The sequence below is a fragment of the Eulemur rufifrons genome, chromosome 30 (assembly GCF_041146395.1).
Source record: "Eulemur rufifrons isolate Redbay chromosome 30, OSU_ERuf_1, whole genome shotgun sequence".
Classification (NCBI taxonomy): domain Eukaryota; kingdom Metazoa; phylum Chordata; class Mammalia; order Primates; family Lemuridae; genus Eulemur; species Eulemur rufifrons.
This window is the reverse complement of record NC_091012.1, coordinates 108,004,896-108,293,253: the sequence shown is the minus strand read 5'-3', so window position 1 is coordinate 108,293,253 and position 288,358 is coordinate 108,004,896.

The following is a 288,358-nucleotide window of genomic DNA, read 5'->3' as shown; positions in this document are numbered from 1 at the left end:
CAAAAACTATAGAAAGACACATATGCAAGGTTATTCATTACAACACACTGTAGCAAAAGATTGGAAACAACCCAAATTCCATTAATAGGAAACTGAAAAGCTGTCAGACATCTACCCAAAGGAATACTATGTAATTATAAAAAGGAATGAGTTATAGTTCTATATACTGCTGGGGAGTGGTTTCTAGCATATATTATGAGAAGAAAGCAAGGTGAGAAAAGTATATATAATATGCTATCATTTATTCTAAGAAAGGGGGTATGAATGTATATGTTCATGTATGTATATGTATATATATATAATATGTATATTTGCTTATATTAAAAAAAGAAGGATAAACCTAAAGCTAAAAATTTTAAAAAGGTTACCAATAGGAAAGGGGACAGGAAATAAGAAAACAAGGTGATGGGAAAGGGATAGAAGTGGGACTTCTCTGAATATACCTTATTTTGCGTATTTGAATTTGGAAACACACAATCATTTTACATAATTCTATTACAAAATTAAATTTAGAAAGCAATCCCTAAAAATAAAAAAAGCCATATGAAACAGATGAAACAAACTATGTAATAAGTTTTTGGCTTAACCACACAGAGAAGAACTGTTCCATATGATTTCAATTAAACACAGTAATTTGACTTTACATTCCTAGAGGAATTATGTACTAAGGACAGAAAGAACTGTAAAAATATCTTGGTAATGTTAGTGTTATAATTCTGAAATTGTTGTTGTGTGTAATGTAGGAAAAAGTAAATGACTATTTATGCTGTTTTTGGGAATTAGGATTTTGGGCATGGAAAAAAGGAGATACAGATATCATATAGATGAGATTAAGTAAAAATCTTGTATTTCTGAATTTGAAATGAAAGTATCATTATAAACTCATATTGTATTTCATCTTTTAAAAAATTGATTTTCTAGCTTTGAACACTGAAAAGATCTAAAAACAATGACCACCGCAGTAGCAATGAACATCCATGATGTCCAGGTTGCAGTCTTTTAAGTATCATTTTCCATTAAAAGGAACCCGGGCTCCTTGTAAAGAACTGATATCAGAACTGGGGCAGAAAATATACAAGATCAGCCTAGAACATCTTGTTATATTAGGAAACAAAAAAGTTTCCAAAGACTACTATGGGGTTCTCAAAAGGGCACAAGAGCCACTTGAAGAGGAACAATTTGATTACCAGTAAGAATAACAGTTGCAATGGATTGAAACATTTGTATATATTAATCCATGTGCTTATTATGATTTTTAAAAAAGCTCACTGGTCACCTTTGAATATTCTTTGGATGTATTAGATCGGGACAATGATCATCAGTGACTTATAATATCACAAAAAGAGAGAAAACCAGCCTTTTTGGACTTTTAATTGATACAGCATTGCCTATTAAAGATTATTGCCAAAAAATTGAAACTGAATATGATCAAGATTTTAGTTGTAATAAAAAATTTATAAGAAAGACAGATTATAGAGGAACATGTTCAACACTGTGAGATATGCTATAGTTTGACTGTCACCTCCAAAACTCAGGATGTTGAAGTTTAATTGACATTGTAACAGTACTAAGTGGTGGGACATGTAAGAGGTGATAAGGTCTCATGAGGGCTCTGCCCTCCTGAATGGATTATTTTTATTGCAGGAGTGAGTTACATACTGTGGGAATGGGCTCCTAATAAAAGAATGAGTTCAGCCCGTTTTTTCTCTGTCTTGTATGCTCACTTGCCCTTCTGCCATGTTACATTGCTTCAAGAAGGCCATCACTAGATGTGGCCCTTTGATATTGGACATTCCAGCCTCCAGAACTGTGAGCCAAATACAGTTGTCCCTCAGTATCCATGGGGAATTGGTTCTGGGACCCTCTGAAGACACCAAAATTCATGAATCCTTAAATTCTTTATATAAAATGGTGTGATATTTGCATATAACTTACACATATTCTCCCATATACTTTAAATCATCTCTAGATTACTTATAATACCTAATATAATATAAATGCTATATAAGCAGTTGTTATACTATATTGTTTTTTAATTTATATATTTTTTGTTGTATTATTATTTATTCTTATTTTTTTCCTGAATATTTTAAATCCATGGTTGGTTGAGTCCATGGTTGCAGAACCAATGGGTATGGAGGGCTGATTGTAAATCTCTTTTCTTTATAAATCACCTAGTCTGTAGTATTCTGTTATGGTAGCAGAAAACAGGCTAAGACAAGATATAATTTGTCTTGCCCAAATCCAGACTGTAAAAAAAAACTGTGAGATAACCAACCTAGTTAATCCAACAAAAAAATTTCAAGAAAAAACAAAAGAGATGAGTGAACTAAAAGAGACTTAAAAAAAAAAGGAAGCCAATTGCAACATATAGATCTTATTTGGATTCTGATTCAATTGACACACCACAAAAGTACAAACATGAAACAATCAGAGAAATTTGAAGATTGACTAAATTTTAATATTAAAAATTACTGTTACTTTTTGCATGTGATATTGGTATCATCATTATTTTTTTGCTGTGTATACTGACGTATTTGCAGATGACATGATAGGAAATTGTGGATTTGTTTCAAAATAAGAGAGTGGCATGGGATGGGGAGGACAGTGGATGGGCAATGGATGAAACAAGATTGGCTGTGAGTTATTGGTTGAAACTAGGTGATATGATGACTACATGCATCACAAAATCATGATAAGCAGGCTAATCCTCTCAAACAAATAAAGAAGCAAATATGAGGAATAGAACAGAGAGGTAAAAAGCAATGTTTTAATTTCTTCAAGTTTACAAATCTGCTTTAAAGTTCATGATTAATCTTTTAGGATTTTAAAGCTCTATTATGATTTCAAAAACACAGTTTATTTAAGTTTATTTTTTGACTCTTGAAATCATCAATTGGAACCGAGAACTTCCATAGTGGAATCAGCTTAAGGGTTTATCAAGGGATGAATGTATAAAAATGATGTGGTGTTTGTACACAAAGGAATATTATTTAGCCATGAAAAAGAAGGAAATTTTGTCATTTGCAGAAACATGGATAGATCTCGAGGACATTATTTTAAGTGAAATAAACCAGGCACAGAACGACAAATATTTCATTTTCACACTCATATATGGGACCTAAAAAAAATTGATCTCAAGGAAGTAGTGAATAGAATGGTGGCTACCAGAGATTGGTAAGGGTGGTGGGAAGGGGTAATGAAGAGATGTTGGTGAAGGGGTAATTCTGTTTAATAGAAGGAAGAAGTTCTGATGTTCAGTGGTACAATGGGGCAACTATAGTTGACAATAGTTTATTATATTTCAGAATATCTAGAAGTTTTCAAATGCTCTCAACATAAAGCAATGATGAATGTTTTAGGTGAATCTTGTCCCAGTTACCCTGATTTGATCATTGTAAGTTGTGTGCTTGTATCAAGATGTAGCATGTAATCCATGAATGTATACAATTATTATGTATCAATAAAAAATTAAAAAAAGCAAATTTGAATTTTAACTGAGTATTTAGTGATGAATTGTACAATCCTAAATGTCTGGGCTTATTAGAAAAGGTGACATTTTCAACTGTAATGTTTCTGTGTGAATTACCTCTTTTATTAGAGTCCACTATTTAATCTATAGTAGCCTAGGCTTTTGATAAGTTATATTTGCTGCAAGCTGTGTGCTACATTTCTTGGTAAGTCTTGATGGGCATTAGCACAAACACTGCTCATTTGTCATTTTTTACCAAGCTAAAACTTCTCTGTGCAAATGGCACACAAGTGTACTCTTTTATTCCTGACCTTCCTGGGACCTTTGTCCCTATTAGCCATCTCTTCCTTGACTGCCTCACTGTCATCTCAAATGGAATCTACCAATATTGCATTCCTCTTATTCCTTCTGAAGTGCTTCTCTTTTGACAAAGCCAAGTACCCGATGACCCTAGTCTGAAGAAATACTCTTTGTGTTTGTCTTTCTTTGGCTATGACTGCAGGTCATCTGAGGAACTGTTTACAGTTTCAGCTATCACCAGCCACTACTGAGAAGGAAGAAAAGTAAAACTATCTTTTTTTTTTAAAAACTCTGTAGAAATACAGATATTTTAAACTATGGAAGACCCGAAGGGGGGGGCCTCATTGAAACTTTTACCTTCATTGTCATAGAGGTCTCTACTCTTCTTATTTCAGAGTGGCTACTAAATTGATTTTAATAATGTCCAATTAGGTGTATAATTTTATGGTATATAGTAAGTATCTGACTTCTTTTAATAATTTTATTAAATGGATGAGTAAAATCACCAAAGCGTACTTGGTAGTTAGATAGTTTTGAATTCAATGTAATAATTTATGCATTCAATAGATAAATCTGTGCCATCCTCTAAATAGAGAATAATTGAATTAATTTTGATAGCATTATTCCTCAGATTTCTCTTTGTTATGTGCTAGCACATTAATAATAGACATTAATAATGCCTTGGATTTGTAAAGCATTACTGTATTCAAACCATTTACATTGATGTTACCTCATCTTATAAGGTAGGCAAAGCAATTATTTGAGAAAATAAGAAATTTTGATCCAATGAGGTCAGAAGACTTACTAAGTTAGTGACAGTACCCAGAGTCAAAGAATGCCTTTTTACATCCCTCCTTCCCCCTGCCATCTCCCCAACCATTGGGTAGGATTGATTCCCACTTCACTTTTCAAAGGACCAGATTTTGAGTTCATTGATTTATTTTTTAGTTTAGAAGAGCACCCATTTACTATTTCGCAGTGCTTTAGATTGAATGTTTGTGTCCGCTCCCCAAATTTATGTGTTGAAATCCTAACCACCAAGGTGATGGTGTTAGGAGGTAGAGCATTTGGGAAGTGATTAGGTCATGAGAGCAAAGCTCTTATGAGTGTGGGTTACTGCTTTATAAAAGAAGCTCTGGAGAGACCCCTTGCCCCTTCTGCCATGTGAGGACATAGCGAGAAGATGACTGTCTTCGAACCAGGAATGGGACCTAACCAGACACCAAATCTGCTGGCACCCTGATCTTGGATTTCCCAGCCTCCAGAACTGTAAGAAATAAATTTCTGTTATTTATAAGCCACACACAGTCGATGGTATTTTGTTATAGCAACTGGAACAGATTAAGGCACACAGTTTTTATGGTTTGAGTCTGGGCATGGCTTATTAGCTGAATCATCTGCTTAGATCTTAAAAGGCTGCAATAAAGGTGGTATCTGGAGCTGTGGCCTCATCTGATGCTTGGGAACCTCTTAAACTACATTCAGTTTATAGACAGAATTTGGTTTCTTAAAGATGTAGAACTCATGGGAGCTTTTATTGCAGGAGACTGTCTCTCTGGTGCTTCATCCTCTTTTAAGAACTCCCCTAATTAAGTTAGTCCCAGCCAAGATATTCTCCCTTTTTACTAACTCAAAATCAACTGATTAGTAACCCAATTATAGGAGTGAAATTCCACACTGTAGAGGAGGAAATTATACAGGACATGCATACCAGGAGGTGAAAATCTTGGGGTCCATCTTAGAATTCTCCCAACTACAATCTGTATACTGAAAACTTTAGCATTGTTGTGAGTAACTAAAGAACTAAATTTGACCTCATTGAATCAAACTAAAATTAAAGAACTATGGGGAGATATACCACATTCATGGGTTGGAAGACTCAATATTGGTAAGATATTAGTTCTTTTGAAATTGATTTATATATTCAACCCAAATTAAAAATCTCAGCAGTGTTCTTTGTAGACATTGACAAGAAGATTCTAAAATTCACACGAAAATGTAAAGGACCTTGAACAGCAAAGACAACTTTGAAAAAGAAGATCAAAGTTAGAGGATGAACACTACTTAATTTCAAAACTTATCATAAGGCTACAGTTATCAAGTTAATGTGGTATGGCACCAAGATAGATAAATAAATTAGTGAAACAGAACAGAGATTCAAGAAATGGACTCACATATATATGAACAACTGCTTTTTACCTTCATTTATTTCTTCTCTAATGCTCTTTCTTTATGTAGATCCAAATTTTGGAACTATAACATTGTCCTTCTTTTTGAGGAATTTCTTTTAACATTTCTTGCAAGAGTTCATTAATTTTTCTCTCTTGCCTTTCTATTTTCAATTTCATTGTTTTATGAACTTAAGTTTGTTCCCTTCCTTCTGCTTGCTTTGACTTTAATTCTTTTTCTTGTTTCTTAAGGTTGAAACTTGGATCATTAATTTGACACCTATCTTCTTTTTAAATATAAGCATTTAATGCTATAAATTTCCCTCTAAACATTGCTTCAACTGCATGTCACATATTTTGATATGTCATATTTTTGTTTCTTTCAATACAAAATTTTTTTCTGTATATGAATTATTTAGATGTGCGTCATTTGTTGAGTTATTTCTATTTCAATTCCATCTTTATCAGATAGCATAATTTGTATAATTTCACTTGACTTTATTTTTTTAAGACTTGTTTTTTGATTCAAGATATGGCCCATCTTGGTGAATGTTCCACATGCCCTTGTAAAGAATGTATATATTACTGTTGTTGGTAAACAAATTAGGTCATATTGAATGGCAGTGCTGTTCAGGCTTCTATGTGCATTAGTCAGCTCAGGCTGCCATAACAAATACCATAGCCTGGATGGCTTTAACAAAAGGAATTTATTTCTCAGCATTTGGGAGGCTGGGAAGTCAAGATCAAGGTGCTGGCTCATTCTGTTCCTGGTGAGGGCTCTCTTCCTGGCTTGCAGATGTCCCCTTTCTTGTGGTGTGCTCACACAGCCTTTCCTTGGTGCATGCACATGGAGAGAAAGAGACAGCGTGCACGAGACAGCGAAAGAGAAAGAGTGTGCACCCTATCTCCAAATATAGTCACATTGGGAATTGAGGCTTTAACATATGAATTTTAGGGGGCATATTTATGATTTCCTCATTTCTGAAGTTCCAAGTTTCTGTCGTGTATTATTTTGCTTCTGTCTAAAAAAAACTTCCTTTAACATCTCTTTTAGAGCAGAATTTTAGTGAATAATTCTTTTAGTTTTCCCTCATATGAGCATGCTTTTATTTTACTTTAAGTAGAATTCTGAGTTGATGTGCTTTTATTTTAGCACTTAAAAATGTTGTTCCACTGTCTTCTGGCTTTTTGGTTTCTGATGAGAAGTCTATTCTAGTAAGAACAATTCAAATCGTTATTCTCCTATGTATAATGTATCATTTTTTTTCTGGTTACATTCAAGATGTTTTTCTTTGTTTTTGGCTTTCAGAAGTCTGATTATGGTGTCTCTATTATGGTTTTCTTTGGATTTATCCAGTTTGCTGAACTTCCTGAATCTGTAAATGTATATATTTCACCTAATTTTTGACATTTTTGGTAATTATTTTTTCATTTTTTTCCTGTACCAATATCTTTATGATTATCTTCTGGGACTCACTGACACAAATGTTAGATCTTTTGATATTGTCCCATAGGTGCCTGAGTCTCTGTTAACCATTTAATTTTTTTTTCTCAGGCCAGGCATGGTGGCTCATGCCTGTAATCCCAGCATTTTGGGAGGCCAAGGCGAGAGGATTGCTTGAGCTCAGGAGTTTGAGACCAGCTTGGGCAACATAATGAGACCACATCTCTACAAAAAAATAAAAAAAATTAACTGTGCATGGTGGTGCCTTCCTATAGTCTCAGCTACTCTGGAAGCTGAAGGGGGAGGATTGCTTGAGCCCAGGAATTTGAGGCTGCAGTGAGTTATGATCATGCCATTGCACTCTAGCCAGGGTGACAGAGTGAGACCCAGTCTCAATAACAAAAATAACACCAAAAACATCTTTTTCTCTCTGTTATTCAGATTGATAGTTTCTATTAACTCATTTTTAAGTTCACTGTCGCTTTCTTTTGTTATTTTTATTCTGTTGAGCTCAACCCGTCAATTTTTTATTTAAGACATTGTATTATTCAATTCTAAAGTTTTTTTAAGTTTACATATCTATTTTGTGAGCTTCTGTCTTTCTATTTACATCAAGTGTGTTTATCTTTACCTCATGAAGCATAATTATAATAGGTCCTTTAAAATTTTTGATAATTTTAACATTTGAATCATCTTGGGGTTGGTACCTATAGATTGTCTTTTTCCGTGAAAATTGGTCATATTTCCCTGATTCTTTGTATGTTAAGCAATTTTAGAAAATATTTTAGACATTTTGAATATTATACTGTGAAAATCTGAATCCTTCTAAACTCATCTGGAAAATGTTAAGGGGTATGTGTATGTGTGTGTGTTATTTTAGTAGACAATCAGCTCAGTTAGGTTTAGACCACAAGCTCTATCTCATTTCTGTCAGCAGTAGTTCCAATGCCTGTCCTATTGATCTATACCTCTCACCAATCACAAAAATCAACTCATGATGCATAATAGACTTAAACCTAAGGAATGAAACTATAAGAATTCTAGAATAAAATGTTGGCAAAACTCTTACAGATGAGATGGCAACAACAAAAATAAATAAATGGTACCTGATCAAATTAAAAAGTTCTGCACAGCCAAGGAAACAATCAGAGCAAATAGACAACCTACAGAATGGGAGAAAATATTTGCATGCTATACATCTGATAAAGGCCTGATAACTAGAATCTATAAAGAATTCAAGGAAATCGGGAAAAAACCTAACAACTCCATTAAAAAGTGGACAAAGGATATGAGCAGAAACTTTTCAAAAGATAGGCTAATGGCCAAGAAACATGAAAAAATGCTCAACATCTCTAATCATCAGGGAAATGCAAATCAAAACCACAATGAGGTATCACTTAACTCCAGTGAGAATGGCTTTTATCAAAAAGTCCCAAAACATAAATGTTGGCATGGATGCGGAGAGATAGTAACACTCATACACTGCTGGTGGGACTGCAAACTAGTACAACCTCTATGGAAAGCAGTATGGAGACACCTCAAAGGACTAAAAGTAGAATTATCATCTGATCCAGCAATCCTGCTACTGGCTATTTACCCAAAGGAAAAAAAGACATTCTAAAAAAGACATCTGCACTTGAATGTCTATATCAGCACAATTTACAATTGAAAAGATGTGGAAACAACCCAAGTGCCCATCAATACATGAGTGGATTAACAAAATGTGGCATATGCATACCATGGAGTACTACTCAGCCACACAAAAAAATGGTGAACCAATACCTCTTGTATTATCTTGGATGGAGCTAGAGACCATTCTTCTATGTGAAGTATCACAAGAATGGAAAAACAAGCACCACATGTACTCACCATTAAATTGGAACTAATTGATCAACATCTATGTGCACATATGGAAATAACATTCATTGGCAATCAAGCAGGTAGGAGGGAATGAGTAAAATCACACCTAACGGGTACAATGCACACTATCTGGGGGATGGGCATTGTACAAAGGCAATTTATGTAACCAAATTGTTTGTACCCCTGTAATATTCTGAAATAAAAGAAAAGAAAAGAAAAAGCATTAGTGCAATATTACTGAGAAAAAAATCTTTGCATTGCTTCTTCGTGTCTCTGCCATGCATGTGCCTCTTTGAGGTTAGTCTGGAAATTAGCAAGTGGTTTATACTGTATTTCAGTTCTCAAAACTTTTGCTATGCTGTTTTTGTTCTATCCCCATGCATAAATTACTCAGGAATTACTCTGGGACTCAGGAGTGATTTATATTTTAGTTCAGTTCTCAAAATCTTTGCCATGCTGACTTGAGTCTGTTCCAGGCATGCACAGTTCAGGTATGAGTTCAGGTCTCGTCTGAGGTGATATACAATATTCCGAAATTACCTCCTCCATATCCCTCTTCTCTGGGATTCTTCATCATTTCTCCAAACCCTCTCTACCCCAAACACACACATCAGCTTACAGAGACCTATTTTTTTGGTCCTATGGCTAGAAAGATAGTGTTTGTCTTGGATATTTTATTGCCTGTGCAGCCACTGCCACAGCTCCTAAATAGTGACCATCTTTGGCATGAGAGGAAAGAGGAAAAAAATCTGAGAAACTCATCTCCCACATGGGTCACTTCCTCAAGATTTGATTTTTTTCCCAATCTGCCTGCTTTTGTTTACTTTTAAGTCCTTAGGTTGTTGATTTTTGTAGTTTGTCCAGAGTTTTTAGTTACAATCAGTAGTCTCACTCCATCTTGGCCAGCACTGGAAGTCTCTCTTCACTTCGTTTTTAAGAACCAAACACGGCCTTCATGTTTGCTCCATAGTTTCCTGCCATATTCCAGGCAAAACATGAGCTTTTTAAAGAAAACATAGCCCTGTGTCCACTAGGAGGCAGCACTAACAAACCCAACATTTCTCCAGGCCTCTGCAGCCTTGAGGACATGAATATAATCTTGGCAACCTATGGCTTCAAATTCCCACAAAGAGAAGCTCTGGAACCCCAAGCTCCTCTCTGCATTCCACTTCATTCCCACTCTTTCCTTTTGGGTTCTTGGTGGCTAGACTGTTTGATAATGACAGGGTAGCTCATTCTAGGTGTGTGGGCAGTGTTGTTGCCATATCCACTTGTGGTGATATCCATAGCAGTCACTGCTTCCATTGCTTGCTCAAGTTGCCATGGCTGCTTAGGTGCAAGAGGGCTTCTTTCTGGTAATGTTTACAATTCTTTCAGTAGGTTCCCAAAGCTGGCCCTTTTTTTTTTATCTTCAGAGTCCCTTCTCTGAAGAAAGTTGGAATAAGTGCCCCCCATATTAGGTTGAAAACTGTGGGAGTCATTAGTTGCTGCTTATCAAATACTTCTGGCTCTCCAACTTCTCTGTGCTTAGGATTGTCTTCTTGGCCCTCTTGCGGTTGGTTGAGGCTACATGATTAATTCTGGTCTACAGGCTGAGTTGGAAGTGATGAGTATTACTTCCAGGCTGGAACATTAAATTGCCAGTGTGAAACTTTCTAGAATTCTCTTTCCCTCTGCCAAAATGACTGGTAATGTTCTAGGTTATGGCTCCTCTATCAGGCAAGGTCTCAGAATGAGGACCACGTGAAACAGAGCCCCCTGCCAACCTACAGTGATCATGTAGCATGAGTGAGAAATAACCTTTGTTGTTTTGAGCTACTAAAGTTTTGGGGTTATTTTTGGATAAAACAGTATCTAACCCAGCATAATTAATACAGAAGCCATGTGAGAGACACTACCTAGTATCATACTAAGAAATGTTTCTTCTTACTCACTTCAACTAAGGGTCTTAGGGCAGAGAGAAGTTATCTTGACTTTGTCCTAGCTAATTGTGAGATCTGTCTATCTAGGCACTCCTCTTAGAACTTGAAGCTGTCTCTGTCTTGCTGAAATTTAAGTCTTAGTTTCCACTATCTGACTTTCAGTTCTTAAATTTATACCCAATATTCATTCCATGAGACCAAGTCGATCTTCATACAACCAGAACAACTGGTAGCCTGCCAGTAAAATTCTGAGTTCAAGAGATAGACTAGAGTTTAGACTCCTCTTTCTTCTCCATTCTATACTTTGTTTACTTCTTTTCCCTTCCTTTATTCAAGTCACTTTGGCATTCCTTCACCTTTTTATACTTTTCTCCTTTATCCCCCTTTTATAATGCCCACACTGAAGATATTGCTACACTCCTATACCCTTCTTTCTCTTAGGCGATTACCCTTTTCCTTATTTAGATTAAGCTTGGTGTTCTTACTTCAAGGCCCTTTAACACTTTTTTTTTTATTCTGTCTGTGACCTTTGTTTAATTCCTGCATCCCTTGCCTGAAGAAGTAATATTGTAAATCTCCTAGAATAAGAAAATATGGAGAGAGTACTATATAGTCATAGCAGTTAACCCATATATAGCACTTACATATCACACACTTTTCTGACCTCATTAAAATCTATTAACTCATTTACAGCTCACAAAAGCTCCATACATACATAGTTACTATAACCTCTATTTTGCAGGTGAGGTAACAGCATAGTGAATTATATGACTTTTTCAAGGTCACACAGCTTATAAGTGGCAGAGACAGAATTAGAAACTGGGCTGTCTGGCACCAGAGCCCATGTTTCAGTCATTACGGTCTATTGCTTCACTATATATGAAGAAGATTTTAAGCCATGGATCAATAAACTATGATCCTCCGGCCGTATACGACTTGCCATACATTTGTGTAAATAAAGTTTTACTGAAATGCAGTTACACCCACTTGTTTAATATTGTCCATGACTGCTTTCATGCTACAAGAGCAGAGTTGACTGGTTGAAACAGAGCCAGCATGACCCACATAGCCTAAAATCTTTACTATCTAACCCCTATTTTAAAGGATGAATAGGGGTATTCCAGACAAAGTGCTCCTGGCAAAGGTAATGACATGCCAAAATGTATGGGGCAACTGACTTCAGAGTTTTTCTTCACCTGTACTATATATATTTTAAGGGGAGAAACATCTTCTCACCATGGTGAGAACACCCTAAGTGCTCAAGAAATGCTTGTTGAAAGCATTTCCAGTTTATCCACAATATGAAGCCACTAATAAATGTCTGAATGACCACTGTATTTATTTTTTGTTTTTCTGGCATTATTAATTATAACCATATGAGTTAGGAACAAGAAAAAGTAATGAGTAGCCCAGTGAACTGAGTATATTATAAATTCACATTATCATAACTTAAATTACATTTATTCATCAAAGTATTTGTTGATAGGTAGTATATTTTGTGTTCAAATGTGGTTTATATAAGAAAATAGTCCTAGTGGATCTGATGACAGGTCAAAATGAAAAATTTGTCTGTGAATTTCTGATGGTAGTGATAAAGAGCTTAGAACACACACACACACACACTCTCTCTCTCTTTCTCTCACACTCTTACCAGACCTTGCCCCTCCACAACCAACACGCTCATAAACACATTTTAATAATTGATGTTTTATTTAATGTTAAAAGATTAACATTATACTGATAATAATTTAAAATATGAATAGGATCCAATGTCTCTGCTACAATGTATTTCTTGCCTTAGAATTGAGGTGGATCATCAGAGGGAAACATGTAGCTTATTCAGTTCTCATAGTTGTTTATTGTTTGCAGCAGTAGAAAGGAATAATTTTGTGTCATGATAACTTCATTAGGCTTTAACACTTAGTAAAAGGGGAAACTGTTGCCTGGAAGAATTTTTTTAATACAGAAGGAAATAATTGTATGTACTGAAAACTTTTGAGATTTAGTGTATGTGTTAGATTCAAGTTTATAGGTGGAAAAGTGTTTGATCTCTCTATTTGATAGATCATGTTTTTTTCTTTATCTGATTAATAAAATAGTGTTTTTATTTATACCTATTTCTACTGAATATCTAAGATAGCTAATTCAATATATAAAATTTTATGGTAATAAAAAATAGGCGATTCCATAGTTCTTTAATTATTATCTATTTAGAATGCTCTTACTTAGACACTAGAATATCTTTTTTTATATAATATGTTTTAGAAACTATGAAGTAGCCTACCAGTTGAAAAATTATTTTTTAATGTTCTAAAGATCTGATAGTTTCTCTTTTCATGTTTCAACACCATTGGACCATTTGTCTTAATAGTGTCATCTAATAATCTGAGATCTCTTGTATAAGCAGCTTCATCATTTTCAGGGTATGATACTTCAAACTATATTTTGCTTGACTATACAGGTAATACTTGACAAATACTTCAATGGATCATCTAAAGAAAATCTATGATCTTTTTCCCAGCCATCAAATTCTTGCTAACTAACTATAGCTTTAATTAATTGGATAAGCTAGGTTTGTCTAATTTTTAAGGTAGGCACTTTTGTCTAAGTTACCCTAAAACAGTTTAATGAGATGTGCAATTTTTTCTTTAGTAGAAAATAGAAGCTGGAGCACCTAAAATTGGGCTATGATTCTTTAGGGAACAATTTACTCAATCACTCACTTCTTTATCAGTCAACATGAATTTATTAAGCACCTACTCTTTGAAATGGTGTTGTGATAGGGATTAGAGTGATAAAAGATAGTACCTGTCCTCAAGGAGCTTACCATCTACTTAAGAGACAGATACTTGCATAATTTTAATACAATATGACAAGAGCTATCAAAGAGGTAATGTGCTTATCATGGGTCCTCAGACTAGGAGGTCTACTATACAATTAAGACAGAATATATAAGGTAAATTAAATAACTAACAAAACATCAAATAACTGGAAATTAGAAAACTCCCTCCTAAATAATTTGAGTTAAAAAATCAAAATTTAAATTTAAAAAATAAGATAAAAGATAATAAAATTGTAAATATTGGGAGATACAGCCTTTGATAATACTAAAGAGGAAATCTATATTCAAATTCTCAAGTTAGAAAAGAAACATTGAGGATTGAATCATGTATCCAACACAAGAAGTTTTAAGAAAGAACAAAAAGAACAACAGTATAAGTCCAAAGAAGATACAAGAAATACGAGGGATGAGAATAAAATGTTTTAAAATAGAAAACAAAGATATAAGAGTAAGTGTTATCAACCAATAGCTGATTCTTTGAAAATACTGATAAAATAGAGAGAGCCCTGACAATAGTGGTTGGAAAAAACAGAGGGCACAAGGAAATAGCTTCAGGAATGAAGAAAAGGGCATATCCATGAGTAGAGCAAAGACTAAAATATAAGATAATATTATAAAAACTTTATGCCAAAAGATTTGGAAAACTTAGATGATGTGGGAAATTAAAAAAAAATATAACTTACCTAGCCTAACTCAATATTAAAAAAACCTGATTAGGATTATAAAATTAAAAGAATTTGATCAGTAAGCCAAATCTATCCCTTCCCTCCACATGCAAAAATATCAGGCAAAATTATTTTACAGGTAATTTCTACAAAATACTCAAAGGCCATACAATCTCTATCTTGTGCAAACCATTTTGGGGAAAAAAAAAAAAAGAAGGAACATACTCCACAACATTTTTCTTTTTTGTTGACACATAATGTTTGTACGTATTTATAGGGTACATGTGATATTTTTTAAATCTCTTATGCTTGACATCATTTCTTTTCTTTTTTTAAAATTTTTTTATTTCAGCATTTACGGGGATAGAGATGTTTAGGTTACGTATATTGCCTTTGCCCCACCTGAGTAAGAGCTTTAAGTGTGTCCATCCCCCAGACATTGCGCACCACATCCATTAGGTGTGAATATACCCATACCCTCCTCCCCCCTCCCATCTGCTTGACACTGGATGGATGCTACTACTATATGTGCATTTAAGTGTTGATCCGTTAAAATTAATTAGATGAGTACATGTAGTGCTTGTTTTTCCATTCTTGTGCTACTTCACTTAGTAGGATGGGCTCCAGCTCTATCCAGGATACTACAAGAGGTGCTAGATCACTATTGTTTTTTGTGGCTGAGTATAACTCCATGGTATACATATACCACATTTTATTAATCCACTCATGTATTGATGGGCACTTGGGTCATTTCCACATCTTTGCAATTATGAATTGTGCTGCTATAAACATTTGAGTGAAGATGTATTTTTTTTTTTTATAGAATGTCTTTTGTTCCTTTGGGTAGATGCCCAGTAATGGGATTGCTAGATCAAATGGTAGTTCTACTTTTAGCTCTTTGAGGTATCTCCAAATTACTTTCCACAGACGTTGTACTAGTTTGCAGTCCCACCAGTAGTGTGTGAGTGTTCCTATCTCTCTGCATCCACACCAACATTTATTGTTTTGGGACTTTTTGATAAAGGCTGTTCTCACTGGAGGTAAGTGATACCTCATTGTGGTTTTGATTTGCATTTCCCTGATGATTAGAGATGTTGAGCATTTTTTCATGTTTCTTGGCCATTGGTCTATCTACTTTTTTTTTTTTTTTTTTTTTTTTTTGTTGAGACAGAGTCTCACTTTGTTGCCCAGGCTAGAGTGAGTGCCGTGGCGTCAGCTTAGCTCACAGCAACCTCAAACTCCTGGGCTTAAGCGATCCTACTGCCTCAGCCTCCCGAGTAGCTGGGACTACAGGCATGCGCCACTATGCCCGGCTAATTTTTTCTATATAGATTTTTAGGTGTCCATATAATGTCTTTCTATTTTTAGTAGAGACGGGGTGTCGCTCAGGCTGGTCTCGAACTCCTGACCTTGAGCAATCCACCCGCCTCGGCCTCCCAGAGTGCTAGGATTACAGGCGTGAGCCACCGCGCCCGGCCATACTTTTGAAAAGTTTTTGTTCATGTCCTTTGCCCACTTTTTGATGGGGTTGTTTGATTTTTTTTTCTTGCTGATTTTCCTGAGTTCTATATAGATTCTAGTTGTCAAACCTTTATTGGATGTGTAGTATGTGAATATTTTGTCCCATTTTGTAGGTTGTCTGTTTGTTCTCATGATAGTTTCTTTGGCTGTGCAGAAGCTTTTCAATTTGATCAGGTCCCATTTATTTATTTTTGTTGTTGCTGTGATTGCCTTTGGGATCTTCGTCATAAATTCTTTGCCTAGGCCAATGTCTATAAGAGTTTTTCCAACATTTTCTTCTAGAATTGTTATAGTTTAATGTCTTAGGTTTAAGTCTGTTATCCACCGTGAGTTGATTTTTGTGAGAGATGAAAAGTGTGGAACCTGTTTCAGTCTTCTACATGTGGCTATCCAATTTTCCTGGCACCATTTATTGAATAAGGATTCTTTTCCCCAGTGTATGTTTTTGTCTGCTTTCTTGAAGATTAGATGGCTATATGAGGATGATTTTATATCTGGATTCTCAGTTCTGTTCCATTGGTCTATGTCTCCGTTTTTGTGCCAGTTCCATGCTGTTTTAGTTTCTATAGCCTTGTAGTATAGCTTGAAGTCTGGTAAATTGATGCTTCCCACTTTGTTCTTTTTACTTAAGATTGCTTTTGCTGTATGGGGTCTTCTCTGGTTCCATACAAAGTGTGGAATTATTTTTTTTTCTAGATCTGCTTTATGGCAATTAAAATAAATGATCTGTGTCTGTGTCTAACTGGATAAAATTTAAAAATACAGTGCTAACAAAAAATAGTAAATTTCAGTATGATACCATTTTATATAGTTTTGAAACACATAGTAATCAATACTATATATTGTTTACTGATACCAACATTTGTAACAGAAATATAAAGATCTCATGAGAATGCTCAACACTGGACTCTGGAGAATGGTCCCTTTGGTGGAGGTGGTGGAGGGAAGGAAACTTAATGGAGAGGGATGACTTCTGGAACTTAAAAGTTTTACGTTCCAATTAGGTTGGATCATGAGTACATGAGTATTTATTATTATTCAATGGACTTTTTGTATTTCTGAAATCTTTCAAAATCTTTAATAATTTCAAAAGAAAAAGGTAAAGAGATTGAGTTATTAATATTACAAGAAGGATATGGTTCTGATGATTTGAATCTCCTCAAATTAAAATAAAATGAAGTTGTAACTAAAATTATATCAGATGGAATTTAAATACAAGGAACAATGAGTGAAGAAGGAACAAGGGAACTCTGGAGGCCTGGGACTCAATTTTAGTGTTGTCATCAATTAGCTCTGAGATCATGGACAAATCCCTTAAACTGTCGAACCTTTGCAAAGTTTGGAAACAGACCATGATCTTGATTGTAGGTAAAATCTCTTAGGTTTGCAAAATTTAGAAAAACATTACTGTGTGAATTTACGTATTGGAGGGCTGTACCAGAAGAGGCAGAAAAAAACAAATCTTAGTTCATCGAAGTTCCAGGATGCTATGATTATTTTATGTTTAAAAGTATGAAATGAGGAAGATTTGAAGTTGGATAATCTGGGGATATTTATTAAAACTAAAAATGTAAATACCCTAGAACCCAGTAATTCCACTGGAGATGTGCAAAAATGTCACTGCAGCTATAGAAGAAAATGAAGAGGAAGTAGGAATATAGCACAGAATACTCTTTAGTGCAGCCATTAAGATGATCAAAGATTAGACAAGAGAAATTGGGAAAAACTTTTTGTGTGGTGCTTTCTCATCTTGCCAATAATATTGTATCTCAAATAACATTTTTACTGATGCTTTGCAAACTGTGTAAAACAACAGGATGTTGTAGAGCAAGCATCAACTGTGAACTCCTTTGAAGGGGAAGGAGGGCTGGCTGGCTGGCTGGCCCCTAAGTATCCTCAAAGGGTGACATTCATCACAAGAGATCAGAGATTGCCTCTCAGTCAGTGGAAAATTCTTCTAATCACCAAATGTGTAAAATTGAAGCTGAGGATTCAGATCTTATCAATGCCTAATCAAAAATGTAAGTTTTCTCCTTGAAGGAGATTTTCCCTAAATCTAACAGATAATCCTAAAAAAAAAAAAGGAAAACACATGACATTATTAATAATAAGTTGTAAGTTAAAACTTTTCTAAACTATTAATAAGAAAATTTTTTGAACAGCCATTTTAGGAAACTGAATTATCTTTCTATTCTCTTTGTTGAAAGGATACTACAGAGTCATTATCACATGAAAAGACAATCAAAATACATGCATCAAAATGTGAGAAAAAGTATTATAGAGGTGGGTCAGAGTTTCAGTTAGTAAAAACATTATGTTAATTTTTCTAGTTTTGGTTTTATTTATGGTATTTTTCAGCTATTTAAAGTGTGTATTTTATTGTGATTTTTCTCCTTTTAAATTAATATTTACTTTTATATGTAAATTCTTATTCTTAATTTTGTGTTGTTTTCCTAAAAAGAGGTCCCCCAAATTACATAGGCTTCAGATGCCACAGAGCCTGTATTTTCCCTGAGCTCAATAGATTGCAAGTCCCAAATGCCAATTCATCATATACATTATGGATCCTGAGCTAGGAATTGTGATACTTGAAGTCCTTATGGCCAACATTTTCAAAGTGTGGTGTCAGACTTACTATAATAAAGTTACAATTATTAGTTAAAAATGGGCAAAATCTAATACAAGAATCAAAGTAGTTGAAATCCATATAACCTGGTTAAAAATCTATGTTTGTAGAGCTAGATAGAAATAGTAATTCTAAAAATGGTGGTAATAATCATAGCTAACTTTTGTTAAGCACATACTATGTGCCAAGTTCAGTATTATGCCTTTTATATTAATTCTCAGTTAATCTTTGCATTAACTTTATTAAAGTAGTTGTTATGCTGGCTGGGCATGGTGGCTTACGCCTGTAATCCTAGCACTCTGGGAGGCCAAGGCGGGTGGATCATTTGAGCTCAGGAGTTCGAGACTAGGCTGAGCAAGAGTGAGACCCTGTCTCTACTGAAAAAAAAAAATAAAAAGAAATAAGCTGGACAACTAAAAATATATAAAAATTAGCCAGGCATGGGTCCCGGCTACTTGGGAGGCTGAGGCAGAAAATTGTTTGAGCCCAGGAATTTCAGGTTGCTGTGAGCTAGACTGATGCCATGGCACTCTAGCCCGGGCAACAGAGTGAGACTCTGCCTCAAAAAAAATAAATAAATAAATAAATAAAAAATAAAGTAGTTGTTATGCAAATAACGGCAGGTGCCCAGATAGCATACTAAGATAACATGCTAAGACCTGCAGGATCAGTGATCATTGGGAAAATCTCATGAAGATTTTTATCAGTAGGAGGTGTGCAGGTCCTCTCTTGCTTATTCATTCTAGGACAGTGCATGGTGTTCTGGTAGAGCTAGATATTCAATTACAGGAGAGGTGCCCTGACTCTTGGCTATGGGGCTTTTAGGCTGCATGATTGGTGTGAAGGCTTTATAATGTGTCAACTTGGCTAGGCTAACTTACATTTCCCAGAATTCCTTTCTTATATGTTTCTGGTTAAGATGGGCCACAGAAGAGATTCTGGAGAGATTTGTAGGGCTAAAGGGAGGCAGCTGCCATTATGTACCATATATATTGTTTCTGATCTGCTGACTTACCTTGTTGGCATGACACATCAGCTGGGCTAAGTTTGTGTATGTTTAGCTCTTCAATGAAAGGCTTTGCTTTCTTGAGAATAGCCTGGTCTCAGAGGCAACAAGAACAATACTGATTTCAGTCAATCCTTGTGGGTTTCCAACTTGTGATCATGGGATCCCAGGCTGGTTGTGTTCTTCCTTTCCTGGCTGTTTTCCCTGTGAACTCAAGATCTAGCATCAGACATGAAGACAGCCTTGAAAAGACTGCTTACTTAACTCCCACAATTGTGTAAGACAATTTCTGGTAATATATAGATATAAATACAGATTTCCTACTTGTTCTGCCTCTCTTGTTGAACCCTGACTGATATAATTAGAGAAGCATCAGCCTCTTCCCTGGTGTGATAAGGGCTCTGAAGTCCATCATTTGCAGTTACAGGTGCGTGACATGGCAAGTTAGTGCTAAGATTCACCAATTTACTATTCATGATTAGGGAAAAATTAGTCCTTTCCCTGGAATAATCAGAGAGCTAGGGCCTAGACCTTGTAATTGAATGGGGTTGATTGTGCTTGTTACTGGACAATAGCTGGCTTTTATGAGCTTTTGTAGAGGTTACCTCCTTTTCTGAGAGGCCAATTACAGGGGATCAGTCTTGGACAAGTATGGCAGATTGTATTTTCCAAAAATGGCTATACCAATATACATTGCACCCGGCATTCTCTTCTCACAATGCAATATTACCACTCCTTCACTGAGGGTTGGGGGTCTGTGTTCCCTTCCTTTGAACTTGGGGAAAACTTTGTAATTACCTTCACTACCAGAATACAGCAGAAACGATACTGTGTGACCTACAAATCTAGATTACAAAAGTCTATATGGTTTCCATCTGATTCTCTTGCTTTCCTTCCATCTCTCCCCTCACCTCTCTCTTCACTTACCCATGGAACCCAGTCACCATTCTAGAAAGAAGCCATGATCTGCCCCCAGAAAATCCTGCCCAAATCACAGATTTGTGAGCAGAATAAATATTGTTGTTATTTTGTTCACCACTAAGTTTTGGAGTAACTTTTTACTTGATATTAGTAACTGGAAAAGACAAATTAACTGTGTGTAATAGTTATCTATTGCTATGTAACAAATTGCTTGAAAATTTAGTGACAAAAATATAAACATTTATTATCTCATAGTTCTTAATCTGAAGATTAGGAATTCAAAAGTTGCTTAGTTTGGTAGCTCTGGCCCAGGATTTCCTATGAGGTTGTAGACAAGATGTTGGTCAGGCCCATAGTCATTCGAAGGTTTAATTGGTTGGAGGATCATCTTTCAAGGTAGTTCACTCACATGGTTATTATCAAGAAGCCTTGAACACATTTAGGAATAACATTAATTGGGTGTTGGGAAGATGTGAGGGGGAGAAGGGATGGGTGTATACATACATAATGAGTGCAATGCACATCTTCTAGAGGTGGACACGCTTGAAGCTCTGATTCACAGGGGAGGCGGGGCAAGAGAAATATATGTAACCTAAACTTTTGTACCCCCTCTCCGCCTAGACCCTGGCAGCTACTATTCTGCTTTCTGTCTCTATGAGTTTACTTATTTCTGAATTTTTCAATGGAATATTATGCAGCCATAAAAAGAATGGAATACTGATACATGCTACAGCATGCCTTTGGCATGTTCTAGCAAGATTGATGAACCTCTCAGGTTACCTCTGACTTGCTGTCTTCACTTCTTCCCAACAGTGTGTAGTGAGTTAGGTCTCCCAGCTTAATATCTGAGATGGAGGGTGGTACTTGTGAGTACGAATCATCCACTCCTTGTTTGCTTGAGTTGAAAGGTGCTATGCTGAGCTATGGAGTTGTTACTCCATCATTGATTGAAGTTTGGATGGAAGAGCCAACTGCTGATGTATTCTTTTGTGCTCTTAGTTAGCTCTGGTCTCCCAGGTGGGGCACACACATGCCCCAAGCTTCAGGAGGTACCCTGTAGCTCCCAGTGGGTTGCTTGATCTGTACTCCCCCAGAGGTGGTGAGAAGTAAGATAGATTGTGGCTGGATTACAAGGGCTGAGCAGCTTTGCAAAGGCTCGGTGGGGCTCAGGGGTTGCTTATCTGGATGCTAGAGGGAGCTGCTGGTATGAAGTTGAGGGCAATCTTTCCAAACTGGGAGGTTCTTGAGGGGGGTGCCTATTGGGTGATTGCTAAAGCCCCAGACCATGCTCTTTCTGCCCATGTCCACTAGCACAGTTTCTTTGTTGGTGGGGTGAGCGCCCTTCATGTTTGCTCCCTGGGACTGCAAAGCACTCTCCCATCAGATCAGTTTGTGTGAGTTCCCTCATTCACTGAAACTGGCTCTCGAACTACCATTCAGTCTGTGTTCTTGACCCACTAGCATGCATCTCTGCAGGATACTGGTGGGTAGGGTGATCCCCAATTGTGCAACCCTGTTCTACCACAAGACCCCCAAGAGGAGAAGAGATGTAGGCCTCTCTACTCACTAGGGCCTCAGCCAGGGGCACATTCCTGCTTGGGGAAAAGCAGCAGCTGGCAAGTTTTTTTGGCTGAAGCTGCCCTCCCTATTGTAATGAATGGGTGAGGGGCCACTGCTCCCCTTCAGCCAGTGCACCTGAGGCATTCAGTTGTCATGGGAAGCCAGGGCTGCGCTAATTCAGTCCAAGTGCCACACCACTATCCAATATGGTGGTTCTCCAGTGAGAGTGCAGGATGCGCTGTGCTCACAGATCCCCATTCCTCAGTGCCCGTCCACACTCTCCCATTGGATATGCCCACGAGGGCTTCCTCACCACACAAATCTGGGACCGAGACCTCTCCAGCATCTCCCTGGTACCACTCTTGTGTCCAGGAAGCACCAGGTCCAGCACGCCTGTCTAAGCTGCCAACACACAATCCCAGCAAAATGCTGATGGCCAGGAAGCTTGAGAATTGCAGCAGCCATTATCTCAGTGGCAGACTCAGCTGGGAACATGCACCTGCCATAGAGAGGCAGGATTCTCAGTACAGAGTACTCTCTCATTTGCAATGGGGGGAAGGGGCTGTGGCTACCAACTGGTCTGAGCCAAAATTACTTTCTGTGGTGGTGTGAATAGAGGAGGTCCAGAGAAGGAAGTATCTAGGTGTAATAAAGCTGGCTCTCTCATCTCTCATGGCACTCTCCATGGGGTTCCCCCTTAAACACCAGAACTACTAGGGTTTGCTGGTTCAGCCCACTATTTCTGTTTAGACACCATGCCTGGGATCATGGAGGGTGGAGTAATCTCCAATATGTTTCATGTCCTGCTGCTTGCCAAAGGCACCTAAGTGGGGAAGGGGAAACCCTCTTTACCATTCCACTGGGGTCTGAGCCTCTCTGGGGTTGGTCTGCACTGCTGTCCTCTCCTCTCTATCTTCTTTTTTCTCAGCTTTGCAGTTTTTCTTGCTGGGGTCCCCAGACATCTCTGTTGTCCCTCCCTTTGATCCACACTTGAGCTGCAATTGTTCTCTGCTCTCCTCAGTCCAATATTCTACCTTCCACCCAGGATGATCCAACAAATGAGGTCTCTAGTTGGCCATCTTAGCTCCTACCCCAGAATCTTCTCTCTTTTTTCTTAGTCAGTCTAACTAAAGATATGTAAATTTTGTTCATCTTTTCAAAGAACCAAATTTTGGTTTCATTTTTTTGGTATTTAAAAATTTTTTTATCTCATTCAATTTCACCACTAAAAGACACATTTTCTCCCAACAATATTTTAATGGTCAAACTCCATTATCACCTTCATTTGCCCACTTACTTATCATGGTAGACCCTTCTGGGGTCACATATCACTTCAGAGGCATCTCTTCTTTTGCATTTGTCTTTGTTAGGGTGACCATAGTCAAAAAGGGAAAAAGAAATTGAATGGTTTTTCTATCATACCTCTTTCTGACAACTTCTTCAATTCTCCTTGATCTCAAAGAGGATGAAAAGTACAGAAAATTTTTTTCATAAATGAAATTATACAGACAGCCCTTATACTTGTACTGAAAGTTCTATTTTCATTTAGCATTTATTTCCTTCCGTGTAATTTTAAGTCTACAAAATCCCAGATAACATTGATCTCAACAAAATTTTGTTAATGGTGTTACTTCTGGGACTCCATGATGATGAAGCTAAAATATAAATAATTGGAAGAATTTTTTTTTTTTTTTTTTTTTTTGAGACAGAGTCTCACTTTGTTGCCCAGGCTAGAGTGAGTGCCGTGGCGTCAGCCTAGCTCACAGCAACCTCAAACTCCTGGGCTCAAGCGATCCTCCTGCCTCAGCCTCCCGAGTAGCTGGGACTACAGGCATGCGCCACTATGCCCGGCTAATTTTTCTATATATATATTTTAGTTGTCCATATAATTTTTTTCTATTTTTAGTAGAGACGGGGTCTCGCTCTTGCTCAGGTTGGTCTCGAACTCCTGACCTTGAGCGATCCACCCACCTCGGCCTCCCAGAGTGCTAGGATTACAGGCGTGAGCCACCGCGCCCGGCCTGGAAGAATTTTTTGAATTTTCATTTGAAAGTGATTTAGGGATCCCATGAACATGATCATTTATGTTATTTTCCCACTGTTGTACATACAAAGGATGATGTTGATAAGATTAACACAGTCCCATGGACTCATTCAAGAATTTTGTGTGTGTGTTGACTGACAGTAATCTTCATATTCCCTCAAGAAGTCATGTAAAGATGTTAGCAGATAAGTGTGGCATTCTTATTTTTAATAGGTTTTATTTTATTTTTTAGGGCAGTTTTAGGTTCACAGCAAAATTGAGTGACAGGTATAGAGATTTTCCATATACTCATACATAATAGCCTCTGCCATTATCAGCATGCCCCACCACAGTCGTAAATTTGTTACAATTGATGAAGCTACATTGGCATATCATTATCACCCACAGTCCCTAGTTTATGTTACAGTTCATGCTTACTGTTATACATTTTATAGGTTTGGACAAATGTATAATAACATGAATCTACCATTTTGGTATTATGCAAAGTGGTTTCACTGTGTTCTGTCAGTGTGCCAATATTTTAATAAATAAATTTGACCCCTTTTCTTAGTCTTACTATAAAAAGCAAATCTTTTGAACATGTTGAAGCTTTATATTAATAATTAGTGATGATACTGACAATAAGCCTCAGAAGTGACTCTGAATCAATGATGGACACTAAGACTGAGAACAAGCTAACTTGTTAAAAAAATTCACCTTACAGAAGAAGAGAGGGGAGGCCAATTGCTGAAGGTCACACAGTGGTGACTGACTCCAGGGACACTTGACTCTGGGATTAGTCATTCAGTTCACAGACACTTATTGAACTTCTTCTGTCTAAGGTCCCATGCCCAATATAATGGTGAGCAAAATTCTGCCTATTTCAAGGATTGGGAGAGTGGAGAGTAGCATGGGAGCAACCGATAATGAGTAAAGCATCAGTTACAGAACAGCATAAAGGGGAAGTACAGGGGTTGATAGGATCATAGATAAGGGAAATCAAACTGGAATTGGAAGTGAGGTTGAGAAAAGTTGCCCAGAAGAGGCGATATCCAAGCTAAGCCTGAAGAATGAGTGGGAGTCAAATCAGATTTGACTGACGACTGATATTAAGGTAGGACTATGTCCATAATTGGCATCACAGAGGAAAAAAAGAAAACAGCCCTCCAACAATCCTATTCTTATAACCTTAGCCAGAGAAACTTTAGCTGGGTAATGATAAATAGCAATACTCACTGATTATTGTTAATTTTTCAAAGCATATCTTTAATAGAATTTCACGTGCTTCTTCCAATGGTTCAATGAATGAAGAAGGGCAGGTATAATCAACCTCTCAAAGAATGACCTAAAATTAATTTGGAAGTAAATAAAGTGAAATTACAGTGGGATGTGACCTTTTTTTTTTTTTCTCTGAGACATGAAAGAGCGTCTGGATGCTCAGACACACACTGTTCATCTTGTGGAGTAGAATCTATTCTATTGGAGAAGTGAAAAATGCCATTTCAGTCATGTCAGTTGATGTTCTTCCCGTGGCCACCTTGCATTCTAACTGAACTATTCCACCTACAGCCTTTGACCCTACAGCCACAGGATGCTCCTATTTTTCCTCTGGTTGGAGCTAATTGACTGGGATTGGATGCCTTAATCTTGACCCTATAAAGTAGGGCTAGGCTGGTCAGATTTTCTTTGGGGCAGTTCTTAGCCCAAACTTTTCACCCTTCCTTACATCCACATCCTTATTATGGCCCCATTATGGGTAGAAAGTACTTTCCCACTCTGGACTTTGGGCTTGCTATGTGACTTGTGTTGGCCAGTGGCACATTGGTGGAAGTATCAGTGTGCTGTTGTCAACTTAGGCTTTAAGGGGTCTTATGTGTTTCTGCTCACCCTCTTGTGCCTCTGTCATCTCATGATAAAAAAAACAACTTCTGGACAACTTCTGCTTCTGTAACCTGAGTCTTAGAATGTCCACATGTGGAGAAGAAGCAGAGCAGCCCAGCTGAGCCAGTTAAGGTCAGTTGACTCCCAGCTGACTCTCGATCCATGGGAATCAATGGTTCATGTTTTGTCAGTGATGTCTGCAACTAACTTGATTGAAGACCAGTGACTGGTGTGTTTTGGAGCTGAAAACTTATGTAGACTTTTGTGGCTTGGTTTGATGTTTTGGGCCACAGATGAGTAAGTAGAGGAAGCCAGTCTACAAAGAGAGAGGGAGGGAGAGAGAGAGAGAGAGAGAGAGAGGGAGAAAGATTGGGAGTGAAATATACAAGGGACAGAGACAATTGCCTTGGCTTCCAGCTGCTGTCTAGATTCAGTTTCCACAAGGCAGGGAGCTATGGGAGTAGGTAGCAGGAGCCTGGCCATTGGACTGAGTTTCCTGGCTGGCATTCCCATCTGTGGGAGGACTGGTTATCACTGGGCTGTCTTGGAGCCTAATGGGATACCATGGGGTTTCTTGAAATTAGACAGAATTACAGCAGTAGAACTGAAGAGCAATGTTAGAGCATGGTCTCTGCAAGGTTGTCTTGAAGCTGAGTCACCTGAAAACAAGAACAGTTTAGAATTTTCTAACTAGAATAAGATCAGTCCAGAAGTCTAGGGAGTGGCTGGGCTGACACTGGGGAACAAGCGTTTCCAGAGATGAGTAAAGGAGATGCAAGAGGAAGCTCTTATTTTGTCTGTCCTGTTCTCTTTTTCAGGTTTCCTCTAAAAATGCTCCTGTGAGACACATATTTCCTTGCCTAATTTCCCTCTATGGAGTTTAAATTGTACCATCCCCCTACAAGACTCAGAAGTGGTCAGTCTTAATACCACATCACTCTGTCTTCCTGCTGTCTTTATCACAAAGTAGATTGAACCAAGGGAGTATTCCTGCCTGACTCAAGGGAAACCAGTTCATGTGGCTTGGATGGGGCTCAACCTGGCTACAGGGGTGTGGTGACCTAGCAAACAGACAATCTCATCTTCTTGGCTACAGTGTTTGGTTCAGTCTCAATCCAGGGCAATCACAGTTCTTTCTGGAATTTTTCTTCCAGAAGTTTGAAGAGACTATTATTTCTCCTCTGATGGCTGAGCTGGCAGGATCTGAGGGAAGAGCTGCTAGTAGTTATATTGATGCTACCAGATGAGAAGATGAAGATGAATTCTGGAAGATGCAAGAAGTATGGTAAAGAAATAGGAAGGAAGGAGAGAAAGAGAGGGAGAGAGTGCAAGCGAGCACTCAAGTATGAGTGCACGAGAAAGAGAGAGAGAGAGAGAGAGACACCATGCTAAAAACAGTATCTGAACTCTTGGATGTAGCCCTGCTAAAGCTAACTCTATCCCCTGGATTTGCCAGGTGCTAGGCCAAAAAATTCCTTCTCATCTTTTTTTCTTAAACTACTTTGAGTGATGTTTCTGTCACCTCTAATTGATAGTCTTGATGAATCCAGAAGGGCCACTGAGGTAGAGAGGAGGCAGATCATTGTGGGGACTAGGTATGCTTTATTGGCACAGAGCTCAGCCACTTTAAATATAAGAGAGAAAGGCTGGATAGATTCCTCTGAAGGCATGAAGAAAATGGTAAAGTTATGAAGGAGGAGAAAGTCTCTGACCTAGTCTCAGAAGTGACAAAACATTACTTCTGCATTCTGTTGGGTATAGGTAAGTCACAAGCTTGACTAGGTTTAAATGGTGAGGACATAGATCTCATCTCTTGAGAGAAAGAGTGTCAAATTTACATTCTGATTATTGGGTAAAGGTTTGTATAAGGCTTTTAAGAGTTGCTATGTTTTTGTAATGTCAGTAGTGAATACTGGTCAAAGTATACTGCCTGGATGCAAATCCCACCGTCACCACTTACTAACTGGATCTTAACCTCTCTGAGTAGCTGCCTCATCTCTAAAATAGGGGTAAAAGTAGTGCCTGTCTCATGCAGTTTTTGCAAGAATTAAATGAGCTAATTTTTGCAAAGCTTTTAGAAGAGTATTGAATAAACACAAAATAAATGAAACTGCTATTGTTATTATTAGTTGTTTTTATTTCTCACATTTGTTGCTTTGATTTGTAAGGGAGCACGATTTGTGTAGGCTCAAGAAGCTGTGAAGGAGAAAGCTTAGTGGATGATGAATAACACAAGTGAACAAACCCCCAAGGTTTCTGGGAAAGAGGAAGTGGATAAACCATGACTCAACCAGAACTCAGAAAGATTCCTGGGTGTTGATTTTGGGTGAAGGTGTTTGGGAATCAGGTATCTATAATGTACAGATAAAGACATTGAGGGCTAGAGACTGATGTGTTCAAAGCCAAACAGAAGTTACAGCCAAAGTTGAGACTTGAGCGCAGATCTTGTGACCTTAATCGGGTACCCTTTCCAGGTCACTATAGTATGAGCAATGTGAGGGCACATTGGTAAGGTAACATTGCCTTGATTTAAGGAGAGAGGACATAGATCCCACCTCTTGACAGACAGAGTGTCAAAGAATTTATGGCCATAAAAATAAAACTTCCACAATTACCTTCCTTATATTTTTAAGTTCTATCCATGTAAATAGACCTTGATGGTTTGATGCTACCAGATTTGGTGCTGGTCCTTCCCCAGGTTACCTGGTGTCCTTCAGGGAATGAGTCATTGAGGTGCCACCTGCTTTGTTTAAAGACCTTGGGCCCATTCCCTCTTTGTGCTGCTGCTTATTTCTAGCTTGAGCCACCAGTAAGATAAGTCTTGCCTCTGCATGGCATAGTTCTTGCTCTTTGCTCCATGCCCATCCCCACTCTCTCCTTTCTCATCTTCCCTGGAAGTCAGGCTACACCCTTTGCAGTAGCTGTTCTAGAGTGAGGTTGTCACCAGCCCAATCTTCCATTAGCACCCACTCCGAGAATTCCATGCAGCTCAGCACAATGTATACTGTTTTGGTGCCACTCCCATTTTCACTGCCTACAGCCCAAAGGGTCTCCAGATTAGGTCCCTTTGGTTTAGGAAAATATCATTGTTAAAGTCTCTTTAATGGAATATGAACTGGTGAGGCATAGAAGTGATCTGTGCTACTAATAGAGATGAGAGAAAGTTCTGAAAAAGTTTACTGTTTTTCTCACAGAAACACTTCCTAGGGGACATTAGAGTCACCAGACAATGGTCTCTGAAGACAATGCTGATTTTGACTCTGGGGATTTTTTCAGGAACCACCTTGAAATAAAAAATAATCCTGAGACTTTTACTGTAGTAAAAATATTAAAGCAAATCAAAACACAAAGAATATAATATGCAGATCGATGCAATAAATCCCTGCATTGCTATATTTGATATTTTCAATTTTTGAGGGGGTTTGGTTCACTGCCAAAATAATCTGAAACACTAAAATCCCATTAGTTATTAGAAGCCAGTTAGGTGGGAAGTTGTCAATTTGTAAACTAATTTTGGACTTACAGGAAGAAAAATAAACCAAATTATTTTAAGGGACCACAAGCTTCTCTCACAACTCTAAATATAATTATACAACAGCCAACATAGATAATGCTGCCCAAAATGCAACTTTAAGGTAAGACTAAACAAGAACTTTTAAGCCCTAAGGAAAATGTTTATGAACAGTCTAAAAGAAGAATAATGGTAATTTATAAGGTAGGTTGGGAAATAAAAGTCAAAGGAATATTATGTTCAAACTATATGTTATGGTTAGAGTGTCCCTGAAGCTTAAAAGAAAAAAAAAAATCATGAAATTAGAAAGCTAGTCCTTAGGAATTGAAAAATGTGGTAATTATCTTGGTTGTGGTTAAGGGTACAGGTAATTCATTTTAAGTAACAAGCCACTGTATTTTCCTTCCTGAAATCTCACAGAAAAGCAATTTCAGTAAGATGAAAAACAGCAAATTGAAAAAATGGTTGATTTGGCTTTCTTCATCACCTCATGGACCAAATCAAAAAGACTGTAGAACTGATTGCCCCATTGTGAAAAAATGAATGGGCCAAGAAAAATGAGTCCTGCCAAAGCTAATTCAGAAGAAAACTAAAATTGCTGGGTATTTTTCTTAATTCTTTTTCATTTGAGAACAGAGAACCCATATTGCTCAGGAAAAAAAAGAGAGAGAGAAAAGGAGAGAGAGAACTGCTGTGATGGTGCAGGGAGGTGTTATTAGAAGATTTGATAGAATCAGAGTGTGTTACTAAAGACAGGATACCTAGGGTAAGATACTTGAAAGTCTGTGTTGTGTGTTTCCTTTTGTCTGTGATAGTGAGAGATGCAGTATTCTCCACTGTGGGAAGGCCTTTAGCCTTCCCAACTCTGGCTGCCTTTCTTGTGTTAGCAAAATGTTATGTTGAGAGCCATTGCTACAAGATTCAATATTCTTATTAAGCATTTCGTAAGTTAGAGGATTCCCACAATGTTGGACTCAGAGGGAGAAAAACTTATCATTGGATGACAAAAAATATGGTTCTTTATTGAAGACATAATAAATTCAAGACATTATAGGTGCTGCCTTACATGACCTTAAATTGATCCACTTGCAAATGGAGCCATATGTTAATGGAGGCTACCCAAAAGGTTGATGGTGGAGGATCAGGCCTCTGTTGTTCAAGGTTGTCTGGCTCACCCCTGCTGTTTCCCCTTGCCTGCTCCTTCTGCCCCTCTGACTGCCCCAGTGGTGGGACCATGTGGTGTGGTAGCTCTGAGTTTGTCAGGAACTTGGAAAAACCTAAGGCAAGCTCAAGAGGCCCCCAACCCCTACCTCCAGAGTCTAGGTCTTTTAAGGGACCCAGCAGAACACTTCCCATGGCATCTTCAATGTTGGTTTTGGCTTCTAATTTATTTTAAGAATCTGTTTACATAGGAAGTTCCCTCAAATAACCAATGTTCTGCTAACAAGAATCCTTATTTATAAGAATCCTTGCCTACAGAAATGGCAGCTAGCTCACCTTGTTCCACTTCCTGTCTTAGGTTCCCTTTCTCCATTAAAAAAATTTTAAAGCTTATTTTTGGAGAGTTTGAAGCTTAATTTTGGAACATTTGTGGGCTCATGGGTGAAGGAAGGAAGGAAGCTATAAAAGAGGATGTATTCTAAGGCAGGGATGGGTAGTATTTCTATCCTACCATCTTTTTCTCCTGCTGCTCATTTTTACTTCCTTCCCCCCAGTTTTGGTTGAAGTTGTCAGGTAAATATTTTGGGAGCACAGACACTTTGCTGATCTCTAACTCTGACTTCTCTGTACTAGGTACATAGATCTGACTCCCAGGTAAATCCCTCTACTTGGACAGCTCAAGGGCACCTCATACTCAATGCCTCCAATGCAAAAATCATAAATTATCCTTCCCCTAGCATCCTCTCTAGCATCCTCTCTTACTACTCTTCCTGTTGAAATTTCATGCAGAAACCAAAGTCAGCTTTTAAATATGTAAATTAGATTATGTTCTTAGTCTGCCTAAAACCCTTAGATGGCTTTCAATTACTCTAAGAATAAAGACCCAAATCTTTAACAAAGGCTTGCATGACCTCACTCCTGCTGACATCTCCAGGGTCATCTTGTACTTATCTCCATCTGGGTTTTCCAGCAGCAGACCGTGTGCTACAGCCATACTTGATTTCTCCACTTCTTCAAAACTGATAGAATACCCTGCTCCCCTCAGTCCTTTGTGTTTGCTGTCCCTTTATCTTGAAGCACTCCTCCTGACTCTTCCCTTTCCTCATAAAACACCGAGTTACTTCTCCTTCTCGTAGTACATCTCACAGTTTGTAATTTGTACTTTTTAGGGGAGTAGATTATTTCATTCATTATTCTGCACAGTTATTTGTATATTGCTTATCTCCCCTACTATACCATAAGCTCCATGAGAGCACGGTTTTGTATAGTTTATCTTCAGACTAGTGGGGTACCTAGCATATAATAAATGCTCCATAAACATTTGTTGAATGAATAAATTTATGATTGAAAAAGTAACCTGAGAGCTTTAAAGTCTTACTAGAAGAAGTACCAGGAGGTGGGAGAAGGGTATGGGGTAAAGATGGAACCACATTCAGCTAGTATATAAAGCTGGCTTTTTAACGATAAAGAATATGATGTTTTCTATTCAGAAATTTAAAATACAAATCATTCTCCTCTTATAAGGTCTCCATTTTCCTAATGTTGAACTTAGCATGTATTTGGGATCTGGTAAGCCATTTTGGGGCAAAGAATCCAGGTTGGAATTCTTTCTTAGCACTATAGCTCCAAATTTATACCACTATGATTATTAGAAAGCATGACAATCTTTAATCTCCCTTTCAGGAGCTTCTCTAGACCCTGCAAATGCTGGGCCTGGTAGAGTGTTTTCATGTGGGAATTCTTTCCTAATATTTCCCAAGAAACTGACATATTTTTCCAAATCTGGAATCCATAGAAAAATCAGTTGGGAAATTGGGAAAATGAGAAAATGTATTATAATATTGTAATTCCCCTGTAAGAATTAAAGCTTAACAATCAACAAAGAGATGTTACTAGTTGGAAGGAATCCACTGACCTCAAATGGAAGGCAAGAGCAGGAAACACATAGCATGCTGAATGGGAGGTTAAGGCAGATGTATTCAGGGCAGAAACACATAGAAGAGAAATGGTTACAATTGAATCAGTCAGTCTTGCTTGTTGCTGTTGCCATATAATAAATGTGTGTTTTGGGGCCTGTCTGCTGCCAGTGGCGAGTTATGCTTGCAAGTAAAATAAATATTAGTCAGTTTATATGCATAGCATACTTTAAACAAATCTATGAGTGGTGTTACAAGAAATAACAAATTTGGGGAGCAAAATAAGTCCTTGAATTGGCAATTTTGATATGTGATTTGATGTCATGCTGTTAAGCTTGCTAGGAGATATAAATGTATGTTATTTGAATGCTACCCAATAATGTTTGTTGGCATTTTCCCGTTTGAATGTCTACTATTAGCTACAGGCCTTTGTAAATATTATAAAACACAAGATTTCTTATTTACTAAATACTTTTTTCAGATATCAGCCATAATGAGTAAAGAATATGAGGGATGTTGGAAGTATTTTAATAATAGCTTGTGATTTCAATAATTTCTGAGAATACCTGGAAATTCTGAGTTCTCATTTCTGAATCCCAAAGATGAATAACTGTTAGGAATGTGGAAATACTATCATGGCATGAACTCCAAGCACCGCCAGGCTTGCTTACCAGCAGCCTTTCTTGTCAATTTCCCTATGTAGGCCTCAGGTAGGTGGCTCAGTTCATTGGAACTGAGAACTTTGTTCTGACTGGGAGGATACTTTTCCTTTTCTACCTCTGGATGCCATCTGAGCTCCAATTTTCTTGACTGAGGGCGTTGCTCCCTACCCAGCTCCTCCTAGATCCACCCTGCCTCTATTATTGGCAGTGGACATTGCTTTTCATATACTTTGTGAAGATTGTTGTTGCTATATCCCAAAGAGGCCACCTGAAAAATTGTATGCTGGTTATTTGCTGTTTGTGCCTGTCCCCTGGCCCTAGATCCGTTCTCCCTCTACTTCTCTGTCCTGTTCTGTGTCATAAGAGGCTGACTGTGGCAGACCACCTCACCTGGGCCCTCTTTAGGTTAGATTTTGGGCCATAGGCCAAATCTAGCGTACTTCCTGTCTTTATAGATAAAGTTTTATTGAAACACAGCCATGCTTATTTGTTTCTATGTTGTCTATGACTATTTTCACACTACAATAGCAGAGTCAAGTAGTTGTAAACCAGACAGTATGGCCCACAAAGCCTAGAATATTTGTTACTGTATCTGAGTTAGGCCAATGGGAGGCTCTAGTATTAGATCATGGGGCAGGAGTTCCCTACTTGATGCTCAGCTCTGGCAGCAGCAGCATCTCTCCTAGCCTGAAGCTCTCAACAGGTGGCCCCTCTCTGAGGCTTTCCTGAGCTGGAGGCCTAGAAATAGTAATGGCTTCCTGCTGTTGTTAGTCTCTGGGTGACTCAGTGTCCCTTTGTTGCTCCCTTAATTTTGCTAACACTTTTGTAAGTAGACCTTAATTAAATTCTCTTTATTTGAGCCATCTAGAGTGAATTTTTCCTGCCAGAATCTGACTAATGCAACTTGACTATATACCTCACCTTGGCTACATACTTGAGCAGACCCCTTTGGTGAGGGATACCAGTCTAGGTTGAGCCAGAGTCTGCTGCACCACCATGGGGGGTGATTCACCTGTTGGCTAGCCCAGCAGTCCTCACTGCTGAATTAGTATTCTCAGTGTAGGCTTTGCTCTTAAGAATAGTTTATTCCTTTCTACTGTTGAACAAAGCTCAAAGTCCCAGCATGCTTCTTATATACAAATTATATAAGAAGCCAGTAAGTCTTTTTTTACCTTTCTCTAGTAAAATATGATGAGCTTAGGAATTCCCATAAGTTAAGTTGATTTTAACTTCTCTGCTGGTATCAGAATCAATTGCTTCTAAAAGGGAGTTGAAATAGTTTTTTTCTTTCAAGTCTTACAGTATCAGAAGCACAGGTGAATCTTTGTCTAGATTTGTAGGATTTTAGTTGGGATGTGGATACCATGACATCAGCTCTAAATCTGGATTTTTATAGTTTTTATTTGATGAGGTGATTTAAAAATCTCTTCTCTCACTACCCAAATAATAGGTGGTTGCTAGCATTTATATCTCTGGAAATTATAGAAGAAACTAATTTTTTTGCAATGTACACTATTACCCAGGTTTCTCCAAAGCTTTCCCAAGAATAAAAATATGATTTTCACACTTTCAATTATATTTGCCATCTGAAGTATTAACTACAGAATATAAACTTGATCAAGGAAGGTTATGGAAGGAATAACATTTGAAAATGAGAAATCTCGTTCTTTTGACTTCAATAATCTTGCTTACCATTTTCTTTCTACCTCTGTTGGACTATTTGAAATTCTCTATATAATAGTTAGTTAAATAAAAACCTACACTCCAAGTCAGGAACCGTAGGTAAAAATTTTAGGAATGTGAGTGCTATATGTACAATACTGGTGGTTGTTAGATTGTTACTTATGAGTATAATGCCATGAGGATAAGTAAGTACCAACCAAAAACTTAACATCTAACAGCTCTGTACAAAGCGTTTCCTCATGCATTGTCTCATTGATCCTCATAATAATCTTGTAAAGCAAATATTATTAACTACAACTTTACAAATAAAGAAGTAAGTTCTCATTGTTGGTGGGCTCAAAGGCTGACGTGGAATTGGGAGGTTGTTTGGTGGGAACTCCAACAGGAAGAAATGGGAGCTTGGCAAACTGAATTAGCTGCAGAGAATGACCCCAGCAAAAAGACCTGGGCAGGTTGCTCCCAGGAGCTGACAGGAAGAGCAAATTTGGGCATGCTTCAGGCAATATTCAGCATTAAGGAGAGGCTACTCCAGCAGATAAATCACAGCAATGGAAATAGCTAGACACTGAGCTATTCTGGAGTGTTCAGCAGAGAATCCAAGGCAGAAGCTCAGTGCCATGGACTGGGTCAGCATGGGAGGCAGGGAAATGCCCAACAGTGCTGTTAATTCTAGGTGTCTGTTATGTATCTTGCCTCTGTCTCATGAACTGGCTCTATGGGTGGATAATTTCAATGGCAAGGACAGGGACAATGAGGACAAGAGGCATTAGGTGAGGTTGAGCCTGGAGGAGCAATTTGTTGCCCTTCTACTTTCCACTCTACCTCATTACCTGCCATGGATGAGGCAGGGCAGTAAATAAAGAAGAGGTAAAGAGACAAAGGTCAAATGACCAATTGATGTATAGAAAGGTGGGTGTAATCAAGAATGTCTTCATACTGCAAGTGAATTTTTAGCTTATTCTCAAAGGAAACAGAACATATGGACTGATGTTTGTTGTAACCCTTAATACAGTTAAATGATAACATCAGTTGTACTAAAGCCCAATCATATATTTTATCATCTTGTGCAAGGAAGTCAGTTTGGTCAACTTTCTTCCAATCTTTCCTCTTTTCTAAATATTTATTCTTACTTCCAAAGACTGAGTGAAGCAAATGATCCTAACTTCCATTTTCCATGGATATAAAACTCTTTAGAACTGCACTGTTCAATATGGTAGCCATTAGCTACATGTGGCTATTGAGTACTTGAAATGTGGCTACCCTTAATTGAGATATACCATAAGTGTAAAATTTACACCGGGTTTTGAAGACTTAATATGAAAAAATAATTAAAGTTTCAATAATTTTTATATTGATTAAATGTTGAAATAATACTATTTTGGATATATTAGATTAAATAAAAATATTATTAAAAGTAATCCCACTTCTTTTTCTTTATTTTTTAAATGTGGCTACAAGAAAATTTAAAATTACATATGTGGCTCACGTTATATTTCTATTGAACAATGCTGTTTTAGAGAGAAGTGCCAGATTCTTAAAGGGCTGCTCCCTTTCAGCCTTTGCCAAATGATTCTCTCCCCTCTAGGCCAGTTTTAACAAGTCAAATAATGCAGATTTCATAATTGAAAGGAAGGCTGCAAGTCATTTGGAAATTAGGTGATGAAACTGCAATGGGATCGTAACTCCTGCATGACAATTTGCTTTTCTGAGCCTTTCTTATTCCAAATGGAATAGTCACTGCTCTGTTCTTTTCTCTAGCTAATTTACATCTTATTTTCTTTCTGTCAGAAGTGTCATTTCCTGTGATTGATGAAACCATCTTTCCTACGTGCAAGAACAAAGCCACCACGTTATTCAAACTGGATTCACTACAAACATTTTCATCCTCTGGATTGGGAAGAATTAATATAGTTGTTTGGAAATTCTTTTAAATAATCACAATGTTTAGTCACTTTCAGAAATTGAAGTCAGTATTATAGGAACAAAAAATATCACACCCTTATAAATATGAAAAAAATGGGGACACTATCTGGCAGAACAATTTTTCTTTAATCCTAGGTCATGTCTATACATGGCTTCTGAATTGGCTATTTTTGACTTAAGGGTTTTAGGGCCATCTTAATGTTTGGCTTCTAAACAGTTAATTAGATTGACAGTGCAACAGATTTCATTCACTTAGAAAAAAGTTAATTCAGTTTTCAAAGATGATTTTCACAAGTCTGTAGTCTTCATTTTATGAACACATCTGAGTCAGTAACAGCAATGTTAGAACTTTATAATAAAAATTACTTCAAAATAAGGAAGGCACATTAAACAAAAAGAAACAGACCCTTTCTTTTTATGAGGCAACTGGGACCAATTACATGATTGTATTTGCTCCCATGATGCCTTTTCCCTATTTTAGTTTCTTTTTTTGTTGCCTTTTAATTTTATTTTATATAATAGTATATTATATAAAATAATTATATATTTGATATAGTTATTAAAATATCAGTGTCTCAAACTTGCTTCTTATTGTTTTTATTATAATTTTAAGTTACATATAATAAAATTTACTTTTAAATTTTAACACATGCATAGATTTTTGTATCCATCTCTAATAGGATATAGAACAATTCCAACACTCAAACATTTCTTCTTGCTACTCCTTTGCAATTAGACATTCTCCCTATCCTTGATCCTTGTCAAAGTGATCTGTTCTCTCTGTCTCCATAATTTTGCTTTTTAAAAAATGCCATATGACTGGAATCATATAGTACATAACCTTTTAAACTGGTTTCTTTTACTTAGCATAATGGGTTGAGATTCATTCATCTTGCATCTATCCTTTTGATTGCTGACTACCACAGTATGCTTATTCATTTACTTATTGAACAGTTGGGTTGTTTCAGATTTTGCTGACTACATATAATGCTGCTATTAATGTTCATGTACAGGTTTTTATGTGAACATAAGTTTCATATCTCTAGGGTAAATACCTGTAGTGGGATTGCTGGGTCACATGGTAAGTAGATATTTTTAAGTGTATGTTTAAATTTATTTAAAAACTGCCAAACTGTTTTCCAGAGTAGCTGTACCATTTTGAATTCCCACTAGCAATATATGAAAGTTTCAGTTGCTCTGCAGCCTTGTTGGCACTAATAAAATATTATCAGTATTTTTTATTTTAGCCATTCTAATGGGGTGTAATGGTATCTCATTGTGGTTTTAATTTACATATCCCTAATGATTAATGATGAGCATCTTTTCATATTCATTTATTTGCCATCATATATCTTCTTTGGTGAAATATCTATTCAAATCCTTTGCCCAATTTTAAAAATTGGGTTATTTTCTTATCATATAGTCTTATATAAGTCTTTTGTCAGATATGTAACTTTCAAATATTTCTCCCAGTGTGTGGTTTGTCTTTTCACTTACTTTACGATGTCTCTTACAGAGCAAATTTTTAAATTTAGAAGATGTCTATTTTTTCAATTTCTTCTGTTATGGATTGTGCTTTTTTGTGTCATATCTAAGAAATCTTTGCCTAACCGAAGGTCACAAGGAGTTTTTCCTATGTTTTTTTTCTAAGCATTTAGGTATTTGGTCCATTTTTTTTGTATACAATGTGAGGTACAGGTCAAGGTTTATTTTTTTCTTTCATATGGATGTCCAACTCTTCCAGCACCATTTATTAAAGACTGTCCTTTCTCTATTGAATTGCCTCTGCATCTTTGCCAAAAATCAATTGAACATATTTATGTGTCTATTTTGGAACTTACCATTCTTTTCCATTGGTCTATGTGTGTATACTTTGGCCAATACCACCCTGTATTGATTACAGTAGCTTTAGAATATATCTTAATATCAGGTAGTGTGAGTCCTTTGATTTTGTTCTTTTTCAAAATTGTTTTGGTTATTCCAATTTTTGTAAACTTTCCATAAAATTTTTAGAATCAGCTTGTCAATATGTACAAAGAATCTTGATTGAATTTCAATTGAGATTGCTTAAAATATACAGATTAATTTGTGGAGAATTGATATCTTAACTATAGTGAGTCTACCAATAACATTATCATGGTATCTCTCTTCATTTATTTATGTCTTCTTTGAATTCTTTCATTAGCAATTTGCAGTTTTTCACATATAGATTTTATACTGTTTTAATATATTTATACTTAAGTATTTCATATATTTTTAGTGTTATTGTAAATGATATTGTCTTAAAATTTTAAATTCCAACTGTTCATTATTGGTATATGGGAAAGCAATTGTCTTTTGTATATTAACTTTCTATCCTATGATCTTTTTATACTTGCTTATTATTTCCAGGAGATTTTTTATAGATTCTTTGGGATTTTATACATAGATAATCATGTCACATGCAAAAAAGACAGTTTTATTTTTTCCTTTCCAATTTATGCATATTTATTTCTTATTCTTGTCTTATTGTACTACCTAGGACTCCCAGTACCATGTTGAATAGGAGTGGTGAGAGAGGACGTTCTTGCCTTGTTGGAGGAAAGGCTCCCATACTTAAGTCTAGTCATAAAGTATGATATTAGCTGTAGATTTTTGCAGATGTTCTTTATCAAGTTAAGAAAGTTCCCCTCTGTTTATAGTTTGCTGAGAGTTTCTATCACTAATATGTGTTGGATTTGTCAAATGCTATTTCTGCATCTATTGATATGATTATATGATTTTCCTTCTTTATCCTGCTTATATGATGGATTACATTGATTAATTTTCAAATGTTGAGCCAACCTTGCATAGCTGGAATAAGTCTCATTTGGTTGTGGTATATAAATTTTTTTCCCCAAGAACAAAAACAGTTCTTAGACAAAGATAGGACAGTTCTTTACTATAAATGAAGTACAAAATACATTGTGCAATCAAAGCGTGTAAATATAAAAGTGTAATATTCAAACTCAAGATATTACTATTATATTTTCAAGAATTATTTCTATAGAAATATACAGATATCATGGGAAATGTGAAAATAGGTTTTGTTGATGCCATGGTAGTCAGAGTAAACTTCGTGTCATCAGTTATACAGCACAGAAGAAATCAATATTTATGCCTACTTCTAATCCAGGATACAACAAATGCAATTACCTTAAAATGTCTGCATTCATATACTAAAATAATCTTCAAACAATTCATGTACTTTAAAAGAAATAGAAATAAATATTTGAAATAGCTCTAAGAAAGAAAATGCTATATAGCATTTATTATTTTTAAGTTCCCTTTATGTGGGTGAATTTCATTGGAAATCATTGCTACACATCAAAATAATGTTTTTTATTTGCCTCCATATCCCTTAGTAACATATAGAAGTCCTTCCTGATATTTTGGTTTTAAGCATTCTGATGTTAATTTTGACTTAATCTACCTGCTTTCCATATGAAATTTCTATTCTCAAGTGTGCCTGTTGTCCTCCAGGTGAGAACCTTTGTTTATCCCTCTCCAGAAAATAAACCTCCAGGCTGCTGCTGTGTGGTAGAGCAACGGTCCCCAACCATTTTTGGCATCAGGGACTGGTTTCATGGAAGACAGTTTTTCCAGGGACTGGGGCTGGGGGAGGGGGATGGTTTCAGGGTGATTCAAGTGCATTACATTTATTGTGCAATCAGATCTCTCTGCTAATGATAATCTGTATTTGCAGCCATTCCCCAGTGCTACCATCATCACCTCAGCTCCACCTCAGATCATCAGGCATCAGATTCTCATAAGGAGTGTGCAACCTAGATTCTTCACATGTGCAGTTTGCAGCAGAGTTCTCATGCCTATGAGCGTCCAATGCCGCCACTGATCTGACAGGAGGCAGAGCTTATGTGATGATGCAAGCAATGGGGAGCAGATGCAAACACAGATGAAGCTTCACTTGCTTGCCTGCCACTCACCTCCTGCTGTGTGGCCTGGTTCTTAACAGGCCACAGGCCAGTATTGGTCTGCAGACTGGGAGTTGGAGACTATAGTGGTAGAGGTTTGTCTCCTGGAAGTGTAGAATGGTGGAGGTGTCTGTCGACGTAACTGCTTCTTAAACAGACATTCAGCTAAGTTTATGATTGCCCAACATTTGCTTCCACTAGCAGAAGTGCCAGACAACATTTCTAAGCATGTGCAGGAGAGAATAGGGGCATGGGTGATTCTGCATTGTAAATGAGGTTTTCAGCGCATAAATAGAAGCAAAAACAAAGACCATATGATACTGTCAATAGACGCAGAAAAAGCATTTGACAAAATTGAGCACTCTTTTATGATAAGAACGCTTAACAAAATAGGCATAGATGGGACATACCTTAAAATTGTTAAAGCCATATGTGACAAACCCACAGCCAACATCATACTGAACAGGGAAAAATTGAAAGCATTCCTGCTTGGAACTGGAACCTGACAAGGTTGCCCTCTATCACCATTTTTATTCAACATAGTGCTGGAAGTCTTAGCCACAGCAATCGGACAAAAGAAGGAAATCAATGGCATCCAAATGGGGAAAGAAGAGGTCAAACTATTGCTGCTGCTGATGATATGATCTTACATCTAGAAAACCCCAAAGATTCAACCAAGAGACTCCTGGAATTGATAAATAAATTCAGCAAAGTCTCAGGTTATAAAATCAATGTACACAAATCAGTAGCTTACATATATGTCAACAACAGTCAAGCTGTGAATCAAATCAAAGACACAATATCTTTCATAGTAGCAACAAGGAAATTGAAATACTTAGGAATATATTAATACTTAACTAAGGAGGTGAAAGACCTCTATAGGGAGAAGTATAGACACTGAGGAAAGAAATTGCAGAGGATGTAAACAGATGGAAAACATATCATGCTCACGGATCAGCAGAATCAACATTGTTAAAATGTCCATACTACTGAAAGTGATCTACATATTCAATGCAGTCCCCATTAAAATATAATTTTTAATACATTTTTGGATTCAATTTGCTAATATTTTGTTAGGAAGTTTTGCATCTACGTTCTTGAGAGACACTAGCCTGTAACTCTCCTTTCTTGTGATATCTTTATTTGGTTTTGGTATTAGGATAATGCTGGCCTCATAGAATGAATTGGACATATTTCTTCCACTTCCATTTCATAAATAGATTGTAGAATTGATATTATTTAATGTCAAATGCTTTTTATTTATCAATTGTTAAAATCATATGATTTTTATTCTTTAGCCTGTTGATGTGTTGGATTACATTAACAGCCTTTCAAATGTTGAACCAGCCTTGCATAACTGGACTAAATCCTACTTAGCCATGGTATATGACTCTTTTCACACACTGATGCATTCAAGTTGCTAGTATTTTGTTGAGGATTATTGCATCTGTCTTCATATAAGATGCCAGTCTATAGTTTTTCTTTCTCTTAATATCTTTATCTGATTTTGGTATTAGGGTAATGCTGGCCATATAGAATAAATTAGGAAGTATTTGCTCAGCTTCTATTTTCTGGAAGATATTATGGAGAATTGGTATCATTTCTTCCCTAAATATTTGGTGGAATTCACCAGTGGAACTATCTGGGTCTGGTATTTTCTTTCAGAAGGTTATTAATTGTTGATTCAGTTTCTTTAATGAGATTATTGTTGGATATCTATTTCTCCTTGTGTGAGTTTTGATAGTTTGTATCTTTCAAGGAGTTGGTCCATTTCATCTAACTTATCTAATATATGGGCGTAGAGTTGTCATAGTGTTCCTTTTTTGTCCTTTGAATGTCCATGGGATCAGTAATGATGGCTCATCTTTCATTTCTGATATTAGTAATTTATATTTTCACTCTTTTCCCCACCTTGTTTAACCTGTCTAAAGGTTTATCAATTTTATCGACATGTTCAAAGAACAAACTTTTGGTTTTGTTTTTTTCTCTATTAATTTACTGTTTTAAATTTTATTGATTTCCATTCTAATTTTTTTAATTCCTTTTCTTCTACTTGCTTTAGTTTTACATTGCTCTTCATTCTTTAGTTTCTTAAGGTAGATTCTTAAGTTGTTGATTTTAGATCTTTGTTCTTTTCTCATATATATAATAAATACTATAAATTTCCCTCTGTACACTGCTTTTGTTGTATCCCACAAAGTTTAATAAGTTGTATTTTCATTTTTATTTAGTTCTGCATGCATATCCTGAATATATTTTGTTATATTTATGCCTTCCTATTTCATTTGGGGGGGGGTTGTAAATGGTATTGTTTTTAAATTATGGTTTCTAATTGTTCATTGTGAGTGTACAGAAATATAATTGGTTGAATATTTACTTTGTATTTGGGACTTTGTCAAGCTCACATATTAGCTCTAAGTGCTCTGTTGTAGATTACTTGGGATTTTCTATGTAGGCAATCATGTCATCTGGCAATAAGGGTAGTTTTATTTATTCCTTTCTAATCTATATGCCATTCATTTTGTCTTGATTCATTGTACTTGCTAGTAACATAATACTGAATAAGAGTGGTGAGAGTAGGTATTCATGTCTTTATCCCAGTTATAGGGGGAAAGCATTCAGTCTTTCACCATTAAGTATGATGTTAACTGTGGGGTTTTCTAGTTGCCTTTATCATTTTGAGAAAATTCTCTTCTATTAATATTTCTTATTTGCTGAGAGTTTTTATCATGAATGGATGTTAAATTTGGCAAATGATTTTTCTGCGTCTTATGATATAACCATGAATTTTTTTCTCCTTTTCTCATATAACATCAGTTAATAACACTGGATTATATTGATTGATTTTCTGATGTTGAGCCATTCTTGCATCATTGGGGATAAACCTCACTTGATGATGATATATTGTTCTTTGTATATATTGCTGGGTTAAATTGTTAAGATTTTGTTAAAGATTTTTGCATCTATGTTCGTGAGGGATATTAGCCAGCAATTCTCTTTTCTTGTATGGTCTTTATCTGGTTTTGATATCAGAGTATGGTAGCTCATCAGATTCTTCCAGACATGTTCCCTCCTCTTCTTAAATGCTTAGTATTAATAGAATTCTACAGTGAAATCATCTGGACCTGGTGTTTTATTTTTTGGAATAATTTTGACTATGAGATCAATTTCTTTCACAGATATAAGACTATTCAGGTTATTTATTTTATCTAGGGTGAATTTTGGTAGGTTATGTCTTTCAAGGAATTGGTCCATTTTGTCTAAGTTGTCATATTTATGTGCATAGAATGATTTTGGTATTCTTTGATTGTCTTTTTTTTTTTTTTGAGACAGAATCTCACTCCATCACCCTAGGTAGAGTGCAGTGGCATCATTGTAGCTCACTACAGCCCCAAACTCCTGGGCTCAAGCCATCCTCCAGCCTCAGCCTCCCAAATAGCTGGGGCTATAGGCATGTGCCATCATGACCAGCTAATTTTTCTATTTTTAGTAGAGACGGGTCTCACTCTTGCTCAGGCTGGTCTTGCATTGCTGAGCTCAAGCAATCCTTCTGCCTTGGCCTGCCAGAGTGCTAGGATTACAGGTGTGAGCCAGCGCCTGGCTTCATTCATTGTCCTTTAATGTCTATGGGTTTAGTGATATCTCTTCTTTCATTCTTGGTATTCATTATATGTGTCTTATCTCTTTTACTTGATCATCAAGCTCTAGAGGTTTATCAATTTTATTGATTTTTTTCCATAGAAACAGCTTTTAGTGGAATTGATTTCCTCTGTTGTTTTACTGCTCTCAATTTTATTACTTTATTCTCCTTGTAATGTCTATTATGTCCTTCCTTCTGTTTGCTTTAAGTTTAGTTTTCTTCTTTTTGTTATTCCAACCAGTTTATCAGTACTTATACCACTTGATGTGTTTTTTTTTAATTTTTATTTCAGAGTATTACTGGGTTACAAACTCTTTGGTTACATAAATTGCCTTTATACTGCCCCACAAGCATACCCCCCAACAGCTCACACTTCATCCATTAGGTGTGGATTCACCCATACTCTTCTTCCCCCTCCCACCTGCCTAACACCCTATGAATGTTATTTCCCATATGTGCATATTAGTGTTGATCAATTTGTACCAATTTAATAGTGCATACATGTGGTATTTGTTTTTCCATTCTTGTGATACTTCACTTAGATTAAAGGGCTCCAGCTCCATCCAGGATAATACAATAGGTAGTTCATCATTTCTTTTTATGGCTGAGTAGTACTCCATGGTATACGTATACCACATTTTGTTAATCCACTCATGTATTGATGGGCACTTGGGTTGTTTCCACATCTTTGCAATTATGAATTGTGCTGCTATTAACATACCAATACACATGTCTTTTTTATAGAATGTCTTCTTTTTCCTTTGGATAGATACCCAGGAGTGGGATTGCTGGATCAAATGGTAGTTCTACTTTTAGTTCTTTGAGGTATCTCCATACTGCTTTCCATACAGGTTGTACTAGTTTGCAGTCCCACCAGCAGTGTATGAGTGTTCCTATCCCTCTGCATCCACACAAACATTTGTTGTTCTGGGACTTTTTGATGTAAGCCTTTATCACTGGAGTTAAGCAATATCTCTGTGTGGTTTTGATTTGGATTTCCCTAATGCTTAGAGATGTTGAGCATTTTTTCATGTTTGTTTAGCCATTAGTCTATCTTGTTCTTTTTTTATTTCAGCATATTATAGGGGTACAAATGTTTAGGTTACAGTATTGCCTTTGCCCTACCTGAGTCAGAGCTTCAAGTGTGCCTATCCCCCAGATGGTGCACACTGCACTAATTAGGTGTGCACATAACCATCCTCTCCTTCTGCCCAACACCTGATGAATGTTGTTACTATATGTGCACTTAAGTGTTGATCAGTTAAAACTAATTTGATGGTGAGTACCTGTGGAAAGCAATATGGATATACCTCAAAGAGATACAAGTAGAACTACCATTTGATCCAGCAATCCCATTACTGAGCATCTACCCAGAAGAACAAAAGACATTCTATAAAAAAGACATGTGTATTGGTATGTTAATAGCAGCACAATTCATAATTGCAAAGATGTGGAAACAACCCAAGTGCCCATCAATACATGGTGGATTACTAAAATGTGGTATATGTATACCATGGAGTTCTACTCAGTCACAAAAAACAATGGTGATCTAGCACCTCTTGTATTATTCTGGATAGAGCTGTTTTGGGACTTTTTGTAAAGGCTATTCTCACTGGAGTTAAGTGATATCTCATTGTGGTTTTGATTTGCATTTCCCTGATGATTAGAGATGTTGAGCAATTTTTCATATGTTTTTTGGCCATTAGTCTATCTTCTTGTGAAAATTTCTGTTCATGTCCTTTGCCCACTTTTTGATAGAGTTGTTTGATTTTTTCTTGCTTATTTTCCTGAGTTCTATATGAATTCTAGTTATCAGCCCTTTATCGTATGCATAGCATGCAAATATTTTCTCCCGTTCTGTAGGTTGTCTATTCACTCTAGTGATAGGTTCCTTATCTGTGCAGAAGCTTTTCTATTTGATCAGGTCCCATTTATTTATATTTGTTGATACTGTGATTGCTTTTGGAATTTTCTTCATAAATTCTTTGCCTAGGCCAATGTCTATAAGAGTTTGCCAACATTTTCTTCTAGAATTCTTATAGTTTCATGCCTTAGGTTTAAGTATGTTATCCATTATAAATTGATTTTTGTGAGAGGTGAGAGTTGCCAATCCTGTTTCAGTCTTCTACATGTGGCTATCCAATTTTCCTAGCACCATTTATTGAATAAGGATTCTTTTCCCCAGTGTATGTTTTTGTCTGCTTTGTCAAAGATCAGATGGTTATATGAGGATGGCTTTATATCTGGATTCTCAGTCCTATTCCATTGTTCTATGTTTCTTTCTTGTGCCAGTACCATGCTGTTTGCTTACTCTAGCCTTGTAGTATAGCTTGAAGTTTGGTAAATTGATGCCTCCCAATTTGTTCTTTTTGCTTAAGGTTGCTTTAGATATACAAGGTCTTCTCTGATTCCATAGGAAGCATAGAATTCTAAATCTGCAAAAAATGATGTTGATATTTTAATAGTGATTGGATTGAATCTGTAGATCACTTTGGGTAGTATGGACATTTTAACAATGTTGATTCTGCTGGTCAACAAGCATTGTATGGTTTTCCATCTGTTTACATCCTCTCCTATTTCATTCCTCTGATATTAACATACCTACTCTACCTTTTTTTCTTTTGACTAGAATTTGCTTGTTATGTCTTTTTCTCATACTTTCTTTTTTAATCTCTTTATATCATTATGTTTTAAGTAGGTTTCTTGTAGATAGTATACAGTTGATTCTTTTTGTGTGTATGTGTTTTAAAAAATACAATCTAATTATCACTGCCTTTTCATGGTTTGTTTAAAGCATTTACATTTAATGTAATTACTGATATAGTTGGATTTTGGTGTAGCATTTTATTATTAGTTTTTGTTCTCTTCTGTTTTTCATACCTTTGTTTTCTATTTTTGTCTTCTTTTGCATTATTTAATACTTTTTCAATCCCATTTTAATTTATTTACTACATTTTTTACTATATCTCTTTCAATTTTTTTCAATGGTACTATGGGAAATACAATATACACACCAAACTTTATATAATCTGATTAGCATTAATAGCTTACCATTTTACATAGAAATAAAGAAAACTTATAAGTATATAGTTATTTTAGTCTTCCTTCCTTTACAAAGTTTTCATATGTATTTCATCTACTTACTGAAAATGCCATGAGACAGCAGAATGTTTTTTTGCTTATAACAAACATATTGTTGCACAAAATTAAGGGGCAAAAAATAGTCTATTTTATTTAGGGAGACATTTACTATTTCTGTTGCTAGTCCATCATTATTTATGTTTCAGGCTTCCTTTAGTTATTATTTCCTTTCCTCTTGAAGAATTTCTTTAACATTTCTTTGAAGCAGATCCATTAGTGATGAATTCTCTTAGTTTTCCTTCATCTGAGAACATATTTATTTTTTCTTCATTCCTGAAGGATATTCTCATTCGATATAGAATTCTGGATTGACAGGCAGCTCTTTTCTTTCAGCACTTTAAAAATGATGTTCCACTGTTTTCTGATGTCCATGGTTTTTGATGAGAAATGTGCAGACATTTGGGTCTTTGTCCTCTATATGTAATATATTGTTTTTCTTTGGCTGCTTTCAAGATTTTTCTCTTGATCTTTGATTTTCAGCAGTTTGTTTATAATGTATATAGGCATGATTTTTTTTAGTTTATTCTTTTTTGATTCACTGAGCTTCTTAGATTTGTAAATTTTCTTTCATTCAATTTGGGGAGTTTTCAGCCATTATTTATTCAGATATTTTCTGCACATATCTCTTTCTGCTCTCCTTCTTGAACTTTGAGGAGATGAATCTTATACCTTTCGTTATTGTCACACAGGTCTCTAAGGGTCTTTTTAAATTTTTTTTAACATTTTTGTCTCTATATTTCAGATTGCATAATTTCTCTTGATCAAATTCACTAATTCTTCTGTCCTCCCCTTTCTTCTATTGAACACTTCTAATTTTTTATTTCTATTGCAATTTATTTGTATTGCTATTGTATCTTTCAGTTTCAGGATTTTCATTTGGTTTATTTTTATACCTTCTATTTCTCAGAAAAGGACTTATATTTTTCCATTTATTTCAAGATTGTCAACTCTTACTTCATGTAGTATGGTCATAATAGCTGCTCTGAGATCTTGTTTGGTAATTGCAACATTTAGTCATCTTAAGGTTAACCTCTCTTGGTTAGCTTCTCCCTTGACATTTTCTCTGGTTTTTCTGATTCTTTGTATGTTGAGTAATTTTAAATTTTATTTGGACATATTCAATACTATGCTATGAGACTGAGTCCTGTAAAAATCTTTTGGATAATATTATTTTTTATTTTGTTTTAACTGGCAGTCAAACCTGTTGCATCTAGACTGCAAGTCCTGAACCAGGTTCTGTAAGCTATGATTCCAATTTCCATTTAGTTTTCAAAGCCATTGCAGTGCTCTTCTAGTTGGCACTCTTTTGCACATTATTGGTGCCAGTCTGGGACCCGGGCAGTGATCTATGGTATAGTTGAATTCGTAAAGACTTTTCTGTGTTCATTATAGCTGGTTTTACACATGAGAATCTTGGGACTGAGCCCAGGACTTTATATAGAGATTTAAAAATCCCTTTCTCCAGCTTCATCACCTCAGTAGTTCTCTCTAATTCCCACAGGTCTTTTTCCTAGTGGTCTGGCTAGAAACCCAGGGCTTTAGCTTCCCCACGTTTTTATGTGCTTCTTATGTGTGAACCTAACTTGGGATAAAGTATTGGGAGTAAAAAGCCTGTGGGGCTGTTACTGCTTCCCCCACTGATACCATCTTTGCCCAGTGTCACGCAGGGAGAATCAAAAAGGACTCCTCCATTTGACTGAGTCAGCCTCTGCCATACCAGTGGGGGAGGGGCTGTCTTTTCTTTGCTGGCACTCAAAATGGCTTGAGACCACCTCCATGTTGTTTGTGCCGGGAGACTCCTATTTTGTTGTTCATGCTTTAGAGTCAAAGGGAGTTTGTCTCACAGTGACCACCACTCCTGCTTCTCTGGCTAGAGAGAGTGAACTTCTCTTGAATCTTACTTTGTTTTTGCCTGTTAGCAGTTTTGGTTTTGGGCTTCCACAGAGCTTCAGCCAGGATATTGAAGACAGGAATAAAAAACAAAACAGGCAACTCATTGCTGGGTTGTCCTCTGGTACTGAATTCTATATCCAGTCTACCTGCTCTTATCATACTTTCAGAGCCTTCAAATAGCTGCTTTATGTATTTTGTGTAGGGTTCTTAGTTAAAATCAGCTCAGTAGATAGGATGGAGTACATTTGCTCCAGTTTTACTGGAATTGGAACTTACCTGCTTTGCTTTTACAAGTACATGTTATTTATGGTATGAAAAAAATATCTGGTAGGGAGTATTTTTTTTTGGGGGGGGGAGTATTTTTTAAAATGCAGATTCCCAGGTCTTATCCCTACACAAAGAAACCAGAATATTCTGAGGCTGGAGACTAATAACCTATATTTTATGGACTATCCCCAGGGGATTCTGATGGAACAGTCAGGTTTAGGACCTACTTTTTCTCATCCCATTTACAGATGAGAAAACTGAGGCCTAGGCTATATTCTGTCCACATTCAGTTTATCCATTATTGCCTATGTTTTTTACCATGTGTGCCATGTTTTGTGCTAATAGGGAATATTTTTTCACTGTATTAGAGGCCAAACCCCTTAGTGTAACCGTTAATGTTTAAACTACAAGGCAATGGAAGAGGAGAAATGAATAAAAATGACTACTTGTAATAATCGGATCTGGTTTCTTATGAACATTTTCCATTGGTCAATGAGCAGAGAAAAATAATTTTACAGAAATTCATGGAATTTAAAACTTTAGACAAGTTGTCCAATCAAGATATCTTTTAGCTAAGAGAAGCCAAATTGAAGGAATGGACCTGAATCCCAGACAGGGAGGGAGCTAGAAGAGAAATTTTCAGGTTTGGGCTGAGGGCATAAGGGAACAATGGAGATCAAGGACTGATAAACTAAGTCTAAATGTAAGTATCAAGGCTAAAATATGACTGGATGAGCTACCTGTGAAATTACTTACAAAACGAGAGGGAATCATGATTAATAAGTTAAGCTATGTCAATCTAGTTTAACTTAGTGAGACTCTGTACTTGTTTGTTCTCTAATATATATAATCTTGTTCACCATAGGGCTGTGCAGATTGTATACCACACAACTCCACAAGGCACCTATGCATATATACGATACCTGGAGTTGTGTACAACTGTATGTGCTAGCTCTTCTTGTACCCCTAAGATTTTTTCACTAAGTAGTAAACTGTTACCTCTTCTAGATGACTGAGTATGTATTATGCTTGAAAGGCAGTAGAGGAGGGCAAGTAGTGGAAAGCAAAGTGGAGGGGCAATCCTAAATTGATTTCAGGATGTATGGGACTCTAGAAATAGTGAGAACCCCTAACCTGAACTCATTAAATTCTCTACTACCACAATCAACTTCATCCTCATTCAACACACCCCCTGGAACTGTTCCACAGAACAGGTTCCCAAGGGAAACATTTGGCCAGTGGACAAGGCCCAGAAAATGTATGCTCCTTTTACTATTATTTCAATATACTTTCTGGTGAGCCAAATTGAATGACATAGAAGATCCTTTTGTTTAGGACTAAACCCCTTCTTTCTGATCCTTCTATACTAACACCCAAATTATAGTCCTTCAAATCTTACCATTCTGGAAGAGTAGACTCAAATCAAGAAAGCTAGAAGGTATATTGGAAATTGGGGGTGTAGTGGAGTAGTAAAAAAATGTTATATAAGGGTGGTGGCAGTGGCTCATACATACCTGTAATCCCAGCATTTTGAGAGACTGAGGTGGGAGGATTGCTTGAGGCCAGGAGTTTGTGACCAGCCTGAACAATACAATGAGATCCTGTCTCTACAAAACATAAAAACAAATTATCCAGGTGTAGTGGTGTGCACCAGTAGTCCCAGCTACTTAGGAAGCTGAGACAAGAGGATCTCTTGAGCTCAGGACTTCGAGGTTGTAGTGAGCTATGATCATGCCACTGTACTCCAGCCTGAATGACAGAGCAAGACCCTAACTCTTAAAAAGAAAAAAGATATTCTGAAATAAAAAAAGAAAAGAACAAAGAAAAAAAGAAAAGAACAAAGAAAAAAAAGAAAAGAACAAAGAAAAAAAGAAATCTTATATAAAGCTTGTTTTTCAAAATGCAATCGTCTATAAGCATTAGGGTCACCTGGGGATTTTGCCACAAAAGACATATTCCTGAGCTTAACCACCAGAGAGTTTTTGATTCTATAAGTATGGTTAAATACATATACATAATACAGGAATCTGTATTTTTAACAAGCTTTCCAAGTTATTCGTAGATACTTTAAAGATGGGGAGGGATGAGGACAGTGCAGTAATATTGGAGGAATGTTGACCTTATTCATCCACCCTAAACCTTACCTTGATTGTGACAAGGACCTCTGATTATTCCTCAAACTGAGGAAACCTAGAAAACCAAGACTGATTTATTATTATGTATATAAGGGCAGTCAGGTGTACTATCTTAGTAAAACAATACTTGTCCAATTCTTTCTGAACAATTGGCTCAGAAAAGACAAATTATTTTGGTAATTACCGATAAGTTACCTTGCAGTTCATGTTTGCTTTTGTGTTTCTTTTTCCTTCTGGAACTTTATCGAAGAAGAATGAATGTAAACAGTTTGTTTTCCCTTATTCATTCTTTACTTTTAGGGTTTCATTTATTTAAAATAATTTTCTATGAAGTTTTTCTCATATGTAACATCCAAATAAATGGAGTTATCAAGGGGAAAAGACAATGGAGAAAGGAAATTTGTAATATTGGCAGGGCTAGGTCACATGGGGCTCTAGGATTTACTTAGGTTTCACACAAATTAGAGGACTATTTCATTACTTTTAATTAGCAAGTACTGTCTTCATACATTAATTGATACCTAGCACTGCAAAGCTGCATTCTTGAGGGACACTTTCTGTCCTGAAAAAATGATCTAAAAGGATGTTTTGGTTTTGTCAAAAGAAACACTTTCAAGTCACTTGTGGGAACCTAGGAAATTAACTTATATATTATAAAAAAGTCTTTTATTTACCCTTTGACCTAGGACTTCCCCTTCTGGATATTTACCCCCCAAAATGAAAATGCATGTTCACAAAATAAAATTACAAGGATATTCATGGCAGACTTATTTATAATACCCCAAAACATGAAATGACTTAAATGTCCAACTTTAAAAGAATAGATGAATAAATTGTGGTATATTCATACAGTGGAATACTATTAAATAATCAGGGGGAAGAAAGGAAGGAACTACTGATGCACACATCACTGTGGATGAATCTCACAAACATTATGCTGAGTAAAAGATCCCAGACACAAAAAAAATTAAAAAGACCATAAGCTGCACAATTCTATTTATGAAGTCCTAGAATTGGTGAAACTAATCTATGGTATAGAAAAAAGAAACCAGAAAAATGGTTGTCTCTGGGTTGGGGGTATAAATTGATGAAAGTATTCTATATCTGGATAGGGAATGTGGGTCACATGGGCACATTATATTTGTCATTATGTTGTATTTGTCAAAATTATACAGTTAAGATTTTTTGCTTTCCCATGGACATAAATTTTATTTCTATAAAAACCTGTATAGAAATAATAATTCAGTAGAGAACAGAAGGGAGTAAAAGATGAAAGGAGATTGACAGAATGCTGTAGTTGTTGAAGCTGAGTGATGGATACATTGGATGTATTATACTAGTCTGTTTACTGTTACTAGGATGGCCATTTTCCATAATAAAAAGTTTAAAAATTGCTAGGCTAGATATCTCTGAATCTGATCAAATTGATTTTTTTTGTCTACATTTTTTATAGATTTGTTTAAAATAGTGATGTTTCAATGTGAATTTGAGGAAAAAAGAATAGAGTATCATTAATTCATAAAGTCTGAAGTAATTTGTTCGAGAAATTTATAAGTTCCACCCATGCTAAGGCTTATATACTAGCCTTTAGTTTTTTAATAGTTACATGGTTTTATAAAAGTGGTTTTAAGAACCAAATAAATGAATACTGTACTTGGAAGATTCTGAGGGCTTTGTTAAAGTATTCTTCCATCAGGAATTGGGGTGGTAATTCTTGTTCTTAATCATAGCCATACTTTTTAATATCTGTCTTAGTCCAGGCTGCCATAACAAAATACCATAGACTGAGTGGCTTCTAAACAACAGAAATTTATTCCTCATCATTCTGGAGGCTGACGTCCAAGATCAAGGTGCCAGCAGATTCTGTGCTTGGTGAAGGCCTGCTTCCTGGTTCATAAATGACAACTTCTAGCCGTATCCTCACATGGTAGAAGGGGCACAGCAGCTCTCTGGGGCCTCTTTTATAAGGGAACTAATCTCATTTATGAGGCCTCTGCCCTTATGACTTAATCACTCCCCCCATATCCTAACATAATCACATTGGTAATTAGGTTTCAACACATGAATTTGAGGGGACACAAACATAGCAGTATCTGTGCTTTGCAACCAGTCGTGACTATTAAGGTGATCACTTAGAAAGAGACAATTATAGTCATCAGTTTGTTTCAGAGTAGAATGTCTTCAGATTCAGTATAGTGTCTGCCCATAGCAAACAATCAAAGATTTGTTGACTAAATGGCTATTAGACAAGAGGAATGCCCAGACACTGTGGCCACCATAGATTTCCGTGCAGTCAATAAACTTGGTTTTCCGTTTACCTCATAAGAGGATGTTCTAAATTAACCTGTACAGCCTATGCCCCTACACCCATCCATGCGTCTGGGCTGTAGTACTTCAACAGCCATTTGTTGAATACCGGACAAAAAGTATTTGTGAATATTTTCTAGTTATGTGAGTTATTTAACCTCTTTTTAGCTACATTTCCTCATTTGTAAAATGGGATTAATACTAGTACTTACTTCATAGGCATCTTATAAGAACTAAATAAATCAATATGTTTAAAGTAGGTAAAACAATGCTTGAGATATAGTACTATGAGAGTGTTTATTATTATTATCATTATTATTACTATCATCATTTACCATGGCTGATACTGATTTTTGCTGGTTTTTTTTTTTTTTTTTTTTGGTTTTTTTTTTTTCAGGTAAGAGCTCTTACTGTCTGAGTTAAGCCCCATGTTTCCTTCAAGTGTCCAGGCAACCTGGCATCTTTTGGCGGTGTGAGGCTGGCTTTAGCAATTTCTTGGTATGAAAACACCACCCACTCCTGCATTTCTGTTCTCTTTTCATCCTTGATGACCTGACAATACCATTGCTAGGGCTTCTGCCACTAAAAAGTGGCTTTGTTGGAGCCTGATAAGAGAATCTGGAAAAAAGTGGGGACTTTGAGGAACCTGGGTGACTACTTCATCCACTTGAGGGACACTTAAGCCCAACAAAGTTTACCAAAAACCACACCAACAATCTTGCATAACACAATTGCCGAGAGTTTTAGGTGGAGAGGGACTCACTCTTATGTCAACAAGGCCCGGTAGATAATAAAAAGATATGGCTCTTTTATACCCTTCAATCATGATCACTGAGGCGGAGAGATTCAGATGGCATGAGGCTTCTTCCAGAAAATAAGGTGCTTATTTATGCTATTCAAATTTAGAATTAAGGTTAGGGTTATCTGTGGTGTGACTCTCTGAGAATTTCTGCAGCCTTTTTAGATGCCAAAGTAGCTTGTTACAAAATTTGCCTATGGTGATAACATTCATGATCAGAGGCTTGTCCATTCCTACAAAAAAAAAAAAAATGCACCCTGAAACATATCTCAGCAGCCAAACCCATACTAGCCTTGTCATTCCATGAGGGTTGGGGTTATCCACATAGATGGGGTTGTCTACATCCATGTAGCAGGGTTTCCAGACCCCGGTAAGTGTGGTTTCCAAGAGTTTCCTCTGGCTTTCTCTGATGTATGGGCCCCCAAGTATGGGCAATTCTCTTGCTTGCAAATGAGAACCCAGATGTCCTGGGTTTTTTTCGGCTTTTCAAAACCATCTCCCCATTGAATCAGCTGCTTTTTGAATTATAACATCATTTACATTTTAGTTTATCTTTATATATTATTCAGGATTATAGCTTCCCTGTTCGTGGAATGTCTCCTTTTCTTCCTCTCTATCCAATTCACAGTCATTATAAAAATAGGGAGGCCAGATTAAAAACCAGTCAAAGTGAATACAATAAAAGAGGAACTAGATAGCCTTAGGCAGATACATTTGATTAATTCTATAAAGTTGTTATGCATGGATTGCTTATATGCCATGTAAGGAAGAATAGAATTTTATGAGCTTCTTGCTATTGTTATTATTAACATTATTTTCTTGTGCATGTAAGAACCTGACTGGCTATGCTATGATTCTGAGGTTTCTTTGGAAAAAACTTAATCTTAATGGTGTCAATAATTGTGTCTAGACCTTAAGCTACTTTTGTTATGTATACCATATGGTCCTTCTCATCTGACCTGTCCTAGGTTCAGGTTTCTCTATTCTGTTCTTTCTTGTTCATTACTTATGAAATGGACGTGCCTCAGCTGGTAAAAGGAGTGAGAAACACTTAGAGAGGGCCAAAAAATTGACAAATATGAGGATGATGAGCCCTTCCTTCCATGTTCCCACCAAATGTTAGCAAGTTGGCCTGCCAGAAAATAGTGAACTTTACAGAGAGTTCCTGACTCATCACCCCTTGCTTTGCAGGTGATTTCTACTTACCAATAGATGACAGGAATGTGTGGAGCCCCTTACCCTGGCAGGCAGTGATTGATCCAGAGAGGTACATATAAATCTTATCTGGATTTTAAGGGTTAACAGTTAACAAGATATTAATGCCAAGAGGGTCAGTCCCTTTTCCTATTTCATTAATCAAGGAGAGATGTGTTCCCAGAGGTCTCACCAGGAATTAGAATGCATTTTTCCCTTAGTATTATTTCCATAGCTATAAAACCTCAATGGGTTTTATTGTTTTTGTTAGTAGTTGTAACTCACATGATGTACTTTATAAACATGGTACAAATATGGCCATATTTTTTATATACAGATTGAGTAGTCCTTATCTGAAATGCTTGGGGCCAGAAATGTTTTGGATTTTGGAATATTTGCATATCCATAATGAGATATTTTGGGGATGGGACCCAGGTCTAAATATGAAATTCATTTGTGTTTCATATATACCTTATATACATAGCCTGAAGGTAATTTTATATAATATTTTTAATAATTTTTTATATGAAACAAAGTTTTGACTGTGATCCATCATATGAGGTCTAGTGTAGAACTTTCCACTTGTGGAGTCATACTGGCATTCAAAAAGTTTTGGATTTTGGAGCATTTCAAATTTTGGATTTTTGGATTGGGGGTACTCAACCTATAATTCCATTTAATTGTTCAAGACTGCATTCCTTGGAAGTTCAGTTTCTTTCTCTTTCCCATGACCCTCTCTTTTTTTTACTCCCTTGTCCCCGACATATAGTCTGGGAATGCAAGGGCATACATAGCAGTAGGAGTCAGCCTTGCTTTCATACTCAAGTGGAGATAAAGCTGGGCCTGATCAGTGTACTACCACCCATGCTTCTGGAAGCCATAACATGTTGTTGAACACTCATCCTGCATGGCCCATGGAGGGATGCTTATCCACTGATGCAGTGAGGACTTGGTGACCAGATTCTGAAAAGGGATGCCATGGTCCCTTCTGGGCAGATCATGCTATTATCATAATATGGAGCTAACCAAGTGCACCCTATGATAATTGTTTACACTTCATACACATTCATAATCTTGCCCTCCCAAGGTTTAAATTGGCCCCGAGAGGGTCAGCACTGGTATGGTCATCCATTACCTAATGAGGCCTGTACTACAATTCCTCTTTATTCCCTGGGGATCCATAGCCTGGAAGTTGGGTATCTTTTACTGTTAAACTTTCAAAACACAATATAGTATATATGATGACATCCATTTTCTATGGCCTCTGAACTCCTGGACACCTCCTAAGGGAAGGACACCACCTTCAGGGATACCAAAGTGGTTTTTTATTCTTCTCTTGCTAGAGACAGAAAAAGAAAACTCTTCAAATATAATATACTATATAGTATAATTCAGTATATGTGGGCTTTGTGGTCCAACATGGTGATGTAGCTAATGCATCTATAATAATATTGTGTTTACAGATAAATGTACCTAGGTCCAAATAACTGGTTTATGTGTAATGTATAGAAACATAGTGTAGTAGTTTCCTGGGATTGCTGTAACAAATTACCACAAACTTGGTGGCTTAAAACAACAGAAATTTATTTTCCCACAGTTCTGGAGTCCAGAATTACAAAGTCAGTTTTATTGGCCTGAAATCAAGATATCAGCAGAACCATGCTCTGCTCCCTCTGGAAGCTCTAGAGGAGATTCTCTTCCTTGCCTCTTCCAACTTTTGGTGGCTGCTGGTATGCCTTAGCTTGTGACCACATCCCTCTAGGCTCTGCCTCTGTGGTCATGTGGGTCTTCTCCTCTTCCATGTATATGAAATCTCCCTCTTATGATATTTTTGAATAATCTAGGATAATTTCCCCATCTCAGGATTTATAACCTAATCACATTTACAAAGTCTTTGCCATATAAGGCAACACTCATGCTCTGGGAATTAAGATGCGGACATATCTTTTGGGACCATTATTTAGCTTATCACATGTAGCTAATTTAAATTTAAGATTGACTATGTAATACGTACATCCTACTTGTCTTTTCCTTATTCATAGACACTAATGACACTAAGAAATAGTTATCATGTAAATATTGATTGAGTGGACAGTGTAAGTGAATAATGAAATGGCATTATTCCACAAAAGGATGTTAGTAACTGTACAATATGCTTCAGAGACAGATAAGGTTGATCAGTTATAACCATTATAAACATTGAAAGGAATTACATGAGCATTTTGGTATCTCTGGGAATAATTTGTCAATTAAAAAAATACCATTGAAAGAGTAAATCAATAGAAAAAAATAACAAAGTGCTTAGAAAAAGAAACATTGCTATATACTGGTTACCCATTTTCTCCCTGGTTTAAATTCAAGCACTGCAGAATATGTTAAATAAGCACATTTAGCATACTCAGTTTATAAAAGTATCTTTTGTCAGTTTGATGCAAACTACATTGGGGGAAATAAACAATAAAATCCAGAATTAATGTTTCAAATTGCAATTACTGAAAGCAAGGAGGGACAGTGAAAAACCCCAAATAGGAATGACACTTAAAAATAAATCCTTGAGTGACTTCCAGCCTGTCTGATATCTATTTCCTAAAGCATAGCGCATTTGTTGTCTCTCATCTGAAATAGATGGTTTTATTTTGCTGGAGCTTACACATATGTACATTTGTTTATTCTCTGAAGGTGATCCTTTATCATAAGGTATTGGAAACAGATTCTCCAGGGAAAACATCTGTTCAGCTATAATGCTCACATCTGCCAAGTTAGGTGTGTTAAGAAAAAAGAACTTTATCTTAGTGGCTCAGGGACCTCAAATTTACAAGCTGACATAATATCAAAGACAGACAAGCTACATCTTTCCTTCATTGCTCCTGTACATAGTCTGGAGCAATATCCAGAGGCCTGGCCTAGCCCTGGCCATGTCAGGCACAGAACACATAAGTGAGATGGCTTTGATCTTGGTGTCGGTTCTGGAGGCAGAGGCCATTGGGTCCACTTAGCAAAAGGGCCACAGAGCAAAACAGACCTTGGCCTTGCCTTATAGTTTCCTTAGATCTTTCCCTATTGCTTCAGCCTGGCTTGATGTTTATGGATCTGAGATCCTGAAACCTGGCACAGTGAGAGAAGAGATATATTGTAGTCATTAGGAGTATGAATACTAGAGCCAGATTGCCATGGCTCAGGTTCATGGCTCTGCCACTGTGTGAGCTTGGGAAAGTTGTTTAACCTCTCTGAGCCTCTATTTTCTCATCTGTAAAACAGGGACAGATATTTCAGAATTGGATATAAATGGGCAAGATGTGTAAAGGCACCATTGCAATCTGGAAATATGTACTCTTAGAACTATTTAGAATACATAGCAAAATAGTTCATACTGACATAGTTAAACCTGAGCAATAACTAACCCTTTGGTAAAAATTCCCTGTCTGAGATGGCTCTGAGCCTTCAAAGAATTTGAAGCTACATATACCCCTCTATCACCTCAACTTTCTTTACTCCAACAGAATCTATGGGCCTCTCTCACCTTTAACCAGTACTCCCTGCCATGGAGCTGGTGAGCAACTTGAGTACTTTCTGGAATTTGTAGAAGATTTATAAGATCTGACCTGATGGAGCTTCAGCTCTCATTCTATTCCCATTCCACAAATGTTTTCTGAGTGTTTCTGGAGGGCAAGACATTTTGATACTGAGTAGAATTTTGGTGCTAGGGAAAACAACTTTTGGTTCTAAAATCTGTTCACTTTCCTTTTCTCTTGGTCAATCCTTATCTAATTCTGTATTATGCATTTAACTCTGTGTTAACAGCTTCTTTTGCTCCCTCTTCTCCATAATTACTGTGTCCACTATAATACAGATCCACATTGTTGTCATTCCTGGAGGCCACAATGAAGTGCCAACTGAGAAACTTAGAAATACTTGGCAAAAGTTGACGTGAGATTTCCGTTGGAGAGTTAAACTTTAATTTTTTCAGTCTTTATTTCTTTTTGAGAGTTAAACTTTAAAGGTCATATATAATAAATAAGAGGGGATAAATAGTTGCTTAAAGAGGAAGCATGACTCTTGGGACAGCAAGGCTAGACAGCAAGCAGACCTGCTCTGTTAATATTTCTGAAGAACAAAATGGCCTTGATAGTGGTGCCAAAGGGAGTCACATACAGCCAGGACCATCTAAGGATAGTAGAGAGGGAATCTGGGCCAAGCAGACTGGCATGTACAGCATCCTTGGCAAGACTCTTCCTGTGCTGGGTGAGGAAGCTCAAGCTGCTTCAGTTGAGAAATATTCCTCAGGATCAACTAAATTCTCTTGCTCTGGATCCATAGTCATCAAGACCTTTGGTCTCCCGTAAAGAGAGGGAACATGTTGATCTGACACATTGAGCCTTCTGTTAAACTTGATATTTGTTTTATTTTTTTATTTTTTTTATTTCCACATATTACGGTGGTACAAAAGTTTATGTTACGTATATTGCCCTTGTCCCCCTCCCCCCCGAATCAGAGCTTCAAGCATGTCCATCCCCTAGACGGTACGCATCGCACTCGTTATGTATGTATACACCCATTCCCTCCCCTCCCATATCTGCCTGACACCAGATTAATGTTATTCCTAAATGTGCTCTTAGGTGACGATCAGTGAAACCAATTTGATGGTGAGTACATGTGGTGCTTATTTTTCCATTCTTGGGATACTTCAATTAGTAGAATGGGTTCCAGCTCTGTCCAGGAAAATAAAAGGGGTGCTACATCACCATTGTTTCTTATAGCTGAATAGTACTCCATGGTGTACATATACCATATTTTATTAATCCACTCATGTACTGATGGGCACTTGGGTTGTTTCCACATCTTTGTAATTGTGAATTGTGCTGCTATAAACATTCGGGTGCAGATGTCTTTTTTATAGAATGTCTTTTGTTCTTTTGGGTAGATGCCCAATAATGGGATTGCTGGATCAAATAGTAGCTCTACTTGTATCTGTTTAAGGTATTTCCATATTGCTTTCCACAGAGGTTGCACTAGTTTGCAGTCCCACCAGCAGTGTATGAGTGTTCCTATCTCTCCACATCCATGCCAACATTTATTGTTTTGGGACTTTTTGATAAAGGCCATTCTCACTGGAGATAAGTGATATCTCATTGTGGTTTTGATTTGCATTTCCCTGATGATTAGAGATGTTGAGCATTTTTTCATATGTTTGTTGGCCATACTTCTGTCTTCTTTTGAAATATTTCTATTCATGTGCTTTGCCCACTTTTTGATAGGGTTGTTTGATTTTTTCTTGATGATTTTCCTGAGTTCTAAATAGATTCTAGTTATCAGCCCTTTATAGGATGTGTAGCATGCGAAAATTTTTTCCCATTCTGTAGGTTGTCTGTTTGCTCTTGTGACAGTTTCTTTGGCTGTGCAGAAGCTTTTTAATTTGTTCAGGTCCCATTTATTTATTTTTGTTGTTGCTGTGATTGCCTTTGGTGTCTTCCTCATAAATTCTTTGCCTAGGCCAATGTCTATAAGAGTTTTTCCCACATTTTCTTCTAGAATTTTAATAGTTTCACACCTTAGGTTTAAGTCTGTTATCCACCATGATTTGATTTTTGTGAGAGGTGAAAGGTGTGGGTCTTGTTTCAGCCTTCTACATGTGGCTATCCAGTTTTCCCAGCACCATTTATTGAATGAGGAATGTTTTCCCCAGTGTATGTTTTTGTCTGCTTTGTCAAATATTAGATGGCTGTATGAGGATGGTTTTATATCTGGATTCTCAGTTCTGTTCCACTGGTCTGTGTCTCTGTTCTTGTGCTGATACCAGTGAACTTGATATTTGAACTTCTGAAGGTAAATGGATGTGTCAGCATTTTGTTGGGTTTACCATTATGGTTTAATGAGCTTGATGAGTATGAGGATTCCTCTCTGGGTGCCTAGGTCTGTCCCCTTATTTGATGACACTGGTGTATACTGATTTTTTTATTTCAAAATTTTAAGGGGTACAAATGTTTTTGTTACATGGATACCTTGGATAAAGATTAATTTGGGTTTTTAATGTGCTTGCCACCAGAATAGTGTTTACTGTACCCGATAGGTAATTTTTTTACCTATCATCCCCTTCCGACCTCCCCCCTCTTGGTTTCCAATGTCCTTTACATCTCTTTGTGCCCATGTGTGCCCATCATTTAGCTCCCAGTTATTAGTGAGTACGTGTGGTATTTGTCTTTCCATTCCTGAGATACTTCACTTAGGATAATAGTCTCCAGTTCCATACAAGTTGCTACAAAAGATATTATTTCATTCATTTTTATGGCTCACCAGTACTCCATGGTATATATATATACATATATATATATATGCCACATTTTCTTTATATACTCATAAATTGATGGGCATGTAGGTTGACTCCACATCTTTGCAATTGTGAATTGTGCCATGATAAACATTTGAGTGCAGGCATCTTTTTTTATAAAATGACTTCTTTTCCTTTGGGTAGATACCCAGTAGTGGGATTGCTGGATCAAATGGTAAGGCTACATTTATTTCTTTGAGGACTCTCCATATTGTTTTCCATGGAGATTGTATTCATTTGCAGTCCCACCAACAGTATATAAGCGTTCCTATCTGTCTGCATCCACACCAGCATCTATTGTTTTTTGACTTTAATAAGAGCCATTCTGACAGGGGTAAGGTGGTATCTCATTGTGGTTTTAATTTACATTTCCCAGATGATTAGTGACATTGAGCATTTTTTTATGTTTGTTAGCCATTTGTCTATCTTCTTTTGAAAAATTTCTGTTCATGTCTTTTGCCCACTTTTTGATGGGGTTGTTCATTTTTTCTTGCTGATTTGTTTTGAGTTCTTTGTAGATTTTGGATATTAGTCCTTTATCAGATGCATAATTTGTCAATATTTTCTCCCATTCTGTAAGTTATGTATTCACTCTGTTGACTATTTCCTTTGCTGTGCAGAAGCCTTTTAATTTAATTAGTCCCATTTATTTATTTTTATCATTGCTGTGTTTACCATTGGAGCCTTAGTCATAAATTCTTTGGCTAGGCCAATGTCCAGAAGAGTATTTCCAATGTTTTCCTTTAGAATTCTTACAGTTTCTGCTTTAGGTTTAAGTCTGTTATCCACCATGAGTTGATTTTTGTGAGAGGTGAAAGGTGTGGATCCTGTTTCAATCTTCTACATGTAGCTATCCAGTTTTCCCAGTACCATTTATTGAATAAGGTTTCTTTTCCCCAGTGTATGTTTTTGTCTGCTTTGTCAAAGATTAGATGCTATATGAGGATGGTTTTATATCTGGGTTCTCAGTTCTTTTCTAAAGGTCTATGTCCCTGTTCTTGTGCCAATTCATGAACAGACCAATATCAGGTACTGAAATTGAAACAGCAATAAAAAAGCTTCCTAAGAAGAAGAGTCCTGGACCAGATGGTTTCACACCCGAATTTTACCAGACCTACAAAGAAGAACTGGTGCCTATCCTGCAGAAATTATTCCACAATATCGAGAAGTATGGAATCCTCCCCAACATATATTATCAAGCCCACATAACCCTGATACCAAAATGAGGAAAGGACGCAATAAGAAAAGAAAACTACAGACCAATCCCTTGTGAATATAGATGCAAAAATTCTCAACAAAATTCTAGCAAACAAAATTCAGGTGCTTATTAAAAAATAATCCATCATGACCAAGTGGGCTTCATCCCAGAGATGCAGGGATGGTTAAACATAAGCAAATCTATAAATATAATTCACCACATAAATAGAAGTAAAAACAAAGACCATTTGATCGTCTCAATAGATGCAGAAAAAGCATTTGACAAAATTCAACACCTTTTTATGATAAGAACACTTAACAAAATAGGCATAGATGGGGCTTACCTAAAAATAATACAAGCCATATATGACAAACCTACAGCCAACATCATACTGAATGGGAAAAATTGAAAGCATTCCCACTTAGAACTGGAACCAGACAAGGTTGCCCACTGTCTCCACTTCTATTAAACATAGTGCTGGAAGTCCTTGCTAGAGCAATTAGACAAGAGAGAGGATGTAAAGGTGTCCAAATGCAGGCAGAAGAGATCAAACTCTCACTCTTTGCTGATATATTATACCTAGAAAACCCCAAGGATTCAACCAAGAGAGTCTTGGAATTGATAAATGAATTCAGTAAAGTCTCAGGATATAAAATCAATACACACAAATCAGAGGCATTCATATATGCCAATAACAGTCAAACTGATAACCAAATCAAAGACTCAATACCCTTCACAATAGCAACAAAGAAAATAAAGTACCTAGGAATGTATTTAACTAAGGAGATAAAAGACCTCTACAGGGAGAACCATGAAACACTGAGGAAGGAAATAGCAGAGGACATAAACAGGTGGAAAACCATACCACGCTCGTGGGTCGGCAGAATCAACATTGTTAAAATGTCTATACTACTGAAAGTGATCTACAGATTCAATGCAATCCCTATTAAAATACCAAAATCATTTTTCACAGATATAGAAAAAATAATTTTATGCTTAGTATGGAACCAGAGAAGACCCCGTATAGCAAAAGCAATCCTATGCAAAAAGAACAAAATGGGAGACATCAATTTACCAGACTTCAAACTATACTGCAAGGCTATAGTAACTAAAACAGCATGGTACTGGGATATTGTTCTGTGCATCATGTTGCAGGATAATTTGTTGTTTTGTTTTTCCTCTTGTACTATTGTTTTACAAGAGCTGTGAGCTTTAAATTTTAGGTATTTTAACACTGTGGGTACCTCTTGTGCTGTTCCATGTATAATGCACTCTTGAGTATCGCCTATAGGGTGGTTCTATTAGCAACAAATTTCCTTAGTGTTTGCTTGTCTGGAGTCTTTATTTCTCCATCATTTGTGAAACTTAGTTTTGCAGGATATAAAATTCTTGGCAGTTGTTATGCTTGAGAGTACTAAAAATGGAGCCCCAATCCCTTTTTGCTTTTAAGGTCTCTGTTGAGAAGTCTGTTGTTATCCTGGTGGGTTGACCTTTGTAGGTTATCTGTTGCTTTCATCATGCAGCTTGTAGAATTTTTTCCTTCACTTTGACTTTGGCCAGGTTGATGACTATGTGTCTTGGAGATGTCCTATTTGCTATGAATTTTCCTGGTGTTCGATGACCATCTTGTATCTAGATATGTGAATCTCTGGTGATACCAAGGAAGTTTTCCTCAATAATTCCTTTGAATAGGTTTTCCATGCCTTTTGCTTTTTCTTCTTCTCCCTCTGGGATACCTGTAATTCATATATTGGCTCACTTCACATAGTCCTATATTTCTCTGAGTGATTGTTGATTCTTCTTTATTCTTTTTTCTACATCTTTGACTAACTGGGTTAGTTCAAAAGCCTTGTTTTCAAGCTCTGAGATTCTTTATTCTGCTAGGTCTAGCCTGTTGTTGAAGCTTTCTGCTGTATTTTGAAATTCCCTAAATGACTCTTTCATTTCTTTAAGTTCTTTTATATCCTTTCTTATGTTATCTAGTTCTTTAGTGATTTTTTTCATTTTTTTCATTGGTGTCCTCAAATATTTCTTTGTGTTGGTTTTCAACAGTCTCTTCAATCCCATTCATCTAATTTGCTATCCATATTCTGAATTCCAATTCTGACATTTTGCCAATTTCCTTTTGCTTGGGGTCTATTGCTGTAAATCTATTGGAATCCTTTGGGAGTATTGAATTAGCTTGTTTTTTCACATTGCCAGAGTTTTTTTGCTGGCTTCTTCTCATGTGAATCCTCTTCTCTCAGCTCAGGGCAAATATGTTTGTGGCACACCTGTTCTCTTTAGCTGGGAACTCTCCTACTTAGTGAGAAGAAGGAAAGGTTCCTAGATGGTGCTTTTGTGTCCTACATCAGAAGGTTGACCCAGCAGGCAAGGGGCAGATGCACCGAGAGCCTGAAATATAGCTGTTCTGTGTTTTCCCATTCCCATGTGATTGTCACAGTTCAAGCTGGGGCTATATGATCTTCATGCAGAGTGGTGGGTTCTTCAGCTTCACTGCTGGAAGCTTGGGTTGAGGGCTGGGTGAGTCTCTCTCCATGGAGGCTGGTGTTGCAGGAGTTTACTCTGCCTGGATCTCACTGTGACAGCGACAGTGGTAGAGGCAGTTGGGCAAGGCTGTGTAGGCAGTGGTTGTGGGTGTCAGGGCTGCAGTGTTCACTCCACCTGGGTCCAGGTGCAGTAGCGTCTCATGGCTGGCAGGTCCCTGGCAGAGCATTGGACTGTAGGGATGGTTTCCACCAGGTAGCAGGTGGGAGCAATGGGGGCAGAGCTGTGGGGCCTGATGGCAGCACTGAGCCTCAGAGGTGGGGCTGTGGGGTCCAATGATAGGCCTAGTATTTTTGAACTTTGGCAAAAAATAACCTTTTGCCTAGGTTGTGATGCTAGTTTTACAATAAATTTTCTATTTTTCTGCCTCTTGTTTTATTCTCTTCCAGTCCATCCTGTACTGAACTACAAATGCTTCTTCTCTAGAATTTGCCTTTTATTGTAACATCTACTCAAGAAACTACAATGGCTCCTTATTGCTCTCCAAAAGAACTTGAAGAAACATGTAAAAGATCTCCACCAAAGAATGTTTTATCCCATCTTGACTTCCAAACTACCAGAAATCTTACCATCAAAGCTTCATTCCTTTTAGTTTAAGAATTTTGGAAAAAAAACCAAAACACCAACAATAGCAAAAAAAAAAAAAAAAAAAAAGAATTTTGGAATTTTGGAATATTCTGTTTCCATTGTCTTCTGGTCTCCATTATTTCTGATGAGAAATAATACATCATTCTTATTTTTGTTCCTTTGTATATAAATGTGTTTTTTACACTCTGACTACTTTTAAGATTTTTTATTTATCTTTGTTTTTCAGCATATGGACTTTGATGTGAAAATTGTTTGGTTTTCTTTGTACTTGCACTGATTCAGGGGTCACCAAGCTTCCTGAATATGTAGGTTGTTGGTTTTTTATTAGATGTGGAAAAAATTTGCTCAGTCTGTCTTCAAGTAGTTTTATGCACTATTGTATCTCTTCTTTCCATCTGGGTCTCCAATTACATTTATTATAGCCTGCTTAATACCATCCCACAGGTCACTGTGGCTCACTTCATTATTTTTTCAAATTATTTTTGACTGTTTCAATTTTGGTGATTTTATTGTCCTTTCTTCAATTTTACTGATCCTTTCTTCTGTTGGTTCCAATTTTCTGTCAAAGCTATTCAGTGAATTTTTTATTTTTGGTATTATATTTTTTTAGTTGTAGAATTTTTGTTATAGTTTAAGAATCTCTCAAGAAACTTCCTATTTCTCTACCATTTGACTATTTTTCCCTTATAAATTCTTTAACATATATATCATTGTAACTTAAAAATCCTTATCTATTAATTCCAACATCTGGATCATCTGTGTATTTGTTTATACTGAATGATTTTTTTCATATATTCCTGGGTTTTTTTCCCTCACATATCTGGTAATTTTTGATTGTATACTTCCTGCACATTATAGAGATTCTGGAATCTCTTATCTTCCTCTGAAGAGTGTTGAGTTTTGTTTTGGTAGGCAGTTAAATTACTGGTGGAACACCTTGGTCTTTTGGAGACTTGGTTTTAGGCTTCATTAAATCAGATCTGTTTTAGTTTTGCCTTTTGTCTTCAGATGCATCTTTTAATCCTGACTTATGGTGTTTATTACAAAGGTGTAGCCCAGATGGAATAACAGTGGAAAATCTGAGGTGTTTTCCAAATTCTTCTAAGTTAAGATTGGAACTCCAAACTCTTTTTCCCCTGAAGTGGGCAGTTGGTAAGATTCCTATTCAGTTTTTCAACTTTCTAGCTGTTGTTTTTCTCCTGGACTCCTTGAAGTCTTACTCCATGTGTTACAATTCAGGAGTTAGCCATGGATTAGAGGAATGTTTATGTGCAAACTTTGTGACTTCTCTCTCTGAAGCTCCTCCTTCACAATTCCCAGTTTCTTTGTCAGATCCAAACTCTGGCCTCTGAATCTTTGGGTTAATAAAACTCAAGCTTTCTGCTTTAGCCATATTCTGGAGATTTATGAGAACTGAAGGATGGCCTAGGAAAAGATATGTAAATGTGAATCAGAGCCAAAGTTATGTCCCTTTTCATGGACCAAATTTCCTCCAGTTTCTTCCTGTCCAGTGCTACTAAACAGTTGTTTTATATGTTCAAAATTTATAGTTGCTATTGGCAGAAGGATTAGTCCAATACCAGGTACACCACCATTACTAGAAGTTATGAGCCTCCTCTTTGACATTGTAAACTATCCCTAGAGTGGTTAATGCATGAAACTGTTATTGCCCATTAGTACATTTTCTAAGAGAGAAGCTGGAATTATCGCTGATTGCTTGACCCGGGCCAGCCATCCCCAGTGACCAGCTGTTCCCTACCTGCCTCATCTGCTCACCTATAGTGGCTATTTCAGCACAACAGGAGCTTGTGGGAATGATGTTTATAAAGTGGTGTGAATTATTATAGTGAATGATCAACCATGAGGTTAACTTAATGAGTCTTAGAAATATACAGTATGCTCATGGAACTCTTTGGGAGGCCAGGGAGTGTAACAATTTGGAACAAATGCTTTGGTATCTTACATCCTAGGTTTGATTTTGAGCTATTTGTTTAACTTCTATTGCTGTAAAATGGGGATATTATCTCACATGTTCTTTGTTAAAATTCAACAAACTGATATATATAGCTTAGTATAGTGCTTGGCATATAGTAAGTATTCATTAAGTCATTATAGTAGTTGCCTCTTATCTACAGGGGATACATTCCAAGAGCCCCATTGGATGCCTAAAACTGCAGATAGTACTGAACCATATACAGTTGGCCCTCTATATCTATAGGTACCACATCTGTGGATTTAATCAACTATGGATGGAAAATATTTTGGGGGGGCAATACAAATAATACTATAACAAAAAATATAAATTAAAAAGCAATAGAGTATAATAACTATTTATATAGCATTTACATTGTATTAGGTATTATAAGTAATCTAGAGATGATTTAAAGTATATGGAATGATGTGCATAGGTTATATGCAAATACTGTGCCATTTTATGTCAGAGACTTGAGCATTTGTGGATTTGGGTATCCACAGGAGGTCCTGGAACTAATGCCTCACAGATACTAAAGGAAAACTACATATGCTATGTTTTCCTATGCATATATACCTATGATAAAGTTTAATTTATAAATTAGGCACAGCAAGAAATTAATAACAATAACTAATAATAGAACAATTAAGTAAAATAAGGGATTCTTGAATACAAGCACTGTGATACCATGACAGTCAATCTGATAACTTAGACAGCTAGCTACTAGGTAAGTAAGAGGTGGGTGGCATATACAGTGTGGATATGCTGGGCAAAGGGATGATTCATATCCCAGGTGGGACAGTGACAGATTTCATCATGCTGTTCAGAACAGCACACAATTTAAAACTTATGAGTGGTTTATTTCTGGAAATTTCCACTTAATATTTTTGGACTGCAGTTGACTGCAGGTAACTGAAACTGTAGAAAATGAAACCATGGATAAGAGGAGACTACTGTATTCAAATTTTTAAAAGTCAGAAAATATCTTTGTACCCTTTCCTTTTTGCTTTGAAAAATAAATAATTAAAAAGAAAGAAAAGAAAAGAACATAACTTTGTTAATCACCGTTCTGTTTAGAGAGGGCTAAAGTAGCACATTCAGGATGTTTTCCCTACGTCACTGTTTCTCAGGGTGTAATCTGCAGACCACCTGCAACAGAATTATCTGAGGTTGCTTGTTAAAAAGACAAATTTCCTGGCTTTCATCTCGGAATTACTAAACTAAAATTGGCAGGGGGAGGGGGCCTAAGAATATTGATTTTTAATAAGCTCCCCAGGTAACTTCTATGTTACTGAGTTCTGAAAACTACTGGATAGTGGTTTTCGGAGGCAAAGAAAAATTTCTTGAGGGAGAGGTGAACAGATTGTAAGACTTTGAACTCCCATCTCACCTTCCAGAAATTTAGATTTTATTGCCTATGTGGCATTGATGCCCATAAGCTTATTACTTTAGATGGAGACTGAAAAGTTTTAGTCATGCTTAAGTGTCTGGCTGGAGGGTGATCGGCAGAGTGATTAAACCAAAAGGGGTTATAATTCATCCTTCAAATCTGTAGTTAAAGGCATTCTGCTGCATAACTTTTCACCTGTGAAGTACTCTACAGCTTTTAAATCATCTTTTACTATGTGGAAATCTCAGCTTCCTAGCAGAATAAACATCATTTTTATCCCTCATTTCTCTTAGTTAAAAACAATTTACTAGACAACAATTTTAGATTGTAATTTTCATTTCGTTTTCATTGTGGAATCAGAACAGAGTTTTATAATCTACTTAATATTACACCTGGACTTAACACAACATAAGGTAATTATAAGGATCTTAGAATACAGTGTCATCATAGTTTTTAAGATCTGAGTTTTTTGAAAGAAAACAAAAGTTCCAATATTTAAGTAAACAAATAAAAAAAACCAAGGTAGTGCCAACCAAGGTCAAAGGAAAAAGATACAAGGATCAGGACTCACTGGGATGATCTTAAATATTTAGTATAGTGCCTGTCACTCAACGGTACACGATAGAGATTTATTGCATGAGTGAATGAATGAATGGATATTATGTGCTTTATATTTGGAATTGATGGAGTCCCACTCTTGAGTGGGTAAATGGGAATGTTCTATTCTCTGGGAGTCCTCCCTTCACAGTTTTTCCAATTTCTTTCAATGAAATGTGCTGGGATAGAAAGACTTGCTAATTGCAGTTGTATTATAGAATAGCTACCTTGCTGGGACAGGACGTGGATAATCTATCAGTGGCTGTGGCTCCCTCTGTGAACATGCTTCTCTCTACCCCATCCTTTACCCCACAACCCACTTCCCAGATTTTCCTACAATTTTCTCTGCTTACTCATCTATATTACCTCCTAGAGTGCTACTCAACTCTGGATCCTTCCCTGCTACCCTTCAAAGAGATCCTTTTGAAAATTATACCAGACGACTAAGTGGAGTAGAAGCTATAACCATGTAATAATGAATCCTTTTGATCTGGAAAAAATAAATCCAACATCCGGTAAAAACTGACAAGCACCTGCTCATGAACAGCAGTAGCAGTGCTATGGATCAGCTTGCTAGCTGTTTCACCTGCTGAAGGAATTGTTTTAATTTTACAGGCTGTGGCAGACCTGGAGAAACATATTCTAATATGCAAGGCACAGACCCCAATTAATGTTTTACCCATTGCGTGTGGCTTGACAATTCTCCTTACTTGTTGCAATCATAAATGTGAAACTCTTGGGGTTTCAGTTAAATTATTTTGCAACATGCAGCCTAATATTTTTGTTCCCAAACCTTACCTTCTATTGGAAGATTTTTAGGATATTGCCTTTCTACAGTGACAGTGTATATGTTGTGTAAACCATGTTTTGTTTACAAAAAGATTTGTTATAAGTGTTAGGGCATCCCATCCCTGTTTATTGTGGTTATTGCTTTTAAAGATCAATTTATGTCTGATAAATAACCAATAAACCCATAGTTTCTGTATAAGGTGAGTATTCACACCATGAAAACATATGGAGGACAGGGAAAAAAAAATCAGAAGTTAACACAAAGCACATGCATAAGCTGAAGGCTGATCCTGGGCAAATGGTTTGTACTGGTAGATAAGGGATGAGAGGGTTCAGAAATATTTGACTATGGCCATTAAGAATTACGAGATTGCAGCGAACACTATCAAGGTCTTGCTCATATCCCTTCATCCATACCACCTGTAGTGCGTTGAATAGTGGCCTCCCAAAAGATATGTTCATGTCCTAATCCCCAGAATTTGTGAATGTGACCTTATTTGGAAAAAGAGTATTTGCATATGTAATTAAGTTAAGTATCTTGAGATGAGATCATCCTGAATTTAGGGTTGACCCTAAATCCAATGACAAATATCTTTATAAGAGAAGGGGAGAAGACACAGGGACATGGGAAAGATGGTGATGTGAAAACAGAGGAAGAAATTGGAGTGATGTAACTACAAGCCAAGGAGCCCCAAGGAACACCTAGAATGAGTAAAAGCTGGAAGAGGCAAGAAAGGATTCTTCCCTAGAGCCTCCAGAGGGAGCATGACTCTGATGACACCTTGATTTCAGACTTCTGGCCTCCAGAACTATGAGAGAATAACTTTTTGTTGTATTAAATGTTTGTGGTAATTTATTATGGCAGCCCCAGGTGACTAAGACAACACCTCACTGTGTGCTGCTGGCCTGACTTCAACTGCCAGAACCTGCATTTCTTTACCAGGATCTTCCTCTGGTTGCCAAGACCTACTCTCCCCACTTGTTAAGCAGGCTGGTTCAGTTGTGCTGAGGAATTAATTGTCCCCCTGCCTTAGCAGCTGTCATGTAAGGACTGAGGGGAAGAGTTGGTATACACAGACACCAGCCCCCTTGTCCCCTGGATGGGGTAACTGCAGCATGCCATCCTATGCTGGCTCCTGGAATTTAGCTCCAACTCTGCTCAGTGGTCACTAGCTTACCAAACTCTATGCTGGCATCCTTTCCTTCCACAATTTCAGGCCCACTCATATACCAATTTTTGCTGGGATCATCCACCAGATGAACTACTTGTACTTGAATGCTTGTCTCAGGGCTGGTCTGCTTCAGTGGGGAACTCAAACCAAAACATAAATATAAAAGAACATTACACATTGTCCTGGTAGCTTAGAGAAGGTACCCATCTCATTGATGTGATGGCTTGGGCATTTTCATGGGCTGTTTTATGAAAATTGTCTGATTCTGACCTTCTACCATCAGAAATCTGCTGTAATTAAAAATGATCTCTAGGTATGTATTTATCCACAACCTCCTTTTGCAAAGGCTTTGAGGTACCGTTAGAATTTTGATATTTAATATATCACGTCATGTTCTTTTATTCTGTCTACTACAAAAAAACATAGTGATAATTTAATAAGTAAAATATCATAATGAATTTTCCAGATATTATATTTCAACTTTCCCATTAATTTTTCATTTACTATGCCCTCTCCTTTTTGATTCCCATAGAATTGTCCTTTGCGTTCATTTAAATAAGCAAACCATAAATCCCTAAGTGGGAAAAAGGTGAATATTTTCTCTTAAAATAGTTTTTACTGAATGCAGAGCCTGGTTTCATATTCAAAAATGTTGTAAGGAGTGCTTGCTTGTTTGATGTTTATTTTCAGTGGTTGAATGAATCTTCTCCAACTGTTGGTAAAGGTTTTGAAGCCACTGACTTCATTGTTCTTTTTATCTCTTCTCAAAACACTGAGGAGGTGGACTGAAGGTGAAGTAAACAAGTTTAGAAGCAGAGGTAAGCCTTACAGGATTTTAAAAATAAAACCTTTTAAATGTAGGTACACTCTGGTGCAGCCAAAGTGTTTTAATCTCTAAATTATCTGGAAATAGCTGAACAGCTCAATCTCTGTAGAAAATATTATGCTTGACCTTTTAAAAATGCACTGCCCACACTGATGAATTTTTTTCCTAATAAAATGCAGGAAATTATGACAAATAAATAATGTTTTAAGTTTGTTGAAAAAGAGGGCATCTGGCTCTGGAAAAGTCTGATGAAGTCATATAATTAAAGAATGACTATTTGGTCCTTCTGAAAGCAGCAGACTCCTTTGAAATTTGTGTTACTTGTTTCTTAACAAAACAATTTTGGCTCCATACATTCAATCAAGAGATCATTATTGGAAGTTTCTTACATCTTCAGAATAAATTAGATAATCCTTCTTGCTTCCATTTATTAATTTGTTATCAAAATACCATTCACTGGAAAAATATGAGCAAATTTTGTATTAATATAACTAGATAGAGTATTAACTTTAATAAAAATTTACAGAGTGGGACAGAAAAGTGATAATGTTTGCATTGAGTACTTATCCCTGTTTTTTTCCAGAGCAGGAAACAAAGTATTTTTAATCAAAAGGAGGCCATTTGCTGACATGTGGATTTGTATGCAATTTTAAACATTGTTGAAAACTGCAAAGTCTGGGGACAAATATCATATAAGAAAGAAATTAAACTGAGCTTTTTTGTATTGAAGTACAAAATCCAGGAGTTAAGGAACTGATTGATCCAAGGACGAAACCTAAGATTCCATTATTGTGTCAGCCTGTGAGGAAGAAAAAAAATCCCATCATCTAGATTTTATCAAAAATGCTGGTGAAATTAGGTTTTCAGTCGAGGTTATGAATTGGATTTAAAGTAGCACAAAGTACTTTACTAATAATGTTTAGATATTTTATTACTTTAAGCAGCAATCGGTCCAGACATCACACAAATAAAAATGAAAGCCACAGCATTTCTTTGCCACAGAAGCAACTATTTCACATAATGTTTTTTTCATTTCTAGACTAATCTACTATCAGTATGCCTCTCCCAATTACATTGCCATGATTTTTAGTGGGCTTTAGATGGCTTCCTTTTCCCTTTGTGATACAATTTCAGGTGTAAGGATATAGTACTTCTTTGTAATTATCCTTAGGAATGGTGAGGACTTATGGTCATTGATAACCGAATAATTCATAGACTACTTTGCAATGCATTATATGGTATTCTGGCATAGAATCAGGTTGCTTATGGTCAGTAAGATCCTGACAACTATTTGCATTTCCTGAATGGTCACTGGTCATTGCTCTGGTGTATGTGAGAGGCAGTGTCTATGGAGACATGGTAGGGTGGTAAGAGAAAGCCAATTCAGGAAGCTTTGAGATCTCAGCAAAGTGGATTCTCAGGCATTGACTTCTGGTTTTAGGTTATAAGGTCTCATCAAACCATCTAGTCCAGCAGTCAAGACAGTGGGAATATTTACCATTCTTTGTTCTGGGTCACCTTACCAGGAACTGTGTGCTAAACAGGACTCTCTCCTACTCAAACTCTAAATTTCCTGGGCTCCATTCCATATTTACCAGAAAAAGGGGGATCACGACAAAGCTCTCATGATAATGTATCCTTTCACATAGTAGTTTGGTTGCAAAATTTTTGTAGAGAAATTTACAAAGCGGGCCTGGCACAGTGGCTTGCGCCTGTAATCCTAGCACTCTGGGAGCCTGAGGCGGGAGGATCACTTGAGCTCATGAGTTCAAGACCAGCCTGAACAAGAGTGAGACCCTGTCTCTACTAAAAATAGAAAAATTAGCCGGGTGTGGTGGCACACGCCCGTAGTCCCAGCTACTCAGGAGGATGAGACAGGAGGATTACTTGAGCCCAGGAGTTTGAGGTTGCTGTGAGCTAGGCTGACGCCATGGCACTCTACTCAGGGCAACAGAGTGAGACTCTGTCTCAAAAAAAAAGTGACATAGTCCAACCTTTGTGCACCAAGCAGACTGAACTGGTACTCTGTGTGAGGTGGATGCCTCAGAGAACTGAGCTGACAGGTCAAGATTTCCCATAGGACTGGGCTGTTCTTGAAGCGTGTGAGGGAAGCTTCTTATCAGCACTCAACACAAAATATTGCACTTCATATTAAGAGCATGTGAGCTGAGAGCCACTGTCACCCAGGTCGAAATTGGACATTTTCAGGGATTCTGTCATTGTTTGCCACTCCTCAGGATGTTCATGAAGAAGGAAAACACTGAACAGAAAGTTAAACACTCATGTACATGGAATAGGCTTTTTTTTTTTTTTTTTTTTTTTTTTTTTTTTTTTTTTGAGACAGAGTCTCACTTTGTTGCCCGGGCTAGAGTGAGTGCCATGGCGTCAGCCTAGCTCACAGCAACCTCAAACTCCTGGGCTCGAGCGATCCTTCCTGCCTCAGCCTCCCGAGTAGATGGGACTACAGGCACGCGCCACCATGCCCGGCTAATTTTTTCTATATATATTTTAGTTGTCCATATAATTTCTTTCTATTTTTAGTAGAGACGGGGTCTCGCTCTTGCTCAGGCTGGTCTCGAACTCTTGACCTTGAGCGATCCACCCGCCTCGGCCTCCCAGAGTGCTAGGATTACAGGCGTGAGCCACCGCGCCCGGCCTGGAATAGGCTTTAGCAGCTTGCGGTGAAAAACATTCATCCTTATCACCAGCCTGTAGAAAGAGTGGTGATGGAGACAGCACTATTCTGTTGTCACCAGCTTTGCTCCTCTGCTGTCTGCCAGGGCTGAGCCTCACAAACATTACAGCGAGTTGTAGACACAGTTCATGCACTTAGAATGGTTGCTGGGGAAGTGTTGGTTACAATAAAAAAATCAAAGCATAATGGAGATTTTTTCTTTCAGGGCTTCTCTAGTCAAGCAAATCTGTTTGTAAAGAGTGATTGGTTTTGGAGGTTGCATGAGACACCATCATTCAAGGCATTTCCAGACACAAACTAGATGATAGCTTAGACAAGTCAAATATACATGAATCTTCTCCTCGCTAGAGATTTAAGCTTTATGATACTGAAGACATCAATACTTGTGTTTGGTGAGAGATATTCTGCCTATGGGACTAATGATTAATGGCAACTCTATAATCCCACAAGCGCGACCGATGTCCTCTGTATTCCTTGGGGACCTGGGCCCCCAATGTAGGATTATAAACAGCAGAAATTGTATCAATTTTTCAGACTGTGCCCACTGCAGCTCTCCATGAAAAGGCTCCAAATTATATTTATCGCTGGGATCAGCTGGCATGAACTCCTGCATTGTCAAAGCATGATTTTCAAAAAGTTAAAAGCATGACTTTTGCACGCATGTAGTATGAAAACATGCTGAAGATTTATTAACTCATTAATGAGGGAATCAGTAACGTGGTAAAAAACTGGTTGAAAAAGCATTGTGAGGGCCTGAGCATATATAGGCATTTAAAAAGGATATTAAAATAAGTTGCTATTAGATATAAAACTGATTTATATTCTATGGGACAATGAAAACCATAACCTTTGGGATTTTCTTTTCAACTGAATAGAAATTATTTGCATCATTACTGGAAAAGATCTACAAGTTAACGTGTGACTTCACAGAATCTGAGCCCGTAATTAATAGTAAATAGCAAAGTCAAACAAAGATACCTTCTTGTAGATAGACAATCTTTGGTGAGCTAGTTCCAATATGACATTAAAGGATTTTATTTTGAATTTTTAGACATTTTTTAACACCTTCTGTTACATCAATAATATAAGCCTAAGTTTTATTTTCTTCTGCCTTCCTCCCCACCCCTGCCCCAGTTTGATTTAAGACTCTCAGTCTGTGCAAAGTATTCACTTTTCTCTCTGCCAACAGAAATTTTGGAGACTTACCTGGAGGGGAGCACATCATCTTTTTGCCTGACTGCAGCTCTATTTGGCTGGGTGCCTTGGCTGCTACTCTGTCCCTCTGGCCCTCAGTCTCTATTGCTGCTGCTCAGCTGTTCATAGCATGTCTGCAGCCTCTTGTAGGTCACTACCTCTGCTGCACTGGAGCCCTCAGCCCTGCTGTCAGGTGCATGGTGGTCTTTTTAAGGTGGGTCTGCACTGTGCAGATAAATGTTTAACAGCTGGCTCTCAAAAAAGGCTCTGATTGATTTGTAACATTTGCCAGTTTTTGAATTGTAACATTTGCCAATGTCCATGGTATAAATTTCAATGATCAATTTCAGTCTGTCAATATGATGTTAACCAGCTTGCAAAATTCCTAAAACTGTAACAATCAACTCTGGCAAGCTGGTGTAAGCCAGCTCAGGCACACCACTGGCTGGAGGTAGGAGGGATGCCTGTCGCCATTGAGAATCTCACAGCAGCGTTCCTGAGGCTGTTTCCAGAGTTTTTAGTAAAACAAATCTCAGCATTTTTTCTTATAGCTTTCCACATTCCTCTCAATAACCCAGTAGGAAAGCCTCACTCGTTGTAGGGAAGAGGCAGTTCCAGTGGGACCCAGAGCAATCCTGATGCTGCCTTGCCCAACCTGGCCATCACTTGATTCATGGCTGAGTCCTGAGAGAAACAGAAAGCTATAAGAAAAAAAGATGCTTACAGCTGTTTTGCTAAAATCCTGAGAAACAGCCTCAGGAACACTACTATGGGATATTTAAGCAGTTGGAACTTGTTTCAAAATGTTATAAACTATATGAGTTTAAATGCTTACAACCCAAATACAAACGTACTCAGTATTCTGTCTTAGATCTAAGTGAGAATCATATATTTGGGGGTAGGCTTAGAGGCCATCCATTTGTCAGAGGGCTGATAAACTACTCCAACATTTTTGCCTTTGGATGTTTAATATCCAAACTCTTGCCAGTTCTGAATGATGGAATAACCAATAGAATTTTTTCCCATTGATATGGCTAAAACCTAAGAATTTCCTGTTGACTTTCATCTTTCCTGAGTAGTTACTCATTCAGGATCCTATTCGACCACATCACATAAAGCATTTTATTTCCTGGGACCTTTTCTTGATCCTTTGCATACTTCTTGAGTGCTGTGACCAGAGCTGCACATAGTGTCCCAGCTATGGACACTTTGCATTTGGTACAAAGATAGAGATAATTTCTGATTTATTTTATGTACCTCTTTAGAGGTATTCCAGTATTTTTATGTTTTGTTTTTGTTTTGTTTTGTTGTCTGCAGAAGCATGCCAAATCAATGTCTTCAGGGATTCAACCAGATATCTGCATGCTTTGGGAATTTTATGTTTATTACACTCCTCACATGGACAGGGACCTAACCATGACCCCTGCTAGCTCATTTGGGGCCTTTGTCCAAAACAAAAAAGATGCTCCTTCTGAAGTGAAAGCAGCTCTGCATCAGGGCATAAAACTTGTTGAGCAGAACATGAGCTGGATTTCAGCATTAATTTCAAGGGATCTGACTGCATTTGCCTCTCTACCCAGAGCAGTGCTGATCATCCATCCCTATCCCTTGTCTACTGACTTTAAACCAGACCTTTAGTCTCTACAAGAGTCCCTCAAAATAGAACCATTTTCAGATCCTCTTCTGAAGGAGAGATGCTACAAGGGCAGTTCCATTCATTTCATTAGGAAATGAAACAGGCTGGACATTAGCCCCATGAGGCTGAGATGTCTACTCCCTACTCCCTTACCATACCTCTAAAATAATTTCAATAAAAACTATGTAGCCTCTAGGACATTTTAAAGTTGACATGTAAAATTTTTCATCTTAAACCTGAATAGCTGTAATTTGTGGTATATTATAATAAAAATTGATACCAAAAAATAAAATTCTTGTATCATCCTTTTGAATGAATACAAAGGAATTTAAATATCACAGTGATTTGATACCAGCTATCATTCACTCATTTAAAAAATACATGAACAAGCTCTTCTGTAACAGACAGAAATTTTACATCCTTCCTTTATCTCACTGAACTGCTTTTTCATTTTGCTTCCCTCATGGGATTTTATTCTAATGCAATATACTTTTATATTTGAAAGAATTTTATTTATCATTGTTTTATACTTCTCTACAACTATATATATATATATATAGAGAGAGAGAGAGAGAGAGAGATTATTTTTATTTCCTGTGACTACATGGCTCTAAGTACTTAAAATGTCTTCTGCGTTGAGTCACTGCTACAAAAATTATTTGTCCCCAACTGATGAAAGTAATATAAATATATTATACATTTTGATAATTGTTAAGCATAAGTTTTCCTAATAAAGCAAATGGGGATCTTTAGAAATATTTCATGTATCTGTGGATGATTATTTTTGATTGCTAAAATGAAAGAAGGCTTAGTATGATTTTGTTCCTACTTTTAAAGAAGATGAGAGCCATAAATAAGAAGATGAAGGCAAGGGGTGTGTTATATCAATTTTACTCAGTTGTTTCAACTCCTTCCAAGTTATATACCAAAAAATCACATGGCAATCAATTTTCAAAATTAATCTTAAATGATCTATCAGATGACAACTCAATAATCTGATAAAAGCTGGAACCACTTAACTTGCAAAGTTTTGTAACCCAATCTTGATAGTCCTTCACTTTTTCAACACCAGTTCGGCTTATTTTGATTGTACCTTTTGCTTAGCATTTTGGAGATTTTCACACCTCCGGGCGATGCACAGGAGTAAGATGCAGGAAGAAAGAGAGGTAGCCCTTTGTTCTATAAAGGAGGGAGAGGAAACTGCAAAAGGGGAGATGAGAAAGGGAGAAAACTTCCATCACAGGCTTGTTCCCAGGCAGACCACATTTGGAAAAATTGAGGCTCTAAACATTGTTCTTAAAATCCAGCTGTGTCCACATACCTTATGGAATGTTTTCATGTGCCTCTAAGATATGTAATAGTTGAACATTGTATCTGCTACCTACGGTTGCCTGATTTAGCAAATGAAAGTACAGAACACTCAGTTAACTCTGACTTCATATAAACAATGAATCATTCCTAGTGCAAATTACCATCATGGCTCTTGAGAGGTGGTCTCTTCCCTGCAGATGATGAAACTCCTCAAGGACATATCTAACTCATCTTTGCAATTTTTGTTTTCTTAGCAACTAGAACTCTAATAATCAAGGAATACTTGTTGAATGTTTGAACAAATAGTTGGCATATAATAAAGTGCTCAATAAGTATTTATTGAATGGAAAGGAGCCATCCTTATCTTGGCTTCTGGACAATGGATTTCTGGAATGCCTTTTCAATAACATTTGGTGCTCTCCGTGTGAATAACTAACTTTTCTGACCCTGCTATTCCCCCAGCCTCCTGCTTCTACATCTTTGATTGCATAAATTCTCATCGTCAGATATTTATTTGTTTAATTTTACATACCTATGCATAGCAGTCATTTCATGCAGTTTTCTTGCCTCTATATGTGGAACAACCTTCTAATGGCTTCCCAATCCACCCTGGATCAAATCCAAATCCTTTAGAATGGCTTGCTTACAAGACTGTTCATGATTTGGTCCCTGCTATCTCTCTGAGCTCAGCCCTGCTTATCCTTAGTTCTGCTCTAGCCACACTGATCTCACCTCAGGGCTTTGCATTTGCTGTTCCTTCTGCCTGAAATGTTTTCCTTTTTGTATGTCTTACTCACTTCATTCAGGTCTCTGCTCAAATGCTACTTCCTCAGAAAAGTCTTTTTTTTTTTCTACCTAAATTCTTATAGCACTCCTCCTCCCTATACCCAGAAGGCTGTCCTGGCTTTTCTAGTCATGACCAGACCTTGAGATTTCTGCCAAAGATGCTGAAGAAAAAACTCAAATGCCTCCATGCCTGGGCTTGCCAGCCCAAATAGCAAGGAGCTCAGAGGCAAGGTCTCCCCTTCACTTCCACCTTTCAAATTTCATATGAGTGTATCTGATTAACAGAGAGCTAATCATACCTAAAATCTTAGCTACAAGGGAATCTGGGAAATGTAGTTTTTAACACTCTAGTTGCTGACTTCAGCAAGGTACAGGAGAGGGAGTGTGGAATGAAGGTCACATGCACCACAACTATGTGGCCATTACATATAATGTTTAAAAGAAAATTTATATGTAAAAATGTTATAAAACAAGTGGAAAATATACAATTTTTGTTTTAAAAATTTATTAGATGCCTATATATATATTTATATATTTATACACACTGGAAAAATACATACCAAAGTTAATGGTCTGAGTAGGCTGTAATATATTGATGGAATAAATTCTTGAATAGGATGGGGATTGACATGGGATTCACACATGTGATGGGGTTAGGAATGGTACAAGAGAAGGGCTGTCCTCTCCTATGAGAATGGAAAGGAGAAGACAGGGACAAATATTCAAAGACAAGTTGTAGGTGAGGTGGGAGCAGTGAGATGGTTCTTAATTGTTGGCCTCCATTTTTGCTGTGGAAGCAAGGCCATTACTGAGAGTGAAAGAGTAAACTATAGTGTTGGGGGCAATGGATTATTGGTGAAGGTTCCTGACTATAGATATGGGGAATGGTAGGACAGCTGGCCAGGCTCAGACACCGTAGTTTCTGGTGGGCAATGGGGGCCCAGCTGCTGTAAGAAACCTATGCTGCTGAGGTCATTTCTCAGCAGAACTCAATGGCCACAGAAGCCGACTGTGGTTTGGGATGTTACGATCTTCAGCCTACCTGACACCTGACATCTCCTGAGTGAGGTAAGGTTTCCTATCAACAATCATTGACTTTGACCACAGCAGAAATATCTAGGCATTCAATAAACAATCATTTTTTTTATGAGAGAGGCAGCTATACTGTAATAAGAGTTTGGATTTTTAACTATAACTGCCTGTATCTATATCTATATATATATATATATATATTTTTAACTATAACTCTAATAAGTGATACAATCCAGGTTGCATCACTTATTAGAGTTATGTGACTTCTCTATGCCTCAGTTTTCTCATCTGTATAGTGGAGGCAGGAATAGTATTTATTTCATAGGGTTGCCCTGAAATTCAAATGATGATGCAAAGTGTTTAGAACAATGTCTGACACATAGTAAGCTCTTAATGCATCCTGTTTGCAATTGTTATTATTACTACCTGTGTTAACATAGAAAAAGAAGAGTTTGGGGAAAAAAGTGTCATTTAGTTTTATTACCTATTTCCACCTGCCCCCTAGACCTCACCTCAGGCCTGCTTGTTATACTAACATGGTTGAGAATTAAGGTCCTTTAATAATCAAATGTTCTGATGAGTAAATCATGGCCATATATTGATTAGCAATTTCCAAAGCAGCAAGGTACAATAAAATAGGCAGAGCATGGACATTTTCATTGTATGTAATTTACTCTTTGATAGATTAGGAAGGTTTAAACACCAGTTACAGATTGGGTTCCCCAGGGAGCAGATTGTGTGATGGAAAATTAACATGCAGGTAATTTATGAGGGAAAGCCCTTGGGATCAACGTCAGTGAAAAGAAGGAGAAAGAAACAGGATTGAACAGGTGATTCAGCCTCTGATGAAGCCTCAGCCCATTTCATGGGCAGCTCTGAGCCTTGGGTGGCCCCTTGGAGTTGTTTTGAATTGAAGCAAGACTGTCAGGCCTTTATATGTGTGCATTGAGCAAACAATTGTTGCAGGCTAACCCTGAAAGGAATCTCAACCTTGGGTGAGGTAGCGTATTTTATCAGAGGGGATTTCCAAAGAGGGCTGACAGCTGAGGGCCACCTTCTGCCAGCACTACTAACATCTGGGGAAATTGACCTTTTTGACTTCTGAAAGAGCATCTGGGTGCCACATCAGAGTGTCCACCATCTGATCCTTTGAGCATCATTATTTGAATGTCAGTTACTCATATATGGTAGACTTACAAGTTTGTTAAAAGAGGGCCTAGACCAATCAAATATCAGGTAAAAGAGATTCCACAGTGGTTTCACTTTTATGGCAACAGAATTCAAGTGATATATTTCTTGCCTGTGAAGCAATGTCATCCTTCTACCATGGAAGAGTTCTGAGAACGTGTCTGCGTGTGTGTGTGTGTGTGTGTGTGTGTATGTCCTCCAGTATAATCTAGGGGCATTTTTCTCTTTTTCTCTCTTCCTGTAAACCAGCTCTCCACTCCCCCAGTCTTGCTTTATCTATCTCTTCTGTTCAAAGTTCTTTAATACGACATTTCCTTGTAACAGAAGGGAATATGAGCCAGAGCCACAGGGAATTGACCTTCTTGTGTTGTTTTCTACAGACTCAGAGGATTAGCTGAAACAGGTACTTTTGAGGGGAAGGATTACTCAAAGGATGTAGTAAGTCCTAGGGCAGGGAGGTCAATGTTCTGGCAGAGGTGATAGTCACAGCAGCTGGTATCATATGCAATGGTGGGCTGAGGACAGTGGGGTGAACACTGGCCATTGGAACTCTGTTTGGGAATGGTGAGGGAGGGCCTTCTTCACTGTGCCCAGTGTCTGCTGGGACTGTGGATTAAACATGGAGCCGGCAATAGCTTATACCTTCCTTCACCTTCATATTAACTTGCTCTATCTGGGACTTACATTTTTTTCAAGCTATTGAAAAGCATTTCTTTCACTAGGGCTGCTTGTTAGTAAGGGACTGAGGAGGAAGGCAAGGCACTATTATTACTCCTACTACCATTTCAGCCTTGAGGGTAGTCTGGGTGATCACTCTTGAAAAACATTTATGGTAAAGTAGAACAAAGAAAATCTCAGAGACCTTGTCTACAATGAGTGGGAAACGGGGGCAGTAAATAACAATGTTCAAATGAAAGGTTCTAGCATTTTTCCCCCCCACCACCACCTCAACCCCAGTAGAAATTCCTTATTGTCTTCTTTTGGACACAGGTGTGGAGAAAATTGAGAACTGGATGTTAGAATGTATGGCCTTTCAACAGAGGAGAAAAACCCCACTGGTTATAGTGTGGTGAATGTGATAATGTGGGATGCAAAGCCAGCCAGATAATAGATACCTATTGGGCGCCTACTGGTGCCATGCAGTGCACTGAGGAGACGTAGGACAGCACAGAGGCTTGCAGTCGGTAGTAGAGGCCATCCACGTCCTGCTCCTGGATCTCACCTTTCCTACTTCAGTGCACACAGGCCCTTCTTACAATTGTCAGCACCTGTATTTCATTGCCTGGCTCTTTTTCTGGCCATCAGAGCCCACTTGCCTGTGTATGGGGCAGCCTGGAAGTGCTGGGGAATTAACACCCTCTCGGAGCAGCCTTCAACCATGACTGACAGGAGTTGGTGTATAAATAGTTCACCTCCATCACCCTGTACACTGGCTCTGGAGGTCCCTGCTGGATTAAGTTCCAGTCATCCACAGTAGCAGCTGTTTTGATACTGGACCTTGACAACTGGCTGCCTTCTCTTTCCCTGTCTCACTTCCTGACTCCACTGGTGTTTCCAGAGATCATCTCCGAAATAAACTACTTGCACTCCAATCCTGATCTTGAGGTCTTCTTCTGGGGAACCCAAGCTAAGATGCAGTCTGTTGGGGAAGGCAGACGTATTGACGAGTGTTAAGAGGGCTACGAGGAGAGGCACAATTTGGCTCCAGCTGTAATCTTCCTACTTAATTTTGTGTGTGACATTCAGGTCCTCTGTTATGAAGAAGAGATAGGTAAAGAAGTACTTATTTTGCTGTATACAGTAGGGGAAGAAATGTCATTGTTTTGTTGATAAAGGAGAAATGTGATTATGAATCCGGCCTTGAGCATGATGCTTCTGTTCTCTGTATAGGGAAGGTTAAGAATGCTTCTGAGTTGTGCTACAGAATTGGGCTAGGTGTCAAGGCAGATGGCTCTGCTGGGCAGCAAGAAGAGGAGGAATGTGGGTCACATTTTCAAGTCCTTGATGGTGGATTCAATAACCTTAAACACACATTTGATAACTTGACAAACATAAAGCTGTTTGTTAGCTTTTAAAAATAAAAGCAAAAAAGAGCAAAAGCAATAGAATCGAGACTAAGAAAAATTATTTTCCAGGCAGTTACTGACCATTACAAAGTTGTTTTCTTGTGTTCATAGTGACAAGCCACCCAGCTTCCAAGTTATTTATTACAGTGTAACAGCTGCATTCCATGGGTATGGATGCGTTGCCTAAAATCCTTTAAGCTTTCTTTCAAATAATGATTTTATTAGCATCAGTGATTGTGTCTCTATTGAGTAGTTCAGCATATAGTGAGACATACTGTTTATCCAGAGCTCAGAAAATGCTGCTAAAGCAGTGCAAAGGAAAGCCATTTTGTTTGGGGCACACTGGCTTAAATCGTCCCCTCTATTAACCTGCTTTTTATCTAGTGTGGAAGCAAGACACCACTGAGCAGAAATGAGAAAGTGGGATGTAAGGTCCCCTCTCCATCTCTGTTTTCCCTCCCTAACCTCTTTGGCACAGAGAACCTCCTTGCCTCTGAAAGCAGGAAGGAGGTGCTTACAGCATCTGGAGTAAACTGCACTAAAGGTCTTGCTCTAAGGGTCATGGCTGCCAGTCAATTGAGCCACTGTGGATTGCAGTTTCATTTCTTTCCCTCTCAGCTGGAGGAAAGCGTTGTCACAGGGTTCTCCCAGGCAGGAGGGTTCCTTGAGGAAAAAGACTGGATTTGAGCCTCTGATCAAATACTTGCCAAGGTACAGGAAATACATTCTATCCTTTCCACATGAAAGATTTCTTCTCTCATGTCCCCTTTTATCCAAATATGTGGCATGTGCATGACTTGTGCAGAGAAACACATTAATTATCCAACAGCAATAGCATATTAGTATAGCTTAGTTCATCATGTTCCCCTTAGAAAAGAACGTTTCTCCTTCTGAGTAACAATATAAAGTAGTAGTGGTGGTGGTGGTTTTTCCTGCAGGGAGAATAATAGACATTTTGACGTGACAGATTCTGTGTAATGGGGAACCTTGGTTAACAGAGCCTGCTGATTTCACAGAAAATAATGTGATTTCTGAAATCATTATTTAAGGAACACATTGAGGTTTTTTGTTGATTTTTTAAAAAATGAGGACTCCACCTGCTGTACAGGGAGGAGCAAAGTAAAAGTGCCAGGAAATGAAAGCCTGGTGAGGGAAATTAGAAATGACTAAGTTTTCTTAAGAAGCTGCATCTAACACTGGGCATAAAGGCTGCTGTTGGAGAGGGGCCAGCCTAAGAACAGGAGCTGACTGTACTCTGTGCCAACTCCAGTGGGCAGAACTAGCAGAGGGGAAGCTGAAAAGGGGCAGTTGAGGAGGATAAAAGTGGATAGAAAGGAGGCTATTAATTCAGAGTCTTTAAGAATAATTTGTGCTTTTACACTGCAGCTGTTATTTAAGTTAAGGGAACCAAAGAGGAGAAAAGAAGGATGGAACCACAAGTCTACTTCTAGAAGAGTTACTAATAAAGAACACAGACTTTTCTCTGTCACTTCATCATCGGGCTTTATTTGTTCACTGCATAATTCCCTCTGGACCTTGCTCCTCTATGAGGGCATCTGATGAAGAAAGCTACACTGATATGTTATTGGGTATTGTACACTCACTGTGTTTCTCTGCACGGGTAGTATATTTGTATTCAAAAGGGAGTCCAAACTTGAAGAACTAGTTTATCATGGGAGAATGGTAAACAATTAGGTCAAAGCCAAGTTTTGTCCCTCCTATTCCTGTTGTAGGTCCATTAGTTTTGAGTTTGAAAAACATTATCTTTCCAGATTTCTGTTGAACTGTTCATTATATTGCTTAAACGTGTAGAGTGTAAAATGCAAATTATTATAGAAAGGTGTAAAGAAATAACAAAGGTGGGGTACAAGACTGAATGGCAGAGATATGTGAGCTTACAGATACCCTCACTCCAGCCAGCTCCAATCTTGGGTAAAAGCAACTTCAGAAGCTGTAAATTTCATGACTGTGTGAAATTTGAATTGATCATCAACAAAGACTTAACATAGAAGTGATTCAGTCAGAGCTGGCCTCTTGCCAGACTTTTCTAGGATACAAAGGATTGTCCTGGAGCTTCTTTATGGCTGTGGCATCTTGTCAGGTGACTCCTAATATAATTGATACTCTAGGGTGTTAGGCAGGCTACAAGAAACACCCACTTCTAGTCTATAATGAACAGATTTATTTCAATGTGCTTTAAGGTAGACGAGCATTGTTCAATAGAACTTTCTGTGATGCTGGGAATGTTCTACCTATGCACTGTCCAATACATAGTCACCTCCACATTTTTTTGAGCACTTGCAATGTGGTTAGTTTGAGGAAATAGATTTTAAATTTTATCTCATTACCTTTTAATTAATTTAAATTTAAGTAGCCACATGTAGCTAGTGGCTACTGTGTTATACAGTGCAGAAGCAGACCTGGGAAAATGAGGAAATGGAATTAGCAACATTTATCTTTAACATTAAAGAGAAACCTGTTAGCCTGGGGTCACCCATTTAAATAATCTTTTTTTTTTTTTTTTTTTTTTTTGGTATCCATGTATGTCTGTGAATCTGAGTGACTGAAATGTGACCCAGTGTTTCTCTGGGAAACATGTAAATTTGCTCCTAAGGGTAGAATCCTCTTGTTCTCTTTTTCAGCCTCCAGGTTGGACTAACAAGTAGGGCTGCTTTCTCTCCCAGACACAACAGGCATTCACTCCCAAAGCTGGATCATGGTTTTTGGTAATAGCAAGAAGCTGGAGTCTTTCCAAAGGATAAAAGCGTTCCTTGAAGACAAGACATTCTCTAGACACTGGATGTGGAAACAAGTAGAGGCCTCTTAAGTAGAAATAATAGCAGCCCTCCGTTCAACTCTCCTCAGGAATGACAGCATTAGTGGTTTGAATACATTAAAAGACCGGATCACTCCATCCCCACTCCAGGCGAATCATATATACACATATTTTTAATTCCTTGCCCTTGGTCAACCAACAAAAGGGAATTGGGACTGAAATCCCATGTGAACCTCCTTGGAATTTAAAGTCTACTTTGCTGAGACAGGATTAGGCAAGATAAAGGAAAAAGCAAGAAAATGAACACAAACACAATTAGACTAAACCAGCCCTCAAGTCAAGTCATGTGTAATTTCCAATAGAAAAAGATTTGATTATGCCATCATGACCAAAATCACTTATTAAGTGCCCATTTATATGTAATGCTGGACTGGGAAGATATGCAGAAAAAGTCAGACTTGGTCTCAGCCCACTAGACAGATGATAATGAAACAGAGAGATATTCAGGATAGGAATTAAATACATTAATGAATATTTACATTCAGTGCAAATGTAGCCCCCACAGAGCAGCCTTGGAACTCAAATAACTAAAGAACAAAGCTCTGGACTGTTTTCACTTGGATGCATTTGATGAAGAAGATGGGGGGTGGGGGAGGATAGAGGAAGTTGTTTGGATCTGCTGTTCTCTCTGTGATGTATGTGATATTCTATTTGTCCATTGGGGAAGGTGTGTGTGTGTGGCAGGGAGTGAGGAAGGGGGAAAGTTCAGGACTTACTTAGCCTTGAAGCGGTTCTCTTTCTGCTCCAAACCAGAGAAACGCAGAGGAGCCCTGCCTCTCCTTGCAGCATGCACTAGTATAGGTCACAGAGGTATGTGGAAGAGAGAGAGTGAGAAGAAAGAAAAAGGGAAAGTAAAGAATGAAACAAAACAAATTTTTTTTTCATTTCTTTATAAATTTTGGAAAGGGTTTTTCCACCCAAGGCCATGGAGATAAAAGACCAAGAATCCAACAAGAGGAATCCAAGAGTTTGCCAAACCAGAAGGGCTAGGAGCACAAAGTAGGTATGAAATACAAAGTCAGGAATCCAGAAACCAAAAAGATGGGAGAAAGAAAATGGGTTGAGATAAAAAAGAGGAGAAATTTGGGGCAATTACTTAGAACAGTTTACAGTGGTTTGAAGTTCATTTTTTTAGGCTGGCACATGCTTAATTTGAAAAGTTAGATGAGCCAGGAAGGTAATGACAACCAATGTCTTTGTAGGGCACAAAATGGAAATTCCAGCATTGCACAAGTCAGTGCAATAGCCAATTAGGAGCCAAGCTCTAGGATTGTCCGTATCTAAATCAAAGTGTCATCTCTGAAAGATTAGGAAGAGAGAGTATGAGAGTTTTTCAAGTGTTTTGGCTCTGACATGAAGAAGTGGTACTTTCATCACAGACTGGTGTGGGGCATGGAACAGCCTAGAACACAGACAATGGATAACATAAGGAGAAGGAAAATCTAAAAGAACACAGGGGTTTTCTCTTAAGTGCAACTCCCTAAATGTCTTAACCTCACTAAATCCAATGGGAAATTTTCAATCTTTGCTTATTTTCTTGGCTACATTTGATAGTATGGATCAGTGTTACCCTTTTGAAAGCTTTTGGCATTGGTTCTTGTGGCATCACATTCTCCTGGTTTTCCAACATTCTGCATGAGGCCAGTTTCCCTCCTCATTTGACATCAATTTCTTTGTGGAGCCCATGGATGGTCTTCAGGCAGTTGATGAACTCCTAAAATTGTGTATGAAATGTTGCTTGTGTGCACTTGAGTGTTTTTTTTTCCTTGGGAAAGAGGGATTTAAGCTTTCTTTGGATCCTCAAAGTAGTCCTTCATGCCAAACAAAGTTAGTTGCTGCTCTATTCACTCTGCTTAGACAATCTCATCCTCTCTTGAGGTTTCAGTTAATAACCTCTATATAACAAAGACTTCTGAATCCATACTGCAGCTTATTTCCTTCATCTGTGTTTTAGATGCATAGATGTAACTCTCTACAGGAAAATACCACTTGGTACATAAAATTCAACATGTTCCAGATCAAACTTATCATCTTTCCCTACTCTCCTCTTTGACTTGTGTTTTCTATTTTGATGAATGACATTATGTCTTCTTAAATTTCTGAAATAGTAGACTTTGAGACAAGGATTTGAGTGTGAAGGAGTAGGGAAGTGAGACTGGGAAGGAAAAGTAGTCAATGAAGTGTACATAATCATGCCAGAAACCACTGTGGGAAACTAACACTTATTCCTCCTAAGGAAATTCTGTGAACACGAATAGAACATGTGACTCAAAGCTGGGATATTTATACACCAGCTCTCACCAGTCATTTGTTGATGCCTGGTCTCAATGGGTGTTACTTCTCCAGCACTCCTGGCCTATTGCATGGATGGGCAAAATGTGCTTCAGTGGCTACAGAAAGCCCTCAGGCAAAAAAATGTAGAAGCTGGGAGGTGGAAACTAGGACGGCATTTTCCAAGGTAGTAAAGGCAAGAGGAAAGGGTAGGGGGCACCAAGAGCATGTACTATGACAATCCACTCTGTTGGTCAGGTTAGAAACCTGAACATAATCCTTGATGTTTCCCCCCCCCTTCTTTATTTCTCATATGCAATTAGTTATTCGGCAGGGACTGTTGAGTCTGTCTCCTAACATCTCTCAAATTCATTTATCTCTCTCTTTAATCCCTACTTCCTCTAAGTCCAAGCCACCATCATCTGTCACCCAGACATTCCATAGCAGCTGCCTTATTTATTTATTTTTAAAGAGAGGGTATTTTCTTTCTTTCTGCATTCTTGCCTCAGCTCATGAGATGGGAACTTCTACTGGTCTTTCTCCCCTCAGAGAAATGCTGGTTAATGCCAACACTGCTACCCTTTCCATGAGGTTTTGTGGAGGAGAGCTTGACATTCTTTCAATTCCTCCCCACTCTTGATTTTATTTAGTGCCACACAAAGACTATTGAATTTATCTGGGAAGGTAGTATCGGGATAAAGGTCATTGTTTAGCACAATGCTCTCTCTTTCTCACCTAGGCAATGTCCTCCATCTGTCTGCCTGTGAGGCAGCACCTTCTCCTTTCCACTTTCGTTTCCACATGGTAAGCTAACCAGAGAAAGCCTTCTATACCTTGAAATGGAGTTTGTATATTTTAAATTTATCCAACTGGATAAACTCAGTTCAAGGGGAAGGAAGAGGAAGAGCCATTAAGTCCCAGTTGCATTTAATTCAGACTTACCAACAACAAAGCTGACAACAATAATGTATTTTAATCCACATCTGTTCCTTGTGTCTGATTTTAATTGTTAAGAACCCAGAGGTGGGAAAAGAGATGCAATTAATTGACATCTTTAAAGGCCAAAAAGTCCTTTTGCTTCCAGTTTTGTTCCTCTCTAGTTAGGGATGACCATGTGTCATGGTTTATTCAGAATGATATGTTTATGTCTGTTGTTCTGGTATAATTATTAATAGTATCTTTTCAGAGGTTCTAGCTTAAAACTAATGAAACTCACTTACATGAACACTCCCAATTGTCTCAGGACATTTAAACAACTTTGTGATGTTGTACTCTTTTTATCAAATAGGGCCAGCTAAAGGCATATAAGTTTCTGGTGGATAAGCTTGGATCCACCTTTATACCTACTTCTACTCTCAAAAGTGTCCTTTTTGGATAAATAAGTTATATCTATAATATATCAAAAACTCTCAAAACTCAGTAATAAGGAAACAAATAATCTGATTAAACATAGGCAGATGTGAAGAAAAACTTCACTAAAAAAGATATATGGATGGCAAATTCACAATGATATATAACCTCACACCTGTTAGGATGGCTACTATCAAAAAACAAAACATAACATGTGTTGCCAAGGATGAAGAGAAATTGGAACCCTCGCATACTGTTGTTGAGAATGCAAAATGATGCAGCCACTATGAAGGTTGGGGGTTCATCAAAAAATTTAAAACAGAACTACCATATAATCCAGCAATCCCACTTCTGGTGTTTATCCAAAAGAATTGAAATCAAAATCTTAAAAAGATATCTGCACTCCCATGTTCATTGCAACACTATTCACAATAGCCAAGATGTGGAAACAACCTAAATGTCCATTGACAGATGAATGGATAAATAAAATGTGATATATACATACAATGGAATATTCTTCAGCCTTAAGAAAAAGGAAATCCTGCCCGGCATGCTGGTGAGCACCTATAGTCCCAGCTACTCTGGCGGCTGAGGTGGAAGGATCCCTTGACTCCACATGTTCGAGATAAGCTTGGGCAACATAGTGAAACACTCATTCTCCACCCCCCCCAAAAGGAAATCCTGCCATATGTCACGACATAGATGAACCTTGAGGACATTATGCTAAGTGAAATAAGCCAATCATAGAAGGACAAATGCTGCATGATTCCATTTATATGAGGAATATAAAGTAGTCAAGTTAATAGAAGCAAACAATAGAATGGTAGTTGCCAGGACCTGGGGGGAGGGGGAAATAGGGAGTTGTTCAATGGATATAAAATTTCAGTTACTCAAGGTGGGTGAGTTCTAGAGATCTGGTGTGCAACATTGTGCCCATTGTTAATAATACCATATGGTACACTGTAAGAGAGTACATCTTATGTTAAGTGTTCTTACCCCCCCCCCACACACACTTACACAAAAGTGTCTTTATGTGAACAATAAAATATATGATCACCCTACATCTAACTTGTACCTCCCTTGGCATGACTTACACGATCTAGCCTTGGCTTTCCTTCCTTCTGTCATTGCCCATCTCCTTCTCCTGATCTTTTAACTTCAGTCTGTTCTTTTTCTGCACTCTGCTCTGCCTCACCCCTGTGTGCCCCCAGCTGGAATATGCTTCCCTGTCTGGTGCCTGATTCACTGGCTAGCTCCTACTATTTTGGGGGTTCTAACTTTGTTATTACTCCCTTTGGGAAGTCTTTCTTTATCCTTCTAGCCTAGGTTAGTGCTCACAGCGCTTTATGATTCCTCTATTATGACACATGTCACACTGCATTGCCATTGCCTATGAGGGTGTCTGTACCCCTGCTAGACTGTGAACTCCATCCAGGCAGGGATTGTGCTCTGCTCATATTTCTGTGCCCAACACTTGTATAACTTACTCTATGCACACTTTGGACTCTTAGGAGATATTTGTTGAAATAACGAAAATATATAGAAAGCCAATGTGTACCCTAATTATATATGTTCCATAGTTTGTTAATGTAGTACAAGAGTCACATGGATGAATTTTACAGTAAAGGTTTTAAAAATTATAGTACACTTTAAATACAAAATTGCCTGTACAGACAATGAGTAATAGCTGTTACCTGGAAATGGGCTAAGCAGCCTTTATGGGGCAAGAAAGCACATGAATGCACTGACTTGAGAATACTGGAGAAAGTAGGGAGGACAGGTCCATGAGGACAATGGAGTGGGCCAAGGCACAATGACCCTTGACTTGAACCTAGCATGTTCAAGGGACAGTGAGCAGAGCAGTTTGGCTCAAAAACACTAGAAGTAAGTCAATATGGAATTCTAAAAAATGTTTAACCCACAGGAAGGCAAGACAAGATAAATCTAGGAATAAGAAACAAAGGAAACAAACAGAAAACAAGTAATACTTAAGCCCTAACACATCAAGAATACTTAAGCCCTAACATATCAATAATAACCTTAAATGTAAAATGGTCTAAATGTACCAATTAAGAGAGACTGACAGAGTGAACAAAGAACACGATCCAACTATATACTGTGTGCAACAAACTCACTTTAAATACAACAGCATGTGTAGGTTGAAAGTTAAAAGGATGGAAAAATATATATCATATAAACATTAATTTAAAAATAAGCAGGAGTGGCTATTTTAATATCCATCAAAGTAAACCTCAGAGCACAAAAAATTTCCAGGGACAGAGAGGGACATTCCATAATGATAAAAGAACCAATCCACTAAGAAGACATAATGATCCTAAATGTGCACACACAAAACAACAGAGCTTCAAAATCTGATAGAGTTGAAGGGAAACTTAGATAAATCCACAATTATAGTTGGAGATTTCAACACTCCACTCTCAAAAATTGATAGTACTACATTAAAAGAACAATAAGGGAATACTATGTATATTAGAGTTCTCCAGAGAAACACAACAAATATGAGATACATATCTAGAAAGACATTTATTATAAGGTATTGGTTCATGCAATATTGGAGACAGAGAAGTCCCCCGATCTCCTATTGACAAGCTGAAGACCCTGGAAGGATGGTGGTGTAGTCTGAAAGCTTGAAAGCTAGAAGACTGATGGTATAGATTCCAGTGTGGATCTGAAGGCTTGAGAACAGGAGAAGATTAGTGTCCCAGCTCAAGCAGTCAGGCAAAGGAAGGACAAATCCAACCTTCCTCCACCTGTTTGTTCTATTCAGGTCCTCAAGTGATTGGATGATGCCCACTCACACTGGGGAGGACCAACTGCTTTACTGAGTCCCCCAATTCAAATGCTCATCTCTTCAGGAAACACCCTCAGGGACATACCCAAAAGAATGTTTATTCAGCTCTCTGGGCATTCCATGGCCCAGTCAATTTTGTGACATATAAAATTAACCATCACATTGTGAACAATTGTACACTCATAAATTCAACAACTTAGATGAAACAAACCAATTCCTCAAAAAGCACAAACTACCAAAACTCCCCAAGATGAAATAGAAAATCTGAATGGATCTATAACCATTAAGAAAATTGAATTTATAATTGAAAGCTTCCAAAAGAAGTAATCTCCCCACCTAAATGGCTTCATTGGAGAATTCTATCAAACATTTAAAGAAGAACTAGCTCTAGCTTTACACAATCTCTTCCATAAAATAAATGATCATGGCTAATTTAAGCCCGTAAGCTTTGGTGTGGGTTACGTATCAATAGATAACTGAAACACCAGGTCACTTACATTCTCTTCTCATGATCCTATTCTATTCTGTAACCCATGTCAGTCCAAATTGGTCTCTTTCTATTAATTATAGAGAATTTGGCTAGTCTATGGACTGCAGTTGTTCAGTATCCACACTTGGCCTACAGTTGGTCGATGCTTTACTTACATCACTCTGATATTCCTATTTCTAAATGGTTTATCCCTCAGGCCATGCAATGTAGAAACTCTTCCTAGGACACACTGAAGTAAAGTAAATCTCAGAGCACACTGTAGCTACTATCCAAGTTCCTCTGTCTGCCTTAGGCCTCTGCTCTGCTCAGAGTGGCTGTGGAACCTGTTCTGCCTTATGGTAGGGGGCAATCTCAGGTTGGTTATTATGATTACAACTGTTATTTACTGCTAAGATTTATTGATTTCTGTGTTGGGACTATACATGTATTCTTTTGTAGCATTTTCTCTCTGTGCCTGTTAGAAATTCTGGGTTGGAGACTTCTGAAGTTTGGAATACATGGGGGGCAATAAGAAAACCCAAGAAACGCATTGCTGGGTCATTCCTCAAGTCCCAACGTTGCCAGGCAGTCCATCCTATTCCTTCTACCTTTCAGAGTTTTCCTATGCTTAGTTATAATGTTATATACTTGGTTATGTCCAGGTTTTTATTTTAATTATAAGAGAAAAGACCTGGGATGAATTAAACTACTCCATTTTGGCCAGAACTAGAAACCCATAACCATTTATTTGGCTTATGAATCTGCAATTTGGTCAGGACTCAGTAGGGAAGGTTTCTATCTGCAGCTTGTGGTATCATCTGGGGTGACTCAAATTGGGGGATGGAGGGTCCACTTTGAAGATGGCTCATTCCCATGATTGTTCAGATGGTGCTGGCTGTTGGCTAGGAGCTGTGCCAGGGCTGAAGGCTAGGGACCTTAGTTCTCTTCCAGTCTGGTGGCTGTGTTCTGAGGGCAAGCATCCCATGAGAGAACCAGGCAGAAACTACGTTCTCTTTTATAATAGCCTTAAAAGACACATAGTATCACATTTACCTAGTCAAAAGCAAGCCTTGATTCAAGGGGAGAGAACATAGACACCAATCTCTCAATGATTGTTGCAGACTCATTATAAGAAGCCAAGTGGCATGGCAGATATTGTTGTGGCCATTCTGGAAAGTATAATCTGCCATACCTGGAACCAGGGTGATAAAAGCAGATACTCTGGCAGGCCCAGGATAGTGATGACTCTATTAATCCTCCCTCATGTAAGAGGTTCTTAAGTGAGGAGAGCTTGGAAATTATTATTTTTTTTAATGTAGCAATTAAGAGCATAGGCTTTTGAATCACTTGTCATGGGTCCAAATCCCCTCTCCCACTTCTTGGTTGTGTCCCCTTGGGAAAGTTGATTTATTTCTCCCAGCCTCATTTTCTTTATTTTCAAGATGATAGTAATAATTACTGAGTAGGGTTTTGTTAGTATTTAATGGGTAGTGAATAGAAAATACTTAGCACAGTAACTGGCTAAATGATTAAGATATGGTGGTTATTGGAGTTTTAGATGTACCTATCACAAATATATATATTTTATGCATTACTAGGATTTTTATTCTACTTATCACATGAATATATAGAGGAACACACATTATGCTTTAATTGTTATTATTTTCAATGAACATTTTGGTTTCCTTCATAAGATCCTCTATTAATGAATCTCTCTAGGTGTCATTAAATATAGCTAATTCAGACAGGAAGTTTCAGAATGGAAATTGCTGCCAAGATCTTGGTCCACTGAAAAGGGAGAGGAGAGTAGGTAAGCTCCTCTCTCACAAAAAGCTGGTTGCCTTCATTAACCACCTGGACACCCATGAATATCCCATACCTATTACTACCACGACACCCAACAGAGTAGATGCCCTTTGAATGTGTCTGTGGCTTTAACTGTATTCTTATTAATACAAGTCTCTCAGAAAACTCTTGGTTGAGCATTGCTAGAAATTACATATCTAAAAATTTCTTAGTAGGGAAGATCTGGGTAATAATACCACTTAATCCGGAGATACCAGTGTTCTGGCTGTGACTGTGTTTGCAGAAGTTCTGGCATTTCGTACATTTCTGGGCCTGCTAGATTAACCAAATGACTGATATTCTGATGCTCTGAATGCAAACTCCCTGGTCAGCCAGTTATTCTGATGCACGCCCAGATAAATCTCCAGAACTCTGTTTCCCTTCCTGAAAAATAACATTCTCCTTCTTCACCTCTCATTTCTCTTGCTGAGTGGAGAAAGTGATATCTTTATGACCCTAAGAGGCAATGCATGATTTAGAAGAGCTAAGTAAAGAGAGCCATAAACAATGATTGGAATGCAGAGCACTCGCCACCTTCTAATATATTTTCTCTCCATCTGACTTTAGATGGAATAGAAAAAGTTGCTGTTTATTTGCAAGAACAATATTTTTATGGCTCAGCTTTATCAAGCTAGGTTTTGAGTCTGTTTAACATAAATTTCTCAGAGTTAAACCTCAATTCCATCTAAATATTCTAAACTAGAAGTATAAATTAAGTGATAGTTGGGCAAGGTAAATATTTCAATAAAATTATCTATATGGTAAGCCTCTATTGAGGCTTCAGGTTCCACTTGGCCCAACATACCCAGAAGAAGGTGGGTAAGCCCTCTCCCCTGTCCCTCAGACTTGTAAACCAGGCTGTGGTGACCCTCCAAGCTCTCCATATTATAAGATGCTTTCTGTGCTAGACTTCCCCTCCTTCCTGGCACTATTACGTGTGTCTAGCTTATCGTTTTGGTTTGGGTCATGCTCCCCCCACTCAAAAGCAGACCCTGAGATGGGGATTTGGAGGAAGCTTATTTGGGACGTGCCCAGGAAGCACTGAGATGAGAAAGAGAGAGAGAAAGAGAGAGAGAATGCTAATATAGGGGGTATGTTCCCACTGAGTATCTTCTGAGAGACTGTGTGGAATAATCCTCAAAATTGAGAGGCAAGAAATTGTGGTACTTGTCTGTGCAACTCACATTTCTCTTTGATTAAGGGCTTCTCCCAGGGGTCTTCATTTCCTGACACCTTCCAGCCTGTCCTGCAGGTGGGCTGAGCATTCTCTTGTAGCCAGAGAAAGACCTCAGGCAGAGTTGCAGGTGTTTGCAGCAGAAAGTCACTATAGGTGTGCAGATGACAATAAGGAAAGTGTCCACTGAAGCTGCATGTAACCTCTTGAGTGGGTCAAGGGAACATGAGTGCGGCAACAACAGTGGGTTCAACACCTATATTTTGCTTCCTTTATCTCTGCTGAATCACATTCCCACCCTAACACCAAGCCCTCTCTTACCTTGCCTTCCAAATCTCATGATAATTAACTCAGCTCCATCCAGCGACATTCCCTATTGTCTTGCACTGTCCAAATTCACATGTTTAAATTACCTGCTTGGCCTTTTTAGGTGTTTACTTTGTTTTCCCTGAAATAAACAGAAGTGTGGACATGGCTGATAATGGATAAGGTTTGGGGAAGTCAGAGCAATTGATGTGACTGTGGGTAGGAATAGCAGAAGTGGGAACTAGGAAAGGAGACTGGGATCAAATCACGGGGCCTTGGAAACCTTGCTAAGGAATGTGAGCTGTGCCATATATTTCATGATGAATATGGTATGAATTTTAAAGTAGTATGATAATTAGACATTGGGAATAGATAACCCTGGAGAAGTATGGTAGAAATTGTAATATGTGTATGTGTGTAAGTGTTTAAAGCCCTCCAGGTAATTCTGACATGGCTCCAACTTTGAGATCCATCCATACACAGGATGAATGAGAAGGGAAACCATTGAGAGGCAGACACCAGTAAGGGGCTATGATGGTTAGTTTCATGTGTCAACTTGGCTAACCTACCCAGTTATTCAATAAAACAGTAATCTAAATGTTGCTGTGAAGGTATTTTGTAGACATGATTAACATCTACAGTCAGTTGACTTTAACTAAAGGAGAGTATCCTCCACAATCTAGGTGGACCTGACCCAATCAACTGAAAGCCCTTAAGAGCAGGACTGAGGTTTACCTGAGGAAGCAGAAATTCTACTTGTGAACAGAAGTGCAGCTTCTGCCTGATGGGTTCTAGTCTGCTGATCTGCTCTATAGATTTTGGACTTGCCAGTCCCCACAACTGTGTAAGCCATTTTCTTGAAATAAATCAATATCTCTCTCTCTCTGGCCCCATCCTCTTTCCCTCCCTCCCTCACCCTCTTTCCCACCTCCTTCCCTTCCTTTCTCTCTCTCTCCCTCTCCTATTGGTTCTTTTTCTCTGGTAGAACTTGGACTGACATGAGTGCCACTGACAAAGTTCAGATTAATGATGATAAAAATTTCTCTGAGACTATAGGAACTGAGATGGGAATTGTATTTAAGAGACATTTCTGAGATGGAATCTATGGGAGTTAGAGGTAGGGCTTAAGGTAAGGATGAGAAATAGTAAAAAATTAAGATGAAATTTATAGTCCTGGAGATTGCATGGATGGTTATGCTGTGGATGAAGGTAAAGAACTCAGGAATGATAAAATGTTTGGGATGGGAGAGAAGCCAATTATTTTGGGACATGGTAAATTTGAGGTGTTTGTGAGACTTTGCTATGTGTCCAGCTGGAATTTGAAAATGAGTTTGATTCTCGAGGAGAAGTTTGGGCTGGAGAGAAGAATATGGTTTTTGAAGAAATGTTCTTCACTCTTCTTAAATTATTCTCATTTCCTTTTCATCAATTTCTTCATTTTTACTTTTTTCATATTTTCCTTAAATAGCTGGTGATCCTTGGAGGTCAGTTCATATTCAGGCAGAGGCTATATTCACTACATATGCTCTGTATAACTATGTGTGTGGGGGAGGAAATGACCGTCCATTGACAGGTGTACCTAAGAATTCTTTAATGAGGTACCCAGAACCTTTCCTACTCTTTAAATTAATTGGTTCTAATCTTGAGCCCTCGAAGATGGCTGCTTTGATATTTTAAGTCTCTGGTTTGTGGCTTCTTTCTCCGTAAATTCAATCCCATCAGCTTTTCCTTCCAGAGTTTCAAAATTTTTATTCACTTCATTCTCTTTCTTGGTTTATTTCTTGTATTATGGTTTAATTTTTTGTACATTAAAGAAGTTATATTTTTCTGTTGTTGAAAGGGAGGTGTGGTGGATATTCTGCATTTGCCTCTCCTATCCAGTGACTCTTCTACAGCCACAGGGCTACCAGGTTCTGGGAACTGCGCCCCACCTTGCCTATTCAGCACTGGGGGTGGTATTAGCTTACTATTCTCGATAACCCTGGGGTCCTCTACCATTCCTTGTTCCTTTCTCTTAATCCTGGCCATACCTTGTTAATAGTCCCTTAATTAAGTTCTTTCAAATCATGTCTTTTGAGAGTACCCTCTAATTCCTTCCGGGATCCTGACCCACATGGGAGCAAAGGAAGATGTGTGAGTTAGAAGCCCAACAAAAGAGATTAGGGGCTTATTTGGGTAAGGAGGTTTTCAATGCCTATTAATTAACTTGAAATGACCAATTTTTCCATTTATCCATTGTTGAGACACAATCTAGATGCTAAAACTCCAACTCTGGAGTCAGATTGCTTGGGTCTAAATACCAATTCCACAATTACTAGCTGTGCATCCTTGGAAATTTACCTAACCATTTCGAGCTTCACTTTTTTTCATTTGCAAAGTAGAGATCATAATAGTACCTACCTGATTGAGGCTATTGTGAAGATTAAATGAGTTAATCTAAGCGAAATGCTCACAACAGCTCAAAAAGGACTTATTAAATGTTAGCTGCTACCATTATAGTGGTTATCACTATTATTATCTTTTCTTCTCATTCTCTTGTCTAACACATAAGAGGCAGCATGACTCAGAGCTGCATTTAGAGCTGGAAGAACTATTTTCTTTACAACAGGCTGCTTCTTTGGTTCCCTGTGCAAAATTACTTAGCTGAACAGAGAGAAACTGAACACTTTCATCAATTCTGAGAAGTTCTTGCATTCATTCCATTTGTTGTACCCAGTGTGTTAGTGCCCACACCAGGATTCTTGCATCTTCACTCCCCTTTTCCTTTATCATCTCTCTTCAACCAGGCAGAATTCTAAATTATGCTCTCTGCCCCAGGAAAGGGATACAGGGTTTCTGTTGCCCAAACTTGAGTGTGTGAGTTTGATGAGGGAGAGTTCTAACCTCTGTACTCTGGTGTCTTATGCCAGTTTTCCCAGGTTCATTCTCTTCTCAATGTAATTGGTTTCATGCCTGATTGAGATGGAAAATCTAGGGATTTTACAGTTTTCAGATCTGTAGCTAACATATTCTGGAGACTCTACAAATAAGACACGGTAGAATGTGAATCATAGTTACTACTCAATGATGTTAACACAATAAGAATCCTACTTAGTCAAGGTTCTTTTAGTTGTAAGTAATAGAAACCCACTCAAACTTGTTTCTGCCAAAAGAAAGAATTTATTATGAGAACACAGGGATAATCACAGAGCTCAAGGGCAGGAAGTGGAGCCAAGCCTCTTTGTGAATTGGAACCATGAGTAGAAAGCTGTAACAGCAGGTTGAGCTTGTCTGTCTGTCTCACTGCTTGTTCTCTCCCTATGTGGCTTCCTCACTCTTTATCATTTGCAGGCTGACTTCTCCCCATACATGGTAAGTAATGATTGGCTTGCAGTTCCCACATTTACTTGCCTCCCTTCCAGCCACAGGAAAAGACTAACAAACCAGCTATTCAGAATCTCATTCCAAGGAGAGAGACTGTGATTGGGTCAGCTTGGGAACAGTGTCTATGTTGTGATTGCCCCCCAATCAGCTGTGATCTGAGGCTTAAGGTCACATAACACAAACATGGTTTCCAGGGTCCTATTGCTGTGGATGAAGGGAGCAGTTCTCAGAAAAAAAAAATGGTTAACTTTGGGATAGACATTTTTAAAGGTCTCTCTTTCACCTTCATTTTCCTCTTTCCTCTATTTTTTTTTATTCTACCATGGCAGAAACAGATTTGCCTTATATGATTAAAAAATAAGAAACTCTTTTTCACTCTTTTAATAATTTCTCCATACTACTACGTTAACTACTCTTGACTCATAAATTAGATCTTAACTTACAAAACACCAGGATCTTGGAAATTTCTGGAACATAATACTCTAGACTTAAGGGTTCCTGGTAATTTAAAGGCAAAATTTGTGCTCATAAGTTTTGGTATTTAGTATATATTTCAAATACCATCGTGCTTTGTGATAAGTCAAATTATCTTCTTGGATTTTATTATCTCTTCCAGAGACTAGCTTGATGGAATGTTTGTGGAGTTATTGATGTCCTGTGGTCTGACGTGAGAGGCCAGGCTCCCAGTTTAGATTACAATTACTTCCTTAGTCCAGGATGTTGTAACCCGTTAATAGACTAACAATAGTTTTTTCTTATAAGTTGGTACCAGGGGTACACCCTGGCCACAAGAATAGGATAAGAATTTTTCAGCAGTGAGAATAGTGGTGGCATCAGCAGAGAAGGGAGAATGCCTATGTAATGCACTGAATGCTCAGCAGTATCTTGCAGGATATTGCAAGATACCTGTCTCTTTATGTGTTATGTAAAAGAACAGGTTATGACCATTGAGCAGGAGACTTGGCAATTTGGGGATTTTTGTGTTGGTGAGGACCTTAGGAAAGTGAGTACTTAAAACAGTCTCACGAAAAATTACACAGGTTTCCAGATGTGATCTCCCCTTCTTTCCAGTTTGGCCTGTTTTCACTTTGTGATTCTAAAGAGCATCTTTCTGTCGTCATTTTGCTCAGCAACAAGCCCAGAGCATCAGTGCAGTCCTGAAAGGGTAATTTCTTTCAGAGGACTGAAAAAGAAGTCCTAGACTCCTCCGGTGCCAAGGGGAACATGGGACCTTCTAGGTCCTTAAGTGTGGCATTTTGACTGAATCCAAATTTTACAGAATAAATCCTTTTATTAAAAGGAGTGCTGCAGAAAAAGACGAAACTTTTCTTGCCTCCTTTGGTGCTTAAAAAATAATAATCCTGAAATCAGAAGGCCACATGTTTCCCACCCCTGATTGCTGGACATCATGGCCATGCTGATTAAACATTTTGGACAGAGAGACAAAGGAACTTCTGTGAGCTCTCTGTGGGGCACCTTTGAGTTTAGAAATTTCTTGTTCACAAGACTCATCTGCTGTCTAGCAAATAACACACCAATAGCATTTAGATACTATGCATTCAATGGACATTTTATTTTCTGCCTTTTCTTATTTGTTTTCATTGTTGAAATAACAAGCATTGAAATATCATCGATGTCAGAGACATATGCCTTGACCTTCCCCACTGGTTCCTGGAAACCCACAGGGAAAGCAGACAGCATAGTGAGCAAAGGCTTGATCCAAAGCAATATTTTAATTTATCATTTCTGGAAGACAAACTGTGAAATGGATGCCGTTAAGAGGTATGAGCAGGTGTTGATGCTGCTTAGTGAGTTTAACCATATGTATATTCTTACTGGTCAAAGAAAGTCACCACCCAGAACATTTATGATAATAAGCCATGAGAAACAATAAAGTAATGAAATGTACTTTCTCCACTAATTCCCCAGCACTGCTTTTTCTTTGCTGTGGTTGAGTAGGGGAGTGGTTTTATGAGGTTGTGTTATTCATTCTTTTTAAAAAATGTTTATTGAGCACCTACTGTGTGCAAAGGATTATCCTAGACCTGTGTAAATGAACACCAGCACATGGACACGTACAAAAAGGGATCAATGGCATTATGAGCAAAGCGATGAGTGCAGAGATTCTTATTTATTTCTCCCTTCCTTTTTCTTGTGCTGATTGTTTTTTTTTCTTCATTGATCTCAAAGGACGTACTAATAACTTGACAGCTTGTGATGTTTTCTCCTGATTCCCCTTATTGTTTCTGTGGCAAAGAAGGTCTTAGAACTTGTGCTGAGTGGAGAGTGATGGGAGCCTCCTCCTTGATAACATTCCCCTAAAGCCTGAGTATAACTGAATGAGAAAATACCACTTTAGTCCAGGAAGCATTTGAATTGATTTTTGTGCACCCACAACTACTTCAGTAATACACCATCCTTCAGAGCACAAGTTTCAGGAAACTCAACTGTGATGGATGTCATGATGTGCTGATCCCCCTTCAGGAGTGAAGCACTTACTCCCCCAGCTGCTGCGAGTGCTGTTTGCAGAGTGTCTTCAGCTGTCAGCCTTTTTGGAGATTGCCTCCACTGAAGAAAACCCCTTGCCTGAAATCTCACCTCCTTACAGGGGTAGTCTGCATGCAAAGACTAATCAGTGTACAGATATGATGGCCTAACCTCCTTGTCCTAATGTGAGATAATCCTGAAGGGCCATCCCAGGTCCAGAGCTACTGTGGGGTTGTCTGAACCTTTGTTGGGCCTGCAGAACAGCCTAACTTCTCCTTCTGCCCACTCTTGCTTCCTTCCCCTCCCTTTCACAGGGATGAATGCCTAAAATTTTTCTCAGTGATGTCCAGGCATGCTAAGCTCTGTCTCAAATTCTGCTTTCCAGAAACCTAAACAGTGACTTTAACCCTCCAGAACACAGTATAGACTCAGAAGTAGGCAGGAAAGGAACATGAGGAATTAAAATAGTTATAATGAACCTCTTACACAAAAGGCTTGGGGACCAGGTGAAGCAAAATAGGCACAGAGATAGGTAAGCAAAGTATTCTCAGTTCCTGTGTGGGCTTGGTGAGTGCTCGTGTGTGCATGTGAGTGTGTATGAGGCTGTGTATACTGGACAGTGCTTGAACATTGCTAATGACATCTCCATAGTGGAAACACAGTTGGAAGATCAGGATGGAGGGAGGGATGGGCATGAACGTGGCACTTTGCTAGAATAGTTTCTATGGCTATTTGGAAGCAGAGAGACCCCAAAGGTAGGATTTCTGAGCCTGATGGCTGTATGGATGCTGTGTGTGCCTTTCTGGCTGATGTATTTGTCAGTTTTGAGCATTGCACGTACATTTGATGTCATTGGCAGATGGCATTGAGAAATGCCTACCAGAACTCTGACTTCTTAGAGAGGATGAAGGGTTCCTGGATAGAATGGAGAAAAAAATAAAGGGAAAGAACTGCTTTTAAAAATTTTAAAGGGTAAGAGGATATAGGAGAAATCTAACTCAATAATATGTATAAGCACCTACTATGCTAATATAATAACTGCTTTAAGGACAGTATTAGAAAGTAGATGATGGAGTTTGAGGAGAAAAGTCAAACACATGTGCCTTGGAATGAGGACATGGTGCTGAAAAAGTAGAGGCTGCTTTCCCTTTGCTCACCTCTCCATGACTAGTGACTACCACAGCCTCTGGTATATAGTTGGTGCTCATTACATGTTTGTAGTGTGAAGGAATAAATGTACTAAGATAGTAGGTGAGTGTAAATATATGAGGACTGCAGGAGAAGGAAAGAACATATTATAGGATTTATTTTGGAAGGCTTCATGGGCTTTGAGATGGGGATAGATGGAAATGATATTTGGAATAAGAGAGAACACTATTCCAGGCAGAGAGGATGGATTTTGAAGGTGGAAAAGGAGAAAGGCTTAAGGAGAACAAGTTCTTAGTTGGTGACCAACGAAAGAGAAGGGCCTAAAAGTAAGACAGAACCAGTTAAGGGGAGGTCTTGAGGCCTTGAGGGCTCCACCTGGCCTCGGTCTCATGATCAATGAGGAAATATCCAGGGCTCTTCAAGAGAAGGAAGAAAGTTGTATGCATCTCTATCTTTATAGGTTTTGTTTTGTTTTTTTTTTTTTTACTCCTGGGCTCAAGCAATCCCCAGGCTCAGCCTCCTGAGTAGCTAGGACTACACGCCCCACCACACCTGGCTATATTTTAATTTTTTTTGCAGAGACAGAGTCTTGCTATGTTGCTCAGGCTGGTCTTGAATTCCTGGGCTCAAGCGATCCTCCTGCCTCTGTTTCCCAAAGTGCTGGAATTACAGGCATGAGCCACTGCACATGGCCTACAATTTGTGCTTTCTAATTATCTTTCTTGTCACCATCACTATCACTGTCTTCAATTAATATTTAATACTCAAACTATTAAAAAATAGTCTGTCAAATTTGATGAACTGACCACATGCATTTACCTCCCCTTCCTCCTAGCACCAAAATGATGTGATAGAATAAAAATGTGTAAACTTATGGCAATGAAGAGAATGATAGGGAGAGCTGGGAACAGGTGATATATTTCAACACATTTCTGGAAAACAGAAAATATATGCAGTAAAAAAATATATGCCCATTCTTACCTTCACATGAATGAAACAGGCAAAGGATGCTGTAGCCCATAACATGCATGGAGGGGCTATAACTCAAGCAAAAAATTACAGAATTTTTCTAAAAATAAATTTAGTGATCCTGGATAAAAAATATCTACATTCTGGCATTTAATGGCCATGCAATCAATGATATCCAGATAAACAAAACCCCCATGATTTATTCCTCCCCCCCCAGTGCACATTTAAGGAAAACCTCCACTATAAAAGAAGAGAGATTTAGGTAAACAAATAGAAAAATGTAATTTCAGAGGTGAGAAGTACTTTGAGGAAGAAAAGAAAGTTTGAAATTTAGAAGGAATAAACATTAATAAAAGAAATACAGAATACTATTAAAAGGGAACCATCTGAGAAGAAGAAAGAACATGTAGAAATTAAAAATATTATTGTGAAATAAAAATACATGTAAAAGAGTTGGAAGATAAGGTAAAGAAAATCTTCCAAAAAGTATAATATATCAATCAGGGTTCTACCAGAGAAACAGAACCAGTAGGAGATCTATATCTATCTATAAATATATCTATCTAGAAATTAGCATATGTGATTGTGGGGGCTGACTAGACAAGTCCAAAATCCATAAGACAGGCCATTAGGAAGGATAGGCTAGAGCTCCCGGGCAGGAGTTGATGCTGCTGTTCAAAGGTGGAATTCCTTCTTCCTTAGGGAAACCTCAATTCTGCTCTTAAGGCCATTTCAACTGATTGAGTCAGGGCATATTATGGAGGACATTCTCTTTTATCTAAAGTCAACTGATTGTAGATGTTGGCCACATCTAAAAAATTCCTTCACATACACACACAGATTAGTGTTTGATTGAATAACTGGTACTGTAGCATAACCAAGTTGACATAAAAAACTGCCCATCACAAATGGCAACAACAAAAAATATATGACAGAAGATCCATTCAGGAGGTCTAACACCTGAGTAGGCATTCCAGAGAGAATAGAGAAAATGGGAGAGGGGAGGTTACCGAACCAACAATAGAGAAAGAAAAACCAGTTCCAAAACTGGAAGGTCAGAATTATGAATATCCACATTGAAAATGCCTATTGAGTGTCTCCCACAGGAATAATACAAACAATATACAAACAAGCAACATATAAACAAATAACATACATACAAACAAACAGAATACTCATCTAGATAAATCATCAAGGATAAAGTTAAATTCTTAAAAATTTTCAGAGGATAGAGAATAATGACCTATAAGAAATGAGATTCAGTTGGTCTCAGACTTTTCGTTATTGACACTAGGTTCCAAAGGGTAATGGCGCATTGCCTTCTAAGGTATGAGAGATAATTTCCAACCTGTAACTTTTCACCCAATATAACCTAATCTGTTAATCAAATATGAGGGTAGACACTTTCAGGAATTTCAGAAAACTTGTCTCTCATATGTCATATCTTAGGATATTACTTAAGAAAAAGAAAGATGTGGGAACCAGGAAATGGTGACGCCCCAGGAGAACCAGAAAGGGAAATTCTAGGATGACAGCTGTGCCATCACAGCTGATGGAGCAGGCAGATGGAGGATTGAGGGAGGGAGGTTTCCTTAAAACACACACACAGCACAACACCATACCATGATATGAAGGAAAATTGTCTCCTTTGTTTGAAAGAGGGACATTGGAAGGTGGATGGGGAGATGTTCCTATTAGTATAATTTGGTTTAAAAGCTCATGAAGTATGGATATATGTGACAGCATGGATGAATCTTGAAAACATAATACTAAGTGAAAGAAGCCAGTCACCATGGGCCACATACTGTATGATTCCATTTATATGAGATGTCCAGAATAGGCAAATCCATAGAGACAGAATTCAGATTACTAGTTGCCATGGGTGGAGGTGGGTGGGTAGGGGAATGGAGAGTGTCAACTAAGGAGTGAAGGTAAGGTGATGAGAATATTGTAAAACTGTGGTGACTGATGCATAACTATGTGAATATACTAAAAGCTAATGGATTCTACACTTCAAATGGGTGAATTATATGGTATTGTATGTAAGTTACATCTCAATAAAGCTGTTAAACATATTAATGAAAGCTCATGAAGACCAACTGGAAGTGTCTCAAGGGAAAAACATGCTGTTATCTTGCCAGCCTAGGGCAATTTTTACAAAAGGCTCTCCAGCCTACACTGACTATCTTCTAGTTCTCTAATCTAGACTGGCTCTCTTCCCTGAGTTTCTATCACCCACTTTCCTATGGCTGCTCAAAGCAGCTCTGCCCCTTGGCTAAACTCTCATCTCAGACCCAGCCCTTTCCTATTAGTTGGTATTTAGTGCATTGTCTCATTTCCGTACGGCTCACACTGACTCCACAGTCCCTACCCTCATCTCCACCAGCCCTAGTACTGTTCTCCCTCCTCTTGCCTCAGTCTGCCAGGCAAATTTCTAGCACACCATGAAATTAGTCTCCCTCGAACCTATGTGGATATATCCCTCCTACAAAATAGCATCCACTGCTCTCAACACAGGCAAGGATGGGAGACCAGTGGTCAGAGATATTGGAGAAAGGGGTACCAGCCCTGGGAGGCATATTGAATTAGAATGACCAATGATTCTCAAAGTTTAACGTGCACATGAATCAACTGAATCAACTAGGGACCTTGTTAAAATGCAGTTGCTGATTCAGCAGCTCTGAGGCCTCAGGTTGTGCATGTCTAATAAGCTCCCAGGTGATGCTCCAGCTGCTGGTCCTGGGACCACACTTTGAGTGTCAAGGAGACAGACCATCTCCAAGGTCCATTTCAGCTCTGACATTCCATCTTATACCCGGCCAAGCTGATCACAGGAGACTCAGCTACATCCCATCTGACACTGCTAATGTAGCTCATGAACAACTGATGCAGAGAGTTCTCTCTGGAGGTCCTAATAGTGCAAGTCACAATGTAACAGAATGGAACATGGCTTTTCCCTTATGCAGGATAACGTTGCTAGCATTAAGAAGCATATCAACCAAATATGGAACATAAAATATGATCAAAGTATTATCGAATCATCTCTGTCTCACTGAAGTTGATTAATTTCTAGGGCATGTTTTTGACTTATATTTAAGTGTCATTTGTTAATGGATGCTATATAAAACCATTTTTAGAAGCTGGCAAACTGTGCCAGGAGTAAGAGAAAAATAGAACTCTAAAGTGCCACAATAATTTTTATCTCAACTATTTTTTTTTTTTTTTGAGACAGAGTCTCGCTTTTTTGCTCGGGGTAGAGTTAGTGCCGTGGCTTCAGCCTAGCTCACAGCAACCTCAAACTCCTGGGCTTAAGTGATCCTACTGCCTCAGCCTCCCGAGTAGCTGGGACTACAGGCATGCACCATCATGCCCAGCTAATTTTTTCTCTATATATTTTTAGTTGGCCAGATAATTTCTTTCTATTTTTTTTTTTTAGTAGAGACAGGGTCTCGCTCTTGCTCAGGCTGGTCTCCAACTCCTGACCTCGAGCGATCCACCAGCCTTGGCCTCCCAGAGTGCTAGGATTACAAGCGTGAGCCACTGTGCCCAGCCTATCTCAACTATTGATTCACAACTCTAGAAGGTCAAGAGAATAAAATCTATAGATTTTCAGGTTACAATAATTATTATCATCACTGTTACTATTAATTTTATTATTATTTTAAATCAGAATAATTTATGAAAATGGTTTAAAAAGTCAATTTGTACAGAGAAGTGTGTAATAAAAAGCAGTAGTCCCTGATATCACCCATTTCCCAATTATATCTACTTTTAATGAGTTTTTTAATGCTATCTCCATATCCCTAAATATCATATACATATTCTACTATTTCTTGATGTATCAATTGTATACATTATATATTGACTGCCTGCTATGATGAATGATAATTTTGCTTCTGTGTTTCTTCTCTCCTTGTCTCAGTAACAAATTCATATCTCTATTTCAGTTCTACTGTTATTTACTCCTGTAGCTTTAAGTAATGTATTTTAATTTTTACTTTATCAACTAGAGATAAAATACAGAATCCTTAACTCCTTACTTTTTAATGATTATCTTAAGGATGATGCCCTTTCTCAACTCTTCTCCAATATGTCCGCCTGCTAACTTTTGCCCCCATACACTTATTTATATTTACTCTTCCATTTGAAGATTCATAACAGCTATGAACATAACATTCAAGTAAATCCTCTTTTTTTCTGTGGATTGATTCTATAAGTGGAAAATCAAAAATGTTTACATTGTTGTAGCTATAAAAATATTGTTCACCATCAGTTGAAGTAATATACTATGATATTTCCTTTCTCTGAACCTATTTCTTAAAGTTTCTAATTGTATTTTTATTACATTAATAAATTAGGTCATCAACTTTGAGATATTCTTAGTCAAAGAGTACTTACTTTATTAGTTAAAAGTCTCATAAAAGTTCCACGTCTTTTTTTTTTTTTTTTTTTTTTTTTTACCGTAGTATGGTGTCTTATTCTACTTATTGCTGCTGTAACGGAATACCACAGACAGGGTAATTTATAATGAACAGAAATTTATTGGCTCATGGTTCTCAAGGCAGGGAAGTCCAAGATTGAGGAGCCAGAATCTGGTGAGGGCCTTCTTGCAGCATCATCCTATGGCAGAAGGCAGGAGGGAGAGAGAGAGAGAGAGAGAGAGAGGTCAAACTCACAGCCTCAAACTCTTGTATAGTAGGCATTAATCTATTTATGAAGGCAGAACCCTTATAGCCTAATTAGACCCCACCTTCCAACACTGTTGCATTAGGGAATGTTTCTAATACATGGTTCTTGGGGGACATATTCAAATCATAGTGTATAGTTTTTGGACCTGTTTGAATTTTGTTTTGTCTCCAATCCATACTCGTCTCTAGTTTTTTGTGAAGTCTGAGCTCAGATTGCTCTAGGACACAGGATAAAAAGGAATATCTGGCTCTCCAAAGCTTGCTCTCAAATAAAATACCAGAAAACCTTAGATTATTATCTGAGTGCTGGAAGGTCAAGCACTTATATCAGTACTTTTTAAACTGCAGCTCACTACTCAGTAGTGGGTCATAAAGTCAATTTACTGGGTCACAATCCACACTTTAAAAAAAAATGAAATGGAATAGGTGTACTTAATCATCCATAGTAAAATTTAAATATTTTAAAAATAATATGTATTATATATGTATTTATATGTATATTCTGATTGCATGTAAAATATATATATTTTACTGTTGGTTGCTATCAAAAAGGGTTGCATGCTCCTGTCTTGCATGCTGAATGGATCTCTTTTGGCCCAATTTCTGGTTTGGAAGTTGCCTTCCTTGTTTGTGTAATTAACTCTTGTAAAATTAACTCTCCTTGGTATTAAGGAGCTGAGACCTCAGTGTATCTAATGGAGCTTTGAGCTCTGTTCCTCTTTTCAGAGATGCATCTTCCCAGGTGGGTTACTAAGACTTATTTTGGCTCAAGTTCCCCCTGGATTTCTTGACCTCAGCTCTACTGGGACTCCTGGTGGGAAACCACTGGGATCCCTCAGTGCCTTGCCTGGTGCATAGATAACCAGAACAGATCATTTCTTGATCAAATTATCTACAGGAATAATCACAATATAAAATGAATAATACTGGCTAGAATAGACAGTGAACATTTTCATAAAGTTTGAATATATTATGCCAGTTATAAAAATTAAAATAAAGATTGTATTATCAAAAAAACACAACAGGTACAGATTAATACTTTTTATTATAATTACATTACTGTAATTTTGGGGGAAAAAAGTGGTAGGTGGGAGGGGAAGACATGAAGAAACAGTTCTGAAAGGATGAATACCACCAGGTTCAGAGAACAATTTTGTTTAAGGAATGACAGAATTGAAGTAACTCGATTTCTGTTTCTCTGTCTTAACCATCATTTCACTATTGTTGTTGCTTTTGAATCTACTGTTTAAATTTGAGTATGTGCTTTACCACAGGGGATGGAGTGAGGAACTTTATCTAAAATGAGCTTCAGTCATTCAGAACTGTAACTTCTCTAGAAATGAACACATGTAGCTAAGTCTGACTCTGTAACTGGGAGTTCTCTGAATTCACTTCCTTATAAAATGCCATGTCGATTGAAGGATAAACAATACAAAGTGCTGTTTTGAAGTTTATGTATATATAATAATATTAAAACTTAAAAGTAACCACAGCAACAAGAGATGTTTTTGTGGGAGAAGGAGTATTTTCTCACTGACTTGTTTAGAATTGCTAGCACATGGCAAAAATAAAGCAGACTGACTATAGCTATTGTTATTGTTTTTAAATTATCTACAAACAATGTACCCCCTTATTTCCTGTACCTGGGACTGACCACTCCTACTGCCCTAGCTGTGGTATGCCAAATTACAGGAAGAAAAGTTACTCCCACTCTTTCACAAGTTCTTTTGATACTGTGTCTAGAGCATTTGAATAGCATTAGGTAAATTGAACCTGTGAAACACAACATAATGATTCTTGCTCACAGGTAGCCCTTCATTTTCTTTTGCTGGGCTCAAAGCCAGGGAACAGGTTTATGGACCTTTTTGACTCCTAGGGAGTACTCTCAAAAAGTGCATGTGTGGGGGGTGGTGGGCAGGGGAAGTGGGGTGTGCATTGGGTGGACTGAGAAAAATGCACCAAGAGAAATTTGGCTACACAGTATTCCTAGGATGCACATATATGCAAAGTGAAAGGAAAGCACTGGACAGTCCATAATACTTCTAAGATTAAAATTAAAGTCTAAGCAAAATCTTGGGTTATACATACCTAATGGGTGTGGTATGCACCATCTGGGGGATGGACACGCTTGAAGCTCTTATGACTCAGGTGGGGCAAAGGCAATATATGTAACCTAAACATTTGTACCCCTGTAATATGCTGAAATAAAAAATAAAAAAAATCTTGGGTTATATTTGCTAATATACTTGCAAGTTCACATGACCCTTCTCAGGCACTGCCTCTCTGTTTCCCACTCTTACCCTCAGTTGTTTTTCTCTCAGTTACAAAAACCAACTCAAACTTGCCTCAGATTCTCTAAGCAGAGCCATAAATACTTTGGTTTGCATTTACTTTTATTTTTCTTCACTTTTCAAACAAGAGAACATTGGAGACTAACTCAATCTGCCTCCAGCATTATGAATGTACCTCCCCAGCTTACTTTCTTATGCGTTTCAATGGCAAGGGTCCTCACTTTGTCCATGTGCAGTTTACCTAGCAAAGTCTACCCAGCCCAGCCTGGCATTCAGGGTCCAGTGGGAGAATTTCTTCCAGAGAGAATAAGATACTGAAAATGGAGGAACAGCTTGGTGCTAATGAAGTCATTTCAAATGCTAACTCTCTGGCTTCAAACTGCCTTCCCATCTTATTTCAGGTTCACCATTGTCTTGCCTAAATTCCAAACAAGATCAACCAGGGCTTCTTGATTCTTCCTGTTGTTTTATACACACTTGCGGTCTGCCATGTACCCCTGGCTTGCTTCTGGCATTAGTGCTAACTTGGCCTGTGTTTCCTCTTCAGACTAAACTAGTGAAGAATGTCCTTTTATCTTTCAAAATTCAGTTTTGAGGCTGGACCTTCAATGCACTCTATTACTATAACCAGATGCTCTTTGTCTTTCCTGTACAGCCCGAAGTCCCTTGCTGTGTTATTGCCCATCTGACCCACATAGCTTGCTGCTCTGCACTGTAAATACCCACTTGGGGGTCTTGTCTTATGTAGTCAATGGATTAAAAACCACTTGGAGGGTAGAGTCTATACATCTTGAACCAATTTTGTGTCCACTGTAATGTACAGCACATATCGTTGAGCATAATGTATGCACAATAAATTTGCATAGTGGATAAAAAGTTTAAAAATGGAATTAGTGTCACAAAATGTACTCCTGCACTAATTTGGGTATATGTGTGTATGGTGAAGCTATTATTTAAAAATCTTTTGTGATTTTGTTAGTATAAAGGAAAGCCTTTTAAAACAACAAGAAAAAGACAAACACTCCAATAGATAATTTGGAAAATAATGTGAGGATTTTTTTCATATGTTTATTAGATATTTGTGTTTACTCTTTTGTGGGATGTTTGTTGACTATCAATAGCAATCAAGGAAATATAAACTGAAACAATAGCAAGAAGACACTTTTTTGGTCTACTTACGTGGCAAAGGTTTTGAAAAAGGTGTGATACCTACTGTTGGGAAGAGTTCCACATGGGATCTCATCTGCCACTGGGAGATTATAAGGAGAGAGAACTTTTCTGAATGGCAGTTTGCATCAAGAGACTTAAAATGTGCTTTTTCTACAAACGCTTTGCAAAACTGTTTGACAGTATCTACTGAAGCTGAACATATGCCATCTCTATGGCCTAGAAATTCTACTCCTACATACATATCCAACAGAAGTGTGTATATATGTTTACAAAAAAATATGTATTAGAATGTTTATAGCAGCATTATTCACAATAGTTCCAAACTGAAGAGTACTCACATGCCCATCAACAGCAAAATGGATAAGTAAGCATGGCATATGCATACCATGGAATACCATCCAGCAATGAGAATGAATGATTGTTATATCCAACTACATGGATGAATTGAACAAAAAACAGTGTTGAGTAAAGGAGCCAGATGAAATAAAAGAGTATACAATATGAATGATTCTATGTAGATGGACTCAAAAAACCAGTAAAAGTAATTTATTGTGTGAAAAGTCAGTATACTGGTTACTTTTGGGGTGGTTAGGAACTGAGAGGGTGGCTCTGGGGTGCTGGTAATATTTTTTGATCTGGGTGTTGGGTGTTGTTCCATGGTTGTGTCCACTTGATAAAAATTCATCAAGTGATTCCCTTATGCGTTGTGTACTTTTCTATATGTATGTTGTACTTCTGTAGAAACTATTTGAAGCCTGTATGCTCTTTCACCCAGTAATTTCACAACCAGTGCTTTATCCTGGTTAAATAATTATAGGTGTCCACCAAGATTTATATGCAAGGTTTTTCATTCAAAGTATTGCTTTCAACAGGGAGAAATCAGAAACAATAGAAGTGTCAAACAATAGTGAAGTGGTCAAATATATAATGATAGGATATTTATGGCCCTGAAGAGTCATGTTTATTATGACTGTATAATGGTATGGACAAACATGATTTCATGTAAAGTAAAAAAAAAAAAAAAAAAAGGCAGGATGCTAAACTGTATATAGAGAATGATCACAGTTTCCTAAAAAAAATGTATCCATGTTCAGTGCCAACACTGGTTATTTTAGAGTAATAGGTTTTCAGTTGGTTTTATTTTCTTCTTTATACTTTATGTTCAAAATTGCATGCAATGATTGCATCATTACTTTATAATCACAAAATGTATTTAAACTTTTTATGAAGTTATGATCCAAAGAGGATTCTGCCATCCTTAGTCTGTGCTTTTGCAATGCCTATGAAAGCAGAAAACTCAAACAGGCAAACTCTATTCTTGTTGCTTTGGCACTCAAGCCAATTTTCTCTCTTCAGGCCTACTGACTTCAGTAGAAGTATCTGAAACCCATGGAAGACCTCACAAATCCTAGAAAGAGTTAGAAAGTGAATTATCCTCATTTCTAAAAGGCAAATATGGACTGGTGGTAGAAGATAGGAACTGCAGGGGGCAGGAAGCCAGATGAGGGGAATTTTTCCCTTTTCCAGGCTTATAGTGAAGTTACTATCCATGGGCTGGGAGGAGGCACTGTTTCAACAGCTGCCTGTGCTTGTTTGTCTCCACAGCTCCAAAGTTGGATGGTGGCAGTGGAGGACAAACCCTGGACGATCCTTTTCTGTGTGTGAGGCTGGATGGCAAACTACCTTGTACCTGCCTTGGGGAAGATGGCCTGATCTAGCCTATATCCCTGATGCCAATTAGAGGCAAAGGAGGGTGGCATTTCCTAGACCAGGGCACCACAACTTCATCAATTGATCTATATCATAAGCAAAATATTCTACTTTTTAACTATAATATAGATAGTTCATCTTAGTTACAATAACTGACAAAGCATCTTTAAAATCAGCATCCAGAAGTTTGTGGTAATTCTCAAAGCAGCATGCCATCCCTAACAGTTTGTTCTGTGGTCAAAAGGACACCCCGTGTAATTATTTGCAGAATGTTTAGAACACTTGTCCAGGTCACAGTCCCTTTGCTGAGTGGAAATTCTCAGCCAAAAGTGTCATAAGATGTCAAAACCTTTTCTGTTCAAATGCCCAATATCTGTGATTATATTCCTTGCAAACACTATAATACAGTATTAAATATTATGTAAAAGATGTAGCTACATGAAGTGATACCTCAAGAACCTGGTAAGAAGAGAAACAGAGGTGCTCTGTGAGAGTGAAACAAGATCTAAACACTATATATATGTGTGTGTGTGTGTGTGTGTGTGTGTGCGCCTGTGTCTATTATCTATCATCTATCCATCATCTATCTATCTACTACCTATCATCTATTCTCCCTCCCTCTCTCTCTCTCTGAGTGGCAATTGGTGGGAATGAAAGGAGACTATAGCTGAAGAGGCTTGTGTACAAAAGGGGGAATAGTCAGGTTGGTGCACCATGGAAGAAATGTGAATTGTCTGCAGGAAAAAATGCCCTTCCAGCTGAGAGAAACATCAGTTTGCCTGCAGACTATACATTCTTATCATGGCAGCAATGCAGAAGGCTATTGAGGCCAGATGTCATAAAATCATATACCTTCCCATCATATGTTTCAATGCTTCATGAAGATGAATATCATACAAATCTGGTTGCCACTGTATTCCTCATATGCACACATTGGCACACACGGTTTGTGCTTGTATTAATGTTTTAGGGTGACTGTAACAAGTTCTCACAAATCTGGTATCTTAAAACAGCAGAAATTCATTTTCTCACAGTTCTGGAGCCCCAGGTCTGAAACCATCATCACTGGGCTAAAATGAAGATGTTGGGGGCAGAGCTGCACTCTCTCTGGGGGATTTAGAGGAGAATCCATTGTCTTTTCTGGCTTCTGGTGGCTGCTGGCCTTCCTTGGCTTGTGATCATATCATTCCAATCTTCAAGACCACCATCTTCAAATTTCTCTCTGCTTCATCTTCACATGGCCTTCTCCTCTGTGTATGTGTCATCAGATCTCCATTTGGCTGTCTCTTATTAGGATACTTGTGATTGCTTTTAGGGTTCACCTTGATAAATCCAGGCTAATCTTCGCATGCCAAGATCCTTAACTTGATCATATCTGCAAAGACACGTTTTCCAAATAATGTAACATTTACAGGTTCCAGGGATTAAGACTTGATGTATTTGGGCACCATAATTCAGCCTACTATAGTGCTCAATAAATATTTGTTGAATGAATGTTGGTTCTGCCAGTACAACTTTTCAATCCATCTAGAAGTTTTATTTCTCATTGCAAATTAATAAATCTACACTCTGAATTTACATCAATATCTAGTAAGCCTTGTTGGTTGGAGGCAGCATTCAGCATATAATCATCTCAAAGACTCTGAGAAGGCTGAGTTTGCTAAGGTACACTCCTGGGTGGTGGTGAAATCACTTAAGGTGCCTTGTGAGGACCACCCACATTCTGAATTTTACTGAAGATAGCTTTCTTCAAGAAAAGATTTCCCAAACCAAAAATTCTACTTCTATAGCTCTGTTTTGAAAAAATTTAAAATAAAAATTAAAAATTTGATAAAGTGCTTTACAGAACCTTTGCTGCTGGCTTAGCATTGCTCAAAAATTAAATTCAAAATGGATTTAAAAATGTATGGCAAAATCAAAATGAAAATACGCGTATATACTTTTTCTTTTGTCAGGGGTTAGCCTGAAGTACAGCTATGTAGTTGTTGTTGGTAGGATCAAACTCCCAATTCAATCCCTACTCATTTGTTTGAACACAAGCTGCAGAATGAAATATTTCAGGGCTTGATGTCTTTCTCTCTGCTTTCAAACACAGAGAAGGTGACTGAGTTGCTCAGCTCCAGGAAGCCTCCCCCTCCTTCCCTGGTCGCCTCTGCACCTTTCATTCTCTTTGATGCTGAGAAGGGATGATGCTACTCCCCAATCTGCGCTCCTCCTCCTCAGCCGCTGACGAAGGTGAGCCCACTGCGTGAGCAGCTTTCCTTGTTACCACTGCTAATACCTTGGATTTTATTGAAGCCTGTTCTTTGAGCATTCTGAAGCACTTACACAGATATACTTATTATCCTCTCTGTAATCCTTTGAAGTGGCAAAGACTGGACATTTGTAAAAGGCAGAAATGATGCTGGCCCTGCCTGCAAGTTGACTTAAGCTTATTGTGTGTGTCATCTGGCATTCTGTCAATCAGGACTCTCCCTTAATCAGCAGATCTGAACATTAAAGTATACTGAGATAAAAACCCATGTTATTCATGTAACCCTAAGTTACTTAAGAATGCTAAAGGGCTTTTTAAAATTATCTGACAGAAAATTTGTTGTATTCATCATGGCTTTAATATTCAGTATGGGTTTTTAATAGTCAAAATCTTTTGAGAATTTTTAACCTTCAAATGTCATATCCTACTGCTTGGTTAATGAGAATGCCAATGAACTTTGGACATTTAAAAAAGTTCAGATATGCATGTCTTGCCCCAGATCTGCTGAATCAGATCTCTTGGGTGGAACCAAGGGTCCCCTGTGTGTGTGTGTGTGTGTATAGTATATTTATTTTAACTTGCTGTTATGGAATTTTTCAAACATATACAAAAGTAGAAAAAAATGTTATTCCCTACATACTTATCATCCAGAGTCAACATTTATCAACACTCTGCTGTTTTACTTGCAACTCTTCCTTTACCCCTCCACCCCACCTCTTTCTGCTTGCTGGAATATTTTAAAAGCAAAAGCCAGACTTAAGATCATTTCTTACAAAAAATATGTTAGCGTTTATCCCTATAGACAAAGACTTTTTAAGAAAACATGACCTAAATATCATTATCTTACCCACAAAGTGAATAGTAATTCTTTATTATTTGATGTCTAGTCTGTGTTTAATTTTTCCTAGTTGTCTAAAAATTTCTTTTATATATTGTGCATAAAATCAGAATCCAAACAAGGTTCACACTTTGTATTTTGGTTAATATGTTTCTCGTGTCTCTTCTAATCTATGATAGCTCTTCCTCCCTTTTTAAACATAGTATACATGCTTTTCTCCACCTAGCAGCATATAGAAGCAATACTATTCCTTTTCATAGCTACATTGGACTATGTTGGGTGAATGTACCATCATTTATTTAATACTTCTCCTGGTGATAAATATTTGAGTTGTTTTTAGTCTTTGGCTATTACAAACAGTATTGTATGCCTGGTGCATATCTCTTTACATTTTTCCAGTGTATCTTTGGTATAGACTGCTAGAGATAAGATTGCTGGGCCAATTACTGCATATTTAAGCTTGCTCTATCATCAGAAGATTCTGGTACTTTGGTAATATACTTTGCCTTTATCTCAATTTTAGTGCTGTTTTATAAGGAATGACGTCAATTGCTAACTTGCTGCTTAGCTTGTCACCAGCTTTCTTTTCACCCACTGTGACTTTCTTTCACTGGGATAGATGACCAGCTTCAAAGTCTTGAGGTCTATGTTCTTCATGATTACCAGGTTTAGAAGATTGTACAGAGCCAAAAAGCCAACACACTTATAATGCAGTTTATTTGGCATTGTTAAAAAACATGTGTTATCCATTTGGCTGCAAATTTCCTAAATATTTTAGCCTAAAAATTGGCATTTATGTTTTAAAATCCACATCAGCAGCTCTGTGGACCCCTCTCTACCACCATCCTAACTCCAATGTATCACAACTAAAATAGTTGTTCCTGGGAAACTTGCAAGAACAACAGTTATTCTGCCTCGAAGTTCCAAATTGAAATACAATGATTCAGCAAATTTGGGAAAAAAGAAGGTACTCTTGTGTTCATTTATCTAAGCCATACCTATACTTTTCCTGCTTTTCCTGAGGCTAAGTCACAACTAAATGGGCTAAATAGGCAACTAGGCAGGTAAAGGGGACTTTGGCGTGAGTCAATGATGTCTCTGTCTGTCCCCTGATTGCAAAGTGTTTGTGATGACTTTCAAACCAAATGCTGGTGGCTCTTGGGAACATAAGGGAGAAATATTCTGTTGTAAGTTGATTTCAGCTAGACAGTGATATATTCTTTCCTTTCCAGTCTTATACTTCCTAGGAGTCATATCGAAATGCTGGTTAGAAACTGAAGATGTCCTATTAACAATTTGTAATATAATTTTGAAGTCAGAGAGCCATGAGTTTAACCTCAACTATGTACTCTTGTCTGTGATTTAAGCATCTTGAATTCCTTTTCCATGTTAGTAAAATGAAGATAATGATGCATTGTTGTGGTGTAAGGCCTGAAGGTAAGACTCAATATTATGTCCCGTTACGACATCAGGTAAAATCAGGAGGGCTTTGAATGGACTAATTATAAGTTCCTCTCCTCATTCAGCTCCTATTAATATGGTCCCCTAGACCTGTGGTCCCCAACCCCTAGGCCATGGACCAGTATCAGTCTGTGGCCTGTTAGGAACTGGGCCACACAGGCTCTGTCTCCCCACCACCCCCATCCATGGAAAAATTGTCTTCCATGAAACTTAGGAACTGGGTGCACAGGAGGAGCTGAGCAGCAGGCAAGTGAAGCGTCATCTGTATTTACAGCTGCTTTCTATTGGTCGCATCATCACCTGAGCTCTGCCTCCTTCCTCGTCCACGGAAAAATTGTCTTCCATGAAGCTGGTCCCTAGTGCCAAAAAGGTTGGGGACCACTACCTTGGACAAACCACCCGCCTTATCACATGGACCAGGCACAGGTCCTACATATCTTTGAGTAGTGGATTTCAGTTTCCTGACAGCTCATGGAATTGTTCAAATAAGCCAATTACATCCTCCCATGGGAGCCAGGGGGCACCCCATTCTGTAGATACTACAAAGCCTGATTCCTACAGCCCCTGGTTGGTCACTCTGTTTTTAAGTGCAGTCCCCATGTGGCCCTGAATGACATGATGTCCGCCTCCCCTGGGCTATGTGTATATGTAACAAATTGCTGTCAATCTCATCCGACTAGTGTCAGGGATCATGAGTTCGACCATCCCCATAACCCAAGTGTGGGAACTCCTCCCTCACTAATGGGTTGAACAGGAGGATCCTAAAGCAATATATAATAGGGTTATTGTCAGAAATAAATAGAATTAAGTGAAATACTTGGGGGTAGAGATCTGTGTAACTTCTCAGGGTATGTTGAAGTACTGAAGAAGAGAAAAAGAAGGGTTTCCATCCTCAAGGTATTCAAAGCACACTGGAAGAGAGACATCACACAGCACAGTAATCTTTGATTTACACTTGGAAGTGAAGGTGTGGAGGTAAACCCAGGGTTCTCTGTGGCAAAAGGAAGGCATACAAACCAGTAGCCTTCATCACTTCATCTGTAAAAGAGGTAATAATGCTTACCGCATAAGGTTGCTTTGGAGATTTAAATAAACAATGCATAAATAACTTAGCCCAGTTTCTGGCACATAGTAATGGCTTAGTAAATAGTAGATTGAGTTGAATTTGAAGGACTAATAGGCATTACTAGGTGAAAAAAAGTATTTTACAAAATGTGAAAGCCCCCAGTTTATTTCCAGGATTGTCATACTTGTTTATTTTTTCCCAAGAATATCTTTTCTTGGAGAAAACAGCCAATTAAGATGAACAGAATAATGCTGCTTCTTTATACTAAGCAGTTCCACAGCAAAAATGTTCATATCACTGGCACAGAAGTCCCCAAAGAATCCAACAAAAACACACGGAATTCAACCATTTTGCCAGCCCTGGCATGTTTCTTAGGTAGTTAGGACCAGTTGACTTCATGGATTCCATTTGCTTGCTTGCTTGTTTGCTTCATTTTTCTTTTCTTTTCTTTTTTTTTTTTTTTAAGGCTTTCCTTAGACATTGCATCATTTTGTTAATAAGTAAAAATACGGGAAGTGTCCAGAGTGCAGTGTGATAAATATCACTCCTGTCCTGTGATATCTCATCAAAGATGACCCATATGCAGTAGATTTTGTTATAGCGCAATCTTATTGTGAACTTCTGTTTAATTGACAATTACTTGCTACCTCTGTTTCTTCCTGCTTATCAGATGAAAGGGCAATACAGTGGAGTAGAAAGAGACCCACTCAGGTGTCACCAAATGGTCTTTTGTCTCAGTTCTGCCCTTCACTAATTATAGAACTGAGACAATGTCTTTTAACCTCTGGAAGCTTCAGTATTTTTTTTTTCTTTCTGTGAAGTGAAGTGTTAGGTTTAACTCAAAGATCCCTCATATCTCTAACAGCCTGTAAGTGGAGAGTCACAGAGTTAGGGGTTTGGAGCCTGAAAGATTTGGCTTTAAATTTTGATTTGCCATGCATTAGCTCAGGGACCTGGATAAGGTCTCCTTGAGGGTTAGTTTCCTCAGCTCACAAAAGTTTTATTACCCTTATTTTACTAAGAGTTGAATAATATAACCAATCCATCAATAATCCTGTTGTCTCTGCTTTCAAAATAATTCCAGAATCTGACAAAATCTCATTACCTCCAAGCCACCATCATCTCTTCCCTGGACTATTCCAATGGCATTCTAAACTCTCTGTGGCTTCCATCTTGTCCTCTCCACCCCCAACTTTTTGTGTTCCATGTATCAGCCAGAGTGATCTTTTAAAAATACATCAACTCATGTCATTCTTCTGTTGAAAATTCTCCAGTGGTTTCCCATTTCACTCAGAGTGAAAGTTAAAATCCTTACCATGGCTGATGAGGCCTGCTGCTGCTTCCTTTCCTGAGACTCTCTCTGATCACTCCACTCTAGCCACATCAGCCTTCTTTATGTTCTCTAAATGCTTCTTCTGATATCCTATAGGGGCATTCCTTCACTTTTGGGGGATTTCTTTTCAAATTGTATCTTATCAGAGGTGCTTTTCAGTCCATCCTTTTTAAAATAGCATTCCCCAATGTCTATCCTTTCATTATCACCCTTACCAAGTTTTATTTTAATTTATAGCATTTATCATCATTTTCTGTCTCCCCATGACTAGAATGTAAGTTTCATGAAGGCAGGGACTTTGTTTTGTTCATTGAGGTACCCTCATCCCCTAGAATAGTACCTGACACATAGTAAGCACTCAATAATTATTTGTTGATCAAATTAATAAGCTATATAAATTCTCAGGTGCTCAACAAATGGCACTTTTCAGTGGTTCTCTTAGACACATAATATTTGGCATCTTTTAGTCATGTTATTTGATTAAAATGTATTCTGTGCAGACCCTAGTTTTAGCTCTGACATGTAAAGAGCTTGGAAACTATTATTCCTGTCCTTATAAGAAGAAAAATCTAGCCAAAGTAAAAATCAACAATTTTTCTTGAACCCACTAGAGAACTGAATTTGTAAGACAAACTGTCACCCTGGAATCTATTCAGACAGGTGCATCCAGAGAGTCACCGCTGAGATCTGTTAACCTGGAGCAGAAGTCTCTGGAGACATACACTGATAGGAACATTTAAATGGTAATTTCAGTGAATCACTGGAGGCTGAGTATGGACTAATATGAGAATAAGAAACTTATGGGGCTGCAGCTATAGAGGGGTCCCGCAGTTTTGTGGGTTTTTCCTCCAGGAGCCCAACCTGATTCTCCTAGGGAAGACTGGAGAAATATCTCCTGGTGGTTCTGCTAGAGAAATGGGAAGCATAATCATTGTGAAATTCTCCCAGGGCTTTCTTCATAACAAAGACCAACTCTCCAGGAGAAAAGACATTTCCATAACTTTATCTCAGCTGGAGAAAGGACATCCATCCCACCCTGGCCAGATCCCTCTAGCCCTTCAGTCTTACATAGGGGAAAAACATAGTCCTCAAGGGTCAGGGCTTCGAGGAAATAGATTGGAAATGTTGTAGTCAGGAAGGGAGTAAGGGACTAAGGAAAAAAAAAAAAAGCTATGCCACTGGAGAATTACTTGTGAAGGTTACATCTCTGAGACACGGACCCACTAAAACACTGAGAGTTAATCACCAGATTTATAGAACACTTCCCTCCCGCATACTTATAACTACCCAAACAGTACTCTAGTATGATAGTGGATTACTGCTGGAAGAGCTGCAAGACACAGATTCTCTCTGAGAAGAAATACTTTGGGAAGCACAAAGTCAAGATAGGAGACAAAAACAAGGACATTAGAGGATTTTGAAGTCTCTGGCACCTATAGCTATAGCAAATTTTAAACACAGCCCAACTTCTAGCCAGATTAATGTGAATCCTCACACTAAAGACCTATTTGCCTCAATTCCTATTCCCCAATATAACCTGTCTGCATTTCAACAACAAATTACAAGGGAAACACAGTCTGAAGAGACAAGGAAATCATTGGAACCAGACACAGATATGATACAGACATTGGAATTATTAAACAGGAAATTTAAAACTATGATTAAAGTATTAAGGGCTCTAATGGAAAAAGTAGACAACATATGGGTAATATAAGCAGAGAGATGGAAACTCTAAGAATCAAAAGGAAATGCTAGAAATAAAAAATGTAACAGAAATGAAGGATATCTTCAGTGGACTGATCAGTAGATTTGACATAGCAGACTAAAGATTCAGTGAGCTTGAAGATAGGACAATAGAACCTTCTCAAACTGATATGCAAAGAGAATAAAAAATGGGGAAAAACAGAGAAGAACATCAAAGAATTTTTCTTTCAAAAAGCAAAACACACATTTAATTGGAATACCAGGAGAAGAGAGGGAGAATGAAGCAGAAGAACAATTTGAAGTAATAATGGCTGAGAACTTTTCAAAATTGATGACAGACACCAAACCACAGATCAAGGAAGCTCAGAGGACACCAGCAGGAAAAATCCCCCCATGCCCCCAAGGCCTTCACACCTAGGCAAATCATATTCAAACTACAGAAAATCAAAGACAGAAAATCTTGAAGAAGCTAGAAAGATTGTGTGTGTGTGTGTGTGTGTGTGTGTGTGTGTGTGTGTTGGGGGGAGATTGGGAAGGTTGAGGGGAGAGGAAACACCTTACCTATAGAGGAACAAGGGTAAGAATTATAGTGGCCTTCTCATCAGAAACCAAGATGTACAAAGAGAGTGGAGTGAAATATTTAAAGTGTTGAAAGAAAAAACTCACCAATCTGTAATTCTATATCCAGAAAAATTATCTTTCAAATGTCAAGGAGAAATAGAGACTTTCTCAGATGAACAAAAACTGAGAGAATTCATTGCCAGCAGATCTTCCCCACAAGAAATGTTAATAGAAGTCCTTTAGGCAGAAGAAAAATGATATGGGTCAGAAACTTGGTTTTATATAAAGAAATGAAGAACACTGGGGAAGGAATAAATAAAGGTACAATGAAATACTTTAACTTTTTATTCTTAATTATTCTAAAAACTTACTGTTACTTTAAAGTAATAATGGTAACAATGTATTGGGAGATTATAGCATATGGATAAGTAAAATGAAATCTTAAATAAAGTGAATAATAGCAGTTTTATAAAGAATGTGAAGGAAGAAGTGGGATTACTCTGTTCTAAGGTATCTGCACTATGCTTAAAGCAGTATAGTATTATTTGAAGGTAAAATTAGATCAGTTTAAAATGTATTATATATTGGAAACTCTAGGGCAATCACTATGAATTTTTTTAAAGAACTATAATTGATATGCTAGGAGAGGGGATAAAATAGAATCATATAAAATGTTCAATTAGCACCAAAGAAGGCATAAAAAGAGGACAAAAAAGAAACAAAAAATGCAATGTATTAAAAAAAATTGTTAATTTTTTTTTCGGAAGAGACACTGCAAAAGACACTGTTAAGAGAATAAAAAGGCGAGGAAAATACTGGGAGAAAATGTTTGCAAAATACTTATCTAATAAAGGATTTGTATCCAAAATATACCAAGAATGTAACTCAACAGTAAGAAAAGAAAGACCCCAATTAAAAATGGGCAAAAGATCTGAACAGACACCTCACTAAAGAAGATATACAGATGGCAAAGATGCTTGCCGTCATTTGTCAATCAAATTAGGACAATGCAAATTAAAACAGCAATATGATGCTAACACACAACTACTAGAAAGGCTAAAATCCAAAATCTGACAATACTGATCAATGGCTAGAATGAAGGCAGCAGGAACTGCCATTCATTGCTGGTGGGAATACAGAATGATACAGCCATTTTGGAAGATAGTTTTGTACTGTTTTACAAAGCTAAACATAGTCTTACCGTACAGTCCAGCAATTGGACTTTTAGGTATTTACCCAAATGAATTGAAAATTTATGTCCACATAAAATCCTGCACATGAATGCTTATAGCAGCTTTATTTATGCATAATTGCCAAAAACTAGGAGAAACCAAAGTGTCCTTTAATTAAGTAAAGAAAAAAACAAACTGTGGTATATCATATAATGTAATATCATTGAGTGATTAAAAAGAAATGAGCTTTCAAGCCATGCAAAGACATGGATGAATCTTAAATGCATATTGCTCAGTGAAAGAAGAGAGTGTTCAAGGCTACATTTGGTATGATTTCATTTATATGGCTTTCTGAAAAAGGCAAAACTCTTGAGACAGTAAACAGGTCAGTGATTGCCAGAGGTTCAGTTGGATATGGAGATGGAGGCGAGAAAAAGTTGAATAGGAGAAGCACAGGGGATTTTTTTAAGGCAGTGAAACTATTCTGTATGATATTGTAATTGTAGATACACGATACTGTGTATTTGTCAAAACCCATAGAACTAAAGCCCAAAGAGTGAACCTTAATGTGTACAAATTAAAAATCACTTAGGAAATCAGTGTTTCCCAGGTTGAAAAGAAAAATGTGACCAAACAAATCTAGCTCTATTATAAATGTATTAAACAGCATAACTGAAGAGGGTGGGGGAAATGTACAAGCTAATGGGTAGAGTTTATAAGATTAAAGATAAAAGGAACTGTATATAAGCACTGTACTGTAGATGATAAAGTTGTTTCCCATTGGGGTATGGGTTAACAATTCCGAAATCATTATACATGTACACTGGGATTGCACAATAAGTAAATGGATGGCAGAAGGTTGAAGCTAGTTTTCTCATTGTTGGAGTGGAAAGGTTACAGATAAGCAAGGAGAAAAGAGTAGAATGAGCCATTTGGTAATGGATTGAAGTTGGAGACATCAGTATGAACTCGTGTTAAGCTTAATTTAGACACAGATGGATACATATAGAAATATTTATAGATATATGTATATACAGAGTTAATATACACAAATGTTTTCCCTTGTGCTGTCAGTTTAGAGGGCCTAGAAGCAAAAACATCACAGTAGCAGTGATCACACATAGTTCCCAGATCTTGGTTTCTAATATCATGATCCAATAAAAGAAACCAGGGCTCCTGGGAGAAATGGCTGATTCTAAGATGGAGACAGGAAATACACAGATAATCCTGGAGCATCTTGTACTGCCAAAAAATAAGAAAGTGCTCACAAAGATCCACAATGATAGGAGTATGTCAAAGACATAGGAGTCAACTGAAAGAGCTCCCAATGGTCAAATTTTGGATGATATGAGTAACAAAATAAATAAAGTAATATTGGATTATAAGCCAAAGTACCAAATAAATATCCATGAATCTATAGTGATACTCAATAATTGAAGAAATAAATAAATGGAGGAGAATAGAAAAATACCCCATATAGAAAATTTCAAATAATTTATGTAGATACTCTGGCCTCAAGAAAGTATAGCATAATTCCCCATTCCCTAAGTGTGGGCTACACCTAGGGACTCTCTTCCAAAGAGTACAGTAATGGAGAGGGGTAAAAAAGAGAGTAACTTTACAGTGGAGAAGCCTGACAAAGACTACCTTAGCCAAGTGATCAAGGTCAACATCAACAGTGATAAGTCATGTTGACAGTATGTACCCTTGATATGATATGATAGAAATAGCACTTTACCTCTGTGGTCTTCTTTTCCAAAACTCATAATCCCTGTCTAATCATGAGAAAAACACCAGAGAAATCAGAAATAAGGAATAGTCTACAAAATATTTAACCAGGACTCTTCAAAACTGTCAAGGTCTTCAAAAAGAAAGTCTGAGAAACTGTCACAACTAAGAGAAGCCTAAAGAGACACGATGACTAAATGGGTTGTGGCATCTTGGATGGGATCCTGGAACAGAAAAGGAACATTAGGTAAAAACTAAGGAAGACTGAATAAAGTGTGGAGTTTAATTAATAACAATGTATCTGCCCAAAATATAGGCAACTAAAGCAAAAATAGACAAATGAGATTGTATCAAAATAAAAAGCTTTTGCATAACAAAAGAAACAATTAACAGAGTGAAGAGACAAACTACAGATTGGGAGAAAATATTTGTAAGCTGTACCTCTTATAAGGGGTAATATCCAAAATACATAAGGAACTTAAACAACTCCACAGAAAACAAATAATCTGATTTAAAAATGAGCAAGGGACCTGAAATAGATATTTCTCAAAAGAAGAGATACACATGGGCAGATATATGAAAAATGCTCAATGTCACTAATCATTAGGGAAATGCAAATCAAAACCACAAAGAAATATCTCCTCACACCTGTCAGAATAGCTATTATCAGAATGACAAAAGATAACAAGTGTTGGTGAGGATGTGGAGAAATGGGAACTCTTGCACACTGTTGGGGGAATGCAAATTAGCTATTATGGAAAACAGTAAAAATGGAATTACTATATGATCTAGAAATCCTGCTTTTGGGAGGTTTTGAAATCAATATATTGAGGAAATATCTGCACTGCTATGTTGATAGCAGCACTATTCACAACAGCCAAGTTTATAGAATAAGCCTAAGTGTCCATCAACAGATGAATGGATAATGAAAATGAGATATATATGCACAATGGAATACTTTTCACCTTTAAAAAATAAGGAAATTTTGTCATTTGTGACAACATGGATGGAATTGGAGAATACTATGTTAAGTGAAATAAACCAGGTGCAGAAAGACAGACATTGTATGTTCTCATTTACATGTGGAATCTAATATAGTGGAACTCAAAGAAGCAGAGAGTAGAATGGTGATTACCAAAGGCTAGCAAGTGGGGGAAATAAGGAGATGGTGGTCAAAGGGTACAAAGCCTCAGTTAGACAGGAGGAATAAGTTTTTTTCTTTTTTTACTTTGAGATATATTGTGCAGTGTGGTAAATATAGTGAATAATGATATTATACATTAAGAATTGCTAAAAGAGTAAATTTCAAATGTTCTCACCATAAAAATGTTAAGTATTTGAGGTGATGGATATGTTAATTAGCTTTATTTAATTATTCCACATTGTATTCATAAATCATAAGATTACTTTGTATCCCATAAATTTACAACTATAATTTTGTAAATTTACAATTAAAAATAAAAATTAAAAAGAAACAATGTATCAATATTGGTTCATTAATTGTAATGAATATGCCATTATAATGTAAAATGTTAATAATAGGGAAAACTGAGTGTGGGACACATGGGAACTCTGTACTATCTTCAAAACTTTTCTGTAAATCTGAAACTATTTTTAAAATTAAATGAGATTTATTTAAAATTACAATGCTGAAATAGAATATTCAATTTTTTTAGATATGAGACCTTTATTTTTGAGCACAAAAGAGTGTGCTCAGGAATCTATTGCTAGGGCAGAGAACTGGGAATTCAATGCGCTGGTATTATTCACTAAAGCCCAGATTTTATCAGTGAAGTCTTCCCATTTTGTTCCTCTGCCTTTATTAGCATTTGCAACTCTCTCAATTTAGCATCATTTGCAATGTCATTACCATGCTGGTTATTTCCTCTTCCAGATCATTAAGTTAAAATAGACCAGCTCCAACACCACACCCTATGGCAGTTTTGGGACCTTGTCCTCAAATGGCTGCAGAGCTGTGAAGTTAGAAACCAGCTAAATAATAATTATCTGCAAATGGCAATTTCCTAACTTAATTGGTTGAATTTCATTCTGCAGGTGGTGATATTAAAGCAAACACTTTCCTGCTGTCCAAACAGACACACTATGGTTCTGAATTCTGATGAAAAGGTAACCAAGTGAGCTGGTTGTGGCATATTATTTGTCATTCCCCAGGGCTAATTGTTTATACTCAGAAAGCTGATCATTATCACATCAGTATTTCCATGATCCTCTTTTATCACTTTGTATTACTTTTCTGTATGCCGAATATGATTTATGTTTCCCCAATGTAGAAACTAAACCAGATGTCTGTCACTAACTACTGTCTTTCTCTGAAGTCACTAGCCATACAGAAAAGTACACCTGTATCAGGTATACAGCTCAATGAATTGTCACAAGGTAAACACACTTTTGTAATCAGGACCCAGATCAAGAAATGGAGCATTACCAGCACCCCAGAAACCCCTCTTGTGCCCCCATCCAGGCTTCACTTGCCAACCCCCAACCTCAAAGAGTAGCCACTATCCTTATTTTGAAATCATAGATTCATTTTGACCATTGATTGCATGTTTTAAATAAATTGAATCATAGAGTATGTGCTCTTTGGGATCTGCTTCTTTTGTTGAACATTAGGTTTGTGATATTTATTCATTTGTTGCATGTAGTTGTAGATAATTCACTCACATTCCTACATAGCATTCTATTGTATAAATATACCATAATTAGTTTATCTGTTCAAGTGCTGATGTATATTGGGTAGTTTCTAGTTTTTGGCTTTTAAGAATAGTGGTGCTATTTAACATTCTAGTGGGTATGTGTCTTTTGGCGAACATATGAATGAATTTTTGTTGGGTATTGTTTAGCTTTAGTAGATACATTAGTCAATGTATTATTAAGCACTTGGAGCTTAAATTCAGATAAACCTGGTTTTAAATTTTGGCTCTACTACTTGCTAGAAACTTGGACACTTTACCTAACCTCTCTAAGCCTTGCCTTTTATTTTTATTTTTATTTTTTGTTTGTTTTTCAGCTCATTATGGGGGTACAAAAGATCAGCCTATATACATTGCCCATGCCTCCCCATCCCCTCGAGTCTGAGCTTCAATTGTGTCCATTCCCTAGACAGTGCACATCACACTCATCATGTAGGTGTAACAAAGAATTTACGAAGAAGACCCCTAAGGCAATCACAGCAACAACAAAAATAAATAAATGGGACCTGATCAAATTAAAAAGCTTCTGCACAGCCAAAGAAACAGTCACGAGAGTAGACAACCTACAGAATGGGAAAAAATTTTCACATACTACACATCAGATAAAGGACTGATAACAAGAATCTATTTAGAACTCAAGAAAATCAGTAAGAAAAAATCGAACAACCCTATCAAAAAGTGGGCAAAGGACATGAATAGAAATTTTTCAAAAGAAGATATAAAAATTGCTAACAAACATATGAAAAAGTGTTCAACATCTCTAATCATCAGGGAAATGCAAATCAAAACCACAATGAGATATCACTTAACTCCAGTGAGAATGGCCTTTATCAAAAAGTCCCCAAACTATACATGTTGGCATGGGTGTGGAGAGATAGGTACACTCATACACTGCTGGTGGGACTGTAAACTAGTGTAGCCCCTGTGGAAAGCAATGTGGAGATACCTTAAACAGATTCAAGCCTTGCCTTTTTTAATCTGTCAAATGGAGATTCAAATAATTCCTGCCTCATAGAGCTCCTGTTCATATTAAAAGAAATAATATATGGACAAAAATTTAATACAATGCTTGGCATACAGCAAGCACTCAATAGATGTCATCCATTGTTATTTTTAAATATTATTTAATGAAAAGCTGTTCAACATTATTTAAGCTTCAAATAAGGAGAAATAAACAGATTATTTACAGCAACCTTTTTTGGTAACTTGTAGGATCCTGAAAAAATGTGTACCGACCCTGTAAATACTATTCTTAAGACCTCTCCACCCAGCCACGCCCCAACTATTGTTCCTCACTCCCTCAAATTCTTAGCACAAGGACATTCTTGCAGCTAAGCCTTCCCCATCCCACAGGCTGCCATGGAAGCTGAACAGAAAATAAGGGGAGTAAGTCTTCATTTCTGTCACAATTTCCTTGTGGAAAGAACTGAAAGTATATTTGATACCTGGGACTCACTGCGAAATTTGTATCCATTTTGAACTCTTCATCTACGCTAGATTATTCAGACCAGATCTTCATTATTAAAAATATATTTCATAGTATTATACAAATACTATGGGGTTCATATTGAAAATAAAATGTCACATATAAGAGACACTCATATCTTCTTTGTGTAAAAAAAGAACTTTTTTCCTTTCAATATTAATAATTCATGCTTTCTGTAAAAACATAAGAAATATTTTTATATGCTGTGAGTATTCTCATATGAGAGGAAAATGAAGAGTATTTATAATCCTATTGCCCAGAGATTTCTGGGTATTCTTTGCAGTCTTAAATAAATAATTTTTTCAATTACAAAAATGTGGAAAATTTGTCAAAACATAGAAAAACAAAAACAAAATAACAAATAAGAAATCCCTTGTGATATCATTATCCTGAGATACACAACAAAATCTCAACGGTTTGCCATTCCATTATTTTTTTCTTTTTTCCCCTTCTCTCTTCCTCTCTCCTTCCCTCCCTTTCTCCTTCTTTCTTCTCCCTTTTACTTTCTTTCCTTTTTATCTCTCAAAGTAGTAGTATCATATTATAGTACTCTTTTGTAGTCTGAGTTTTTTTCTACCTTTTTTTAACATATAAAATATTTTATATTTCAATAAATATTCATCTAAAACCTGATTGATTTCTAATGACTGCATAGTATTCCATCATATGAATCATTGGCCTAACAGTTCTCTAGTGTGGAGTATTTATTTTATTTATGCCATTTTCACTATTACAAGAAAGCTATGATGAATTTCATTGTATATAAAACTTTTTGCATTTCTGATTATTTCCTTAGGATGATTTTATAGAAACAGAATTATTGATTCAAAGTTTATACACATTAAAAATATCTTGATGATCATAGCCAATTGTCTTCAAGAAAGTTTGTACAATTTTAATTTCTACCATCAGTTTGTGAGAGGGCTATTTCATCATACCTTTGGCAGTATTTAGCATTATAATTTTAATTTTTACAAATATAATAGGTAAAAATGTCATTGTTCTTTTATTTTTCTTTGATTAACAGTGAGATTGAATACTTTTCTGGCTGTCTTCCATTTTCATTTCTTCTATGAATTAGTTTTTTATGCCCTTTGACTATTTTTCTAACTGTGTTTATGTTTTTCTTGTTGGGTTGCTGTCTTTTTATATCTTAAGGGATGGTTTTTCTATGCTTTTATATATTTTTAATATGTTAAGGGACTAATATTTATTTTTCTTATTTATTTTTAATATATTTCCTAGTTCATCATATAACATTCATGGTGCCCTTGGATATATAAAAGTTTAAATGTTTTAATCCAAGAACCACGTCTTCTTTTTATGTAATCATATTATTAGTTGTTTACATTATCATTTCTTACATTATTTTTGTACTTAGAAATCTCTGTCAGTCAGAAATCAATGCACTTGTCATTTATAGTTTCTGCCTTTAAAAAATGATTTTTTTCTTAACATTTGACTCAGATTTATCTGGAATTTACTTATATTATGAGATAGAGCTCTAACTTGATTTTCTCCAAATACATACTTAATTTTCCAAACGCCCTGCATTAAATAAAACATCTAATTCCTATTGCTTTGGGATTCCTTCTTTATCATGTTTGAAGTTTTAATATCTACTAAGGTGTATTTTGTAGTTACTTATTTGCTCCCATTGACCTGTCTTTTACTTATGCAACATATTTTTTTGACTATCTATATCTACTATGTCCCAGGCCCTGTGGTAGGCACTGGGACATATAATGCTGAACAGGACAGACATTGTAAGCTCCATAAGGACAAGGGCCATATCATTATAAGACTGTGTTACCACCCTATTGATTCTAGTTTAAGCTTTCCTATCACTTTCCAATTTTTCTCACATGCTTCTTAACATTCGGTTAATTTGAAAGCCTTAGGAAAGTAAGAAACAAGCCTTTTTCCATGTACTCTTCCATCTGTGTTGTTTTTGACAGGGCCAAGTGGACTTGGCCTCATGAGAAAATCAATTAAAAAAATGTTCTGCCTCTTCCCTCACACCTTGACTTAGCAAAGGTGTAGAGTCTCTTTTTCAGGATGCAGTCATGGTAAATGAGAATATTAAATCTAAAGTCAGAAAACCTAGGTTTGAATTGTGATTATGTACTAACTTCATGGCCTTTGAAAAATGTCTTCACTTCTTGGAACCTCAGTTTCCTCATCTTTAAAATGGAGTTAACAGTACTTGTCTTACAGGAATATTTGAAGATGAAATGAAAATAGGTGTTACAACTCTTTGAAAATTGTAAAATATCATGGAGATAGAAATTATGATTTTTGGATGTGGAGAGATAGGAATATTCATACACTGATGGTGGGACTGCAAACTAGTACAACTTCTGTGGAAACTAATATGGAGATACCTCAAAGACCTACAGGTAGAACCATCATTTGATCCAGCAATCCCACTACTGGGCATCTACCCAAAGGAAAAAAAAAGACATTCTGTAAAAAAGACATCTGCACTAGAAAGTTTATATCAGAACAATTCACAATTGCAAAGATGTGGAAACAACCCAAGTGCCCATCAACACATGAGTGGATTAATAAAATGTGGTATATATATACCATGAAGTTCTACTCAGCCACAAAAAAACAATGGTGATCTAGCACCTTTTATATTATCCTGGATAGAGCTGGAGCCCATTCTACTAAGTGAAGTATCCCAAGAATGGAAAAACAAGCACTACATGTACTCACCATCAAATTGCTATTAAGTGACTTAACTGACCAACACTTAAGTGCACATACAGTAGAAGCACTCATTGGGTGTTGGGCAGATGGGAATGGGGAGGAGGGGATGGGTATATACACATCTAATGAGTGTGGCATGCACCGTCTAGGGGATGGACACGCTTGAAGCTCTGACTCGAGTGGGGCAAAGGCAATATATGTAACCTAAACATATGTATCCCTATAATATGCTAAAATAAAAAAAGAAATTATGATTTTTATTTTTTAGGCAAACTAATAACCTGAAAGCAGGGCTCATATCTTGCTGCCTTTGTGACCCTCCTGCCTAAGCACACTATTTATTTAGTACTTACACTGACAGGAAGCCCTCAGTAAATATTTATTGAATACATAAATAAATCCCCCTGCTCAGGTAGATGCTGTTCTAATATAACCTAATGGAAACACCCCTTGTCCAGAAAGTCTAAGCACATAACTCATTATTTGCTATGGATTTTAGTTGGCTTTAGTAGCTTTTATATGTACCCTGATACCCCAGAGTTTGGGAGCCATCTTAAATATTGTTTAAAAGAATAGAAAGAATCTATAAGATAACACATTAAGCCTTTGATATTTGAGAGAGCTACATCCCTAAACCCTCACAAATCTCCAAATTTGCAAACACTATAATACACTCTTTCTATCATTGAATATAATAAAATATAACTAAAGTATTTGCAATCAGATTTTTGGTGATTCTATAAATCTACTTGCCTCTTGGTCTTGAGTTCAACTGGTTGGCCTTTGCTTTCTCTTGGGAGATGGTCTTTCCTGCTAGCACATTGGCCTGCCCTGTAAACAGGCCCCAGCAGACTTTCTGATTTGCCTGAACACTGAATCCAGGGTGAACAGAGTTTATGCCCAAATTGACCTCCCTCCTCAACCTTGGATTTTTTCTACCAGAAGAACAAATGAAAGACCTTAACAAAGTTGGTGAGGCCAGATGAATAGCCAGGAGGTTGAGGAGTCTTGAAAATTCCAGCTGAAAAAAGTGATTGAGCTCACTGGTCTTGTCAGAGTTTTAATCTCATTTTACAGATGAGGAAAACTAAGACTCAAGAAGATTTAATAACTTGCCCAAGGTTGAGGAGGTAAAAGAATTAGGATTTCAAACTCTGTTGGAATCTATATTTCATACTCCTAACATCTTGTTCTATGGTAATGCCAGGGACTCTTAAACATCAGTTTTTTTTTCCTGTTTGGTGCTCAATAAATGCCCAGATAAATTCAAGAATGGTAGGGAACAATTTAGACTTGCTATGTAATTGGAAGGTGAATTTTATTCTGCTTCAAATCTCTCTATGAACAATGGGAAGGATTAAGCAGTTGGTAAGCAATTAGGGGTCTGGACAGCTGAGCCCCCACACTGAGCAAGACAGACAGGCTGGCGAGTGGCCGTGAGGGCAGGACTCAGGCACTCAGTGCCAGCTCTGTCTGGCATCTTGGTGACCCCGGGGATTCTGATCCCTGCAGCCACACAGCACCTCCACTGCTATGCTTAATAATTCCTACATCTGTCAGCACATACCCAGGCATCTCCAATTCTCATGCTGATGAGCATTTGCTCTCAAGAGAAATCTGGGATGAAGAGGGCCTGCCTCAAGCCCCATATAAGAAGGGGGTTTATTTTGGTTACTGCAATACCAGAGGGTTCTCTTTTGTGCTTCTTCTCACCACCCACTTGGCCTGTTGAAGACACAGAATGTGACTCCCCATCATAATGCCCCCTCCCCACCCCCTACCTCATGTCATCTCTCAGGGAGGCCTCACCTCACTATTCCTATAATCAGGATAAAGGAGGTAGGTCAATCCTCCCATCAACCCCAGCTCTCCTCTGGGAGCACCAAACCCTCTTAGGAGTTCCCCTGTTCAAACTTGGAGGCACAATTCACTTCTAAACGTTGCAGGGATGATCTGTTTCCCATTGGGACCTATTGTCTTTATTACAGTGCACTGAATACACATTTTGGCCAAATGCTAAAAAGCCAGTGTTACAAATCATATTCAATCAAAGCTGAGGCCAAAGCTGAAAATCACCATTATAAATGAACTTCTATGTCCTAAGGATACATCTGAAAGTGTATCAAAATGTTATTAAAAATCTAGTAGTCAACTTTTATGAGATTGATATTGTAAATCAGAAACAATATTTTCCCAGGTACTGTCAGCTGCTGGATCGTTTGTGTGGTCGCTATAGTGTACATTTGTGACACTAAATGGATGCTCACTTTCAAATGAGTGGCTGAGTAAGGCTGCCACCAGATTATTAAGCCTTTCTCTCTTTCCTAGAAACCCACTAAAGCTGAGGATATTTCTTCCAAATATCTTGGACTTGAACATTGGTTTATGGTGATGCACTTTAATGGAAGCAATCCTCCCCAAATAAAGCTCTGTGCATTGCTTGAGGAAGATGCTTTCTTAAATTTTCAGAAACAGTCTTACATGTTATCTTCTTTCATAATATAAATGATAGCACTGAAAATAATCCTCCAAAATACAGATGTGTGTTATAGTCTAATCTCTATTATTTGCCCTTGTATTATTACTGAATTTAAATTTTTATAAAACACTAGTTGGCTTTTAGAAATGAATTAATGTTCCTCTTAAACTTATTAACTAATATTCTCTCAATATGGCATAAACTGTCAATCTACATCTCTACTTATTTAACTACTTGAAAGTTCTTAATAGTTGTTTTTGAACATAAAATTAACAGCTTTCACATCATCACTAATTATAGTAGTGTTTAACTTTTGCAAAGATATATATGCATTTATACTTCAATGTTTTGAAAGAATTTCAATGTATAAAGTACATGAGGAGATTTTTACTCCAAGTTATATCTAGAATGCTTACCTCCAAGTTATAACTAGGATTCGAATGTGAACATTCTGATAATATCGATCAGGATGATGTCTTATTCATTGCACAAGTGTTATGTTGACTACATGTGAGGGTAATCTGCATCATCACATAATCATTGATTGTTCACAAATGTAAAGATACCCAAAATAATATAGGTGTTTAGTTTTTTTTTTTTTTGGCCTCCCCAGGCCAAGACTGTTGCTGATTTTGTCTTAATATTGAGTCCAAAACCTAAAGTTGGGTGCATCCTTAGTTTTAAGATTAGATGGTTTTAGGGCAAGGTCCAAGCCAGCTCTCCTTTGAAAGGTCATCCCTTCACCTGACCTCGATGTTCTTGCTAATGCTAACTACAGTTCTACTACTTCCCTTTTTTCATGACCACACCTCTAAACAAAGGTGCTCCCCTTTTCCTTCTGTTTCCACATCACTCATTCATTCATCAAAGATTCTCTGAGCTTGTACAATGTAGCAGACAGTGTGCTAGGTCCTGGTGATATAGCTGAGAACAAAACATTGCCTTCTGTCAAGCAGCTTCTATTTCTAGAGGTGGAAAGATGGGTAAACATGACATTACTATATATACAATATGTGGTGTGATTAATGCTATGAGGCGGGAGCACAGGGTGCTGTGGGAACTCACAGACATGTGGCACCTAGCCTAGCCTAGAGAGGCAGGGGAGCCTTCCTGGGGGATGCCACAGAGGCTGCATCAAAGAAAGGCAAGAAAACCCCAAACCAAACCAAACCAAGCATAAGCATGAATTTGGTTTTGTCCCTCTTGCTCACCCCAGTCAGTACTTTGTGAGACCATTAAATGACATTCTCGTACAATCCAATGGTCCTTTTTTGTTTTTTTCTTTTAATAGCCTCTGAGATTTGTGACCATGCTTATTTTCCTTTCACTTTCCTGACACTCATTCTTTTGGTTCTCATGGCCTTATTTGCTCCTGTATTCCCTCTCCTTGTTGCTGTCTCTTTCTGTGCTTCCTTTCTTGATCTCTCTTTCTCTTTTTTCCATCTATATATAGAAACTCACCCAGGGCTTAGCCCAGATTCCTTGGAATTTTCTTCTCCTTCTGGGAGAGTTCATTAATCTTCAAGGTCTCCACATGTCTAGTCCAAAACCTCCCTCAGTTAAATCTTCTGTACCATGCCTCAAACTATCTATGGATATGTCCCATTCTGTCTTCCTGTCTACCTCATTCCTATCAAGGCCATCCTCCTGTAACAAAACCCACCACTACGCAGAGAATGGATATGTCAGCCATTAACATATCAGTTGAAATTAATTTTCTCCTTCTAGCAGTGGTAGCAATGGCTGCATTTCAAGCCTCATTTCAAATTGTAGAATATAAATTTTATCTCTTGTTAGGGAAATTTTACACCCCAGCAGTCATATGAAGTAGTTTCTTCTTATTCTTTTTTTTGGCAGGGGCTGTGTGCATTTCTTGACCCTTTTAACACATTGACTGCCATGTGAGTTGTATTTAACTCAGGTTAGTTTTGAGCCAGGAGCCTAATGAAGCAAAACCCTGTAGCTGGTTTGTGAAAATCTTACTTGTTGATGTTCTTATTGTTAAAATTAATATTGACAATTGAATTCTAAAAATGTGGATTGTGCTGCATATAACTCATGCACAGAAAACAATAAAAAATAACAAATTATAAAGGATTGTTTTGTTTTAATGAAACACCCTAGCCCCAGGAAAATTTTTTTTCCAGTGTGACAGTCAATGTGTTAAAATAATATCACTGACAATATATATGGAAAGAGGTTTGTGATATATTATTATCAATAAAAACTGAATTATTTACAATCAAAAAGTATTTGAAATAATTTCCAGTTTTTTAAAAAATATAGTGAATGTATATTATATATATATGTGTGTATATATACCTATATACACACATATACTGACATATATAGTGTGTGTGTTTGTGCTTTATTGCTGCTTAACAAATTACCCCAAAACTTGGTGGCTTGAAACAATTTATGATCTCATAGTTTCCACGTGTCTGGAATTTGGGAACAGCTTAGCTGGGTGGTTCTAGCTCAGGGTCTCTGATGTGGTAGGAGTCAGAATTTTGGCTGGGTATGCAGTCTCCGAAGACTTGATGGGGCTACAGGATCTGCTTCCAAGATGGCTCACTCACATGGCTGTTGGCAGGAGGGCTCAGTTCTTCACCATATGGGCCACTCCACTGGGCTGCTTGAATGTCCCCATATGGCAGTTGGCTTCCCCCAGAGAGAGTGATGAGACAAAGTGGGAGAGAGGGAGGGAGGGAAAGAGATTGAAAACTGCAATACTTTTAATGACCTAGTTTCAGAAATCGCACACCATAACATCTGCCACATTCTATTAGCTAGAAGCTAGTCCCTAGGTCTGACCCACTCTCAATGGGAAGGAAATTAGGCTCCACGTTTTGAAGAGAGGTGTGTCAAAAACTTTGTGGACATATTTTAAAATTACCATAATTTGTGAGAAGTTATCAGTAAGAATAAATGCAACATTTTTTAAGCAATGATTATCTCTGGGTGGTGAGATTGTGAATTATTTATATATCTGTATTTTAAAATTTTTTACATGGACATGAATATATTTAAATAATAAAAAATTTTAAATAGACTAAAAAAGTATTGTGTAATGCTGATGTTGTATGACACTGAACATATTTTCTGAAACATTCTCAATGTATTTACTTGAATGGTTTGCCCAGACTGGTTCCGTGACACAGAACTTCAGAATTATACATCATTATTATCCTCAGCTTATAGGTGGTAAAACTGAGGCATAGTTAGGTTAATTGAGGTTAATGAGCTGCCCAAGGTCCTAGAGTAAATAAGTGGTATAGATGACATTGAAACCTAGGCAACATGGTTCTATAGCCCAAGCTCCTAAACTAAATGAAACATCTACAATACATATTGGACTGTGTAGAATCACATTATAGATCATACAGACAAGAGCTCAGAGATATGAAAGAGCTGGGGCTCATCTAGTCAGGGAAAACTTCATAGAAGAGGTGGACAGGGAGTTGTGCCTTGAAGGAAAAGTAGAATTTGGGTAATCTAAGGGTGGCATTCCAAATGAAGGACACAGTGTGGCTGAGATATAGAAATGAGTTGGGGCCTGGCCTTTCCAAGGATGTCCCAATGAGAAGATTGGTCCAGGTAAAAAGTGAGGGGTTCCTAGTGAGTTGTATGAGTTAAGGCAAAATGGAGTGATATGAGGGTAAAGCTGGAATGCCAGATTCAGAGTAACCCTAATTGCAGGCAGGAGGTCTTAGCCTCAGTTTGTGTTCACACACAGACTTGGAGATCTTGGCTCTTTACCACCAGGAAGAAGCTTAGAAATTTTCTGGACTGTCCTGCTCATTTTAAATATGGGAAATTAAGGCCCATGGAAGAAAAATGTTCATTCACTCCAAATTTATTTCTTACTTATTCTATTATGTTAGGGATTGTTGGACTATTAGGGCATTTTTTCTTGTAAAATATATTAATTACTATTTTTTACCACTAACACCTTTTTTCTAGTATAAGTAATAAGGAATCCCTTTTCTAAAATGGACCACTGCAGGCTATATCTTATTCCATACTAATTGAACTTTTACGAACTCTGTGTTCTAGACTAGGGCATTGAAATCAAAGAAAACCCATTTCCAAAATCACCCACTGCACACAAAGTCCTTGTTAAAATGAATCACTTAAAGAGCTAGGATCAGTTCTCCATGGTACTTAATACTCATTTCACACCATGGGCTCTTACGTGATCCCATGACATTAATTACCTAGAAAGACTGGATGGAACAATGCCTTTCCTTTGATGACTAATGATAACTTGTGGGTTTTACCCACCCCCATGTTTGTTCCCAGCAAGGATTCAAGGAATTTCGGCTAAAAATTAGATAGATGTTTCAACTCCTGGATCATTTCAGGTTCCCTAGTTCAGGCTGAAGATCAGAGGTGATTCAGAGTACACGCACATGGCCCTGGGTACTTAAGAGGACATCTTTACCTTGCTGGGTAATTCCCAGGGTACCAGCAGTGCCTTATACATAGGCTCTACTAGTTTCCAAGAATGAATTACAGCCTGTTCTTTCTGCCTTCCATCTCTTTCCTCTCCCCCTCCCTCCTTTCCTTTCTTCCTAGCAACGATGTAAGAAAAACAATATGCAATTATTGCTGGGGCACTTCAAAGCCAATTGGGGAATAGAACTGTATATGTGACATTGTCAAAGAGGTCAGGGTGTTAGCAGGGCAATTAATGGACCCAGTGGTGCCTCACATTGAGGGTCAAGTTGCCTTAGTAGCTAATGTGGGCAATATGATCGTCAAGCATCCATTAAGGCTCTCAGATAAATGCTCAAGAGAATTAATCTACTGGCTACCTCTACTTGGGAACACTGTTCTCTTCTGACCTTAGGATCTTCTTACCCAGCAACAGCTCTGGCCTCCCTTAGGTGACTCACCTGGCTCAAATCCACATCCAAGGCACTGCTCATTTTTACCCTCTTCTCACTCTTCCTGCCATTTGGGGGGCACCTCCTATTCACACACTTGCATGATTCTCACTGGACTCTTGCTGAGCTTCCTCCCCCCACCCTGAATCATTCAATTAATCTTAATTGTCTACATTTTGTGTTACCTCTTCTCAAGCTTCTCATTGGGTGCCATTTCCTCTGCATTTTTCTGCCTCTTTGATTTTTCTTCAGTCATACTTTCTATCCTTCAGCACTTTACTATGATATTTTTAAAGAAGAAAATTGTCCCTACTAATGGAGATTAAATTGTGGGTGTACAAGACACACATTGAGCAAATGTTTCTGAAAGACAGAATATATGATTTTCCTCTTTATATATATTTTTATTGTAATTTTTTAAAACTACAACTTTATTTTGGAATAAAGTTATGCCATAGATGTAATGTTAGGAGGGGATAAAGCTTTAGCTCAATACCTGGTTATTCAGTTATAATTTCTGTCACTATATAATCACATTTCTGCTGAGATAATGCTGCATAAAAAACAGTGCCCTAAATTTCAGTAGTTTATAACAGTGATCATTTTTCCCTCACTCTTGGTTCTGCAGGTTGACTGAGAGAAAATAGGTGCATGTGATTGAAACACAGACATGAGGCGGGGACAAGCAGGGGACAGGTGGAAGAAGATGAGACCCCAGACATGGGCAGGTAGCAGGTTTACAAGGGCCTCATGCAATAAGCAAACAATGGGTGAACCTCAGAACTTTTAAAGTAAAGAAGTGGCATAATGTTATTTTTGAGGACAACACTGAGGTTGTACGGAGGATGGGCTGGGGCTGCAGTTCCCTGGAGTCAAGTGCCCACCTGGAAGGCTCTCACAGGAGTTGAGACAGGAGCTGGGGAACCTGTGAAATAGGGTCTTGGTCCTAAAGATGGGACCCAAGCATAGATAGAGATTCATTCTACGAGGCAAAAATTGACAGTCTATTCGATGTAGGGAGTGAGGGGGAGGAGAGGCTAGGATGAAGCCAACGTTCTCGGGCCATATGGGAAGTGGGTGGTACAGCCCTGGATGCAGTAAGTGAATACAGGAGAAACAGAGAAGAATGGATAAAAATCAACAGGCATACAAACTTTTTCCCCTGGCCACAGAATTAGCTAAGAATATGGGAGAGGTAACTAGATGATGATGATGCAGCAACTGCCATTAATGATACTCACAATGAGATAGATGTTGTCTCTTTCTATGGGATTATCTCATTTGAGCTTCATAAAAATCCTATGGAATCAGTACTGTTACTATCCCCATTGTACAGATGACAAACTTGACATGCAGCGTTGGCAAGATTCCAAAAGCACACAGCTGAAAAATTTAGAGTGGGAATTTGATCCCAGGTGTGTCTGCCTCCTTTTCATCTTCACTTGGTGAGATAGTTTTTACCCCAAAGTTGGGCTGATATTCAGGCAGAATATCCTGGCCTATGCCTAGAGGAATGATTTCACACTTCTCTTAAGTTCTTTTGAAATAGTCTGAATCATATAATTCAGTGCATTTATTTTACACAATCATTGGTTGATTGATTGATTGCAGTGGCTTCATGACAATCATCTTCCTAATAAAGTTCACCCCTTACATGAGTAGCATTTTTCACTTCACATATATCTTCTTAAATGCTGAGGAGAATGCAGGGTAGATATTATGACCAGCACCTTTTGGTCCAAAGGTCAATGGACTTTTTCCTTAAAGGGCCAAATTATAAATATTTTAAGCTTTGTGAGCCATATGTGTCTGTGACACTACTCAGCTTTGACATTATAACATGAAAGCAGCCATAGACAATACATAAATGATTGATCATGGCTATGTTCCAGTAAAACTTCATTTGCAAAAATAAATGACTGGCTATATTTGGTGTGTGGGCCATAGTTTGACAACCTTTGCTCTAGACAAATAAGGTTCCATTCAAAGTGATTAAATGATCCTCCCAATTTCACATAACTTGTAGAAGTAGGAATGGAACCTAGGCCTCCTGTTTGCTTTATTCATTCAATAGATATTTGAGTCCCTACTGTGTGTCAAACACTATTCTAAGTAGTAGGGATAAAGAAGGCCCCTACTCCCAAGGAGCTTTCAGATTTGGGGGAGATAAATGATGAACAAGTAAACGAGCATAGAGAGCATAGAAGATAACTTCAGAAAGTAAAAAATGCCATGAAGAAGATATACCAGTGATAGAGGATGACTTTAGCTACAGGAATCAGAGAAAACCAGTCTGAAACAGGAAAATGTGAGCTGAAACCTGGAGGAAGAGAATAAGCCAATTATGCGGAGATTTGGGTAAGATTATTCCATGCAAATGGAATAGCCAGTGAAATAAATGAGTGCGGCTAAAGCAAAGTGAGAAGGAGGAGGATAAGATCTGAGAAATAGACAGGGGGCAGATAAGGCAAGAATTATAAACTATGGCAAAGGATTTGGATCTCATTCGAAGTGAAGTGGGAAGCCAGAGCTTTCCTGATGATAACATGCTGTCATTAAATCTCTTTGTGCCTCCTCTGCCCAAGCATATGGCACATGCTCTCAGAATATATTGGTTGATTGATGGATTCTGTCACATAGGTTCCTTCAAGGCATGAAAGACTCATCAACATGCTGGGCTCATTGAAGACCCTTGTGAGGGGACACATTTAATAGATTCCCTTTCATTGGAGGTTTCCAAGAAGGCCTTCCCTAATGCTTTTGTCCAGGGACAGCATGGCAGCCCTTCGTTTTCTCCTGGGGTGGTTCTGGGCACCATCCAGACCATCTGCTCTGGTCCAGGCTCCCTGGCCATAGGCTCTGCCACCATTTGCCAAAGTGCTCCAAGAGCTAGGAGTGAGATATCTCTGACATCAGAGCCACTTTGTCAGGATGAAAGATCATGGTGGATTAACAGTTTTGTAGCAATTCAGTTCTAAGTGTACAATTGACCAGTTGTGGGTAAACTTTACTATCTCTGTTTTCTCACCTGTAAACTCAAAGACTTGTTGGACTGGTGAAATAAAATTATGTTTGTTAAAGACCTAGTATACTTCCTGGACCATAGAGTGCCAGTGGAAGTCAGTTCTCTTTTTTCCCCAAATGCTCTTGTATTTAGTGATTAGTAGCCAAGTTCCACTGAAAGCAGTGATTCACTTAGCATCTTTATTTTATTAGGACTTAAAAAGTGCTACAAAATTACACCAAGCCTTAAAGTAATTGGAAATGAACTTATGCAGTTTGGCCATCTCTGAAATGACTGACTTTTCACAGAGAATTGTGATGGAGAATACTGGGATTCTCCTCTTCCCAGGCCCTCCTTCAAAGGAGGAGAGGTTGTTCCGGCCACCAGGAGTGCTGTCAGCAATCAGCCTCCAGTATTGGCACCTTCAGAGATTGTCTCAGGCTGCAGAGAGTGGCTTCACCAAGATCATTCCATTTCTAGGTGCCCCATTTCTAATTACAGGTTGATGAAGGAGTATAAAGATCTGACTATTTTGGCCCAACTTGGGACAACTCTGAAGGCTCTAGAGCTCCTCAAGGGGGTTAGCTGAGGCTATTGTTGAGCTTTCATTACAGCTCAACTTCGCCCTCTTCTCAATCCTGCTGCTGTCTTCTTTCCACAGGTGTTGATCACTCCCTAAAAACATCATGCATAGTTCAATTCCACCCAGTCTGCTTTCTAGAAAATTCAACCTGTAACAATTGTGTACAGGTGTTTTGCCTTCTTAGCATTCCTGTGACCTTCTATTGGTGAATTTGCTGCTCATTTAAATTACTTCTCTACTATTGTTAGCATTTATGTCCTGTATCTGTCTGAAAGTATATATGACCCATGTATTTTTACAAAAGACTTTTCTTCTATAAAATTTAAAAATGACAGAGAAGTAAAATATTCACTCCAAGCACCTGGAACATATAATTTCTCCAGCCAAAAGAATTTTAAGGGCTCTTTGATTATTAAATTCCCATTAATTAAATATGAATGACATGGATGTATATCAAGTGAGAGATTAGTTACAATGTTATCTATGAGGTTATATATCATATCAGCATGCAAGGGAAGGAGAAGGAAATGCTGGCATTTGAGGGGTTAATTCAGGATCAGGAAGATTAAGAAATTTAGAAAAATCATTAAAAAGATGGCATACCATATTTATTTGAATCTCAGACAGCCTCGGAGTTTGCAAATGCGTTTAAGTGTATGTACATGGCAGCCTATGTCCTTAGCAGAGAGTGTCCTTGGGCAAATTAGTCTTAGAGAGGTTAAATGAGGGTTGCTGTGGTGATTAAATGAGAAAATGGATGGATGGTACATGGTAAGTGCTCAATAAATGTTAGCTGCTGCTGCTGTTGTTATTCAAAGTGGCATCTGGCTAGCAGTCCCCAGGGAAGCTTCTCTCAGTATCTAACAAAAACACTAATGAAGGCCTAGGGGAAAAATGAAGCTCCCAAGATGGAAAATAAGACTGGTGGATAATATAATAGTGAACCTTAAAGAAACTGGAACTAATTCCAGGACAACAGGAACTGGGTTTGGACACAAAGACAACTTCACAAAAGGTTAGAAAAATATTTTGTGCTTCAGTCACTAGAGATTCACTGAGATTCAGGATTTGAACCAGCCAGAAAATTGGGGCATCTCTCTTTCTTTTCTCCCAGGTATGGGAAGAGATAGATAGTACATCCACAGGTATCAAGGTGGTAGGGTATTATTTATATGGGGCCTTTGTAAGAAGACCCTAAGTAGCAGTGCAGGCTGGAAATTGTAGTTTTCCATGTAACACATCAGTTCAGAAGACCATTGTGACAGAGAACAAACTGGTAGGACAGGAAGAAGAGAGACCAGCTTGCAAGGTACAAAGACATGCAAAGTTAAGTTTTGCTTAACTTGCACATCAATCTGTCATTTTCTTGTAAATAGAAGAAAGATATTCTACCACTAGCATCGGTCAGTGTGCAGGACCAAGGACTAAGATAAATAAATAAAAAGTATCAATGAGGCCTGTGAAAAATACCACAGAACAAGAAGACAGAAACAGTATCTAGAAGACTCAGAAGAATGACGATGTACTTCTGATAATTAAGTAGATCCAGAGGAAAACCTCAGGAAACTATTTGACATTTGCAACAGAGCACAGGAAGACATAGTCTTCATGAATCAGCTACAGAATATTAGAAGGACAGCTCTGTAGATTATTAAAATAATATGATCATAGAATCAAATAAAAATGTCAGGAATTAGTCCAAAATGAGAAGATATGTGACTTTTAAGAAGATGATGAATTTAAAATCCTTTATTATGTTACTGATAAAAACTAAGATGGTTGATTGGGCCCAGTAGTGAGGGTCAAGCATGTAAGACTGTATTATATCTCTTGTCTGAAACAGGGGAGAATCAAATGATATAATTTCACCCCACATTTCATACAAATTAAATAAACAGAGTATAAATTGTTTATAAAAATAATTTCTAAATGACTACTACCAGAATTAATGTCAGTTATTGTCAAAGAACATAAAACAAGGGAAACAAGAAGTAAGAATTAAAAATATGAAGATGTAGAGTGAGATGACAGAAGCCAACTTAGTAATAATAAATGTAAGTAGGTTAAACTAGTTGGCAGGGGTTCAAAATTTTAACCATCTGAATCTTATTTTCAAATGAAATATTATGTTTAAACACAAATTACAAAGCTATACTTTTCTTCAGTTGCATTGGTTGATTTAAAGTCAATTAATGAGACCAAAGGTAATGAAAAGTAGCCTCCACTGTGTGCGTACTGCCATCTTGAACTGTCAGTTTTTCTGAAAATTGATCTACAGATTAATGCAATTCCAACCAAAATACGGTAGGGGCAAAGAAGGAAAGCTTCCCCCTTCTCCCTCTGAAGGTTTGCTGAACACGACATAAGGCTGAGTAATAGGAGAAAAGGCACATGAATTTATTTTAACGTGCATAGCATGGAAGCATCACAGGAGAATGATTACCCAACAACCCAACGAGGTATGGGTGCTTATATACCCTTCTTCATAGGAGAAGGGGAGATGAGGGAAATATGGCAATTTGAGGGATAGTAAATGATTTTTAGGGGGAAATGAATGGGCCTAATGCTCAGACAATGGTTAGTAAATAATCTTCATTAGAAATTGGGACAGAGAATAGACAATGGTTTGAGATGAAATTCTTCTGAACTCTAGGTGTGGTGTTAATTTTCAGTTTCTTCAGGTCTGGTTTCTAGGTATATCAGGGAACTTCAGAGAACAGCTTCATCCTGTGCTTTGGAAGGGAAAGAAGATTGGGAGACAGGAGGCCAGGGGGGTAAGTCAGAGAAAGTTTGAGCACATTTCTTTAGTTCAGCCATAGTTCAGGATAAAATATTCTGGTTTCCTTTAATACAATGCAATTTTTATTAGAACTTGACAAAATGAGTCTGAAGAACATTTTGAAAAAAAGAAGAGAAAATCAATAACAAAAACTTAAAAAGAGTATGAGGGGTGTGGAGTTGCTATACCAGATATTAAAATTTACTGAAAAACTCTAATAATTAAAGGCATGATACTTCAATACTTTACAGAATATCCATATCAATATCAATGCAGACACTTTGCAGAATATCAATAGAATTTTTAAAATGAAGTATATGTGCATGTGTTTATATTTTCTAATTTAGAAGATTGCAGTTCAACTCAAGAAAGGTTGGATTATTCAATAAATGATGTTAAGCCAATTGACAAAATTAATTATAAATGTATTAAATTTAAAAAAATAAGCCATAAAAGTAAAAATAGAATATAGAGTAGAAGAGGATACAGAAAATAATATATCCTTGTGGTGGAAAATCACTTAAAAAATATGACACCAATGGCTTAAACCAGAGGTCTACTGCTGAATTTAGAATGTAGCCATGCTCATTGAGTGACATATTGTCTATAGCTGCTTTTGCTCTACAAAGACAGAGTTCAGTAGTTGCAATAGAGACCATTTGGCTGGCAAAGTCTACAATATGTATTTTCTGACCCTTTATAGAAAAAGTTTGCTGAGCTCTGGCATAAATCATAAAATAATTTTATGTGGTTAAATCTAAAAGCTTAGCACAGAAAATAACATTATAAACAATAAGAAACTAGGAAGAATATTTGTAATATATATGGTATAAAATGGTTGCAATATATATGACAGGTGTATAAATAGCTTTTACAAAATAGTATGTGAAGTTGTACAAAAGTAGAAAAATGGACAAAAAATAAAGAAACAGGCACTGCCAAGCACAAGTATTCTAAGTAGCCAATAAACCAATGAAAAAATGTCAGCTCTCAGTAGTGTTCAAAGAAATGCATTTTTAAAAAATATCACAAATATAATTAAACAAACCAAAAGAAGGCAACTATTCAGCTTGGGTTAAAATGTGGAAAAACAGCCTCTCATGGACTTTTGGTGGCTGTGAAAACTGAAGGGGAATTGGAATCATATAGAAAAAGCTTTAAAATGTATATACCTTTTAATAAAACAACTATTGGAATTTACCCTAAGGAAATAATTAAGGAGAGGCCCACAGAATTGGTTCTAAGGATGTCCATTGCAGGATTGTATATAATGGTAAAATGTTGGAAGCAAGCTGAAATACAAAAGGATATGGCATTGCTTAAGTAAATTATCAACTCATAGGATAAAATATTCTAAGCTATTAAAAATTATGTTGCCATATCCTTTTTTAAAAACCACAAATGTTCAGAATATATTTTTGAGAATAAAAGATAGATCAGAAAACCATAAATATATTATAGTTGCATTTTTGAAAAGAAATTCACATAAGAATCCCTGCAAACATTGGTTAATATTAGTTATAGCTGCCTTGTGGGATAACAGATGATTTTTATTTTCTCCTCTTTGCTTATTCATATGCAAGTGTTTTATTGAACTGTCTCATCCCTGTGGGGTACAAAGAGGAAATGGTTTTATTTTTCTCCATTCTCAGCTCTCACTTCCACAACTGTGCCACATGTAAAATCCATCCCTGCTGGGTCACAGACTCCTTAAGGACATCTTGGGATGATTCCTTAACTTTGCTTTAGGATATTAAAAATCTGTTTCATTTACCCTTCAGAGCTTTTCTCTTTCCCCAGAGCCTGCCAGGTTTGTGGCTTAAGGGGTGTGAAGTGAACGTGGTGTCTGGTGGGCTCCTCCGGGATGCCCCTTCTCTGCCCCCTCGCTCTTCCTGTCACTCATCTGGTGTGGGCAGAGGAAAGGAGGAGGGATTTGGGAAAAGAGCCAATTACTTAGCTGGGCTCCCTGGCAATCTGCCCTTGGTTGTTGCCACTTCTTTAACAGGTCCTCAATGCCTTCTGTGTGAGAGGGGTCTAAACCCCGTCTCTCCTAAGGGGCACTGAGAGGTATAACATCTGCCTCTTTTTTGATCTCTTCCAACTCCCACCTTCTCTTCAGAGATGTGGTTGCGTAGCGCTGGAGAGGAGGTGGGAGTTGCAAACTTGCTCAAGCTTGGCTTCCTTCGAAGAGGTTCATGGGACCCACGTGAAACTCATGCATGGATGCCAAACCCAACGTGGGAAGTACGAGCTACTCCACGGCCACTCTGCGGTCTCCTCCACTGCTCTCCCCGGCTCAGAAGGGCTCATGGGCAAATACAGTCCTTTCTCTAAATTTCAAGACAGGACCTGGTACCAGTCGTAACCTCTTCCAGGGACTCCCAATATCTCTACTGGAGATTTCCTTGGAGTCTCTCCCCTGGCTTGACTTTTAGTATGTTCAGCTTTTGACGCTCTGGTCCTTTGCAGGGTGGGGAGGGGAAAGGAGGGGAGGGAACTCGACAGACCTCCTCATTTCTTCAATGAGTTAGGTTTCCAGAAATGCCCCTCTTTCTCCTTTCCCTGTCCCCTCTTATAAATCAGGGATGATGGAATGCTTAAAACCACCCAGTGGAATTTTTTTCTTGGAATATTATAGGAAGTTCTTTGTGAAGAACGCACTGATGAATAATGTCATTTTATGAAATGTGAAAATTTGGAATTATTTGAAAATTTTTCAAAATAATGTTATGAAATGTGTAGGCAGTTGGAATGCTTTGCTTTACCACACATCAAACATATTATAAAATTACAACATAATTATGATCAGAAATATTGAATTGGTCAATATAAGAGAACAGATAGCCTTCAAACAGATCCTAGCGTATGGAAGACTTTAGTATATGCTAAAGGAAATATCGCAGATTAATGGGAAAGGAAGACATATTTAACAAAAGTGCTGAGAAAATTATTTGGGAAAAAATATTATGTTACATTTTCATATTATACACCAAAATAAATTTCAGATGGATTTAGAGTTAAAAATATAATCACAAAAACCCTAGAGGATAAAATAGGTATTTGTAGACTGATCTTGAATTGAGGAAAATATTTCTCAGCCTAAAGGCATTGGAAAAAGACACAAAGGAAAAATGATTGTTTTGTGTTAAACAAATATGCAAATATTTTATAGGTATATTGGAAACTCCATTGAAATAGAGGCAAGTGAGATATGTTGAATACATTCTGGTACAGCAGGACAGGCAATAGGTTAGTATATTTAATATATAAATATACTCTAATCAGCAATCAAAGCACTATCTCCATAGAAAAATGGGCCAACACAGAAACAGAGAGGAAAGATGTACTTAGGACCCCAAATGACATCAGAAACATATCTGAACTCCCTAGTAACAAAATAATGCTAAAGAAAATAACAATAAAATACATTTTCACCTATAACAAGAGGTTTTTAAAAATGTAAAGATAATGACAGTACAGTGAGATGATCATTTTTATCCACAGCAGATGAGAATAAATTGGCCTAACCATTTAGGTAAACACATGAGCATAATGCAAACAGAGCCTTAAAACTGCTGATCATCTTCCACTTAGCTATTCCACTCCTAGGAATCTATCCCAAGGGACGATCTGGAGGTACAACATAATTTATGTGCAAGAATATTAATCATATACATATTTATAATCATCAAAAACTGAAACTATTATGGTTCTATTGAGCATTCAGGGAAATAAATTATAATCTCTCCATTGGATGGTTTTAGTATCTGTGAGGTATGCCAAATATTCCATGTGTTGGATAATTTTAATTGACATAGCCAAGTGCTTATGTGAAAAAAAGCTAACTACAAAACTGTTTCTAGCATGACTGATTTTTTTAAAATCTCACAAATATGGCTCTGATCACTTTAGTGCTTATGCCTGTTGGATTGTGCTTTTTCTATACAGACAGAAAGAGACAACCTTTCCAAAGCATGAGAGTTTCAGCCCAAAAATGAAACAGAAGAGATTCAGTCCTACATTCCAGTTATAGCAGTCATTCCCATCCTCTTCTCTCTTTCTCAATGCATCCTTTGTCAAAGGCTTTTTAAAAAAAATATAGTAGATTCAAATATTCAATTTCTATTTTCCTAATTATATTTCTTTTTTTTTTTATTATATATATATATTTTTTCAATTTAGTTTTACAGAATCAAAGAGTCTAACAGTATATCTTGTTAGATACAGTATGTCCTCATAATGTATACATTATTTCTTGTACAATGATATGAAATAATATGGGAAATATTCATGATAAATTATTAAGTGAACAGTGCAAGTTAAAAACAATAGTTTCATATTTTTTTCCCCACCCCCCCTTTCCCGAGTCAGCACCTTCAAGTGTTACCACTCCCCAAACGGTGTGGAATGCACTCGTCGTGTAGGCATACCCCCATCCCCTCCCCCACCCCCCACCTCAGTCTGATGTCCAATTGGTGTCATTCCCAGATTTGTATTTAGGTGATGATCAGGGAAACCAATTTTCTGGTGAGTACATGTGATGCTTGTTTTTCCATTCTTGGGATACTTCACTTAATATAATGGGTTCCAACTCTCTCCAGGAGAACCACAGAGATGTCGTATCTTCATCATTCCTTATAGCTGAGTAATATTCCATGGTATACATATACCACAGCTTACTAATCCAATCATGTATTGATGGGCATTTGGGTTGTTTCCACATCTTTGCTATTGTGAATTGTGCTGCTATAAACATTTGGGTACACGTGCCTTTGTTATAGAATGACCTTTTTTCCTTTGGGTATATGCCCAGTAATGGGATTGCTGGGTCAAATGGCAGGTCTACTTGAATCTGTTTAAGATACCTCCATAATGCTTTCCACAGGGGTTGCACTAGTTTGCAGTCCCACCAGCAGTGTATTAGTGTTCCTGTCTCTCCACACCCACGCCAACATGTGTTGTTTTGGGTTTTTTTGATAAAGGCCATTCTCACTGGGGTTAAGTGATATCTCATTGTGGTTTTGATTTGCATTTCCCTGATGATTAGAGATGTTGAACACTTTTTCATATGTTTGTTAGCCATTTTTATATCTTCTTTTGAAAAATTTCTATTCATGTCCTTTGCCCACTTTTTGATAGGGTTGCTAAATAGTATCCATTTCCTTTTATATTGTTTACATTTTAAAAACAGCATAATTGACATACAATAAACTGCATGTATTAAAGGGTACAATTTGATATGTTTTGACATATGTATATGAATGTAAAACCATCACCACAATCAAGATAATGAACAAAATGATTGGAATTTTATTATGAAAACATATGGCCTGGAAAGAACTATGCCACAAAGCTCAGATTATTTATATTTAGCATATTTTATTTTACTTTTTTGAATGTGTTTTCAAAATTTTTGTAGAAAATTTTGTAGTGCATATGTTACTTTTATGAGAAGAAAAATCTTGAGAAAACGTTAGTGACAGTGGCTGAGGGTGAGTGTCAGTGTGGTAGGTCAGGAACTACTGCTTTATGGAAAGCAAAGAAAAAGAAATTCGTAGTGAGGAAGGCTCAAGACTTGAAATCTCATGGATCAGATCATTAAGCTCTACCAGAAAGGGTCCAGTGCCATTTTTGTGGAAAACTGATAGTAGAGATAGAAAAGGGTGAGTTAAGGAATGAATAGACTTGACAGAGTGGAAGAGGAGGGGCAGGAGACCAGGTGACAAGATGAGCTTTGACCCTGAAGAGGGATACCTCCTCCCCTGAGACTGGATGTAATAAGCTAGAGCAAGATAAGATATTAGACAAAAATTTCTGTTGATGGGTGGAGAGTTGACAGCTACACATTGGAACCTCACTTTTGGAGGACACTGGTGAATTTTGCCAGTGGTAACTGAACAGTAGCAGGTACAAGGAATGCATACCTGCATTGAAAAACTACCTGGCGGCAGAAGGCCACTATTTGAAATAGTACCTATTTCCCTGTTTTGCTACATTTTGTCAGTAGATTGGGGCAGAAGAGGAGAAGTGAGGTTTAGTTTAATGCTGGGGGCTGACAAAGAAGGGGAGGCGGGTAAACACACAAAGAGTTAGGGATACAAGTTAGGTAAAGGATGCTTTATTATTGGAGAAGCAATTGTTAGTTGGAATGTAAATTATGAATGCCTGCTGTTTAACAAAACAGAGTTTGTGTTTTTTAAAATTATAGTTATCACTATTATTATTATTGGTACATGCTTGATTTTGGTCATATTCCAAGTTGGATCATCACATTCCCCTCCACCTAATTCTTCACCCAATATCACTGAATTCATATTTTTTAACACTCTCTGTGCTAAAACATTCCATTGTTATAATGTAACAATTAAAACAACTCTTGTGTTTCAAATCGAATGCCAGAAGTGTGCCTGCCCAAAGGAGGCATTCTACAAATATGTTCAGTAGCTGACCAAGCATTCCTATGCATCTGTAGTCATACAGGGGTCCCCAACCTATGGTGAGTTGTATAATTATTTCGTTATATATTACGATGTAATCATAATAGAAATAAAGTGCACAACAAATTTAATGTGCTTGAATCATCCCGAAACCATCCCGATCCCCGGTCCATGGAAAAATTGTCTTTCGTGAAAATGGTCCCTGGTGCCAAAAAGGTTGGGGACCGCTGACAGTGCATCACTAAATAATGGCTTTGTGATTCTTTCAGATAGCCACTAATAAGTAAAGGCAGTGTTAGCATTATCTGTAATAGATACTTGTGAAGAAAATAAATTTATCAGTATTCTAGTGTCTCTAAAATGAAAGAATAGTCTACCCATCCAAATCAATGACAAATCTGGTGTTGTCCTCAGTTCTACACAGATCAGATGACAGCTGCAAATGGATGTTATCTAGTGAAAATTCCCCACCATATTATACCTTCTTGCTCCAGGCATCTTCATGTTTTATTAAAGTCACTAAATAAATTGCCATTTTCCTTCCTTGCTCTTGGAATTTTCTAAAGTTTCTGAGAGTCATTACTTTTCAGAGAGCGTATGAAATTATAGAACTTGTTTATCAGCGCTGGGTATTTCCTTTGAGGGTTGAGCTTTAGAGATAGCATGTATTTATTTCCACCAATCATGCAAGCTAAAGGAAATTGTCAAGGGCTAATATTAAACAGTCTGAATATATTTGCATTAACCCTAGATCTCGTATTCACCGAAGATCATTTTTGGCAATTTTTGTACGCTTCCTATCTCTGCTGTCCTCATTTAAGCTGTCCTCATAATTGGAAAGTCACTGTCTTGAATTTATATTCTGAAAGATGCCAGCCTGTGGTTGATTTACAGAGTATTTCTATTCCTGAGTTTCAGATCTAAGTTTCACCTTTTTACAAGGAGGAGTCTCATATAGTGGCTGGGTGAAGTGAGTTTCATACTCTGTTGCTAGTAGTGATGTCTCAGTGAAGGTACTTGAAACTTTCTGTGCCTCAGTTTCCTCATCTATAAGATAGTAATAATATGTATGGCTTGATGTAACAGAAAAATTTTCAGAGATTCAATATGGTTATGTGTGGGAAATCATTATTAAAAGAATGCAGGACAAAACAAATATAGGAGATTTTTCTTCCTAGAAGGAGACCTCAACCCAATGCAAACAACAACGTTTCCTCCTTCTAGAATGTTGCCATTAGGACCCTGGCATCATTTCTCTCAGTGTTTTGATGAAGACTTCTGGTTGGGCTCAGTCTTCCATTATTGTTTAGAATCCACCATGCATGATTAATTTTTATTCTGTTATAGCTGTTAAATTTCACCCCCCTAGTCCTCATTATGTACACCTCACCCAAGACTCTGAGAGATGCATGTAAGACCCTTTTGAAATTTTGGTATCTGGATCTTGATAGTCAACCACTGAAGGGGAAAAAGCCATCTTTAGATTTGGAGAATAGTTTTTTATGTTTAATTTGATTTCATTCCTGATAATTGCTATACTGATTTGTTTATAATATTAAAATTACCTCTCAGCTCAGTCAGTAACGATTTATTCTGATATTACAAAAAGTCATTAAAGGTAAGATAATATTCCTTCTTCTATTATTTTGCTGCTTTCCTAAAGATAATTGCCTTAGGATTTATAGTTTTCCTATTCCAAAATTAAGAACATTTGCCCACACAAAACTATTTTGCTTAGTTCTAATAAAATATTATCTACATAGACTTTTTTCTGGAGAAAGAAATATACTTGAGTGCTGAATGCTTTCACTCTAGATTTAATCTCTACTGCAAACTACAAAGGTTGTCAGTGTGAAGATAGGGAGTCAGTATAGTGGAATGAATAGGAGTGTTTAGTGCTTTGGGATGGAATGACTGAGGTGTGGTTGAGATGGTTAGGATTTGCATCTAAGTTTCTTTTATTTTGTAAAGGCTGTTGGGAGGGTTTATACTTAGATACACAAATAACACAGTTGCCCATTACCCCTGATTGGTTGGGGTAGCATATATTATAAGGGCTCTACCCATATCTCCTTGGCTTTAACTATTTCATTGCATGCCAGCTCAACTTCAAATGCCAACAAGAGCATCTTTGCCTTAGGGCTTTCTCTGACTACTTGAGTGAACTCTGCCCTTACCCATAGCAGGCCAGTAGTACCAGGAAATTAATGTCACCTAAGAGTAGCTTTCAATCAACAGCCGATGAAAATGGCTGAATAAATCCCTCAGCCTCTCTGTTCCTTGGATGGTGTAACACTGAGGTGTGTCAAAACTATTTCCCAGAATTTCCCAGTGGGGTTGAGTTCACATTGCCCCAAGTGGTAACTTCATGGTCGTGTCCCTTTTATTGACTTTCTTTTCTTCCCTGTCTCACTTCCCCAGTCCTTTTCCGATAGTTTCTGGGATCACTTCCAAAAAATGTACTTATACTCAAATCCTTGACTCAGGGTTTGTGTCTGGGAGAATCCAAGCTAGAAAAGTTGGGAATTTAGATTCTTTCCATAGAAGTATATTTAGGGAGGGAGGTTGACAGGTATAGTCAGCAAAGGGATCGTGGAGGATGATGAGTGACCTTATGGATTCAGATTGTAGAACTGTTCATGAGGGCTGTGAAGGCATCAAGAAGAAGGCTTTCTGTCTTTAAGGGGCAGGTGGACAATTTACTGAGTTCATGTAGCTGGCGGGTAGAGGGAGGAGGAGAGAGACAGAAAGAAGGGGAGAGGGGAGAGAGAGAGAGAGAGAGAGAGAGAGAGAGAGAGATGATTCCAGGGTCAGGAAAAGAGCTTGAAATTGGGAGTGACATATGAGGGCATGGGAACCAGAGCTCACAGGGGAGGGGAGATAACTGAGTCACTTGTGGCAATGCAATGCACAGTTCATTCAGACCAGCACAGTGGCAGCAAGAGCTTTTCTGAGATACTAACGTTTTCACCACACACCAGTCCTTTTATGGCTCTCCCCTCACTCTACATTACTACTGCCCCATAGAGGGCAGGGCGAGAAGTTGGTTGATACAGATTTCCATGTATCTCTCCTCAAGTATGTCATTTAAAAACAAATGTGGATAGACCATTCTGGTGAGAATGAGAAATATGTAGGTAGTTAATATTCCCAGTTAAGGGGCAGAGAGCAGCATTCGAAGAGGAGCAAGATGTTGTTTGACATTTAAAAATAGACCTAACTCTACCAATTACTCTGTTCTGCCCATGGTAACCTTATTCAATGTTATGGTGGTAATCGCTTCTGGAAAGCTTTGACATATTTTATAATTGAACTGCCAGGTTCACACTTAGCTATAATTCATTCACAGATAAGTGTGTCTTGTTAACCAAATTATGTTGACTCCCTTGGAAAGCCGGTGTGAGGACTTTCCTGTTTCCTGTCTTCATGTGGTTTTACAGTCTCATGACAGACCATTAGAATGATGAAAGATTGATTATTGTCTTAGGTACCAAACTGTAATTTGGCCCCATTTTCATTTTTCTTTTTCATCAGCTGCAGAATCATATGCATTTATCAAAATGGGTGTCATCTGTTTTGAAATTCATGAAGTTAGATTGCACACTTGTCAAACATTTTTTTTCTGCCATTGACAAAAACATTAACATCAAGCTTTACTTAGGTTGTTTAGAAATAGAGATGTCCAGGTGAAAGAATGGTGGAATCAAAATGAAAGACTAGGGGCCGGAATGGCTCATTCATTCTACCAACGTTTTTTGAATGCACCGAGTACACACAGCAACTACCGGACGTGGGCTAAAGTCTGTGAGGGGTTGGAGGGACATGAGGCTGATTAATTCATTAAAAATTGTTTAATACCTACAGTGATTGACACTGCACTTGGAACTGGGGAAACAGCAGTAACAAAATAGGCAAAGTCTCTTTCCTCATAGAGCTTATATTCTAGGCTGTGGTCCCCAACCTTTTTGGCACCAGGGACTGGTTTCATGGAAGACAATTTTTCCATGGACCAGGGACGGGGAATAGTTTCGGGACGATTCAAGTGCATTACATTTATTGTGCACCTTATTTCTATTATTATTACATCATAATATATAATGAAATGATTATACAACTCACTATAATGCAGAATCAGTGGGAGCCCTGAGCTTGTTTTCCTGCAACTAGATGGTCCCATCTGGGGGTGATAGGAGAGAGTGACTGATCTGACAGGAGGTGGAGCTCAGGTAGTAGTGCGAGCAATGGGAAATGACTGTAAATACAGATGAAGCTTTGATGGCTCACTTGCTACTCACTTACTGCTGTGAGGCCCAGTTCCTAACAGGCCATGGACCAGTACCAATCTGCGGCCCAGGGGTTGGAGATCACAGTTCTAGAGAGTTTATATGCCCATAACTGTTTCAAGAGCAGTGGTCCAGGGGCAATTTTTCTGCTGATTAGAGCCTCTGACCATCCATCTTAAAGACCATTCACAATGAGCAATCTGGAAAAGAGGTAATCTCTGAATGCAACTTTGAAAATCTACAGCGAATGTCATACTAAATAGTGGGGCATTTATTCCTTTAAGATTTAACAACAACATAAGGTTGCCTGTTTTCACTGTTTGGATTTAACATGGTATTAGAGGTTGTAAGCAGTGCAACAGGCAAGAAAGACTAACATAGTTTTAAGAATTGGAAAGAAGAAGTTAAATTGTCATTATTTGCAGACCATCTAATTGTTTACAGAGAAAATTCAAGAGACTCAACAAGCTATTAGAACTAATAAGAAATTTCAACAAGGTTAGTGGATAAAAATAAAATTTAAAAATCAGCAATGTTCCAATACATCAGCAAAAACCAATTAGAAAATATAATTTTAAGAATCCTATTCACAAGAGCAAGAAACCCTTATCTATGAATAAATCTAATAAAAGTATATAAAACTTAATGTAGAAAACCAGGTGGAGAGTGCTACTTGTTTGTGGATGTTATTTTAATAAATATCCCAATAGTTGCGTGTGTGTGTGTGTGTGTGTGTATTTGTGTGTGTAATTTGATAAGATGATCTTAAAATGCAAGCAGGATGGTAAAAAACCAGGAACAGCAAGACAATTTTGAAAAATAAACAAATAAAAGCAAGGTGGATTAACATGACCTACCAGATATAAATATCTGTTTTAATTAATTAATATTACTTTAATTAAAATAATGTTACATTAATTAAAACAATATTATATTAATTAAAACAGTATAGTGTTGCTACAGGGATTGAAAAGTAGACTATTTATCATAGGAAACTACAAACATTTCTGTGCAAGTGTGTTTGTGTGTTGAAGTGACTGAATGTGTGCCCTATTTTAATATAGATCTATCTCAGTTTTTGTTGAAGCATGAAGACAATAAATCCTATACTCCAAAGACACCACTATATAAACATTTCAAAGTCAAAATATGACAATTATTTCTTTAGCTGTTAAGTCCTTCCTTTTCATAGAGGATGTAGATAGCAGTGGAGACTTGGAGGAGACCTGTGAAAAAAATTTCTTTGTTGGTTGCTGGCTGTCTCACCCCAAACCCCTGCCAGGGAAGGAAGGTTGGAAGTGCTCTCCCTTTACCTTGAGTCCAAAGAGAGGAAATGACTGTGAGAAGTTGGTAGGAAGGTCCCACAGTTAGTAGGATCCAGTGGACTGGTGTTGGGCCCCTTCCAAGAAGTCTAGAGGCTGTATGAGGAGTGGAGACCTGCTTTGACAGTGGTGCAAGGTACCCCTGCACCAAGATTGGCCGCTACTCCTGGACTTTGCTCATGCTAAGGATGCCAGAGTGGTTCCTGTGGTTCAGATGGGGCCATATGTGAAAGGGAGAAAGAGCCAGCCTGGAGCTTTATACAACTCTGTCCTAGAGAACCACAAGTAGGGGCAAAGGGATGGCAAGAGAGAGGGATCTATATAGAGTGGACCCGCCTGAAAAACAGGGCCAAAAGGGAAGAGGCCAGCTGGAGGAGAGGCATTTGCTTGGCTCACAGGAAGTTCACATCAATGCCTCAGGGGGCGCCTTTGTAAAACCTCAGGGAGAAAAAGTCAGGTTCGGTGTCTGCTAGGCCCAGTGAGTATAAAGTCATCTTTCACTTCCCCCTCTCTCTGTAGCTTCTTTAGAATCAAAAAGCTTGGAAGGAATGTAGAGGCAGGGAGTTTGAGGCTTTAGGTAGAGAAGATAAAGTAGAAAGGTTAGGCGCTGTTCCCACAGCACAATCTTCTCATCTGCAGAGGCCCCAGCTTGTGACAGGGGGATATAACGTTAAATCAGTTTGAGTTTTGATCATTATATAGGACTGAACTTTCATATGTATGTATATATTCAGGCTCCTGCTATGACAACAAGTATGCATTTCTGAAAAACCTCTCATGCTACAAAATCACACACTACAAATAACTGGCTTATGGGGAAAATAGAGTTGAGGCAGACCACTCAAAATATATGGAAATTTCTTTGGGTAAATACCTAGTAGTTAGATTGCTGGATCAAATAGTAGGTCCACTTTTATTTCTTTGAGGAATCTCCATACTATTTTCCATGGAGGTTGCACTAGTTTGCAGTCCCACCAACAGTGTATAAGTGTTACTTTCTCTCTGCATCTACACCAGCATCTATTGTTTTGGGACTTTTTGATAAAAGCCATTCTCACTGGAGTTAGGAGATATCTCATTGTGGTTTTCATTTGCATTTTCCTGATGATTAGTGACTTTGAGCATTTTTTCATGTGTTTATTGGCCATTAGTCTGTTTTCTTTTGAAAAGCTTCTGTTCATGTCTTTTGCCCACTTTTTAATGGGCTTGTTTGATTTTTTTTCTTGCTGATTTGCTTGAGTTCTTTGTAAATTCTGGTTATTAGCCCTTTATTGGATACATAGCATGCAGATATTTTCTCCCATTCTGTAGGTTGTCTGTTTGCTCTGTTAATTGTTTCATTGGCTGTGCAGAGCCTTTTAATTTAATCAAGTACCATTTATTTATTTTTGCTGTTGCCATGATTGCCCTTGGGGTCTTCTTCATAAATTCTTTGCTAGGCTGATATCTAGAAGAGTTTTTCTAACATTTTCTTCTAGAATTCTTATGGTTTCATTTGCACTAGAATGTTTATTACAGCACAATTAACAATCACAAAGATGTGGAATCAACCCAAGTGCCCATCAATTCATGAGTGGATTAATAAATTGTGGTATATGTAAACCATAGAATATTACTCAGCCATAAAAAATAAGTTAGTACCTTTTCCAACAATTTGGATGGAATTGGAGACCATTCCCCTAAGTGAAGTATCGCAAGAATGGAAAAACAAACACCACATGTACTCACTATTAAATTGGAACTAACTGATCAGCATTCGTGTGCACAGATGGAAGTAAAACTTAATAGAAATCAGTCAGGTGGCAGGGGGAGGAGGGGATGGGTAAAATCATACCTAACGGGTACAATGTACACTATCTGGGTGAATGGGCACACTTACAACTTTGACTCAAGCAGTACAAAAGCAATTTATGAAACCAAAATGTTTGTACCCCCATAATATTTTGAATTTTTTAAATGTGCTTTTATTTCACATAACAGTAAATATATATGTATATATGGAAATTTCTAACTAGTCTACTAACAAAACCCATAGCAATTCTAATAAGAATTCTAACATAGTTCCATCTCCACTAATATTTACACCCAGTCTCACAATCAGCTTATCCTTGCCTGCTCTTGGTCATAGATTTATTCTTTCACCTTTTAGATGCAAGATAGCAAGGGCATTCAATTCTGATGAGAATTTTCATCAAAACTAAAAGTTAGATCCAGTGTGCAGCAATTTTAAAATCAAGGCGTTCCTTCTTCCTTCCTTCCCTCTCTTCCTTTCCTCTTTTCTTCTTTCTAATTGACCAGCTTTATATTACTATAATATCTTGTTTGAGCAAAGAATCTCAGTATCAAATTTTGGAAGGTGCTAATAAAGTCATTTAATCAAAATTATCAAAAAGGATAGTTTCAGCAAAACCATGAAGGGTACTCAGCAGCACACTGGTCCACCTACGCTCTTGTTTCTTCATCGTCGCTTACCCAGCTTATCTTGGTTGCTTGGGTGATAGGTTATTTTGCCAATCATCTCTTGCCTTCATTTGGCCCTTCATCCACTACTTAGCTGTCAGGCGCAAGTCTCCATGTTCTGTGTCTGATTTGTGTGCTGTTTCTTGTCTCCTGTTCTTCTCTGTTTCTGTGCATTTTGTGTGGTACAGATATATATGTGTGCAGAACATAAAAACAGGAAACTAAACAATAAAAATAATAAATACCTCTAAATATCAGCTAAAAACACTAACATTGTGGCTGTGATAAATATGTCTAGGAAATTATACTATCTAGACTTTAAAAGAAAAATTTCAATTCAACACCAAAAATGTACTAGATGCTTGAAAAAGAGAAATGTAGATTTTTTTTTCTACCAATGACCACCAGCTATAGGTAGCTATGTCCATGGCAGGAAAGAGTCAAGAGGAGGAGGTGAACCAGAGGGCAAAAGATGGATAATAAGAAAAAGAAGGTATCAGGTTACCAAGCTGATTTCTCAAAGAGTCTCTGTTGAAGTCTCTCTTTTCCTTTTACCCCTGTCTCAGCCCATCCCTCCTACATGGTACCCACCTCTTTCTCTGAGTCCACTGCATACTTGTTTAATATGCATCTTGCCAGTACTAGGTTCTATTGATTTTGAACTTCTGGCTTTCATAGCAAAATTTGTAGCATGTAAGGGCAGCAAGATTGAGAGAATTGCAGTCCTGTGTTTCTGAGAGATCCATAGAGATCAGAACAAGTCCTAGGGAAGGACAAATTTTTTTCTATTGATCTAAGTAATCTTTTGTGTTCCTATGGTACCTAAAGGAAATCTAACCTTGTAACTTTATTGACTTTATCAGGGACAACAAAGAAAGGAAGGCACCTAGAATCCAGGATGAGTAACTGGCACTTGGGTTTGATGAGGCACAATGGATTTATAATCTCTTTTCCTTGATTTAAATGAAATTATTTATTATTGGTCAGAAGTCCATGTTTCTCACATATATCAAATCATAGAGCTAGGATCAAGGTTGTCCTCCACTTGTTTCCAAAATCCAGGCTTAGGTAATATGGTCATTAAATTCAGAATAAGGGACTTAGTTTTCTAGGGAAACTAAGAGTGTGATATCTTTGTGTCTAGGTAGGCATTGAATAATCATAAAGGAACAGACTTCATGTTATATGATATGAAATTATAATAGAATCTGAGCAATGATTCTTACCTGCTGTGTGACTTTGGGCAAGTTTAACCTCTCTGAGTTTCTACATCTGTATGAAGGTAGTAATGATTTATACATTGTGAAGTTGTAAGAATTAAATGAGATTATGTATGTAAAGTGCCTCATACAATGCCTGGAACATTAGTGAACAGTCAAATAATACCTTGCTACTCCAGTTTTGAGCCATGTATTACTTTTTAGGCATTGAGCGGACTGGGACAAATTTCGTGTTTGTCTTAATCAGGATGGGCTAGGTTATGCTGTCATAAAAAGCCCTGAAATCTCAGTGTCTTACAAAAACAAAGACTGGTTTCCTACTCATGTTACTTGTCCACTGTATGTTAACTGTGGCTCTGATCTACATTGCCCTCTCTCTGGGACCCAGGGTGGAACAGCAGTCTGGAATATTGCCTGGAATATTGCCAGTAGTTGTGGCAAAGGGAAGAGAGAATACGGTGAGGAAAGTGTTGGCCCTTAAAGCCTCCTCCTAGAACTGACACATATCACTTTTGCTCACATTTGTTAGTCAAGGCAAGTGACTTGATTATACGTAGGTTCAACAGGATGGAGAAGTATACTCCTTCTGTATGGATGAGCAAATATTGGTGAAGAATAACAGTTTACCACGGGTTGATCCAGCTGAGTGCTTTTTTCCCAGTTTCATTTCCCTGAACTCTCCAGGAAAACATGGGGAGAGAGTATCTGATCATATGATTATCCATTCATATGAGAACTTTTACATAATCTTACCTTTTTTTCAGCCAACAGACCAGGATAATTCTACCTTCTTATCCTTTAAGTTTCAGCTCAAATGCTGCCTTCCACCATATTCTTCTGTTTTTTTTTTCTTTGCTGAAAAATAAGCTTTTTCCACTGTGGTATGACATTTTACCTTTTAGAGCATGCATTACATACTGTTATGTGGTATGATGTATTATTTGCATAAATATTTTCTTTCTTGAGAGTAATTATCTTCAACGAGTTTACAATCTGTGTTTTATTCATCCTTAGGACCCTTAAGGTACCTAGTTCAGTGTCTTTCACATACTTGATTGAAATATTTGTAGAGATAAATTGAAGATCTGAGATCAGACATTAACACTATGTGTGGGTGGGGTGGAGGGAAGTGGATGTTACACAATGGATAATTGCCTCCTCTTGAAGTCAAATATATGTTTTCCGGAAGTTCTTGGTAGTAATCATGGGAAACTCCCTGAGGAAACTGGAATGTCAGATGAGACTCCTGAGAACCACTCTTGCAGGGTTCGGAAAGGACAGAGGCAGTTAGAGAAAATTAAAGTCATCAGAGAACTATATCAGCTAGTTTATAATTAGCAATTACTGCAGGAAGGAGAAACATTTATTCCATTCTGACAACAAAGATTGCATAATTGTACCAAGAGTGTTTGCCCACACCCTTTCCAGGATGTGTTAGGCATTTACAAATAGAAACAAATAGCCTTAGCATTGGTGGAGACAATAAGAAAACAGGCTTTCTTAGGCTACCACTGATCCATGAAGATCAGCAATGACATGTGGCATGGTATGGTTACCATGTGGGTGGATTAACCATGTCTTCATGTTCCTTTTTTTATCAACAATCTTTAGTGCTAAGTCAGGTCTGAGAAAGAACCAAGAAAGATCAATTCTTTCCCAAGTGACTGGAGATACCAAGAAATCACTGGTATATTTTTAGTTCAACTACAAGGTATTGAGAAACTACTATGTGTGAGATACTGTGATAGTTGACTCTACTCAATCTTTTAAACAACTTAGAGTTTTATTCTCAATATACCTTTATATTATAATGTTTTCCCCTCTGCCTGAAATATTCTGATCTCTGTGCGCTAAGTATCCTTCTGTTTTTAGACATCACATCATTTAGAAAGAATTTCTAGACCTTCAAACAAAGGCTTAGTTTCCCTTTCTATGCACTTTTATAACAATATAAACTTCCCTCATCATAGCACAATCAAACTGTATTGTACTTTCTTGTTTAACTGTCTGTAGCTTCTATTGGCCTATATACCCTAGAGGGCAAGGCCTATTCCTTGCTCATTTTTGTATCCCCTGTACCATTGTGATGCTTGATGAAAGTTGATTAATGTGTCATTATCTTTTTATGGCTATTATATGATTATATTATTACAAGATATTACCATGTCAATGCCCTATAATAGTGTTAAGTGTCTGTGTACTTTTGAGGGATTTATCTGTTTGCAGCTAGCTGTAATTTTTGAAGAGCTGTCTTCAGAAATTCTTAGTAGCATGCTTTGTTTTTTAGTGAGATGAACAAAGCCAGGAATCAAGGCCTGTGTTCCAGGTTTGGTGCTGTAACTATGTTGGTGTGTGCTCTTGGGAAATAACTTTACCTCTCTGAGCTGTTTTTCCTCATCTGTCAAAAAATAATGTGGAATAAGAAATGTCACATGTCTGATATTCTGTGACTATAATTGTGCGGCGATTTTAAAACATGTCCCCAACATTCTTTGACTCTCCTCCCATTGAGTGGTGGAGTCTATGTTCCTTCCCCTTGAATCTGGGCTCTGTGACTGATTGCCCAATAGAATATAGTAGAAGTGATGCTGTGCCAGTTTCTAGGCCCAGACTAAGAAATTGACTGCTTCTACTTCCTGCCTCTTGGGTTGCTCACATTTGAAACCCAACCACCATGCCACAAGGAAGCCCAAGCATCCCAGGGATGCTACTACTACAGAAAGGAACTGAGTTTCCTGGTCCTCAGCCCCAGCTGAGCTCTCAGCTTACAGCCAGCACCAAGTAACCAGCCATGTGAGTGAGCTATTTTGAAAGTTAATCTTCCAGTCTGGATCCAATTAAGCTGAGCCAGCTAATGCTGCATAAAGCACAGTAGAGCTGTCCCTGCCCAGCCCTTCTCGAAGTGCAGATTCAAGAACAAAATGAAGGATTGTTGTTGTTTTAAACCACTAGGATTTGGAGTGGTTTGTTACACAGCAATAGATAATTGATATGCACCTTTTACTACTTCACAGTATCTCAGACCTTTTATCTACTACAATATTCTGGTATGTGTAAAATTAGCTCCAGACCTTTCAGAAATCAATGCTTACCCCAAATTTATAACAGGAACAACATCAGTAGGGAGAATATGCCATTAAGCAATCAAATGCTGGTTGAGTAGTGCTCTCTCCTGGGCTTCTCAGCAGAGGTTAATGGAGAAAGCTTTGGTTAAATTAACTGACGTAGGTGACAAATGGGCCAACCACTCTCCATTGGAATGTAAGTTCTATGATTGATGATGACTCTTTGCAGGACTTTCTGGAGATGATTGTCAATTATGGGTGGGTCCCCAAACCACATGGAAGGCTTTCCCTTCATCTATTTTGTGCAAAGTGATGTTCTCAACAGTGGAACCTAGGTGTCCATTCACCACTGTCCTCTCAGTGGCCTCGGGCTTGGAACCCAGACCATTTCTTTCAAATGGAATTGTGCTGTATGTAAAATAAGATGTTTACACCCAAAATAAATAAATCTCTAGCTAAAACAGTCCAGGGTGTATAACAAAAACAGGCTCTTCTTTCTTATTAGCTAGGTAGTCAATCTTCAATGGGCTTGAGAAATGAGGATTGATGGTGATGTCTTTGTACTGCCATTGTGGTTTCTGGGACAAGTGGCTTCAGGAATGAACTTCTGGGATTCTTCCACTTCTATATGAGGGAGCAGCTCTTCTTCCTTAGGGTATAATGCTTGTGACCAACAACCATGGAGCCAAATAATCTCGGTAAAAGCCCAGCTCACTAGCTGCATGATCTTAGACAAGTTATTGGGCCTTTCTAGGCCTTAATTTTCTCATCATGGTGGTAATAGTAGTGATTATTTCATATGATTGGGTTTTTTAAGGTTAAATGAGTTAATATGTGTAAAGCACTTGAAACAATGCCTGAAACATAGAAAGTACTATATAAGCGCTAGCTATTCTATCACTGTTAGTATTTCCATTAGTTACTATTATTTTTGTTTCCTTTTTACCTTACAGCTGAGTACCCTGCCTAGAATTAGATTTTTTTATGTGTGAACATCAAGCAGAGCCTACAACATCCAGGAGGGCTTCTATTATAGTAAAAGTGCCACTCTGGGCATCTTCTCCTCTCTTAATCCTGGGACTTTGCCCACCACAGCATTCCCCTCCCAGGAACTGCCAACTCCCATTCTATTTCCACCAGTCACTTTTCATACCATCATCTGATCAACATACCTGAGAAAAGATTTGGGGTTTGAGGCCTAGTGGGTTTTTGTTTTTTTTGATTTTGTGTTTTGTTTTTCCTAACACTCAGGGTTAACTCTCCACCTTAGATTGCATTCTCTGGAAATGGATTGTGAGACAGAGCTGTGTGCTGAAGGTTTATTGGGGAGTGCTCCAGGGAGATACACCCATAAGTAATTGAGGAAGGCAGGATTGTACGGAGGCAGAAGTTGAATCACTATGTGGTTGCTACAGAGGCCTCAGCTGATCCTATGGAAAGCGCTGGAGTGGGAAAGGCCCTTCAAATTGTCCCAAATTGAGGTTGACAGGGCTGGGTATTTATATCTCCAAACCAGACACTGAGGCTGACACCCCTGGAGGGAGTATAATCTTGGGCAGGGCTGCTTCCTGTAGCCAAGGGCTAAGGGACACAGCTGTGAACCATCTGTAGCTGATAGTCTCAGCAGATAGGGATGGGAGCATTGGCCCTCAGAAGAGGATCTGGATGGAGCACCACAGTGTCCACTAAGTACAGACAATTTATTTCAAGAAAGATACTTCTAGCGAAAAAAGCTTTGAAGTCTACTCATAAGGAGCAAACAACTCAGGCAAATTACTCAATCTCTCTGAGCCTCATTTTCTCCTATACATTGGAGATGAGATCATTTATAAAAGGCTAACAGAGCTCTGCTACTGTGTCTTTCACATCAGAGATAGTCAATTCTAGTTCGCATCCCACCTTGCTCAATTCCATGAGACCAAGAATCTTAGGTCCAGAAATTCTAGCTTTTGCATTTTCAAATGGCACACTGGGGACTGTACTTTTGCTCTCACTTAGGGCTAGCTCTGAGGGCAGGAAGTGAATGTCACTTAAACATTTACAATGATTCAGGCTCTCTGCCAGCTCATGTCACCCTCACTACAACGCTGAGGGGCAGATGTTAGGTCTTCCATTCACACAGGAGGAAAGTGAAGCTCAGAGAGGTGAAGCGACTTGCTCAAGGTTATATGGCTAATAAGGGACAGAGGCAGAGTTCAAATCCATGTTCATACACTGCTTCATGTACTGCTGCCCTGGCCCAGGTATAGTGCCCTTCACTTTAAAGGCCAAGCTTCTGGAATACAGCTGGGAACAGGAAATTAAAATTTTAAGGGGGATTAATATTTTACAAATATTGATGTAATTTTCTATTCTGGCTTCCTCAGCATGTGATCATACTCTAGTTGGCTTGTGATAACCAACTGCCTAGAAATTTTTTTGAGGTTGAATATGTGTGTGTGTGTGTGTTTGTGTGTGTGTGTGTGTGTGTATGCATGCATGCGTGTGTGCTAGGGTTAAGAAATGTTAAAGATGGAATACAGAAAGAGCATGATCATGTCCACAGAATATGATTGTGAGGCAGGACAACATCCTTGTAAATTAGGCTACTGTCTTAAGAAAGTATTTGCTCAATTTTTAAAGCTCATTCTCCTTTTGCAACCTAACATATCCAACTTCAAAGACCCAGGGTAGAACCGAAACACACAGAATCCACACAACAATGCTGTGAGTCTTGCTGCTCAGTGTTAGGAGGAGGCTATGACCCAGGGTAACTAAGCGACAGTAGAGCCCCTTTCCCTCCCAGAAGAAAGGGAAGGAGAAAGAGGGCAAAAGAAAAGGAAGAACAAACCAAGCTGTTATAGGTCCCTGATTCTTTGCTTTTCAGGCTTCAGTGAGGAGACAGGGAGGGATTTAGAGAAACTAGGGTAACAATGAGAGTGAATGAGGCACAGTGTGGCCAGACAGAGAAAGACCCTGGGTTGGACTTTGTGGTGCTGCATGCCCCCGATTGCTATGTGCCACAGACTCGAGGCTGAGTATCTGTGGACTTTTCCTAGGGATCCCCTGTGATGGAATGAGGAACCCTTCAGCTGAGTCTTGGCACCCCAACAGCTGGAGCACTTGGTGGAAACCCAGGGATTGGTCAGTAACCAGTAGGAGTTGAAGTGAGGCCAAGTCATCACTGAATTTGAAACAAGCTGAGAGGGTTAGCAGACCTGAGTTATACCACCCACAACCCTCAGCCGATGGCAGGGACTCAGCAGGTAGTCCATTCAAAACAGAACTGAGGTGTTCCCCTTGTTGCCTTGGAGGCAGATGTCACCGTGCCTGAGGACCTCAAGCCCTTCCTGCTATCATGAGGATGCATTCATCCCTTCCCCACCCCCTTTGAATCATGGTGTGTTTGATATTCTTTCCCCTAGCTCCACACAAGATCCATTTCTACATCTATTGGGCTCCCTCAACCTCTGGCTTATGGCTGCCTTTGGCCAATGGAAGGCACAAGCAGGAAGGCCAGAGTGTGGGTGGAAAGAGAATTTGGGCTTATTTTCCTCCTGCTTTCACCTTACCTGGCAGTAGGTTAAAGGAGGCTGTATTCCCCTGCTGAAGGTCACAGCTCCTGATGGGCTGCCCTCTACCATAGTTGTAGGTCTCAGAAGGCTCCTGGAACCCTTCCCTTTCTTTATCCTTTTAGACTTAGGGGTAGCAACACCCTCCTGCTATTTTGAGTCTTGGGTGCTTCCCCACCTCTTGTTAGCTTCTCTTAACCCCATCTATACCTTTGAAAAATAGATCCTTAATTAAATGAACCCTTATTAAGTGTGGTTTCCTGCTGGGTAGAATGACTTTCTGTCCTAGTCTGCCCTAGATAGTCCTAGTCTATTCCAACTGCTGCAGTGTCATTATTGCAGCACTCCCTTTTACTCTCAAAATATCCTGGTTTGAACAGTATCCAACTCCTAGGACCCTGACTGCTGCACCATCTTAGGGAGGGGAGAAGGAAGAGGTGCCATAGGTTACATTTGAATCATATTGAGCCTTTAACTAATTGGCTTTCCTGCTCATTCACAGAAGGGCATCAGATTAGTTATAGACACAATCAAAGAAGCTAAATTTCCTCTACACTTGTAGGTTGTGGTGTGAATGATTTTTCTAGTCCTTTTGCTCAGTTGTCACTCCTAGGGGACAGGACTCCACTTTATGCATCTTTGCTAGCTCCACTGTACCTAATGCCCTGCCTGGCCTGAGGTTCATAAATACTGCCTGAATAAACAATAAGGGAATGATGTCACCATGTTCAATCAGTGTGACAACTCATTCACACATGGAGGTAACCATGGCACCAGTTCTTATAAGACCTGCTTATACTTCACAGACAGAGCTGCCATTAAAGGAAAAGGAACTAGCAGAATGGTGTTTTTGGTATGTGTGTGTATATTTGTATGTGTGTGTAGGTTTGGGCATGAGATTACAATCTAAATATGAATTCACAATGAAGTTTCATTTCTGTTATTAGAGTGCACATGGAATTTAGAGGCCTGCCTGCAGTTGCCACAGTCCCAGCAGTGAGCATCCCTGGGTCAAGTCAGTCTCCTTGCATCTACCTCCTGCCTGAACTCATCTTCTCTTTATCTGAATGAATAGAAGAATCTCAGCATAACTGCAGTTTGTTCCTCTAGAGAAGCAGGAGCCTGCTGTACTCAACAACCCCACCACTGCCTGTGGCAATTTCTCAGAAACTCAGCCAGCCAAGAGCAGCCTTATCCCTTCTGGGTGGGTTGCATTTTCTCTCAGGCAATGATGGTCATCACTGAGATGGTGGTAATCAGTGGGAGTGTTATGATAGGAAACCTCCTGTGTGTCCTGAGCAAGGACTGGGGGATCCCACAATTGTAGTTCTGAAAATGACACCCCATGCTTATCAGGGGCGGTTCTGAGTACTCTTTGATTTTTTTAAATTTTATAGTCTCATTTGAAGTGGCTTTATTATCTTATAGATGTGCCCTGATTTTTTTTATTTTTTCTTTTTTATTTCAGCATATTATGGGATGTAAAACAATATACTCTTTGATTTTGATGGCTGCTCTTCTAGGCTCCTTCTCCCTACCATGTAGGGCTCATCTTCACATTAAGCAGCTTCTACCCTCAGGTCTGGGATTGCTTTGGGGTCACCTTTTTACTATAGCAACTTGTACTGACCCTCCCTGCTCTGGACTTGTCCTTGGTACTTATGGGCTCCTTCTTACCTTTTCTATAGCCATGGCCACAAGCGACCCTAAGATCTCTGACAGACCCCCTGAGTTGTGACTTTAGCCCCTTCCAACCAGCCCCACTTGCTTCCTATACCTTGAGAGGACAATGGGTTCCCCAACTAAAGAGATGTGTCATGCTTAACACATAGTTGAAATGTTTTTGTCACTCTTCCCATCAAGAGATGAAGTCTAATTCCCCTTCTCTTGAACATGGCCTGGCCACAGAGATTTGTTTCTGACAAATAAAATGCAATAAATAAAATGATACTTCATGATTACCAAAGCTACGTCATAGAAGATGAGAGAGCATTGGCCTGACTCTCTGTCTCTCTTGGGAAGCCTACTCTTGAAACCTAACCCAGGCCCCACGGACAGGTCTCATGTGGGTGTCCTGGCCGACAGCTCCAGCTGAGGTCCTAGTTGACTACCAACATTAACCACCAGACACACAAATAAGGACACCTTCATGGCAACTACAGCTTCAGCCTCTGTCTGACTGCAACCACTTAGGAGGCCCCCAAGATAAAACCAGGTTGCTGAGTCCAGTCAACCCCCTAATCTATGAGAAATAATACTAAGAAATGATTGTTGCTGTTTTAATGCCACTATGTTTGGGATGGTATTTTAGGCAACTATAGACAAGCATAATGAGAGGCAAGAAGAACTTGGAGAAAGTTCCCAGAGAGCTTGAAAGGTTATATATAAAACACAATAACATGCTGGGAAGTCTGAGCCTCTTAGTCAACCAAAGGAAAGATCAAGGGGAAATTTAAAAATATCTTTAAAAACACAGCAAAGGAAACTAAACCTTCTCAATTTCCAGTGAGGGCAGCATAAGAAGAAATCAGCCTAAATTATAGCATGATGAATTTGAAATTGATGTAAGCAGTGATTTCTGAGTCGGGAAAAAGCCATGGGCACTCATATTTTAATGAATCATCTATTGTCTTCATTGTCCTCCCACCTGGTTAGGTGACTGCCCTCCCTTCCTGTTCACTGTATCTCTAAAAACCATAAATACAAAATATAATAAACACATACTGAACACAAAATACATGTTGAAGATTAAAAAAAAAATTATTTATTTATTTTTTATTTCAGCATAGTATGGGGGTACAAATGTTTAGGTTACATATATTGCCTTTGCCCTGCCCAAATCAGAGCTACAATCCTGTCCATCCCCCAAACAGTGCGCACTGCACCCATTAGGTGTGAATATACCCATCCCTTCCTCCCCCCTCCCACCTGCCTGACACCCAATGAATGTTACTACTATGTGTGCATTTAAGTGTTGGTCAGTTAAGTCAGTTAATACCAATTTGATGATGAGTACATGTAGTGCTTGTTTTTCCATTCTTGCAATACTTCACTTAGTAGAATGGGCTCCAGCTCTATCCAGGATAATACAAGAGGTGATAGATTATCATTGTTTTTTGTGGCTGAGTAGAACTCCATGGTATACATATATCACATTTTATTAATCGACTCATGTATTGATGGGCACTTGGGTTGTTTCCACATCTTTGCAATTGTGAATTGTGCTGCTATAAACATTCTAGTACAGATGTCTTTTTTATAGAATGTCTTTTTGTCCTTTGGGTAGATGCCCAGTAATGGGATTTCTGGATCAAATGGTAGTTGTACTTGTAGCTCTTTGAGGTATCTCCATATTACTTTCCACAGAGGTTGTACTGTTTGCAGTCCCACCAGCAGTGTATGAATGTTCCTATCTCTCTGCATCCATGCCAACATTTATTGTTTTGGGACTTTTCAATAAAGGCCATTCTCACCGGAGATAAGTGATATCTCATTGTGGATTTGATTTGCATATCCCTGATGATTAGAGATGTTGGTGTTTGAAATAATTAAAAAAGAAAAAAATTATGTTCAAGCCGGATTTCCTTAGAATGGTATCATCTCCTTAAATAGTATGATTTTAAAAATGAACACCTCTGGGTTAATTGGTTTGGAGTTATGTGATTTAATTTTCCAAAAGATTGACATAGGAGTTGGTGTACTGGAGAGATATTGCTTTTCAGCATTCTTATTGCACACAAGTCTATTTTGCAATTCCGTGGCTTTCAACTTTCTTCAATCTGGAAGGCAGCCCCTGCCCCTGCCCCACCCTATCTTACTTCATCTGTCTGAAGAGTTACCTCTTGCTACGTAACAACTGCATCCTACCCAAAATAAAATACAGTCTGCCCTCTGTAACCACGGGTGCCACATCCATGGATTCAACCAACAGCAGATTGAAAATATTTAGAAAAATGCAATGGATATTTGCATCTGTACTGACAAGTACAGAAATTTTTTCTTGTCATTATTTCCTAAACAATACAGTATAACAACTATTTACATAGCATTTACATTGCATTAGGTATTATAAGCAATCTAGAAATGATTTAAAATATACAGAAGAGCCAGATGTGGCGGCTCATATCTGTAATTCTAGCACTTTGGGAGGACGAGGTAGGAGGATCGCTTGAGGTCAGGAGTTCAAGACCAGCCTAAGCAAGAGTGAGACCCCATCTTTACAAAAAAATAGAAAAATTATCCAGGTGTGCTGGTGTGCACCTACAGTCCCAGCTACTTAGGAGGCTAAGGCAGAAGAATCACTTGGGCCCAGGAGTTTGAGGTTATAGTGAACTATGATGATGCCACTGCACTCTAGTCCAGGCAATAGAGTGAGACCCTATTTCAAAACATATGTACAGAAAGATGTGCATAGGTTGTATGCATATACTACACTATTTTATATCAGGGACTTGAACATCATTCAATTTTGGAATCAGCACAGGTCCTGGAAGTTATCCCTCATGGATACTGATGGATGACTGTATCTTGTAGTTTAACAACCATTTATATAGTTCATGCTTCTGCAGGTTGTCTGAATCCTGTGGTGTCTGTGAAACTCTAGTCTGGAACTTTGCTATACTGTATATAGTTCTGAGATACATTGAGCCATTAGCATGTGAGGTGCTCTGTAGCCACAAGGAATATAGTAGCTCATGAACAGAGACTCAGGAACCCTTGACTAGACCTCCACCCTTACTTAATCTTGAAATATACTTTTGTTCATTTTCCTCACTCCTTCTACATTTATTCACCCACTGCCACTCTTTGGGCAGGGCCCTGGATTTACAGAAAGCATCCAGAAATCTCTTGGAGGAACAATGGTGGCCCTCCTTCTGTGTCTTAAATGTGGTGACAAAAGCTGAACTCAGAGAATTTTGTTCCTACTGCTTCTGCTGTAATTTTTGATGCTGGAGGGCATTTATTCAGCTTTTATTATTTTCTTGTTAAAGAATATTTAATCTTACTAGTGGGTGGGTGTGGGTGGTGATCACATCAGAGAGAAGAAAAAGAAATCCAAGCACATTTCTAAGGAAAAAATATGTATTAACCATTATATAGTGGTACATTATTTATAGTTAATCTGCAGCTCAGAAAGGAACATAAAAGAATAGCTTCCAAACTATACAAAAAGCAAAATAAACTCTGTGTAGACCAAACCCTGTGTTAACCAACTCTGAATTGTGTTCTCCAGGAAACCATATTCATTTGCTGGTGAACAATTTTTCGGAATTAACCTATTGTTTATAAAGTGCCCTAGATCTAGAGAGAAACATTGGCTAAACATGGAACAGAGGTTCTTTTGACCTACAATGTTGAAATCTCAACACAGAAGGCCCAAGAGAGCTAAGAGAGGGCCAAGGAATGTTTAAAATTTAAGTACCGAGGCCCAAAAATGGGCGAAAATATCTAAATGACACTGTCATTAACCAAATCCCGGTTCAGTAAAATGTTAATCTACTTCTATCATATTATTTACTATAGTGAAACAACCCCTTTAGTTTAATTGTCCCAGGAAACAATACTCTGTGACAGGCTACTTATTTCTTAATCTCTTCAGTTTCCTGATCTGTGAAATGGGAAATAATAATAACCCCTCCTTCATGAGGTTGTTTTGAGTATTGCATGAGGTAACAGATGTAAAGTGTGTAGTCCTGTGCCTGGTACATAATACTAGCTAACATTTACAGTCATGATTACTATTACTGATGGAAGGCAGTATAGTTTAGGGAAGAGCACATGTTTTGAAATTTGATAGAACTGGATTTAAATCTCAGTTGACTGTTTTCTTAAATGTAAGTAGCAATGTGTCTTTGGGCATATCACTATAAAATTGAGATAATGTTACCTATCTTCTGTGGTTACTATGAGGCTTAACTGAAATTACTTACAAAAATAATTTAATGCAATGTCTAACACATGGAAATTAATGAATGAATGATAGATATCACTCTATGGAATTTTTATAGTATCTGGATCTATGCTCTATTGGCCTATGCCATATGTAATGCTGTGGAAAAATGAGCCACTATACTTCAGGATTTGTGGTAATTGTGGGCTGAGTCAGTTCAGGTCCTCCTAGAAGATGTGATTATATACAAAGGAGACTTATTGAGAGAGATCCATTGGATTGATAAAGGGAGAGTAAGCAAGAGTAGGCAGGGAGAGCCTTCAGACTGGGAGGCAGGGCTCACCTCTGTGAAGGGAGAGAGGAAGGAAGGAGGGGTGAGTACGGAAAGCCTCAGATGGCAGTACAACTCTGAGGAAGCCTACTTGAGGCCAACAGGAAGCTCAGAGCACCGACTGCCCATCAGAGAGGTCCCATGCCAGGCAGGAATAGCACAGCTCTAGTCCCTGCCCTACTCTGTCGTTGGGCTGGGGTAAGCACAGCCTGGCATGGATGCCACAGTGGATCTGAAGATGCCTCAGCTGGAGGCTGTTAGTGAACTATGTCCCTCCCCTGAGCAGGGTGTCTTGAAGAGAGATCTGAATGATGTACCTCCATGACCACCACAAGGGGCCGAGTTAAGTAGCAGTTAAATAGCAGTGAGAATTATCTTTGTTCATATTGGTTAGTTTCTGGTTAGGGTCAAGCCCTCATAACAGACCCTCTCTAAATGTGAGATTGAATAGAATTTTCTACAAAGAGAAATACTGAAAAGAGTATTTCTGGAGAATAATTGAGGCATTTAATTGAATAAATATAATATTATGAAAAATTAACTTAGCAGTTTTTATTTGGAAAAGAGCAACACAGGTGCTAACTTGCTTGAATCCTTGAAGGAAGCTAGACCCTAAATCTCTTTTCCATGTTTAACTGAAAAAATGTAGATTTTTGAGTGACATCTCTAGTTATGAAGTTTCAATAATTCATTCTGGTGTCTTTTCCTATCTAATTGCACTACTTAGATTTATTTAAATTTTCTGTTTTAGAGGAATCTCAGAAATATAATAGTAGAGGTAGATGGGAGGGATATAGCAAATCTACTTTTACCTCTTATTTCCCCTACTGTAATACCATTGCTTTTTCCATGTTTCCCCTTTATATTCCCCTTCATTTGTGATGCCAGGGAGGAAATTTTTTTCCTCTATCCTCTTTGGTCCAGCTATTGGGGCCTATGAATTAAATTGACAAAAGACAGATTAACAAGAGGAAAGGCAGAATCACCAACATGCATGTGCATATGGGATTTCACAAAGAAATGTGACTCAAAGGGACAGTTAGAATTTGGAGCTTATATACCACGTTAACAGGGGAAGGGGAGAATAAAGGACACTTATGGGAAAACAAATGACTTTTTGTAAATATAAATAAGCTTTTAGGGGACTAGATGAGAGATATGATAGTTTTTGTGACAATATCTATTTAGGTTTGCTGTGGATACTTCCTAGTTTCTGGTGATAAGAGTCAATCTTCCCTGGTTGTTCCCAGGGAGGGGACTTATGACAGTTGGGTTCTTTTGGAAGGCTTTGCTTTTAGGCAGATAAGGATTTTAGGAATTCAAATGCCTTTTGCTCAAAATATTTTTTATACCCAAGTGTCATATTCTGCACCCCTTCAATGACATGGATACTAAAATATTAGCATCCCATACAATTTGAAAACCCAGATCAAAGGTAATGTGTAAGGCCCGGACATACTACCGGTATTGTCTTAGCAGTTCAGTGTTCACTGACTAGAAACAATTTAATGGTGATGGAAAACAAGCCAGAGGAGCATGTAAATGGCATTCGCTGATGGCATAGGTCATGTAACCAACTTCTTGGAAAGAAAGAAAATTACAACCCTTCCAATAAGACTATTACCATGATAAGGGAGATGCATTGGAATTAAGGGCACTGAGGGAAGGGAGGAAAGGGGATGGAAAGTACCAGACAGGAGATCCAGAGCCAAGCAATAACTGGTTTTTGGCTGAATAAACTCACTGTTTAAGAAAAGCCAACAAGTATGAACAAATGAAAGTATCACATCACTCGGGAATTGACAGGGCTAGTAAATCAGCAGCAGGCCAGAAGAAATTAAACCTTGGCAGTACAGGCAGAGACTATTATCACAGTTGCTATGACCCTTTCTAAATTTTCTACCTGAGTTGAAAATGAGATGAGATTGACAACAAAGGTCAGTGTTTATGCTGCTGGTATCCTGTGGAATCATTTTAGAGTTTTTGATTAAAAACAATGTGGGTTCTGTTGTTTTTATTATTTTAAAGATGAGCATCACTGAGAGGCAAGGACAACAGGGTTATGTAATGGATGAGTTTGCTGATGTGACTTTGCCTGTGATCAGAGTGGTGCAGGACTAAATAGTGTATTTGAACTTGAGTTGAGAGTGTGTTTGAAGTTCTACCAGAGGTGGGCAGTTACTTGATAGCTTTGACTGAAGAACACTCCTATGCTATCTGGAAATCGATCCTTTTGAACAAATGGTCATACATTCAACAGTATTTGTTGCACCATTGCTTTTAGTGGCAAATAAATTTGTACACAATAGGAATATATATCAATAGGGAAATAATTGAATAAATTGTAATATATTTATACTATGCAGCTATTAAAATGAGTCAGGTCAATACCTATTGATTTTGAAAGATATTTATGAAGAAAAAAATACCATGCTGTTAAAAAATTATTCCAAAATCATGCTTGAGAGACTTTAAAACTTCTTTTGCTTATGATATGAACCATATATGAATCCATCTTGTTGATAATAAAAACAAATTTATTAAATTATAGTTCTTTGAATTTAGCTGATAGATAGATGAACTCCTTACCTTGTGCTTGGCCCACTTTTCTCTGCCTCAACATAGCTAAAATAATCCTGAGGAAATTATGATTATAATAGTAAAAGTATCACTTTTTAAAAGTTAAAGGAGTAAGATGATTTGGGGAGGTAAAGGATGGAGTAATAAATGTGCTAAATTATTTGTTTAGAGTTAAGTATTTTTTTAAAAAAATGTTTCTGATGATTGAAGACAAGACCAGATGCTGCATACTAGTGTTTGAGTAGTAAAAGGGGAGATAAAGAGACAAAAGTGGTCAATGTAGAAGGTGTAGAATTGCATATATAACCTCATGTCTGCATAGAACATTGTGGTTTTAAAGGCATTTTCACAGCTACTTCCTCACTTGTCAGAGAGCTGGATATATGCCTGCTATTTCACAGAAAAAATAAAAACAGAACTAGATTAGTTCTGCCTAAGTTCTGTCTCCGAGTGCTAGCTAAATCGGACAATTGATAAACTCTGTATGTGGAGTCAGTCAAGAGAAAATTAAGGTTTTCTTCATTGGAGTTTAGAATTGAGATCTTCAGACTAAATAAATACATGAGCTGTCATGTGGACGATACTCACAACTCTCCTGTATTTTACAGAGGCTCTGGCAGGTTTGGAAGGAAGATGAGGCTGGAGTATAAGGGAAACCATCTGGGTAGTGATGCAAGTTAACAGAAAAGAGCAGAGGACTTGGAGTAAGGACGTTGTAGGTGAATTGAGGTGACGATTATGATGATTCTGGGTACAGAACTTCCATTTTTGGTAAGGATGGACCAGTTCATTAAGACTAGTCTTCCTGCTGAAGACAACTAAAAAAAGCTGATATATATGTATATATATATAGATAGATAGATATACACATACATATCTTTACACATACAAACCAGCATATTAAAATAATATTCTGGAAAGTGCCACATTATATAACTAAAAATAGAAAAATAGAGTGAAGAATTACTGGACCAGGGACCAAAGGAAGATAGATACCCAGGGAGTGAGCCAGAGTTTGGGGCCACTTTTTCCCTGGGACATTAGCCATTTGTTTAGCAGGTGACTGAGGACTTATAAGGTTGAATGCTGCTTTTGATAGCTTTTCAAGGGTAGAGACGCAAGGTTTGGCATTCAGGGTTATCTGAGGCCTTGGGACCATACCAGAGCTATATTCTAAGAGTGAGGGTGTGCCTGATATAGACAAGTCCTAACAGTTACTGTAGCTCAAGTCATTTCAATCCCTGAGTAGACTGTAGTGATCCTGAATTATCTAAATCCTCAGGTCACAGCAGAAGCAAATGAAAAAACACCCGGTAGGAGGATAATATTATCCCAGGCCTCATATGATTTATATAAATATTTTATAAATATAATGTCTGGCAAATAAAAATTAATCAGATGCACAAGGAAACAAGATCACCTAAAAAAAACCCAGCAGAAACAATGAATAATACAAAGAGATCATAGGGGATCCCACTATTGGAATGATCAGTTACATACTTTAAAATACTTTTTACTATGCTTGGAGATGGAAATTAAAATTGAGAATATTGGCATAGAATTGTAAATAAAATAACAAAAAATAAATTCCAAAAATAAAAAATATAATAAAAAATTAAGAACTCACTGGATGGGTTTTGATAATAGTTTAGATAGAGTTAAAGAGATAATTAATGAACAAGAAGATAATTGAGAAGAAAATATCTAGAATTAAGCTGGGTGAGTTAAAAGGATAGAACATACAGAAGACAGGCCTATGTGGTGGCTCACACCTGTAATCTTAGCACTTTGGGAGGCTGAGGCAGGAGGATTGCTTGAGGCTGGGAGTTCAAGACAAGCCTGAGCAAGATTGAGATCCTGTCTCTACAAAAAAATAAATAAATAACAAAATAAAAAATAGAAAGATCAGCCAGGCACGGTAGTGCACACCCGAAGTCCCAGCTTCTTGGGAGGCTGAGGCAGGAGGATCTTTTGAGCCCAGGAGTTTGGGGTTGTGGTGAGTTATGATGGTGCCACTACACTTTAGCCCAGGTGACAGAGCTAGATCCTGTCTAACAAAAAAAAAAAAAAAAAAGAAAGAAAGAAAAGAGACAAAAAAAAAAAAACCCAGAAAAAAACACAGAAGACAAAGTAAAAAATACAGTAAGAAGACCTAGCATATATGTAATTGGAGTTTCAGAAATAGAAGAACAAGAGAGAGAGATTGGAGCAGAGCAACAGTTGAAAAAAAATGACTGAGACCATTTTAAAACAGATAAAAGATACCAGGAAGCCGTATTGATTCCAAACAGGATATATAAAATGAAATTACTACCTACGCACATCACAGATAAAATTACTGAAAACCCAAAACAAAGAAAGAATTTTAAAAGCAGCTAGTATAAAAATATCAATTACTTTCAAAGAATCAACAAATAGAATGACAACTGATATCTCAACAAAAGCATTATAAGCCCAATACCGTGGAATGATGTCTTTAAAATGTTGAAAGAAAACATACCTTCCTAGAATTCTATATTTAGTGATAATTTCCTTCAGTAATAAAGGTGACACAAACACATTGTCTTAGTTATCTGTTGTTGCATGACAATATTACCACAAACATAGTGGCTTAAAATAACACATATTTGTTATTTCACAGTTGATGTGGGTCAAGAGACTGGGGATGGGTTAGCTGGACCCTCTAGGGGTCCTTGCAAGGCTTCAATCAAGGAGCTGTCCAGAACTGGGGTGTCATCTGAGGCTCCACTGGGGAAGAATCTGTTTCCAAACTCATGTGGTGGTTGACAGCATTCATTAATTTTTCAGTCTGCCAGATTGAGAGCCTCAATTCCACTTAATCTATGGAAACATCCTAAATTCACTTAGGGACCTACGAGCCCACTCCCAAGTATAGTCATGCTGACTTCAACAAATCATAATTTATTTTATATTTTTCACCTATCCCATGACTGCCTCATCCAATGACCTTGTCCTTCCTATTACCCTCCCAGTAGATATCTAAGAATTGTAGAGAAACCTTCCTCTCTTTCGGAGGAGCATATCATTTTAATATAATCAAAGCTATACTGATGTCTATGTAGATTACATCTATTGCTTCCTTCATATCTGCATGGCCTGTCAGTCTATCATGAAAAAGATCTTTATTGACTCTAGCATGATCATTTTTGCTGTTTGAACTTGTCTAGTAATAGCAAGTATTAAAATAAATTGTTTTATTATCATCCCAATTGTTGAAGCTAAGCTCACTCATCCATTAGCATCAGGCTTGGACATTTTCATATGTGTATGATAGCCAGATGCATGTCATTTCCTTTAAGAGTAGGTGAGTTACACTACTGATCAGTCAGTCTTCAAGTACCCAAACATACATCAGTACTTTGTGGATTTCCTTCTAAAAAATAGCCACAGAGAAAATGTCTTTCAAAATCATATTCTTTCAGTACTCCACCTATTCTCATCCATAGTAAGATCAAAATAAGATATTGTAGCAACATTAGCCTGGATAGGGCACAAGTATGGGTTCTTCCAGGCCTCAGAAATCCCTGAGTAGAATGAGGCTGATCCTAAATGTCTTCTCCCTTCAGAAGTCAATTCAAATGGCCATTAACCATATCTTATATTTTTCCTAGATATGCCATTTCACTTGCATAGAGCTAACTTTAGGAGACAAGTAATAGAAAGGTATACCAAACTGAGAACAAATTAGTCCTAGCCAAACCCTTCCCAAAATAAAGTAGGGCCAAGCAAACTTGTAGAGTTCAAATCTTTTTATTCTTCTCTGTATCAGTTCCAAGTTTCTCTATTACCTTATTGCTCTGTCAAGCTCCTCCTCCAGTACAATGATGAATAGAAGAGATAATAATAGGCAAACCTGTCTTGTTCTCAGTCACAAAGTACAAGCTTCCAGCATTTCATGATTAAGTATGATTTTTGTTACAGACTTTTTCTGTAGATAATTTTATCAGTTTAAGAAAGTTCCCTTTTATTACTAATTTATTTACAAATGGATATAGAATTTTATGAAAATTTTTCCAGCATCTATGGAGATGATCATATGACTTTTGTCCTTAATTCTGTTGTGGTAAATTGCATTGCTCAACTTTCTATTGTTAAACCAAACTTTCCTTTATGCAATAAACCCAACTTGGTTCAGATATAGCATGTATTTTATATATTGCTACATTTGAATGGCTACTATATAATTTGGGATTTTGTATGTATGTTCTTGAATGATATTGACCTGAAATATTTCTTTTTATATCCTTGTTAGATTTTTACTATCCATGATTATGCTGGTCTCTAAAATGAGTTAGAGAATGTTCCATTTTCCTCTATATGTTATATAGTGTTTGACAGATTGGCATTCTATTTTCATTAAATATTTGGTGAAATTTACTAGTGAAGTCATTTGGGAATTTTCTGTGTATAAAGGAAACCAAAATATTCCTCTCTAAAATACTGAGGATTATTGAGCTGAAGAACAACTCAACTCAACTAAACATAATGAGTATTTTCCACTGAGATGGCTGTTGTTGAGCTCCACATATGCAATGTCAAAGCAACAGGGCACTTTTTAAGCTTAGCCAAAGTGGGTGATTGATGCACACCAGCAGTTACAAATAGATGTCTGAGGGTCTTCCATTTATTGAAGTGTGATATTTAAAATCATCTTCTCACAAAGACATAAAGTGTGATGAAGCTTGTTGCTCCTAGGTAGGCAATGAAAGATAAGCAAAACACCACTGAAAAGATGTGACCATAGCCATATGTCCAGCATTACTAGCAATTATAGAATGCTTTAAAATAGGATAGGTATTTACATATCAAAGTTACAAATTTTAGATGTTTATCTCCTTTGAGGCAGCCATCTGAACCAAATCTTCTTGAGATTTGGTTTTATAATGTAATTTCAGGATTCTAGAATGGGCACTGTTGCTCATTACACCTTCCTCCCCTCAGTCTCCATGTTAGGTTGTTTGGAGTGTGCACTGTACAAGGTTACCATATCTGAAGGGGACGCCATTCACATTAGGGACATATACAGAACCAACTTATATGCTAGCCCTGCAGGTAAGCATAGACATTCCAGGCCTCTTGGCTGAGTCCTGGGGTAGCAAGAGAGAGCCCTCTACTCCATAAACCTTCGCTTGCGCATTTAGTCATGCTCACCTCAGCAGAGCCTGCACTCTCACATTAACTTGGATACACACGTGTGCACATGGCTGGGTTTCCTTCTGATTGTACTTTAAGTGCCTGAATTCCAGCATTCCCCCTTACTCTGAACTTGTCATGGTCACCTCATCTGGGGATGGAGTATGTGAACTTCTGCTTTATGTGCTGGGCATGGGGTAAGTGCACAGGAATGTAGGTTGTGTGTGTGTGTGTGTGTATGGGCGTGTGTGCACATAAGCAGCTGCCTCAGGCTCTGGGAAGATCTTCAGACTCTAATCTGATACATTTGTAGCAGCAGCTGAAATAGCTCAGTTGGAAAAGCATTAGACTCAAGATCAAATGAGCATTTAGCAGGCTTTGTCCAGATTTTGGTGGGATGTATATGTTCTAGCCAACAGTTTATAAAGCAGTTTAACTTATAGAATCACTGGATGCTATTGCTGAAGCCCTAGAGATGGTGTTCCCCTGCTTCCTTTTCTTCCTCTCCTGTCCCCCCCTGTCCTTTACATACCAGCCACTTCTAGGGTCACTGTGGTAGGCTGAGAAATGACACCTTCACCAAGATATAGTCATTTCCTAATCCCCAGCACCCGTGAATATTACTTTATATAGCAAAAAATGAATATTACCTTATGTGGCAAAAGATGTGATTGAGTTAAGGCTCTTGAGACCCAGAGTTTATCATGAATTATCCTGGTGGGGCCTAAATGCAATCACATGTATCCTTGTTAAAGAGAGGCAGAGGGAGTTTAGAGACAGATACGGTCACCTAATGTGGCTGGAAGGGTTAACAGCTGGTTGTGGGGTATGATTGCTGAGACTACACATTAATATATGTATTAGTTTTCTATTGCTGCATGACAAATTACCACAAATATAGTGGCTTACACTAACACATATTTATTATCTCACAGTCTTTGTGGGTGAGGAGTCTGGGTATGGCTTAGCTGGGTCCTCTGCCGGGCTGCAATCCAGGTGTCGGACAGAGCTGAGTTCTCATCTAGAGGCTTAACTGATGAAAAATCTGCTACCAAGCTCTTGTGGTCATTGGCAGAATGCATTTCCTTGTGGTTGTCAGACTGAGGACTCTGGCTTCTTCCTAGCTATTGGCTGGATGCCACCCCCAGCTCCTAGAAGCTTCTATAGTTCCTTGCCACATGGCCCTTTCCATAGGCCCTCGCACAACAAGGTGCCTCCCCAAAGCCAGCAAAGAAAAAAGAAAGTAATTCTGCAACATGGAGTTTTATGTTTTAATGTGATCACAGGAATGGCATCCCATCATCGTTGCCATGTTCTATTGGTTAGAAGCAATTCACAGGGCCCACCACACTCAAACAGAGAGATCCATACAAAGGTGTGAACTCCAGGAGGCAGGGATTATAAGACTGACTTAAAGCCTGTCTGCTACAATATATTAATACTAATATAATAAATTATATGGGGAGATGTTGGTCAAAGGGTATAATTTTTAGTTTTGCAAGATGAATAAGTTCTGGAGAGCTACTTACAGTCTGGTGACTATAGTTAACAATACTGTGTTATACACTTGGAAGTTGCTAAGAGGGTAGATCTTAAGTGTAGAGTTCTCACCACACACACACACAGAAAAAGAAATAATATGGTAACTATGTAAGATATTGTATATGTATATTAGCTTCACTGTGATTATTTCACAATGTACATGTATATCAGAACCTCAAGTTGTACACGTTAAATATGTACAACTTTTATCTGTCAATTATACCTCAATAAAGCTGAAAAAAATATTGAGGGATGAGAACCTTTTCCTAATTTACACAAAGGTCTCACCTAAGATAGCAGTAGCTTTTTTCCAACTCCAACTCTCATTATTTTTTTTCTGAACAAAGTAATGCTAAAATGATAAACCAAGGGGCAGACATGTAGTTATTAGCTGACAGAAGGTGACTAAATTCTGAGAGAATATAATTGGGGTGTAGTTTTGCAGGCATTCCTTCCATTTTGATAACATTTTAGAACATGTCTGGTTTTGGAAAAGAGACATCTCAATAAATAAACCACCACAACTGAATATATCTCCCCTTGGCTCAAATTCTTCTTTTTTATCAGACAAAATATCTCCCACACAGGTTCTATAAATATGCATTTGTTATAAAGTTGTATGTCCATCTTAGTGAATTTATTTTTTGTCTGGATTTTTTTTTATTTCAGCATATTACAGAGGTACAGATGTTTAGGTTACATATATTGCCTTTGCCCCACCTGAGCCAGAGCTTCAAGCATGTCCATCCCACAGACGGTGCACATCTTAGTGAATTTAGAAAGCAGAAATTGATCATGAGTGTTAATCCATTTTCTCTGGATTCCTCTAACTAGAAAGTGTTATGAGCTATAGTGTGTTGGAAGGGAAATTCTTAAAAATATAATAATTTTATTCTTCTTCAAAATCTTCTCCATTTCCATTGGCCCAGGCAGGGTTTAGACCTGAGTCACCACTCACCTGGACTATTGCCAAAAACTCCTGACTTTTTATTCTAGCCTATGCCTCTCTAATTTATGTTTCTCTTCAGCTTACGGGCTTTTGTAATGCTTCATTTTCTTCACCTTATATTCTGAGTCCTTTTACCTATCTGCCAAGGCTTTACATGGTCCCTCTGCCAGTCAATTCCTTCAGACTCTTCCTCCAAAATCAGGGTGGCCATATGAATGAGGAAAACATGCTCTTATATATTGTAGGCCTTTGCACATTCCATTCTTCTACCTAAAATGCCTTCTCCCTCTTTCCACAACTCATGGACTTCAACTCATTTCTTTAGTGCTATGTTTTGTTTTAGTTATGTATTTATTAACTTATATTAAGAAACATTTCAAACATAAAAGAAATATAGATAGTAACATAATAAATAAGCATGTCCCCACCATCTGTTTTAAAAATATTGATATTTTGCCATATTTACCTCAGATGTGAATTTTTTCAATTTTTATAGAATATTTTCTAACACATAGAAAGTTGAAAGAATGGTACAATGAACACCCATATACTGAGAGTTCCAACAATTGTTAATATTTTACCTATTTATTCTCTTTTTCATTTCTTTCATGTATTACCATCGCTTTCTCCACACATGCACACACACACACACACACACACGCGCGTGAAACATTTAAACCTAAGTTAAGTTGTTGCAGGCATCATCATGACTCTTCACCACATACATCTCCTGAGAATAAGGTGTTCATTCATTGCTGAACCTAGGAAAATTAACAATTCCTCTTACCTCATGTTATACTCTAGAGTCAATTTTCCCCAAAATGTCTTCCTATAACTAATTTTTCTATACAGGATCCAATCAAGTTTCACACATTACATTTGCGGTTTTTTCCTTCTTTCTTTTTGGGACGGGGTCTTGCTCTGTCACCCTGGCTAGAGTGCAGTGTTGTTACCATAGCTCACACTAACCTCAAGCTCCTGGGCTCAAGTGATCCTACTGCCTCAGCCTCTCGAGTAGCTGGGACTACAGGCACTCACCACGATGCTCAGCTAATTTTTCTATTTTTTTAGTTTTTGTAGATATGGAGTCTTGTTCTTGCTCGGGCTGGTCTTGAACTACTGGCCTCAAACAATCCTTCCAACTTAGCCTCCCAACGTTCTAGGATTATGGATATGAGCCACCGCTGGCCTACATTTGGTTTTGTCCTTTAATCTCTTTCATTCTAGAACAGTCACCCCTACAATTTTTTCTTATGATATTGACTTTTTGAAGTGATCAGGCCAATTGACTAGTAGCATATTTCGTAATCTGTATTTCTCATAATTTTTCCTCATGTTTTCATTTAACATCTACCTTTAGAATATGTGTTTCCTGAAAACTGAAAATTTTTGTTTTTCCCATCACCATTTTACCTAATGGTTTTAACACGCATTGATGGCTGAATCAATGATATCGTTAGTGGTTATAAAATAGTAATTTTCTAATTCTGTCAATTATTCTACATTTATTAGTTGCCATTCTGCTGCAAAGAATAGCATTCATTGATCAAACAGGAATGAACTCCAGTTCCTTCTCTAGGGTGATTACTTCATTATTTCCCTTTAATTAGAAATTTTCAGAGTCAGTTGTCTCCAATGATGGCAAATGAGTGAGTTTTTCTTTCTTTTTCTTCTTTTGAGTATTATCATGGGTTATCTTAGTATTAGTTTCCCCCGAAACAGACCCTGAAACAGGACTCAAGCGCAGGTAGTTATTTAGGAGGTGATTCCCAAAACACTGGTAGAGGAGTAGGGAAATTAGGGAAGAGAAAGAACATAATTAGCATGTATTACTTAATGGTTCATCACTGCAATTAACTAGAGCTTAATCCTGTTGCAGTACTCAGAGAGCCATGCAGTACATGTACTGCAAAGTTATCTCATTTGAGGGGTATTTAGTCACCAACTTCTGTCAGTTGTTCTTTGAAGACTGTTCCCAGGGAGTGTTAATTCCCTGGTGTTATCAACTGACTATGTGGGCAGGAAAAAGTGCTTCAACATCCAGAGAAAGTCCACAGGCAAAAATAAACACAGGTGCTGGCAGTTGTTAGCCCACTGATAAGAGCGTATGAGTAGGACACCAACAGCTAAGGTCAGCTACATGGATTCATGGACTTTTATTTATTCATTGTGTTACCATCCCTTATTATTTTTGATGCTCAAAGTCTTCCAAATTCGGCCACTGAGAACCTTTTCAAGTTTGCTTGCCATGGATTCTTTTGGCACACTTCTATTAGCTTTGGGCATTTCCTTACTTTCTGGTACACGATGAACCAGACTCAACTTATATTTTCCCTGCTGCAGACCTGAAATTAACCATTTTTACAAGAAGCTCTGATTCATGTTAGGGAGGAAACCAAGATCTGAGAGCTAAAAATGTTCATTGCTACTGGGTGTGTGATTGCTTCTCGGCCTTTTGAGTGGCCTACTTTCACAAGTTCACATTGAAATTTCCAATTCAAATGGAATAATACAAAATTCTTACTTAATTTCTTTGATTTTTTTAAATTTTCTTTTCTCCTACATTGAAAATATGGCTTCTAATAACACTAACTTATGTTTCAAAATTACTATGCCAATATTACTACTGAGTAAAGATTATCATAATTTCTTTGCAATTCTTTTTGTTCTTACTATATATCAATAAGGATATACAATCAGAGTACTATGTTCTACAATCACCTGAAATAATTTTCTCTCTCACTTTTTTTTTTTTTTTTTTTTTTGAGACAGGGTCTTGCTCTGTTGCCTGGGCTAAAGTGCAGTGGTGTCATCAGAGCTCACTGCAGCCTCAAACTCCTGGGCTGAAGTGATCCTCCCGCCTCAGCTTCCTTAATAGCTGATACTACAGGCATGCCATGATGCCCAGCTAATTTTTCTATTTTTGATAGCAGTAGGGTCTCGCTATATTGCTCAGGCTGGTCTCCAACTCCTGGCCTCAAGTGAGTCTCCTTCTTAAGCCTCCCAAAGTGCTGCAATTACAGATGTGCACCACTGCTCCTGGCCTCTTTTTTTTTTTTTTTAACCATTTTGAGATACAACTGTGATCATTTCTTTCCATTTTAGGGTTTTCTTTTATTTTTGAATGCAGTAAAACATTTACACAGTTCACATGCCAAAACATATATAAGAAAATGCCAGAGAAATCTGCCTTTTTTAGTTTCTTGGTTTACCTTTCCAGTGCCTATTTTTGCATATGTATTTTTATTTCCTTTACTTTCTTACACTTATGGTAGCCTACTATACATGCTATTATGTACCTTGCATTTTCTTCTTCACAGTATATCCTGGAGGTTACTCTACTTCAATTCAGAGAGATCTTCCTCATTATCTTTTAAAGTTGTATAGCACTCCATTTTGCAGTGGCAAAATTAAAGCTCACTGCAGCCTGGAATTCCTGGCCTCAATTGATCCTCCTACCTTGGCCTCCCAAAATGCTTGGATTATAGGTGTGAGCCACTATGCAGGGCCACACTCCATTTTGTGACTGTGAAATAGTTTATATAGCTTCTATTAAAATATATTTGGGTTGATTAAAAATGTTTGCTCTCTCAAATAAAGCTGTAGTGGATAATGTGTGTGTGTGTGTGTGTGTGTGTGTGTGTGTATAAAGGTACAACTTCTGAGTAGATTCTCTGATATAGAATTGCTTGGTCAAAAGGTAAATGCATTTGATAATTTTATGTAACATTTTCATATTTCTTCTCATAGTGGTTGTACATTTTATTCTCCCACCTTATTTTCATAGCCTCATCAGTAAAGTTCATTGTTATTGATGCACTTTTTATTCCAGTTATAGTCTCATATTATTTACAAAGAATGTTGCATTTTTCTCCCTAAAATCTTTTGCCTCCAATAGTTTCCCTTTGTCTAATGGCATTGGCTGAGACCTCCAATACAATGTTAAGAGTACTGGAAATAGTGAGATCCTTTTCTAACAGTAGTGGGAATGCCTCCAATGATTCCCTATTAAGTAAGGTACCGGCTTTATTCAATTTTATTTTATCATGATAAGGAAGGAACAGTACCTATTTTATTAAATGTTTTTTATAGAAATGGATTTTTACTATTGTTGTTACAGCCTTACCAGGTTCATTTCCTGCTGCCCAAGAGGAAGCCAATACACTGAGACAGCAGGGGTTACAGCAGAGAAAGAGTTTAATATCACAGGCACCATGTGAGGAGACAAGAGAAAGTTTTCAAATCTGTCTCCCTGAGAATTTAGGAGAAAGGGTTTTTAAAGATAGTTTGGTGGGCAAAGACTAGGCAATTTGATCTGCTGATTGGTTGAGTTCAGGGTAGAGCCATAGAAGTATGAAAATTGTCTTCTTGTGCTGAGTCAGTTCCTGGGTGGGGGTCATAAGACAAGTTGGGGTTAGTTCCTTGATATGGGCCACTGGTCTGGGTGGGTCAGCTGATCTACTGGAATCCAGGGCCTTCTCAAAAACTAGCCTTAGGTTTCACAAGGGTGACATTATCTATGGGAGTAACTAAGAAAGTTAAGAATCTTCATGATCATCAGCTATGTAACTCTTGAGTAGCAATTATAGGAAAGCAAGCTAGGGGACAATGGCTGGTTATATATATATTTTAACTATGCTTATACCTTTGCAGAGTCCAGGCCCCTATGATAGTTCCCACCTTATGGCCCTTTATTAATTTTCTAAAGGGTGGTTTCATTGTTAGATGCCTTTTTAACATCTATGAAGATATAATTTTAAAAATATATTAATATGAAGCATTATGTTAATGGATTTTTAAAAACATTGAACCTTTCTTGAATTCCTGGAATAAACTCTGTTGGTTTGTGATGTGTGAGGTGCTCTGTGTACACCTGCTCCCCAGTGAAACTGCTGAAAATTATAAAAAACAAACAAACATTTAAAGTCTCTGGAAATAGCCTTCAGGGCATAATGCAAATTAAGAAACATTTATTCAAGAGAATCTACTAAAACCCAGAAAGAATTGTAAGAGTCTGTGATATTTGAACCGAGATCTCTACTCTCCCCTCCCTTCTCCCAGCTCAGTAAGGCAAAAACTCCACTTCACAGTACAGGACTTCTTTTTCTCCCAGCTCCCAGTTGAGAACTATTTTACTAAGAGGTACAACATCAGAATGCTCCCCTACCCCCATCTCTGTTGCTCAGGCTAGGTTCTGGGCAAGTGCAGGCAAGAGGTAGGGCTTCCCCTCTTCTGCCCAGCCCCCACTTGTGGAATTGAGTCTCTAGTTTGTTTGTTGCCACTGAGAATACTAGGGCCCTGATTGCCTTTAACCTGGCTCATGGGGCAGGGGTTCTATGCTGCAAGAGGTAAGCAGAGGAGACCTGCAACTACTGTACCCATCACCAAGAGCTCAGCTCCTAAAGTGGGGTTGTCACTAAGAGAGAAATACATCATTAGTCCCAAACCCAGCTCCAGAACCCTGGCTCAGAGATTTAGCCTGCAGAGAGAAGCAAGCCATAGACTAGAGAGCTCCAGTTCCTCTCCAAAGGAGCTGACTTTATTTGTAACAGAGTGTGGAGAAGTTCAAGCCTAAAGGAGCTCTCAAAAGTAGTGAAACTTGTGGCAAAAGGCAACTGGGAGGAGAGTGATAGATTCATTGGAGATATAGGCTAAACTGTAGGCTGGATAGTTTGCCATAGAGAAATAGGGAAAGAGAAAGTTGGAAAGAGCCCTCCTGAGGTCATAATGAATTTCAAACAGTAACATTGGGAACTATACCTTCAAAGCAACCCAAATTTGATTGGATTCATGGGTGAAGCCATTTCTATCCCAGGGCATTGTTTGAAACAATGGAGTAATCCTCCAGTAAATAGTAAAGCTTAACTGCTTGATTGGGTCAGGGAAAGAGACAGTAAAAGAGAACTCTGCCAAAACCATTGTCATCTCAGCATGACTGTGGGCATATCTAAGGCTATACTCCCTGAAAAGCAACATCAGGGGGTAAATACACTTCACTTCACTGAAATAATTCATCCAGTAATTAAACAAGTAAACAAGCAAATAATAAGCCCTGAAGGGGAGTAACCGCTACCCAGACAGAATTGCTACAATATGTTATCTAAAATTTTTGTTTTCAGCCAAAAATTACAAGACATGCAAAGAAACACAAAAGTATAAGCCATATACTGCACAACAACAAAACAATCAATCAAGAAAAAACAGGCAACAGAAACTGTGAATGACCAGATGTCCAATTTGATAGATTAAGGACTATGAAGTAGTCATTACAATTATGTTCAAAAACCTAAATGAAACCATGATTAAAGAAATAAAGGAAGGTATTTTCTTCCTTTAACAATGTCACATCAAGTAGAGAATAGCAATAAAAAGTAGAAAATGAATCAGATCCAAATGGAAATTCTGGTATTGAAAAGTACAATAACTGAAATTAAAAATACACTATGGGATCAGTAAATTTGTATTGGCAGAAGAAATAATTTCTGAACTTGAATATATATTAATAGAGATTATGCAGTCAGAAGAACAAAGAGAAAAAAGAATGAAGAAAATGAAAAGAACCTCAGAAAAATGTCAAACACCATTAAGCACACCAACATATGCAAAATGAGAGTATTAAAGGAAAAAAGAAAGAGATAGGAACAGAAATATATTCAAAGAAATAATGGCTGCAAACACCCCAAATATTTTGAAAAACATTATTCTATACACTCAGGATGATCAATGAACTCCGAGAAAGATAAACCCAAAGAGATCCACAAAAGATACATAATAAAAATGAAACTTCGATTCAACATTGTACTAGGGGTTCTAGCCAAAGAAATTAGATTTAAAAAAAGAAATAAAAGACATACAGATTAGAAAGGAAAAGTAAAACCATCTTAATTTCCAGATAATAATATCTTTCACATAGAAAATCTGATGGAATACAATACACTAAAAGCAGAGATAATAAACAAATTCAGCAAAGTTGCAGGATACAAAATCCGCATATAAAACTTTATCATATTTCTATACAATTGTAAGGAACAACCTGAAAATAAAATTAAGAAAGCAGTTCCATTTATAACATTAAAAAAATAAGTTAGTTAGGAATCAATGTAACAGAAGTGCAAAGGTTACACTCTGAAAATTTTAAAATGTTGTTGAAAGAAATCAAAGAAGATATAAATAAATGGAAAAACATTGCACATTCATGGATTGGAAGACAATATTGTTAAGATGGCAATACTCCCTACATTGATGTACAGATTCAATGAAATCCCTATCATATTCCCAGATTCCTTCTTTGCAGAAGTTGACAAGCTGATTCTAAAATCCATATGGAATTGCAAGGGACCCAGAATAACCAAAACAAACATAAAAAGAATGAATTAGGAAAACTCACGCTTTCTGATTTCAATGCTTACTAAAAAGCAAGAGTAAGAAAGAGTGTGGTACTGGCACAAGGATAGACACATAGATCAGTGGAATAAAGTTGACAGTCCAGAAATAAACTCATACATGTATGGTCAACTTAGCTTTGACAAGGATGCCAATATCATTCAATGGGGGAAAGAATAGTCCTTTCAACAAATGGTGGTGGGACAACTGGCTAGGCACATGCAAAAGACTGAAGTTGGACTGTTACTTTACAGCAGGTACAAAAATAAACTCAAAATGGATCAAGACATAAATGTAAAAGCTAAAGCTATGAAACTATTAGAAGAAAACTTGGGGGTAAACCTGGATGACTTCAGATTTGACAATGGATTCTTAGATTTGACACCCAAAGGCCAAGAAACAAAAGGAAAACATAGATAACTTGGACTTTATCAAAATTGAAATCTTCTATGCTTCATAGGACACTATCAAGAAAGTGAATAGACAACCCACAGAATGGGAGAAAATATTTTCAAATTACATATCTAATAAGAGATTAGAATATGTAAAGGACTTTTACAACTCAATAATAAGAAAAAATTAACCCAATTAAAAAGTAGTCAAAGGATCTGAATAGACATTTCTGCAAAGAAGGTATACAAATAGCCAATATGCATATGAGAAGATGCTTAGCATCATTAGTCATCAGGGAACTGCAAATCAAATCCACAACGAGATACCATTTCATACCCACTAGGATGGCTATAATAAAAACTCAAATAATAATGGGTATTGTGAGGATGTGGAGAAATCCTGGTGGAAATGTCACTTTGAAAAACAGTCTGGTAGTTTTTTAAATGGATATACACAGAGTTACTATATGACCCAGCAATTCTGCTTCTAGGTATATGCCCAAGAAAAATAAAAACATATGTCCACAGAAAAACTTTTACATGAATGTTTATAGCATAATTATTCACAATACTTCTAATCTGAAATAACCTACATGTTCATCACCTTATGAATGGATAAACAAAATGTGGTATGTCCATACAATGCCATAATATTCAGCTATAAAAAGGATTGAAGTACTGATACACACTACAACATGACTGAACCTCAAAAACAGTATGTTGAGTGAATAAAAAAACAAAAGACCACATATTATATGATTTCATATTTACAAAATATCCAGAATGGGCAAATCTATAGAGATCAAAAGTAGATTAGTGATTTCTTAGGGCTTGGGGGGGTTAGGGAAATAGGGAAGTGATAGCTCAAGAGTACACAATTTCTTTTTGAGGTGGTGCAATGTTCTAAAATTGACTGTAGTGATGGTTGCTCATATCTGTGAACATATTAAAAACCATTGAATTGTACACTTTAAATTGGTGAATTGTGTGGTATATGAATTATATTTTAATAAGGGGGTTAGTTTTTTTAAAATAGAAATTTCCTAAGCTTTTGTGGTTTAATATGTAGTCAATTTTTATGAAAGAGTTTATCATTAAGGTACAAATATTGATATACAGTTATTCACCCCATAACATTTTGGTCAATGACAAACTGCATATATGACGGTAGTCCCATAAGGTTATAATGGAGCTGAAAAATTCCTATCATCTAGGGATGTAGTAGCTGTCATAACATCCTAGTGCAATGCATGATTCACGTGTTTGTGGTGATGCTGGTATAAACAAACCTACTGCACTGCCAGTTGTATAAAAATCTAGCACATACAATTATGTACAGTACATAATACTTGATAAAGATAATAAACAGCTATGTTACTGGTTTATGTATTTACTATGCTAGACTTTTTATCATTATTTTACAGTGTACTCCTTATATTTAGAAAAAAAGTTAACTGTAAAACAGCCTCAGGAAGGTCCTTCTATTGGTGTTCCAGAAGAAGACAGTGTTGTCATAGGAGGTGACAGCTCTATGTTTGTTATTGCCCCTGAAGACCTTCCAGTGGGACAAGATATGGAGGTGGAAGACAGTGATACTCATGATCCTGACTCAGTGTAGGGTCTCACTCTGTGTTCCTGGGTAGAGTGCAGTGGTATCATAGTTCACTACAACCTCAAACTCCTGGGCTCAAGTGATCCTCCTGCCTCAGCCTCCCGAATAGCTGGGACTACAGGCATGTGCCACCATGCCTGGCTGATTTTTCCATTTTTTTATAGAGATGGGGTCTCCCTCTTGCTCAGGCTTGTGTCTTAGTTTTAACAAAATGATTAAAAAGTAAAAAGAAAAAGAAAATAATTTTAAAATAGTAAAATGCTTATAAAATAATGATATAAGGAAGAAATATTTTTGTACAGCTGTACAATGTATTTGTGATTTAAGCTAAGTGTTATTACAAAAGAGTCAAAAAGTTTAAAAAAAATAAAAAGTTTATAAAGTAAAAAAGTTACAGTAGGCTAAGGTTAGTTTATTATTGAAGAAAGAACTTTTAAAAGCAAATTTAGTGTAGCCTAAGTGTACAGCATTTATAAAGTCTACAATAGTGTGCAATAACATCTTAGGCCTTCCCATTCCCTCACTACTCACTGACTCACCCGGAGCAACTTTCAATTCTGCAAGCTCCACTCATGGTAAGTGCCCTACACAGGTGTACCATTTTAAAAATCTTTTAAACTGTATTTTACTGTGCCTTTTCTGTGTTTAGAAATGTTTAGATAGACAGATATTTACCACTGTGTGACAGTTGCCTACAGTATTCAGTATAGGTTTGTAGCCTAGGAGCAATAGGCTGTACCATAGAGCCTAGGTGTGTAGTAGGCTATGCCATCTAAGTTTGTGTAAGTATACTCTAGGATATGTGCACAACAACTGAATTGACTAATGACACATTTCTCAGAACATATCACTTCATTAAGTGAGCCATGACTATATATATATATATAAACTTTATTGATTTAGTTACCTTGCATACTGTATTAGTTTGGTAAGGCTGGTATAGCAAAATACCACCAAGTGGGTGGCTTAAACAACAGAAATTGTTCTGGCGTCTAGAAGCCTAAGATCAGTGTGTCAGCAGGTTTGGTTTCTCCTGAAGACTCTCTCCTTGGCTTGCAGATGGCCACCTCCTTGTTTTGTTCTCACATGGTCTTTCCTCTGTGCATAATTACTTGGTGTATCTCTGTGTGTCCAAATTTCCTCCTCTTATAAGGACACCAGTCATACTGGGTTAGGAACCACCCTAATGACCTCATTTTAACTTAATCACCTCTTTAAAGGTCTTATCTCCAAATAAAGTCAGATTCTGAGATAATTACATTACATGTATATTATGTATAATCAAATACATGATCATGTAAATTATACAAATATACTGAACTTTATCCTATTGTGGATAGATCTTTTTATTGTTCTTAATTTTTCACAATGACAAAATGTGAGGAAGCCCAGGTTATTCATGCGAAGATAGATAGTTTACGTAAAGAAGCATCAAGGCATCAGATAAGTGAGTTATTACCTTGGACCTTCCAGCCAGCTTAGGCACCAATTGAATGCAGCTGAGTGTGTTATTCCTGCCACCACATAAAACAGAAAACATTCCAGCTGAGTCCTGCCTTAATTCCTGGCCACAGAATCATTAGAAACAATAAATTTTTGTTTTGAGACACTAAGAATTGGTGTGGCTTTTTATACAGTAACAGAAAACTGAAATGCCTATACTATTGCAATGAAAATATTACTTTGCAGTTTTTTCTAAAAGTTCTAAAGCTTTACATTTTGCATTAAAGTCTTTATTCAACCTAGAATACATTTTCACATATTATGAGGGTTAGGAATCTGAGGTTGTTTTATTATACCATTTGTTGAATAATCCATACTTTCCCCCCCTGATTTGTAAGTTACATACATCATAGGCAAGTGGAACAGAATAAAGTGCCCAGAAATGAACTTAAGCATTTATATAAATGCCATATTTATCCACATTATAGAACCATACAGTATTAACTACTATAATTTATAGTGGTTATAATACTTGACATGGGAAGTAACACTGCTCCTGTACCCAGTTATTCTTCATAATTTTTTTTACTATTGTCATATGAATTTTGGGATTATTTTGTCACATTCTATGTAAAATCCTGTTTGGATTTTGATCACAATCGTGTCGAAATTATTCTCTATAGATGTCTTGTACATATTAGCTAGGTTTATTTCTATGTACCTAATGAATATTGTTGCTTGTGAATAGAGTATTTTTTCAATTGCATTTTTAAATTAGTTATTAATGATGTATAGGAATGCTGTTGATTTTTGTATGTTAATGATATATTAAGGAAGCTTGCCAAAATCTTATTAATTATAATAATTTTATTCATGATGATCTTTTATTTTCTATTTAAACAGTAATGGAAATGAGAATAGATATGCTAAAACATATAATGATATTACTTCATACTTTAATTTGCATTTTCTTGCTTATTAATTAGTATGAACACCTCTTCATTTGTTTGTTGGCCAGTCACATTTCTTACTCATTTTTCTTCTTCTAGGAATTCCTATTTCTATTTCCTATTCTGGCCATTCAGGGAATCCTGTTCCTAGTCTTATTCTGACCTGAATAGAATTCATCACAGAGTTCTCTTATTTTTTAATCTGTACTGTATTAATAGTTATGTATCATCTACATACTTAATATTGCTTTTATGTACATTTTCTCCTTGGTCAGGTTTTTGGCAATTTATCTTTTTTTTTTTTTTGAAATAACCTTCTTGGTTGGGCGCGGTGGCTCATGCCTGTAATCCTAGCACTCTGGGAGGCTGAGGTGGGTGGATCGCTCAAGGTCAGCAGTTCGAGACCAGCCTGAGCAAGAGCGAGACCTCGTCTCTACTAAAAATAGAAAGAAATTATCTGGCCAACTAAAATATATAGAGAAAAAATTAGCTGGGCATGGTGGTGCATGCCTGTAGTCCCAGCTACTCGGGAGGCTGAGGCAGTAGGATCGTTTAAGCCCAGGAGTTTGAGGTTGCTGGAGCTAAACTGATGCCACGGCACTCACTCTAGCCTGGGCAACAGAGTGAGACTCTGTCTCAAAAAAAAAAAAAAAAAAAAAAAAGAAATAACATTCTTTAGATTGTGTTGATCTGCTCTATTTTTCTTTGTTTTCTATTTCAGTACATTTTGCTCTCATATTTACCATTTTTCCTTTTTATACTTTCCTTAGGCTTAATTCTGTGTTTTTTTCTAACTTTTCCATTGAATAATTAACTTTAGTTTAAATCTATTTAATACTTTAAGAAATGCATTTAAGTTATTCATTTTTTCTATCAAATTTTGATATGTCATTCTTTTGTTGAAGTTCACTTCTAAAAATTTTAAAATTTCTATTATGATTTCTCTTTAACCTGAAATCTTTAGTCCTTGGTTTTTAAAAATTCTACACACTAAAAAAAACCCCTGCAGTTATATTTTATTTTTTAACCCTGAAAAAATGTCATTTTATTATATATGACCTGCAGGTTCACTAATGAAATATAATTTGAACTGAAGTGAATTAGATTTTGTTTATTGGTAATTCTCAGTGGCCACACACAGAGTACTTCTCTTTGCTTCAGGCTTCCTACTGGTTTAACTGGGACAATAATAAAATATAACCTTTTTCTCTAGCAATAACCTCAAAAAATCAAATCCTTCTAGCAACCAGAGTGATTGTCAGTGTACAGAAGCAATAATATACTGCTTATAACTTCAGAAGGTAAATATCCCTGTAAACTTTCTAAAAGGAAAACTATTTTAAGCTCTGGTGGGAGCTGGGTCTAACTTTGAGGAAAATAATCCTGAAAGGACTCTAGATAGAGCCAACTCAATCAATGTTTTTAGGCTGAAGTTTGAAGCCATGCAGGGGATAGAACTACTTTGATTTTTAAGATTTTTCTTTTTTGTTTTTGAATTTAATTGCATTAAATTGATTGATATGTAAGATACTGATTCCTCATACTTTTTGAGATCACTTTTGTAATTGTTTCAAGTGTAATTGTTTCAAGTGTACTTAAAATGAACTATAGTCTCTGTTGGATTAATCCTGTCTCTGTCTCTCTGTCTCTCTCTCTTTCTATATATATATATGTATGTATATATTTAAACTGTGTTGTTCAAGTCTCAAACCTTCTATACTCTTATCTGCTCAGTCTATCAACTTATGATAGACTTATGTTTAATATTCATCTAATAGTGAGTTTATCAATCTTTCCTTGTAACAGGTTTTGCTTTATGTGTGTTGAGGCTGTATTATTTGATGTATTTTAATTTATAATTTATGATACTGATACTTTCTGAACTGATTTTTTCCTTTCTTTGTTTTAATGTAATTTTCCCATTTATTCTTTTTTCCCATTTATTCTTAATAATGCTTTTTGTTTAAATCTGTTTTGTTTAATATTAATGTGACTACATCAGTTTTCTTTTGCTTAGTATTTTCCTGGTATAGCTTTCCCCATCTTTGTCTTTTTAAAATATCTCTACAGTTTTGTTTTAGATGTTTCACTTAAATGAAGTATATAGATAGCATTTATTTTGTAATTTTTTAAAATTCTTATTTCAGCATATTGTGGGGGTACAAAAGTTTAGGTTACGTATATTGCGCTTGCCCCCCCACCCACCCAAGTCAGAGCTTCAAACTTGTCCATCCCCTAGACAGTGCGCATCGCACTCATTATGTATGTATACACCTATCCCCTCCCCAACCCACATCTGCCTGACACCGGATCAATGTTATTCCTAAATGTGCTCTTAGGTGATGATCAGTGAAACCAATTTGATGATGAGTACATGTACTGCTTATTTTTCCATTTTTGGGATACTTCACTTAGTAGAATGGATTCCAACTCTTTCCAGGAAAATATAAGAGGTGCTATATCACCATTGCTTCTTATAGCTGAGTAGTACTCCATGGTATACATATACCACATTTTATTAATCCACTCGTATTGATGGGCCCTATTTTATAATATTTAATCTGTATTTTTTGCATAAAAAATGAAGTCATGGATTGATACATTTTTCTCTATATTTCTCTTTATCTTCTTATTTTGACACTAGATTATTGCATTTATTTTTTTACTAGTTATTATTTGATTTATATATTTAATTATATCATTTTTACACTAAAATTGTTTACTAATTTTGGTCTTTTTCCAAACATAATAAAGACCTTATCATGTTTTTACTACTCATAAAATAACACCCATCTTACCATTGTTGTCCAGAGATTTTGTTTTACTATTTTTAAAAAGAATCATATTTACAAAAAATAATGAATTATACTTTTGTGTTTTATTGTTATTTCTTTTAATCTATCCTTTCCTCTAGCATTGACTTTTTTCTTTTTCCCCAAATCCCTTAATATTTCTTTTAATAAGAATCTATAGATGATAAACTTTCTTAATCCTTCTATATCTAAAAATTTTATTCCCTCCATCCACTTCGACTAATAAATATTTTATATGAATATAAAATTCTATGTTGATAGTTTTTTATTTCTCAGCACCATGAAGATATGGTCTTCCATTGACTTCTGGGATTTATTGCTGATATGAATTCTGCTGTCAGTATAATTATTCTTTAGTAAGCAATCTTTCCTTTTTGTCTGATAGCTATCTCATAATACTTTTCTTTCTTATTTTTCTTCGGTGCCTCTATTATGTACTTGAGTATGGATTTATATTTATTTATTCAACATGTTTCTTGGAAAGCACTTTTGATTTGAGGATTCTTCTATTCCTTCAACTTAAACTTCTAGGCTATTCTCTCCTCCCTACAGGTCTCATTATAGCTCCTAAACTCACCAGAGATCCCACTTCTTCCCAACCAGCAAATCTCTTCCGGTAGGTCTTAGAGCTCATAGCCTATCATCACTAATATCCACTATAAGCTCAGACTTTCTGTATTATCCCTTTCCATATTTGCTTAATATTATTTCATTCTGCTTTTTTATTTATAATTCCTTATTCTTCTTGAAATGTAATTTGTTACTTCATATATTGCTTTGGATATCCAGAATATCCTTATTTTGTGTTATTGGTCAGTCTATTCTAGTATATTAATTTCTGATGGATTAAACTCATGTTCTGATTTTTTAAAAAATTTTTGTTGGCTTTCTTACTTGCCATAAACTTTTTGTACATTATGTAATTTTAGTTTGCAGACATATTTTAAAGCACTTTGTCACTATCTCTTTCCTATCCGTTCACTATTCCCTGTCACCTGGGCCCCAGCCATACACCTGGCACAGAACGAGCTCAGGGTTTTTGCCCTGGTGACGTTGGTGATGTGGCAAATACAATCTCCATGCTGGCTGTCAGCTTGGCCTAGTTCCTAATTTCTAGGCTAAATCTGCCTTATTTCTCTTTGCTAGCCTGAAGCTGTCTATCATTAACTTCAGGCACAGCTGTGTTTTTCAGCCTCTTTCCAGGAGTTGAGGAGGTATATCCCAGCCCTTTGCTTCAATTGATGAGCCTAGCTCTGTTTCCTTATTTGATATGAAATGTTTTTAGTCCTTTTACCCTACATAAGGTAAACTGTCAGCCACTGCAGCCTATTTCTGGTCTAAGAGCCCAGCAAACCTACTAGGCCCATGGCCTCAGTACAATTCACCATTGTGTATTTATGTTCAATTTCTGATCTGCAAAGATATGTATTTGGTTTGCAAGCCTGGTTATGGCTATTTTTGGTTGTTGTAGCTTGTCAATAATGCAATATATTGGAGCAGATGGAATGTGTTTCAATATGAGCTTGGTTCCATATGTTGTCCAGAAGTTTCCTATTCATTCATGAAACCCCAGCTTAGATAGTACCCCTTGCAGAATGCCTCCCTTGGTCACACCCTGTCCATTCCATCCCTCATTCAAGTTGATAATTTCCTCCTTTTTGGTTTCTCTGTACATGGTACATGTCTATACTCAAAACACTGTAAGATACATTGTATTTGGTATTGGCTTCCACTCATGACTTCTCTCTTCCCTCACGTCACAGAGCCCTGATATGTTGAACAATCCTCAAATTTCAGAATCAAGCTCATTTGCTGTGTTTATTACAGTCTGCTTTAAGCATTTAGATCATTGTAGCAGATATTGTTGGTGCTGAAATTCTCTAAGATTCCTTTTATCCTTTTTATTTCCCTCTCCTTTATCCTCAGTATTCTTTAGCTTTGAAAATCCAACACCTGGAAATCTTTAGAGGTCAGCCCTTGGGCTACTGGACACTCTGCTTGCATGTCTGGGAGAAGGGAGTGCTTGTGTGTACAGGTTATCCCCATTTGCCCTCAACCAATAACTAATGGCCATAAAAGTATAAAAGCTCAGCCTACTTGCTTTTGGTGGCAACAACTCTGAGGCATAACTTACACTATAGAGCTTTACAGGATAAGGCTGAAGCTATCCTCTATAGACTTTTGCCTGAAATTGTACCCTTGCTTGATTTCTTCCCTTTCTCCGACCTGCTTCTTCCACTCCCTCAATGGTTTTTCCTGGGAAAAGTTCCTTAATAAATTGCTTGCCTATGAATCCTGATCTTATGATTCACTATTAAGGAGCTTGACCTAATGCACCAATGGTTGAGAAAGTCCAAGATGTAGAGGCAGACAGAGGTAGAGCTTTTCTTTACTGATGCTCCCAGGTGTGTTCACTCCCAGCACATCCACTCTTGTATGTATCTGTATTCTTTTCTTCCTTGTTCCTTGTCTATCTCTCTTACCTTGGGATTGTACTGCCCCTCCCGTGAGTGGTGAGTCTATGTTGTCTTTTATTCCCTTCCTTTTAAGATCTCCTTTCTCTCATCACTTTGCCTGAGGTTAAGTATGATTTCTAGTTTCCAGAAACATAGGTCTCAACTATTCCCCTTGTTCATATTAATTGGAAGCCTCATATACTAATGAAGTTGTGATGCAATTTTCAGCAGAGGGATAGAAAGAGCCATGGTATCCCCTTTTAATATAGGGGCTCTGGGTATCCATGGAGTACTGGGAATTTTAGGGCTATGTGTTGTAATATTTTTGGTGTATTTACCCATGTGCAGACTCTTACCTTTCTGAGGGCACAGATTAACTTCTTTATTTTTATATCCTTAGCTCATAGAAAAAGTACCTAAAGGGGAGTGGTTTTCAAATCATCTCCAGAGGAGGAGACGGGGAAAAGCAGCTTTTAAAATGTAGTGTGCTGGGCTCCACCCCAGATACATTAAAGCTGAATCTCTAGGATAAGGCCTAGAATTCTGCATTTTAAATAAAATCACCAGGGAATTCCTATATAGTTTGCAAATTCCTGGCCTAAAATTTAGATCCCTCAACAAACATTTGTTGAATTAAATGGGCCTGCTTACTTAAATGACAAATATGGGAAATGAAGCATATTACAAATGTTAGATTACTGCAGATTTGAGTTTTTAAATTATGAAAGAATTCTGGAAACATCCTGTCCAACTGAATGATGGAATGGAAATTCAAATAGGTAATTTCTGTAACACAAATCAACTTAAAATTATGGAAGAAGGCACTAGGCAGTTACCTATAGAAAAATGCTGCAGCTAACTAAATGTTTGGGTCAGCAATCATTAGTCAATACTCTTAACTTCAGATAACTAGTCCTTGGTTTTTCATCTTGCTTTTTCTTGTGGAAAAAATACCTTTAATTGCAGAAATTAGTTGGATTCTCATATCTGTTGGTGTTAGAAAAATTTAGTCCTAGCAAATCTCAGCCTGAGTTCACCAAAATTGATAAGCCATCTCTGACGTTTTTACTGCAGGTTGCTGAGACAGCCTGTTTCCATGGAAACAGACGCCAGGCTTACAGAAAACAGAGGAAAGAACTTTAGCATTAATTACCGTTTCAATTTGAATTCAATTGATTTCAGAGTAAATCTGGAGATGACTTGGCAGTATTATTGTGAGAGTGCTGTAGGCATGCCCCACACTATATTAAAACAACTTAACAAATATAACAAGATACTGCGGGTTATAAGAGAACTAGAGCTCAACTATTGAAGTAAGCACAAGAAAAGTGTATACCAAAGTCTCAAAAGTCAGTTTTGGAACTTCATAGATGAATGACTTGCTTTTAATGAGTTTAAATTCTCCTTGACAAAGCCACGTCATTAAAGGCTTGCCTTTTATGTCCCTTCCGCCAACACTGAGGAAGAAAATGCACAAAGAGGTAAAGAAAATAAAAAGCCTATGGAGAGCTCTATGTTTGACCCTATGCATTTGAGGGTGAGAGTTCTGAGTTCATTAAATCAGGGGTCCCCAACCTATGGTTAGTTGCATAATTATTTCATTATATATTACAATGTAATAATAATAGAAATAAAGTGCACAATGAATGTAATGTGCTTGAATCATCCCAAAACCATCTCCCCCCCCCACCCCCGCCGGCCTATGGAAAAATTGTCTTCCATGAAAACAGGCCCTGGTGCCAAAAAGGTTGGGGACTGCTGCTTAAATTATTTCTCCTACTATCAGCCATTGGGGCACTTAGCTTCATTCCTTGAATTCCTTGGTGAGTGTGTGTGTGTGTGTGTGTGTGTGCCTGGTGTGCATGTGTACACTGAAATCTCAGGAATCTCTTACCAATTTTGATGAGCTCAGGCTGGGACTTGCTAGGACTGAATTTCTCTTCAACACCAACAGATATGAGAATCCAACTAATTTCTAGAATAGCTGCAGTATGTGTGTGTGTATATATATATATATATATATATATCTTCAAGAGATTCTATTTTGGAAAGTCCTAAGAAGGGGTGATAATATTATTTGGCCTGGAAAGTAATAGTTTGCAATTAGTAGTTGGAAGTTGGTATAGAGCTAGAAGTGAACACAACAAATAATTAGTGAGAATTCAGGATGAAGAGTTTAAAGGAGAAGAAAAAACAAAGCTTGATAAAAGCTAATTTTGTTTATTGAACTATTTCACTGAGACTATGAAACAACACATATATTTTAAAAACCCTAGATAAGCAAAATGGAGAGAATGTTGGCAATCAGTTAGGGCTTTAAGAATGTCGTATTTCTCTAAAGAGGTGTGTACAAAGTGTGCATTTCTTGGTCACAGTTGCAAAACAGAGGATCATGACAAAGTCTAAATCCAAGTGTTGCAAGATAATATTTAAGAGTGAGAATTCTAGAGTGGAATATAACCTGGAGTAGATGGACATTGTTAGAGCCCCAGATAGATTCCCCGTATTCCATTTACTGATTCTCTGACCCATTTCCCAGCTTCTGTGTGCTTTAAACAGCTAACATCTGTGACCTTCTTTCTGGTACTGTCTTTTGGGTTACTGGAGCTGTTTCATTTGCATAGAGAGCCAGAAATGCCTGGAAGTTCACATACCATGCCTATTCTTTACAGTTGTGTGACTATGAAAGCCCATATCTTTTTTCCTGGAGTGAGACAAACTTTCAGGCACAATTAACACTCCAGAATTCATTACAGGATCAGGCTGAGGCTGGGACTTTGCCTGAAATCTTAACACTTGCTTGGCTTTTATCCCTTCTTGTCAAGTGTGGTAGCCAGCTTCCAAAATGATCCCTAATTACCCTTGCTTTCTGATTTTCACGTCCTTGTTTAGTTCCCTCTCACATTCAATAGGACTGACCTGTGTGACAAATATGATATCATGGAAATGATGGTGTGTGACTTCTCGGGCTAAATCATAAAAGTCATTGTGGCTTCCACCTTGCTTTCTCTTGGGTTGTCCTCTCTGAGGGAAGCCATTTGCTGTGTTAAGCAGACACTCAAATAGTCCTATGAAGAGGTCCATGTAGCAAGGAACTGAGTCCTGTCATCAATGGCCAGAACAACTTTGCCATTCATGTGAGGGAGCCACCTTGGAAGCAGATCCTCCAGCCCCAGTCAATCCTTCACATGGCTGCAACTCCAGCTGACATTGTGACTGCAACCTCATGAGGGATCCTGAGCCAGAACCACCCTTTTAAGCTATTCCATATTCCTAACCCACAGAAAATATGTGAGATGATAAATATTTGTTGTTATTTTAAATCACTAAGTTTTGAGGCACTTTTTAATGTAGTAGTAGAAAATTGATACGCATTGCTTCCCGCCCCCCTTTCCTGGTTTCTGCTGGTACCATATGCTTAACAAATAACTTGCACCTGAATCTCATCTCAGGCTCTGATTTTGGTAAACCTGACCTAAGACAGTTGGATTCAAATCCCAGATGTGCCATCTATTAGATGTGTGACCTTGGGAAAGTCACTAATCTCTCTACTGTGCCCCAGTAAAATGTGAATAATGATAGTACTGACCTTTTTACGGTTGTATAAAGATTAAAGGGATCAATACTCATAAAGTTCATAGCATAGTGCCTAGCACAATGCTGAAGCTCAATAAATGCTAGTAATTATTATGAGGGTAGTGTAGGGTAACACTTGTTAGCTGTAAGATCTAACCAAGTGGAATTTTTCTCATAGCCTCTGTGGTCCCTGTCATCCAACTTGCTGGCTTTCAACCATAAGGAAGTATGAACAGGAGACTGTGGATGCTTCAGCCCAATTTGGTGGGGGCGGGGGGAAGAACAAAAAAATTTCAGGGCACATGCACTCTTGTGGTAGGTCAATATTGTCATCTTTATAAATGAAACTCAAACCATTGCATTATTGTGATAAGATCTGCCATTTTACCTTAAGTAAACAAACTCTGCTGCCTGATCCATCACTGTTACCACCACAAAGGAAGTGTGAAGCTGTAGCAGCTATTTCAACAGCTAAGTGACAATGTTTTTCTGCTGAAAACTGAAGGCAGACACTACTCTCCTCTCATAGGTTTTTAAATCCAGGAAAAAGCATAAAAAGCAATGCCCCAATTAAAAATCTTTATAAAGGAGATTCTTTTCTTCTAGTGAGACTGGTTCAAAAAATTCTTCATGTAATATTAACATATGCACATGAATAGATATCAGGCAATTATAATAGACTGGAGAAAAAGATGATCATGTTCTGACAATGAGGATATAATGAAGAGAAATCAGAATTCTGCAAGCTGAATGGGGAGTGGAACATAAAGGGATTCTGGACTTCAGATTCCAGTTAAGTAGAAAATAAGAAAGAATTCTGCCTTAATGAGGTGTCTAAGGGAAGATCCTGGGCTGTAAAGCTGCCAGATTAAATGGCTGCATGTACAGGGACCCTGAGAAGCTTTCTCAGTGCCATTCCTTCCTCTACTGTGGCGGAAAAAAACACCTTCAGCAGCCCCAATAGGATCTTGGAGAATGTTTCCTCCTAAATTTTGCTTTACCCTCCATAATCTAATTTGTAATTACCAGCTATGAAGACATGTTGATTATTTCTTATTCCCCAAAGTACTTGAGGGAGTTGAAGATGAGGGGTAGAAGTAGGAAACTTGGTTGGAGAGAAGGCCAAATAGCACAAAGAGTTTTGACTCTCGACAGTTTGTGAGTCCATCACAGTATGCTCCATTTCCAGGATTTTCTGAGGAATACTCCCTAAAACAGGCACTGCTGGTTATGTTGCTTATTCAGAGTCTTTCTTGAGATTCCTGTGGAATTTGTGAGTAAGCCAACCCATGAACCTGGCAACTGATTCCAAGAGAGATGTTCCTTTTGGCTCAGTAATAGTTCTGCTTAATGCATGTGGGCTGAGCTTGTCAATAGTCATAGGAATGGTGCACCAGGGTTTATAAAAGGGACCTTAAATTGAGAGCAAAAGTCACATAGAGAATTTTCCTGAAGGTCCTTGGTCATCTCAAGAATTATTTAATGGCACAGGGAGAGGGGACTCTTAAGTGGCTCTGATTTTTTATCCATCATGATGAATTGACCATCGTGTACATCATTGACTTTCAAAGCATTTGTTAAGCTCTTGCTTATACAGTATCCCTCTAGCAGTCTGCACAAAGAGGGTTAACTGGGCACTCTCACACACTGTTGGTAAAAGGACAAATGGCTACAGCCTTTTAGTAGACAATTTAGGAATATACAGCAAAATTCAAAATGCATGGTATCAGTCAGGGTCCTGGCATGAAACAAATGGCACTTTCAAACTGTGTAATTGAGAGCATGCAATAAAGGGCTTAGGAAAGCCAACAAGGGATGGTTGGCCAGAGCAGGAAGTCATTACCACCCTAGGTCTGAGGGGGCAGGACGGGGGAGTGGTTAATAGAATTTATTGCTGTATGGAAGGTACAGCCTGCCAAGAGCTGTGGCCTTTGACAAAAGGATGTAGCCAACTTACTAGGCTGGCAGGGAGGGTGCTGGGAGAAACAAATACCACAAACTCACTATCCTCTTTTCTTCCAAAGTCTTTTCTGTACCTCCCATTAGCAAAACCCAAACAGAAGCCAAAGGCAAGGGAGTCCCTGGTTACAGTCCACATGGGTCAGTCTTCTTGGGCAAGGAACAGGGTGCTAAAAGATAAGAGTGGGCCTACAGGGACAGACACAGGAACTATCTAGCACATGCATATACCTTTTGACTTCACAATCCTGTTTTTACAATCCTTTCTATAGACATATTCCTATAGGCTTTCAAAGATAATCAGTATAGCATTTCTTCTTAATAGTGAAGAACTAGAAAAAAAAAAACCTAAATTTCCAGTAATAGAAGAAATGTTAAATAAAGGCATATCTATATCATAGAATACTATGCAGCTATTAGGAATAATATGATAGTATCTCTATGTGCTAATCTAGAAACATTTCTAAGATGCATGGTCATGTTAAAAGATACAAAAACAGCAAACAAATAAAGAAACAAAAAATACAAGTCACAGATCAGTATATGAAGTATGATCCTATATTTGTTGGGGAAATCAAAAATGACAAAACCGTAAATATCAACACATGCACCTAAATACACAAACCTGATTGGGGATGAGCAGATTAAAAAGGAACCTTTAGTATTTTTCCTAGATGTATTGTTATCATTTGAAATGTTTATAAGAACATATTTCTATATCACTGTGTAATTACATAAATCAATAAGAAGGTGCAACTGGAAAACTTTGTCAACCCATCAGTTGGTAAATTCCTGGTGGGTAGAAATGAATCTCCACTTAATGCGTTTCCTTCCTTGTCTCTCTGCCTCTACTCTGCTTTGTGGGCATCGAGGGTCTTTGATGTTCAGTCTTAGTCCTGCCACTTGCTAAGCCAATGCTTGAATTAGACTGCATATTTAATTCTTCTCCAGCCTGTTGCACATAGGATGTACTCCCTGAGCTGTCCCCATTCCCTTTGATCCTGCTATGTTAGTTCCTAAACTCAATCATGTTATACTAAGACTTAGGCAAAATGGAGGAAATGCACACTGACCCCTACCCACAGGCATTGCTGTAGCTGGAATCTTTGAACTTCCTATCTGAGCCTAATACCTTCTCTGTTACACCTTATCCTTTTGCTTCATCTCTTTTCTACTTTCAGATTGCTCAAGTCCTCCCATTTGGAATCCACAATGTTGGAGTGCTCTAGCTTCCCATTGTCACTAGTTGTTTCATTCTGGCATTTTTATTTTATTGCACTTCTGCTAACCTGTCCCTTTGGCTAGATGGAGGAGCCACTGCTGTGCCTCGCCTTAGCTGATGGCCTTGCCTAGAATAGCCCCATTTCCTCTCTGCTCTCTGACTCTGACCCCAGAAGGCCAGGTCCAGAGAAGCTACTGCTTTGGTTTTCTAATGCACTAAGATTTTTTCAGATCTGCAGTCTTATCCTGGACCCAGCTTGTTTTGTTGGGACCTGCTCATCTTGTCTGGCTCTTACTAATGTTTTATCACCAAAGGGTTTCACCTTGAGTCCTGCACATTCAAGTTCTTTCTGTTTTGCTCTAAGTCAAGCAGACTACCTGGAACCACTTTCAGAAAACTCCTGAGTCTCATAGTCACTGAGTGGTTCTCAAAGTGTGGTCCCCAGACCAGCAGTATCACTATTACCTGGACACTTCTAAGAAATACAAATTCTCATCCTTACTCAGGCCTACTGAGTTAGAACATGTGGAGCTGGGGCCCAGCAATATGTTTTTACAAGCCTTCCAGAGGATTCTGATGCATGATAATGTTTGAGAACCACTGGCCTAGATACTCTGGCTGTCCCACAATATCTCTTAAATTTAAAGTTCTTGGATTTTGGTGTATATAGGAATTACCTGAGAAACTTGTTCATAAATACAGATTTCAGAGTTCTACCCACAGACAATCTGATTTAATAGAATGAGATTCAGAAATCTTTATTAAAAAATCTAACAAACATATGCAAAAAAAACTCAGCATCTCTAATCATCAGGGAAATGCAAATCAAATCAAAACCAAAATGAGATATCACTTATCTCCAGTGAGAATGGCCTTTATCAAAAAGTCCCAAAACAATAAATATTGGTGTGGATGTGGAGAGATAGGAACACTCATACATTGTTGGTGGGACTGCAAACTAGTGCAGCCTCTGTGGAAAGTAATATGGAGATACCTCAAAGAGCTACAAGTACAACTACCATTTGATCCAGAAATCTCATTACTGGCATCTACCCAAAGGAAAAAAAGACATTCTATAAAAAAGACATCTGCACCCGAATGTTTATAGCAGCACAATTCACAGGTGCAAAGGTGTGTAAACAACCCAAGTGCCCATTAATATATGAGTGGATTAATAAAATGTGGTATATGTATATCATGGAGTTCTACTCGGCCACAAAAAACAATGGTGATCTAGCTCCTCTTGTATTATCCTGGATAGAGCTGGAGCCCATTCTACTAAGTGAAGTATCCCAAGAATGGAAAAACAAGCACCACATGTACTGACCATCAAATTGGTATTAACTGATCAACACTCGTGTGCACATATAGTAGTAACATTCATCTGGTGTTGGGCAGGTGGGAGGGGGGTGGAGGGGATGAGTATATACACACCTAATGGATGTGGTGCGCACTGCCTGGGGAATGGACATGCTTGAAGCTCTGACTCAGGTGGGGCAAAGGAAATCTATGTAACCTAAACATTTGTACCCCCATAATACACTGAAAAAAAATCCTACCCAAGAAGTCTGGGGAAGTTATTTTGAGAAACATTGTCTTAGCTTTTGGATGGGCCCCAGGGTCTCCAAGGAGTTGGGCCACTGACCAGTGACCCAGGACCTTCTCTTACAGCATAGTTAGACTCCTATACTCCATTCTATCTCCATCCCTTAATCACCTCCCTTCATTTATGAACTTCCTGTAGATGAGGACATACAATTCTTCACCATTGGGTTCAATACAGGAATGGCAATGATCCAGATAGAATGACTAGGCAGTAAAAAGATTATCCATTTAAATGGACAGCTGCTTTCTCTCTGTGATAACAGGGGAGGTGTATTGTGAAATAGATTTTTTAGATCTTCTATCCTTCTTTATTTTTGTCAGGAAAGCTTTCTGGTACCCAGGCAAACTGCTTGCCATATGTTTGTGTTGACTTAAATAATGCATTCATTTACCCAAGTGGTCCAGAGAGGCTGATCCAGTGATTATAACACTACCTGGTAAGTCTTATGCTTCCTTATCATTTCAGTTAAGAACTTATTTTGTAGGCATAGTTTATGTGGGACATAGTTATTGGCATGTAGTTGCACCTATTGGTGTACTTAATAAATGATACCAAGCACATATGTGTCTTTTGACTTGTTTTCGTTTCCTGATGCTAAAAGTTCATCTATTGACCCTCCTCTTTAGATAGTAACCTCCTGATTTTCAGAGCAAATATCCTGCAAAATTTGCCCCTAATTGCAACCCCCCAAAACAAATTTGTCCTTGCCAAGTCCAAGGGTTGTAACCCTGGTCTGGAGTGTTTGTCTCAAACTCTTTCAATTGATTCAATTCATTCAACCCAATGAGTGTTCAGATTTGTCTGGCCCTCACTGAACAACTCAGCATGGAGGTCTGGGATCATCTCTGGTCTGGCCCCATATCAGACTTATCATCAAAAGCCAGGATCCAATGACACTTGTTTTATCAAGCCTGCCTTGACAGTACTCCTCCCTATCAGTGTTCCTCTTAAGCTCTTTATTTGTACTATTTATCATTATTGTGCACAAGAAACTGAAAAAAACCATTTGAAATTAAGTACCAATGTGCCATATCTCTCTATACTGCATGGTTCTTGAAAGTAGGAATTATGTTTTCATGCACCCTTATATGCTTTGTAGCATATGATACAGTTCTCTGCACATAGGTGTTCAAAATGTCACCTGGATTGGATAGAGGAATGAAAGACTACTTCATTGCCCAAAGGACAACTGGAAATCAAGTCATCCATAGCAGAGTCCACAGGGATTGGTCCATGATGATGAGGCAAATACGACCATTCTCCATGCTAAGAAATAAGAAATGAGAAATGGTAATACAAAGTAAAAGATTTAAGGTTGTCCTGGTTATGCTTAAATGTGCAGTATAGATGGTAGAACTATCTATAATATTTTTCTGCCTCACACATCTGTTCAACTTGTATTTATTGAGAATCTATTACATGCAAAGAACTGTGCTGAGTACTATGGAGGATAAATAAGAGAATAATATATCTACCCCTGACTTATTGCCTTCAAGGGGTTTCTGAGTTATTTTGGAAGATGAGACATATATATATATAAATAAATGTCTACACAAAATAGTACATAAGTGCAGTATGAGCACTGTTGATGCTTAAAGGATAGAGTGATCATAGTGGACTGGAATGGTCTGGGAACGATGAGCTGAGGAAGGCTGGAAAGATTTAAATTACAGGCTGAAGGATATTCCAGCCAGGAGATGTGTTGATGGAATATGCATGTGTGTCTATGTAACGATACATAAGCTGGACTTTTTAAAGCAGGGAACTCAGCAACCTTGAGCTCTCAGATCTCAGTTTATGGGGTCACGGTCACTGCTGTTACTATTTTCACTGCACAGCCATAATCTTGTTCCTATAGCACTCAAGCCCCTTGGTTACATGGTATTCACACACTAACCTGAGACACCTGGTTACTTCCCCTGTAAGTCATCTCTGCTGGTAAGACCTTTACCTTTCAAATGGTTTTTTCTTCTCCTTTATTTCACACAGTTGCTCCTTTAGAGTTTGGTTATTTATGTCCTCAGAGATAGCACTAAGAGAGACTCAAGCTCAGTTCCCTTTGCTTCCTATCTGACTGCACAATGTGAAGCAGGTGGTATTCATTGGCTATCTGCTCCAAGGATTGTAGTGTGTGTGGTGGGGGGAGGGGGCAGTAAACAACAAGCTTCAAAATTTTACACACAGTCCCTCCTATAGGGTCAAGAAAGTCCTCTACTCATGGAGCCGCAGGGCCTACCTGACCACCCCAGGGCTTCCTGAGGGTGTGCATGCAAATGAGACCCAAACAGTGACACCAGATGACACTTAATATTCATTTGGGTTTCAGTACCTCTTAAAAATAAATGCACATAACATCTAGAACCACCCCCAAGGGACTCATTTTGACTATGTCTTCATGGAAATAACTAATGTAGGTTCGAGCTGAATATTTTAAGGAACTATTTCAAGGAAGGTTTCTTGGGTTTGTTTTTCCTTTCTCAAGGACATAACTGTGCTCTGCATAATTGGCAAATTAGATATTATGAAAGGGGAGGAAAAATGAACAATGAGGGCTGTGAAATGCCAAGAGGGCAGCAGTAGCAGCAGCTAATGGCAAAGGTTACTTCATGTGCGTGCATTGTTCAGGTACAGCTCCTTTTCTAAGCAGAAGATCCAATAGATTATGCTGTAGAAAGACAAAACAAGCAAGTGAGGGTGTTTCGGTGTTGGCAGCTGCTTTGCAAATATTTTAAATGCTTCATTTTCTACTCTTCTTCCTTTCCAGGGATATTACCTTGGTACTATCATTTATGTAACATTGCCAGGCAACTCTCTGATCAGTGACACTTTATTAGACTGAGATCCTGTGCCAGGAACAGACATTTGGGCTTCCATGAGACTTTTCAACTGGAGAGGACTAAGATCATCTGGGGGCTGACGTCAGAATGAGACTCACTGTGTACTCAGCCAGTACTGCACTACTTCCTGTAGCAGCCATGGCTCAATTTTTGTTTCTAGTCTTAGCTTCTACTAATCCAATGTGGCTCCTTTCAAGAAAATTGAAAACATTTTTTATAAAGAAAAAGAGATTGGTAGGGAGGGAGCCTCAGGTACATGTGGGGAAGCTTCAGCACATCTGGCAATCAGAGATGTCCACAAAATGGAAAGATAAGGGGGAGTCCAAATCCATTTGGGTCGAAGAAGATTCAGAATGTCATATGTTCTGAGCCACTTCCCAAGGTCATTAATCCTTATGCAGAAGTTGTAAATTTTCAAAGATAAATCCCATTGACCCCAATGGTGCTCACTAACAGTGAATGGGACCCAATGCCGTGATAAAATGAAACAAACCCAGGCAGCTGTGAAGTTTCATTTGGGTTTTATTTTGATGATGGGTTTTTAAACTCTAGTCCGTTTCAGCCTTAAAAAATCACAATTTTTAAATCAAAGGAAAAAAAAACAATCAGATATGAACTACGGACTGCTCTACATGTAACTTTCTTTTCATATGTCTATCTACTTAATCAGACTGTGAATTTCTTTAAATGGGAGTATGTTTTATTCATCCCTGTAATCCCAGTCAATAGCGCAGAGTTTGACACATAAAAGATCCTAAATAAGAAAATTTGTGTCAACTGAATAAATAAATAAATGAAGGAAAGGATGCTGGGAGGAAAAGGTGCAGAGACCTCGCAAATGTTTTGGGGCTGTCAGGAACTCTAAAAATTTCCCAAGATCTACCTGATTGAATGGCTGGATTAAATCCTTGATCTTGTATGTGTGAAACTTTTGAGCAGTTGGGGAAAAATTTTAGAGTAGAATTCTGGGGAGGGTAAATTTAATTTCTTCACCATAATTCTAAGTACTGTTTTGCAAGCTTAGTTTCAGACTTACTGTGTACGCCTTAGAAAATCGACTGGGCTTGCCAATATCTAGGAAGAAAGCTGTGAAACTTACTACAGTCAGGCGTTGCTTAATGACTGGGATACATTCTGAGAAATGTGTAGTTGGGTGATTTCATCATTGTGCAAACATCCCAGAGTGTACTTACACAAACCTAGACAGTATACCCTGCCACACACTTAGGCTATATAGTACAGCCTATTGCTCCTAGGCTATAAACTTGTATAGCAACTTACTGTACTGAATACTACAGGCAATTGTAACACAATGGTACACATTTGTGTATCTAAATATTTTATTCTAAACATAGAAAAGAGAAAGTAAAAATACAGTATAAAAGATAAAAAGTGGTACACCTGTGTAGGGCACTTACCATGAGTGAGCTTGCAGAATTGAAAGTTGCTCCGGGTGAGTCAGTGAGTGGTGAGTGAACATGAGGGCCTAAGATGTTACTGCACACTATTGTAGACTTTATAAACACTGTACATTTAGGCTACACTAAGTTTACAGAAAATTTTCTTCCATCAATAATAAATTAACCTTATCTTACTGCAGATTTTTTACTTTACAAAGTTTATAAAGTAGGTTTGTTTACACCAGCATCACCACAAACATGTGAGTAATGTGTTGTGCCATGACATTATGATGGCTATGACATCCCTAGGTGACAGGACTATTTTAGCTCTATATAATCTCATGGGACCACTGTCTTATGTGTGATCCATTGTTGACCTAAATGTCATTGCATGGCACAAGCCTGTATTTTGTTTACTCCTTGCCTTAGTCCAAGGGTACCTGAAAGGGTTTATGTAAAGGAAAAATGTGATAAATTAATAGTAGGGGATAATCTGATGAAGAGAGAAATGAATTAATTTTTATGTTGAGGTAATATACTTTAAATTATTTGAAAGAAGAAATTCTTTTTTCCCCTCTGGTGCCAATCTTGGGGAGCAATTTCTCACATGGAACATTGAGCGGGGTATTGAGTGATAGGCAGCTCATGTAGAAGAGATAGTCACAAGGTTAGTTATATTTGATAGTTATCTTTGCTAAAAATTGAAAGAATTTAAAAATAAGAATTCAGTTAAAGCTATTCTCCAAGAAACTAGATGCTGATCCCTGAAATGAGGAGCAGAACTGTTCTAAGGTCCTAAGGCTAGTTCTAAGGTCCCCGGACCTAGAGTTAAACTTGTCTTGCAGTAGAAGTTCAGCTCTGCCATTTACCAGGAAGGAGACCTGAAGCAAATTAACCTGCCAAAGGCTAAATTTCTTCAACCAAAAACAGTATAATCATTTATTTCATAGGGAAGCTAGTATGTTTAAGTGAGATAATATAAAAGTTCTGGCTGGGCGCGGTGGCTCACGCCTGTAATCCTAGCACTCTGGGAGGCCGAGGCGGATGGATCGCTCGAGGTCAGGAGTTCGAGACCAGCCTGAGCAAGAGCGAGACCCCGTCTCTGCTAAAAATAGAAAGAAATTATCTGGCCAACTAAAAACATATATAGAAAAAATTAGCCGGGCATGGTGGCACATGCCTGTAGTCCCAGCTACTCGGGAGGCTGAGGCAGAAGGATTGCTTAAGCCCAGGAGTTTGAGGTTGCTGTGAGCTAGGCTGACACCACGGCACTCACTCTAGCCTGGGCAACAGAGCGAGACTCTGTCTCAAAAAAAAAAAAAAAAAAAAGTTCTTAGTATAGTGTCTGACTATACAATTGCTCAAAAAATGTCAGTTCTTAATACTTTTGTAGTGGTCTTGGTTATTTTGGTTAACATTTAGAATACTGAGCAGAGAAGAGAGGTAGTGTATCCCAGGAATATTAAATTTGTCAAGTGTACAAAAGCAGCATATTAGAGTTTATAATTTAAGTTTACCTAGGTTACATAGCATATTGTGTCAAACGATGTTCCCAAAGCATAAAGTCTTCCGTGGTGGGCAAGGATGCTGAAAACAATTTACAAAAAATACTTTCAAGGCTAATTCATGTGAATCAACTAAATACTTCAAAAGATGAAAACATAATTTTTTTTTTGGTCAATAAGTGGACTTAGAGGAACAAATGTCCTTGCATAACAATAGGTAAAAATCTTTCCAAGGCTCTATTGTGAGTGGAAAGTTACCTGCAATGAAAAAAAAAGAAACATAGTGCAATATTCTATGAACATCTCTCATGCTAAACCTTATTGACTCCAATTTTATTGAAGAGTTTTATTTCATTTTAAAAGAATCAACTTTGAATTAATCTCAAACGTGTCTGTTCTGAGTTGCATCTCATTTTTGTTAAATTGGGTTTATCTTCAGGTTTGCTGGTAGCATTGTAAAGAGCCCTAATGTCTATTTGTTGTCATGGCCACTGGTTTGGTGCTTTGTGTAGATTATCATATTTTATTTCATTATATCTATGATGCTATTGATTGTAAGTATGCCATTATTTTGTGAAATGGTAAAATGCTGCCATTTAAACTATGGCATTAATCTTTCTTATTACCTGAAATTTCTATTGGTACTATTTGCAAGAGCTTCTTTGGACCTATGTAGATACAGATTTTATCATATATCACACTTGTGTGTACGTAAAAAGGAGAATATGAATGAAATAAATTGATTAATGTATTCCTAAGACTTCACATTTAGAGTCCTTTTCTTTTTAAAAATTTATTTATTTTTAAATTGACAAATAAAATTGTACATATTTATTGTATACAACATGATGTTTTGAAGTATATATGCATTGTGGAATGGTTCAATCTAACTAATTACCATATGCATTACCTCACATAGTTATCATTTCGTGATGAGAATATATAACACCCATTCTCTTAGCATTTTTCAAGAATACAATATGTTGTCATTAACTATAGTCATCTCAATGGTGCCTCTGTATCTTCTAGATTTTTCACCTTCATTGTTCACTGAGGGACAGGGAACAATTTGCTGTAATGAAAGATTGGAGTTAAGGAAGGTGGCAGGCTTTTAGTTTTTCAAACAAAATAAATTACATAGAAACTACTATTTTTTAGTTTGAGCACATCCATCTGATCTTAGAGTCAAGTTTGAGGGATTTATGCCAAACACAGCCAACTGAGAACAAAATTTCTTAGCTTGTTTTTCAGAAACTGAAAACTCTGTTTTGTGCAACCCTTGAATCATTATTTCCTTCTTTTCCTCCTGTCCCTCTTTTTCTCATTCTTCTCATACTTTGTTGTCTTCCTTTTATGTCTTTTGATCAGTATCTAATATTATTACCTAGTAAAATACACATGATTGGAAATCTATCCCATCAAAGGAGAAACACATATTTGTCAAGGTCAAATCATACTCATGCCCCATTGCATTTATTTTTTGTACTAACCTAACTTAATTATGTTGATACTTTGCTCACCTTCACACAGGAGAGGAAAAATATACTATAATATTACTAGAGGAACCCAGATGAGAGAAATTTCATAAGCTTATGTAAGAAACTTAAAAGGGATTCTGGGTTCATCTGTTGAATATTCCTCATTTAACAAATACTTATGAAGCACCTTGTATGTGCCAGGTAAACTATTCTAAAATTCCAATTGTGAGCAAAAGTAGACATAGACCCTCCTGTCATAAAATTTATAACCTGCTGATTTCAAGTCCCATCCCTAATCTGATGACACACAAATTTCTCTAGCTAAGACCTCTTTGTTGAGTTTAGAGTGTTATGTCCAACTATCTACTCAATATTTCCACTTCAATATCACCTCAAGATTGACATGTCCACGACTGAACTTATGAAATCAAACTTATGGCCACTCCTCACTATCTTCCAATAAAGAAAAATAAATGCCACTTATTTCTCTTTTAGACTTTCCTATTTTAGTGAATGTCACCTTTATCAGCACAGTATCTCAAGGAAGAAACACAGAAGTAGAGATCGTAGTTCCCTTTTCTCAAGGCAGTTTCTTATCTATCACCACATCCTGTTGATTTTACTACTTAACTTCTCATACATCTGTCCATTTCTCTCCATTTTACCACCATCACCATTGGCGTGACCAAACCACTATCATGTTTTGTGTGAACTGCTGCAAAAGTTCACAAACTTGTCTCCAGAGATCAGTGTTGACCTCTCTCCAATCCCTCTTTTACTCTGCAGTCAAGATGGACACAAATGAGATCATGTGTATTTTTATTAAGTGCTCTTTCTCTAGCACCTAAAAGAGTACTTGGCAATAGTAAGCACTCTAGATATTTGCTGCATATATAAGCGAATGACTTCTTCCATTAAGATATTAAAGACCAATATCTTTGACATGACCTATATGATGCTGCATCACTTGTCCCTGCCTAGTACTCCAATATTATCTCTCATTAGTATCACTCCCAAGCTCTTACCCTCTGTGCCTCACCAAACTGGACTTCTTTAATCTTGTCAAACAAATCCTGCTCCCTCTCGCCACAGGGTCTTTGCACATACTGTCCCCTTGGTCTGGGTTTGTAGTCCTCCTTCAACTAATGAGCTCCTACCCTTCCTTCAACTCTTAGGCCACATGCTGCCTCCTCAAGAAAGCCCACCCTCCCAAATCTCCCAGACTTCACAGTTTTCTTAGTAATTTGCCTAAGAATTCCACATCCCTTTCCTTTACAACACTTTTCTCATTTCATCATTTCACTTTTGAAATGATGTATTCAACAGTATCATCAATTGATTAATTTCTGTCTCCTCATTTAGATGGGAAGCTCCACAAGAGCAGAGAAGATGTCTTCTTTTGCTCACTAGCATCTAGCATCTTGCCTGGCCTATAACTGGAACACTACAAATGCTTATTAAATGAAGCCAAATATGTTATTGAGAAACACATTAATTATTAATTATAACTAAATATATGATTATTTTATAAAATCTTTAAATGTCATTGCAAATAAAAACCCAATTTGGGTATAATTATGGTATGCTCTATCTTTACCATTACTTCTCTCCCTTCAGTAGAATGCAGTCCACTACAGAAGGTATTGTTGGTTTGGTTTTTTTTTTTTTTTTTCCCAGATTGAGTTGTTCATCGCCTTAGGGAAGACAGTAATGAAAGTATTCATTTAGAATACATGCCATAAACAGACTGAATCCTGATTTCTATGTTTATGGAGTTAAAACTTTACAAGTTTATCATCTGTAACTGTCATCAAGTAGCAAAACACTTTTAATTGGTATTTCAGGACCTAAGAGAAAACGAACTGTGTAAAAGCAAATAGAGTCAGCCATAAAGTTGAAGGACTTGATTTTTCACTCTGCTAAGTGTCTGAGGGGGAATTATTTGATTCAGCCAGTGAGTCAACAAGTCAGTCTAATTTTCTAAATCTGGTTATTTTCCTTTGCAAAATGTATTTGTTCTCTCCACCACAAAAGCATATTTGCAGAAGGTGTTGACTATGAATTTCTTTTTGCCACAGTTATTGAAAAAGAATATGAAGAGCCACATAATAATTAGACAATTGATGTTCCCAAAACAAGATTAAAAATCTCATTCCCACTCAAAGTCATTCTTTGTAAACTGAGCTATGAACACTCTCTCCACCCAAAAGAGAACTAAATTTAAGAACTTGTAAAATTTCTCTAACATAAATCCTGAAAACTTATGACATTTTCAGTCATTCAGTGATATGTTCTTCTTTAAATATTTGGAATTATTAAGTATTAATTTACCATATTTCAAAATTGAAAGCCCCAACTGTTTTTCCAATGCCACATATATATCAAGTTAAGAAGATTTTTTTTACCCCAAAGGCCGTTACAGCAACAACAAAAATAAATAAATGGGACCTGATTAAATTAAAAAGCTTCTGCACAGCCAAAGAAACTGTCACGAGAGCAAACAGACAACCTACAGAATGGGAGAAAATTTTCACATGTTACATATCCGATAAAGGACGGATAACTAGAATCTATTTAGAATTCAGGAAAATCAGCAAGAAAAAATCAAACAACCCTATAAAAAAGTGGGCAAAGGACATGAATAGAAATTTTTCAAAAGAAGACAGAAGAATGGCCAACAAACATATGAAAAATGCTCAACATCTCTAATCATCAAGGAAATGCAAATCAAAACAACAATGAGATATCACTTACCTCCAGTGAGAAAAGCCTTTATCAAAAGTCCCAAAACAATAAATGTTGGAATGGATGCGGAGAGATAGGAACACTCATACACTGCTAGTGGGACTGCAAACTAACACAACCTCTGTGGAAGGCAATATGGAGCTACCTCAAAGAGCTACAAGTAGAACTACCATTTGATCCAGCAATCCTGTTAGTGGGCATCTACCCAAAAGAACAAAAGACATTCTATAAAAAAGACATCTGCACCCGAATGTTTATAGCAGCACAATTCACAATTGCAAAGATGTGGAAACAACCCAAGTGCCCATCAATACATGAGTGGGTTAATAAAATGTGGTATATGTATACCATGGAGTACTACTCAGCTATAAGAAACAATGGTGATATAGCACCTCTTGTATTTTCCTGGATAGAGCTGGAACCCATTCTACTAAGTGAAGTATCCCAAGACTGGAAAAATAAGCACCACATGTACTCACCATCAAATTGGTATTAAGTGACTTAACTGACCAATACTTAAGTGCACATATAGTAGTAACATTCATCAGATGTTGGGCAGATGGGAGGGAGGAGGAGGGGATGGCTATATTCACACCTAATGCATGCAGTGAGCACTGTCTGGGGATGGACATGCTTGAAGCTCTGACTCAGGTGGGGCAAAGGCAGTATATGTAACCTAAACATTTGTGTCCCTGTAATATACTCAAGAAAGAAGATAAGGACAAAAAAGACTTTGGGCCAACAAATTCAACCTTTTTTTAATGGTGGTCCTACCTGAGAAGTAAGCACTCAAGATTTACTCCAGCCCAATAATCTTTTGACTCTTACCCTGATTTCTCAGCGAAAACAATGCTTTTGCATGCTAATCAGTGGTACTTGCATTGAATGGCCTCATGTATTATCACTGCAGTTGATAACACCATAAACTGAATTGTCTCGCATTTAATCAATTACTAAATTCTGTCAATTCTACCTAAAAATTGACTTTTGAATCTCTGGTTTCTTCTTCCTTCTTTTAATTGATACTACCTTGTTATTCTATTTTGCCTAGATGTTTGCATAAACATTCTAATCCCTTGTTCACAGAGCTTCCAAAGTGATCCAGAGATTTTATTTTTCAAAAATCTTTGATGGTGCTCCATTGCTAATGGGATAAATTCAACACCCTTAAGCATGGTTTACAAGGTCTTTATGTCCTGAAAAGTAGATTGAGTTGAAATCAATTACATTGTGTTTTTTGTAAACAGAATAGTCCCAGCCCATAATCAGTTAGTTATTTCAATAAATTGAAATCAGTTATGAAAAACATTGCCTTGTGATATACTAATTTCTTACTCTACCAAATATAGTTACAAAACAGAGTTACAAAACTGCTATGCCTAGATGCCGAAAAGACTGTCTCTTTGACAAAAATATTGCTCTCTTGGAGAAAGTGGAAGCTATGAAAATAACTTTTTCCACTGATGGAAAGCCCCTGCTGTACTCTCTGATGGTGATTTGGAAATATTTATTTTAACAGAATTGATATTATAACCATTTTCATGCATCAACAAAAGTTCAGGAGTGAGCCCCTGAAGTTCAATTGTCAATTCTCCTGTCAGTCCAGCCTTGCGTTTGGACTCTCCAGGGTCTGCTGAAACTTTAACTGCTGAAAATTTTGAAGATATTGCCTCATTCAAAAATATTATAGAGAGCTTGCTGTGTTGACTTAACTCTGTGTGTGTATGTGTGTGTATGTGTGTGTGTGTGAGAGAGAGAGAGAGAGAGAGAGAGAGAACCTTGTCCTTCATACTCTACTAACACACCACTACCTCCAACAATAAGGGAAACATTTTTTAATTGTTGTCTAAGCAATTATGGCACATTGTACTGAAATATTCACCTTCTCTGGCCAGTCTGGTTTACCTTCAAATACTAAAGGGAATGTTTTAATTAGAAGGAAAAAATTCTAGTGAGTCAGAAAAAATAAATTGATTAAATTCAACCCTCTCATTTTTGAAATTGGAGTCTGTCTGGCGCAACGGCTGGAGCTTAATTCAGAGGGGATACCACAGTGGCCTGGGTCTCAAAAAGTGAGTTATTAAAGTTTCCTTCTGAAAAATATCTGCCACTTCATTTCATTTCTAAGTCTCAACTCCTGTTTCTTTACTATACCAAGGTAATAGAAAAAACTAGTGAAGGGTAAGATAAGTTAATATAGCTCTGCGAAGTGTAAAAATGAATGAGGTCACCTCCCATCTGCTATGCTGGGAGTGTCTGAGAAGCAGCCCTGGCTGGTTGACTGAGATGTGTATTCAAATCCTGATTCCTCCATGACAGGCTATAAAATTGATTCACCCATGGGATTGATTGTGTCCTGGTTGATTTGTGTGTGGGTGGAGATGTCTTGGTCTCTAACATTCTCTGACCCTGTGATCTATACCCATAATCATAGTAAAGATCTCTCTGTGTGTAATGAAGGTGTTTCCTGGCCCCCCTGGCCTCCTGCATAGGCATGTAGAACAGAGGGGAGAAAAGAAAGAGAAGGAAATTCAACCTGGACCAAGAAATACTAATCCCTGATCCTTTCATCTGTCTTTCTGGATGGGCAACTCCAGTAATGCTTCTTCCATGACTTAGTAGAGTTTCAGGCCTAGGTATGACCCTGTATTTCTAAAGAAAACAACCTGCAGCTTTAGTTTAGGGGCAGGAGAAGAGTAGGCATTATGGTGGTAAGAGGAGCCAGGTGTTTGTGTCAGATGGTAGGTCTGCTCAAAGGTAGAACACATGATTGGCACATAAGGTAAAGCAGAGCTTGAGGTGGTAAAGGATGGAAAACATGCTTGCGTTGGCCATAATAATTAGCATCTACTGAATACTTACTATGTGATGGGACCTACTCTAGATGCTTTACATGTGTTAAATGATTGAATTGCTCAATAACCCTGTGAGTTAAGTATTATTAATCACACAGTACATATGATGAGACTGAGGCTAACGGAGACTAAATATTTTGCCTAAGGTCTCATAACTAGTAAGTGGCAGAAACAGGATTCAAATTCTGGTCTGACTATATTCTTAACCATTCTACCTCAGTGATCTTACATGGCCATGCTCTGATTTTTCTCTTTATTCAAAATCATAATGGTAACAGATGTTGCTTAAAACAAATGAGGTTTGAAAATAAGTCATCAGGACTTTTTTGGTTTTTTGCTACTAGAGCTATAGACATGAAAATAGTGGCTATAACTAAGAAATAATCTACAAAGTTATGTATGTAAACATGGTTATGAGCAAAGGGAGTGGAAGCTCCCAGGAGTGAGTTGTAAGAGTCCACCAGACACACGCCACTAAACTCTGATTACCCTGATTCAGAGGTTCCTAGTTCTTTCCATCCACTCATTTATTCACTTATTTATTTATTTTCTTACTGATACATTCATTTATTAAAAAACTATTTACTGAGTGCCTACTAGGTACCAGACTCTATTCCAGATATTGAGGATACATCAGTAAACAAAACAGTCAAATATCCCTTAATCCAGAGGGCTCAAATTATAGTAAGGGAGACAGAAATAAATAAGTAAAATAAAGAATATATTGAAAAACAAGTGCTATTGAAAAAAATAAAGTGGGAAAATACTGAAAAGGTGTTGCAATTTTAAATAGGATAGTCAGGGAAGGCCTAAGTGAGAAAGTGTCAGCTGAGCAAAACCTAGAGGATGCAAGAGCCATGTGTATATATTGGGGAACACTATTTCAGGCACAGAGAGTAAATAGTGCAAATGCCCTTAGGTGGGGACACATGTCTGTATATTCAGGGAACATCAAGGGAGGCAGTGTGACTGGAGTGGAATAAGCAAGGTTGAGAGTAGTAGGAGAAGGGGATCATAGTGGTAATGAAGGACTAGATTGTGTGACCTTAGAGGCCATTGTGATGACTTTGGCTGTTATTCTGAGTGACTTGAGAAGCCATTGGACATATTGAGCAGAGAAATAACATGATCTGACATCTTGTAAAAAGACCACTCTGACTTTTGTGTTGAGAATAAATATACTGTAGGGGGTTAGGGATAGAAGCAGGTAGATCAGTTAACTTAAAAGGCTTTTGCAATAATTCAACAAGAGATGATGCCTGCATTAGTTTCTTATTGCTGCTGTAACAAATTACCACAAACTTGGTGGCTTAAAACAATGCAAATTCATTATTTTACAGGTTCGTAAGCCACTAGTCAGGTACAGATACTACTAGACACAAATCAGGGTTTTGGGAGGCTGTGTTCCTTTCTGGAAACCCTAAGGATAAATTTGTTTCCTGCTCATGTTAAGTTTTTGGAAGAATTCAGTTCCTTGTGGTTGTAAGATTGAAGTCCCCTTTTTTTTGGCTGACTCCCAGCATCTAAAGGAAGACTACATGAGCAGGTTTGGAGGCTCTATCTGTAAGGATAGGTTAGGTTATGTTGTAGTAGCTAATGACAAAATTTCAGTAGTTTTCACAAAGGAAATGACAGCCACATTTTGTATTTGGTCCTTTGGTTCAGTGTTAAAGGCCGTGTGGTTCAAAGGTTTTCTCAGTTTTCTATTTGACAATTGGTGGTTAAAATCACTTGCGTCTTCCAATCCTGCAAGTCCCTGAATTTTTGAACGCTATTTCTTCTTACTCCTGCTTCAAAGTGGACAACTTTTTCCAGAGTTCATGTCCTTATTGAGGTACATTGTCAAATATGGCCAATAGTAAATGAGACATGCCACTAACATTCTGTTTTCCAACATTTTCAACCATAAAGCAACAAATTCATTAAGAACATCATTTATCTTTCAAGTTATTGCAGGCAATAGTTTTAGCAAACTTTTTAGTACTGTGTACTGTTGATCACCATCCCTTCCGTCCTCTGCTAACAGTTTTTTTCTCACTACCTGGCTCCTAAATCAATTCCATATTTTTTCTGTTGTAGTAGCACCCATTTCTGTCACCAATTTCTCTATCAGTTAGGATAGACTAGGTCATGTGGCAGCATCAAACAACCACAAAATTTCAACAGCTTATAACCACAAAAGATTTTCTTGCTCACACAACCTATTCATGTCTTCTTCTTTCTGGAACCCACATTGATCAACACCTACTATCTGGATTAATGCCAATCTTGTGAGAGGTAGGGGAAGAGAGCATGGCAAATCATGTACCGACTCTTAAAACTCTGCCTAGAAATGACACATATCACTTCTGTTCATATTTCTTTTGCCCAGAGTAAGTTTCATACCCAACTTGATGTCATTGTGATCAGGATGTACAGTCCTTTCCTAAACTGGGATAGTCAATATTTTTAAACAACAAAATAGTCTAATATAGGATACTATATCAAGAGTTTGGTTTTGGATATATTAAGTTTGAAATATTCCTTAGACTTCCAAATGGAGGTATAAAGCAAACATTTGTATTTGAGAGTCTGGAGTTCAGGAAAGAGAGAAATTTTAGTAATCTAGATCATATCTAAGGTAAGTAAAGCCAAGAGAGTAGAGTGGATAAGGTCACCAAAAAACGTGAGTACATGAGTGCATCTAGAGAAGAGAAGAGATCCATCATGATTTAGAAGTGGAACAGAAAAAATGGAAATATTAAAAATAAACAGAGTGGAAGTTGTCACTGAATTAGAAGAAAAACTTGGGGTATATGATGTCCTGAAAGCCAAGCAAAGAAATTATCTCTGTGATGAGGTAGTGAATACCTTTGTCATGCTACAGCTAGGTCAAGTAAGATAAAGACTGAGGGCCGGGCGCGGTGGCTCACGCCTGTAATCCTAGCACTCTGGGAGGCCGAGGTGGGCGGATCGTTTGAGCTCAGGAGTTCGAGACCAGCCTGAGCAAGAGCAAGACCCTATCTCTACTAAAAATAGAAAGAAATTATATGGACAGCTAAAAATATATATAGAAAAAAATTAGCCGGGCATGGTGGTGCATGCCTGTAGTCCCAGCTACTCGGGAGGCTGAGACAGGAGGATTGCTTGAGCCCAGGAGTTTGAGGTTGCTGTGAGCTAGGCTGACGCCACGGCACTCACTCTAGCCTGGGCAACAGAGTGAGACTCTGTCTCAAAAAAAAAAAAAAAAAAAAAAAAAAGATAAAGACTGAGAATTGATCATTGGGTTCGTTGGTGTATAAATAATTGGTGATCTTGAGAACAGTTTCTGTGGGACAGTGCATATGAAAGTCTGATTGGAGTGTACTTAAGAAAGAATGAGAGGAAAGGAATAAAACATCATTTTTCACAGATCTAGAAAAAATATGGAACCAGAGAAGATCCCATATAGCAAAAGCAACCTTAAGCAAAAAGAACAAATTGGGAGGCATCAATTTACCAGACTTCAAGCTATATAACAAGGCTATAATAACTAAAACAGCATGGTATTGGTAAAAGAACAGAGATATAGACCAATGGAACAGAACTGAGAAATCATATAGCCATCTGATCTTTGACAAAGCAGACAAAAACATACATTGGGGAAAAGAATCCTTATTCTATAAATTGTGCTGGGAAAATTGGATACCCACATGTAGAAGACTGAAACAGGATCCACATCTCTCACTTCTCACAAAAATCAACTCATGGTGGATAACAGATTTCAACCTAAGGCATGAAACTAAGAATTCTAGAAGAAAATGTTGGAAAAACTCTTATAGGCATCAGCCTAGGAAAAGAATTTATGAAGAAGACTCCAAAAGCAATCACAGCAACAACAAAAATAAATAAATAAGACCTTATCAAATTAAAAAGCTTCTGCACAGCCAAGGAAACTATCATGAGAGCAAATAGACAACCTACAGAATGGGAGAAAAATTCACATGTTACACATCCAATAAAGGGCTGATAACTAGAATCTATATATAGAACTCAGGAAAATCAGCAAGAAAAAAATCAAACAACCCCATTAAAAAGTGGGCAAATATATGAACAGAAACTTTTAAAAAGAAGACAGACTAATGGCCAAGAAACATATGAAAAAATGCTCAACATCTCTAATCATCAGGAAAATACAAGTCAAAATCACAATGAGATATCATCTAACTCCAGCGATAATGGCTTCTATCAAAAAGTCCCACATGTTTGAAGCTATGACTCGGGTGGCCAAAGGCAATATATGTAACCTAAACATTTGTACCCCTATAATATGCTGAAATAAAAAAATTTTAAAAGTCCCAAAACAACAAATGTTAGGATGGATGCAGACAGATAGGAACATTCATACAGTGCTAGTGGGACTGCAAACTAGGACAACCTCTGTGGAAAGTAATATGGAGATACCTCAAAGAGCTACAAGTAGAACTATCATATGATCCAGAAAACCCATTACTGGGCATGTACCCAAAGGAAAAAAAGACATTCTATAAAAAAGACATCTGTACTAGAATGTTTATAACAGCACAGTTCACAATTGAAAAGATGTGGAAACCACCCAAGTGCCCATCAATCCATGAGTGGATTAATAAAATGTGGTATATGTATACCATGTAGTACTACTGAGCCACAAAAAACAATGGTGATCTAGCACCTCTTGTATTATCCTGGATAGAGCTGGAGCCCATTCTACTAAGTGAAGTACCACAAGAATGGAAAAACAAGCACCACATGTACTCACCATCAAATTGGTACTAATTGATCAACACATATGTAAACATATGGTAGCAACATTCATCTGGTGTTGGGCAGGTGGGGGGGAAGAGGGGATGGGTGTATTCACACCTATGGGTGTGGTGCACACTGTCTGGGGGATGGGCATCCTTGTAGCTCTGACTCGTTTGGGGCAAAGGCAATATATGTAACCTAAACATTTGTAACCCTGTAATATTCTGAAATTAAAATAAATAAATTAATTAAAAAATGGGATAATACATAGATGCGTAACGTGGATCAAGAGAGAGTGTTTAAAAAATTGAATATGTGAGTGATATCAGCATGTTTGTGTATTAATTGGAAAGATCCATAGAGTTGGAGTAAGTGATGACACAGAAAGAAGAGAACCCCTGGAACAAGATCTTTGAGTAAGTAAGAGGACATGGGACCCAGCTCACAAGTTGAAGTGTTAGTCTTAGCTAGAATCATGGATAGTCCATCTAAGCCGTAGAGAATAGTAAGCATGTGGGGTATAAATACTAATAGGCAGGTAAATGTGTTGGTTGTTGGCAGCTTATTGAAGTTCTCTATTTGTTTCTTTTATTTAATTGATGAAACAAGCATCAAGGTCAGCTGAAACCAAGAGGAAGAAACTGTTGAAAGCGTCTAAAATCATGGATAATGTGTGAAAGTTTTATGAGGAAACAGTAGAGAGATTAGGGAAATATAATGTGTTAATCAGGTAGCATTAAGGACCATTCTGAGGTCAGTAATTATAAATTTAAAGACCAATCAGCATGGAACATACATTTTTCTCCAGTCACATTCATATATAGAAGTAGAGCCATGGAGTAGTTTGAAAACTGTGTTAACCATGGATGGGGTATAGCCATTTGAGAATGATGATTTTAGAGAGGAGAAAGAAAGTTTGTGTTGTATGCCTGGTGGTTTTTATGATTTCCCATGGGTTTTTAAACTGGATAAGGGAATTAGTGACCCTTAGGTGGTCAGAGATAGTGAAAAAGTGGTAGGTTCAAGGAATTGTAAATCTCAGTGGGATTGAAGAATTATGAGACTCAAATTACTCAAGGAAGTGAACTGGAAAGAGAGAGAGGCAATAATTGGAGAATGGGATTCATGAAGTTGAAGTTATGAAAAGGTTGTAGTTATATGTAATGACAAGATCTTTGTATCATCATCTTTATCTCTCTTTTGCCAGAAAAGGCACTGCCTTTTCCTCTAGGCAAGAAGAAATATACCTTTATAGCACCAGGAACTGATGAAAACCAATGGGTTGAAAATCATGGGTGACCTTAAATTATCTGTATCTTTATTTCTCACATCTCTAAATGAGATCAATAATATTACCTCCTCACTGAATTAATGCAAGGATTAGAAATAATATATGTAAAATGTCTGACACATACCATTTCTGGGTGCCTATTATTATTGTTATTATTATTATCCTTATCTCAAACAGAACTGGCCCTTGGCAGTTCTTACTTAGAGCTTGCTTTCAAGAGTTTTGGAGTGAGGGGAGAGATGAAACTTACTGAGAATCAGAAAAGCCTGTGAGGTGACTAGAAGAAATGACAATTTCTTTTCCCAGCCTTCATTCTTCTCTTCACCTCACCTTATATGACATTAAACTGACATGGTGAGAAGTCAGAAAATGCATCAACACTGTGTTTTACAAGAACTGATCTCTTGAGAAAGTTCAACTACAAATTGTTGACATTGTGACAAATCTAAAAACCAGTCTTGGCCAAGACCCCCATCTGGGGTAGTTTAATATATTCCTTACTAATTATCTTACACTTACCCTAAAAGATACTAATGCCAAGGGCTGAGAGGCTGAGAGATGTGGAGATAAACTGTTCCAGGCTCAACTCAGTTATCCTTGAAAGGGCGTCAGGGGATAGGGCTGTCCCAGGGTGATGGCTTGAGTAGTTTCCTGTCCCAGAGTTTTCTTCCTGTGGTGGAGAGGAGGAGGAAGACACCAGAGAGTTGGTGGCAACCCTGCTGGCTGAAGCTGACAAAAAGATGCTCATATACCAGTCACCATCAAACCTCTAGGTTTCCTTTCACCACAACATTCCAATGGATGGGGCAATCAGACCATCTGGCACACCATTCTTTCATCTTCTGCATACAAATCAGACTGCTTCAGGTCCTTTGTTTTGAGTTCCTGGAGCACTCAGTGAACAGGATCAGAATGGGACATAAATTTTTTGTTTTTAGTATCTGCTAACTAAGTGACCATGCCATTTTCCCTAGTTGGGCCTCAGTTTGGAACAAGGGGCAGACTAGATAGCATGGGAGTTGTATGATCCCATGGGAACTCAAAAACTCAGTAGTGCAAATAATGTAATCATTTGAAAAACAAGTTTGAAAACAAGTATTGAGAAGCTAACATGTTGGTCAATTTTCATTTTAATGACTACCTCAGAAGAATATGAATAAAATACAAAACATTGACTTTACCTGGTTTCCCTGAGTCTCAACTTTATTAATTTAGATAATACATTGCTATTTTTTGACAAATACTAGATTATAAAGAATTTAATTTAAATAAAAATGTTAAACAATTTTAAATTATATTTTATATTGTTCTCTGGGACTTATTCTTTTTCCAGTTAAAAACCATTACTGTTGAGTAATCATATTTCTCCTCACTCTTAATTTGAGGGGGTTATTTGCTTATTTTTTGGTCAGAATTGCTGTAATTTTGGACTTTTTTGTGGGGTGAAGTGTGTGGATAAATATTTCTAAAAGTGTCAAATAGGCATTTTTGTTTGATCAAAATATTAAGAAATGATGGTGATGGATGGCAAAAATCTTAGTTTAAGAGCAATGAATCACTTACACATGTTAACTGTGGTCAATGTCAAATGGCTGACCATTTTAGAAGCATGAGGAGCCTAACTGGTGGTTTGGAGCCTGTAGTATCCACTCTGAGTTTCCTTCCTGGATGTAGACCCCACATGCTATAACAAACAGCTCTTATATACCATCTTAGATCCTTTCAGCTTCATCTATCTCGAGGGCCATTTATTCTGCCCTAGTTTCTCTGCGTTGATGAACTCCATGGGAGACCCTTTCCACCAGGTATCTCTGGCTCCTCCAGCCATTTTTAGATTTAAATATGGCTCTACATAGTCCTACATAAGATCTTCCTTCCCCAGCTGTTGCCGAAGGGGCCATGTGATACAGCCTAGAACTGAGATGGTGTTAAATCCCTATGAAATTATGATGTGAACTTTAACAAATGGAGTTAGAAGATAGGAGGAAATTGGCTGATAAGTTCCCAGTCTGACACCCCTCTCAGCTGGATTGTTTAGAGATGGTAGCTTCAAGAGTCCTCTGTGAACATATCCAGGACAACTGAGCAACTGACTACACTTTTTATAAAGCTGTGACCAGTTTGGTAATGCACTCTTTTACATTTGCTCCTCCTCCTTTCCTGTTTTACTCTTCCTTCTTTTTACAAGTGGTTACCTTAAATTACATACCCCCCAAAGTGTTGGCACATACACTTTTGCCTTAGGCTCTGTTTTGTAGGTAACCCAAGTAAGACATGTGAAATATTGGTGCAGTTATGAACATGGTGAGTTGGAAGTTGAAGAGCTTTGAATATTGTGCTTAGGCATTTGGATTTGTGTTTTATACACAGGTTGTGGATAATGGGGAGAGTATTTAGACAGGGTTCCTGGTTGCAAGCAACAGAAACCAGCTCTGACTAACTTAAGCAAAAAAAAAAAAAAAAAAACAAACAAACAAAAAAAAAAAAAACAAGGAAATTTATTAGAAGAATATTATGGAAGCTCTCAGGATGGAAGATAAGATTTGAGAGGGACAGGAGTGAAGACAATGCTGGAAAACTCAGAGATGGAACTCCTGGGACCTCTCTTTACAAGGCTGCTACCAGAGAACTTCCTGCAAATTAGATGTGGGCCAGATATGGACCAATCATTCTCAAGATCAGAGAGTAACATAAAAAGGAAATGGAGTCTAAAAAGAAGGAGAGATTGAAGATGTTGAAGAAAAGAGGAACTGGTGAAAAAGCTCTTCCTCAGTTGGGAGAAGTGGAGACTGAGACTATGAAGCTTCTAGAAGGCAGAAGGATATGTTCTCTTCCTAAACAGGTGAGAAAGAGCATGATGATTTTATTCTATTCCAATGGTCTATGTCTCTATTTTTGTACCAGTACCATGCTGTTTTGGTTACGATAGCCTTGTAGTACAATTTGAAGTCTCAGACATTTTCCACCAAAGTTATACTTTTTCAGACAATATCCATGTTCCTGTACATGGATGGAATAGGCTATGATTCTTTCCTACCAATGAGAAGGGACATTTTTACCATCTAAATCATTTAACTGCTCTTTGATTTGCCTCTCCTTACAGGAAGATGCTCTCCTGGTAAGTGACCATCATAACAATAAGGATGAAATCTGAATCCCTTCCCACTATGTTGTCAGGCTTAGCTATATGAATTGTCTTGATCAATGAATTGTTAACAGAAATGATGTCAATCACCTTTGGCAGAAGCTTTAGGAGAACATTTGAGGCTCTTTTTTCCTTCTGCCATGGTTATTGTCAACATTCTCCAATAATGGTTGCTCCATCAGCCTGAGAATCAAAGTGAGGATGATGGCAATACAGGGCATAGCCCCAGGCCAACTTTCTAGAATTGTCACAAAAACGAGAAATCAACCTTTAGGGTACAAGGACTTGAGGACTGTTTTCTACTCTGGTATACCCTAGCTTATCCTGATTGAGACGAGGCCTCAATATTCTTCTGTTGAGTATAGGATTCTGAAAGGCACCAAAAAGTGAACTGCTGGTGGTGCAATCCCCTTTTACTTCTGTAATTTCAACATAGGGTGTTATAGTTACAAAGGCTATTGTGCCTTTAGCTTCATTTTACTTCTCCCCTTCCATTATTCTTTTTCTACCTTGCTACTATGCCTCTTTATCGTGTTGGGGTTGTTAAGACTCTTTCTTCCCTTCTGTAGGAAAGGAGTCACCCATGCTTGGCCCAAAAATCTACATCTACAAGATCACATATTACCTCTTTCATTGTAGGCATTAAGACATTTTTAAGACACATATTATTCAAGAAATGATGTTCTCAGTTCCAGTATGTAATAAAAAATAGAAAGCCCAATGTGTATTCTGCCTATGCCGGTAGAAATAGACAACCAATGATTTATTTTATCACAATAAAAAAGTATTTATGCTGTGATTCATGTCTCTGAGGCAGTGTCATTATTCAGTGGCTGTGCTGTAGAGGAAGAGTTGTTTATAGTCACAGACAGAGCGTCAGACTGAGACCCAAGAGTTATTCCAAGATTGGTGACAAGAACAGAGTGTGTTAGAAGAAGCTGCCCAGCTGGAAGGAGGATTGTGTGAAGTAGAAGTAATTTAAATGTTCTGTCTATTATCTTCTGTGCTTTTCTTCTCTCTAGGGAGAATTTCTTTTGTCTGGTCTTTATTGGAGTAGCTAGTTCCTGCACATTCCACTTTTTAATGGTGATTTTCTTGAATATCTAAGTTTGTGATGGAATCTTTCTCCACAGATTCCATTGGGATTTTCATAGAAGAAGGTGTACACATACCTAGCTTGAGAATGCATGCATCAATATGTGCTGGTTTGAACCAGTCACAGAACATTAACATACAGTGTGTTGTCTGACCACTTGACCACTTCTAACAAAGATTTATTTTCTTCTTTCCCTGAGATGTATAGAACAACTATGTTTTGGGAATAATGCCAGAGGACTTGATTTTCTTTTAGAAAATTACATTTTTCAAAAGGTTAACATACAATGAATACCCATATTCTCATGTCCCAGATTTTAAAACTGTTAATAATTTTTATATTTCCTTCTGGCCTTTGTATGTGCATTTTTTAAAAAAAATTATGTTTTATATATATACATCCTTTATTTTTAGAAAAACTAGTAAAATATGAAACTCCCCTTTGACTATATTTCCAGCCCATTGCCCTGTCTCTATTCTCCAGAGACAACCACTATAATGAGTTTGATATTGATCCTTTTTAATACTTTTACATAAATCAATAGAAATTCAGAAACCGGATGTAATATTTTTATGGCTTTGGAAAAAATTTATATATGGAATTATTCTATACATTTCATTCTGCAACTTTTATTTAAAATTAAGTGTTCTAGATCTATCTTTACTGATTTATATAGCTCTAGTCACTTTCTTTTATCTGATTAGCAATCCATTTCATGAAGATTACATATTTTATTCATTTCTTTATTGATGGACATTTGGGTTGTTCCTAATTTTTTTGCTATTTCCGACAATGCTGTGATAAACATCCATTTATGTGCCCTCTTGTGTATCAATGCATAGTCAAATGTTTCTCTACGATGTATACTTAGAAAGGGAAATGTTAGGTTGTGGGGTTGAGATGTTTCTCATTTTACTAAATACTGTAACACTCCTCTCCCAAGTGGCTGTTCCAGTTTACATACCCACAGCATGGTATAAGATAATCTGTTTACCCATCCTCCTCTTCTATACTGGTGATTGTCACATTGTTTAATTATGGTCTGTCTGATGAGTAAAAGATGCTCTCTTATTGTAGTTTTAATTTACATTTCTATGATTACTGGTAAGATTGAACATCTTTTCATATGTTTATTGGCCATTTGTGTTTCCTCTGGATTCATTAAATGCCTGAATTATATCTGCTGATTTTTTTCTGCACACAAAGTACACTCAAAAGCATTTATGCATAAAAAGAAGCTGGAAGAAGAGGGAAAAATATTCAGCATTATTTACTAGAGCAGTTCTCCTTAATCTACCTGAAAAAGATGACTTTATTGCACAATTTCATTCTAGGAAGACAAGGCTGTGGTATCATTCATTCGGTGCATAGACGTTATCTAGTCACAAAGCACCTTTAAAATGGAAACAATTTCTGTGCAACTTCCTTCAGAATTAACATATTATCGTGCTTTAAGTAAACATCGCTGTGTAATGGCTGAAGCATAGGCTTTGGAGTCAGAAGGTGCTAACTTCCTATTTCAGCTCTGCCAATTTCTACCTGGAGGGAACTAGGGGAGATCATTTAGTTTCTCTGAGCTTTCAGTGTATTTTCTTGGTCTTTCCAGCATTAGACTCAAGAGTTACCTTCTCCATCCCCTTCCTTGTTATCAAGCCTGATGATTTCATTCCATTTTTATAACAATTTTACAGTCTCACTTCACAGTCTTGAACTTTCCCCTTCTGACACTCTTTGTCTCTTTGCTACTTCCTTGACCTATTATCACGGTCTCACATGGAACCATGTTATTACTTAAGAACACCTCCAAGAACTTCCAAGGACACACTTGTAGCCCTGGCTTGAGCGAGGCAAATGCATTTCATGTAACCAAAATGTTTGTACCCCCATAATATCCTGAATTAAGAAAAAAAAAAAAAAGAACTTCCAACTCCAAACTTTTCCTTTCTGGCTAAAATATCCTGCTCTTTCATCTTTGATCCTTCACTTTCCTTTTCATATTATCTTTCATTCCACTAGCCCTGACCTATGTTCACAGGTCTTTAGCCTCCTTTTTCTTCACCAGCTTATCTACCAGTCTGGAGCTTTGTTCAACAATGCCTTCTCTCTCCTGAGCTCTCCTGGTACTTCTATTGCATTTACCTTGTCAGCCCTCAGCCCTGAGCACACCTGCTGTCAGTTTTCTCTGCTCTTCCAATCATGAACTATTTAGCACCAGGATGGTTAGATGAACTACAGCAGCAGTTCACCAAGTGTGGGTCCTGGACCAGCAGCATCCACATCACCTAAGAACTTGCTAGAAATACAAATCCTTGGGCCCCACCCAGACCTACTGAATTACAAACTGCAGGGCTGGGACCCAGCAATCTGTGTTCAACATGCTTTCTAGGTGATGCACTACAAATTCCTGGACTCAGCTGAGTGTTCTTGACAATCCTATGATTGACTCTTGAACTGAATGTTTACTTACCAAAATTTTCAGACTAAAATGCTGATTCCCCCAGTGTCAACCACTCTGATTTGGTAGATCTTAGTGCAACTCAGAGATCTGCATTTCTAATGTGTGCTCCTATGAATTCCAATGCAGGAGGGCCTGTGGACTACACTTTGGAAAATACTGAAAAAATCCTCATGGTTATTTTCTAATGCCACTAACTTCAACCCATCTCTCTTCCCTTTGAAAATGACATGGGCCCTCTTTTATGGAGCTCATGGGGTTGAAAACTTAATCCCACTCTCTCCTGCTTCCTCTGATTCGTCTTTCCAGTATTAGACTCAAGAGTTACCTTCTCCATCCCCTTCCTTGTTATCATTTCTGATGACTTCATTTCATTTTCATAACAATTTTACAGCCTCACTTCACAATCTTGAACTTTTCCCTTCTGACACTCTTTGTCTCCTTGCTACTTCCATGACCTATTAGCATGGTCTCACGTGGAACCATGTTATTACTTAAGAACACCTCCAAGAACTTCCAACTCCAAACTCCACCCCAATTACTTCCCATTTATCTTTCCCCACATACTTAATTCTCCTCTATGCTAAAAAATATTTCCATGACATTGCTACCCCTTTGAGTTCTAATTTTATTTTATTCCTTTTCTTAATCAACAAAGTGTTTGAAAGAGTGAAGTAACCACACTACTTACACCTCCTTACACTTACTCCTTCCACCCTCAACACTTCACTGAAATTACTCCCTTCATGTTTCACAGGGACTTCAAAATGGTCCAATAAAATGCACTTTTCAGTTATCCTCCTCCTCTCCCACTCTAAAGTCTTATCCTAATGACCACTCTCCCTTAGTGAAACTCTCCCCTTGGTTGGCTTCCCATGACAAGAACATCTATTTCCATTTTATGGCTTGGATTTTCCCTTCTCTCTCCATTTTATGGCTTTGGTTCATCCAATTCTCCTAGTGAAGGGTTTATTCTCCCTGCTCTTCTCTTTTCTCTGTACATGTGTCAATCTAATTTTTAAATTTTTTATTGAGATATAATTCACATATGATAAAATTCACCAATTAAGAATATGCAATTCAGTGAGTTTTGGTATATTTACAGAGTTGTACAACCACGACCACAATCTACTTTCAGAATATTTTCATCACCCCTCCCCCCATAAAACACCCTGTACCCATAAGCAGTAATTCCCCATTTTTCCCTTCCTAGAGCCTCTAGTAACCACTAATCTACCTTCTGTCTCTATGGATTTGCTTATTTTGGATATTTCATATAAATGGAATTATACAGTATATCACCTTTTGTGTCTTGCTTCCTTCACTCAGCATAATGCTTTCAAGATAGATCCATGTTGTAGCATGTATCAGAATTTCATTCTTTATGTGGCTGAATATTTCATTGTATGGTTATACCATATTTTATCCTTTAACCAGTTAATGGGAATTTGATTTGTCTCTACCTTTTAGCTATTATGTATAATAGCAGCTAATATGAATAATGCTGCTAAGAAAATTCATGTACAAGCTTTTGTGTGGACCCATGTTTTCAATTCTTTTGCATATATACCTAGGAGTTGAGTTGTTGGGTTTATATGTTAGCTCAATGTTAAACTTTTTAAGGAACTGCCAAACCATTTTCCAAAGCAGCTGCACCATTTTACATGCCTACTAGGGATGTATGAGGATTCTGGTTTCTCCACAGCCTTACCAACTCTAGTTATTCTTTTATTTATTTATTTATTTTTTTTTTTTTAATTTCATCTTGTTATGGGGGATACAGAATTGCAGGTTACATACGTTGCTCTTGTACCGCCTTTCCCCCCAAGTCAGAGCTCCAGGCGTGTCTGTTCCCCAGGTCGTGCGCATTGCACCCATCATGTAGGTATATATCCCTCCCTTCCCCACCCCCCCTTCCCGAGTCAGCATCTTCAAGTGTTACCACTCCCCAAACGGTCTTTTTTTATTATAGGCACCCTAGTGGGTGTGAACTGGTATCTCTTTGTGATTTTCATTTGCATTTCCTTAGTAACTAATGATGTTGATCATCTTTTCATGGTACTGCGGTCCCCAACCCCCAGGCTGTGGCCCAGTACCGGTCTGTGGCCTGTTAGGAAATGGGTCGCATATCACCACCTGAACTCTACACCACCTGCCCCCAACCCATGACACCTCACCCTCAGTCCGTGGAAAAATTGTCTTCCATGAACCAGTCCCTGGTGCCAAAAAGGTTGGAGACCACTGATGTACTTATTGATAATTTGCACATCTTTTTTGGAAAAACGTCTATTCTAATCTTTGCCCATTTTAAAATTGGATTATTTTCTTTTTATTGCTTAGTTGTAAGAGTTCTTCGTATATTTTAGATTTTGGATACTACTCCCTTATCAGATATGTGATTTGCAAATATATTCTCCCATTCTATGAGTTGTGTTTTTACTTTCTTGGTAGTGTCCTTTGTGCATAAATGTTTTTAATTTTGATGAAGTCCAAGTTGTCTATTTTTCCTTTTGATGCTCATGCTTTTGGTGTCATATCTAAGATTCCACTGGCAAATCAAAGTCATTCAGATTGACCTTTATATTTTATTCTAATGGTTTTATAGCTTTAGCTTACCTTAGGTCTTTTATTCATTTTGAATTAATGTTGTCTATGGTGGAAAATAAGGGCTCAATTTTGTTTTTCTGCATGTGGATATCCAGTTATACCAGCACCATTTGTTGGAAAGGCTATTCTTTTCCCCACAGAACTATCCTGGCATCTTTGTTGAAAATCTATTAATCACAAATGTAAGAGTTTATTTCTTGATTTTCAATTCTATTCGATTGATCTATATGTCTATTTTTATGCTAGTACCACACTGTCTTGATTACCGCAGCTTTCTAGTTGATTTTTAAATCAGAATATGTGAGTTCTCAAACTTCTTTTTCAAAATTATTTTGGATATTCTGTATACCTTGTAGTTCCATATAAATATTAGGATTAAATTATCAATCCTGAAAAATATCCAGATGGGATTTTGGTAGGAATTCCCTTGAATCTGTAGATCAATTTGGGGAATATTGCCATTTTAACAATATTAAGTCTTTCAGTCAATAAGCATGGGATGTCTTTCCATGTACTTACATCTTTAATTTCTTTTAATAATGTTTTATATGTTTCAGTGTAAAGTCTTATACTTCTTTGGTTAAAGCTATTCCTAAGTATTTTATTTTTTCTGATGCTCTTGTAAATGAAATTCTTAATTTCATTTCCTAATTGTTCATTGCTAGTGTATGTAAGTATAATTGATTTTTTTTAGCTTTTCCTATAACTGATTTTTGGACAATGACCTTGTATTCTGCAACCTAGCTGAACTTATTTATTCTTACAATTTTCTTTGTGTGTGTGTGAATGCCTTCAGATTTTCTATGTACAAAATCATGTCATATGTAAATGGAGATAACTTTACTTCCTTTTTTCATTCTGGATTACTTTTATTTCTTTTTTCTGCATAATTGTCTTGTCTAAAACTTCCAACACAATGTTGAATATAAGTGGCAAGATTAGACATCCTTGTCTTGTTCCTGATCTTACGGGGAGAGCCTTAAGTTTTTTGTCATTAAGTATGTATTAGCTATGTGTTTTTCTTAGATGCCCTTTATTAGGCTAAGTAAATTCCCTTCTGTTTTTAGTTTGCTGAGTCATTTTATATTGAAATTGCATTGGATTGTCTCAAATGTGTTGTCTGTATCTTTTGAGACAATCATGTGGGTTTTTTTGTCTGTTACTTTATTAATATGGTGTATCACATGGATTACTTTTTCTATGTGGAACCAACCTTGTATTCCTAGGATAAATCCCACACGGACATGGTGTATAATCTCTTTTATATGTTGTTGTATTCCAATTACTAGGATTTTGTTGAGATTTTTGCATCTATAATCATAATGGGTATTGGTCTATAGTTTTCTTTTCTTGTCATGACTTTGCCTGGTTTTGGTATCTGGGTAATACTGAAAGCATAGAGTAATTTGAAAAGTATTCCCTCCTCTTCTATTGTTCTGGAAGAGTTTATCAAGTTTGGTGTTAATTTTCCTTTAAATGTTTGGTGTAATTCAACAGTAAAGCCATCTGGGACAGGGCTTTTCTTTGTGAGAAGTTTATTGATAGTTCAATTTCTTTATTTGTTATAGATTTGTTCAAATTTACTATTTCTTTTTGAGTCAGTTTTTGTAGTTTGTTTCTTTCCAAGAATTTGTCCATTTCAAGTAAGTTATCTAATTTATTGACATACTTTTTTTTATTATAGTCCCATATAATTCTTTTTATTTTGGTTGTAGGTAGTAATGTTCCTTTTTTTATTTACTGATTTTAAGGATTTGAGTCTCCTCTTTTATCTTAGGTCAGTATAACTAATGGTTTATTAATTTTGTTGATCATTTCAAAGAACCAAGTTTAATTTCATTGATTTTCTCCATTGTTTTTCTATTCTCTATTTCATTAATTTTTGCTTTAATCATTATTATTTCCTTCCTTCTCTTTGCCCTGGGTTTAGGTTGCTTTTCCTTTTCTAGCATCTTAAGGTAGGAGTTTAGGTAATTGATTTGCTTTCTTCATTTTAATAGAACTACTTACAACTATAAATTTCCCTATAAGCACTGTTTTCACTGTGTTTCATATATTTTCGTATGTGCATTTTTGTTTTCATTCCTCTCAAAGTATTTTCTAATTTCCCTGTGATTTCTTCTTTGACCCATTTGTTATTTAAGTGTGTGTCTTTTAGTTTCCATATATTTGTGAATTTTCCAAATTTCTTCTTATTACTTTCTAATATCATTCCACTATGCTTGGAAGACATACTTTGTATGATTTTAATCCACTTAAATTTACTGAGACTTATTTTATGGCCTAACATATGGTCTATCCTGGAGAATGTTCCATGTGCACTTGAGAAGCATGTGTATTCTGTTGTTGTTGGGTGGAGTGTTCTAAAGATGTCTTTTAGGTCTAATTGGTTTATAATGGTGCTCAAGTCTTCTATTTCCTTGTGGATTTTCTGATACTTGTTATATTTGTTATTGAAAAGTGAATATTGAAGTCTCCAATTTTAATTGTTGTATTATCTATTTCTCCCTTTGATTCTGTCAGGTTTTCCTTCATGTATTTTTGGATTCTGTTGTTAAGTGCATACATGTTTAGAATTAGTATGTCTTCTAGATGAATTGACCCTTTATCCTCATGTAATGCTCTTTGTCTTTAGTAACAATTTTTGTCATCTTAAACTCAATTTCATCTGATATTAGTATAGACATTCTGGCTCTCATTTGGTTACTATTTACATGGTATATCTTTTTCCATCCTTTTACTTTCAACCTATTTATATTTTTGAATCTAAAATGTGGTTGTGAAGCATGGACCTAATCAGCCATCTCAACAGAAGCCATGCATAGAGATAGGATTATATCATCAGAAATACTGCCAGCTGAGACCAAAGAAAACAAAGAAAATGTGCTAAAATGAAAGAAGAATGTTGGACTTCTTAGACTCTACAGGACTGGACCATAGAGTTATTTATATCTCTTTTGATATTCTCTGTTTGGTCAGACATCATTCTAATACTTTCCTTTAGTTCTTTAGACATGATTTCCTTTGGTTCTTTGAACATGTTTAAAATAGTTGATTTAAATTTTTGTCTAGCAAGTCCAATGTCTGGATTCCTCAAGGATAGTTTCTATTCACTGCTTTTTTCCTGTATATGGGCTATATTTTCTTGTTCCTTCTCATGTCACATAATTTTTTTGTTGAAAACTGGATACTTTAAGTAATAGGTTGTGGCAACTCTCAAAATCAGATTTTCCCTTCTCCCCAGGGTTTGTTGTTGCTGCTACTTGTAGTTGTTATTATTTGTGTGCTTAGTGACTTTTGTGAACTGATTCTGTAAAATCTATATTCTTTGTCATAAAAGTTTCTATTCTGTTACCTTAGCGGTCAGCTAATGATTGGACTGAGATTTCCTTAAATGCCTAGAATGAAAAATTGTCCCACTCTTTGCAGAGAGGCTCTGTATGTGTTTTGGCCCATGGGGCCAACACTCAGCTTGTGCAAAGCCTCAATGTCAGCTAAAGGTGAGTGCTTGGAGCTTTCTCAGGTCTTTCTTGGATATAAGCACAGCCTTGGGAATGCACACAATCCTATGTATATACATGGCCTTCTAGATTCCTAGGAATATGGTGGAGATTTTCAAAGACCCCTACAGATATCTCATTCTCTTACTATATATGTTTTTTGGCCAGGTTCTTGTATGCTCCATTTGTTATCACTACCTCAGGCAACTGCTTTGTTCAACAATTGCTGATGATTGTTTTCACAAATGCCTCCAGGGATTTGTCAGCACTGTTTGCACTGAGTGAATTCTGGGTCAGGTCAAATAAAGACAAGTTTGGTGGATTAGTGCACTTCCTGTGTGAAGAGCACTTCTAGCGTCTGGCTGAGGGTAAAATCCTCAGAGAGGAAACTTGCTCCCTCCAACTTTTAGGTTTGTTGTATTCAGGTCCCAGAATACGTTAATGGGAACCAATCCATGCGCTCGGTGGCCCCTGACGTCAGGGCCCCTGCCATTAGGTGTGTGGCGGTTGTCACATGACAGTCATCGGAATTGGCAAGGCCCACACAGCGGGTGTCCTGGATGCCTGTGGAGGAAACTCTGAGTTCAAGCTTCTGCTTCAGCTTACAGCCCTCTTTGAGGTTGAACCCATGCTTGTTTCTGGAAGAAGAACTCAGGTTATTACATGGCTCTGCACTGTGTTCCACGAGAGACCCCAGCCACCTTATGGTGAGTTTCTGCCACGACCGCTGCCAGGTGCCCCTCTAGAGTCAGCAGTGCTCCCACGGGTGGGAACTCCCAAAGCATCCATGAACTTACAAGCAGCAGTGAAAGGACTTAATCTACTTCTCACAACAGAGACTGTTAATGGAGTTGCAGAAACGAAGGGTATCTGACCACTTTGTCGATCTGGAAAGGTGTTCTGTCAACTTAGACCTTCTTTCCTCCTGGCATTCACATTCCTTAGGGTTTGGGGTTTGTTGATAGCACATTAGAATGGTTGGGTTGTCTTCAAAACCAACCTAGAGCTGATAGACTTGGATAGGAGATGCACTCTCCTTTTACAGTTCCTTTTTACAACCCAACACATTCTCCTACTTTGGAGAGGTGACCTAGGAAATTACTTCCTACTCCACACCCCAATTTATGTGGTCCTGTGATTTTGTGTTGTTGTTTTCTCATGAATAATCCTATTTCTCACATTCCTATCACAACAGTTTACACATATATTTCACACAAGTAGTCCAATTTAACCTTCACAGTAAGTGACCTCCCATAAAATGTACCCAGCCTCTAATTAATATAGGAAAGAGCCAGAGTAGAGCCCCCATTCATGAGTTCACTCTGCTTTTCCTTATACCACCTAAGCTTTCCCTATTATTGTTTTTAGAATGATTGCTAATGTATATTTAAAAAGTATTTGTATACATAGGTAGTGTACTAACTGATGTGTATTATTCCTTTACTTTTGACTACTACTCTATTTTTTTAACCTCATGATTAAATTATAATTTATATAAAGTAAAATTTATTCTTTTTAGTTCTATGAGTTTTGAAAAACGTAGTTTTATAACCACCTGAGATATAGAATATTTCCCTCATTCCAAAAGTTTCCTTGTGTCTTTTTGTGATCAGTCCTCTTGTCCCATACCCGGTCCCTGGTGAATATTAACAACTATTCTTTCATCTGCATTTTTAGTTATAGAAAAAGGCAGAAAAAAGTTAAGTAATTTGCCCCAAATCATAGAGCTAGCAAGTCAGAGAGTCAAGGTTGAAATCTAGGCAGTTTGGCTTCAGAGTCACTGCTCTAACTACCACCATATACTTCATTCATGTAAGACTTGGATTTGGAATCAAATGATTAGGCTTCATTCATTTGACAAATACAGTTGTTTCCCCTGAAGTCACTAGAACACTGAATTAGCAAATACTGAACCATTGCTCCTTGGGGAATTATAGGATTAGGTTCCCGTAAGCCTCTGGACACATTTTCATTAACTGGTCAATATGTGATCTTATTTTATGTGTTTCTGTTTAAAAGACACCTTATTTACTATATATTGTTGACCCATTAGCATTGAACTCATGGCCAACAGCACTATAATTCATACCTGAAGGTAAAGCTTATCTAACATACCTCCTCTGTAAGACACACCATACTCTTTTTTTTTGCTTAGGAACACTAGACAGTTCTTCAGCATGGTGCTTGGGGGCCATTTTAAACAGTGAAATCATCAACAAAAAGCATAAACATATAAAAAAATGTGGCACTAAATAGACTGAAAAGAGCACTTGTTTAAAGTTTGGCAGCTGAAACAAGAAGGTAGAGCACTGCTATGTTTGACCTCAGCTAGGAAAATGTGTATTGGATGGCTCAAATCTCTGTACATGTTCACAATTGACTTCAAAAGCACTGTAAATATTGATTTGGGGATTACAAGTAAATTTTATCAAGTGTGCAAATTTGCAAATATGGAATTCAAAAATAATGAGGATCAACTTTGTGTATTTTAGTGCCCTTACCTCTGGAATTACTCTGTTGACCAAGAGAGCCTCTTGTTCATAAGGTGCTTACAGTCTAGTGAAGGAGACAATCTAGCAATTTTAAGAGATAAAACAAATGCTAGTAAAGAAACAACTATAGAACACTGTAAAAAGGAGCTCTTCCTTATCTATTGTAGGTGCTGTTCAATTAAAATATAATGCAAGCCACATGTAATTTTGAGTTTTCTTGTAGCCACATAAAGTAAAACTAATTTCCATAATATATTTTATTTCATCCAATATGTTAAAAATATTATTTCACACTTAGCCAATACATAAATTATTAATAATATATTTTATATTTTCCCCATACTAAGCCTTCAAAAAGTATTTTATACTTACAATACATTTCAGTTCAGACTAGTCACATTTCAAGTGCTCAGTAGCTATGTATGGTTGGTGGCTATCATGTTGGGCACCATAGGTCTAGAAGGTTTAGAGACCGCTTCTCTTGGGGTGAGAAAAAAGAGACAGGCCCTGAGAATGAAGGTTTCCAAGTAACTGCCAGATAGATCAGTTAATGACAATTCTCTGAGAATGGTGTTTTGAGTGGACTTCCCAAAATGTTCTGCCCCCTCTGGTGTCAGCTAGGTTGTTGGGATGGTAATAGAGAAAGTTAAAATGCCCCAAAGCTCACTGTTCTTAATGAGATTTAGTCATTTTTTCTTAATAAATGCTCTTCAAACTATTGCAAACTTTTGATTAATTTCCAGAGTTCTGAAAACATTGATTTTGACAATTTTTGCCAGTATTTTTGTTGATTTTATAGGGAACTGGCATTGTGGATATCCTTATTCTGCCTTTCCTGCTGATGTGACCACTGTTAATCTAATATTGATTGCTACATCTGTGTTCCCATTTCACTTGACCTTCACCTGAATTTCCCTGATATATACCTCAAATTTAATATGTTTTAAATAGAACTAATACCCTCTTTCCACAAATTTGCTCCTTCTTTCAGTGTCCCTGTTAAAGGCTTCACTGCTAGGCCAGAGAAAATTAAGCTAGCAAAGCAGATGGAGGAGTCATCAAAATGGCAGTAGAATCTAATTATAATTATCTGTGTTAATCTGGTATTGTTAGGTGTGAAAGGAATGAAAAGATTAGGAGTTGGAAGTTTAGAAATTTGATTTACAAAATTGATACCAAAGTCCCCATTGCTTCCATAATCTCAGACTCAATTTAATAATTCTCTCCTGTGTACAATTAATTGCTTGCTTCACAGACCAGCTGCATTGAGACCCACTTCATTGAATATCCTACATGTAGTAGGTGCTCAATAAATATTTAATAATAGCATAAAATTTAAGTAAATAACATATATGGATTTCTTTTATTCTCTCTCTCTTTCTCTCTCTCTGTCTCACACACACACACACACACACACACACACACACAGATCTAGTCTCATTCCCAGCTGGAAATTCCTCCAGAAAGTCATGAATATAATTACTTTTTTCAATATTTTATTGACACGTCAACCTGAATTATATACCAAAGAGAACCCAAATGAGAGTTTGGTATGGTATATAAGGCCTAATATGATTTCATGCCTCATTCAATAAATATTAATTATGCTGGGAGTCAAACCAGCAAATAATGGCTGATTGTGTTACTGCCCAGATTTTGTATTTCTTACTTGTACACCTGACACACACAACTGGAAATCAAGGACTGGCATCTGCCACAATGAGATAAACAACAAAATTATTAAGCAGGGAACATGACCCGTGGAGCTGGCCTTAAAAAGTCAAGTCTTTCATTTAGGCCTTTAAGAAAAATTTGCATTAACAGTCTCAGGCCCACATGACACAGGATAGCTAAACTGTTTTTTTATGGCAAAACCTTTTCACTTTTCTTTCCCATTTCCATCTGTATGTATGTGTGGATGCATATGAGAGAGAGAGAGAGAGAGAGAGAGAGAGGAGAATGGTGTAGGTGTGTCTGAATATGTTTATATTCTCTACTCCTCAACCTAAAAGCTTTGTAGAGTATGGAATGTAAAAAAAAGGAATGAAACTTTAACAAACATCTAGTATAAAATACTTCAAAGATTTAAACACTACTTGTAATTATTAGTTTCCTTATAGCTAAATAAAAAATAAATGAATGAATACATTTATCTGAATAAATAAAATTCTTGGATAATAGTAAATTCTTATTTGTTATATGAATGAATGAACAATGAATGAAAGTCTCTTTTTCTTAAAAATTAAACATAAATATGATGCTGCATGTAAGTGTTTAAGTAAATAACATTTGGGTCTTTTGCAAAAACAATCAAATGCACTATTTAGTGTATTACTTAATGTCCCTTATTATCAGTCCCTTAGAAAAACTGAGGCTACAGCATTATATGTTAACCAGCTAAAGACATGTCTTGCCAACGTTTAAGCATGTTGCTTTTCTATTTTTCTTTTTTAACAAAGTATTATTTACAAATAGCATGGTGTACATATCTGAAGTATATACAGATTCATGAATTTTTACCCACTTTGAGATATAGAACATTTACATCTCAGTAGACTCCTTCATGCCCCCTCTCAGTCAATACTCTTGCCCAAAGGCAATTGCTTTCCTGACCTTTTGCAACATAGATTAATCTTGCCTGGTTTTGAATTTTATATAAATGGAGTCATATTATATTTATTGTTTGCATGTGAATCCTTTTACTCCATATTATCTATACTGTTGCATGTGGCAATATTTTTTCATCATTATTTAGTATTCCATTGTGTGAACATGGAACAAGTTACTTATTCAGTCTACTGCTGATGGACATTTGACTTGGTTTCCAGTTTTTGGCTATATTGAATGTTACTCTATGAACATTATTTGTGGATATAAGCACATTTTTTGTTGGAAATAGAACTTCATATCATTTGTTATATGTATATATAGCTTTAGCAGATATTACTAAACAGTTTTTTAAGATGATTGTGCCAATTTCATCTTTACCAGCAATATACGAGAGGTCTATTTGTTCTACATCATGCACGTACTTTTTAATGATCTCGTTCAGGATTGTAGTAGGTATTCCTTATTCATTTGGGGTTTATTAGATGTAAGTTTTTTGAAAAAAACCACATTTCAATTAATTCTAAACCAACTTCAGTTGGTGGCGTTGGTGGTATTCTCCCATGTATATGATCCTTTTCCAACTACAGATTCCTTTTTCAATGGAAATGAAGATACAGACTTCTACAACAGATGGCTTTGCTCCACAGGTCTGCCAATGAGAAGAAAACCCCAACTGAAAACTTTTAGAAAATACTCAGTTTATTTAAGGAAAACACATACATTGAAGGAGATTGCTTAATATAGAGAAAATAAAGTAGCAGACCAATTGCCTGTTTGTGACATGTAAGTATCAACTTGGACAGTAAAAACTCAAGAATAATGTTCTCTCTCTAGAATGGGCCAGAAGCCCTTCAGTGCAGGTCTAGGGCCTTTCGTTACCTTTTGTTTATGTGTCATGGCAAATCTCTCTCAGTGTTGGTAGGGAACATGCAGATTTAATACTCTGAACCCTCTCTAGCTGTTATCAAGTCTCATGGGAGTGGTTGTAGAAGAAAATCAAGCACAGACTCTATCATAATGGGATCTTCATTTAGAGTTGTGATAATTTCCATCATATTTCATAATGCCACACGCTACTTTTAATCTGGGACTGTAGGTCATTATCTCTAATTAGGCTCCTTATGGGGTAGCTCCAGGTATTAATAAGTATTAAGAATAACTCTTAGCACAATCATTATTTTTTCTTGCTTTAAATAACATATGCCATAAACAGCAGTATATCCAGTTAATGGTTTAAAGCACATCAGCAAAATTAGATGGCATTAAAATATAGTTACTCCTGAAGAAAGCTTGTGGCATTGCATAATAGCGGACAGGTAAAACTCTTTAACAGATTAAAGATTATTTTGTGGTTCATGGAAAACTTTGGAAAATGATCTTAAATTTGGAACTATTTCTTGGACTTTTGTATTACTCTCCTAATCTGTTTATTCTCTCGCTGATTATAAATTAGATGCTTATGTTCTCCTTTATGAATTAAATCTTCACGTACAGGATGATCAGGCCATGCACATGTGGACAGTGAGAATGGCATGAAATTTTATGTTATGTTTTGTTTCACTCAGTCACTTAACATTTATTCATCTATCAAATGCTTCCCAGTCATGTCCTCTGTGTACATAGCATTGGCTCTGTCAATATCATGTGGACAGTCTAAGAAGACACGCTTCCTTTTTCCTCATGAGCCTATTTGTTAAACAGAAGTTATATCTTCCCAGTGCCCACCAGAGTCACATACTATCCAGAAGTATTGAAGTAAGAAAATGCTTTTTAAGGGGTACATTATGTTTAATACCTTTAAGTAATAAATTCTGCCTTTGGAAATAGTAATATCTTCAAAAGATACACACGATTTGGACTTCAAAATGCCCAGCTTGCCTATGTCCCATAAAAATCCCGTTAACAGTTTATCTCATTAATAGCCCTTTGTACTCATCAGTTCGGGCTGCATTTTCCCACTGGGACATCATTTACAGTGCCCTAAACATATTTTCACAACATTCACCTGACAACATCAGCTGAGAGAAAAATCTTCAGACTGCAGAGAAACATCAGGAGGCCATGAATTCTTAATCAACACACCAAATTACAAAAAGAGTGTGTATATCTCTTTGAAAATACCCTTAGCAATAATTAACCAGGAAAAGAAATGGTAGATAGTCCAAAGACTTTGGCTTACTACCTCCCCTCCCCAATTGTTAAGAGGTTATTTTGAGGTGTTTTTGTGGTGGCCAAGCTTCATGATTGCTGTATTCCTTGGGGATTAGCACTATAAAACATGTGGGAAGAAAAATGGTTATAGCTTTTTTAAGCTCAGAAAGAATCAGAAACAGGCTAACCAAGTATCACCTGGTGAAAGGCCTCCTTTAGTGAGCAAATAAGAATGGTTTATAATTAGTACATATACATGCTTTTTTTAATGAGACCACACCTAAAGCAATCTATTCCCTTAACAGATAAATAATTCCTCTTCTAATCTCCTTTAATACAGTTGCTCAACAATTTCCCTTTCCATTTATTTATAAAGTGACCCTCAAACTTTTGCCAGAGTTTCTGTATTGTACTTCACTCAGAGTGCATTTCATTACGCTGGTAACATGGAGATGGCTGATGTGATAACTTGGAGTGTGAATTAAGTTCTTGGTCCTTGCTAGTCAAGCCTACACAAAGTATGGTCTTCAAATGATCAGCATTAATATCACTTGGGAACTTGCTAGAAATTCTGGGTCACTGAACCAGATTTTATGAATCACAGTCTTGGGGTAAGGTTGAGGACAAGTAACCTCTGTTTTAACATACTTCCAGAAGATTTTTCTACATGCTAAAGTGTGGGAAGCACTTTTTAAGGGTGTAGTCTTCATAGATTCAAAACTGTATTTATTTTGCTACATTGCCTCATATATCCTTGCCTTTGTTGGGCTATACCCTCTATCTGAAATTTCTTTTATTTTTTTCCTACTGTAGCCCCCCATGAACTGCTTTGCTGTCCAGTTCTTATCTTTTTTTTTGTAACTTTCTTTAAGGAATCATTTCCAGACCCCAAGATGCACCTTTTCTTCCATCCAGGCAAAAGTAGATGCTTTTCTGCTCCCTCCCTTGGCATACCATGCACATCACAGCAACCAGGATAAGCCCATTGACAATTATAACACAGTGTAAGATCTTTCCTCCTACTATAGTCAACTCCTAGAAGGCAAGGGCTACAACTATTTTTTTTTCGTATCCCTGATACTGAAAATAGAGCTTGACTGTTAATAGAACATTTTGTTGACAAATATAAAGGTTGAAAGACTCTTCATTGTCTCCAGAATTGTCCATAAAATACTCCATATTTGTTACTAACCAAAGTACTTTGATTATGTTCCCTCTGTCTCATCATGGGACTGCTCTCTCCCCCACCCTAACTCTACCATGTTTTTGTTTCTCCCCTTTGCCTAGTCAAAGTGGTCCAATTCCTTTGCATCTTTTGATTTGTCCAGCCTCTTCCATGAGGCCTGTCCCAAACCTCCATTCTCTTTTGTCAATATGTGCAGGAGGTGGGTTGGGAAGAGGTTGGTAAAGGAGGCATCTGCTGCAGGTGGCCATTTATGCTGCTGCTGAAGTGATCCTGGCTGGTTTAATGAAGGAACACCATTAAAAACCATAGGCTCAACTTCCACTTAAGGAAAGAGGGAATAGAAGTGCTTTTCCCTATTCATTTTACTAAGTATAACTAAAAACTCTGGGCATTATATATAAAACAAACATAAGAAGACTCTGCCATGTGGACAGAAGAAGATAGCCCAGCAATGAAGAAATACCAGTAGGTACAGATGGAAAAAAAAACCCTCCCCAATAAAAGCCTGTTTTCTCTAGCAAAGGACCAGGAAAGGGGCAACACATGAAGAGTGAAAACTTTTAGATTATAACTATTTGTTTTACTCCAGACAAACATCACAGATAAAAGTAAGGTCCCACCTCCACCACCAGCAGCAAAGGCAGAGTGGGAGCAAGGACTTCCATCACTACAATGAAGTAATGAGGTCTCCTCCATGGTGTCAGTGGTGGCCATGTGAGGAACATTAATGAATCACCTGTGCCTCTTTTAGCCAGGGTGGTATCAGCAGAGCCCTAGTGGGCAGCAAGAACTCCCACCTACACCCAGCAATAATGAGGGGTTCCTTCCTCCTGGGTGCCAGTGGATGCTGAGTGGGGAATGTAGCCTTAAACCCCATTTAGAAGTATAATAGCAAGGTGGTTCTTGTACTTCCCTCCTTGAACAGCATGAGCGGAGGCCTGCTGAAACATAAGACTTAAACAAGATCTAGAGTCACATAATACAATACCCAAATGCCCACATTTCAATTTAAAACAATTCCTCACACAAAGAACCAGGAGAATCTCAACTGGAATAAGAAAAGACAATCAACAGACACTAATGTCAAGATGACACAGATGTTAGAATGACCTGATAAAGAATTTAAAGCAGCTATTATAAAAATGCTCTGATGAGCAATTAAAAACATGGCTGAAGTAAATGAATTAATAGAAAGTCTCAGCAAAGAAATAGAAGATATTTGAGGCTATCAAATTTTCTCAGCACCATTTATACCCACATGTAGATGACTGAAACAGAATCCGCAACTCTCACCTCTCACAAAAATCAACTCACGGTGGATAACAGACTTAAACCTAAGACATGAAACCATAAGAATTCTGGAAGAAAACATTGGAAAGGCACTTACAGACATTAAACAAGGTATAGGATTTATGAAGAAGACCCCAAAAGCAATTACAGCAACAACAAAAATAAATAAATGGGACTTGATCAAATTAAAAAGCATCTGCACAGACAAGAAAACTATCATTAGAGCAAATAGACAACCTACGGAATGGGACAAAATATTCACATGTTACACATCTGATAAAGGGCTAATAACTAGAATCTATATAGAACTCAGGAAAATCAGCAAGAAAAAATCAAACAACCCCATTGAAAAGTGGGCAAAGAAACCTTTTAAAAGAAGATAGACTAATGGCCAACAAACATATGAAAAAATGTTCAACATCTCTAATAATCAAGGAAATGCAAATCAAAACAACAATGAGATATCACTTACCTCCAGTGAGAACAGCCTTTATCAAAAAGTCCCAAAACAATAAATGTTGGAATGGATGTGGAGACATAGGAACACTCATACACTGCTAGTGGGACTGCAAACTAGCACAACCTTTGTGGAAAGTAATATGGAGCTACCTCAAAGAGCTACAAGTAGAACTACCATTTGATCCAGCAATCCTGTTAGTGGGCATCTACCCAAAAGAACAAAAGACATTCTATAAAAAAGACATCTGCACTCAAATGTTTATAGCAGCACAATTCACAATTGCAAAGATGTGGAAACAACCCAAGTGCCCATGAATATATGAGTGAATTAATAAAATATGGTATATATATACCATGGAGTTCTACTCAGCCACAAAAAACAATGGTGAACTACATCTTGTATTACCCTGGATGCAGTTGGAGCCCATTCTTCTAAGGGAAGTATCATAAGAATGGAAAAAGAAACACATGTACTCATCATTAAATTGGTACTAATTGATTGACACTTATGTGCACATATAAAAGTAACATTCATTGCTGTTGGGCAAAGGGGTAGGGAGGGATGGGTAAATTCACACCTAACACGTGTGGTGTGCACTGTCTTGGGGATGGGCATGCTTATAGTTCTGACTTGGGCTGTGCAAAGGCAATTTATGTAATCAAAGTGTTTGTACCTCCATAATATCCTGAAATAAAAAAAAAGAAATAGAAGATATAAAGAAGAACTAAATGGAAAATTTTAGAACTAAAAAAGAATAAAATTAAAAAAAACTTAATGGATGGACTCAACATCATAATGAAAGGGACACAGGAAAGAATCAGTGAACTTGAAAATAGAACAATAGACATGATCCAAATGGAACAGAGAGAAAATAGACTAAAAAAGTTAATATGTATACCATGCATTACTACTCAGCTGTAAAAAACAATGTATTAATCTGGATGGACTGGAGACCATTCTTCCAAGTGAAGTTTCACAAGGATGGAAAAACAAACACCGCATGTACTCACCATTAATTGGAACTAATCAAACAACATTTATGTTCACATATGTAAATAAAACTCATCATAAATCAAGTAGGTGGGAGGAGGGAGGTGGGGGAGTAAATTCACACCTAACAGGTACAATGCACACTATCTGGGTGATGGGCACACTTATAACTTTGATTCAAACTATACAAAAGCAATTTATGTAACCAAAACGTTTGTACCCCCATAATACTCTGAAATAAAATAAAACAAAATAAATGTGTGTGCGCCTTTTTTCCAATTAATAACAAGTTAATAGAACTCCAGGGACTTGTGGGATTAATTATAACAAAAGATCTTGTGTCATCAGAATCCTAAGAGAGGAGAAAGAGGGTGAGGCTCAAAAGTACTGGAAGAAATAGTAGCTAAAAGCTTCCCAAATTTGGCAAGCAACATAAACCTAAAGATTCAAGAAGCTGAACAAATCCCAAACAAGATAAACCCAAAGAAATCCATGCCAAGACACGATGTAAACTTCTGAAAACTAAAAACAAAGAGAAAAATCTTAAAATTAGAGAAAAAATGCACTTATGGGGAAAAAAACAGAATGATGGCAGATCTGTCAACAAAACTGTGGAAACCAGAAGGAATTGACACAATAATTTTCAGGTGCTAAAAGAAAAGAACTGCAAATCAGTGAATGTTCATAGCAGCTTTATTTGTAATAGCCAAAACCTGGAAACAACCAAAATATCCTACATTAGGTGAATCGGTGAACAAAAGATGGTACATCCCATACTATAGATTACAATCTCAAGAGGTTACATACTACATGATCTTATTTATAAAACATTTTATATGACAAAATGTGGAGAATAGATTAGTGGTTGCCTGAGGTTAGGGATAGGGGTGGGGTTGGCATGACTATAAAGGGGTAGCATTAGAGAGATCATTGTGGTGATATAATAGTTCTATATCTTGATTACAGTGGTGGTTACACAAATCTACACATGTGGTAAAATGGCATAGAGCTATGCACACCCATTGTATCAATGTCAATTTCCTGTTTTTGATAATTGCACTGTAATTTCATTAGTATCGACTGTTGGAAACTGGGTGAGGGTATGTGGAACTTCTCTGTACTACCTTTGCAATGTCCTATGGATCTATAGTTATTTCAAAATTAAACAATAAAAAACAATAGGCTTACTATCTGGCATTAGACAAAGAGAGTTGAGGGTGAGAGTAGAACTTCCAGAACCCCTGTGTGAGAGCCAGATTAGAACTCAAGAAAGAACGTATGCAGGATGCCTTGAAACTCAAGGAAGGAATCCTGGAGAGAGTTGGGGGAAAATTTTTCTTTCTGTAAGTACCAGGATGCAGAGAAGCCCCACATTGGATTGTGAACTCCTCAAGGGCCATGATAATGATGTGATGTATTTAACAATTGCCCAAAACAAAAAAAAATATTTGTGGACTGAACAAATGAATAAATGAGAGTGCTGGGTCCTAGGGCATGTTTTACTGATGGCAGTCATAGAGAAGACCTAAAAATAGGCTTTGGGGAGGACTAAGAATTTCAGCGGGCCTTATAGAGGTGCCTATCAGAAGCTATCCTAGGTTAACTTTCTAGGTTGCTGGATTTATGATTTCTAGAATTTCAAACTAGGAGAGGAGAAAGGAAAAGGCTTAAAACTTGAATTAATGTTGTCAAAGCAGATGATCTCTGGCCAGACTGTGGTGTCAGGATCAAGATTTCGTGTGCTTATGTATTCATTATACTTTTTTAAGTTTTTCATTTCCTTTTAGGTTCTTGGTAAAGTTCTTTAGAAAATTCTGAAAGGACTGTGAGCTTCCTGACATTGGGGATTATGTCCTCCTTGTTTCCCTCTGCTTAACCTATGCTCAGTATAGGATTTTATCCATGGTAAGCATTCAATAAATATTAGTTGAATGAAGAAATGAATGAGGAAGTGACACATTATGATTGGCACTTCTTTTCTGAGAAATGCAGAAATGCTATATACCATCTGACATGACACACTGTAGGGTGCAATGCCTTCCTACAGAACTTTTCAAGACTTTTCAAAATTACTGGCTGCTACCCAAGCAAGAAAGTCAAAGAAGGGATGGAAACATCGCTGATTCCCCAGCTCCTTCACGCCTTCCCCACGGGATTGATTTAAAAGTCTTCAGAGAAATTCTTTAATTTCTTTCAAGTTAAGTGGGTAAAAATTGAAGATTATGATTTTCAAAAAGAAAACTATCATTTCTCATTGTTTTCTGTCTTTAAGTACTTGGAAGACTACTATGGACTACTAGGTGTTAATATACGTGGTTTTAGAGCTTTGGAGAAACCTCAAGGCTGAATACTGAAACTTGGGATTTCCACTGTAGGATGGAACTAGAAGCTGGACAAAAGGCTGCTCAGGGCATTTGAGATACAGACCACTCCTCCTACCAGTCAAAATGCAGTTACCTCCCTTTACCCTGTGCCTGGGTAAAAGTCACTAGATCAAAAGATATGAAAATCTTTTAGTAGAGAATTTAGAACTGGACCATGTGACCAAATGGATATAAGTAAAAGAAATACATTTTTAGACAGAAAGTGTGAGTTTATAATGTTATAAAATGCAGATTTTGGGAACACAGCTGGGAGATGCAATTGAGGTTTTAAATTCTGATATGTTTATTTCTAGGTGAATATGATTTTATGAAAGATTACATTTAAAAAAATGCTGAACATTTCTTGCCTTTTCCATGTCTTTCTCTTGGATATATTTTCTGGACGATTTTTTTTACTTTCTCTTCCATCCTGTATGTACTTTTAAAAAAATTTAGCAATCATTTTATTCATTTATTTTATAAAGCTCTTTCTTGTTCTTTATTTTCACAGTCTTCTTGTTTCATCAATAAAATGACATTATTAATCTTTCTAATACTAAGTGCTTTTCTTTTCCAGCTTTTCTCTATGGTTTATTTTTCTTATTGTGCATTTCTCTTGATCTCTCTGCTTCATGATGGATGATTTTCTCAAATACCTGTTGATATGTGGTAAAGAGAGGCAGAGAGAGAGAGGAAAAGAAAAAGAAAAGCAGATTGGGAGATGTAAGGAAATTAGGTTCTAAGGTTCTAGGTTAGAGAACTTAGATTTTTTTATTCATCATTATTATTGTTAAAAATTCCAACCACAGTCATCACTGGTCACTGACTTGTAAGAAACTGGCTGCAGTGAGATTGTATCTGCAATGAGAGACTTCTAATTCTGTGTCAAATTTTTACTTTCATCAGTTCTATAAATGCTTTATTTACTGATTATTATTAAATAAATGCAATATTTTAAAAATAGTCTTCTTGCTAAAGAGGGACTAAAAGTGTTTTGACAATAATGTTAGCTAATTTTGCAGAAATAGTCCACCTTTTACTAGTTATGGAAAATAAATATAATGTGTTAATGGTGCCAGTTGCTTTTTCTGTATTGCAAAACTGAATCATCAATTTTGAATAATAAAACTTTAAATAATAAGCTACATAAGAAATATTAATCTCAGAGAAAAGAAATAGCAGAACTTGCAAATAGATGGAAAAATATACCATGCTCGTGGATCGGAAGAATCAACATTGTTAAAATGTCTATACTACCCAAAGTGATCTACAGATTCAATGCAATCCCTATTAAATTACCAACATCATTCTTTACAGACATAGAGAAAATAATTATACACTTTGTATGGAATCAAAGAAGACCCCGTATAGCAAAAGCAATTTTAAGCAACAAAAACAAAATGGGAGATATTAATTTGCCAGACCTCAAACTATACTACAAGGCCGTGGTTCTTAAAACAGCCTGGTATTGGCACAAGTGCAGGGACACAGACCAGTGGAACACAACAGAAAACCCAAATATAGAACCATCCTCATATAGTCACCTAATTTTCGACAAAGCGGGAAAGAATATACTCTGGGGACAAGAATCCCTATTCAACAAATGGTGCTGGGAGAATTGGTTAGCCACTTGTAGAAGACTGAAACAGGACCCACAGCTTTCACCTCTCACAAAAATCAACTCACGGTGGATAACAGACTTAAACCTTAGGCGTGATACAATCAGAATTCTAGAAGAAAACGTAGGAAAGACTCTTAAAGACATTGGCCTAGGCAAAGAATTTATGAAGAAGACCCCCAAGGCAATCACAGCAGCAACAAAAATAAATGAATGGGACATGATTAAACTAAAAAGCTTCTGCACAGCCAAAGAAACAGTCCAGAGAATAAACAGACCACCTACAGAATGGGAAAAAATTTTTGCATACTACACATCAGATAAAGGACTGATAACAAGAATCTATTTAGAACTCAGGAAAATCAGCAAGAAAAAATCAAGCAACCCTATCAAAAAGTGGGCAAAGGACATGAATAGAAATTTTTCAAAAGAAGATATAAGAATGGCTAACAAACATATGAAAAAGTGTTCAACATCTCTAATCATCAGGGAAATGCAAATCAAAACCACAATGAGATATCACTTAACCCCAGTGAGAATGGCCTTTATCAAAAAAACCCAAAACAACACATGTTGGCGCGGGTGTGGAGAGACAGGAACACTAATACACTGCTGGTGGGACTGCAAACTAGTGCAACCTCTATGGAAAGCATTATGGAGGTATCTTAAACAGATTCAAGTAGACCTGCCATTTGACCCAGCAATCCCATTACTGGGCATATACCCAAAGGAAAAAAGGTCATTCTGTAACAAAGGCACGTGTACCCAAATGTTTATAGCAGCACAATTCACAATAGCAAAGATGTGGAAACAACCCAAATGCCCATCAATACATGATTGGATTAGTAAACTGTGGTATATGTATACCATGGAATACTACTCAGCTATAAGGAATGATGAAGATACAACATCTCTATGGTTCTCCTGGAGAGAGTTGGAACCCATTATATTAAGTGAAGTATCCCAAGAATGGAAAAACAAGCATCACATGTACTCACCAGAAAATTGGTTTCCTTGATCATCACCTAAATACAAATCTGGAAACGACACCAATTGGACATCAGACTGAGGTGGGGGGTGGGGGAGGGGATGGGGGTATGCCTACACAATGAGTGCATTGCGCACCGTTTGGGGAGTGGTAACACTTGAAGGTGCTGACTCGGGAAAGGGGGGGTGGGGAAAAAAATATGAAACTATTGTTTTTAACTTGCACTGTTCACTTAATAATTTATCATGAATATTTCCCATATTATTTCATATCATTGTACAAGAAATAATGTATACATTATGAGGACATACTGTATCTAACAAGATATACTGTTAGACTCTTTGATTCTGTAAAATAAAAAAAAAAAAATAAATAAAAAAAAAAAAAAAAGAAATATTAATCTTATTCATTCATGTTGAAAATTTACAATCAAATACCTTTATGATTCCTCTTCACATTTGCTCCCGAGTTATAGCCCAGCTCCATACAGTTGTACATTATCCTGGTTTCTCTAAAATGGAGATCTGATATTTTGTAAACCCATCCATGAAAGAGTGGTCCTGTGGAGATAAAGGTTATCTATGACCCTAGAGTGCTATGAGTAGAGATGGGGTTTAGGAATTCCTGGGCACTGATTCTACTCTCTCTAGTAAGAATGAGCCCGTGATATTGCTGGTGCTGAGTGTGTTTTAAAAAAACAGCTGTTCTGGTCAGCATTCCAGCAGAATAAAGGGCATACTCAAACTGGGTAATTTGAGGAAAGTTTAATAAATAGAATATTTTCAAATGCCTGGACACAGAGATAAGAAAATCAATAAAGGATAGTGTAGTTCTCCATGTCTAGCAGTAGTGGGGACCCATAAACACCCTCAGAACTGAAAGGGAAAGAGGGCACAGTTGTTGGAACTCAAAGAGGAAATCTATATTAAGAGGGCTGCCTGACAGAAGTGGCTTTCAATAAAAGGAAGCAGTCAACCCATGGTGATCCTGTAGAGAGATAGCCAAGGAAATAATATATCCCAGTTTGATTCTTCTCCCATTTTCCCATCTCAGCCAGTGTCTCTCATTGGTTGAAGCCAACCGGAAGCCAGAGGACAATGGAGCTCACTGCTATAGTTTAAAATGTCAGTTTCCTGGGGTGCAGAGCAGGGTGGGGAAGGCCAATGTGGATCTGAGAGGGGCAATGGAAAATACCTGGTGCACAATGAAAACACCATGTTTGTAAATAATTCCTTAAATGGATTTATTGATGTCACTTATCCTGGAATGGTAAGGTAAGGCTATAAATTCAGAGGGAAGTAGTATAGCAAGATCTGGCTTATTTCTCAATTCTGGAGGGACACTACCTGCATGGAGAATGACACAGCCAGCTTCATATCCCCTAGGAAAGTCTGGCACAAGGGTAAAGCCATGTAAAGATATATTATATCAGCTTATGCTCTCTGTGGGCACCTCGTTCTATATTCTTGGTAAAATGATTAAGAACGTTTATACTAATTGTATGTTTGTCTGTCTGTGTGTATTTTTTTTTCTTCCTGTCAATTCACAATGTACCTCAAATACTAGGCCTTTATATTTCCCAAACACATAAATATTTTATGGTATACATATACTCATCCTTAATTAATTAATTAATTAATTGGAGACAAGGTCTCACTCTGTTGCCTAGGCTGGAGTGTAGTGGCATGATCATAGCTCACCACAATCTTGAAATTTTGAGCTCAAGCAATGCTCTCACCTCAGCCCCCCAAGTAGCTGGGACTATAGGTACATGCCACCATGCCTGGCTAATTTTTTCTTTTTAATTTTTTGTGGAGACAGGATCTCACTATGTTGCCCAGGCTGGTCTCAAATTCCTGGTCTCAAGCGATCCTCCTGCCTTGGCCTCCCAAAGTTCTGGGTTTACAGGTGTGAGCCACCGTGCCCAGCCATATACTCATCCTTTAACCATAGGAATCATTTAATTTTGCCAAATTTTATACATTATAAAATACAGGTGGAGTATAATTCATTTGATTCCCATTGACCCTAGTATTACATTTCCATAATTAATATCCATACTCATTGATAATGTTAATAAAATCATCTTAATTATCTTTAGATAGAGAGGGAATCCTGGGTAGTGACCAGATGAGGGCAGGAGAGACAGCTACAGCTGGGAATTGAAGAAACTGATGAGAATATTGAAGGTACTTGAAGTAGACTGCTGCATTTCTAGTTTTGCAGAGTAAATCCTGACATGGGTGCATTACCTTGGCATAAGGACTATTAGCTAGAAACAGATCTAGGTTTTGTGAGACCTGAAGATTACACAATTTAAAGGACCTCTTTAAGAAAAAGAATATGATCTGGGCATGGTGGCTTATGCCTGTAATCTCAGCACTCACCTGGGAAGCTGAGGCAGGAAGATCGCTTGAGACCAGGAATTTGAGACCAGCCTGGGCAATATAGTAAGACCCCCATCTCTACAAAAAATACTTTAAAAAATTTAGCCAGGCATGGAGGTGTGCCATATAGTCCCAGGTACTTAGAAGAGAGAGGTGGTAGGATCACTTGAGCCCAGGAGTTTGAGGCTACAGTGAGTTATGATCATGCCCACTCCACTCCAGCCTGGATGACAGAGTGACACTCTGTCTCTAAAATTAGATATGAAAGTAAAATGTTTTGAGAAATTGCATCAAATGAATTTTTAAAAGTTGACATCACAAACATTAGAGCATCCTGAAAGACAACCCAATATTACTATGTGTGACCTGCATTATATACTTCTATAATACTTATATTTTCCCCTTATATTTTGGCTGTACACTCTTTTAATTACTCTTCATATGCAACCTTTGTATAAAGTCACTTTCTATAAAAAGAATTGAAGGTAATTTAGTCTTTCCCCTAGTGTGTTTTTGTTTCTCTACCTTCATATTTCCCATGCTGGGTGCTATAGTTTGTGTTCCTATTCCATTACAACCATGGCCCTACACTGGCATAATGGTTCTGGGGTCGTTGGCACAGTGGGTGGCAGGAGTATTCCTGGAAACCATTCTTACCCTTGATTGGCTAACAATATCTTAACTCTACATAGTGACTGTCTCCCACATAAAATATACCTCATTAACTCCAAAGTAAAATTAAGCCCGACTCACCTTCCCTCTAACAGAATCCCCAAAAAACATCTCTGGTCACTCCATTTCTACTTAACATGAATAAGAAGAAAATTTGTGACAGAAGAAAATTTGTCTTAAAAGGAGTCAGTGGTCTTAACAGATTATGGTTAAATTATCTTATTTTGCATTTCTTCAAAAATACCTGATGTGAATATATTATTTTCACCTCTTCTATGGCATTGGAAAGGAACTGTATAAGTTTTATTTGCTTCATGATAAATCCAACTTTGGGTAATTGAAATAAACTTCACAGTGCCTCACCCTCCTTCCATGGAGATAGTAGGAAAAGGATCCAAGGTTGAGTCAGTTCTGCTTCTGCCGTAGAATGAGTGTAGAATCTGGAATTTCAAGTTCTCGTTTTTTGCTTAGTTACCACTCAGCCTGGCATGAGCTAGGGAGTGGGAGGAATGCATGTATTAGATAATAGCTATGATAACTTTTTCTTGTACTCATTCACTCAGTAGGTATTTGCTGATTGTTCATTATAGGTCAGGCACTATTTGAGATAATAGGGATAAAATGGTGAGCAAAACAGATGCAGTCTCTGTCTTCAGTGATCTTAAAGTCTAACGGAGGGCAGACAACTTAACATTCTGTCTTTAAATAAAACAGATACGTGAAAAGTCATAGAATAATTCATCTACCATCCCATCCATGCCTTGGTACAAAGCAGTGGTAATCCCAGAAAAAATAATTCTCAAAAGTCCTATCTTTGGCCCTGGCATCTCTGGTCTCTTCTTATTCCTGAAAAATGAGGGAAAGTGGAAGCAAGAATTCCAAGGAGTGGAGAATATAGAAGCTGAGAAATCAACCCATCTCTAAGTCTTTGTTCTTTCCAGTTTTGTGCTCCATTGAACTGTGGACAACATAGAGGAGGTTTAGTCTCCTATACTCAACCAATCATCAGTGATGAGTGATAAGAGAATAGGTACTATGTGAGGCTTCTCCTCTTTTAGACTTTCATATCATTCCTATCACAATGGCCACAAAGCATCTGTAGGTAATGCGAAGGCTCCCATTATTGAATGGAGAGAAAGATAAAGACTTCACTCTATGTTCACCCTTGCCAGACTTTCAGAAAGCTATCTAGTTTTTTAGCACCTCAGGTGCATACCAGTGATTTATAGGATTTCCAGAGGACTTATCTATGATTGGGGAAAGTAAGCACAATCCCATGAGCCCTAAAGAAAGGATAACCATGCCAAGTTGTACATAACTAAAAAGGAATAAATTTTTAAGATAAAATCCTTATGCAGAAAGGGATTATAATCAATATTCAATATTAAATCAATGTTAAAATCAGCACTTTCTGGCCAAGCCATGCATACTGCTTTCATGGGTCTTTGACTGCTTGATCATTGTTTGTCTTCAGATTCTGAGTCAGTTCTGCTGCTTCAACTTCTCATTTTTTCCCATTCACCACTCAGCCTGGTATGGGCTAGGAAGTTGGGAGACTGCTTGTAGACATTCATAGGAATGGCTGTATTCCGGAAATGGTGATAGTAATTTCACTTCCATGTAAAAACTGCAATGATGTCATAAATATGCAAATGATTGATTGAATCTGCCAAGCACATTAAGTTTCTTAAAGTTTATTAAACTCTCTTTAGGTCAAGCCCATGTGTTCTTTCCAGTCTTATGCTCTTAGATGCTTCAAAGCACGGGAAAAGAACACTGAGTTTGAATCCTAGACCTGCAACTTTCTGGGTATGTGTGACCTTGGACAAGTTACCTAACATCTGTGAACTTCAATTTTTCTAGCTTATGCAATAAGGATAATAATAGTTCTTGAAGGATTGTTTTAATAATTTAAAGAAATTTTATAGTTAAAACGTGCTGTGAAGCAAGTGTTCAATGAATGATAGGTATTACTAATTATGAATTATACCACAATAATAAGCTGTTTTTTAATCATTTGCTCCTTCCAGTGTTTAAAATTTGGGCTAAAAAACATTTTCTCACAAGAACATGATTTGTAAACATGAGCCAACTTCTCTATAGCAATTATTTTGCTGGGAAGTAAGCAAGGTCATAAATCAATAATGACTCATGCAACCTCAGGACTTATTGATCTTGCTGTTTGTCTTCTGTAATGTTCCTGGAAAACCCAATTATATTGGGAAGTTACCCAAACTAGTTTACCCATTATTCTATATTAGTGTTATTAGTAACAAGTTATAAAAGCATTTGATTGATTTTCTTGGAAAAACAATCCCTTTATAGCATAATAGAGATATTTATCCAATAATTTTTAACACATTAAAATATATTTCTTAAAAAGAGCAAATTGGGACAAACATCTAGAGATTCTTTTTTCTCATAACTTCCACTCTTCTGGGCACAACAGTTGAGAGTGCTAAAGGGCACTTCAGCTAAGAAAAACTCTAGGGATACATGGGTGCCATTCATCTTATGGGGCTGGCCATTGGCAGTGCTTTGAAGTAGAAGCAACTTTTAATATGTCTGGTGTTGTTTCCTAATACTTATTATAATCCCTGGTGTGGAATAAATGCTCAGTAAATGTTTCTCGAATGAATGAATAAAGGAATGAATGAAAGCATAATTAAACAAAATCACAAATGCATAAATACTTACCTACTATAAATGCCTGTGAAGGTGGCTCTATCTCCCTTCCCAGTATAAATGTTTTCTTGGATTTATAGACATTTCTTTAAAAATTTTTTTTTTATTTCACCATATTACGGGGGTACAAATGTTTGTTACATATTTTGCCTTTGCCCCACCCGAGTCAGAGCTTCAAGTGTATCCATCCCCCAGACAGTGCATAACGGAATCATTTGGTCTGTGTATACCCATCCCGTCCTCCCCCATCCCATAGGCCTGACACTCGATGAATGTTATTACGATATGTGCACTTAAGTGTTGATCAGTTAATACCAATTAGATGGCGAGTACATGTGGTGCTTGTTTTTCCATTCTTGTGATACTTTGATACTTCACTTAGTAGAAGGGGCTACAGCTCTATCCAGGATAATACAAGAGGATCTAGATCACCATTGTTTTTTGTGGCTGAGTAAAATTCCATGGTATACATTTTCCATATTTAATTAATTCACTGATGTATTGATGACCACTTGGGTTGTTTCCACATCTTTGCAATTGTAAATTGTGCTGCTATAAACATTCTAGTGTCTTTTCTATAGAATGTCTAGATGTCTAGATGTCTTTTCTATAGAATGTCTTTTTTTCCTTTGGGTAGATGCCCAGTAATGGGATTGCTGGATCAAATGGTAGATCTACTTGTAGCTCTTTTAATTATCTCCATATTACTTTCCACAGAGTTTGAACTAGTTTTCAGTCCCACCAGCAATGTATGAGTGTTTCTATCTCTCCGCATCCGTGCCAACATTTGTTGTTTTGGGACTTTTTGATAAAGAATGTTCTCACTGGAGGTAAGTGGTATCTCCTTGTGGTTTTGATTTGCATTTCCCTGTTGATTAACGATGTTGAGCATTTTTTCATATGTTTCTTGGCCATTAGTCTGTCTTCTTTTGAAAAATTTCTGTTCATGTCCTTTGCCCACTTTTTGATAGGGTTGTTTAATTTTTTCTTGATTATTTTCCTGAGTTCTATGTAGATTCTAGTTATTAGCCCTTTATTGGATGTGTAACATGTGAATATTTTCTCCCATTCTGTAGGTTGTCTGTTTGCTCTTGTGATAGTTTCCTTGGCTGGGCAGAAGCTTTTTAATTTGATCAGGTCCCATTTATTTATTTTTGTTGTTGCTGTGATTGCCTTTAGGGTCTTCCTCAAAAATTCTTTGCCTAGGCCAATGTCCATAAGAGTTTCTCCAACATTTTCCTCTAGAATTCTTATAGTTTCATGCCTTAGGTTTAAGTATGTTATCCATTATAAATTGATTTTTGTGAGAGGTGAGAGTTGCCGATCCTGTTTCAGTCTTCTACATGTGGCTATCCAATTTTCCCAGCACTATTTATGGAATAAGCATTCTTACCCCTAGCATATGTTTTTGTCTCCTTTGTCAAAGATTATTAGATGTCTACATGAGGATGGTTTTATATCTGGGTTCTCAGTTCTGTTCCATTGGTCTATGTCTCTGTTCTTGTGCCAGTATCATGCTGTTTCAGTTACTATAGCCCTGCAATGTAGCTTGCGTTAAGCAAGAAATCAAGATGGGAATCAAGAGTCTTTGATGTAAATGATAAAGGAGCCACAAGTTATCAAAATCTGTGTGACACAGCTAAAGCAGTCCTGAGAGGAAAATTTATATACATAAATGCATTTGTCCAAAAGACCAAAAGATCACAAATCAACAATGTAATGAATTGTCTCAAAGAACTGGGAAAGGATGACCAAACCAACCCCAAACCCAGCAGAAGAAAAGAAATAACAAAGATCAGAGCAGAACTAAATAAAATTGATAGCAAAAATCTATATGGAATATTAATAAAACAAAAAGTTGTTTCTTTGAAAAAATAAACAAAATTCACATGCCTCTGGCTAGATTTAAAAGAAGCAGAAAAGAAAGAACTCTTATAAGCTCTATCAGGAATAAAAAAGGAGAAATTATAACTGATGCCATGGAGATACAAAATATCATCTATGAATACTATAAAAACCTCTGTGCAGATAAACTACAAAATGTGGAGGAAGTGGACAAATTCTTAGAAACACACAGCCTCCCTATGCTCAATCAGGAAGACATAGAATTCCTGAACAGAACAATATCAGGTACCAAAATTGAAGCAGCATTGAAAAACCTTCCTAAAAAGAAAAGTCCCAGACCAGATGGTTTCACACCTTAATTTTACCACACCAACAAAGAAGAACTGGTGCCCATCCTGAAGAAATTATTCCACATGGAGAAGGAAGGAATCCTCCCCAACACATTTTATGAAGCCAACATCACCCTGATACCCACAACAGGAAAGGATGCAACAAAAAAAGAAGACTACAGACCAATATTCTTTATGAATATAGATGCAAAAATTCTCAACAAAATCCCAGCAAACCAAATTCAGGTGCTTATCAAAAAAATAATCCATCAAGACCAAGTGGCCTTCCTCCCAGAGATGCAGGGATGGTACAAAGTAAGTAAATCTATAAATGTAATTCACCACATAAATAGAAGCAAAAACAAAGACCATATGATCCTCTCAATAGATGCAGAAAAAGCATTTGACAAAATTCAACACCCTTTTATGATAAGAACACTTAACACAATAGGCATAGACAGGACTTAACTAAAAATGACACAAGCCAAATATGACAAACCGACAGCCAACATCATACTGAGTGGGGAAAAACTGAAAGCATTCCCACTTAGAACTGGAACCAGACAAGGTTGCCCTCTATCACTGCTTCTATTCAACATAGCGTTGGAAGTCCTAGCCAGAGCAATGAGACAAGAGAAGGAAATCAAGGGCATCCAAATGGGGGCAGAAGAAGTCAAACTATTGCTCTTTGCTGATGATATGATCTTATATCTAGAAAACCCCAAAGATTCTGCCATGAGACTACTGGAATTGATAAACAAATTCAGCAAAGTCTCAGGTTACAAAATCAATGTGCAGAAATCAGTAGCATTCCTATACTCCAACAACAGTCAAACTGAGAACCAAATCAAAGACTCAATACCCTTCACAATAGCAACAAAGAAAATAAAATACCTATGAATATGTAGTAACTAAGGAGATAAAAGACCTCTACAGGGATAATTATGAAACACTGAGGAAGGAAATAGCAGAGGATGTAAACAGGTGGAAAAACATACCATGCTCGTAGTTCGGCAGAATCAACATTGTTAAAATGTCCATACTACCCAAAGTGATCTACAGATTCAATGCAATGCCTATTAAAATACCAACTGCATTTTTGAAGATCTAGAAAAAATAATTCTATGCTTCATATGGAACCAGAGAAGACCCTGTATAGCAAAAGCAATCTTAAGCAAAAAACAAAAAATAAAACAAAAACAAATTGGGAAGCATCAATTTACCAGACTTCAAGGATTTATGGACGTTTCTAAAGACCCTAGATCTTTAACACTGAACTGTATTGGCAAATTCAACTGGCTTTCCATTCCTCTTTTGAATTTATTCTTTCTACTTGACCAGAGGTAGTCTCTATGAGGTATAAAACTCCCTTTTGTGATGGTGAGGTAGCTTGAATTTGAACCTAATATTTGGGAGGCTGAAGGGAGCTATTTATTAAAACAAAAAGGGGTATGAAGGAGGTTAGTGGTTCCCCAAACTTGTACAATATAAGAATTACCTCATGTACATATTAAAAGTACAAATTCCTAGCCATTATCTGAGAATCTCCAAAGGCAGTACACCAGTTGCTTCATAGGATCAGGCAGGTTGGGCAAAAACTGGGATATGGGACAACTGTCACCTTACTATCAGAAGACTGATAGAGCTTGCTTGAGGTAACAATTTCCCTTAACTTCTGTTTTCTCAAACTTAATATAGGGATATCAATATCTCCCCAGACCACATCAAAGGGATTCTATGAGAATCATAAGACATTTAATTTTCAAACCTTTGTATTTTATGCAAACTTTTCAAATCTATTCTACAGATACTAACAAACTCATCAGGATTGCAATGCTTCCATGAGAAGACACTAATTCACAGTTTGACAATCTTTTTTGGCAACCGCCCTTGCAATATTTCCAAAATTACTGTGGCCAGTACACACTAACTAGGAATTCCCAGTCTACCTTGCCTGTTACTATTTCCCTGAAAATGAGCTACCATATTCGTGCAATTAAGAAATATTGAAGCACTTATGTGCACACATAGTAGCAACATTCATCAGGTGTGGGGCAGGTGGGAGGGAGGAGGAGGGAATGGGTGTATTCACACCTAATGGGTGTGGCGCGCACCATCTCAGGGATGGACACACTTGAAGCTCTGACTAGGGTGAGGCAAAGGCAATATATGTAACCTAAACATTTGTACCCCTGTAATATGCTAAAATTTAAGAAAAGAAATATTGAAATATAGAAAAAATGTGTCTTTGCTTTAAAGCAAAAGAAGAATTTAGTCTACTACCAGGTTACTATTAGACATTAATCATTTCTATTTGGTTGATTTTTTTTGGCTAGATTAATAATCTGTCTTTAGCAAATTCTCCTACAGGTATATTGAGAAGAAAATAAAAATAACTGTTGTCATATTAATAACCATCATAATATTAATACCTTTTAAACTCAATATTGTCTGGACATTTTTGCCAGAATTAGGAATTTACATTAATAGCACAAGACTTCTGAAAAATGAAGGGTTTAAATGTAATATTAATCTAACCAAGAAAATATACTTGGCCCCCACATGATTATTGCCTAATAGGAAACAAGCACTAAGATTTTCCCTTTATTTTAACAATAAAAATTGTTATTAATAAAAATATTATGAGAAAAGCTCTGAGCTAAGTGTTTTATATGCTTTATTTCTTTTGCCTCATGACAATCTTCTGGGGCAAGTATGATTATCATTGCCATTTCACAAATGAGGACGCTGAGACAAAAAAGTTATAATTCACCAGAGGTCTTGCAGCTAAGTGGCAAAGTCAGGATATGTATTCATCTCCATTCAACTCCAGAAGCCAAATTCCCAATTAGCATCATTTATCGATTCTTATCCAAAACAAATAGAAATTAAATAGTTCATATTTCTGGTTTTTAAGGTAATGTATCTCCATTTATTTATACTTCCTGCCTGATTTTCTTTAGAACCTCAAGAAACTGGTAAAAGTACAACTGACTATTGCTTTACCCTAAAACTTTTCCTTGTTTAAACTGTGCTTTCTTAGTACTAGCAAACAAGTATGTGTATGCATATATGTATATTTATATATGTGCATACATATACATATATATCCATGAAGATATGAAAAACAAAAAATCTTATTGTGACATCTGTTGTCTTCATTCTATAGCCTTTCTTCAGGGTCTTTCCAGTTTCAATATCTGTCCTAGGAGCTGCTAAGCACTAGTAGGTAGTAGATGATCCTGGGTTTATGCTCAAATTTGACTTAATAACCTTCTCCATAGATTACAAGATGACTTTTATCAGGGTTTAAATTTTAGTGTTGACATATGTCAGATTTTCTGAAAGCAGAGCCAAGATGGAATTTGTCATGAGAGGTACTTATTAGGGAGAAGGAGGAAGCAGGATTAAGCAGAGGGAGAAGCCAAATAGTAAAGCAGGCCTGACAAAGACTTGGTGGACTCCATAGAGGGCTCTGGAGTCCATAGGGCCCATCAGGGTTGCCATATTTAACAAATAAAATACAGGACACCCAATTAAATCCAACTGCAGATAAACAACAAATAACTTTTTCTATGAGTATGTCTCATGCAATATTCATCCCATGTAATATTTTGTCTGATAATCCTACTCCCATTGGACCAAAATGTCTGGGTCTTTATATCCCAATTTTTATCAGTCATTGGATGTGGGCCATTCCAGGAAGGATAGGACCTTGAGAGAGGGGGCAGACTTCGAAGGAGCTGAGAGCTGGGCAAGAAACCCTTCTTTAAAGGGAGATCTGGGAGACATATATCCGTGTTTACCACAAATTCATAGCCAGGGGAAGTCTCAAGGCAACTGTAAGCTCCAGAACAAGGGTTTTAATGAAGGGACCCTAGCAAATCCAAATTTTGATGCTTAGTGGTAGACTTGCACTGATACAATAAGGGAACAACCTAACAAGAAAGCACTTTTCAGTCAAGTGTGCAAGCGGTGAAACTGAACACATGTCCATGGAAGACATGTGACAGCTGAAAAGTTTGGAGCAGGACCAGCTTTATGGATATGACCGGAGCAGTCATACAGGGCCTCAGGCTCAAAAGGTCCCTGAACTTGGTTTAATGTTCTACTGTCTCGGTCTGGAAGTTCTTGGTAATTTTCTCTTTTATTTTGTTAGTGAAGTCTAAAGGGACAGTGGAGCATGCCTATGAGCAGAGGAGATGCATGCACAATACGTGTGTCTGCTGTTCCTGTGTCCCTATTCACATATAGCATTCTTGATACCCCACAAGCATAGAATTCTGATGGACCCACTATCCGTGAGAGTTCAGTGAGACTCAAAGTGAATTCATGCAGGCTACATCTATGACTGATAAGCTGGGGCAGTGACAGCCTCAAGAGGCCATGTTTTCACTTTGAATTAGAGCTTTCTTTGAATGCAGAAGGAAGTCACTGACATTCTAAAAAATACAAATGACCAAGGAAATCTACCATATTCTTTTTTACTCATGCTATATCCTGGTATTATCCAACCAATTATGCTGAAAATGATGACAAAGAAGGAAAGAGAGTGATGGATAAGCCATAAGTTTTTTTCCCCCCTTTTCTCTCAGACTTTATTAACTCATCAGTAAGCTGAGGGTAGAGAGTGTTGGTAGAATGTGTGTATATCAGGAAGTGAAATAAAAACAGTTGAGTTAGATTTTTCAGTGTTTTCACTGTTCTGGTAAGAGTGAAATACATATGCATGTTTGAGCTATGAAATACAAATTGGGTGATTTCGGTGATTCCACATATGAGTTAAATGCTCATATATTTGTGTTCAAAATTAGAATTGCATAATATAAAAGTGAACAGCAAAATTTATGCAATAGTTTAAAATTTTAATTTTTCTTTGCTTAGAATGACATTAAGTAGCTGACTTAAAAAACATCATGACAAATCAAGAAAGAAACTGCAGCAGAAAGGAAAAGGCTTTATCTTTTAGTATCTTTACAGACACTTTTTGAATAGGGACCCTATACTTCCATTTTGCACTGGGGCTCAAAAATTATGCAGCTGGCCTTAGGTCAGAGGCATGGGATTAGCAAGTATAAATGGAGTGGAGTGGGATAAGGACCCTGAAAAACTGCTTTAGGAGAGAATACTGGACTTCTAGGACCATGATTGTAGATGAATGGACTTGCACTACTTTTTTAATGATTTCAAAATATTAAGGGGGGGGGCAAATGCTTCTGTTACATGGATAGCTTTTATAATGCTTAAGTCAGGCTATTAGTGTGCCTATCACCCACATAGTGTTCATTGTACCTGATAAGTAAAGTAGGCTTTTACCCCTCTGCACTACTTTTAACAATTTGTTCGTTATATCTTGGGACCTAATTTCTGAGCATCAGTTTTCCCTCCTCATTCTGTTTCTTACTTACCAAATATCTATTGTCTTTTGTGGGTATAGTAATGGGCTAGGAAATACAAAGGGGGCAAAGTGGGATTGGACTACAGGGAAAACAAATATCAGCTACCGTCAAAGATCTTACATTCAAATAATGTGTTTTTCTAATCATTTCTAGATTCTAATATGTGCCTACCTCACAGTATTTACATGTGTACACATATGTAAACACACACACCTGCCATTTTTCCTTCCTATTCTTTCAACCATATTTTGTTCCCTTTCCTCTTTTGTATTCTTGATAATTGCTAGGATGGTGTTGGTGATGGTGATGATGGTAATGGTGATGATAATGATAATAATGAACATCATTCTAAGCACTTTACACATATTCAGTTAATATTCACAGTAGTCCTGTGAGATATGTACCATTTTTATCTCCATAATAGAAATGAAGAAACGAAGCACAGAGAGGTTAAGTAATGTGTGCCACAAATCAAACATCTAGAAAGCAGATGAGACAGGATTTGAACCAAGGCTGTCCCTACTAGGCACACTATCAAACTTCCTCAAAGTTTTAGGCAGTAGTGACTTTCAGCAGTGGTCTTCAAATTTACATATGTGTGCTGTGGCAGAGGGGAGGTACTGAAAATTCCAGGGAGGTGTTAGGGAATGAATTTCCAGATCCTCAGCTTCACTGAGCTCTTTTTCCTAAAAATGGCCTGCCAAGAATAAACCTGGAATTGAGGCTGGTGCCCTTTCGCACCTCCCCTTTTGCAATAGCTCTTCTACTTTTTTTTTAGAGAAGAAAGGCCCTCCTGTTGAATCTTACTACGGTTCATTGCCCTGGGGCATAACACCCTCTGAGTGTCAATTTAAAGTATTGGTAATAGTCTTGAGAAAGTAAATGATGTTTAAGACTGTGTAACAATATCTTTTATAACACAAGAGTTTCTAATTATTTGTTATTAATAAAATTAAAAGGGGATTTAAACAGATTACCAGCTGATAGGGTATTAAAATAATTTTTGATGATACAACAGCATGTGATTTTGTTATATAAATTAGGAGTTCTAAGAATTGGGTGACAGTTTTATGACAAAATTCCTTTCATTCCCATTCTTTTATTTAAGTGACAAGTTTTCTCAGCATTTATATTTATAGAAACAGAAGAGAGAAAGTCAATTTATGTCAAATCCTGTTTCATTCTAAGGATAAGTACCATTCATTCATGGATACATAAACTGATTATATAAAATCAATGCCATCCATTTCATTAAGAAGTGCATTTCCATTAAGATTATACTATTTATGTTTAAAATTATTTATCAATATCTGTAATATATTTGTTTTATCTGATCCTTTTTCTTAATAATAATTATAAGGACAATTCAATACTGAGTTGTCCGATCAAAGGAAATTTTAAAAAATTAGATTTCAATTTAACTGTGTATATTTATTGCATAGAAAGAATAGGTCGATTAGTAAAAGATTTTGAAAGACAAAATAGAAATTTAGAGGAAAATTTCTGACAAAGAAAATTTGTTCACATAATTTTTAAAAAATACATGATGATGAGTAGCACTATAGTAACAGATTCTATTGGATACCATTAAGAGTGATGTAACAGTTGGTTTAAAAATGTCAAACCTTGGCCGGGCCCGGTGGCTCATGCCTGTAATCCTAGCACTCTGGGAGGCCGAGGCAGGTGGATCATTTGAGCTCAGGAGTTCGAGACCAGCCTGAGCAAGAGCAAGACCCTGTCTCTACTAAAAAATAGAAAGAAATGATCTGAACAGCTAAAGATATATATAGAAAAAAAAATTAGCCGGGCATGGTGGCGCATGCCTGTAGTCCCAGCTACTCAGGAGGCTGAGGCAGTAGGATGGCTTGAGCCCAGGAGTTTGAGGTTGCTGTGAGCTAGGCTGATGCCATGGCACTCTAGCCCGGGCAACAGAGCGAGACTCTGTCTCAAAAAAAAAAAAAATGTCAAACCTTAAAATATATCCTTTGTACTTGTTTAACATTATAATGAAATAATTTAAAGGTCAACCAAAAAAATGTGTGAAGGGTGTTTAGTTTAATACAACTTTTTTGTAATTATACTAACATAAAAGTTTGAAGACCTTATGACCTGAAGGAATTGTCTTGTAACCTAAGTATATTATGTTCAATTCATCTCCATTACATACTCTTTCAGCTCTTTTTAATGCCTAGAGCATCGTCTGAAGTTGATGAAAGCCTTGTGCCAAGAAGGAAGAAAGTATTAGAGAAAGGGATGATAGAAACCCATCAATTGTAGTGTCTCCAGAGGGGCTGTTTAAATGAGTAATCAATTTTATTTTTCTCTTTATCATGTTCAGGGAACTTACAGCCTGCTTACTTATTCAATTTCAAAATTGCATCTCTCATAATTACTTTTGGACCTACATACAGCATTGATAAGTAAAAAAAAAAAAAAAAAAAGGTGTTTACCTTACAGCTTCCCACTGGGATAGCCCTAGAAAAAAGAGAAAGGAGAGTAAGATTTTATAAGTGAGAAAATGAAACAGGACAATTGCTTTCACCTTGGAAATGGAAAGCAAGATGACTGGTAGAGGTGTAACCAAGATATAGAGAATGAGGAACCAAATCCCTTCCGACTAGCTGTGTGTATCTAAAGTTAGTTATTTAACCTCTCTGAGACTTAGTTTCCTCAAATAGTAAAAAGCAAAGTAATACCTGTCTTAGAGGATTCTGTCAGGTATGAATAAGATTAAGTGTGAAGAGCTTGGCAAAATGTCCAATATAAAATATGTTAGAAACCTTTGGAGCTGTTTAGGAAAGGAAAGAAAGAAATTTCTTTATAAAAATAAGGCCAGGAGATTCATTTTAATATAACAGAGTTTTTCTCTTCTAAGCAGTACCATTTAAAGTCCATATGATTATTTCAGAGAGATTGTCATTGTTAAGACATTTTAGCAATTACTCTTTTGGAATTGTCCTCAAAGTACAGAAGTTTAGAATATCTTGTCTTTTAAAGCAGACTTTTAAGACAAGTTTTATTTCCAGAAAATTATAGATTAACATGCAGTTATGAAAAATCATTCAGAGAGATCCTGTGTATCCTCTCCCTTAACAAAATATTACAAAACTATAGTACAATAGCACAACCAGAATATTGACAGTGATACAATCCACTGATCTAATTCATATATCTGCAGTATTATTTGTATTCATGTGTGCATATGTGCGTGTGTAAGAAGATGTTTATTTTTGCAAAGGAAATATAGATGAAACCTTTCACAAATTCTAATTATCAGATCCCTTCCTACTAAATGAGAATCTAGATCAGGACTTGAGAACACCTAACAAAAGAAAACAGATGAAAATCCATAGAATCTTCAATGCTTGGTAAAATGTTGTTATCCCCTGAGGTTTGGAAAAATCTCAATAAAGTACAGACAGCACAATCTGGAAAGGGAAAGTCTGATAAAATGGAGTATATCAAAATTAAAATTTCTGCAAAAGAAAATACACCGTTAACAAAGTTTAAATACAAGACAGGCTGGGTAAAAATATTTGCTACAGACATAAAAGACAAATCTTTACAATCAAGGATGTAAAAAAATTCAGGGAATAAACATGAACAAAAACACTATAGAGAAAATGAAGACTGAATGCTAACAATTCATAGAAACAGGAGTATAAGTAGAAGTATAAGTGAAAAATGCTCAAGCAAGGAAATGCAAGTTAAAATAACAAAATATTACCTTTTGTTCTTTAGATTTGCAAAAATATGAAAGTTGATAAATCTGAAAAGAAACCACAGACCAATATCCCTTATTAATATAAATGCAAAAATCCTCAATAAAATACTAGCAAACTGAATTCAACAGCACATCATAAAAATAATCCACCATGACCAAGTGGGCTACATGCCACAGATGCAAGGATGGTTCAACATACGTAAATCAATAAATGGGATTCACCACATAAACAGAAGCAAAAACAAAGATCAAATGATCATCTCAATAGATGCAGCAAAGGCATTTGACAAAATTCAACACCCTTTCATGATAAAAAAAATCCTCAATGAACCTGGCATAGAAGGAACATATCTCAAAATTATAAAAGCCACATATGACAATCCCACAGCCAGAATCACACTGAATGGGGAAAAGTTGAAAGCATTCCCATTAAGAACTGGAACAAGACAAGGATGCTCACTGTCACCACTTCTATTCAACATAGTGATGGAAGTGCTAGCCAAAGCAGTCAAGCAAGAGAAAGAAATTAAGGGTATCCAAATCAGGAAAGAAGTGGTCAAACTGTTGCTTCTTGTTGATAATATGATCTTATGTCTAAACAGCTCCAAAGATTTCATCAAGGGACTCCTGAAATTGACAAATAAATTCAGCAAAATTTCAGGTTATAAAATCAATGTACACAAATCAGTAGCATTCCTATACTCCAACAACAGTCAAGCTTAGAGTCAGGTCAAAGTCTCAATACCATTCACAATAGCTACAAAGAAAATAAAATACCTAGGAATATACTTAAACAAGGAGGTGAAAGATCTCTACAAATAGAACTACAAAACACTGAGGAAAGAAATCACTGATGATACAGAAAAGTGGAAAAACATATCATGGTCATGAGTCAGTAAATTGACATTGTTAAAATGTCCATACTTTCCAAAGTGATTTATAGATTAAATGCAACCCCCATCAAAATACCAACATCATATTTTACAGATCTAGAAAAAATAATTCTACATTTCATTTGGAACCAGAAAAGAGCCCAAATAGCCAAAGCAATCTTAAGCAAAAGGAACAAATCTGGAGGCATTGTATTGCCAGACTTCAAACTATGCTACAAGGCTATAGTAACCAAAACAGCATGATATTGGCACAAAAATAGAGACACAGAAAAATGGAACAGAACAAAAAACCCAGACATAATATCATCTGCATACAGCCAACTGATCTTTGACAAAGCAGACAAGACTATACATGGGGGGGAAAGAAGCCCTATTCAGTAAATGGTGCTGGGTCAACTGGATAGCCACATGCAGAAGAATGAAACAGGATCCATATCTCTCACCATTCACAAAAATTAATTCAAGAAAGATAACAGACTTAAATGTAAGGCATAAAACCACAAGAATACTAGAAGAAAATGTTGGAAAAACTGTTTAAGATAAGATATCTGCCTACACAAAGAAGTTATGAATAAGACCCCAATGGCAATCTCAGCAACAACAAAAATAAATAAATGGGACTTAACTAAATTGAAAAGCTTCTGCACAGCTAAGGAAATAATCAACAGAGCAAATAGACAACCTACAGAACTGGAGAAAATATTCACAAACTGTGCATCTGATAAAGGGCTGATAACCAGAATCTACAAAGAACTCAAGCAAATCATGAAGAAAAAAATCAAACAACTCCATTAAAAAGTGGGCAAAAGACATGAACTGGAGCTTCTCAAAAGAATATAGACAAATGGCCAATAAACATACAAAAAAATACTCAATGTCATTAATCATCAGGGAAATGAAAATTAAAACCACAATGAGATATTACCTTACCCCAATTAGAATGGCTTTCATTAAAAAGTCCAAAAACAAAAGATGGTGTTGTGGATGCAGAGAGAAAGGAATGCTTTCAACAGAGTATCTGTTGGTGGGACTGCAAATTAGCACACCTTCTATGGAAAACAATATGGAGATTCCTCAAAGATCTAAAAGTAGACCTACTATTTGATCCAGCAATCCCACTACTGGATATTTACCTAAAGGAAAAGAAATCATTTTATCAAAAAGACATCTGCACTCAAATGTTTATTGCAGCACAATTCACAATCACAAAGATGTGGAATCAACCCAAATGCCCATGAATTCATGAGTGGATTAACAAAATGTGGTATATGCATACCATGGAGTACTACTCAGCCATAAAAAAGGATGAATTAATTCTTTTTGCAACAATATGAATGGAACTGGAGGCCATTATTCTAAGTGAAGTAGCTAAAAAATAGAAAAATAAACATCACATGTAGTCTCTATGAAATTGCAACTGATGAGCACACATGTGCATAGGAGGAAGTATATCCCAATGGAAATCACCCGGGGGAGGATGGAGGAGGAGATGGGCAAAAACCTACCTAACAGGTACAATGAACACTATCTGGATGACGCGTACACTTATAACCCTGACTCAAGCATTACAAAAGCAATCCTTGTAAATAAAAACATTTGGACCCTTGCAATACTTTGAAATAAAAAATAAAATATAATAAAATAAAAGGAAATGGATAAAAATAACAATAACACCTATTAAGTGAATTCACCTATGAGTGAATCATTACATTTAGTCCTCAAAACTAAGCTATGAGGCAGGTGATGTCAGTATAAATTTTATCAGCTGCACTGGAAGACAATTTGTTAGTATCTATTAAAACTTAAAATGTGCATATCCATGACTCAGCAATTTCACTTCTTAGCATCCATCCTGGAGACGTAGTTGCTCATGAGCTCAAAGAAGCATATACAAGAATGTTTACTGCAGCAGAATCTGTAATAGTGAAAAATTAGAAATGAACTAAATGTCCAATAATAAGAGAATGGTTAACTATTCATATAGTAGTTCAAATGAATGAAGGTAGCTATAGAAATTCACTTGGATTGATATCCAAAATATATTGTTGAGTAGAAAAACAAGTTATAGATTAATACCATTTATGTTAAACACATACATCAGCACTCATACTTTTTATTATATAGCATATACATAAGTATAAATATTTAAATAATATATATTAATTAAACTTAATCTTCATTAAGAAAAAAACTAAAGCTCAGATAATCTAAGCAACTTTCCATTTGATATTTATTGAGACATGTCAAAGCATTGTATTACTTGTTTTCTACCTGCAACGGCAAAAAGATAAATCTCAGTCCTACTACTAAATGACTGTATTGTTTTTGATAAATCGATTACCCTTTCTGATCTTTATTATTCTAATTGAAAAATGGTAATCATAATACCCATCTATCCTATACAGTTGTTTTCAGGATAAAAAGAAGTACCATATATAAAAATCTTAGCTGGCATGAAAAAGCCCTCAAAATATGGTAGCTATGTTTCCTAATAACATTGATAAGGATGAAGGAAAACAGCACTGGCAATTAACTCTGGGGGTGTTTAGGGAAAGGTTCACTGGAAAATAATCTTAGGTGACTTTTTTTACTAAGGATAGGAAAGGTATTGTAGGCTGTGGAAATAGTATGTTGGAATGCAACCTAGAGTGAAACACAACGGAAAATTTAATGAGCTACTTGTAGTTGAGTAAAGAGGTGGCAGGAAGAAAGAGTTTGAGTAAGACTGTCAAAGAACTTAGTTGCCATGCTATAATATTTAAGCTTGATTCTATTAATCAAGAGATGATATTGAAGGACTTTAACAATTTTGATTAACCCAAGAGGGCAGAGTTGAACCTGGATTGTAGTGGGAAACTAGAAGGCTGTTTTTAGGTAGCAGCAATAGGAAAGAAGAAGCCAAGTGCAGACCAAACCAGCAATTAAAGACAATTCACTTACTACAAGATTCAGTGATTTATGTGTCATAAAACAGAGTAAGAAGAACCAGGGGAGGCAGGAAAGAATGAGAAAATCAGACTAAGAATTATATAGACTATAATTCCTGCCAAAAATACTATGATTTTTGCTGGCAATAGTCATATGTATTTTAAAGAACTTAAGAGGGAAAGAAAAGTCTTTTATATTTACCATATGTATCATTTCAATTCTGAAGATCCAAGATAGATCATTTGGGGAGAACTGGCATCCTTACTATGTTCAGTGTTCAGTGAACACAGTGTGTCTCACCATTTATTTAGATTATCTTTGATATCTTTCAATGGGATTTTGCAGTTTTCAGCATACACATCTTGAACATTTTTTGTTAGATTTATACCTGAGTATTTCATTTTCAAGTAATTATAAATGACATTATATTTTATATCTTGGTTTCCATATGTTAATTGCTAGCACATAGAAATACAATTTATTTTTATATGTTTCTCTTGTTCTCTGTGACCTTGCTGGGCTCAATTATTAGTTGTAGGAGGTTTTGTTTTCTTGTTATGTTCTTTGGGATCTTCAATATAGGCCATCATGTCATCTGCAAATAGGAATGGTTTTATTACTTTCTTTCTAACTTGTATGCCTTTTCTTTCCTTTTCCTGTTCATTGCACTGGCTAGGACTTGCAGTACTATGTTAAATAAGAGTGGTGTTAAGTGGATATATTTGCCTAGTTCCTGATCTTAGGGGGAAAGCATTTAATCCTTGATTGTTAAGAGGATGTTAGCTATAGGGTTTTTGTAGATGATCTTTATCAAGTTTAGGAAGTTCCCCTTTATTTCTAGTTTGCTTAGAGTTTTTTTTTAAATCATAAATAGCTGTTAAATATTGTCAAATCTTTTTCTGCTTCAATTGATATGATCATGTAATTTTTCTTTTTTTTTCTTTATTTATTTATTATTTCAGCATATTACAGGGGTACAAATGTTTAGGTTACATATATTGCCTTTGCCCCATCTGAGTCAGAGCTTGAAGCATGTCCATCCCCCAGAGGGTGCACATCACACCCATTAGGTGTGTATATACCCATCTCCTCCTCCCCCCGCCACTTGCCCGACACCTGATGAATGTTACTACTATATGTGCACGTAAGTGTTGATCAGTGAATACCAATTTGATGGTGAGTACATGTGATGCTCCTTTTTCCATTCTTGTGATACTTCACTTAGTAGGATGGGCTCCAGCTCTATCCAAGATAATACAAGAGGTGCTAGATCACCATTGTTTCTTGTGGCTGAGTAGAACTCTATGGTATACATACACCACATTTAATTAATCCACTCATATATTGATGGACATTTGGGTTGTTCCCACATCTTTGCAATTGTGAATTGTGCTGTTATAAACATTCGAGTGCAGATGTCTTTTTTATAGAATGTCTTTTTTTTCCTTTGGGTAGATGCCCAGTAATGGGATTGCTGAATCAAATGGTAGTTCTACTTTTAGCTCTTTGAGGTATCTCCATATTACTTCCCACAGAGGTTATACTAGTTTGCAGTCCAACCAGCAGTATATGAGTGTTCCTATCTCTCTGCATCCACACCAACATTTATTGTTTTGGGACTTTTTAATCAAAGCCATTCTCACTGGAGTTGAGTGATATCTCATTGTGGTTTTGATTTGCATTTCCCTGATGATTAACGATGAGTATTTTTTCATATGTTTGTTGGTCATTAGTCTGTCTTCTTTTTAAAAGTTTCTGTTCATGTCCTTTGCCCACTTTTTAATGGGGTTGTTTGATTTTTTCTTGCTGATTTTCCTGATTTCTATATAGCTTCTAGTTATCAGACCTTTATCGGATGTGTAGCATGTGAATATTTTCTCCCATTCTCTAGGTCATCTCTTTGCTCTCATGATAGTTTCCTTGGCTGTGCAGAAGCTTTTTAATTTGATCAGGTCCTATTTATTTATTTTTGTTGTTGCTGTGATTGCCTTTGGGGTCTTCTTCATAAGTTCTTTTACTAGGCCAATGTCCATAAGAGTTTTTCCAACATTTTCTTCTAGAATTCTTATAGTTTCACGCCTTAGGATTAAGATCATGTGATTTTTCTACCCAATGTTAAAGGCAATGATACAGGAATATTCAAATTTGGTGAAGATAAATTGGAGAAAATTATGGGTTTGACAAAAACAATTGAGTTTCCTTACTGTAGGGTCTTTAAAATTTATTGTTTTCATTGTATTTTGGGGGGGAGTAAATTGATTTTTATGGTCTTTTTAGCAACATATCTACTGTATAAAACCAGGTATATCTATTCATTATAAATAGCTACATTTTCTAGAATTTTCTAGAAGATATGACTTGAGAAAGATTTTGGACTAATTCTGGATGTGAAAAACCATCATAGATATATAATATGGAGATCAAAATTTTGAATGTCTTGAATATTCAAATGGATTATGGATTTGCTAGAATAGAATATTTGAAATGAAACAACTCCAGAAAAATTCATGGCTTATGGGCACATCTTTGTCAAGACCCACAAGAGCCAAACGACAGTAAGGAGCAGCTCTTATCCTCACTGCCTTCTTATCAGAGGCCTACTCTTGGGGAATATTAGGTTACCTAATGGAAATGGTTTTACTACTTCCCCTGCAGTCTATATTCCAACCACATTTTTCTTTTTAACACCCAGGTTAGAATCAGTTCCACCAATACAGTATTAAAACTGAGGGGGTGTGTGTGTGTGTGTGTGTGTGTGCTTCTGTACCTTTTTAGGTTACCAAGATTACATTTGATGATGAATAGTTTTAGGCAATGAATATTTCCACAGCCCTTCACATCTCTGAGATTTAATAATGCTCATTTATGATTAATTTTATTGGCCATTTAATGTAGTTTGAAATCAGACAGTATAAAATTTGTCCCTCAGTTTTCTAATGTGGTAATAAATGTTTTCACTTTTTTTTTTTGCTTCTGTCTCTTTTTTTTTAAGGTTGAGTGAGTTTCTGCTTTTCAACTTAGGGTGATACATAACCCATGTTCACAAAGTAAGGCATAGAAAGTAATGTCACTACTGTTTTATGTCTTATAATTCACCTGAAATTTAGAACATATGAATGTTTTGTCTTTCTAGTGTAAATAGAGAGCATATCTCTAGACCAGTGGTTCCCAAACTTGAGTATATGTCAGAATTGCCTGGAGGACTTGTTAACACACAGCATTGGGCCCCATCCCCAGAGTTTCTGACTCTTTAGGTCTGGGGTAGAGCTGAAAATTTGCATTTCTAACAAGTTTGAAGTGATGCTGAGGTTGCTTCTCCAGGGGACCATACTTTGAGAACTACTGAGCTACTGTTCTAAGAAGAGGCGAAATAGGTTTAATCCTGATTTAGGTACAAGTTATTTGCCTGAATTTAAGCAAGTCATAAATATTCTATTCCTCAGTTTCTTCATCTGATAATTAAGATCAATGATACCAGTCCAACCTACTTTGTAGAGTTGTTAGAGGAGCCAATGGAATAATGCGTATGAAAGTGCTTTTGAAAATCAAAAGAAACAAATACTTTTGTAAAATTGTTAAATGTTTTCAGACGTCCTGAGAAGGTAGAATGATAATGCAAGAAATCTTCACTCAAGCATACCATAGCTCACAAACAACATTTGTAATTTTATTTTCTTCATATTTTTACCTCTCTTTCCACTTTTATAGCACATTAGTGGCTGCCTTTTGGTTATTATCAAGCAGCAGATAAGTGGTTGGCAAATCAATAAACTCTTTGGCCTTGAGTCTCTGCTTTTGTTTTTTCCCACCCATGGTCTCGGGGTGGCCCTCTTTTTTATTCCAATGCTTATTGTGGAAATATTTCACAGGGAATGGGATGACACTAAGCCTCAGGATATTGCTTCTTTTTCCTGAACAAACACTCTTATCACTAGGGGACAATCCTGCCTTAGTTGATGACATATTAGTTGATATAAATAAAGGTGTTCCTTTTAGGCCCTTTCAGCTATTCAGGTTTCCTACCTATAAATCAGTGAAAGATGCAATTTGAACTCAATTGCTTAGAAAGATACAAAGACAGAGAGGATGGGTTGCATTTTAACACTAAATATTAAAGGACAAGCTTGCTGTCAAAGCCAGGCCACTAGCTTCATTTGATCTATTGGTTTTAAGCTGAAGGAAGGCTGGGAAAAAGAGTGATCATGTTGTGCCAACAGCTAACAAGGAAACATTTTCAGCATTTTTTATTTGTACCAGATATAATCATGGGGTGGTGTTTTTTGGTATAGTAGTCATTGCTTTCATTTGAATGCTAATTACATTCTCAATGTATGAATTAATTATAAATTCTATTGACTATGTTGATATTATTCAGAAAAATTATCTCTCAGATTGGATGAAAAGTTTTGCCTTTGTATGGAAGGTTCAAGTGACTTGTTCTGCATATGACATTAATATTCCTCAGTGTAAGCTTCATAAAACATTAAAACCAAATTAAACCCATCCCTGATGATTTATTTATTTAAAGCCATGGAAGTGGAAGTCCTCTTTCTTTTTGTATATGTAGATAAAGACATATGTGTGCCCCACTCCCCCTGCCTACTTGAAGCATATTTAAAGATTTCATCAAATCTACCTAAAACAATTGTCTTCAAAATTAGAGCAAGATTTATTAAACCCTGACGTGTTTAGGCAAAAGCAATAATTTGTGTGAGCATACTTTTTCTAAAGCTGTTTTGAACATTCCCTGTGCCAGAAAGAGAAGTCCCCCCAAATTAGCAATAAATGCTAAGAGTAAATGAGAATTAACACTTTCTGCACAGATCTTGTTCAAAAAGCTAGAGTATTTTTAAGTGCTTCATTGGTCCTTCTTGATTCCTAGCTTTGGGACTGAAATATAGTGTAGAGCAGCCTATGGTGTGGGGAATTAAAATGTAAAGAAATCCATGATGATAATTAACCCTGAATCATTGAGTCATGCATCTGGAAGAGAGACCATAGAATTCAGCTTTCATTTTTTATCATTCATTTATGGACCAAAGGGACTCCTAGCCTGAGAAGAAGAGTTGAAAACAATCTATATTCTGACAACTCCAAAAAATATATATCTTTTATTTATTCATTATTTCATTGGACAAATATTTATTAAATGCCTACTATGTATCAAGCAATGTTTTGGGCACTGAAGATATAGCAGTGGGTAAAAAAAGTCTCTAATCCCAGAAAGCTTACATTAGTGGAGAAGGCAGTCAATAAATAAAAAAGAAAGTACATTTTGAGTGTGTCACATGGTGTCATGAGCAAAGGAGATAAATGAAGCAGGATAAGAGGGATAGGCAGAGATGGGGAATGAGGGTGGAGTTGCTATTTTATTTACAGTTGTTGCAAAATGCCTTGAGTGTGAGGAGGGAAAAGGGCACTCCAGAACAATCTCCAAGGTGGGAGTGTTCTTGGCATGAATGTAAACAGTAAGAAAGTCAAGAGGCTGGAGAAATGTGAGTGAAGAGTGGAAGGAGATGAGATCAGAGAAGTTGTGTGCGCGTGTGTGTGCATGTGTGTGTGTGTGTGTGTGTGCCTGATCATTTAGGGTCTTGTATACTATTGTAAGGACTTTGGCTTTTAGTCAGACTAAACTAGGAAGCCATTAGAAGGTGTAGAATGAGAAAAGATATGCCCTACTTCAGTTTCAATGAATCATTCTGAATGCTTTGTGTAGAATAGAGAGTAGGGGAATGAGGACAGAAGGAGGGAGATCTGTTAGGAGGCTTTGGCAATAGTGGAAGGGAGAGAGAATGCTAGCTTGAATCAAGGTAGTGGTAATGAAGGTGGAGTGAAATGATCAGATTCTGGATATATTTGGGAGGAAGAGTTGTACTTGCTTATGAAATGGCTATGGATTCTAACAGAAAGAGAAGAGTAATGATGACGCCAAGATTTTTGGCCCAAGCAGATGGAGTTTACATTTACTGAAAGGCTGAGATGGGGAATGAGCTGATTGGAGGTGTGTGTAAGGTAACCAGGAAAATAGCCTCCCCAAAACATTCCTCTGAGTACCAGGCTTATATATCCAACTGATTACTGGATATCCTCACATAATCCTCAAATGTAACATGCCTTTGCACAAAATGAAACTTTGA